The sequence below is a fragment of the Onthophagus taurus genome, chromosome 3, assembly GCF_036711975.1.
Source record: "Onthophagus taurus isolate NC chromosome 3, IU_Otau_3.0, whole genome shotgun sequence".
Taxonomy (NCBI): Eukaryota; Metazoa; Arthropoda; class Insecta; order Coleoptera; family Scarabaeidae; genus Onthophagus; species Onthophagus taurus.
In genome coordinates, this window is record NC_091968.1 from 20,057,573 (window position 1) to 20,301,365 (window position 243,793).

General features: G+C 31.3%; 6 protein-coding genes, 2 long non-coding RNA genes and 1 other non-coding gene across 17 annotated transcripts; 7 read left to right on the plus strand and 2 right to left on the minus strand.

Moving 5' to 3' along the window:
- Positions 1–5,461: 5,461 nt before the first annotated feature.
- LOC111413916 (myogenesis-regulating glycosidase) lies at positions 5,462–40,394 on the plus strand. Of its 5 annotated transcripts, none has more exons than XM_023045057.2 (6): positions 5,462–5,497; positions 12,741–12,989; positions 13,404–13,501; positions 32,341–32,494; positions 37,973–39,739; positions 39,952–40,394. In XM_023045057.2, the coding sequence occupies exons 1-6, from the start codon at positions 5,477–5,479 to the stop codon at positions 40,267–40,269; spliced, it is 2,607 nt and encodes an 868-aa protein (XP_022900825.1). In that variant the 5' UTR covers positions 5,462–5,476; the 3' UTR covers positions 40,270–40,394. The 5 variants fall into 5 exon arrangements, with proteins under 5 accessions (XP_022900825.1, XP_022900826.2, XP_022900828.1 ...); XM_023045058.2 differs by lacking the exon at positions 5,462–5,497 and adding an exon at positions 5,826–5,961; XM_023045060.2 differs by lacking the exons at positions 5,462–5,497; positions 12,741–12,989 and adding an exon at positions 13,165–13,258.
- LOC111413918 (uncharacterized) lies at positions 31,026–31,744 on the minus strand. 2 transcript variants are annotated; one of them, XM_023045064.2, is made up of 3 exons: positions 31,633–31,744; positions 31,399–31,577; positions 31,026–31,344 (listed from the first exon to the last, which is right to left on the minus strand). In XM_023045064.2, the coding sequence occupies exons 1-3, from the start codon at positions 31,700–31,702 to the stop codon at positions 31,060–31,062; spliced, it is 534 nt and encodes a 177-aa protein (XP_022900832.2). In that variant the 5' UTR covers positions 31,703–31,744; the 3' UTR covers positions 31,026–31,059. The 2 variants fall into 2 exon arrangements, with proteins under 2 accessions (XP_022900832.2, XP_022900831.2); XM_023045063.2 differs by having other exon boundaries at positions 31,393–31,577.
- A 16,161-nt stretch (positions 40,395–56,555) lies between the features above and the next one.
- Positions 56,556–58,574, plus strand: LOC111422050 (uncharacterized). The gene is made up of 2 exons (XM_023055255.2): positions 56,556–56,940; positions 57,915–58,574. The coding sequence occupies exons 1-2, from the start codon at positions 56,596–56,598 to the stop codon at positions 58,500–58,502; spliced, it is 933 nt and encodes a 310-aa protein (XP_022911023.2). The 5' UTR covers positions 56,556–56,595; the 3' UTR covers positions 58,503–58,574.
- Positions 58,575–69,418: 10,844 nt separating this feature from the next.
- On the plus strand, positions 69,419–70,372 carry LOC111413915 (uncharacterized). The gene is made up of 3 exons (XR_002706228.2): positions 69,419–69,833; positions 69,885–70,112; positions 70,172–70,372. It is a non-coding gene; the product is annotated as an uncharacterized lncRNA (long non-coding RNA).
- A 5,415-nt stretch (positions 70,373–75,787) lies between these two features.
- Positions 75,788–76,639, plus strand: LOC111413914 (uncharacterized). 2 transcript variants are annotated; one of them, XM_023045055.2, is made up of 3 exons: positions 75,788–75,898; positions 75,960–76,309; positions 76,366–76,639. In XM_023045055.2, exons 1-3 carry the CDS (start codon positions 75,851–75,853, stop codon positions 76,547–76,549), a joined length of 582 nt encoding a protein of 193 aa, XP_022900823.2. In that variant the 5' UTR covers positions 75,788–75,850; the 3' UTR covers positions 76,550–76,639. The 2 variants fall into 2 exon arrangements, with proteins under 2 accessions (XP_022900823.2, XP_022900824.2); XM_023045056.2 differs by having other exon boundaries at positions 75,960–76,305.
- Positions 76,640–106,872: 30,233 nt separating this feature from the next.
- On the plus strand, positions 106,873–114,153 carry LOC111416561 (uncharacterized). Its single transcript, XM_023048621.2, has 3 exons — positions 106,873–107,216; positions 107,317–107,483; positions 113,567–114,153. Exons 1-3 carry the CDS (start codon positions 106,991–106,993, stop codon positions 113,732–113,734), a joined length of 561 nt encoding a protein of 186 aa, XP_022904389.1. The 5' UTR covers positions 106,873–106,990; the 3' UTR covers positions 113,735–114,153.
- Positions 114,154–123,854: 9,701 nt separating this feature from the next.
- TRNAA-AGC (transfer RNA alanine (anticodon AGC)) lies at positions 123,855–123,927 on the plus strand. The gene has a single exon. It is a non-coding gene; the product is annotated as a tRNA-Ala (tRNA).
- A 1,415-nt stretch (positions 123,928–125,342) lies between these two features.
- On the plus strand, positions 125,343–126,450 carry LOC139429423 (uncharacterized). Its single transcript, XR_011640070.1, has 2 exons — positions 125,343–126,072; positions 126,130–126,450. It is a non-coding gene; the product is annotated as an uncharacterized lncRNA (long non-coding RNA).
- Positions 126,451–128,013: 1,563 nt separating this feature from the next.
- On the minus strand, positions 128,014–243,546 carry LOC111416560 (muscarinic Acetylcholine Receptor, A-type). Of its 3 annotated transcripts, none has more exons than XM_023048617.2 (7): positions 243,303–243,546; positions 191,255–191,737; positions 190,912–191,190; positions 190,608–190,682; positions 183,059–183,203; positions 137,876–138,051; positions 128,014–130,882 (listed from the first exon to the last, which is right to left on the minus strand). In XM_023048617.2, exons 2-7 carry the CDS (start codon positions 191,686–191,688, stop codon positions 130,114–130,116), a joined length of 1,878 nt encoding a protein of 625 aa, XP_022904385.2. In that variant the 5' UTR covers positions 191,689–191,737; positions 243,303–243,546; the 3' UTR covers positions 128,014–130,113. The 3 variants fall into 3 exon arrangements, with proteins under 3 accessions (XP_022904385.2, XP_022904384.2, XP_022904387.2); XM_023048616.2 differs by having other exon boundaries at positions 137,852–138,051; XM_023048619.2 differs by lacking the exon at positions 190,608–190,682 and having other exon boundaries at positions 137,852–138,051.
- Between the last annotated feature and the right edge of the window lie 247 nt (positions 243,547–243,793).

The following is a 243,793-nucleotide window of genomic DNA, read 5'->3' on the forward strand; positions in this document are numbered from 1 at the left end:
TCTATCCTTACCCTTCAAAATGCGCTCATATCGTGCTGTACGAGTTTCTTTTTATTATAAGTTATGGCTATTTTAAAATGACGTAATGAATTGGAACCCAGCATATGGATCAGTACCTACTGTCAGATACGGGGGATACACCAATCCGAATTTTGTATTGTGTTTTACTTTTATGGAATCTCTTTTGCTGTTGAGCATGTGACTCATCACGTTGAAGTGATCAGCAATAGTCGGCTAGCATAGATTTGGTTTGACAGCAACTAGCACCTACGTAGCATACCGCGTTTAGTTTTAAACTTCAAGGCATAATCAAAAAAGCCAGTTTGCTTGTACATAACCTCAGATATCTCAAAATCCTGACATGATGGAATGGCATGGTTCACTAACCGTCAACGTATGCAAACGACCGCCATTTTAATCGATTAACTTAGTTCTTAACTAATACGAATAGGCCGTTCAACAAAACGTTATTGCAACCCTAAACCATTTGCGTGTATCACAGTTTACGGCATTCCCTGATGAACGCGCCCATTATTCGCATTGCGTTATTTTGCTTGTCAGTGTATCTTCTGTACATACAGTATCTTCTGTATGTAGTGAGATTTTGAGTAGACTCGAGAATGGTGAAAGTGGATCGTTTCGGACATCAAAAAGAAAATAGACTTCATTTTGAATTTTGCATCAAAGTTACATTTATATGATTTTTTCTTCATGATAGATGCAAACGAAGGAAAACAAGTAGGACTGCAAAAGACAAGTCGGTACAAGACGCCATGTGTTTGTGGATTACCCAAAGGCGTAGTTTGGGCTATTCAAGGGCAGGATTCATCTTCAGACAGTTTTCCGCAAATCTTTCAAGATCAAATTATTAAATTTTGTATGTAATAGTGGCTTTGCTAGATAAGACGTTTACAAATGTGACGAAACTGGGTTAAATTGGATATATAAATATAGTTAAATATGGCCAAGATTAATCTGGGTGTGAAATTTTCGATGACAATGTTATTATAACCTCAGTTAAAGAGTCTGGAGATCAAGACAGCAGTGAATATGAAGAGGATCTTGAAAACTGCCATGACTCCCCATCGCATGCTAAAGCGTCGACGAGGTTGAAGACCGCAATGATCCCAATTGATTTGGATTTTTGACTTTCTACTATTTGTCTATATTACCACTGAACAGCTCCTTCCTTGCTGCAGTAGTTCCTCAAATGTTTGCGAAGTTTTGGTTGCAACCCCAAGTGGCTAAGAATCGAGTGGTATATAATTAGTTGGTGGTGATATATGCTATCAGTTGTGAAGAGCACATAATAATGCTTTCTTGACTGTGCAGGAAATCTGCTGATCAAAATTCCGAAGACAATTATCATAATTCCTCGCTCGAGTAAGGCGATACTTAAAAACTTTTTCTTGGATGATACGATGTGGCCTGTAATTCTTACATGGTTAAAATGTATGGTTTCAATGAAACCGCGTCATCACCGTAACATCCATCAGAAATATGGTCATTTTCCTGAAATGTTTTTAAACAATTTTGAAAAATACCGCCGTCAGATTCTGACCTTTCTGCCAACGTTAAAATATGCAAAGCAATAGGTGGCGTCAACAACTTCCATCAGAACTCTGCTGTTTGAAACCATTAAAATATCATTGCCGTCAATACAACCAAACTCCACCAATTTTTAAGTCCAACACATTGGTTTTTCCATCGTTTTTGTGATGTTGGTACGATGAGATTGATGAAGAAGTAATTATATCATCTCCAACAAATTCAGTACAACAGCAGCCGATTCCTCAACTTCAAAATGCTACAGTACCAAATTGACAAAAGTGGACTAAATATAATAACAGGAATCTAGAAGACCTACATCCGGATATGAAACAATTACTCATTGTTGATGATAAAAACGCGTGGAAGAAGCAAAAATAGATGAAAATATTGCTTTTGCCAAATACGCAGGTTTAGCATTGGATAAATTACCTTGACAACAATCAATAATGACAAAAAGTGAAAATCAAGCCATGTTAACCAAATTCAGTCTATCATCATATATGTCACCCAGCTCATCATACTCATTACTAGCAGGCCTATCTATTTTTTGCAGATTACATTCAGTCCATTGATTTCATTTAATGAACTTGTTGTGAACTCATTCAAGTTGAATGTATTCCCTGAAACTTTCATAAATAGTATTACATCTACTTGCTTTAGGAACAAAATTAGAACTCGTTGTTTTGGACGCTGAATAAACACAGCACTTATATAGGGACATCATTTGTATCAAGCTTTCGTGAAAAACTTTCTCAATAGCTTATGCGACATGTAAGAAGATTGCCGAGCAGACTTTGGATGTTTACATCTTTTCTAGGCTGGTGCTTTAGGTGTTTCCTGTGATAAGATCGAATCCTGAAGCTTTCTTTAGATTCAAATTAGTTGTTATTTTATCTGCTACATCTTTAGCAGTAACTAGCATTTCAGGCTGCATTTCGTACATTCTGTTAATCCATAATTATTTACTAATTTAATTGGATAATGGTGCTATCATTATCCCTGATTTCTACTTTGTCAAGCCTTGCATTAATTTGATCTAATGTCTTCATTATGTTCTGCATAATCTGCATCATAGAGTCTCTGGGCATTAGATATCTCAGGCTTTATTATATTATGGTAAATTTGTCGTGCTTTGGGCAGTAAGTTTTTTGGACTTAGCTCTTTTCGTTTTTGGTCTTATCTCTTAAGGTGAAAATGGATTGCATCGCACTTTTAGAAGAAGAAACGACATTTTGAACTTTACATGAAAGCTACATATGGTAGATGCAAATGAAGAAAAACAACCAGGACTACAAAAGACAAGTCATTAGAAGATGCCGTGTATTTATGGTTTACCTAAAGGCGCAGTTTAGACAACACGTAATCTTTCCAGATGAAATTGTAAAATTTTATATGCAATAGTGTCTTTTGCTAGAGAAGACGTTTACAACTGTGACGAAACCGGGATAAATTTGAAAGCTCTGCCTGTTGTTAAGTTTGTAAAAAATGAAAGTTAAGCAGATACGCTTGAAAATGTAAAAAGGTGTCAAACTGTGTCATTTAGTTCCTGGTTTTCATGACTGTGACGAATCTGATGCTATGAAATGGTTGAATATGGGCAAAATTAATCTGGGCTATGAAATTCTCGGTGACAACGATATTGTTACCTAAGTTAAAGAGTCTGGATATGAAGACGGCAGTGAATGTGAAGAGGGTCTTGCAGACAACTGCCATGACAACTCCTTAAGATGACAAAGCGTCTTCCTTGCTGAAGTAGTTCCTCAAACGGTTGCAAAGTTCTGCCACTAATTATTTCTCTCCAAACATCTTAGTTTCGCTATCTTTAACCCCTAGCGGCCTGGAACCATTTCACAATCAATTTCCATTATCAGTATTTTTTTCATCCTCAGAATCGACTAGCATATAATTTGTTGGTGATGATAAATGCTATTAGTTGTGAAGAGCACAGGGCTAATTATATTTTCTTGAGTGTGTATGAAATGTATTGACCAAAGTTCCGAAGACAGTTTTTGTAATTCTCCTCGCGCGAGTAAGGCGATAGTTGAAAACTTTTTCTTGGATGATACGATGTCGTCTATAATTCTTACATGGTTTTAAAAGGTATGATTTCAATGAAACCGTGTCATCATCACCAACAAGGTAACATCCAATAGGAATATGTTCATTTTCCAAGGCATCCTGAAGTGTTCTTGAAAAGTTTTGGAAAATACTGCTTTATTCTGATTCTTCTGCCAACATTAAAATATGTAAATCAATAGCATAGCAACATAAAATATGCTGTTTGCAACCATTAAAATATCATTGCCATCAATAGTTGCCCAGCAATCGGGAAAGCTCTACCAATCTTTAAGTCCAACACATTGGTTTTTCCATCGTTTTTGTGATGTTGGTACGATGAGATTGATGAAGAAGTAATTATATCAACTCCAACAAATTCAGTACAAACGCTGCTGATTTTTCAACTTCAAAATGCTACAGTATCAAATTGACAAAATTGGAAATCGTGGCGCAAAAGAAAAACTAAATATAGTAACAAGAATCTAGAAGATCTACATCCGGCTATGAAACAATTACTCACTGTTGATGATAAAAACGCGTGGAAGAAGCAAAAATATATGAAAATATTGCATTTTCCAAATACGCAAGTTAAGCATTGGATAAATTTACTTGGCAACAATCAATAATGACAAAAAGTGAAAATCAAGCCATTCAATAGACTTATTCTGAACTCATTCAAGTTGAATGTACTCCCTGAGGCTTTCATAAATAGTATTACATCTACTTACTTCAGGAATAAAATCAGAACTCGTTGGTTTGGACACTGCAAACTTTGTCAAAAGCTTGTGCGACGTCTAGGAAGATTTGCCGAGCAGACTTTGGATGCCTATATCTTTTCTAGGCTGATACTTTAGGTGTTTCCTGTGATAAGGTCGAATCCTGAAGCTTTCTTTAGATTCAAATTAATTGTTATCTTATCTGCTACAACTTTAGTAGTAACTGGCATTTCAAGCTGCACTTTGTATAGTTTTTTAATCCATAATTATTTTATTTTGAATATAAATAACACCAATATCCCTGACTTTTACTTTGTCAAGTCTTGCATTGATTCGATTTAATGTCTTTATTATGTTCTGCATAATCTGCATCATTGAGTCTCTAGGAATTAGATATTAAGTAACTTTTTTGGTCTTAACGTTATCTCTTCTTTTTTGCAGCTCCATTGCTATTGTGCATCCTCTGCAGCTAGCTGGATGTTCATTTTTACAGTTAACACCCTTGGTAGGTGTTCTCTTATTCTGGCGTTCTTTTGCAGAATCTTACAGAATAATCGACGAGTGCAAAGAAATCCGCAGATATTACAACATCGAAGAAGGATTTCAAGATCATAACGAGGGTCTTGGAATAGCAGATAATGTTACAAAACTTCAAACGTGTTTTCCTCGAAATAACATTTTGGTAAGTAAACGATTTCCTTAAAATCTTCTTTCTCAATAATTGAGCAAAATTATTTTCTTAATAAAAAAATTTTTTGTATAAATTCCTATCTTATAATCATTTATTTCGTATTTATTTGTTTTTCAATCAGTTTCTAAACCTTACGTAATACCTCTATGTAAAAAGAAACAAGATGCAACATCTAATTGATCGTGGGAAGTCATCATCAAACCGAAACCAACAAGAATTAATTTCATTCCGTTCCATTTTACTTAACTGTTTACACACTTTACAACCCAACATCATTCCACAACTTTACTATCACTTTATGGCTCGATAAATAAATCGAAAAAAAAAAAAATAGGTGAGTATTGCAAAATATTCCAAACTTGTTTATATTTTTTCTTCAATATTTATCAAATAACGATAAGAAATACTCAGTTCATATTTACTATTGCGATATTTGCTTTTTAACTCGATATGTTTAATCATGAGTTTACACGAAGGCAAAGTAAGACAATTATTAGTTTTTAACGAGTGTGTGTATGTTTATTTTTTATTGTATTTGTTATTACTTTTTTACTTATTTCGGTTTGTGTGGTTTTGTTAATTAGTGATGCTACGCTCGTTTTACTATTTTACTTCTACCTTTTACGGGGTTACGTAAATATACATTCGTTTTGCTATGTGTGTGTGTGTTGGCTCAAAGCATCTCTTTTTCGGTTTCGTGCTTTGTTTAATTTAATTTAATCATCGTTTTAATATTATAGAAGAAACAGTTTGTCGTTGTTTGTTGACCGAAATAGTTGGGTGTTGCTCCAAATATTTCTTTTATTTAATTATTATGTATTTATTATTGATAAACATATCGTTGTAATTTACATATTTTTGTTATTACAATTTTTGTTCGGTGTTTTTATTTTGTTGTTGTTGAAGAACAAGTTTTGTAATTTTAATATGGATTTTTTTAAAAAGGTCAGTTTTTAATATATTTTATTAATTATTAATTAACCTTCATTTAAATGGTTCTTTAATTTGAATAAGAAAATAATTCTTTTATTTATTTTAAGTTATTTATTAAAAATTTAAAAACAATTTAACATATTTAGAGTACCTAGTACAGAAATCTTGGCATTGTGTAAGGATCAATAATAACACATCCCGATATGTGCCAGATACTCCTTACTCAGTGCTATGATTTTCCTCAATCCAACTGTTTTGGACAGTCTTAATATTCCTTACATCTATTGACAATGTTTAATATTTCTGCTCTCTAGGAGTCGGTTCTACATTTTCAACTTCAATTAAGCACCATATTGATATGAAGGATAATTATGTTTAGCTAAAACATTCAATTCACCATCAACCTTAGTACTGATATATCTCAACAACCAGCTATGATCTGCGTCAATATCTCTCGTCTTGAACAGTTATGTCTAATTACCCTTAACATTTTCGATTTTCATCAATGTCTATCTTCCCTTACCTAAAGAACTTGTCTAGGATCTGCAATATCACAGCTAGTCATACCTTGATCTCATGTGACTCATGGGTTGTTCATAAAAAGGAAATTCAATTGAAGATATTATTTTAGTTAGGATGGCAGAAAACTTTCTTAAATTGCAAATTTATCTAAAAAGGTAGTAAACCCAAAGAATCACCGATTAAAGACAAATTATGTCAAACATATTTTTTTTTGGGAATCAATTTTGAATTTGTTCGTTGTGCACTTCACTAAATCTTCAACCAAATTGTGTTTCTCAAATTTACTATAACCAAGGATTCGTGCTGATTGGGTCTTTCTAATAGAGTTAAATGATGTAATGCATCTAGTCCACATCACAAATCAGTTCCATACATCACATCTATAGCTAACGAATTAGCTAACATATGACTAAATACTGCTACCAAGAAATGCTGCTAGAAGTAAGGCTAGCTGCGGTTTGCAGAAGACTGGATATTACTCTCAGAAGACCAAGTAGTGTTAGCAAAGTACTAGACACTGCTAATGAAGAAATAGAGACTGTTAATTGAAGACTAAGTACTGCTTGTAGAACACTATATGTATATTGCATGTACAAGATAATATGCAGTATCTAGATACTAGATATTTCTAACAAAAGGCAGAAAACTAGATGCTGTTTTAAGATGACTAAATGCTACTAATGGAAAAATACATACTGCTAATCGAAAATTGGATTATGCTTATAGAAACTACTTAGAGCTAATAGAGGACTATATACTGCTAAAGCAGTATTTTATTTAAGATGAGATATTGTTTGCAGAAGGTACTGCTGGTAGAGAACTAGATATAACCAATGGAAAATTAGATACTGCCAATGGAAGATTACTTACGCACCGAACATCATGAGTGCACTTTTTTTGGAGTAATAATTCTCAAAAGCAATCGTAGCAGCTGTGATCCCGCTCAAACATATGCGGAAGGAATATACAAAATACAATGTATTTAGAGAAAAATTTGTAATGCATGCACTTTCAAAAATGTGGCAATGTAAGATTATATAACATTTTGTCCAATAGGTATGCAAACATTTGCTTCAAAGATTATGTCGATGCTCTATTTGGTGTCCAAATTACTACTTGCTACTTGGTGAATGCAGAGAAATCCGGGTTTCATATTGAAATGAAGTTATCCTGAGCTGATGTATGATACACAGTCAGGAAATGAGTGGTCGAGTGAGAGAAAAGATGGTGGACATCAACCCCAAGATGTGTCCTAAAGTTTTGTGGAGTGGTGAAACCTTCGGTGTTTCCTTGATTCATGCAAAAGTTGTTTGCTTACGTGGAGACCTTTAGCGTATTTGTATTGAGTCAATTATTGATTCATCTTCTTTAGATAATGACGCAACGACTAAATCTTTTTGTTTGCAACTGTCAACCTCATTCTTCCTTCTTTTGATACGCTTATCACAGTGCGGCAAGTTCAATGCACCGTGACTCAACTATGTGCGTTTTCTTTCTGTTTCAAGTTCCAATACTTGCAATATACTTCTCACTCTCTCATAGAGTATACATGCATCAATATTTGTAGCAATTCCTACAATTTTAAGACGGAGTGTATTTCTTTTACTGCCAATCCATTTAAACAACGTTTCAACAAATTATTCTCTGACATTCACCAATCTCATTGTTTCTTCCATCACCAATCTCATTCTTTCTTCCATCACCAATCTCCATCTAGTTTTCCTGATGATGATTGCCTTGATTATGGGAGCAGTCATCATCCGCTTACTTCGGAATAACTCTTCGACCAACACCCTACATGCCCCATCTTTCTCTTATCATCTTATTTGTTTGTCGATCTTGTAAACAAAGTTCTAGAATCGATCTCGGTGACTTCATCTCTATCTTTCTTAGTTACTGTTTTATTCTATGTATCTGCTATGGTTTTATTTGTTTCTCCAAACTCCTTCTTGCATAGGTTACAATCGCTTGAAATTTCGACTCTCAGATAGTTGAAGGTGATATGACTTTACCTTCCATCTCCAATTTGCATTACAAGGTCTTTATAACTAGGTTTAATTTTAGTGCTTTGTAATGGTATGTGTAGTCATTTAGTTTGTTATCTGCATTTGGTTTTTATCATGAGCACCAAGAATCTTAGACTTGAGGACATTTTTTGTAGTGCCACTTGATGTTGATTTTTTAGGTTGTGTTCTCTTCTTTTTTACATCTTACATCTAGCTAAGTGTATGTAAACCGTTAATTATGGTAACTAAAGGAAGATTCTACATCCCCTTGATGTCCTCTACGTCATTCCAAGCTTCCTATTCCGGAGTTAAAGTCAGCTTTCCTATAAGGTACTAAAGTAGTTACCACTAACCACCGCTCCACGTTCTCAGATCTGTTATTAACAAGCAACATGCCAGAACTCAGTTGAAGAAAGTGAACTAGCGTTCTGATTTTCACAGCATCTGATTGGTACAGTATAAAAGATGAAGGAAACATTTATAAGGGATCAAATGACTAAATTTGAAGTTGAAACAGTTAAAAGAAATGCAAACAAGGGCGCATTCCTCCCTTACTCGGGTAAAGATTGTCAAAGATAGCTTTACCACCAGAAACGGAAACACTGCCTATGTTTCTTATCTGAGAATAACATACGATATATCTTAAGTCGAGAAATATCTTTGAACAATCGTAGTAAAACATCTCCATCTTAGATAAACGAAAGTTTGAATTTTTGCCAAATATAAAGTTATGACTGAAAATGAATGTCATGTTGAGGGATAAAATCACAAATGGATCAAAAATTTTGTAGTATTGAGAATGATGGCTAAAGTAACTAGGTTAGAATTATAAATGAATATTAAATCAACAAAGGCATGTAATAAGGGTAAAATTTTGAGATTCGAACAACGGAGAGCTTTGCGCAAATACTAGAATTTGTCAAGAAATGATCTTGAAACTTGCTAACTGATTACTGTCTTGTCTCTTTATTGCCATTATATTCTCTATTCAGTCTTCCTCCTCTATGCCCAGTTTCTTCTCTTTCTTATATGACAATCTCTCTCCAGTCTCCCTCTTTTTCAAGTGTTCCTCCTCTATGACCAGTATATTCAGGGATTTATTAGGATTTCAACTAGATTTGCAAGTATAACTAATAATTTCCATGGATGACGTAACTTGTTCCAAATATATTCAGGGATTCCGTCACAAAGCGATTTTTCTTAAAACGTTTCAAACAGAATTTCGGATTAAAACGCGTTTTGAATAAGTATCTCTCTTTGTTTTGTTTCCAACACTTTTCCAGCGTTTGTTTTCTATTGGCTAGTCTCAATTTTCACTTTTCAATCTATTTCTGCCATTACCAGTCTCCTCACAGTCTTCCTATTTTCTGCTTTGCCTCCTTATAACCATGAAAATCTCTTTTCAGTAGTCCTCCTTTCTGCCCTGTGTCATTCTACTCTTTTTAGTCTATTTTTTGCGCCATTACCAGTCTTCTTAGAGTCTTCCTCTCCTCTGCCTTGTCTCTTTATAGCCATGAGAATCTCTTTTCAGTGTTTCTCCTTTCTGCCCAGTCTCTTCGTATTGTTTTCAGTCCTTTTCTTTTCTTTTCAATTTATTTTTGCCATTACCAGTCTTCTCACAGTCTTCCTCTTCTCTGCCTTGTCTCTTTATAACCATGAAAATCTCTGTTCAGTGTTCCTCCTTTCTATCCAGTCTCATTCATTTCTTTTTAGTCCATTTTTGCCATTACCAGTCTTCTTACAGTCTTCCTTTCCTCTACGTTGTCTCTTTATAGCCATGAGAATCCTTTCTGTCCAGTCTCATTATTCTCTTTCCAGTCTATTTTTGCAACTACCAGTCTTTCTCTTCTCTGTCTCGTGCCTTTTTTGTCATTGCAGTCTCTTTGCAGTCTTTTTCTTTATGACTAGTCTCTTCCACTCATTTCGGGGTAACTCGTCGGCCAACACCCATTTTTCTCTTATCGCCTTATTTGTTTGTTGGACTTCTAAAGAAAGTTCTAGAATCGATCTCAGTGACTTCATCTCTACCTTTCTTAATTACTGCTTTATTCTATGTATCTGCTCTAGTTTTATTTGTTTCTCCAAAATGCGCTTGCTTGCACAGGAATCTTGCTAACTGATAACTGTCCATTATATTCTCTATTCAGTCTTTCTTCTCTTTGCCCAATTTCTTCTATTTCTTATATGACAGTCTCCCTCTTTTTCAAATGTTCCTCCTCTATGACTAGTATATTCAGGGATTTATTAGGATTTCAACTAGATTTGCAAATATAACTAACGATTTCCATGGGTAATGTAACTTGTTCCAAATATATTCAGGGATTCTGAACGCTTTTTAGGCATTTCTAATAATTCATAATGAGTTTATAGGAATTTTAACTGAATTTCTAAGTAATTTCATGGATGACAAAGTTTTTCATAGATATTGTTTTTAGGTATTTCCAGTAATTTATAAAAGATTGGTTCAGCCAATTTGGGCGTAGATATAATGTTTAATCTTGTATACATTTTTTTTTATTAAATTCCTTCATAAATTAACTTTCAATATTAATGGATCTTTAAAAATCTCGTAAAAGATCGTGTAAAAGAAACTTATAGATAAATTTTAATCGAAATTCTGTCACAATCTCGAATCTCGGATTAAAACGCGTTTTGAATAAGCATCTCTCTTTGTTTTGTTTCCAACGCTTTTCCAGTTTTTGTCTTCTATTGCCAGTCTCTTTCCAAACATCCTCATTTTTACCTAGTCTCAATTTTTACTTTTCAATCTATTTCTGCCATTACCAGTCTTCCTCTTTTCTGCTTTACATCCTTATAACCATGAAAATCTCTTTTTAGTGGTTCTCCTTTCTGCCCTGTGTCATTCTACTCTTTTTAGTCTATTTTTGCGCCATTATCAGTCTTCCTTTCCTCTGCCATGTCTCTTTATAGCCATAAGAATATCTTTTCAGTGTTTCTCCTTTCTGCCTAGTCTCTTCGTATTGTTTTCAGTCTTTTTCTTTCCTTTTCAATCTATTTTTACCATTACCAGTCTTCTCACAGTCTTCCTCTTCTCTGCCTTGTCTCTTTATAACCATGAAAATCTCTGTTCAATGTTCCTCCTTTCTGTCCAGTCTCATTCATCTCTTTTTGATCCATTTTTGCCATTATCAGTCTTCCTCTCCTCTGCCTTGTCTCTTTATAGCCATGAGAAACTATTTTCAGTGTTTCTCCTTTCTGTCCAGTCTCTTCTTTTTGTTTCCAGTCTTTTTCTTCTCTTTTCAATCTATTTTTGCCATTACCAATCTTTTCACAGTCTTCCTCTCCTCTGCCTTGTCTCTTTATAACCATGAAAATCCCTTTTCAGTGGTTCTCCTTTCTGTCCAGTCTCATTATTCTCTTTCCAGTCTATTTTTGCAACTACCAGTCTTTCTCTTCTCTGCCTCGTGCCTTTTTGGGCATGACAGTCTATTTCCAGTCTTCTTCTTTATGACCAGTCTCTTTCTTCCGCTCACTTCGGGGTAACTTTTCGGCCAACACCGTATATGCCCCATCTTTCTCTTATCCTCTTATTTGTTTGTTGGTCTTGTAAAGAAAGTTCTAGAATCGATCTCTGACTTCATCTCTATCTTTCTTAGTTACTGCTTTATTCTGTGTATCTGCTCGGTCTATCTGCAAATTTCGATTCCTAGATAGTTGAATAGTTGCAGCTTCAATTTGCATTTTAGATGCTCCTTATTAGTGTTATGGTTTTTTCTGTAAAAATCCTCATATTGTATTTCTTTGTTTCGCAAAATTTATGGAGGAGCCAAATAAGAAAATTTATTTACTTCTAATAACTCATAAGCTATTTAAGCGATTTTCAATTACAATTAAAATTGTTTATGATGGTTTAACATTCTTAAAATGTCCTCTAAATTGTTTGCATTTAAATTCAACCCATGCAAGTCACTTCTTTTAACCTCGAATACAACCGGCAAAGTCTTTGACTTCGAATTACGACCTAAATGTGTCATTATTTCTTTCATTACATTTTTAATTACCATGCCATTGCATAAAAGATATTAATGTTTTATTTGAAAAACAAAAACAGGACGTCAAAACTTTCCCATTTTTTTATCATTTTATTAATTGATTATTCATTAAACCCGCATTTCACAAAAAAAATAATTATTTATACATTCATACAACGACAAGGAAGAGTTCAAAAAAGTCATTTCTGTTTTAAATTTATACTTTGAATTTATTAAAAAATGGTTAGATTTATTTATTTTAACTTTATAGCTAATGGGCATAAAGCCCAAAAGAAAAGTTTATCAACCCCACGAACTTCCAACAATTATCGTAGAAACCCCTCAAGGTTTACAAGTTTCCATCGATACCATGTACGACGAATCAAGAGATTTATTCGACGAAACCGACTGTAAACCAACAAATCAAGAAGAAACCCCAACAAAACCATCTCGAATTCGACGAAACAGCATATCCCTACCAAATTTAGACGATCTTGAAGAACAAGTCTTTGGGATCCAGGTAAAACCATGTTTTTATTTTTAAATTTTTTTCATTCCCCACAATTTTTTTCTAAAAAGTTATTGTGAATACATAAAATGGAATAAAGAATTTAATCGCTCAATTTTTATTTAAACATCTATAATGCGCGAGTAAATCAAGTTGATCGTTGTGATTTGTTTAAATTATTTAATACAACTGTTGAGGAGTGGACACGAGTAAACATTATGTCTCAAGGTTCGCTTGCTAAACGATTTTCTTCGCCAGAATTTGTGAATAGAGTGTGGAAGGTAAATTTGGAATATTTATTAACAAATTCTACCAAATCAGAAATGTGTTCTGCTTGTTATCTATTTTAAAACTTTTATTACACATTTATTTGAGTATTAATTAATAAGATTCTAATTTAAGCGTATTATTTTATTAAATTGTTAGGATGAAGAAATTTCAATATCCAATAACAGATTTTCGTCAACGGAGCCTTCTGATGATGAAGAGTTTCAATTCGATTTTGAAAAACCTTTGGAAAAACGGTGAGTTGTTTTAAATTTTTTTTGTAAATTTGATGGGAAGAATTATTTAATATCTTAAGAATTCATTAGTCTGTGGGATGACTTTAAAACAATTTTCTTAAGAATTCAACTTAATTAGAAAGCAGTAAATAAGCAGTAATAAGTTGCAAAATAAGATATAAACAGGTTTGTATAACTTTTTCCTCCCAATATCAAGTCTTTTCTTCCTCCACAACCGAAACAAACTGTTAATCTAAATGTAACACACCAAGCTTCTCAATAACCACATAACATTCTTCTAACAACCACATTGGATCTTGGAGACTCGATTTGAACAACCTTGTACTTGCTAATGATAATAAGGACACATTGTGAGTTCAACTCACTAAACAACCAATAATCCCTTTGACGGTGCAGATAATTTAGATGTTTACCTTTTATGATTATCTTTCTCACGGATTGACTTTTAAGGAAACTGATCTCTTCCCACCGAGGTTGAGAATGATGTGTATGGTATAAGAAAATGAAAATTTGAGTGAGAGTTTTATTAGATCAATCGATAAAGTGATTCCTGGAGACAATTTTTCATTAGCCACTTTGACACCATCCAATGCTGCTCAGATCACATTATCACATATTTATTGTGATAGTATAGTTTGTGCAGAAAGCTGGATACCGCATGTAAAAGAGAGATTATATCCTTATAGAAGACTACATACTGATGGCAGAAGACTAGATACTGTTTGCAGAAGATTAACTGCTGGCTAAGGACTAAATACTGCTAATGGAAGTCTAGACACTGCTTGCAATAAACTAATTAGTACCAATAGAAGATTAGATACTGCTAATGGACTGTAGTGTGCCATGCAGCACACAAAGTGTAGCAACACAAAATTGTTTCAAAAAACTTTTTATAAAATTTATCCAGAAAATAAAAAACAATTGAAAAATATACACAATTCACAACAACATATATGAAGTTGTAAAATAAAATAATTTTTATGATTAATAAAGATTGTACATGATTATAATCCAAATCATCGTATAATATGGACTATATGCTCATTATGTAAGACTAAGTATTGCTGACATATGATATGTGTTGCTGGTAAAGGATACTCCCAATAAAAAACTAGATGCTACTCATAGAAGATTACTTACATGTTCCTTACATTTTCCTTCTTGTCAAGTATCCGTAACAGGTTCTGTTTAATGATATTCCAATCCAATTCTAATCGGTTCAGATCATCGCGTATCTTTTCTGGCAGTAATTTCGCAAATACTTGAAAAGAGTTTTAAAGTAATGTAACTTCGTCAGTATTGGAATAAGAGCCGACCGCGATAAGTTATTCCATCATCATCATCATTGGCGCCACAACCCCTGGTGGGTCTTGGCCTGTTCTAGGATCAGCTTCCACTTTCTTCTATCTCGTGCTTTAGCCTTCCAGTTTCTAACTCCCTACATTTTTAAACTTTCTTCCACCTGGTCCTTATATTTGCTTCTAGGCCTGCTTCTCTTGAGGGTTTCAAAAACTGATTGTACAACATTCGGTTCTTCATATAGCCGGTACAACTCAAAGTTGTAACGCCTTCTCCACATTCCATTTTCCTGAATATGTATATGTGGCGGAATATCTTTCTTTCAAAGCAGCCCAACAGGTTTTCGTCATTTTTGGTCATCGTTCATGTTTCTGGCGCATATATAACGACTAGTCTGTAGCCATATACAATCTTCTCCAAATTTTTTATGTTATTTTCATTTACCTAAGTTCCAAGGTATATAAATTCCTTTAGACTTTTGAACGTGTATGGTTCACTAATCAGATCTTCAGGTGGTGTTAGCTGAGCGTTATTAGTAACCTTCATATACAGGGTGTATCAAATATCTGGAATATACCCAATAACTTCGCCATTTGTGGTTTTAAAGAAAAATGTGTCAAATACAAGTTTCTTTATTAATCGTGGCGCATTTTTTTGTGACATTGGCTTGTTTGTATTGTTTTTTGTTTCGTTGCTATAGCAACCAACAATGTTATTTTAAAAGAAATGCATATGTTTTCTTGCATACTTTGATAGAGGATAAATTCCTCTATGCGATGAACATATCAAATCATATGGTTGTATGAGAAGCGTTTTCTGAAAATATTAAAGCCTCGATGTGGTCCATTTTTGTTCTTGCTATTATTAATTCTTCTATTAATAATGGTTCCTCTATTTGCTATACTCGATTCTCTTACAGTCTACTCCAGAGCGATGTTAAACAGTAGCCATAATAGGCTTTCCCCCTGGCGTAGCCCCAGACCTGTCTGAAACGATCTTGATAAGTTATTTTGGACCTTGACTTTACATTCAATTTGTGAGAGCGTTGATGTTACTAAATCTATCGGAATATTGAATTCTTTCATTGCGTTATATGTACAGTGACCTTCTATCTACACTACCGTAGGCACGTTTAAAATATATAAATAAGTGGTAAGTGTCCATCCCGTATTCGTAGGTCTTTTCTCGGGTCCGCTTAAGCAGGAAAATTTGGTCGACGGTTAATTTTCTGAGCGCCACTTTGTTACTTACCTACTATCTCTTCACAGTATGTTGATAGTCGGTCATAAAGTACGTAGGCTAACACTTTATATGCCACATTTAAGAAGGTTAATTCCCCTGTAGTTGTTACATCCGGTTTGGTTTCCCTTTTTATGTATAGGCACGATTATACCTATATTCCAGTCTTTTGGGAGTTTTACATGCTTCCAGATGATCCTTCAGCTTGTTTATCCCATGTTTCAGAAGTTCAGACGGTATGCCGTCGATACCAGGTGCTTTATGGTTCTTTAACCTATTCACTGCTTTGAGTACTACTTCTTCCGTGAGGGGGTCATTTTTTTCTCTTTTATCTTCCGCTTCTTCCATGCTCCACTATTAATCTCTCCTTCTCTATTTCTTACCATCGTCAACTTAGGCTTAAATTTCCTTCTATTTTGGTTAACCTCTTTAGTAGTGTATTAATGCCGATTCTGGATCAGGAGCGGCTTCTTGTGACGTCACGCTCCGATCTTATAAGTGACCAATTTAAATCTGGGGGGCCAAGAAGTTGCTATATTTAGGTTGGTATTGGAAAAGTAACTAGATCAGGTGATTTTTTAAAAAGGTAACTAGAAAAATTCGCGCCACCTAGTGGTTGGTAGTGGATATAAACCCAAGAGATTTCTGTACGCGAAAAGGGGGCGTCACCTAGCGGTAGGTAGTGAAAGCTTCCGTAAAAATTTTTTAAAATTATACAGTTCTGTGGGAAACCTCACCTAAAAATTTAGCCTTGAACTCATATCTACAGAACTTGAATGCACGCTTGTCGGAAATTAGGAATATTTCGGAATTAATATAATTTAATTTCCCCAAAATAAAAATAAAATTTTCACATTTCTTTCTGCGTGTTAAGTCTTTCTAGTTCGTGTATTTGGCGCTCCGTATATTCTCTGCATTCTCACATATGTCTGATTCTTTCTTTGTGTAACCTGCACTCATCATCATATACCATTCTGAATCCCTACGCAATTCTTCCATTGCTGCCTCCCCCAATAGCCGTGTATTCGCATGCCCTATCCATTTGTTCTTCTAGTTTTGCTCTTAGTTCTTGTTCAAATTTTCTAGCAGTCTGAAGATTTTTGATAGCTTCCAAGTTGAGCTTGTCATCTCTTTTCCATTTTTCTTTTTTGATATTAGAAATTCTTACTCTTATTTTTGATTGGACTGAAACCCATTACCAACCTTTGACCCCCCATAAGTTATACAACGCGACTGAAATGTCTAAGAAAACCATTTCTGTATAGGTACCTTACATTAATTGATTACGCTTGAATTTGAATGAATGGAGTTTTTAAACTACTGTTATACGACTTTTTGAGCAGATCTCAAATAAATATGTATACAGTTTATCTACAGTTTTCAATGAAAATGTACGATATGGTCTAAATAAACTGAAGTCACAATATTCGTTCAAAAACTGAACGGATTTAAGGAAATCCATGACTTAATCCAACTAAAGCAAGATCGTTCGTTGTCAAGGCTCTACAAAGACACAATATCGATACACAAACACTTTTCAAAAGATATGCACAACTAATTTAAGGAGTTTCAAGGAAAATTTTGCATATGATTTGATTGAGTCGAGTACTGCCAAAATCAACGTGATGCCTTATCTTAACATGTTGCGCAACCAAAGCACTCTTTTTTTCATTACGAATTAGACAAACTCTTTGATGCTGATTTAGCAGTATCTGTCCAAGGCTTGAAAATAAGTGCCATAAGATAGACAAGGTCTATATGTTTCTTACCAGTTGTGCATGCAATTGTAGAGGAAAATGCATCTAGTTCCAAAACATTAATGACAATACTCTTAATTTTCAAGTTGTTTTTCATTGGCAGAGGAATACATGGAGATCCTCTATCAACGGATTTCTTTAACTACTTAATTAGAAGCATAATGGGGGATCTCTATTTTCCACAACGGGAAATAGGGATTAGAATCGACGGTCAATAGTTAAGTAGCCTGCAATTTACAGATAATTTTCTCGTATTTGCAAATAATGCAAAAGTAAGTGGCCAAATAGATCGATCCATAAATTTTTTCCTGTAGACAAGTTTTCATTAGGCAGTGCGACATCATCCAATACTGCTCGGGTCATATTATCACATATCTATTAAGGCAGTATTCATGCAAAAGCACTGTACGTAACTAAATATTGCTACCGGAAGACTATATCCTCCTTATAAATGACTAGAAACTTATGGCAGTAGCCTAGATATAAATGTCATAAGATAGACAAGGTCTACAAATTTGTTACTAATTGTATACGCAATATTAGAGGAAGTATTAGCTGCGCTAAATACACTGTTGGAAATAATTCACGAGCACACCCTATATAATCTGAACGCGTGAAGATAAATCCATAATATTTGCGGAGCACAAAGGTTTACTGTAGACGAGTTTATTCAGGGAGTTTCGAGTTGTTCCGTCGCGGCATTTTTGACTGAGCCGCCCTTCCAAGTGGAACATTCCGTCGCTATGGAGACCGAAGTGGATGGAAAATACCGGTCGTTTTTACTGTGGTGTGAGGGACTACATTGTTATCGTACTCTGTGCGCAATGGATGGGCGATCGCGTTACTTAAGCGAGTTTGAGCGAATAATGTTTGTGGGTATGCACATTGAGGGTGTATCGTTCCATGAAATTGCGCGTCGTCTCGAGCGGTTGTTATCGGCAGTGCAACGGGCATAGCGAGAATGGTCTGAGGTAGGACATAGGTATCCCTATCCACCGACAACCGAGGACTATGGTATGGGGTGCGATTACATATGGTGGACGTACACGTCTGCTGCGTGTATAGCAGACCATGACGGGTCAATGATACGTAGATGAGGTGCTACGGTCCGTTGTGCTTCCCTATGTTCGGCGGCTCCCATGTCTGCTATACATGCACGACAACGTACGACAGCACATCGGGCGTGTTGTACAGACCTTTGTGGAAGAGCACCGTATACGAATACTTCCATGGCTAGCTCGGTTTCTGCATCTGAATCCGATCAACCATGTTTGGGACATGACTGGTCGGAGACTTCTACGTTATTCGGCTTCCTCGGCTAACGTTGAGGAGCTATGGAGGCGAGTTGAGGTGGCATGGTTGGCCATCCCTCTCGCTACAATATAGCGACTTATAGACTCCATGCCACGTCGTGTAGCGATGGTACGCGAAGCTCACGGGGGATACTCTCGCCATTGATGTTTCTCCTCCCAGCAGAGTTGTGCCGTTCTCCATGTGAGAGTAAGTTATGCTACTTTAGTACTACTTCCATACCAAATTTTATTGCGCTAGACACACGCGTTCAGATTATACAGGGTGTGCTCGTGAATTATTTCCAACAGTGTACATACTTAGAAAAATTGATATTTTGGCAGATCTTTTATATGCAGCGAACGATAATAAAATAAGTATTTTCATCATCATCATTGGCATGATAACCCCCTGTGAGTCGTAATAAGTTGCAAAATTAGCCATAAGAAGAGACAGTTCTGTATTACTTTTTCTTTTGGACCCACTCAGGACCCACATCGTGAAACAATCAATAATCCCTGTGACGGTGCAGATGATTTAGATGTTAGCTTTTTATGATTATCTTTTTTACAGTTTGGTTTTTAAGGAAGCAGATTGAATTTTTCTTTTCAATGGTGTAATTTCAATTCCTCGATCATCCTTGAAGTCTTCACCCTCCAAAACCCCAAGTCCAATTCTATTACTGTACAAAAGCGAATTTAGTCCCAAAACATTGATGTCAAAACTTCAACTTTGCTGCCGATGATGCGATATGATAATTTAAAAAAATACGTGCTTCTGCCTCATACTTGTAACTATCAGAGACCGTTATCTTTCTATTTTGTCGTATGAACGAATTTGAAAACTTATATGCTGTTCTACATGAAGTGGAGGTATTTCATCGCGATTGGAATATATCCAGAATTATTTTGCAAATTACTTTTCCAAGTCTAATATGCTGCAGCTCTTTGCTGTACTTCCAGAACTGTAGGTAGTGTTTTTGCCAACGTTTCTTTAGCCATTTTGATACCAGTCAATACTCCTCGGATCATATTATCATATATAGTCTTCCACACGGCGATCGGTTTTTATGATTCTGTCACTTTCCTACTGTAGTTGTAAAACGAACAAAGACGGGTTTGTAACAGCTAGTTCCCCATTGTAAAATGCTGGGATTCCTCACTCAGGGCGGCATTAAGGACCACACTTTACTGGCAAATTTACTTTACTGGTCATATATAAATACTCATTATTCTCTTATTTGTTGTGTTTCTAATATTAAGTACATATTTTTTCTAAGAAATGTTTTGAGGAGGCATGCATTGTCTACTTACAAAAGAGGGCGGAGAATAATTATATTCTTTAAAATTTTGTTATTCTATTATTTAGACATTCCTAAAAGTAATATTTTTTTCTAAGACTTTTATACTAGTTTTTATAATTAAATTTTAGTTGTTATAACTAAACTTTGGTTTTTAATTAAATTTTAGTTTAAAAAAAATTAAGTTCTACCCTGTCCTTGTATGACTGTCATAAGTCTTTTCAGGTACTCGAGGGGGCAAAAATCACCCCGGCTTTTATTTATGACTGTCATAAAAACCGATCTGGATGTGGAAGAGTATAGCTATTGTGACAGTATAGTTCATGGACAATACTGGATACTACATGTAAAAGACTACATATTGCTAACGGAAGACTAAATCTTCCTTATAAAAAACTACCTAGATAGTATCTAGAAAAAAAATAGTATTCATTGTTTCCGTCAATAAAATATTCTAGATATTTTTATAATGTTTTTAAGTGTGGTATAACAGTAGATATCGAAGAGCAAGACGAACTTATGATCTTTCTGATTTCTTCAAATGGTTTTAATAATGCTATACACTTTTGAAGTAATTCCCAAAAGTAATTCCCAGGCATTACTCGACAGATTTTCAAAATTGATCATTGTATCAGCTAGGTATAATGACACTGCTTGTTACTCTTTTGTTCTAAAAGACGGGATAACATATAATATGTTGAATTCTATCTTGTAGATACGTCTTGGATAAGTTGACGTTGTGGTAAATTGAGTTCTGACTACAAATTCTTAAGTTTTGTTTGAGCCAGTTCTGAATGCTTAAAATGGGTGACAATACGTCATGATTTCGTAAGAATTTGTGCAACATTAGTGCATTATTGATTACCAATTGCAACGTGTGTGTAAAACAGGGAACTCCTTTAAATATGGAGTCATTAATAGCTTTCACCACGTTTCTGCTGTTATCACGCACAATTGCATGAATTTTGTCCGTATTGATATCCCACAATGTCGGAATTTCTTCTAAACATTCTTTTATGTGTCAGCGGTATGAGATTCGGGGAAATGTTTCATATGAAGCACTGTGTCTCGGAATTTAAAATTATCATCCAACAGTGGACAGTAAAACTTAGAAAAGTTTGCAAATTATTGGTGTTTGTCCATAAATCAGTAGTAACAGAAACAGCAACTGCAGTACCTATTGCGTTCTGAAGTTTAGATTTGATGTTTTCGTAAATAAAGGAGATGATGTTTTCTGCGAAATACTTCCTACTTGGGATGTTGTATTTCGGTTTTAGTTGTTTCATTAATTTTTTAAAACCTACATTTTCCACTATAGACAGTGGCTGATAATCTAAAGCTATCATCTCACCAATGGAAATACTTATATCTCTCGCTCTTGGACTGGCTAACCATATATGGTGCTATGGTTAGCCAGTCTAGTGAGTCCAAAAAACATAGAGGATCATACAGTATAGAGGATAGCGGTAGTTTCTGTGCTTGTAAATTTGAAGAAACGCTCGATGATGAAGGAGTTGAAATGCTCTTAATCACAGTCCTAAATTGAGGTAACAATTCGCTATGTTTATGCTTAATATGATTTGTCATACTCGTGGTGTTTGCCGCTTTACCCTGTTCACTGCGCGAACTTAATGCCTGGCACTGATTGCACTTTACTTTACTTAAATCATCTTCAATTTCATCAAATAATAGCCACACACGCGATTTCTTTCTGGACATTGTTAAGGTGCTCAAAATTCTCTTTATAAAAACAACATGTTACCACAAACACCTATATTACGAAATGGTCGATTTCGTTAGTCGGCCAAAATCGTAGTCGGCCCAACCTTACTGGATACTGATAGCAGAAGTCTAGATACTGCTGGCAGAACTTTAGATACTGGTGACAGAAGAATAAATACTGCTTGCAGAAGACTAGATACTGCTAATAAAAGACTAAACACTGTTTGCAGAAGGCTACTTAGTACTAATAGAAGATTAAATACTACTAATGGATTAGATGGCCTTTATGTAACACCTAATATTACTAGTAAGTATTATCATCATCATCAGTGGCATGAAAATATTACTCCATCATTCTGTTCTGTTTCGCATCTTGCTTTTATAGTTGATGATATTGTCTTCTTACACCTAGTCCATATATCTACTCTTGGGTCATACTTTAAACCTCTTTCTTATCGCCTCTTTCTTAATATTCTTGTGATTTTCTCCATTTCTCAGTCTTTCGACAACGCAAACAACCGATTTTTATAAATTTAGATCCTCATACAATGCATATTTTTCCAAGTCAGCGTCTTAGCCATTTACCATGTTCCATTATTAAAATTATGTATTGATACTTTGTTGTTCTTGTCAAAGTGACAGCTCTTAATTGGGTCATCAGACTTATTTGCCAGAAGACTTCTTTTAATCTCTTCGGCAGTGCGGTTATCCCAAGTCACTAGTGAGCCCAAGTATACAAAGGGCAGGTTTTATAGATGTCTTGTTGCATATATTTTCTTTTATTTGGGTTTTATTCAATTCTTTGCTCAGGTGAAAATCTTGAATATGAAAGATGTGTTATACTTTATGCATAATGATTTTGTTCTTGTTTGATGAATTAATACTGTTTTGACACTTATTTTGGCGCTGTTAATAAACAGTATCCACTCTTCTGGTCTATATAACGATGAAGTTTATGCAATTATGAGGAATTCGAATGAAACAACAAACTCTAATTGTTTATTATTAATACTCTATTTCCCCTCAAACAAAATATTTACAAAAAAACTCCAAACAAACGTTCTAAATTTTTTTTCTAGGTCACAACATCGTTTATATACATAAATACCTTCCACACGCTTACTTTAATATCCAATTATTACTCAGATCAGGTTTTTTATTTAACACCTTCTTTATAAATTACCTTTATGACGTCGCCGCCGCCAACCACAAAACGCAGATCCCATGACTGCGTTATCTGTTTGATCTAAAACCCAGTTCAAATTCGATGGTCAAACAAAATCCATTCCTTCCACCATCTCTTGTATAAATATAATAAAAACGATCGCCTCGGAAATTTTTATTTTTTAAATATAAAACGTTCTTAACGCGCTGTAATCTACTCATTTATATTTTCTCGTAGCAATAAACTTTGTTGTACACGAGTTAATCGTTATTTATTGTAAGTATAATCCTGATAACGATCGAAATAAATATACTCGATACACAATTTAAAATCGGTTTAGTTTTGTAGTAAAATATCTCTGATTCACAAACACTTTAGGTAGTTCGATTTTAAACAAATCGTTGGATTTTATCACAAAGTTTTGTGATATAATAATATTTTGTAGTGGAGTTTTTTTGTAAAAAGTGAACAAATTAAAAGTGCAATAATATTTTTGTGATGGCATCTTCAAAATTAAAATTACAAATTGGTGATAATCGAATGAATAAAGATGAATTAAGTTTTGGTGAAAAGCATGTATATCCTTTAACGCCGGTCCCTCCTGGTGGAAATTCATCTTCGATAACTCCGGAAATTCCATCTTCCTCGGCTTCATTTTGTTTATCAACACCACCCGAATCACCACTAACACTCCCACAAACGCCGGAAATTACATCTCAAACTCCTTCCGTTGGAACTGATGGTGATGAAACGGAGAAAATTTTGGTTATAGACGAAGAAATGTAAGTTCTTTTTAATTGTTTTTAATTCTTTTTTAATAATAAATCATTTTAGCCGCGATATCTTAATCGCGTTTGATCTTATCGATGTAAGTAATGAGATAATTTTTTTGCGGATAAATTCAGTATTTACTTCTGATTAATTTGTTAAAGACCGTAAATTATAAATGCGTGTGTGTGAAAAATTGATTTATGGTGGTTATAAATATTATTTTGGGTGTGATCTCGTGATTATGTAAAAAAATGTGAGATATATATTAAAATATTTGTTTTATTACGATCTAAAATAGATAAAATTTTTCAATAAAAAAAAATTTAATATTATTTCATTTATAAACATTCGATTTGCAACATGCACAGAATAGAAAGCATTGAGATATGAGTCATAAATTAACGTTGGCATTAATAAACACTGAGAGGACAAATGAGTGTCATAACTCATAACCAAGCAGCTGATGATCCAACAATCATCTACTATTATTATGTAATTAGAGATATTAAAATAAACAGAAAAGGATTAAGGAAATTTTCTTTTTAAATTTGGCGTAAAAATGATGAGGAATACGATGATTAACATTAAGATTGAGAAAAATATTTTATACAGTTATACTTTAGTGTTAGTAAACCAAGAAGCTACAAATCCGGTATTATCTAGATACAAGAAGTCAAAGATATACTTTGAAAACTGAAAATTCTCTAATTATCTAATGAATTGCTCAAATATAGAGAAAGAAAACTAACAGAAAATCAGCTCGCTCAGCTATCTACCACAGTGCTGTGCCAGTTAGAAAATAGATAAAACAATGAGATATTAGAAAAGGCCGCTCAATAACAGACGCTACATCTGACAGAGATGTAAATCAATAACAAGATGTAAGCTGGTAGTCAACATCTTCACCGAACTATTTATGGAATTTTCATACTTAGGTGTGCACATCTCAAGCACTCACGATCCCGTAAAGGACTTGAGAAGCCCGATAAACTGAAAGTTCGCAACTTTATGCTGCTAACACGATACTGTTTGGCTAAGCAAATTCATGCGTATGGATAGCAAAGTATTCTAGACCTGCATCCTCTCAATACAAAACTAAGAGCATGATAAGAGTAGGACAATCTTTAAGACATTGTGGGATGAGGAAGACAGAATGCCAGATAACAGACAACCCGGAACCAGTTCACCAGGCAGACCTCCAAAGAGATGGAGAAACAGCTGGCAGCCAACTTCAGGTAGAAGAAGAACTAATTTTATTAGCTTGGTAATTTTCGTGAAAATGACCTTATCATATGCACAAAATGAGGATCAGTTACAGAATGCTATAGTAGGAAATATTCCTCGAGCATTTTTCACCTAAACTATGGTAATCTAACGCAACTCATTTTTTAGAGCATATCTGTATAACAACACAAGTTTTCATCTCTTGGTCTTACTTCATATACTACACATGCGCAAAGATGCTGGGGGGAAGATGGCTTGAATGCTTAGAAAATTTTCATGGTAGAGTTGTGATCAGGTCAGCTTACAATTTATACAGACTATTATAGATTAAGATTATATCAGACAATTAAGAAATTATAAAAAAATTGTGATATCCCTATTTTGGGATTTTGGTATAACGCTTTGAACTTGTAGGTTAGGTTACCAACTTTTGAACGATTCATATATCTTTTGCGTAAAATTAGATATGAGTCCAGTGCACCAGCTAACATTATAAACATAATATATAAATTAAACACTAACAACACGACTGAAGTAAGGTCTAGAGAAGAAGTAATCGCACCACATGGCATCAAAAACTATAAGCACAGTGGTAGCAAGAGTAACAGTGAGATAACAAGTGGTAAGCTGGTATTCAACAACACTTCCATCGAACAAATCATAGAACTTTCCTACTTCTGTTTGCACATCGCAAGCACTCACGTTCACGCAATGGACCTGATAAACCAGATCTATAATTTCAGGCTGCTTCAAGATACTGTTACCGTCTAGAGAGAGAGGGGAAGAAGAAGAAGATTGTGAACCATGTCATTCAGTAAACTAATATAGAGGTTTCCATGAGGAACGGTGCTTTATAGAAAAGCTAAATGCTGCCTAGTTTCTACGATCCTATAACAAAAGCGGTTAATTTATGGAATGCAGTAAATGGATGTTCAAATTTCAACAAGACTTTAGCTAGAAACAGGTTATTATTACCAATTACAGCAATTAGTCGCCTTCCGTGGAAGGTACCCTTGCAAAGAATAGTTTCCTTCTAAACCAGGAATGGATGGAATAAAGATTAGGATACAATTAGGATTGCCAAATACATATACATCGAGAGACATAAGAGATCACCCTGAAAGCGTGTTATCTTAGATATGATAAAAAGAGACTTGAAGTATCATGATCAGGGAGAAACGTGACAACTAATAAACTTGCTTACCATTTTTGGACTTCTTTACTTTAAGATAATCTACGTTCATATAATAAATAAATTGCTCTATAGAGCAATTTTATTGATACTTATTAAAATTTTTTTTATGTGCGCAGTTCACTATCATACATTTCCTTCTTTTGTATCTGAACAATACAACTTCTTCCTATCGTAAAAAAGCGACAAAAGGCTGCTTTTTTATAGTTATATGAAATTTTATATGATAAATTTTATCGCAAGCTCTAGTATTCTCTTATACTAATGTATTCTGGTCTAAATTGTTGCAATGCATCTCGAGAAGGATTTATTTTCAATATTTCTTTAATTATGTAATGAAATAATTGCACCTTGAGAGCTTTAATTACCTCAATTATTACTTTTGTAGTAAAGCGTTAAATTTTGCCTAAAAAAAAAGAAATGAAAAATTGTGATAATTTTCATGCATCACAACATATAGGCAGTATACATAGAGACCATTTACCTAAAAATATTACGCAGGAAGAAGATGATAAAGGGCGCAGTGGGACGCAGTGACGCTTGATATTTATTCATAAAAAGAAACTCCGATCAACGTGGAAAATTTTGCAAGTCCAGGTAGGCTTAATCGCGGACTTGCTTAATAAACTAGTCTCGTTAATTGCAGATCAAGTTGGGAATACATTTGCCTACTTTTGAATTTAACGTACTCATCCTTCTGTCTAACATGATGCTTCCAGTTCAGTCTGCCTTCACGGTGGAGACCCAGATATTTTGTTGATTTTGCTTCAGAAATAGGACATCCTCGATACTGTTATGATGCTTTTTATTCGCCGCAACGCAAAATTGACGTTGATTTCAAACTATTAAGCTGTATTTTCCAATCCCTAGTTCGTTTATGAATTTTGTTAACTAAATGTCCCAAGTACAGCATCTTTTGGAATTTGAATATCTGCGGTATACAGTAGATAAAGAAATGATCCTAAAACACTGCCTTGGGGAACTCCAGCCAAGATCGGTTTGAATGTTAACTATCATGTGATCTGTTCTGATCTTTCAGAAAAGTATGATTCCAGTAATTGACAGTAATATCGCGGCAACTTTATGCCAAACTTGAACACATGTTCGCAGTGCCACATCTTGTCAAACGCGTGTTCTAGAAAATTACAGGACAGTATTTTTGCTCTTCAAATGCATTCTCAATAACGATTGTCATTCTATGTACTTAATCTATTGTAGGATGACGATTACCAAATCCAAATTGGATTTGTCAGGTTTTTGGAGCATAATTATCTATGTCGTCTTAAAACATTGCGGGTCATGATTCAGTCTCAAGCAGGCTTTAAAAAAGTATTTGAAATATCTTTCGAAGCATCTTTAATTAAAGTCTTTAATTTGTTTGTTTGAAGGTTGAATTTTCTTTTATCTGCGGTGTTTCTGAAACTATGCCATATTCTTTTTGCTTTCTAGACTTTTCTTTTACTGCGGCAGTAACCACCTTTGCAGCTGGTCGAATTAGTTTTATAAGATTTTGAGTCTGAACCGCAATGTCATCTTTATTTTTTAGTCTTGCGATTAAACTACTTAGGTATTCTAGTCTTACTTGTCCTAATCAGTATATTTGCTAGTAAGATTTTATTTCATTGCCTTTTTGATGATTGGCGCACTTAGGGTTAATAAAAGTTGGGTGTGATCAGGTGTTAATTCATATAGGTAGTCTTTCAGTTTTGAGTTGACTTGTTGTCCAGTTTGGTGGGCAATAATATTTTGTATTTTCCCATGTAGTTGTCCATAAGATTCACTCCACCTATATCTTTGTTGAAAGTGATGGAATAAAACTGCTTGGATAAAACACATTAATAATCAATCCATAAACTATAAGTCATAAAAGATTGTCCCTTATCATTGGTTATTACCAATTTAGAGCACTAAAACTGATTAATTTTCGGAGTATTACGTCTTTGACATGATTATAGGTAATAAATTAAAGACTGAAAGTGATGGAATAAAACTGCTTTAGAAAAAAGCATTAATAATCAACCCATACACCAGAATCTATAAAAAATGTTCCTCTATCATTGATTATTACGAACTTAGAGCATCAAAAATGACTAATTTTTAGAGTTTTACGTTTTTGACATGATTGTAAGTAATAAATAAGAGACTGCAAGTGATAGAGTGAAACTGTTTGAATAAAAAAACATTAACAATTAACCCATAAACTATAATCCATAAAAAATTTTGCCCTATGATTGTTTATTACCAACTTAGGGCACTAAAATTGATGAATATTTGGAGTATTACGTTTTTGACCTGATTATAGGTAATAAATTTAAGACAAAAACTGATGGGGTAAAACTTTTGTGATAAAAACCATTCATAATCAATCCATAACAGATTTTTTCCTATCATTGGCAATGGCCAACTTAGACCACTAAAACTGATGAATTTTGCAATTTTATGGTTTTGACATTATTATAGGTAATATATTAAAAACTAAAAATGATGGAGTGAAATGATTTAGATAGAAAAATTTCATAATGAACCTAAAAATTGTAATCCATAAAAAATTTGTCCTTATCATTGGTTATTACCAACTTGGAAAACAAAAACTGATAAATTTTCAAAATTTTGCGTTTCTAACATTCTTATAGATAATAAGTTACGACCTAAAGATGATGGAGTGAAATAGTTTAGATAAAAAACATTCATAATCAACTCAAAAATTATAGTCCATAACAAGGTCCGTTGAGTAAACATACTGTATAAGGTTATCCAACTCCCTATGAACGCTGTTGTTATGAACGTATCCCCTCCGCAAAGGCCCACAGACAAAGGCCTTGTTGTGACGTCATTGGAAGAATTGCCATTTCTGTTTTCATTTATATACGTAAACCAACAGAAACTCTTTATTTCTTGAATTTAATAACACTTTTTTAATTTTTAAATAATTATTAACATAAATATTATTATAATATTTTATTAAATTTATATTATATCATATTATGTTATATTTTTCCTCCAATGATGTCACGTTTCCCACCTCACCCCGCCAACGTCAAGTTGTTCGAGTTGGATAACCTTATAACCAATACTCAACGGACCTTGAGTCCATAAGAGATTTGTCTCTATCATTGGTTATTACCAACCTAGGGAACTAATATTGAAGAATTTTCAGGGTTTCGCGATTTTAACACTATTATAGGTAATAAATTAAAAACTGAAAGTGATGGACTGAAATGATTTAGATAAAAAACATTAATAATCAACTCATAAATTATAATCCATAAAAAATTCGTCCTTATCATTAATTGTTACCAACCTAGGAAACAAAAACTGATGAATTTACAGAATTTTACATTTCTAACATTATTATAGATAATAAGTTTCGACCTCAAGATGATGGACTGAAATAGTTTAGATGAAAATCATTCGTAATCAACTCAAAAATTATAGTCCATAAGAGATTTGTCTCTATCATTGGTTATTACCAACCTAGGGAATTAATATTAAAGAATTTTCAGAGTTTCGCGATTTTAACACTATTATAGGTAAGAAATTAAAGACTGAAAGTGATGGAGTAAAATGATTTAGATAAAAAACATTAATAATCAACTCATAAATTATAATCCATAAAAAATTTGTACTTGTCATTAGCTATTACCAACCTAGGAAACAAAAACTGATGAATTAACAGAATTTTGCATTTCTCACTTTATTATAGATAATAAGTTACGGCCTAAAGATGATGGAGTGAAATAATTTATATGAAAAACATTCATAAATAACTCAAAAATTATAATCCATAAGAGATTTGTCTCTGTCATTGGTTATTACCAACCTAAGGAACTAATATTGAAGAATTTTCAGGGTTTCGCGATTTTAACTCTATTATAACTACTAAATTAAAGACTGAAAGTGATGGAGTGAAGTGTTTTAGATAAAAAACATTAATAATCAACTCATAAATTATAATCTATGAACAATTTGTCCTTATCATTGGTTATTACCAAGCTAGGAAACAAATACTGATGAATTTTCAGAATTTTACATTTCTAATATTGTTATAGATAATAAGTTACGGCCTAAAGATGGTGGAATGAAATAGTTTATATGAAAAACATTCATAAATAACTCAAAAATTATAATCCATAAAAGATTTGTCCCCGTCATTGTTTATTACCAACCTAGGGAGCTAATATTGAAAAATTTTCAAGGTTTCGCGATTTTAACACTATTATAGGTAATAAATTAAAAACTGAAAGTAATGGAGTGAAATGATTTAGATAAAAAACATTAATAATCAACTCATAAATTATAATCCATAAACAATTTGTCCTTATCATTGCTTATTACCAACCTAGGAAACAAAAACTGATGAATTTCTGGACAGTCCTTAAGAAGTGTTCTCCATTTTTTTGCTATATGAGCCTAATATCGGTTGCAGTAACACGGCCTTTCTGGTCATGGAAGATGGCATATTCAGCTGATGATAAGTTAGATATTGCTCGAAATCGGTCCCCAGATAAAATAAGACAAAAAAGTTGCACCTATAAGATATTTTTTATTTTTTGCTTAAATTTTAAAAATTAAATGGTTGTTGAGTTTATTTAATTTTCTTCATAAATTTATTTTACATACAACTAACATTTCAAAATTTTTTACTCGTTCGTAACTCCCATTAATACTCCATACGCTTAAAGCTTTAAAATTTCGCAAATCCACTTTGCTTACTTTCCACATATTTTCATGGAAAACTCTCCCAATGTACCACCGATAATTACCAGCATCTTGATATCCACCAGGAACTAATTTACAATACTCAGAAGGAATTAAATTCCCCTCATAAAAAAATTTCTCCATGTTAACAGTAACCCATTTCAAAACTCTAGATGAACATAATATCTAAACAAAAAATCATAAAATATTTATAATTTTGTAAATTCTTTTTACTTTAACATCATCTTTGGTTTCAAATTTTCCAACATATTCACCAATAAACGTTTGATTTTGGGAGTATATAGAACCAGGAATTAAGGTGCATTTTTGAAATTTTTGTCCTATATAAAGTCCATAAGCTGCTGTTACTGCATCCGGGGGGATTGAAGCATCATAATCTCTCCAATAATAATCATAATCTTAATAAAATTAATTAAATTAATAAAAAATAATTAAAATAAGAAAGAAATTTACCGGAATTAGATTGTATCCCACATAAAAATATGGTTAATATAAAAATTTCAATTACAAAATTATGCTTCATGCTTCAAAAACTTTTAATAAAACGATTTAGAAAACTGGCGTTGCTTAAAATGCAACCCGTTTTTATATACATAGGTAGACGATGATTAACTTTAAATGAAGTAAATATTTACATCTATTATTATATTTTATCTAACGTGTAATTATTTACGTTTTAGATCATTTTGGGAAAAAATGAAATGTGGCAATAACATAAATGATAAGAAATCTTCTTTATATTTATAACAATTATTTAATAATTAAATTTATTAAATATAGATAATACTCAATAATCTAACTAAATTTCATTTCTATCTTTAACTATAAAAAACTTATTTTCAATTATATTATAGTTTAATTTTTTCTTGCTTTCTTTTTTTTTAACTTTAAACGGAAATCCCAATTGAACCGAAACTCACCACAATCGAATTAACCACTTTAAAAACTCCTCACCAATCCGTTCTCTCTACAACTTATTCTCTTCTGGCTTATTTAAAATGTTTTCTCTTCATTGAGGCGTCTCATAAGATTAGTACCCTCTAAGAAATTGTGGGGTAACAACTAAATTTAAGGTTTATTTATTTTATTGATTTTAAATTATTCAATGAAATGGAATTATTAAATTCAAAGATTTATATTTATACGATTATTTTGTTTTAGAGTTCCTCTTCGGAATGTTAGAAGGAAATCTGTCACTTCTGCCGTTCCAAAGATGCTTAAACCCGGTGAATTGGATAGTTCTGGCGGGTATTCTCCGGGGACTTCTATTACGTCGGTTAATTCGCTAGCTAGTTTACTCAAAGAAAAGATACAGGTAAATTCAGTTATAATTATATTAGATGCCAAGTATAATATTTTCAGGACGTTTATGAATTAGCCGAACCGATCTTGTTACATTGATTGAGAAATTTTAATTCAAAAAGTTTAAAAGTATTCTATTAATTTTAATTTTAAAATTGGGTTCTTCAATGATCCCATGGTATTGTTAAAGTTAGTTAATGATTGCATAGAACTTTTCGGGATACATAAAGAACATTATGTGAAGAACTGCGGCTAAGTCCGAAATTGAACTTAATTTCTGCAATTTGTTACTTGAAAAGATTTCAACATTAATCTCCCCTGTTATTTGCTATTTCCATATATGATTTTATATTAACTAAGCCTATATTCTTCGGATTACAGGTAGCAAATATATTCAAAAAAATCTTAAATTGCTTATCATTGATAATTACGAAGCTATAAAATGACGTTTTTGACATAATATTGCTAATAAATTAAAGGCTGAAAGTGAAGGAATAAAACTGCTTGGTAAAAAACACTAATAATCAATCCATAAACGATAATTCATAAAAGATTTTCCACCATCATTAGTTATTACCAACCTAAAGCATTAAAACTGACGAATTTTTGGAGTTTTACGTCTTGAACATGATTGTAGGTAATAAATTAAAAACTGAAAGTGATAGAGTGAAACTGTTGGAATAAAAAAACATTAATAATCAACCCATAAACGACAATCCATAAAAGATTTTTCGCCATCATTAGTTATTACCAACCTAGGGCATTAAAACTGACGAATTTTTGGAGTTTTACGTCTTGAACATGATTGTAGGTAATAAATTAAAAACTGAAAGTGATAGAGTGAAACTGTTGGAATAAAAAACATTAATAATCAACCCATAAACGACAATCCATAAAAGATTTTTCGCCATCATTAGTTATTACCAACCTAGGGCACTAAAACTGATGAATTTTTGGAGTTTTACGTTTTTGACATGATTATAGGTAATAAATTAAAGACTGCAAGAGATGGAATAAAACTGCTTGATAAAAAAACACTGACAATCAATCCATAAACGATAATTCATAAAAGATTTTCTCCCATCATTAGTTATTACCAACCTAGGGCATTAAAACTGACGAATTTTTGGAGTTTTACGTCTTGAACATAATTGTAGGAATAAATTAAAAACTGAAAGTGATAGAGTGAAACTGTTAGAATAAAAAACATTAATAATCAACCCATAAACGACAATCCATAAAAGATTTTTCGCCATCATTAGTTATTACCAACCTAGGGCACTAAAACTGATGAATTTTTGGAGTTATACGTTTTTGACATGATTATAGGTAATAAATTAAAGACTGCAAGAGATGGAATAAAACTGCTTGGTAAAAAAACACTGACAATCAATCCATAAACGATAATTCATAAAAGAATTTCTCCCATCATTAGTTATTACCAACCTAGGGCATTAAAACTGACGAATTTTTGGAGTTTTACGTCTTGAACATAATTGTAGGAATAAATTAAAAACTGAAAGTGATAGAGTGAAACTGTTAGAATAAAAAACATTAATAATCAACCCATAAACGACAATCCATAAAAGATTTTTCGCCATCATTAGTTATTACCAACCTAGGGCACTAAAACTGATGAATTTTTGGAGTTTTACGTTTTTGACATGATTATAGGTAATAAATTAAAGACTGAAAGTGATTGCATAAAACTGCTTGGTAAAAAAACATTAATAATCAATCCATAAACGATAATTCATAAAAGATTTTCCCCCATCATTAGTTATTACCAACCTAGGGCATTAAAACTGACGAATTTTTGGAGTTTTATGTCTTGAACAAGATTGTAGGTAATAAATTAAAAACTGAAAGAGATAGAGTGAAACTGTTGGAATAAAAACATTAACAATCAACCCATAAACGATAATCCATAAAATGTTTTTCTCCATCATTGGTTATCAACTTAGAGCACTAAAACTTATGAATTGTTGGAGTTTTACGTTTTTGACATGATTATAGGTAATAAATTAAAACTGAAAGTGATGGAATAAAACTACTTGGAAAAAAGCATTAACAATCAACCCATAAACGGTTATCTATAAAAGATTTTTCCCCATCATTGATTATTACCAACTTTGAGCACTAAAACTTTTAAAAGGTAAAAGTTTAGTGTTTTTGACATGATTGTACGTAATAAATTAAAGAGTGAAAATGATGGTATAAAACTGCTGGGATGAAAAATATTAATAATCAACTCGTAAACTATAATCCATAACAGATTGTCGGAAATAAAAACTGATGAATTTTCAGAATTTTGCATTTCTAACATTGTTATAGGTAATAAATTACGGCCTAAAGATGATGGAGTGAAACAGTTTAGAACAACATTCATAATCAACTCAAAAATTATAATCCATAAGAAATTTGTCCCTGCCATTCGTTATTACCAACCTAGGGAACTAAAACTGAAAAATTGTAAATTAATTTAAGTAAGTTTTCCTTTTCAATTCCGATACCTTCATTTTTTACCGCTTTTATTGTTTTCCATTTAACGTTTTTTGTTATTTTTTTCTTTTTTTCCTATATTAGGAACTGAAGATGAAACAATAGTTTCGAAACATGTTTACTATTTGAATTAAATTAAACTTATTAGTATTTCTCAAAAAAAGTTTATTATATGTATTTATTTGAGAAATATTTCACCCCTTTTACTATTATAGATAATACATTAAAGACTGAAAGTGATACAGTAAAATGGTTTAGATAAAAAACATTGATAATCAACTCATAAGTTATATTCCATAAACGATTTGACCCTATTACTGGCTATTACCAACCTAGGCAACCAAAACTGATGAATTTTCAGAGTTTTGCGTTTCTAACACTGTTATAGGTAATAAGTTACCCCCTGAAGAAGATGGAGTGAAATAGTTTAGATAATAAATATTCGTAATCAACCTATAAATTATAATCCATCAAAGATTTGTCCCTAAAGTTGGTTATTACCAACTTAGAAAACAAAAGCTGACGAATTTTCAAAATTTTGCGTTTCTTGAACTATTATAAGTAACAAGTTACAGTCCGAAAATGATTGAGTGAACTGGTTTAGATAGAAAACATTAATAATCAACTCATAAATGATAATCCATAAAAGATTTGTCCCTATCCTTGGTTATTACCAACCTAAAAAACAGAAACTGACGGATTTCTAGGGTTTTGCGTTTCTAATACTGTTGTAAGTAATAAGTTACGGCCTGAAGATGATGGAGTGAAATAGTTTAGATGAAAAATATTCGTAATCAATCGATAAATTATAATCTATAATAGATTTGTCCCTATCGTTGGTCATTACCAACCTAGAAAACAAAAGCTGACGAAGTTTCAGAATTTTGCGTTTCTTACACTATTATAGGTAATAAGTTACAGTTTGAAGATGATGGAGTGAAATAGTTTAGATAGAAAACATTGATAATCAACCCATAAATTATAATCCATAAAAGATTTGTCCCTATCGTTGGTTATTACCAACCTAGAAAACAAAAACTAACGAAGTTTCAGAATTTTGCGTTTCTTACACTATTATAGGTAATAAGTTACAGTCAGAAGATGACGGAATGAAATGGTTTAGATAGAAAACATTGATAATCAACCCATAAATTATAATCCATAAAAGATTTGTCCCTATCGTTGGTTATTACCAACCTAGAAAACAAAAACTGACGAATTTTCAGAATTTTTCGTTTCTTACACTATTATAGGTAATAAGTTACAGTTTGAAGATGATGGAGTGAAATAGTTTGGATGAAAAATATTCGTAATCAATCGATAAATTGATATATATAAGAGATTTGTCCTTAAAGTTGGTTATTACCAACTTAGAAAACAAAAACTAACGAAGTTTCAGAATTTTGCGTTTCTTACACTATTATAGGTAATAAGTTACAGTCTGAAGATGACGGAATGAAATGGTTTAGATAGAAAACATTGATAATCAACCCATAAATTATAATCCATAAAAGATTTGTCCCTATCGTTGGTTATTACCAACCTAGAAAACAAAAACTGACGAATTTTCAAAATTTTGCGTTTCTTACGCTATTATAGGTAATAAGTTGCAGACTGAAGATGATGGAGTGAAATAGTTTGGATGAAAAATATTCGTAATCAACCGATAAATTGTAATATATAATAGATTTGTCCTTAAAGTTGGTTATTACCAACTTAGAAAACAAAAACTAACGAAGTTTCAGAATTTTGCGTTTCTTACACTATTATAGGTAATAAGTTACAGTCTGAAGATGATGGAATGAAATGGTTTAGATAGAAAACATTGATAATCAACCCATAAATTATAATCCATAAAAGATTTGTCCCTATCGTTGGTTATTACCAACCTAGAAAACAAAAACTGACGAATTTTCAGAATTTTGCATTTCTATCATTGTTATAGATAATAAGTTACGGCCTAAAGATGGTGGAGTGAAATGGTTTAGATGAAAAACATTCATAATCAACTCAAAAATTATAATCCATAAGAGATTTGTCCCTATCATTGGTTATTACCAACCTAGGGAACTAATATTGCAGAATTTTCAAAGTTTCGCGATTTTAACACTATTATAGGTAATAAATTAAAGACTGAAAGTGATGGAGTGAAATGTTTTAGATAAAAAATATTAAAATCAACTCATAAATTATAATCCATAAAAAAATATGTCCTTATCATTAGTTATTACCAACCTAGGAAACAAAAACTGATGAATTTACAAAATTTTCCATTTCTAGCATTATTGTAGATAATAAATTACGTCATAAAGATGATGGAGTGAAATAGTTTAGATGAAAAACAATCGTAATCTACTCAAAAACTATAATTCATAAGAAATTTGTCCCCGTCATTGTTTATTACCAACCTAGGGAACTAATATTGAAGAATTTTCAGCGTTTCGCGATTTTAACACTTTTATAGGTGGTAAATTAAAGACTGAAAGTGATGGAGTGAAATGATTTAGATAAAAAACATTAAAAATCAACTCATAAATTATAATCCATAAAAAATTTGTCCTTATCGTTGGTTATTTCTAACCTAGGAAACAAAATCCGATGAATTTTCAGAACTTTGCATTTCTAACATTATTATAGATAATAAGTTACGACCTAAAGATGATAGAGTGATATAGATTAGATGAAAAGCAATCATAATCAAATCAAAAACTATAATCCATAAGAGATTTATCCCCGTTATTGTTTATTACCAACCTACGGAACTAATATTGAAGAATTTTCATTAAAGACTAAAAGTGATCACTTCTTATTACCAACTGATAGAACTAAAATTGGCTAACTGACTAAAAATTTTATAATTTTTGCGTTCTTAACAAATTAAATAAATAAATTTAAACAAATTTCTTTTAGTATTAGTTTATTATAAACATTAAATACTTATTAAATTTTAGAAATAATCTCATAATAATTCGATTCATTTTCTTTCTAGAACCTCCCCTCACAAATCCGGAAGAAAAAACCAAAAGAATACAAAATCCGCGCATTCGTCGGATTCCTATTCATCGCAATCGTTTTCCTCGTCGGATTCGCTTACGTCCTATACCAACAAAAACTCCTCCAAAAAGCCTATTTCGACAAAATCAAATTCAACAAAGCAAAACGCGAAATCAAATTTTTCAACAACGACGGCGTCAACATCATCAAAGGAAACCTCGGCACCACGTTACCAAACAACAAAATATTCCCATGTTTACCCCAAAACACCCGCAACGACGACAGCATTTGCTTAGAATGGATGGACGGAGCCCGCCTTTACATCGATTTATTCCAAATGAACCCCGAAACACGTTGTTACAATTTCCAATGGATTTCTTTAAACGAAAAAGTGGAACCAACAGATTGTTTCGATCTAGTCCCCGGTGAATATTGGTACGGAGGGGGGCAAAATCAAGATGTATCTTGGCCCTTAAATAAGTTAAATCACGATTTTGTCCCGTTTATAACCGGCAGTATTGAGAAACATCAATGGGGGAATGTTTTAAAGCGTTATTTTATTAATTCGCGGGGTGTTGCTATTTTTATAAGCGATTCAGCCCCTCTTTATATCTCGATTAAAAATTCAACGGGGTTAATAAAACAGTTTTGTTTGAAAGCGAAATACGACGATTTCGCTTATTTTAATAAAATAACTTCTTATCCTACGTTAAATTACAGCATTTGTACCGCCCCTAACACAACTATTTTGCACTCTAATTTAAGTAAGAAAGATAATTGGGATGGGTTAAAACCCTTTGAGGATGAGATAATTGATAGTTTATTAACCGAGCCGTTATGGGAGGTTCCCTCGACGTCGAAAAGCGAGTTTAATGAAGAAACTTTATCGACTTATACCCAAAATATAATGAATTTGGGTTTTTTGAAACAAGGGCATGTTTTGGTGAATGAATTTTGGCAGAAAGAAATTGGTGATTTTGCTTTGGATGTGGAGCGTTTTGCTAATTTTGAGAATATGATGGAGGCTTTACATAGGAGGGGGGTTCGCTTGGTTGTCTCAATCCAGCCGTTTATCTCAACGGAGAGTTTGAATTTCGCTGAAACGGTTCGAAAGCGATTATTAATTTCTGAGAGAGGGAGTGATGGGAAAATTCCTGCTTTAACTCGGTATAAATCGCTTGAAAGTGCCGCAGTTTTGGATATAACGAATAAGAATACTTCGCCGTGGTTGATTGAGAAGTTAAAATTTTTAATGGAGAAGCACAAATTTAGCACTTTCTTCATTGATTTCGGCACCGCTTACAACATCCCTCATTATTATCAAACCGAGATGGATTTATTTAATCCTGATCAATACAAAACTTTATTTATAAACAGCTTACAAGACACCGTGAGTATTTTTGGGGTAAACAGCGCGGTTCAAGAACCCAAAGTCCCCATTTTTGTTTCATTACCCCCATTTCAATCGTCTTGGGAAGGATTACGCCGCGTTATCCCAACCGTTTTAACTTACGGGTTAATTGGGTATCATTATTTAATCCCCGGCGCTGTAGGAGGTGATTACGAAGCCTCTTTCACCACTAAAACAAAACAAAACGTCACTGGAATCAACATTGAGTTACCCGATAAAGAATTATACATGAGATGGTTGCAATTAGCTACTTTTTTGCCTGTTATGCGATTCACCTACTTACCTAGTTATTACAGCGATGAAAAAGTCTTGGAGATGGCTAAAGTTATGGCTTCGATACGACAAGTTACGGTGAGATTCTTTATTTAATACTTAAATAAATTGTATAGATAAGAAAAAATAAATAGCGTTAATAAAATCCAAGAAAACGTTGTTAAAATTGATACAAAAATGAATCCGATTATTTTAAGGGGTTGTTTTAAAATCATTTCTTTCTTTTAATTATGCCAAATTGAAGTTTAATTACATTTAAATCAAAGTCAAAAAATTAATTATTTTTTTAGATAACCCCGTTGTTAAAAAAATACGTTAAAGAAACTCTTCGTCATGGTTTGCCGTTAATTCGTCCATTATGGATGCTTCAACCGAACGATCCGGCTTGTCACGCGGTTTCCGATGAATTTGCAATTGGGGATGAGTTGATTGTCGCGCCCGTTTTGCATTCGGGGGCGCGTCAAAGAGAAGTTTATTTACCTGCGGGGGTTTGGATGGATGGTATTGATAGTAGTAAGCGAAAGGGAAATCGGTGGATTCACGATTATAAAGTGGAGGAGGATAAAATTGCGTATTTTAGGAAAATGCCTGATGATACGAGGTTGTAAAAAATAATTTTATAAAGTTAAGTAAATAGTAAGAGGAAAAATGTATTAATTTAATTGATTTTAATGTGATATCTATCTGTATTATATTTTTTGTGATTTAAAAATAAAAAATTTGTGTTGTCCGATTTCTATGACCTTTCATGACCTTTTTGGGTACGTTTTAAATCATGTACAGTTAATTAATTAATAACAAATTTTTCCCCATCATTGGTTATTACCAACCTAGGGCACTAAAACTTATGAATTTTTGGAGTTTTACGTTTTTGACATAATTATAGGTAATAAATTAAAAACTGAAAGTGATGGAATATAGCTTCTTGGGGAAAAAACATGAATAATCAACCCACACACCAAAATCCATAAAAGGTGTTCCCTTATCATTGGTTATTACGAACTTAGAGCATTAAAATTGACAAATTTTTGGGGTTTTACATCTGAAACGTGATTGTAGGTAACAAATCAAAAACTGAAAGTGATACAGTGAAACTGTTTGCATAAAAACATTAACAATCAACCCATAAATGATAATCCATAAAAGGTTTTTCCCAATCATTGATCATTACCAACCTAGGGCACTAAAATTTATGAATTTTTGGAGTTTTACGTTTTTGACATAATTATAGGTAATAAATTAAAGATTGAAAGTGATAGAATAAAGCTTCTTGGGGAAAAAACATTAATAATCAACCCACACACCAGAATCCATAAAAGGTGTTCCCTTATCATAGGTTATTACGAACTTACAGCATTAAAATTGACAAATTTTTGGAGTTTTACGTCTGAAACGTGATTGTAGGTAACAAATCAAAAACTGAAAGTGATACAGTTAAACTGTTGGCATAAAAACATTAACAATCAACCCATAAATGATAATCCATAAAAGGTTTTTCCCCATCATTGGTTATTACCAACCTAGGGCACTAAAACTTATGAATTTTTGGAGTTTTACGTTTTTGACATAATTATAGGTAATAAATTAAAGACTGAAAGTGATGGAATAACGCTTCTTGGGGAAAAAACATTAATAATCAACCCACACACCAGAATCCATAAAAGGTGTTCCCTTATCATTGGTTATTACGAACTTAAGCATTAAAATTGACAAATTTTTGGAGTTTTACGTCTGAAACGTGATTGTAGGTATCAAATCAAAAACTGAAAGTGATACAGTGAAACTGTTGGCATAAAAACATTAACAATCAATCCATAAATGATAATTCATAAAAGGTTTTTCCCCATCATTGGTTATTATCAACCTAGGGCACTAAAACTTATGAATTTTTGGAGTTTTACGTTTTTGACATAATTATAGGTAATAAATTAAAGACTGAAAGTGATGGAATAAAGCTTCTTGGGAAAAATACATTAATAATCAACCCACACACCAGAATACATAAAAGGTGTTCCCTTATCATTGGTTATTACGAAGTTAGAGCATTAAAATTGACAAATTTTTGGAGTTTTACGTCTGAAACGTGATTGTAGGTAACAAATCAAAAACTGAAAGTGATACAGTGAAACTGTTGGTATAAAAACATTAACAATCAACTCATAAATGATAATCCATAAAAGGTTTTTCCCCATCATTGGTTATTACCAACCTAGGGCACTAAAACTTATGAATTTTTGGAGTTTTACGTTTTTGACATAATTATAGGTAATAAATTAAAGACTGAAAGTGATGGAATAAAGCTTCTTGGGGAAAAAACATTAATAATCAACCCACACATCAGAATCCATAAAAGCTGTTCCCTTATCATTGGTTATTACGAACTTAGAGCATTAAAATTGATAAATTTTTGGAGTTTTACGTCTGAAACGTGATTGTAGGTAACAAATCAAAAACTGAAAGTGATACAGTGAAACTATTGGCATAAAAACATTAACAATCAACCCATAAATGATAATCCATAAAAGGTCTTTCCCCATCATTGGTTATTACCAACCTAGGGCACTAAAACTTATGAATTTTTGGACTTTTACGTTTTTGACATAATTATAGGTAATAAATTAAAAACTGAAAGTGGTGGAATAAAGCTTCTTGGGGAAAAAACATTAATAATCAACCCACACACCAGAATCCATAAAAGGTGTTCCCTTATCATTGGTTATTACGAACTTAAACATTAAAATTGACAAATTTTTGGAGGTTTTCGTCTGAAACGTGATTGTAGGTAACAAATCAAAAACTGAAAGTGATACAGTGAAACTGTTGGCATAAAAACATTAACTATCAACCCATAAATGATAATCCATAAAAGGTTTTTCCCCATCATTGGTTATTACCAACCTAGGGCACTAAAACTTCTGAATTTTTGGAGTTTTACGTTTTTGACATAATTATAGGTAATAAATTAAAGACTGAAAGTGATGGAATAACGCTTCTTGGGGAAAAAACATTAATAATCAACTCACACACCAGAATCCATAAAAGGTGTTTCTTATCATTGGTTATTACGAACGTAGAGATTTAAAATTGACAAATTTTTGGAGTTTTACGTCTGAAACGTGATTGTAGGTAACAAATCAAAAACTGAAAGTGATACAGTTAAACTGTTGGCATAAAAACATTAACAATCAACCCATAAATGATAATCCATAAAAGGTTTTTCCCCATCATTGGTTATTACCAACCTAGGGCACTAAAACTTATGAATTTTTGGAGTTTTACGTTTTTGACATAATTATAGGTAATAAATTAAAGACTGAAAGTGATGGAATAAAGCTTCTTGGGGAAAAAACATTAATAATCAACCCACACACCAGAATCCATAAAAGCTGTTCCCTTATCATTGGTTATTACGAACTTAGAGCATTAAAATTGATAAATTTTTGGAGTTTTACGTCTGAAACGTGATTGTAGGTAACAACTCAAAAACTGAAAGTGATACAGTGAAACTATTGGCATAAAAACATTAACAATCAACCCATAAATGATAATCCATAAAAGGTCTTTCCCCATCATTGGTTATTACCAACCTAGGGCACTAAAACTTATGAATTTTTGGACTTTTACGTTTTTGACATAATTATAGGTAATAAATTAAAAACTGAAAGTGGTGGAATAAAGCTTCTTGGGGAAAAAACATTAATAATCAACCCACACACCAGAATCCATAAAAGGTGTTCCCTTATCATTGGTTATTACGAACTTAAACATTAAAATTGACAAATTTTTGGAGTTTTTCGTCTGAAACGTGATTGTAGGTAACAAATCAAAAACTGAAAGTGATACAGTGAAACTGTTGGCATAAAAACATTAACAATCAACCCATAAATGATAATCCATAAAAGGTTTTTCCCCATCATTGGTTATTACCAACCTAGGGCACTAAAACTTAAAAATGTTTGGAGTTTTACGTTTGTGACATAATTATAGGTAATAAATTAAAGACTGAAAGTGATGGAATAAAGCTTCTTGGGGAAAAACATTAATAATCAACCCACACACCAGAATCCATAAAAGGTGTTCCCTTATCATTGGTTATTACGAACTTAGAGCATTAAAATTGACAAATTTTAGGAGTTTTACGTCTGAAACGTGATTGTAGGTAACAAATCAAAAACTGAAAGTGATACAGTGAAACTGTTGGCATAAAAACATTAACAATCATCCCATAAATGATAATCCATAAAAGGTTTTTCCCCATCATTGGTTATTACCAACCTAGGCCACTAAAACTTATGAATTTTTGGAGTTTTACGTTTTTGACATAATTATGGGTAATAAATTAAAGACTGATAGTGGTAGAATAAAACTGCTTGGAAAAAAACATTAATAACACTAGTTTACAAAAAAAATCTTGAAGACTGTGATATTTTTTTTATAACGCAGAATGTTGTGCTGATTCTGAAACTGTCTTCAGGTTTTCTCCATCACGTCCAGTTTTTGAGATATACCCAAAAATGTGGAAAATCGTAAATTAAAAAACATAGTAACGGTTCATGTTCAGTATATTTTTTATTTTGCATAGTGTGCTTCTGTAGCTATATGGGCATGAAAGTAGAGATCCAGATGAACATTTTGATGGCATAAATCGGACTCTCCGTTATTTTACTACACCCTAAAACAACACAACAATATCAAAGTTTTTGGCATTTTTTTATCAATTAATGTGACCATAACATTAGAATACCAAACTGTAAATGAGATATAGATTGCCCGCCATCCTTCTAGTCAAAGTTATACCGCAATTCGGACATACAAAGCTTGGTCGTCCCAATAATGTATTGTCCGCAAATAAAACAGAACGAATCAGGATTGTTCTTGCATTCAAAACTTCTGCTGCTGCATTTATCAACAAAACTTTTACATCACTTTGCTATTTTCTTAAACGAAAGATCACTGAGGTGTCTCAAGAAGAATTAAATGTTATGACAATATATTCTCCTTTTATACCAAAAAATACTTCAAAAAAGACTGTTTAGCAGAACAAGGTTCTAATATATAAAGAAGTGGAGTTATTAAAAAACACTTTTTCACAGAAAGTGATTGTTTTCTAACAATGAGAATTTCTTTTGCCAAAAAAGGTCTAACAGGTAAACGCGCGCGTTCTTAAAAACTTTTTCCAAGAATGTTATTGTATGTTGAATTTCAAAAATAATAATATTTGTTTCAGTGAATTTAGTGTAACTTAATATAACTTAGTGCCTGGAAGAGTTAAAACACCACTTTATTAAAAAAAAATTGTTCGTAATAATGTTTCAATAATACAGTGAAAATGGCAAAAAATGAAAATTTGCACGATTGTCGTAAATTAACGATATCTTCGGTAAAATACGTTCGACCATGGTGTCCAATGCTTCGAAATTTAGAGAATTAAATGTTCTACAGGATAGAATAGCTAACTTTTTTGTTCATATATAATTCTTTTTCGTTTCGGTGCGATTATGTGATATAAAAATGGGAAAAATTTGATTTTGTTGAGTTGTTTTAGGCTGTAGCAAAATAACGGAGTCCGATTTATGCCATAAATACCTCAAAATGTTCGTCTGGATCTCTACTTTCATGTACATATAGCTACAGAAGCACACTATGTAAATGGAAAAATAATTTTCCACATTTTTGGGTATGGTGTTTAAACTAGTATAATCTAGAAAATTTCATTTTTTTCAACTTTCTACGAAAACCATTTTAGATATAGGGATGTAATGAAAAAGTTCTCTTATTTTTCAGCGTACAATACGCTGGTGAAGGAAAAAATTGGGGTTGCCAGTTAAAAAACAAGTTTTCGACTTCTGTATAATTTTTTAAAAAACTTTTAAAGGGTTATGTAAACTATGGGTCCTCTCTGTGCAAACCCTGAGAATATTTAACCAGACTCGAGCGTAATTTCGAAAAATTATTTTTATTGTGAAGGGTTGCATCTGCCAAAATTTTCAAAAAAACTGAAATAATTCGAAAATGGTGCACTCTAGACATATGATGACTTATATCAAGTTATATTAAAATTTAGCGGGGATCTCGAAAATTCAATAAAAATTGGGTATTATTTAAAATAACGACGTTGGGGTGCATTTCCGGTATAACAGGAAGTTGGAAAAAACTGAAAATATTTTAGCTGAAACGAGCACTTCGGGTAACCCTGTACAGTATTGCCATACTATGATGGAAAAATGTACTATTGATGCTGCGCTTTTAGAAAAAAATACGTTTTACAGAAAATCATTAATTTGAGAAATGCTGAAGAATAATTGAAGGGCTTACTGTGAAACAATGACAAGGCACAAATATAAAATATTGGAAAATCGACTTTTAAATTTGTACAAAATCTGCTTCAAATGGCTCTGCTTCATTAATAATTTCCGGTTCCGGTGACTGCAAAAGGTGTTTTTTTGTTTGATCGCCGTATAATATCGTACCATTCATTTGGACAAAAAACTTGTGGAGCATACCTGCAGTGTCGCTTTTCGATAAGTGCGAAGTCCCTATCAGAAGGAAGATGAGTATGACCACTTACGAGAAAATGGTGCGTTATTGTTTTAAATTTATTCTCCTTTACCAGTTGTAACCATAAACTCATCATTAGCCAATTTTTATTTTGCCCTGGGCAATTATCTGTAAATATAATTAATAAGCGACTTCATCACTTCCTCTTTTTGCTATATCTTCCGTCCAGAGAAACATGTGCCCTTTGCCATTTGTACAATCATGAATGCCTAAGTTGTATAACCAGATTTTTCTGCAATAAAACGCTTGACCCGTTGTTAATTTCGGGATTGGTAATGCCTGTTATAAGTCAAATGAAATTACCAACGTTCTATTGGTGTTTTTTGATTCTTGAGTCGTGTTATTTAACAAATCCTGCATTGCTTTCGCTTTAGTTTTATGTGTCGTCAGGTCAATGTTTAGCCGAGACAATTCCTGATTTTCATTTAATTTTGTTGCAGAGTTTATTCTGATATTAAGTTGATCACAAGTTTTGCAAGTGTCGGATTTGGGTAATTTAAAGCCAATATTGTATTCTGTACAAAATATTTGCCTATATGTGTGCTCCAGAACAGGTTTGATATGTTGTTGTTGACACCATGGAACATAATATTCAGAATAAAGACGCGATATGGTCATATCACAGTTAAAGTATACTTTCCCTAGATTTTCAGCCCTGCTATAGTGACTTTGGTATTTAGGTATTAAATCTATATGCTGTCTAACACTCTGCTTTTGCTGGTCACTAATTTGATTGGATCTGTTCGAATGTCGGCCACGTTTATCTTTTTCTGGTACAGGAGTTCCTCTTATTTTCTTTGAAACGATGTTGTTCAGTCTACCCTTTGATTTTTGCAGACCGTGAACATTCAGAAACTCGGTTTTACACACGTTTACTGTTTGGCCATTAGCATTGACAGAATAAATCGCATTGGAAGTTCTACTTGATTCTTGTCGTTTTTGCCTTGTTTTGTAAGATCTCTTTTTCTTTGCTATAGCAATGCATCCAAAGAGATACCCATTCTGCAATTCCCATGATCCCAAATTCCAAAATTCATTGAAAATACGGTTTTCATTACCATCTAGTTCCTCTCTACATCTTTTTTTACACTCACAGGGAGGTCCTAACTCCAGAGCTGCAACAGTCTTTTTGTTTTGTCACTAGTATACTGCTGTCCCAGATTTCTTCTTATTTTTCTTTTTGATCGTGGATATATGTCTTCTTTTCGGTGTTTCCATCTATTTCTAGGGGCAGGTTCAGGTGTATCAGCCCTAATCAGTTTTAATGTTCTGCTCCGTTTCCCCATCTGATTCTTTTATACCATCGTTCTATATTGAAAAAGCAATACTAAACAATGACAACCCAATTTGCTTGCATAGAATTAACAATGGCAATACAATAACATGACATATAAATGAAAAAAGTCATTTACCTGTTGATTTGTATCTACCTTTTCTGCATCACTAGGTATATAATCTCTATCAATATCACTATCATCGACTGGAGAATCTACATCACTCATTTCACTGTTCATTATATTAAAATTATTCAATTCACATGCACTTAAGTCATTGTTTACTTTCACAAAACAAATGCGTATGTAGCAACGCAAGATCATTACTACGAATTTGTGGTGCTATGCTTTGGAATATTTTCAAACTATTTATTCCGTGACTTATTATACTTTTGTAGAAGTCGAAAATAAGCAAAAGTCATGTTTGAAAAAACTGTGACTTGTCATTGTTTCACACTAAGCCCTTCAATTGTACTGAAGAAAATCCATATTTTATGCTACGTTGAGTAATAATTTGACCGATTTCTTTTAAACGAATTTGAACCTATTTATGAATAACTATCTTTCTAAGACAAACCATACTGAAAATATTTAAAAATTTTTTAACTTTGATGGCCTATATTTTAGCTATTTATGGGTTGAGACCAAAAATTTGTGATTAAAATTATGCCACGATTTACAGAAACACTTGTTAAATTAATAAGAAAACTTAATGTAATAACGTAAATGATAAATCTAATTTTTATTTAAAACAAATTTCTCAATTGTTTAATAATTAAATTTTATAAATATAAATAATACTGAGCAATAATACTAACTCCAAAAGATTACCTTTAAATACAAAACAACCATAGTTATCAGAAATGGAGAAAAGAAAAGAAACTTTTAACCAAACAAAACGTAAAAAAAATGGCTACCACCTGAAAACGTAACATTATTTCAAAATGAAATAAATACAAACCTAAGTAACATACCACATACTGATGGGAAAAATATAAATATCGCATACCTGAATACAATAATAGTCAATACAAAAAAAGCAGAAGAGAAATATTATACCTAAAAACCGGATCTATAACAATCATACATACACAGTTGGATTTAAAAAATCATAACAGCGATGTTTATGGGAAATAAGAAATTATTTATGGCGCATTAAAACTTCATTAAATTTGCTTTAAAATGATCTTTATTTCATGATGGTATCTCAATTCGTTCTTAAGATACGATGTTTTTAAATATATGTTTCATGTCTATTATAATCAAACATGCAGAGTTGGGTTTATAATATCATAACAACGGTGTTTATGGAAAATAAGAAATTATTTATGACACATTAAATCTTCATTAAATTTGCTTTGAAATGATCTTTGTTTCATAATGATATCTCAATTCGTTCTAGAGATACGATGTTTTTAAATATATGTTTCATGTCTATTACAATCAAACATGCAGAGTTGGGTTTACAAAATCATAACAACGGTGTTTATGGAAAACAGGAAATTATTTATGACACATTAAATCTTCATTAAATTTGCTTCAAAATCAAACCAGTACTTGCAGCCATACGTAGTCCTTTTGGATGTGTGTCACATTGAGAATTCTCGGAATATGTGATATATCGCTGAATGAAGGAGATGCGAGCAAGAGTTAGCCTCGTCAGATAACGCTAAGCACTTCGTTGAATATGTTGACGAAGGCGAACTGGATTGCGTTTATGACAATTAGCTGATTCTGCTCTCCACTTTTATGTAAATGGGTTTCAAAGAGAAACAAGTTCAGGTGTTAATGTTTTCTGAGTTACTTAAGATCATGATTTTTAAACTACTTTTAACCTACTTTAAACTACTATTCTCGAGTACGATTACGTTTTTTTAAATTTATATTAATCAAACATGTAGAGTTTTAGTTTAAAAATCATACCAACGATGATTATGGAAAACAAGAAATTATTTATGGCCCATTAAAACTTCATTAAATTTGCTTTAAAATGATCTTTATTTCATGATGATATCTCAATTCGTTCTTGCGATACGATGTTTTTAAATATATGTTTCATGTCTATTACAATCAAACATGCAGAGTTGGGTTTACAAAATCATAACAACGGTGTTTATGGAAAACAGGAAATTATTTATGACACATTAAATCTTCATTAAATTTGCTTCAAAATGATCTTTATTTCATGATTATATCATGAAATAAATAGATATCTCAATTCGTTCTTGAGATACGATTTTTTTAAATCTGTATTTCATGTAAGTAAGAATCAAACATGCAGTTTAATTTAAAAAATCATAACAACGATGTTTATGGAAACTAAGAAATTATTTATGGTACATTAAATGTTCTTTATTTCACGATATCTTCATTTTCGTTTTTAAGATACCTTTTTTTACATTTATATTTCATGAATCATAATACAAAGAATAAGGGATGATGCATAAGGCATAACGTCTTGGGTTACTTTGTTTTTATTCTTTTAAAATACTAATTAATAATACACCTATTTCTTTTCAAGGAAGTGTTGCATATTAAAATTCGATTAGTGCGTTTTATTTTAATAAAATTATGTAAGTTTTAGTTGAAATGTTTCAAATAAACCAGTAATTTTTTTATTGAAAGGTTGAGTTTTAAAACCAAAAAACGATTTAAAACCGCTTCGCCCCATCGTCTTTACATTTTTTGTTTGTTCACCTCCACTATTTCTTCTTCACACTGTAAATTAAGGAGGGGATGTTAGGATGTTGGTTGGCTAATAACGCATTTTAGTTGATGTGCGGGCATTTAAGGGTGATAAAGTAGTTGCGAAAATTAAAACTTATTGCGCGAGTTAAGTGATAAATACATGTTATATGTATGTGTGCTAAGTGTTAGGTGATGTTAGTGACATTAGTGATGTTGGGATCATCGGATTGCTATTTTATGGATGTTAAAACGTATCGTATTAATTCTTTTTTTTGTCACAATAAATTAATTTATTTTTTCTTTCCAGCTGAGCTTCGATGTAAAATCCAAGGAAAACAACATCCATCCGGTGAGTCGTTTTCAAATTTATTAATTTCTAATTTTTACCAAAACTAATCTTGGTAATTCGCGATTTGAGCGGTGTAATATTTCTAGATAAAACCCATTTCGAACGGTATTCATTTGATTTTTGCTTAAAATATATGTTTTGGTAAAGTTTCGTGAATAAAATCGAAAAGCTCTATATTTTACCAACTCGTTTTCCATAAGATAAGCTAACTTGTTTCGACATAAAATACTTTCTCGACAAAATGTTATTATTTCCATAATACTTGAAGAACAATTTTTAATTACTAGAATTAGTTAGGCATAAGTTAGTTACAAATAAATTCAGTCTATGTGACACATAATGAAAAAAAAAACATTTAAAGAATTCTGCTCTTTGTCCAATAACGATATTTTGTTAGCCAAACAAAAAAACTGTTAGTTAATTTTGGCTACAAGTTCAAGCATACTTTGCATTATCGGGACATGAGAAAAGCATGATCACCTGCTTATACTCTCTTTTTTGATAAATCTACAACATCCAGTTCTCCTATAAATTGTTCTCCTCCATACTTTTATTCTAATAAGGTTTAAATTTTCTTCCACATCGTCAAGAAATCTGATCATACCGAAAATAGTTCGTAGCACCCTTCTTTCAAAAACTTCGTGTAATCCTTTATCTGCTGCAACAGTCCTTTGATGCAGCTTGATTGCGTCTAAGTACTCTACTCGTATTAAATAAGTCTGACAGTTCAATGCAATCTCTAATCACACACTCGATCCTTTTCAGTGTTAATTGATGCCATTACTGTTATCGACTAAGCTTCTGCAAGTCATTCCATCTTATTAATTGTTGAAACAAATCTCAATAAGGGAATGAAATCTTTCTTATTCCTTAGATTTCGCATTATTCTCTCTATCACATGATTTGGACTAAAATCAAAATAAAATTTGTATGTTATGTTTAAAATTGTGCAAGGTTGCGTTCAAACATTCATAAATCTAAAATTCGAAGATTTGGAGAAGTGATTTTCAACGTGCAAATACTAAATAAATTTGCTTTAAATTTCTTTTCATTGAATAACGATATCTCAATTAGTTTTTGAGATACGTAGAGATTATTTGCCCTAACATTTATGTTTATGATTATGCAAAGTTGCGTTCAAAAATTCATAAATCTAAAATTTGCAGATTTGGAGAAATGAACTTCAATATGTTAAATACTAAGTAAATTTGCTTTAATTTACTTTTTATTTCATAGCGATATCTCAATTAGTTTTTGAGATACGTAAAGATTAATTGCCCTAACATCTATGTTCAAGCTTATGCAAGGTTGCGGTCAAAAATTCATAAATCTGAAATTTGAAGATTTGGAGAAATGATCTTCAACGTGTTAAATACTAAGTAAATTTGCTTTAATTTGCTATTTATTTCATAACGATGTCTCAATTAGTTTTTGAGATACATAAAGATTAATTGCCGTAACATTTATGTTTAACGTTATGCAAGGTTTCGTTCAAAAATTCATAAATCTAAAATTTGCAGATTTGAGGAAATGAACTTCAATGTGTTAAATACTAAGTAAATTTGCTTTAATTTACTTTTTATTTCATAGCGATATCTCAATTAGTTTTTGAGATACGTAAAGATTAATTGCCCTAACATCTATGTTCAAGCTTATGCAAGGTTGCGGTCAAAAATTCATAAATCTGAAATTTGAAGATTTGGAGAAATGATCTTCAACGTGTTAAATACTAAGTAAATTTGCTTTAATTTGCTATTTATTTCATAACGATGTCTCAATTAGTTTTTGAGATACATAAAGATTAATTGCCGTAACATTTATGTTTAACGTTATGCAAGGTTTCGTTCAAAAATTCATAAATCTAAAATTTGCAGATTTGAGGAAATGAACTTCAATGTGTTAAATACTAAGTAAATTTGCTTTAATTTGGTTTTTATTTCATAACGATATCTCAATTAGTTTTTGAGATACGTAAAGATTAATTGCCCTAACATCTATGTTCAAGCTTATGCAAGGTTGCGGTCAAAAATTCATAAATCTGAAATTTGTAGATTTGGAGAAATGATCTTCAACGTGTTAAATACTAAGTAAATTTGCTTTAATTTGCTATTTATTTCATAGCGATATCTCAATTAGTTTTTGTGAAACGTAACGATAAATTTCCCTACCATTTATGTTTAAGATTATGCAAGGTTGCGTTCAAAAATACATAAATCTAATATTGAAGATTTGGAGAAATGAGCTTCAACGTATTAAAAACTAAATAGATTTGCAATAATTTACTTTTTATTTCATAACGATGTCTCAATTAGTTTTTGAGATATATAAAGATTAATTGCCGTAACATTTATGTTTAAGGTTATGCAAGGTTGCGTTCAAAAATTCATAAATCTAAAATTTGCAGATTTGGAGAAATGAACTTCAATATGTCAAATACTAAGTAAATTAGCTTTAATTTGCTTTTTATTTCATAACGATATCTCAATTAGTTTTTGAGATACGTAAATATTAATTGCCGTAACATTTATGTTTAAGATTACGCAAGGTTACGTTCAGAAATTCATAAATCTAGAATTTGAAGATTTGGAGAAATGATCTTCATCGTGTTAAATAGTAAACAAATTTGCTTTAAATTGCTTTTCATTGAATAACGATATCTCAATTAGTTTTTGAGATACGTAAAGATTAATTGCCCTAACATCTATGTTCAAGCTTATGCAAGGTTGCGGTCAAAAATTCATAAATCTGAAATTTGAAGATTTGGAGAAATGATCTTCAACGTGTTAAGTACTGAGTAAATTTGCTTTAATTTGCTATTTATTTCACAACGATGTCTCAATTAGTTTTTGAGATACATAAAGATTATTTGCCCTAACATTTATGTTTAAGATTATGCGAGGTAGCATTCAAAAAATCATAAATCTAACATTTGAAGATTTGGGGAAACGAGCTTCAACATGTTAAATACTAAGTAAATTCGCTTTAATTTGCTATTTATTTCATAACGATGTCTTAATTAGTTTTTGAGATACGTAAAGATTAATTGCAGTAACATTTATGTTTAAGATTATGCAAAGTTGCGTTCAAAAATTCATAAATCTAAAAATTGAAGATTTGAAGAAGTGATCTTCTACATGTTAAATAGTAAATAAATTTGCTTTAATTTGCTTTTTAATTCATAACGATATCTTAATTAGTTTTTGAGATACGTAAAGATTAATTGCCGTAACATTTATGTTTAAGATTATGTAAGGTTGTGTTCAGAAATTCATAAATCTAAAATTTGAAGAGTTGTAGAAATGAGCTTCAACATGTTAAACACTAAGTAAATTTGCTTTAATTTGTTTGTTAGTTCATAACGATATCTCAAATAGTTTTTGAGATACGTAAAGATTAATTACCCTAACGGTTATTTTTAAGATTACGCAAGGATACGTTCAGAAATTTATAAATCTAAAATTTGAAGATTTAAATTTGCATTAATTTGTAAATTGTAAAATTTGCCTAATTTGAGTAAGTCTTTGCCTTTAAATTAGTACAACAACCATGTCTCTATCGCGAAAAATGCACCTTAAGCGATTTTTTAAAATCAAAATTTTACTATAAGTGATAAGTTTCGAAGATTTTTTGATATTTTTATGTGAACATATTACATGAATGTAATTAATAATCAACATAAAAATAATATTTAGTCCCTTAGTCTTCTTCGTGATTCAGGTCGAATAAGTCTAGCGCGTAAATTTTTGAGTCCTGTGATGCAACATCCATATTTGATTATATTAACAACTAATTCAGCATCTCTTCGATATTTATATACAACATCCACATCGTATTGATCGTCATGTACATTACATTTCTTTACACATATGACAACGCCATATCGCTCAAAAATTTGACGGATTTCACTTTTAGTCATTTTTTCGTTAAAGTCCTCTATTCTTACGGTCCAAGGAAGACGTACGCGCTTTCTTCCTGTGTTAGATTTTTGTTCCGGCGTTGGTGTTCGACTTTCCGATCCTGTACTCGATCTTCGAGATCTACGATTCTGCTTTAAGGTGGATTTACAATTCGACATAGACGAGGAGCTTGATCTTGTTGATCGTATGTCTGATCTTGATCTCGTTCTGCTCGAAGATTTCGACCAGGACTCCCGTTCACTCCCGTCGCTTGAAGAGGGGGTTCTGGATGAAGAACTTCGAGATTTATTAGAACTGCGGGTAACAGTGGGTTTAATCCAATCCCACATTGGCGCCATCGTGTAAGTCGTCGCTATTAGTACAAAAACATTGAAAAAGTTTGGAAATATATCTAAATAAGGATTATAAGTTTTTACCAACGCAAAGTTCCCAAATACATCTAAGCGAAAACACAAAATAAAATCGTACAAACACAAAAATAAGTGTATATCGTAACCTTGGTTTTGAAATGATTTTGTATAACAAATCTACGTGCATACATTTTTTCTTTTCTGACGACGTAATTTGTTATTAACAAGATATTCAGAAATGAATTAGAGAATGTCGCAATTTGTTGCAAAAAGATACATAAAAGATATTGATTTTCATAGTTGAAAATGAAGATTTGTTTTTAATTTTGTTTGAAATAAACACACGACTTAAATTATAATTTATTTCATATTATAATTCATAATTAATATTGAGATGAGATGCTAAATCAATGATGTCGTGATAAAACTGTTGCGCTAGATTAATTATTGCAACAAATTCTGGAATAACAAGTAAAATTTTTGAACTAATTAAAATTTTTAGTGAAATTAAGTTCATTTAAGCTCATCATCATATGTTACCATGTTTGCAATTGCAGCCCAGAAGTTGCTGTAATATCCAATGGACATGTTACCATACTCTAACTTGTTTTCTGAAATCTTTGCTAAAGAACATGAATATGTTTCAAACCGACTTGAATATTTTGACATAAATATTCATAAAAACGAAATTACAACTGTTTTGATTGACACTAATCCAATAGTATATTTCATAATCTAAAATCTTTGGATTTTCTTCAGAGAATCTTTACAACTGCACATTTCTATCATCTTCAATCATTCTCTCTACCTCTCTTTTTATTCTAACTTCATCCCTTCTTTCCACTCTCCTCCTATCCAAACAACCAGACAACCCAATCCGGTTTAAATACATGTTGAAGGAAGTATGCTAAAAGTTGCATACCCTTGCTGGACTCTCCTGGATCGAACACCTCCCTCATCCTTCCCAATCATTAATTAATGGCGCAAATAACGAGGATTTGCCTAAGTCTTGTGGATTTCCTCTGTTGGCTACATAACTAACTCAATACATTGTGTTCAGAAAATTCTCTATCGCAGTCAATAAATAACTCGGCTATTTAAAGCACATCGAGAAGTTTACTTGCGCATTCGGTACAATGCCTGGGCTATACCTTGGTCAATCCTAAACCCAAACTCTCCTTCATCCAGCTTACCATTCTATTCCATACATACCAATAACCTGTCCGCTATCAATGCGCATATTAGCCAAACTCGCCCATTCGGCTTCTCTTTTTCACATCTCCAGAAATGCTCTTGTGGGATTCACAACTATAACATTGAGACCAGACGCAGCTTCTTTAAGTCCACCTTGTAATTCCTTGCACCACCAGCTTACATTCATATTTTTCATCCTATCGTTCCCTTCTTTGGTCTCAAAACTTGCTAGTATTAATAGATTACATTACCGTAGCATGCCAGTAAGGTAGTTATGTAATGAGTAATGCCCGGGATACACGAGGCTAGTTTTGTAAGCTAGGATAGCAAGCTAGTGCTAGTAAGCTAGCAAGCTAGTGCATCTATCTTCGTGTATACAAAACTAGCTTTATTCCAGGCTAGTAAGCTAGTGTCTGAAGCCAGGATAGTTTAATAGCTTGCCGTTCTATTTTTAAAGCTAGTAAGCTTCCCCCACCACTGATTTTGCTGTGCTGGCTTCGGTTTCGCTTCGTGTGGCCGGGGAAGCTAGTATCCGTTCGGCTAGTGCGCAGTGTCCAAGCGGTTTTGTTTGTCTGACTGCAACTACGTATGTTTCTGCAACGAGATGCCGAAACTAAGTAACGAAATAAATTTAAAGTTTGTACAATTGTACCGTGAGAAGGAATGTCTATGGAACGCTACCATTCCGTCTTATAAAGACAAATCTATGCGAGATTCAGCACTACAAAAAATGTGTGGAGAATTATTGACAATGGGTATACAAATGAATACCAAAGAAGTAAAAAATAAAATAAAAAATTTAAGAGCAACTTATTGTCAAGAACTGTCAAAAATTGATAAATCAACCAGGTCTAGAGCTGGTTCTCAAGAGGAATATACGTCAAAGTTAAATTGGTTCAAGGAAATGCACAGTTTCATTAAAAATGTACCAATGAAAAGAAAAACAACGGTAAGTGAATTCTTTTCATTCATTATTTATTTATTAAGTATTACTTATTATCTATTTATTATACCTACAGCACAGAATAAAGTAGTATGTAGTACAAGCGTACAGAAGAATCACTCTTGAACAATACTTCAGTTTAGGTATAAAAATTAATGATTATCTTATCATTCTTGATTACCAAGGCACAGTACCTTTATTGTTAAAGTAGTTTTTAAAGGTTTCTCTTTTCTGGATTGCTGAAATCGAAGAATGGTTACTTCCTTGGGACATATGCTTTGTAAACCTTCTGTATCTGTTCTCCATGAGCCAAGAGAGGAGTTTCCTGTTTCAATATCTTCATGGTCGACATCACTGCTGGTTAGATAAGTGTTTCGATTTTCTTTCTCAACCAATTATGCAAAGCACATGCTGCTAATACAATTTTATCCACTGTATCTACATTAGCTGCTATTGGTTTTTGAAATACACGAAATCGGCTTGCCAATATCCCAAAGGCATTTTCCACTACACGTCTGGCTCTGGATAGTCGGTAATTGAAAACTTTTTGTGGCAATGTTAAGTTGTCGCCTGGATAAGGTTTTAAAATGTATGATTTTAAAAAAAATGCGGCATCAGTAACAATCACTCCACCATTTGGTAAAAGATTATTCTCCAGTTTATTATATATGGAACAATTTTTAAATACACCTCCATCTGATGACATTCCACAGGCTCCGACATCTATATATCGAAAACAATAGTCGTAATCAACTATTGCCATAAGAACTATACTGAATACTTTTTTATAATTGAAATATATAGTTCCACTATTACCAGGAGCTAAAATTTGAATATGCTTTCCATCAATGGCACCGTAGCAAAATGGGAGATTCCATCTGTTTCTAAATCCATTTTCTATTTCCGCCCATTCTTCGAAATTAGTGGGGATCTGTAAAAATATACAGTTTATAATTAGTAAAATGATTGTTTTTTTTCAGGACAGTGAAGAGTCAGCAGTGGATGAAGAACGAACCAATACTGAAAATCTGAATATCGATAATATTAACAATGATGACAATGATGCAATGTCAGAAAATGTTTCACAATCTACGTCTACATCAAATAATATAACGCAACGCAACAAGTCCGCGGAAATAACTACGAAAACAACAGTACCAGCTGCTGCGAAACCATCTACATCTAAATCACAGCTCAAAGTGCCAGAGACACCAGCCCCAAAAAAGAAAAAAATTGCGCAAGTGGCAACATTGGTCAACGAAATTAGGTCGCTCACGAATGATTTAAATAGAGACCATACAATAATACCACAACAAAATGAACACGATATTTTTAGAGCATTTGTAGCTTGTCAACTTAAAATGTTATCATCTATTCAGGCTATTACTGCTCGGAATGAAATCAATGCTACATTATCTCGTTGTCGAAAGACGGATTTAAATTATAGTAATACAACATTTTCATACCAGACACCGAGTCACGAGTCTTCAGACACGACATTCAGTATTGACTATGAAGATTCAACGAACGTTTTCGATGTGATTACCACAGCATTCAAAAATGCATAATGTTGTGGAGGTGGAAGAACATCACATTCTTTGTTATTATTCCCAAATGTATTTTTAATAAATAAAAAATAATACAAACCTTAATGTTTTCTTCCAATACCTTGTAGATTTCGACACATACTTCTATATATTGTATAAATTTGCCTATAGCACATCTTGAAACCCGATAAATGTGACTAAGCCTCCTGTAACTAATACCGGACGAAAGAAAATCTAAAGTGATCTCCAATTTTATTCTTGCAGGTAACGCCTGTCTCATTATTGTATCCATTCCTTGTATTTTTGGCGTCACAAGACTCAACAGAATATCAAACATATCGGGCGTCATTCGCAAAATACTCTTGTACTCGCCTATATCGTTATTGCAAAGTTCTTTTAAAAGTAAAGCAGATGATCCACGTTCATTCCTTCTTAAAAGCCATGGTCTTGTCCATACACGTTTTTCTAATACATCTTCTAGTAATTCGTCTAATGCAAATTGACATAGTTTCCGAAGTAACTGTTTCAGTCGTATTGTGTTTTTCTTGCGAATGCAGTTCATTTTACTTCACGGACGTTTTGTACCGTCAATACCGTCAACCGTCTGCAATGGTACTGGCTTGGCTGGGTTAAAATTACTGGCATCATGTAAACAGCACTAGCATCTTCCAAGCGAGGACAGCAAGCCAGGACAGTTATCTAGCTTACCTAGCTTGCTATCCTAGCTTACAAAACTAGCCTCGTGTATCCCGGGCATAAGTCCCGTTAAAGTTGGACGCGGTCAGATTAAGGTTATGTATGGCGTTATACTTATGTTAATATAGGTGATTGTAACTAGAATAAGTAAATAAACACTAAGAATATATAATCTTAATGCTACGTCTTTACTCAATAAAAGTACGAAGATGTGTTCAACTAAAAATTTATTTAGAACTGAAACTGGTTTCCCAAATTTACATCTTTTATATAAACAGTATACACAACACGCAAACTCAGAACGCTAAGATGCAAAACAAATCAAATTAAATTCTATAAATCTATAACACCCCTATCCTTATTTCTTTTTTATTTATTTATTTATTTATTTTTTTTTTTTACAAAAACAAATAAAACTAAATAATACTCTAATTACATTCATAATTTGTGAACTTAATCATTTAAAGAAAACTAACTACTAACTCTAATTTCTCGGTCGCAAATTATACCGAGACGACGACGGTGTTTCAGAAGTTATATCTACTGTATTGCCAATTTCAATTTGTTCGCTTGTTGCGTTCTTCGGTTCTACAGTATCACTCGAACTAGGCTCACTCAGGAACGAATCGGGAGTGCACAAAGGAAGGGATTTTCGGATATTTAATGGTCTAATTTGATTGGAATGTCGCCTGACAATATTCCCTGAATTTGTCTTAACCTCAAAAATGTTTTGGCTTGGGTTTTCCTTAATTATTCCTTTTTCCCAAGTTGGCATGTTAGGTTTTGTATAAGATTTGACCAATACTTCCTCGTTCATATCCAGAACCTTATTTCTTTCTTCCGCATAACTACGTTCTTCTACTTTTGTCATGTTTCTTTCCACAATGTTTTGTCTATTCGGTATTAACAAATCTAATCTAGATTTTAAGTTTCTTCCAAACATGGCCACAGCTGGACTAACTTCGGTAATACTTTGAGATATATTCCGATAATCAAATAAATATCTACACAAAGCTATATTTATATCCTCTTTCTGTAATGCTGCTTTCTTTATTGCATTTTTAATTATTTTCACGGCATTTTCTGCAGCTCCGTTGCTCTGTGGATGATATGGAGGCGAGAACATTTGCCGAATACCATTCAATTTTAAATAATTACTAAATTCTGCAGAAGAAAAAGGAGGTCCATTATCGGATACGATCACGTCCGGCAAACCAAACTGGCAAAATATTTTTCTCAAATAGGTAATTAATGATTCTGCATTTGTGCAACTCATTTGCTCAACCTCAATCCATTTGGTGTATGTATCAATTAAAATTAAATAACGTTTACCAAAAATAGGGCCTAAAAAATCTAAATGAAGTCTACTCCATGGTCTATTTGTTAAGGGCCAGGGTCTAGGTGCAATTTTAGGTGGATTATTCATTACTGCGGCACAGATTTCACAACTTTTACACATTCTTTCAATATCTGCATCCAAACTCGGCCACCAAAAATAACTGCGAGCTATGAATGAATTTCGGCTAATAAAGCGCTACGTAATTTTGTGGGAATTACCATTCTATAACCCCATACTATACAGTCGTATTCCAAATGTAATTGATCTTTCTTATTTACAAAAGGTAAAAATTCATCCCCTATATCTTTCCGATCCGGCCAGCCGTGTAAGCAATAACTGTACACTTTACTCAGAACTGGATCTATTCTAGTTTGCATTTTAATGTGTTTATGATTTATTGGTGGAAATTCTTGTAAATAGAATAAATAACCCATATCGACGCTCTCTTCATGTTTATGTTTTAACGGCAACCGCGACAATGCGTCCGCGATTATGTTCTCTTTGGAATTTATAAATTTAATTGAATATTGATAGGTCGATAAAATTATACTCCACCTTTGCAAACGACTAGCAGCCAGTACGGGAATGCCTTTTTTATTTCCAAATATACTAATTAAAGGTTTATGATCTGTTAATAAGGTAAAGTTTCGCCCAAAAATATACTGATGAAACTTTTTAACTCCATAAATTATCGCGAGTGCTTCCTTATCTATTTGCGAGTATGCTTTCTCTGATTGTGATAACGTTCTAGATGCGTATGCAATCGGACGGATTTCGCCATTTAACATTTCCTGCGAAATGACCGCGCCAATTCCATAAGAACTTGCATCACATGACAAAAATAAAGGTAATTTAGGATCATAATGCGTTAATACTCGTGGTGATCCCATTTCTTTTTTAATTGACTCAAAAACTACTTCTTGTTCTCTATTCCACCGAAAAGGTGCATGTTTCTTTAGTAATGCGTATAAAGGAACTAATTTAGAAGCAGCATTAGGTATAAATTTTGCGTAATAATTAACTAGACCCAAAAAAGCTCTAAGTTCTGTTACGTTATTTGGCGTTTTACATTTTAAAATAGCTTCGATTTTACTTGGAGAAGTATGAATTCCTTCTTTATCAATTACTACGCCTAAATATTCCACCTTTTTCATACAAAAATTGCATTTAGATATTTGTAGCTTTAATCCGTAAGTTTCTAATTTATTGAAAACTTCTTTCATAATTTTCCAATGTTCCTCTTTTGATTCGGAATATATTAAAATATCATCTAAAAACACCACTACTCCTTTTACATTTACAAACACATTCTCCATTAATCGTTGAAATATTCCTGGGCTACTGGCTACTCCATAAGGTAATCTATTATATTTGAATAACCCTTTATGAGTATTAATTACTACTAATTTCTGTGACTCTTCATCTAATTCAATCTGGGAATACGCTTGTGATAAGTCAATTTTTGAAAAATAACAAGACCCTTTTAATGTAGCCAATAAATCATCAATTTTTGGAATTGGATATTTATCGATATTTAAATAATTATTTATAGTAATCTTATAGTCCCCACAAATTCGTATTTGTCCATTAGGTTTAAGGACAGGTACAATCGGTGTAGCCCATTCCGAAAAATTTATCGGTGTCAAAACTTTCAAATTAACTAACCGATCAAGTTCCGTTTCAATTTTATCTTTCAAAGCAAAAGGAACATGACGGGCTTTACAATATTTAGGAATAAAATTTTCTTTTAGATATAATTTAATTTTTCCTACCTTAAATGTACCTAATTTATTTTCAAAAACTTTGGGGAATGTTTGTTGTAAATTCTTTGCGAATAGATCTGAATCATTTATAGAGTTCATATTAAATAAAGAATCAATTGAAATGCCCAATTTCTTTATCCAATCACGACCAATCAATGGTGGGCCACCATGATTAATGACGTATAATTTCAAATTGTTTTGATTTACGGCATTATAATATACATTAACATGCAAAAATCCCAAAACAACAATTTTATTTCCATTGTATGACTTTAAATTTATATCAGAGATTTCTAATTTATGTTTAAGGAAATATCTATCATAAATATCCTTTGAAATGGCGGAAATTTCTGACCCTGTGTCAACTTCCATTATATAAACTTTATTGTTAATTTTTAAACTTATCTTTAACGGTTTGCATTTTTCGCTTGACATATTAAAGAAATTAACATTATCATCATTTGATTTATTTACATCGTTACTTACGTATTTATTAAATTTAGGTCTAAATTTTAAATTATTTTTATTATTCTTTACTTTAGAATGACATATGGCGCTAATATGACCAACCTTATTACACGTGTGACATTTCGCTTCTCTGAAGAAACAGTTGGCGGCGCTGTGATTTTCCTTTCCACAGTGCTTACATCGTTTCCCTCTGGTGGACGAATCTTGCGTTGACGATTTTCCCGGCTTGACTTCCTGTTGATGGCGTCCAACCACCTGGAATTTATTCATCTGTGTTGTTGATCCCATTACAAACCCCGCGTTGATTGCTGCAGATTCCATACCAATAGCTAATGTACACGCCGTATCGTACGTTAAAGTTGCTTCCGAAAACAAACGTTGACGAATTATTTCGCTTTTTAAACCAAACACTATTTGATCTCGAAGGTTTTCTTCCAATTGTGCCCCAAAATTACAATTTTTTGCTAATTTCTTCAATTTTACCATAAAATTTGTAATGTTTTCCTCTGGTTCTTGTACAGCGCGACGAAATTTATAACGTTCTGCTATTTCCAACGGTTTCGGATTAAAATGTTTTTCCATTTTTGCTACTAAATCTTCAAATTTCTCATCTTCCGGTTTCTTAGGACTGCATAAATCCGTTAATATATCAAAAGATTCTGCCCCCATAACCGTAATTAACATGGCCGTTTCGAGTTCCGGTTTTATTTCATTTGCTTTAAAAAATTGACGCACACGTGCGATATAAGATGTCCAGTTCCCATTTCTTACATCGAATTCTTCAATTCTTCCTGTTGTCATTCTTGATGTTAACTTTATTTTCACTTTTTATAATTTTTATCCTCGTCGCCACTTGCTACGTCTTTACTCAATAAAAGTACGAAGATGTGTTCAACTAAAAATTTATTTAGAACTGAAACTGGTTTCCCAAATTTACATCTTTTATATAAACAGTATACACAACACGCAAACTCAGAACGCTAAGATGCAAAACAAATCAAATTAAATTCTATAAATCTATAACACTTAAACATACATGTTACGCAATTAATCTTTACGTATCTCAAAAACTAATTGAGATATCGTTATGAAATAAAAAGCATTTCTACAAATCTTCAAATTTTAGATTTATGAATTTTTGAACCCAACCTTGCATAACCTTAAACATAAACGTTAGGGCAATTAATCTCTACTATCTCAAAAACTAATGGAGATATCGTTATGATATAACAAGCAAATTGATGCAAATTTACTTAGTATTTAACATGCTGAAGATCATTTCTCCAAATCTTCAAATTTTAGATTTATAAATTTCTGAACGTATCCTTGCGTAATCTTAAAAATAACCGTTAGGGTTATTAATAAGGAGCATAAAAAAAGGTTAAAAATTGTTCTAGAAAAAAAATCTTTTGAAAAAGCTAGTTTAGCTTAATACTTAAATTTTAATTAAAACCGTTAGATTTTAATTAGTTACCAAAGATTTAATGATAGAGGTGGATTTATGATTATTATACAAAATTAAACATAAAATTTCGCTCTTTCAGAAGATATATATACAATGTATATATACAAGTATGCAACCAATATCACAGTATTTGTATTGCAATATGGAATTTGCGTATTCAGATATATTCATTGTGATATTGGTTGCATACTTGCAATGATGACGTCGGGTACGATAATTAATTAACACACTGTACAGGGTGGTCCATTTTACATGAGTTACGACTAATTTTTTAAATGGCACCCTATGTTTTTGATTGCAAAATCTGAATCCATGGATAAAAGTAAAATTTAAAAAAAAATTACCGTGTGGTTTTGCTAATACGACGGCGAAACATCTTGTGCAGACAAAATCTAAATAATTTCTTTATTCAAATAGTTTTAAATATTTATTTATAAAAAAATGATTAAACTATATTAAATTCCTGGACAAAATTAACCAATCATCCTGAAGAAGAAACAATAAAAGTTTCGAAATATTTATGTTTTAAAAATTTAGTCCTTTCTTTTGTTGACCTTAAACCTGACGTTAAAGAAAAACATTTTTCAAATCTATTAACTGAGGTCGCTTACATTTGGTTTTTACTTTTACTATCATCTATTAGCAAATGGATACACCTAGTGTATGTACGCATTCACTAGTAAATGTATACACTCTATGATCAGAAAATACTTTCACTAAAACATTATGTTAATGTATACATTGACTAGCTAATGTATACATTAACTGAAATGCACGTTTTACCTGTAACATATTCAATGAGAGTTGTAAAAATTTTAAGACAAATTCTTAGCTCTCTCTTGATATCATCAGATATGATCACATATGATTAAATACCTTTACCCTAACTTTAATGTTTATGCTTACGCAAGGTTGAATTCAAAACATCATAAGTCTGAAATTTTAAGGTTTGAAAAAGTCACCTTCAAAGTATTAAATCCTAAGTAAATTTACTTTAAATTGCTTTTTATTTCATTATGATATCTCAATTTGTTGTTGAGATATGATCTATTTAAATAACTGTTCTTAAAGTTTGGTGTTTGTAATAGTCATACATGCGGACTTGGGTTCAAAAAACAATAACAACGATGATTATGGAAAATAAGAAATTATTTATGGCATAATAAATTTTCATCAAATTTGTTTTAAAATGTTTTTTATTTCATGATGATATCTCAATTCGTTCTTGATTTACGATTCTTTAAAATTTACATCTCATATTGATAATAATCAAACATGCAGAGTTGGGTTTAAAAATCGTAACAACGACGATTATGGAAAATAATAAATTATTTATAGCACAATAAATCTTCATTAAATTTGCTTTAAAATGTTCTCTATTTCATGATGATATCTCAATTCATTCTTGAGATACGATTCTTTAAAATTTACATTTCATAGTAATAATAATCAAACATGCAGAGTTGGGTTCAAAAAACCATAACAACGATGTTTATGAAAAATAAGAAATTATTTATGGCACATTAAATCTTCATTAAATTTGCTTCAGAATGATCTTTGTTTCAATTTGTTCTTCATTTACGATTATTTTAAATTTATATTTCACATCTATAACAATCTACCGTGCAGAGTTGGGTTTAAAAAATCGTAACAACGATGATTATGGAAAGTAATAAATTATTTATGGCACAATAAATTTTCATTAAATTTGCTTTAAAATGTTCTTTATTTCATGATGATATCTCAATTCATTCTTGAGATACGATTCTTTAAAATTTACATTTCATATTAATAATAATTAAACATGCAGAGTTGTGTTCAAAAAACCATAACAACGATGTTTATGAAAAATAAGAAATTATTTATGGCACATTAAATCTTCAATAAATTTGCTTTAAAATGTTGTTAATTTCATGATGATATCTCAATTCATTCTTGAGATACGATTCTTTAAAATTTACATTTCATATTAATAATAATTAAACATGCAGATTTGGGTTCAAAAAATCATAACAACGATGATTATGGAAAACAAGAAATTATTTATGGCACAATAAATCTTCAAGGAATTTGCTTTAATATGATCTTTGTTTCATAATAATATCTCAATTCGTTTTTGAGATACGATTATTTAAAATGTACATGTCATATTAATAATAATCAAACCTACAGAGTTGGGTTCAAAATATCATAACAACGATGATTATGGAAAAAAAGAAATTATTTATGGCACATTAAATCTTCATCAAATTTGCTTTAAAATGTTATTTGCTTCATGGTGATATCTCAATTCGTTCTTGAGATACGACTTTTCTAAACTTTAAATTTCATGTTAATAATACTCAAACATGCAGAGTTGGGTTAGAAAAACCATAACAACGATGTTTATGGAAAATAAGAAATTATTTACTGCATATTAAATCTTTATTAAATTAGCTTTAAAATGATCTTTGTTTCATGATGATATCTCAATTCGTTCTTGAGATACGATTTTTTAAAAATTTATGTTTCATGTCTATTACAATCAAACATGCAGAGTTGGGTTTAAAAAGTCATAACATTGATGATTATGGAAAATAATAAGTTATTTATGGCACAATAAATCTTCATTCAATTTGCTTTAAAATGTTCTCTATTTCATGATGATATCTCAATTCATTCTTGAGATACAATTCTTTAAAACTTACATTTCATATTAATAATAATTAAACATGCAGAGTTGGTTTCAAAAAACCATAACAACGATGTTTATGAAAAATAAGAAATTATTTATGGCATATTAAATCTTCATTAAATTTGCTTCAAAATGTTCTTAATTTCATGATGATATCTTAATTCATTCTTGAGATACGATTCTTTAACATTTACATTTCATATTAATAATAATCAAACATGCAGAGTTGGGTTCAAAAAACCATAACAACGATGTTTATGAAAAATAAGAAATTATTTATGGCGCATTAAATCTTCATTAAATTTGCTTTAAAATGTTCTTCATTTCATGATGATATCTCAATTCATTCTTGAGATACGATTCTTTAAAATTTACATTTCATATTAATAATAATCAAACATGCAGATTTGGGTTCAAAAAATCATAATAACGATGATTATGGAAAACAAGAAATTATTTATGGCACAATAAATCTTCAATAAATTTGCTTTAATATAATCTTTGTTTCATAATAATATCTCAATTCGTTTTTGAGATACGATTCTTTAAAATGTACATGTCTATTAATAATAATCAAACCTGCAGAGTTGGCTTCAAAAAATCATAACAACGATGTTTATGAAAAATAAGAAATTATTTATTGCACATTCAATTTTCATTAAATTTGCTTTAAAATGATCTTTGTTTCATAATGACATCTCAATTCGTTCTTGATTTACGATTCTTTAAAATTTACATTTCATATTAATAATAATCAAACCTACAAAGTTGGGTTCAAAAAATCATAACAACGATGTTTATGGAAAATAAGAAATTATTTATGGCATATTAAATCTTCATTAAATTTGCTTTAAAATGTTCTTAATTTCATGATACTTTAAAATTTATATTTCATATTAATAATAATCAAACATGCAGATTTGGATTCAAAAAATCATAACAACGATGATTATGGAAAACAAAAAATTATTTATGGCAGAATAAATCTTTAATAAATTTGCTTTAATATGATCTTTGTTTCATAATAATATCTCAATTCGTTTTTGAGATACGATTCTTTAAAATGTACATGTCATATTAATAATAATCAAACCTACAGAGTTGGGTTCAAAAAATCATAACAACGATGTTTATGGAAAATAAGAAATTATTTACGGCACATTTAATCTTCATTAAATTTGCTTTAAAATGATCTTTGTTTCATGATGATGTCTCAATTCGTTCTTGAGATACGATTTTTAAGAAATTTATGTTTCATATTGATAATAATCAAACATGCAGATTTGGGTTCAAAAAATCATAACAACGATGATTATGGAAAACAAGAAATTATTTATGGCACAATAAATCTTCATTAAATTTGCTTTAAAATGTTCTTTATTTCGTGATGATATCTCAATTCATTCTTGCGATACGATTCTTTAAAATTTACATTTCATATTAATAATAATCAAACATGCAGGTTTGGGTTCAAAAAATCATAACAACGATGATTTTGGAAAACAAGAAATTATTTATGGCACAATAAATCTTCATTAAATTTGCTTTAAAATGTTCTCTATTTCATGATGATACCTCAATTCATTCTTGAGATACGATTCTTTAAAATTTACATTTCATATTAATAATAATTAAACATGCAGAGTTGGGTTCAAAAAACCATAACAACGATGTTTATGAAAAATAAGAAATTATTTATGGCACATTAAATCTTCATTAAATTTGCTTTAAAATGTTCTTAATTTCACGATGATATCTCAATTCATTCTTGAGATACGATTCTTTAAAATTTACATTTCATATTAATAATAGTCAAACATGCAGATTTGGGTTCAAAAAATCATAACAACGATTATTATGGAAAACAAGAAATTATTTATGGCACAATAAATCTTCAATAAATTTGCTTTAATATGATCTTTGTTTCATAATAATATCTCAATTCGTTTTTGAGATACGATTCTTTAAAATGTACATGTCATATTAATAATAATCAAACCTACAGAGTTGGGTTTAAAAAATCATAACAACGATGATTATGGAAAAAAAGAAATTATTTATGGCACATTAAATCTTCATCAAATTTGCTTTAAAATGTTATTTGTTTCATGGTGATATCTCAATTCGTTCATGAGATACGACTTTTCTAAAATTTACATTTCATGTTAATAATAAAACATGCAGATTTGGGTTCAAAAAATCATAACAACGATGTTTATGAAAAATAAGAAATTATTTATTGCACAGTAAATCCTCATCAAATTTGCTTTAAAATGTTCTTTATTTCATGATGATATCTCAATTCGTTCTTGAGATACAATTGTTTAAAGTTTATATTTCATATCTGTAACAATCAAACATTCCAAGTTGGGTTTAAAAAATCGTAACAATGATGTTTCTGGAAATTAAGAAATCATTGATAAGACTTTTTAGATGTTTAAGCGGTGATTTACAAGATTCATCTCCTTAAATCAATACTGCCATCCTGTTTACTTGTATAAATAATCTTTAAGCGTCACGAAGAGTTGGAAATTCCAGTTTAAAGATCTTGGTGCAACCAACGAGATCGAGGTTATTCACGTCAGGGTTTCCCCATTTCGCAGTATATAAAAGCATAGTGTTTGGTGTAGTATAAGATGTTATAGATAATCTTGGGAAATTTTTAAAAGTGACGATACAGATAACGAATTGTGTTGTTTGTATAAAAGTAAAAACGACGTTTATTTATTTAGTTCTCTAAGAAATTTTATTCGCGATTATTGAATGGTTTAAATAGTTTTTGTGATAAGATTCGTGTTAACAGGAAATTTATTAACCACTATATCCTTTGTGACTTTATGTGACGCCGTTGTCGTGATTTTAAGAGGAAATTAATGAAAATTCGTGAAATTAAATAAATAATATGGGAAAGAACTTTTTTTGTTGTGGATTAATTCTGACGTTTTTGGTAAATATTGAAGTTTTTTTATTGTGAGGTAAATTTTTATGAATAATGTAGGTTATGGAAATTTGGGGTACAGCTCATAATTGTTATTATGGATTTTGTAAAGATTCTCCTAATTACCCTTATGAAAAAATTCAAGAGGTTTTAAAAGAAGACAGTAAATATCACGTGTTTTTTAATTGGAACCATGGAAGAGATCTTGGAAATATTAAAACAAAACGGAACATATCACCATCGTTATTAATACGGAAGATTTTAAGCAACACCTCGAATATGTGAGATGTTAGTTTATTTTATTATTATTCTTAGAATGTTGTGGTTATTATTACCTATATTTTTAGAGAACTTGATTTTTAAAAGTAAGAAACTCGCGTTTTTGAAGAGAAGATCCAAATTGAAGAACTGTTTCACCAAAAATATGTGAGATTGTAAATAATTTGATGAGTAAAAAAATGTATGAATTTTATAACATAAAATTAATTTGTTATAACTATTTATTTATGTATATATTTAAAGGAAATAAACGTTAACTTTAAAGTTGCTTTAACGTGTTTGTAACAGAACAATCCCTAGAGATGGAGAAACCTAGCTATGAAGAATGTTAAATCATCTTCATTTGAGGCGATTTTTTGAATATTTGTTCTTAAAGTTAGAATAAGCAAATGTGCAGAGTTAGATTTAAAAAATCATAACAACGATGTTTATGGAAAATAAGAAATTATGTATGGCGCATTAAATCTTCATTAAAATTGCGTTAAAATGGTCGTTGTTTCATGATGATATCTCAATTCGTTCTTGAGATACGATTTCTTAAATTTATATTAAACATGCAGAGTTGGGTTTAAAAAATCAAAACAACGATGTTTATGGAAAATAAGAAATTATATATGGCACATTACATCTTCATAAAATTTGCTTTAAAATGTACTTTATTTCATAATGATATCTCAATTCGTTTTTGAGATACGATTTTTTTTAAATTTATGTTTCATGTCTGTAATAATCAAACATGCAGAGTTGGGTTTAAAAAATCATAAAAACGATGTTTATGGAAAATAAGAAATTCTTTATGGCACATTACATCGTCATTAAATTAGCTTTAAAATCATCTTTGTTTCATGATGATATCTCAATTCGTTCTTGAGATACGATTTTTTTAAAATTTACATTTCATGTTAATACTAATGAAACATGCAGAGTTGGGTTAGAAAAATCATAACAACGATGATTATGGAAAATAAGAAATTATTTATGGCACATTAAATCTTCGTTAAATTTGCTTTAAAATGATCTTTGTTTCATAATGATATCTCTATTCGTTCTTGAGATACGATTTCTTAAATTTATATTAATCAAACATGCAGAGTTGGGTTTAAAAAATCATAACAATGATGTTTATGGAAAATAAGAAATTATTTATAGCACATTAAATTTTCATTCAATTTGCTTTAAAATGTACTTTATTTCATAATGATATCTCAATTCGTTTTTGAGATACGATTCTTTAAGATTTACATTTCATATTAATAATAATCAAACATGCAGACTTGGGTTCAAAAAATCATAACAACGATGTTTATGGAAAATAAGAAATTATTTACGGCACATTAAATCATCATTAAATTAGCTTTAAAATCATCTTTGTTTCATGATGATATCTCAATTCATTCTTGAGATACGATTTTTTAAAATTTATGTTTCGCGTCTATGACACTCAAACATACAGAGTTGGGTTTAAAAAATCATAACAATGATGTTTATGGAAAATAAGAAATTATTTATAGCACATTAAATTTTCATTAAATTTGCTTTAAAATGTATTTTATTTCATAATGATATCTCAATTCGTTTTTGAGATACGATTCTTTAAGATTTACATTTCATATTAATAATAATCAAACATGCAGACTTGGGTTCAAAAAATCATAACAACGATGTTTATGGAAAATAAGAAATTATTTACGGCACATTAAATCATCATTAAAATTGCTTTAAAATGATCTTTGTTTCATGATGATATCTCAATTCGTTCTTGAGATACGATTTTTTAAAGTTTATGTTTCATGTCTATTACAATCAAACATGCAGAGTTGGGTTTAAAAAATCATAACAACGATGATTATGAAAAATAAGAAATTATTTATGGCACATTACATCGTCATTAAATTAGCTTTAAAATGGTCTTTGTTTCATGATGATATCTCAATTCGTTCTTGAGATACGATTTATTTTAAATTTATGTTTCACGTCTATTACAATCAAACATACAGAGTTGGGTTTAAAAAATCATAACAACGATGATTATAGAAAATAAGAAATTATTTATGGCACATTAAAACTTCGTTAAGTTTGCTTTAAAATGATCTTTGTTCCATAATGATATTTCAATTCATTTTTGAGATACGATTCTTTAAAATTTACATTTCATATTAACAATAATCAAACGTGCAGAGTTGGGTTCAAAAAATCATAACAACGATATTTATGGAAAATAAGAAATTCTTTATGGCACGTTACATCGTCATTAAATTAGCTTTAAAATGATCTTTGTTTCATGATGATATCTCAATTCATTCTTGAGATACGATTTTTTAAATTTATATTAATCAAACATGTAGAATTTTAGTTAAAAAATCATACCAACGATGATTATTTAAAACAAGAAATTATTTATGGCCCATTAAATCTTCATTAAATTTGCTTTGAAATGATCTTTATTTCATGATGATATCTCAATTCGTTCTTGAGATACGATTTTTAAAAAATTAATGTTTCATGTCTTTTACAATCAAACGTGCAAAGTTGAATTTAAAAAAATCATAAAAACTCTGTTTATGAATAATAAGAAATTGTTTATGGCACATTAAATCTTCATTAAATTAGCTTTAAAATGATCTTTGTTTCATGATGATATCTCAATTCGTTCTTGAGATACGATTTTTTTAATATTTATGTTTCGCGTCTATTACAATCAAACATGCAGAGTTGGGTTTAAAAAATCATAACAACGATGTTTATGAAAAATAAGAAATTATTTATGGCACATTACATCGTCATTAAATTAGCTTTAAAATGATCTTTGTTTCATGATGATATCTCAATTCGTTCTTGAGATACGATTTTTTAAATTTACATTAATCAAACATGTAGAGTTTTAGTTAAAAAATCATACCAACGATGATTATGGAGAACAAGAAATTATTTATGGCCCATTAAAACTTCATTAAATTTGCTTTAAAATGATCTTTATTTCATGATGATATCTCAATTCGTTCTTGAGATACGATTTTTTTAAATTTATGTTTCATGTTTATTACAATCAAATGTGCTGAGTTGGGTTTAAAAGATCATAACAACGATGATTATGGAAAATAGGAAATTATTTATAGCACATTAAATTTGCTTTAAAAGGTTCTTTATTTCATGATGATATCTCAATTCGTTTTTGAGATACGATTCTTTAAGATTAACATTTCAAGTTAATAATAATCAAACATGCAGAGTTTGGTTCAAAAAATCATAGCAACGATGTTTATGGGAAATAAGAAATTATTTATGGCACATTACATCTTCATTAAATTAGCTTTAAAATGATCTTTGTTTCATGATGATATCTCAATTCGTTCTTGAGATACGATTTTTTTTACGTTTATGTTTCTTGTCTATAATAATCAAACATGCAGAGTTGGGTTTAAAAAATCATAGCAACGATGTTTATGGAAAATAAGAAATTATTTATGGCACATTACATCTTCATTAAATTAGCTTTAAAATGATCTTCGTTTCATGATGATATCTCAATTCGTTCTTGAGATACGATTTTTTTTACATTTATGTTTCATGTCTATAATAATCAAACATGCAGAGTTGGGTTTAAAAAATCATAAAAACGATGTTTATAGAAAATAAGAAATTATTTATAGCACATTAAATCTTCATTAAATTTGCTTTAAAATGTTCTTTATTTCATGATGATATCTCAATTCGTTTTTGAGATACGATTCTTTAAGATTTACATTTCAAGTTAATAATAATCAAACATGCAGAGTTGGGTTCAAAAAACCATAACAACGATGTTTATGGAAAATAAGAAATTATTTATAGCACATTAAATCTTTATTAACCCTTTGTGTCCCAAGAAGTCAAACATTTTGAAACTTTGTGACAGAATCAAACAGAATTAAAACGCTATCAAAATACACTCAGTAAAGGCCTTTGGAATAAAATTTTAGCAAAATATGCAATCCCCCTATTTTCGCATAGTCTAAATGTAAAAAAAGATGCTAATTAAAAAATTTTTGGAAACCGTGTTTATTGAAATTAAGAAATAAAACTTATTTTAAATTCAAGCTTGAAGCTTTCTGTTTAAATCGATGTATAACAATCGATGGGTTGAATTAAAAAAATATTGAGAAAAAGAGTATTGAGTTAAAACTAACATTTTCGTATAATCTAAAAGTGTCAAAAAAGATGCTAATTTAAAAATTCCTGGAAGCCGTATTTATTGAAGTTAAGGAATGAAACTTATTTTAAATTAAAGCTCAAAGCTTTCTCTTTAAAATGATGTATAATAATTGTTGGGTTGGATTGGAAAAATATAGAGAAAAAAATTTTTGAAACAAAACTTACATTTTCGAATAACCTAAAAATGTTAAAAAGATGCTAATTTAAAAATTCCTGTAAGCCGTATTTATTGAAATTAAGGAATGAAACTTATTTTAAATTAAAGCTCAAAGCTTTCTCTTTAAAATGATGTATAATAATTGTTGGGTTGGATTGGAAAAATATAGAGAAAAAAAAAGTTGAAATAAAACTTACGTTTTCGTATAACCTAAGAGTGTCAAAAAAGATGCTATTTTAAAAATTCCTGGAAGCCGTATTTATTGAAGTTAAGGAATGAAACTTATTTTAAATTAAAGCTCAAAGCTTTCTCTTTAAAATGATGTATAATAATTGTTGGGTTTGATTGGAAAAATATTAAGAACAAAAATGTTGAAACAACACTTATATTTAAAAGAGTCAAAAAAGATGCTAATTTAAAAATTCTTAGAAACAATGTTTATTGAAATTAAGGAATGAGACTTATTTTAAATTTAAGCTCAATGTTTTCTTTTTAAAATGGTCTGTAATAATCACACTTAATAACCATTTATCAAAGAAATACCTTCTTGAACAACAAAATTCAATAGCACCACTTTTCACTAAACTTCTAACCTCACATCTGGATGAATAAGTTTAAAGTGTACCTAAAAATCCTACAGTGCGGATTGCGACGTTTTTTATACAGATTATTTCTTGTATACACTTGTATAGTAGAAAGTACAGACAGCTCTAAATGCGCCGAAAAGATAACTACAGTTTAAAATGAGTGTTTAAAATTACCGGTACTTTAAAGTACCGTCGGGACACAAAGGGTTAAATTTGCTTCAAAATGTTTTTTATTTCATGTCGATGTCTCAATTCGTTTTTGAGGTATGTAAAGATTAATCACCTAACGTCATAAATCCCAATAAATTTAATGTTAATTTTAAAATCATTTTAACATGTTCGTGCCAGAAAACTCCGGAGAGTCAGAAAAACCTAAGTGATGAAGAATGTTATATCATCTTTATTTGAATATTAATTCATCGAATTCCATATATTTTTATATAATCAGATTTTAGGTAACTTGCATTCGTTGAAACTGAATAAATTCGAATGGGAACAAAAAGAAATGTTTTGGCGACGTAAAATTACATTAGTCACCAATTCTTTCCACAAAATATAAGTAAACACGATATGTACACCCACATTTAAACGTTTAATACATTTTATGACCTACAAATGATGATGGGGAAATCTTTTTAAACAAACTAAAAAAAAAAAATAGTTGGGTTTTCAGAGGATGTTGACGCGGTTAGGACTAATCCCTGTTAGATTAAATAAGATCGAATGAAATATAAACTCGAACGAAACCGTTTAAACACTTAGTTGAGAAGATCATCTTGCCCAATACACTTCATTCTTACCAACAAAGAAAAATGATGGTTAAATCAATCATTTTTATTTGTGCAATCCAATTGATTATGGTAAGCGTAATAATTAATTAATTGCAATACGAATTTTTATTGAATTAAATTTTTATTAAAGGCTTTACCCACACCCAAAGAAATCAGAATTAATGAAATATTTTCAACGGAAGATTGCGTTTATAATTTATGCAAAAATTCGAAGACTTATAATGAACACCAAACGAAAAAAATCGTGAAAGATTCTAAATATGAAAATTATCTGCAACTTTTTGGAAATGTCGTTGATAAACCAGCAACCAACATTACGTTAGAAACTAGATTTGGAGGTGTAATTGATGCAAAATCTAATATGTGCTCCACCAAACGTATTACGATGTTCCCAAAAAAAGGATTTACCATTGATAACCACGAGAAAAATATCGTTAATATTCCGGGTTATAGACAAACGGTTACTTTTGAATCTTGTTAGTAAGTAATTTTAATTAAATAATCGTTTAATATTGTTCTAATCTTATGATTTATAGTGATGGGGAAGAATGTTATGTAGGAAAAGAGTATTTACCAATTGGTGTATCAAGTTCTTGTGAGACGCAATTCATTGTTGTGAGATTGGTTGTTGTAAATGAGGATGACTCCTTAGGTTTAGAACAATTTTCTATCCCGTCTGGTTGTTCTTGTATGTATTCCAATGCTGTGAGGAAAAGGTAACAAGAAAGTCTGAAAATAGTAAATGTAATTTATTTATGTTGATTTTTTGTAATGTTTAAATTGATTAAATTAAATACAAATTAAAAAAATTATCATAAATTTAATTTTAACATTTTCCATTATTCTATTAAAAATCTCACAAATCAACGAGGACTTCAATATTTTTGCAAGATTTACCTAGAAACCAGCAAACATACAAAGAAAAGAAAATAAGGAAAAACTTTTTGTTATTATTCCTAGAATTCAAAGCGGCCTTCCAATCTGGTAGCAATTATGAGATATTAGGAATTTTCTGGAATAGTACCGATTTGTTTTCAGTGTCCACTTTCCTTATTGTCATGTGATTATCGGCTACATCTTTCCAGACAACAACGTCTTTAGTTGCAACATGATGCATCTTGTATGGTTTGTGTCCACTCTTTCTAGCACCATGTGCTATAGTCTTTCAGTCTCCTGGCCATAATTCTTTTCCAACACGTTTGAATTCCGTCCCAATTAATAATAATAATAATAATACTTTATTCAAGAACGTAACCTTATTACATTTATATCGTCCACAAAAAAAATACAAGTTGACAGGCACACTTGTAACAATCGCAACACACATTCTTAATTAGCACTTTAAAAGCATCTATTGATGTTCAATGGTAGTTTTAACCAAGAAAAAAAAGTATATTGAAAAGAAAACGCATTTATTAAAGAAAATAATACATATAAAAAATTATTGTTGTCTTGTTCATTCAGTGTCAGTTTCTTCGGCAGAAGGCCGACATTGACATGCAGCATAACAGGTACCACACACCATATTTACGTAAGACATGCACATTGCAGACCGACATTTTTTACATTCATAATTTGTCATCCTTTTGAAATTCCTTTCATCTGTACAGGTTGAACACCTACGCCTTTTTGGAGGTGGAGGAGTTGAATTTTCTAAGTCATCAGCTTCATTGATGGGTTGGAACCGTTTTAGTCGCATTTGGAGCTTGGTATTGATTCCAACTGTCTTCATACTTCTTCGAGTAAGCTGTCCCATCGTCAGTTGGTGGGACAATGTTTTTAGAAAAACTCGTCTTTGTAATTGTTCCAGTCGATTGCCGAGGTAAATTACTTGGGAGTTAATACCACTCACATTCAACATTGTGAAAAATATTACCATCGGCCACCGCTTCACATTTCGGTTCACGCTGTAGGTAGCATACATCTGATCTACAGTATCGACAGCGCCCTTGGTGGAATTATAAAAAGTTATTATCTCTGGCTTTTGTTTCTCTTCAGATTTAGGATCGATGGTGTTGTCGTCATGTAGTGTGGATACGAGAATTACATTCTTCTTTGCTCGTGGTATGTAAGATACTAAAGTTTTTCCATCAGTGAAACTAAACATGCTGGTGTATTGTTTCCTTCCATTGGCAAAGACAAATGGTGGGAGCAACTGTCTTTTATTTTTCTCACAGTTCCAACGTATGATAAGTTTTTCTTTTTCAAAAAATCGATGAGATCTATATCGGTAAACCAATTATCAACTGAATTTACAAATCTTTTAAAATCCTTTCCAAATTTAACCACTATTCCAGATTTTAATTTACCTGTTAAACATTATAACCGATTCACATCTTCCATTTTGTAGGCCGAGACGACTTGACAAAACTAAATTTGCAATCGCCAAAAGAGAATTCAATGATATGGTAGAACTCGGTATTTGTAGATCATCTTCTTCTTCTGTTGCTTCACCCTTACACATGGTACCTAAAAAAGATTGTCAAGACTGGCGTCCTTGTGGCGACTATCGTCAGTTAAATTTAGTAACGGTACCAGACAGATACCCATTACCTCATTTGCAAGATTTTAATTTGAACCTTCATGGTTGCACAATTTTTTCAAAAATCGATCTTGTACGAGCGTATCACCAGATACCAGTAGCAGAAGAAGATATCTACAAAACCGCTATCACTACCCCTTTCGGTCTCTATGAGTTTGGGTTAAAAAACGCAGCCCAAACGTTTCAACGATTTATAAATGAAGTAACTTCCGGTTTAAGTTTCATTTTTGTCTACCTGGATGATATCCTTATTGCTAGTAAAGACAAAAATGAACATTTAATTCACCTTCGACAACTTTTTGAAAGATTAGACAGTTTTGGAATCAACATTAAACCGTCTAAATGTGTTTTTGGAGTAAGTTCAATAGATTTTTTAAGCCATCATATATCTTCCAAAGGGTCTCGTCCAACTCAATCAAAAATTGAAGCAATAAATAATTTTCCTCAACCTCAAAATCTGAAAGAACTCCAAAGATTTCTTGGAATGATCAATTTCTATCACAGATTTGTACCCAATTTTTCTGAAATTCTTGGACCCTTGCATTCTCTTTCGACCACACTTTGCAAAAATAATCAGAAGCAAATTACTGTGTGGACAGACGAGCACAACAACTCTTTTTCACGTGCTAAAGATCTATTATCTCAGTCCGTATATATCGCGCATCCAAATCCTTCAGCCAATTTGACATTAACAACAGATGCCTCTAATACAGGTATGGGTGCAGTTCTGTTTCAGGCTATTAATAATACGACCCAACCCGTTGCTTTCTTTTCAAAAAAGTTATCACCTAGTCAAATAAATTACTCAACTTTTGATAGGGAACTTTTAGCTATTTATTCATCTATTAAATATTTCAAACATTTTTTATACGGCAACTAATTTACAATTTACACTGATCACAAACCGTTAGTTAATTCCATTCATTCCAAATCAGATAAAACACCAAGACAAACACGTTATCTTCATTATATATCTCAATTCACTTCAGACATCAGGTATATTAAAGGCGATTCTAACATTATTGCAGACACAATGTCACGCATTAATATAGAATCCCTCAATTTTTCTTATCCTGATTTAAAAGAGATTAAACATGCTCAATCTACAGATCTTCAGTTACAACATCTCTTACAAGCCCAATCGCGAGGTAATACTAATTTTACACTCGTTGAAGAAAAATCAGTTTTTCCTGATATAACTCTTTGGTGTGATGTCTCAACATCCATTCCTAAAATTTATATTCCCGAAAAATTTCGCAAACAAATTTTCCAAAAATTTCACAATGTTTCACATCTTGGTATACGTGCAACTCGTCATTTATTAAAGATGCGTTTCTTTTGGCCCCACATGAGTAAAGACATTTATCTTTGGACTAGATCATGTATACCATGTCAAAAAACTAAAATTAATAAATATACAAAATCTCCTATAGAGCATATAAATGTTCCACAAGGAAGATTTCAACATATACATATAGATCTTGTTGGACCTCTTACTCCTTCTTCTGGTTATTCATATATTTTAACTGTTATTGAACGTTTTACTCGATGGCCAGAAGCTTTTCCGGTTATAGACACTTCAGCAAGCACCATAGCAAATACACTTTTTCAAAATTACTTTTCACGATTTGGTATTTCGCACACAATTACTCATGACAAAGGGCGACAATTTGAATCTCAACTTTTTTCAAAATTTGCCATGTTAATTGGTGCTACACAAATTAGTACTTCTGCTTATCATCCGCAAAGCAATGGAATTTTGGAGAGATTTCATCGTACACTCAAAAATTCCATTGTTGCACGTGGTAGTAGCAACAGGTGGTTTCACGATCTTCCAATAATTTTATTAGGACTCAGATCTTCTTTAAAAGAAAATCTGGGATGTTCTTCTGCTGAACTTGTGTTTGGACAACCGCTTCGTCTTCCAGGCGAATTCTTTCTTAAGTCAAACTCTTCGATAGACACAGATCAACTTCTTATTAGCCTGCGTGAATCTTTTGCAAACTTGAGACCAACTCAGACTAACTTTCATTCAAAATTAAAACCTTTCATACACAAAGAATTGTTTAAATCAAATTTTGTTTTTGTAAAAATTCAAGGAATAAAAAATTCTTTATCATCCAGATTTGAAGGTCCTTTCAAAGTTATTAAGAGAATGGATAAATACTTTGTTATTCTAAAGAATAATCGCCACACTTCAATACATATTGATCATTTACAACCAGCATTCTTGTTGAATGAAACCTTGCATGATATTAATACTGTTAAAGAAAATCCTAAAAAAGTAAAATTTTCCTTTTTATAATTTAATCAAATACTTATTATTTCAATGTATATAATGTCTTTCCTGTGCAGACTAAAGACAATTGTTACCACCCCCTATGGATTTCCTTTTCTTCTTCGTTCTTTTTATTTCTATGTTTGAAACATCGTCATTAATTTAAATTTTTAATTTTTATTGAAGGGGGGAATAATTGTAGCGCATCACGCACTCTTATTATTTTTATATAGAATCATCATGTTATATCACCATGGGTTGTTATATCAACATAATGTATTTTCCCATGGCGATTTTGTTATAGTCATAAAATAATAAATAAACTGGTAGACACACATAAAACAGTCTATCAAATACTCCATTTTAATTTTTAATATTTTATTATATGATTAATTGATATAGAGTTACAAATAAATATACTCTATAGGCTGTAATGTTACGACCGCTTCTAAATATCGCTTTAGCCATTCTTTTTACTACCTCACACGGCTTATTACTGACAGCGAAAACACCTTCAGGCTGTTTCCCAGCATAAATCTCCATATTCAACGTATAAGTCGTCTTGACATCAGCAAGGGCAAAACATTTTATGCCGTACTTGTTCGGTTTGGACGGTATGTACTGCCGAAATGCACACAGTCCTCGGAAACTTGGTAACATCTCATCGATTGTCACGTTTTCTCCAATGTTACAACTCTTTTGACAGTTTTCTACAAATTTTCAAATCGAAGTCAACGTATCAGAGTTTTGAACCGTTTAATATTCATTACCAATTCAAATTTTTCGACACCGTCGCCTTCTTTTCCCCAAAGTTCCTCCAAACTTTGACGATGTCCTCTCAGTGCTCCTGCTAGGTATAATAAACCAATAAAAACCTTTAGTTCGATGACGTCTGTGGGAGCGACGTCTCTTTCTCTGGAAAATTTATGCTTTATCGATTCAATATACAGGGTGTCTTAGCGAGACCGGTCATTAGACGTTTCTGTGGTTCTGGCCAAAATAAAAAATTGAGAATTCAAACTTAAGTATTATCAATTACGTTCTCTTCGTCTAAAATATTTTCAGTTTTCTAGCACTTCCGGTTATACTGGAAGTCGCCACCTACTTTATTTTTTTAAATGGAATACCCTGTATATTTTTACATATTTGGATTTGTCTGTTTTGAAGGTTTATAAATAACTTTACTTTTTGCAATTTGATTCGGCCGTTCTCGAGTTAATCGAATTTTTCTAGAAAAATCTGCTCCAGCGGACATTTGTTCAAAAAATCATAGAACACTCGATTTTTGAGATATCAATTTAGGATTCAGAACATTTTAAATGAACAACATGCTTAAACAACATTATGGAGTATGTTTTGCTGCCAAGAACGGCTGTCTAGATCGTTTGGTCACTTTACTATGACACGTTAACTTTTCGAAATTTGGAAGCACATTTTATTACTTAGTCGTCTTCGGCGTCTCATTTTACATCTTTTATACTCCATATGTCCTATGCCTAACATTAATAGTTTGAGAAATAATTAGGGTTTTTTGAAAAATGCTCACATATCATATCGATATTTATTTATTTATAATTTATAATTTATGGGTACAGAAACAGGACAAACCCAAATGATCTGTAATACGAAAAAAAAATTTACAATAAAAAAAAGAAAACATGTACCAAGGAAAAATGAATAAAGAAAAAATCAAAATTATCAAAATTAAGGCGAGCAATTAAAAATAAAATTAAACTTAAACTAAAAACACCGGAATTCAGATATTATATATATACAAAAAAAAAGATAAAACAAAATAAAACAATAATAATAATACAATAAAGCAAAAAAGCCAAAAAGTAAAATAAAATAAAACTGCATTAAAAAGTAAGCGCCTAAACGTAAAAAATGAATGCTGAAACAAATCAATATCGAGCTTATCAGCCTGACGAGCCATTCGCAATATAGGGGAGTTTCGAATAGCATTGGTGCGCGGAATAGGCGTACAGAACAAGAAATTAAAACGAAGAAGACGGGGAGGAACATGAATATTGACCGAATTCAAAAGAACTGTGGAATCACACATATTGTGTAAAACCTTGTAGAAGAATAATGTGTCGTTACACAGGCGACGTTGTCGAAGGGGCATTAACCGAAAAGATCTGCAAGACGAATGATAATTAATATAAGGTATGGAAGATTTAAAGTTTAGATATTTCAAAAATCTAGATTGAATTTTTTCAATTCGGTCAATATAAATAAGGTATTGGGGATTCCAAACTACAGTGCAAAAATTAAGAATACTGTAAACATATGCGAAATATAAATTTTTAATCGCGTCAACGCTTACAAAGGAAGAGGTGGATCTCATAATGAAACCGAGCATACGCCAAGCCTTATTAACAGTAGTGTCAATATGCTGTGCGTAGAGAAGCTTGGGATCGAGAGTCACTCCAAGGTCTCTAATAAAGGAAACGCGTGTTAAGTTTACGCCAGCGATGTTGTAATCGTAATGAACAGTATTCTTCCTTCTCGAAAAAGAAATAACATTCCATTTAGACAGATTTAGGGTCAAGTGGTTTTTAGTACAAAAGTCAGAAATCCTGAGAAGGTCAGTCTGCAGTCTAGAGCAGTCCAACGGAGAGGAGATACGCAGATAAAGCTTGAGATCATCAGCGTACATTAGACATTCACAATGTTTCACAACCTTGAAAATATCGTTAACATAAAGATTAAATAGCAAGGGTCCGAGGTGGCTACCCTGAGGGACACCCGAGGGAACTGACATAGGGTCAGAGCAATATCCGTTAACAGACACAATCTGGCTCCTACCTCGCAAATATGAATCAAATCAGCGGAACAACCCACCATGAACACCATAACCATGAAGTTTTGATAAAAGAAGGCTGTGATCCACACGATCAAAAGCCTTGCTAAAATCGGTGTAAACAGAATCAACTTGACAATAATGGTCAAATGATGTTAAAATATAATTTGTGTACTCAAGCAGGTTGCTCTCCACTGACCGATTCGCAAAAAAGCCATGTTGTCTAGGATCGATTATGGATTTAAGCCTAAAGAAGAGTCTGGTATAAACCAGTTTCTCTAAAACCTTACCAAACACTGACAATATAGATATTGGGCGATAGTTAGATATAAGGTTACGACTATCGGATTTGAAAATGGGCAAAATATATGCACGTTTCCAAAAGGCAGGAAACGTACCTTCCTTTACAGATTTGTTAAATAAGATGGAAAGTGGTAGAGAAAGAGATGCAAAACATGATTTTATTAGGATAGGAGGAATACCATCAGTGCCTGGACCATTATTTATGTTTAAAGCAATAAGAGCTTCCTCAACCTCAAACCGCTCAAAGCGCATCGGACCCAAACATGTAGTATCATTAAGGTCAGCATTAGCAGAGTGAAGTGAATTAATTGAATTAACAGGATTAACAGAGGGAGGGACATACACCGAAGAGAAATATGTTGCAAATAGCGAGCAGACACCCTTACCGTCCCCGGCAACAGCCCCATTTAATATCATAGGTGTAGGAATTGTATCCGCACCTTTCTTGTTTTTAATATAAGACCAAAAGTATTTAGGATTAGCTTTAATACTGCTCTCGACGCCACCAACATACCTCCCATAGTCGCGCCGAATGAGAAACTTAGAACGCCCTCGCAATAATGAAAAAGTCAAATAATCTATTTGTTTTCCATACCGTTTCCACTTAGCATGAGCCCTTCGCTTTTCTCTGATCACTCTGATAGTATCTCGCGAAAACCACATCGGAAAACCACTAGTGAATTTGCGCTTGATCGGAGTAAATTTTTGAATGGCAAAATTTAAATGGTAATAAAAGAAATCAACAGCAGGGTCTACTTCACGAGTATTTAGCTCTGTATCCCAGTTAATAGTAGACAGATACGAATCAATGTCAGAGAAACTTAGCACGTCTGAAGTTAAATACGTTAGAAGATTCAGTGGGAAGACGGTGTGGCATTTCAAACGAGCAAACGAATTCTAAAGTTTTGTGAGCACTATCCTCAGGGATCAGAGGATGAGTGCTTAATGAAATAGAAGATATATTAGAAAAATTAGCAAGAATTAAGTCGAGAGTGTTCTGAAAGGCATTCATGTGAAAATTGAATTGGTTGGGACCACATAAGGCGAGGGCATCCAGAAACTCACTCGAATGAGCAGAAGAAGTGGAGACGCCGGTTGAAAGATCGGCTGACCACCGAATTTCAGCTAGGTTAAAATCGCCACAAATCAAAAATTTGTCATTAGGATGGCCTTCAATGATTAAATTAATTTCATTAATAAAATTAAGCAATGCATTTTGATCAGAAGGAGGAATATAAACGCAGCAAATGTGTAAAGTAATAGAACCGGTCCGTAGAGTAACACACCCTGCCTCAAGGTCCACAAACCATGTTGATTGCGGAAGGACAGACAGGGAAGAAGCTACCGCAATCAAAACGCCACCACCACGTACACTATTATCGGGGACGTTCGGGCGATCACGTCTGAAAACACTGTAACAAGAGGGAAAGCCTTCGGCAGAGTGAATACCTTGGTGAAGCCAGGTTTCAGTTAAACAAATCACGTCTATGTCTGTATTTAAAAGGCAGTTATGCACATCAACCAGCTTAGTGCGAAGACCTCGCACGTTTTGGTAGTAACACGAAAGAGGAGCCATTGAACATTAACAAGTAACTTATAATGAAAGAGATAAGACAAGTGACAAATGAAATCTTAACAAATTAAAGCTTATCAATGTCACCTGCGGATCTTATTAAGATGGGGCGTGAGTCATCCCCCTTCCTCACAACCCCCTTCCTCACAAATATATATTAACCTAGTGTGCCATGGAAAACAAATATTTAATGACTTATTGATAAACGTCAAAGTCTGATTTACGTTGTTTGATGCTTGTGAGTCTAAAACCAGTTAAAATGGATATTAATAACGTAAATAATGTTTATACAAATAAAGAAATCCATAATTTATTTTTTGTGCACAAAAAGTGCGACAATGTTCTTAGTAGAACTTGCAGAATGTTTAATGAAAATTATCCGCATTTACCTCCGATGACAAAAGATAAATTTAAAAGAATAGAAGCAAATTTTTTGCATTTTGGACGAATTAATCACGTGTTAAACTGACCAAAAAATGTAGTAGATAATGCAACGGAAGAGGTGAATGCCTTGGCTTATTTCGAGCCCAGTCCCAACACCTCAATTCGAGCTGCCCAAGAAGATCTAGGAATCATACTACGAACTTTGTCGCGCTTTTTATGAATAAAAAATAAATTAAGAATTTCTTGATTTGTGTAAATATTACTTTCGTTATTGTTATCGATTTGAACTCTTTTTAGTACTAATATTAAGGGACATAACAGATAATTATTTGCTCACATGCATCAAGTGACGTAAACCAGTGAGTCTTTGACAAGAACTTATTGAGAAGGCTTGTTTTTCATGGCACACTAGGCTAAATATCCATATGATATGTGTGCATTTTTCAAAAAACCCTAATTATCTCCTAAACTATTAATGTTAGGTATGGGACATATCGGATATAAAAGATGTAGAATGAGACGCCGAAGACGACTAAGTAATAAAATATGGGGGGTGGCATTTAAAAAAATGAAGTTATGGTACTTCCAAATTTTGAAAAGTTAACGTGCCATAGTAAAGTAACCAAACGTTCTAGATAACCGTTCTCGGCACCAAAACATACTCCATCATGTTGTTTAAGCATATTCTGAATCCTAAATTGATATCCCAAAAATCGAGTGTTCTCTGATTTTTTGAACAAATATCTGCTGGAGCAGATTTTTTTAGAAAAATTCTAATAACTCGAGAACGGCCGTATCAAATTGCAAAAAGGAAAGTTATTTATAAAACCTGAAAACAGACAAATCCAAATATGTAAAAATATACAGGGTGTTCCATTTAAAAAAATAAAGTAGGTGGCGACTTCCGGTATAAATAAGTGCAAGAAATCTGAAAATATTTTAGTCGAAGAGATCGTAATTGATAATACTTAAGTCCGAATTCTCAAATTTTTATTTTCGCCAGAACCCCAGAAACGTCTAATGACTGGTCTCATTGAGACACCCTGTATTGGTTTGTGTATCTAACTATTGTATCCAAAATGTCGTCTGTGGACAAATTATGCCAACAATCAACCGCAGTTTAAGCATTTTTAGCGTTTGCTTTGACTCCAGAACGTTCAGTTATAACATTGTGACATCGTCTACGAACATTTCTTGGTGGCGGATTTTTATACCATTTGGTTGTTTTATCTTTTCCCAAAAAGCAATTGGTTTCAGTACCAGGTTCGCATTCATCTTGAAGTTCCTCACCATCCTGCTCCGTTTCTGAATCGTCTTCACGTTTTTCAACGCAATTTTCTGAATCAATATCACTTTCTTCTCCAAAATCCTCGTTCACTGAGGGATCTTCCTTGTCGTCTTCGAGAAGATTTGTTATCAAAATGATTTGAACATTTTTGGGACATTTTAGCGGAAATAAAGGTCCGTCGTAACCACCAGCTATTTTAGAGCTAATTTTACTTCAATATTATGTCCTTCTTTTATACCTTTTACTACTGGGAGCAGCAACATTTGCAATTGTGGGAATTCTTTTTTATTTGGTTTGAGAAATATAAAACGTCGCGACGACTTTTTACTATAGCTAGGTTTTGCAGATAAAATATTTGTTCTCACGAAAAAGATATCAATAAGAATATTACGTGATATGTGAAAAAACAACTAAAATAAACACTTGATGAAAAAAATAATCGATTTATTAGCAAAAATATTTAAGACGCACCCGTTGAAGATTGAAGGATTTAAAAAATCGTGTTTCAAAAATTAACACAGATATCGCAAAATAAAAACTGTTTTAAAGCAAATTACTTTTTTTTTTAATTCATTCTCTTGTGGTTTCTAAACTACATAGATTAATTTCATTAAAACCACATTTTAAACATACACTCTTTAGATCGATGAATGCATTAATGAATACATAGTTTAAAGAATGCTAAAGTCATAACATAAATACCATTAATTTTTCATCAAACAATTTTTATTATTGATTTCTTATACAGCTGATAATATAAAGCTTATCCATCAATTTTAACAGTTCAATAGTTTACAATGTCGTCAACAGTTGGGTTTTATCTTTTAGAAAAATATTTACGAAAATGTCATTATTGGCCAACTTCAAAGGGATTTAAAAAAGTTCGATTAATAATTTTGATGGGTGTTAATGTGATCTGGGGATTTTATCCACCAATAAATGAAATAAAAAAAGGTTTGTGTAAATTTTAGCAAATACTGTATATATTTATCAATTTTTATTTTTAGACTACAAAACAAATTTTGCAAACAGCTTAATTCATATGCAATTTATTGCGATTTGTGTACTACTTGCCTGTAATAACATTCAATTAATACGTAATCGACACTATTTATTCATAATGATTAATACACTAAGCAATTTTAATCAATTCGGTTTTCCACAAAAAATTAATTTGGTACACAAGTATATGAAAATGATTAAATTAATTCGTTATGGCGCATTTTTCTTTGCATATTTCATGCTGTATTGTATGTTGTTCACGAAAACTTGTGCAATGTTCAAAGATATTTATCATTGCACAATATTGCATTATTATATTCCATTTGATTTGAAGCCATGGTCAATGACTTTAATTATATTGTTTCAAATATATATTACGGATATTGGATTAAACGTTATATTTTTCGCAACTTTATTGTATTTCTATTCGGTGGAATTATTGATTGTTCGTATTGAAAATCTTAAAGAAATGATTTCTAAAATAAATTTTACAAAAAATAAGAAAACCAATTTTGAAATGTTACGAACTGTAATCTTGTATCATCAAGATATATACAAGTATGAATCTCGAATGTTATTTTTTTTTTCACTTTATTACTTAAAATGATTTTAGGATGTTTCAATACACTAAGAATTTTTCAATTAAATTTTTGGTTCTTGTAAAGATTTTCACTTCAATTTCTTTAATCATGGCTACCATTGGATTTGTTCTGGTTCAACTTATTACATCAAAAATTAATTAACTATATTAAACCTTGTATTTTTAGAGAAAGGATTCAATAAGCTATATTACGATCGTATTCGCCTTTTTTGGCTTTTTTATTTACCACATCATAACTCAAAGGCTCACTATTACGGTAGAAATAATTCATTTAAAGACAAAATTACGGTATTTAATTTTAATGTTTATCTTTTATCTTAGGCTAATACTGTTACGGATATTATTTATAATTTAAACTGGTACGAAGCGGATGTATCAACACGAAAAAACATTTTAACTTTCTTATGCATAAGTCAACAGCCGCTTATTATGGAAGTTTCTCTTTTTGGTGAAATGTCCCATAAAGCCGCAGCAGCTGTAAGTAAACTCTATCAAATAATTTTAGCAAATACAAAGATAAAAAAGATTGTTGAAGGATTTCAAGAAGATTTATGTATTCTTCAATTGGATTTTAAAAGTTACTAAACAAAGAGTCGTTTGAAGCATATCAACAAATGGAATGTTTAGAAAATCACTATTAGAATTGGCATTAATACATTTTTAAATTAGTTGTAACAAATATGACTTAATAAAAAGCCCGTAATAAAGCAAATGTAAGAAATAATGTTATCCAAACCCGTTACCTGTCATTCATAAGGGGTGTGTTTGGCGAATGTTTAACAAACTGATCCTGGTGTAGAGCATTTTGCTCTACTATGACTAGCTACCGCAAAAGCCCCTCTCGTTACCGCGACCCATAAGATCTATTGTAACTGTTGCCTTCCAAAAGTAGGTTCAAAATGACCCTTAGTATTGCCCCAAGGTCTTGTTCCTTTATGTCTGTAGGTGTCAAAGAGCTTTATCGTAAATTTAGTGTCTTAGACGACCTCTAGCAACATAATTACATTCCGTTTCTGACTCGTTGTTGCAAAATCTACAAGTTTGATCCTCAGCTTGTCCAATGTGGAAGAGGTATAACCTGAGAGCGTCCTTATTAGTGAGGCATAAAACCTGTTTGGTTTTGTTTTGCAACAGAGTTATCATACTCCTCGCTTGTCTGTGACCTGGAACTTCTTTCCAGCTACATTTGATTACTTGTTTTAGGTGCTGAGTTTTCTCAGGTTGCTGGTATACTCTCTGATCAGTGTGGAGTCACACGTGTAAGCCTGAATTACCTTTAGGCCTGTTTGTGAAAATGTTTATGGATGCACCTTTTTATCCTTTTTGTAGATTCTAGCGACGCAGAAGTGTATAGCAAGAACTTCTGTTTGAAAAATGGTTATGTTCGAGCTGAGGAGCAATGTAATGTGGCTATTTGGTCCATTGATGCCCCATGCCTACTCCGAATCTAACTGTCTTTGAAGCTCCTCTCTTTAGTTGAGGCTCACCCTTCGTCCAATCATCCGTGCTTCTAAATATGACCTTATATGAAATTGTATTCTGTCATCGGTATAAAGTCCGCTTTAATTTCAATCAAGTGACGCAAGTGTATCCGAGTAGACGAATGAACCGGATGGATACTCATTTGCGATTTCCTCCAGGTCCCGTTGCTCAGCTGGCTTAATAGGGTAGGGTCGTACTTACATAATCGCAGCTATTCGATAAAATTCCGCCGCCTTATCAAGCTTCTTCGCTGTGCACGATTTGTGGAAAATATATCTGGCAAGATTCCCTGAGAGATGACTTTTAGTACGGCCAGATGTTGATATACTACTTTTCGCATGAGGCCAGGTGGATTCGATGGATTTGTAACTTAAAATATGCAAAAAAGTTACCTTTTCGAAACGATACAACCTTACCGCACTTCCTTCTTTTTTGTTTCCGAGTGGAAACGTGCCCATTACACACCCACAAGTACCCATCAATTGCATTTCTACCTTAATCTTTTGAATTTCTCCAAAATAAGGTTTATTATTCTTCTCTTTCAGATTTGACCAAAGGATTTGACGAATATTTCACCCTACGTTATGACCTTTTGATGCTAAAACTTTGTAACTATGAAAGGGATTTTCATCAATAATATGTGTTATTAAGTTCCAAAATAACGTTAAACTAACTAATAATTATCCTAATTATAATATTTAAGTGGTTTGAAGCCTTTTAATAACAAATTTTTATTTAACTCTCAAGCTCTCTATTTAAATGCGATAACAGATTATAAACATTTCAAATAGATTTTTAGAATCTATTTGTATCTTATATTCTATTCAATTTCTTTTTTCGAATCTATCTTTGCTCCTATCTGGCGACGCTCTTGTACATAGTTAATAGACACACAGTCTATGTAACGACAGGCACTTGGTCATTATGACCTATGCGAGGTTAGCTCCAAATTTTTCTAGCCCCCAATTAGATAGGATTTTACATGCACAGGAAAAAATATAGAGTAAAAATCAACTCTAAAACATGGTTCAGATCGGTCCAATATATTTAGAGTTATTTTTTTGCACTATATAGTGTAGGTGAATAGATTAAAATTTTACACTAAATAGTGAGAAGATGGTGTTTATTAAATAGTGTAAAATCGTTACTCTACAACAGTGTATTATATGTAATCTAATTAGATGTTGTCGTGACTCTAATTAGATACATTTCTAATCTAATCAGTGTAAAATTAGCACTGTAAATTATTAAAGATTCGTTCTAATTTTACTCTATTAAGTGACAAAATATCACTAAATAGTGTGTATCTTTCACTTATTAGTGTTAATTTTTAATAGGAAGTATAGAATATTTTTAGGAAGGTTTTAGGTTTGTAATAAAAATCAAAATTATAAAATATTTGTTTTTTTATTTTTACTTGTAATATATTGTTATATCTTAAATTTAAAAAAATTAAATTCTTTTTATATAACCATACTTAATCCATTTTAAAGTTTCCACCGAGTCACCATCAAAACTGCATCTTATGAGTCTTCTATAAGTTTTCTGTATGTATAGTTGTACATACTTACCAATCTTCGCAAGGAAATCGCACGTAAAATCTTCCGGAAGTTCCACTAATTTCACAACACGAATGTTTGGCAAACATAATTAAAATAAAAATAATCGTTCTTTCTCTTTATATCGCGTAAATCAGGTCTCGAGGCGCTGCACATACATAGATTTTACAGATTTAAGCGGCCAAAAGTCAATTTTTAAAAAACAGTATATCATTAAATTAACAATTACTTGAGTTAGTACACACTTCTAGGAATAATATAACACCCCTCCCACCCCTCATCGATGCGCGATAGTTAATTGTCAGGTAGTCGGAATTCGATAGTTACTTAACGTGTACTTATCTGTTCTCGGCGTTTGCAAACTTGCAACTTTTCTAAAGTGCATCATTATTTTCATTCAGATTGTTTTTAAGTGACAATGATGGATTGCGATAATTCAGGTAAGGAACAATATTTTTCGATACTTATTTACGTAATTTTAATATTCCTTTATAAATTTTTTAACTGCCAAAAATGACACTGTTAAATATTATTTTTTTGTATTAATTAATTTTCAAAAGGTCTTTTAAAGTACTTCAGTGTTCGTCCTTGTACTAATTTATTTCGTACTCCACATTTAACATATTAAGCTATATATTGACAAAAAATTTAGCCGCGGAAAGCCGCGCTTTTTCAATTTAAGAGCAGTTTAAACTATTGAGTCGAAAGAAAGCAAAATGTCATATTTGTGCTTTTTGATATTAAATCAACTTTATTTTTGTATTAGGTCAGTTTAGTGCCTCGGGTACTAAAATGGTGACTCGAAAATATTTGTTTAATCAAATACAAGCGCAAAATTTACCAACTTTAAGTGAAAAACTCGATTTTTATGAAAATCATCTTATACTTCGTTATGGAGAAACTGAAGACGGTAAAAAGTGTTTGAAGCAAAGATTTTCTTATGTAAAATCACAAATCAAACAAAGATGGTTGAAAGCCAACAAACACGAACGTGTTTTTCTTAAAAACAACCAATCTTGGTTAGAGGGAGCGTTCGAAATCCCAGTAAAATCGCCTTCCCCACAAGGTCGACCTCCCAAACCTTTTGGAGAGTTAAGTGAGCGAAGCAAGCGAAGGAAAACTGAAAAAGTTCGCGCCTCTTTAGACGACGAAGTCATTGTGCACGCTGCACAATCGGTTTTGCAAACTAGTGGACACAGAGATGCCTCGAAAGTTCTAAAAGATATCACAAACTCTCCAACACGAGCTAGTAAATATAGAAGAGCCTACTCTAAAGTGAATGACGAGATACTTCCGCTAACACCTCTGCAAGCACTTCGGATGTTCGTGGAAGTCGACCTTACTAGACGGCAATACGAAATAATAAGGGCAACAAACCCAAAACATTACCCTTGCTATGACCTTTTGTTAAAGGCGAAAGAAGAATGTTATCCGCCAAAAGAATCCCTAAGGATTACGGCTACCTGTGCAGAAAGCAACTTACAATGCCTAATGGACCTTACTGTGAAACGCTTATCAATTTTTCTAGAAGAGGTGCTAATTACACTTAGCAAAGAAGAAAGGAAATCGGTAATAATTATTTGTAAATGGGGTTGTGATGGCTCTCAACAATCCAGGTTTAAACAAAATTTTAACAATGAGACCGAATGTGATGGAAATATGTTTATGAGTTCTCTTGTACCTTTGCGCATTGTTTGTGGAAAAGAAGGCAGTAAAATAATTTGGCAAAATCCAACGCCATCCTCTCCGCGATTTTGTCGTCCTATCCGATTCCGGTATTTGAAAGAGTCTATAGACGTAACGAAAGACGAGATAAATTACGTGAAGGCTTCTGCAAAGTTGCTGAATAACACCAATGTCACGTTACAAGACAAGGAATTTATATTCCGGCACACACTAAAAATGACAATGGTCGACGGAAAGGTGTGTAACGCTGCCACAAATACTAAATCAACCTCTCAGTGCTACATCTGTGGAGCTACCTCGAAGAGCTTCAATGATTTGAACAAAAGGAGCATTGTAAACCCTTCTGTTTTAGAATTCGGCTTGTCTGTATTACACGCTAGAATTCGGCTTTTTGAAAGCATAATCCATCTAGCGTACAAATTACCGGTTAAGAAATATAGAGAAAGGAAAACTGAAGAAGAAAAGGCATTGGAAGCACAACGAAAGTCCGAAATCCAAGAGAAGTTTCGTAATGAAACAGGACTACTCATTGATATGCCAAAGGCTAACTTTGGCAATACCAATGATGGCAACACTAGCAGGAGATTCTTTGCAAACCCAGAATTAGCTGCTGAGATCACAGGGATTAGCTTTGAACTGATCTATAGATTGAAGGTTCTATTAGAAACAATATCAAGTGGTCACAAAATTGACAAAGTAAAATATGATGAATATGCATATGATACCGCAAAATTGTATATAAAACTGTATGGGTGGCACCCAATGACTCCGACCATGCATAAAATATTGATGCATGGTGGACAAATAATTCAAAATTCCCTACTTCCTATTGGCCAGCTATCGGAAGAGGCAGCAGAAGCCCGAAACAAACACTTCCGATCGTATCGGCTTAACTTCGCTAGAAAGTTTTCGAGAGAGGAATGTAATTTAGATGTATTTAATAGACTTTTATTAAGTTCAGACCCCCTAATTAGCTGCATGAGAGAAATAAAGAAACCTTCAAGCATAGCATTCCTCCCTGAAACAATAGCACTATTGATGTCTGCCGAACCAAACCATTCTTCCATCAGCTCTCTGATGGAAGAATGGTCCGAAGATAAAGACGATGTTATTTAGTTATAATTATGTTATTTTATATTTAGTGCATGATATTTTTACGTTATAATAGGTAAAAAGTATTTTTTCATGTATTTTTTGTACTTGCCCTAAAAATTGCTATTTCTTGCCAAAAAAAATGTGTAACTATGAAAATAATGATTTGTTTTTTAATAACGTTTTTTTTTACATTATATATCGTATGTTTAACCAAAAAACACCATAAAATATGTTTGGCCGCCCAAATCTTTAAAATCTACGTATGTGCGCTGTCGAGTTCCGACTCGTTCAGTAGATGACCGTTAAATTTTAGCTGTATCACACCACATGTTGATACCCGAAGGAAAAGTACACGTCTAGTGTAAAATTTAATGTTTTATATATTACATAACTTCACTAACATAAGTAAAAAAGAACTCTCCTTTAGAGAACTGTAAAAACTACTCTATTAAGTGAATAATATATGAACTCTATATTAATATTAAATATAGTGTACATTAGAGTTGTTTTTACCATGTGGTACTATAATTTTTACTCTAATTCTTTTTACCAACTACTCTAAAATTTTTACACGACACGATTTTTTCCTGTGTGTATAGTATTTTGATTATAACAAGAAAACCAGTCAATCGATTTCGATAATCAAAATCTCATTCGAAAGCTTAATCTTTGGCCAATACGAAAGTGGAAATGCCCGACTCGAAATCTCTCGCGGGGTCATTTCAATGTTTGTATGTACAGGGTGGGCAAATTTGGGTGTTATTATAGGCTATCTCAGAAACTATAAGAGATACGAAAAAAGTAGGTGCCATGTCCCGGTCTCTTTTTTTGAGACTAAGCCAATCCCGCAAACACCAAACCTCTATCTTCTTTTGTTTTTAAGTTATAGCCAAAAAGTCAAATTTTCGTGATTTTAAAAAATGTTCATATTTTGTTTACTTTTGAAATTAGAGAAATGGGGTTGATACGTTCTTAAGACACTTTTTTAAGTAGAATATATTGCCGTTGAAAAGTTTTAAATATACTTGATGATTTTTGAGATATAACACAAAGTTGTGTTTTTTTAAATACAAACAATACTTGATTATGATGTTAAAGAAAAAAGCATATTTTTAGCTTTCCAATGATGTATCGCACGCATGATGTTTTTGCGGAAAATAAGCGTTAATTTTCAATTCGAAAATAGTAAGCGCTAATGTTCAAAATTTTGATTATAGTAGGCGTGTCCGGACAGTAAATACTACCTAGTGGCTATAACATATAGTTTTGCATGAATATGACAGAATAAAGTTGGTTTTGTACCATTATTCAGGATAAGTTGGTTTTGTACCAACGAATAAAAATTTTGAATAGTTATTTTAAATTTCTCAGCATCTTATCGCTGACTTTGTTCACCAATAAAAAATGATTAGCATTTGTTTTTTTAGCAGAGTTTTTAGCATTGTTTATTAAAAATACAAGAAATGTATTAATTAATGAATAATTAAATATGGACAACTTCAGGAACTAAACAGTCATAAACTGTCATCTTCTTCTACTCCACTTACTGGTTGTAAGATTAGAACAGTTCGGTATCAATGAATGAAATCTTCGGTAGTATTTTCCCAGTTTTCCCCAAACATAAGATGTAGAAGTTTTTTGATATCAGCAATCTTTTCTTTTGAAATTGGGTGAGATAGAGGAAAATTAGGAATCATAAACTGGGAGCGGACTTTCCATTGAAACACCGTTTGAATGGGGATATGAAGACCTATGTATCATCTTCAAAGCGGACTCCAATATATTCTATATTTAATTTTATCGTTTTATTTAAAGATGATGCGGAACTTCTTAAACGGGAAACTCGTTTCGCAAAATTCATGAATGAAATGACAAGTAAACTCACGTTGCTATAGTAACTAAGTAGTATTTAGCGTTTTCCTCGCCTACTATAATTAAAAATTTGAATTTTAATCTTTAATATTTTAAAAATTGAAAAATAACGCTTATTTTCCGCAGAAACATCATGCGTGCGATACATCATTGGAAAGCTAAAAATATGCTCTTTTCAGTAATATCATAATAAAGTATAGTTTGTATTTAAAAAAATACAACTTTATGTTATATCTCAAAAATTATCAGCTATGTTAAAAATTTTTCAACGACAGTATATTCTACTCAAAAAAGTGTCTTAAGAATGCATTAACCCCATTTCTCTAATTTCAAAAATAAACGAAATATGAGCATTTTTTGAAATCACTAAAATTTGACTTTTTGGCTATAACTTAAAAACAAAAGAAGATAGAGATTTGGTCTTTACGGGATTGGATTAGTCTCGGAAAAAGAGACCGGGACATGGCACCTACTTTTTTTGTATCTCTTATAGTTTCTGAGATAGCCTATAATAACACCCAAATTTGCCCACCCTGTACATAATTAGTAAATTTTGAAATCGGGCATTTCCACCTTCGCATTCATTGCAGATCATACTTTCGACCGAGATTTTGATGACCAAAATTGGTCAATTAGTTACGGAGATAATTGATGTGTTTAATTAATTCGTTTGTTGTGTTTTAATCAAAATCCTTAAATATTTCGAATCGGGCATTTCGACAACAGCATTCAGCCAGACATAAACTTTCGATTGAGATATAAAACATTAAAATCCGTCAAACTGTTCTTTAATTATTATAGTCGATTTAGTTTAAATTAATTTTTTTATATTGGGGACTATACTTTTGAGCGTTCACACGTGCATAAACAACGAGCCGAAGACGGTGTCATTCCGAGGGCTGTATACAGTTAGCGGGAGAGAATTGAAATCGAACATTTTGTGATTTCAATAGAAGACACTATGACGAATCGAGTGACGTATAGATCTTGATCATCGGGTACATTGTTTACGAGTTATCACCACTTAAAGAAGGTCAATTTTGTGTTATTTTCGTGTATCTTCGCATTATTTTGGCGTTTTAGCGAAATTCGAAAGAGTTTTCAAATCGGGCATTTCCACTTTCGTATTGGCCAAGGATTAAGCTTTCGAATGAGACATTGTTTATCGAAATCGGTTCACTGGTTCTCATGTTATAATCAAAATACTATACATGTAAAATGCTATTTAATTGGGGGCTAACTTCACTAGGTGTCATTATGAATAATTATTACGAATTTAATACGAAAATGCATATTTAACATTGCTTTTAACTTCCAAAACAAAACGTCAAATCACAACTTTAAAGTGATTTTTCGGTAAGTACTACACTTTTCCGCACTTTTTTTTTATCATTTACGCCTCTTTTGACTCAATTGCTATCGATAAAAAAAAAATCATCGATTTTTAAGAGAGACTCCTAATCTTGATATATGCCTGTTATTTTAATAAAAATACCAGTTCCACAATTTATACAATGAAAACAAGTTGACGAGGAAAAGAGCAATAAATAAAAAACGCGTATGCGATCCCAGATGTGTAACACTCTGCTATACCACCAATGTTGCTTAGTAAAGATTTACCAATATAGGTGTTTACTTGTAATTTTATGAAATGTTAGATAGTATTAAAAACGAAAAAAATAGTGATAGTGAATGTGAAGGCTGTAGTCCTATACGTCAACGGCCATCTTAGGGTGAGCTTGATATTATATTTTTCCCAATCAGACAACTAATTGTCGATTTATGGTAAATTATGTAAAGCTGTCTTTTCATTTTATATAGATCGGTTTATCACGAAAACTAGAGTCAATTCAAACAATCTAATTTATAGCATAAGAACTTCATAATGATGTGCATTTAAATTGGCTCCATAAAATTAGGCCGCAGAAAAAAATATTGTTTTGTTCCCCTGTGTCATCAGTGTGTCATATTTTCGTACCATCCTATATTCTTTCACTGTCTTTTTTGATCCAGGCGTGGTGAGTATCGTTTTAGATTTTTTAACCGCTGCTATACGGTTGTTATATTCGGTCAGGTTTAAAAGGGCTTTGTTATCATCACGTTCACCGCTTATAATAGACAACAGAGCGTCTTCAAATCTTTTGCGCATGTCAACGACATCCATATTTCGAAAAAAAAAAGTAACAGCCAACTACGACGACGTTGAGATGCCTATTTAAAGCAATCACTTGGTGCAAGAAACAGTTTCACTCACTGCGGTCTTTTCACACACTGTAATCCACACATCCGCTGCCCAACACGTCCGAACACGTAAACATTCCGCAAACTGCTGGCAACGCAGCCAGGCCCGAGTAGTTCCGGGTAGTGACGATAACAGCCGGCCCATCTTGTAATTATCAACATTGACCAGTATACCTGGCCATTGTCGCAAACAACCGGCTAATGTCGTTACTGACCGAAATTATCGGACGTTAACATTATTATTAGGTTTTTAACGTTATTGTCCTAGTTTACGTCTTTAACCGTAATATTTACACCAACATTTAGTTATTCTTGGTATACGGAGCGGTATAAACTGTTTTGTAAGATCGGCCCTTAGTTTAACCCTTTGCACTCGTATGTCGCCGTAGGAGCGGCAAGATGCGTTTTACCGTTGCGTTCGTATGCCGCCGTATAATCGCCACAATACGTTTAAGCTTTGCACTCGTATGTCGTCGTATAGGCGGCACACCATGTTAAACCACTTCAGTTCACATGTGCACCATTTTTGCGTTTTGAATATTACTCAGTTTTATAACTAACACGATTGGGTAAAGTTCGGTGTATTCTTTCGTTATATTTCGAAAAAAAAATATTTGAAATGCCCAAGAAATGTTTACAAGATGAAATTGAAAATGAGTTGCAAAGTAGTGACGATGAATTTTATATTGACGCGCCTGAAAATGATAGATTGGATAGTGATAATATTAGTGAAGAAAGTGACTCTAGTAGTGGTAGTGATATTATAGTTACTAAAAGACAGGGAACCATACCTTTACCATCAAGTTCAAGCAGCAGTACAGAAGACGAGAATATAACACAACCTGGCAATTTTTTTCCATGGCAGGACGTCACATGCCACGATCAGGTACCAGACAGGATTCTATTTACTTCTGGGGATAAAATGGTAGGACCACAAATTCCAGATACTTGTACAAAACCCATAGATTTTTTCAAGCTCTTTTTTACCGATGAGCTAATAATAAAAATAGTGGAACAAACAAATAACTACGCTAGACATAAAATAGCACAAAAGAGGTTGTCAAAACGTTCTACGTGGGTAGATACTACAGTAGAAGAGTTTACCGCATTTATTGGGGTTGTCCTAAATATGGGTCCGATAACCGTATCTAATATCCAAGAGTATTGGTCACAACAGTTTAATGCCAAAATACCTTTTTTTAGTAGCATATTTAGAAGAGAACGATTTTTACAAATTTTTTGGATGCTCCACTTGCATAAAAACGATCCAAATGACCAAACTCTTAGGGCTCGAACTCAGAAAGTCAGTCAATATTTAGATTATTTGGACAAACAATTCAAAGAACATTTTGTTCCATCAAGAGAGATATCGGTAGACGAATCTGTTGTTGGATTTAAGGGTAAAATTAGTTTTTTAACTTACAACCCTAACAAGCCTACGAAATGGGGGATAAGAATTTATGTAATGGCGGATGCTAACACCGGGTATGTTTATTCAATTTTGCCGTACTATGGAAGCTTGACATCGGAAGATTTAGTGAGACCTGATTTACATGTAAGTACAAGGATAGTGTTACATCTTTGTCAAAAATTATTAAACAATAACCCAGGATGTAAAGGATATCATTTTTACACCGATAGATACTATACTAGCTTGCCACTTGCAGAAGAGTTGTTAAAACTAAATGTTCATTTGACAGGCACTATTCAAATAAACCGCAAATTTATACCTGATTCTATCAAAAAACCAACATTTGCCGAAGACAACACATTTGCATGCAGATCAGGTAATTTGATGTTATTGGCATGGAAAGATAAAAGGGTCGTCACCATACTTACTTCGTGGGATATTTCAGGAACACAGCCTATCAACAGAAGAGTACGTGGAGGCAACTTACAAGTTGTAAATAAGCCAAATGTAGTGGTCAATTACAATAAATTTATGGGAGGTGTCGACCGCGCAGACTCTTATTCAGCGTCATACTGTTTCCTGAGGAAGTCTTTGAAGTGGTGGCGAAAGTTATTTTTCTGGGGACTCGAAATGTCCAGTGTCAATGCATATTTATTATATAAATTTTCACAACGGGGCCAAAACAAAAAACCAATGACACATCTAAAGTTTGTTCGGGAATTGGTTGACGAGATGACAAAAAACTTTCGGCAGGGGTCCAAAACTTCTGGCAGACTGGCAAAATGATGGGAAGAAAAAAGACTGTGCGGTATGTTCTAAGCGTAAAGTACAAGGCGGCAGGCGGGAAACTAGGTATATTTGTGACACTTGCACACGTAAGCCTGGACTACATATTGGTGACTGCTTCGAACGGTACCATACACTACAACATTAAAAACATATGTGAAGATCGATACCGCTAAGAGAGAGAAAGAGATGAAGAAGAGAGAGAGTAGGGAGTGGGAAGGACGGTTAAGGGCTTTAGTTTAGTAAGAGAGTCAGAGTTGAGTTAGAGAGCCGAATGTGTGAGGCGTTGGAAGTTATTTCGATTATTATAAATTGATGACTTGTAGTTTACTGAGAATATTATTAATAAAGTGATATCTAACACAGCAGCGGTGCGATAAATAAATCAAACCAGTTAGTAAAAAGAAAAACAATAAAAACGTGGACGATTCTGGAAACGAGTGTGGACGCTACTTTAACGGATTGTGGTGACGTCATAGTATATTCGAGAAAGATTACAGGTGTTGCGTCGGTTAAATACTTTATACGTGGTGTTTAAAAAAAAAAAAAAAGAACAAATGAGTGAATACGGAGAAACGGTGGACGTGACAGGCGAATTTGGTTGTTCAACAGTACGAGATTTCAATGTTGAAGATGAAACGTCTATCGATAGAGAAAGAAGATTGCTGCAACAAGAACGAGAATTGTTAAAGAGGGAACGAGATCTGATGGAAAGAGAAAGAAAATTAAACGATTCCGGACGAAGCGTAAATTACTTTTATAATGCTGGAAATCAAGTTTTACCTGAGTTCGACCCTGGAAAATTACATTCACTGACGGCGAAACAATGGATTAAAAAAGTCGAAAATATGGCACAGGTGTTTCATTGGGAAGATGATACCTTACTGTTTAACGCTGTGTCTAAACTAAAAGGCGCTGCACAATTATGGTTTAATGGAGCACAAGACCGGATATCAAGTTGGGTTGAGTTCAAAAAATTGGTCGTTGCTGATTTTCTTACTGCCGTTGATGACGTTGATATTCATTTTGAATTATCAAGAAAGAAAAAGAAACCTGATGAATCATACGAGAATTATGTATATTTCATGAAAGCTATTGGAAATAAGGGTGAGATAAATGAAAAATCGTTGGTAAAATATATCATAATGAGAATACCTGATAGAGAACTTGGGAAGTTATTAGCTATTAGTATACCATGTGATACTCAAGATTTATTATCAAAAATAAAAGATTATGAAGCAACCATGAAAAATATGTCCGATCGAAGGGGAAATACTCAACGAGATACATTCCATGATCCACAATTGCAGTAAACCAAAACAAAGAAAATGTTTCAAATGCAATAGAGACGGGCATATTGCGAAGGACTGTACTACACCAAGGCGAGTAAATAAAGTAGAACAATATACATGTAGAGATGAATAATAAAATTGTACAGATTAATAAGACCGACATTGTAGCATTTATCGATCTTGGTAGTGATGTAGTTACAATACGCCAACAGGAAGCAGATGAATTAAAATTACATTATAAACCCTCTATTGTAAGACTGACAGGATTTGGGGGAGGGAAATGTCGACCAATAGGAGAATCCAATGTTGAAATAGTAATAGATGGAATAGAGATGACATCTGAAGTACTTGTTGTACCTGATTCGACCCAGAATGAACCAATAATAATTGGAAGAAGTGTTTTAGATAAACCTAATATCCGTGTTATAAAGGAATATAATACTTTGACGATAAGTCAGATTGAAGAAGAGAAAACTAAAGAAATTGAATATGTAGAAGTCGATTTAGATAATGAAGATTTCAATAAAGGTTGTAACCAAGCTGTAGCAGAACAACAAATAGTAGATATAGCAAGAACTCAGATGAAAGTACAAAAGCAAAAAGTTGATGTAAATGCAGAAATACAAGAAGGTGACAAAATGGAGTTAGTTAAATTAGTAGAAGAACATGACCAAATGTTTGCGGATAAATGTTCTGATTTGGGATGCACGGATTTGTTTGAGATGAAGATTGAAGTTACAAATACAAAACCAATATCAAGTCGTCCATATAGGCTAGCATATAGTCAGCGAGATATAGTCAACGATCAAGTCGGTGAATTATTGAAAGCTAGTATTATTAGTCCTTCAACATCTGAGTATGCGAGTCCCGTTGTGCTGGTGAGTAAGAAAACAGGAGGAGAGCGTTTATGTATTGATTACAGGCGACTAAACGAGGTGACCCGAAAAGAGCATACACAAATGCCGTTGATAGATGAACAACTAGATAAACTTGCTGGTAAGAAATATTTTACTACTCTTGACCTAGCTAATGGATATTACCAAGTACCGATTAGTGAAGAAAGCAGGCATTTGACAGCTTTTGTAACAACAGATGGCTTGTACGAGTTTAACAGGATGCCATTTGGACTTGTTAACGCCCCAAGTGTTTTCAACCGTTTAATGAGTAAAGTCTTAAGAAAGGTAGGACCAAATATTGCTCTTGTGTACATGGATGACATATTGATTGCGAGCGAAACTGTCGTGGAAGGTCTTGAGAAATTGAAAATCGTACTTAAAGTGTTGAAAGAAGCTAGACTCACATTAAGAATGAGCAAATGTAAATTTTTGTATAATAAGATTGACTACCTTGGGTTCGAGATTAGCGAAGAGGGACTGAGACCAGGAATTAGGAAAATTGAAGCTGTTTCTTATTTTCGGAGACCGACAACAGTGCAGGAAGTACGACAATTTATTGGGTTAACTAGTTTTTTTAGAAGATTCATTAAGAACTTTTCCATTGTTATTAAACCGTTGACAATATTAACCAGAAAAGATGAGAAGTTTGTTTGGGGAAGTGCACAAGAAAATGCTTTTGAATTACTAAAGACGAGATTATGTGAAAGACCGGTTTTGGCATTATACAATCCTGGGTCTGAACTGGAAGTACATACTGATGCTAGTAAGATAGGTGTTGCTGGAATATTAATGCAGAAAACTGAAGGTATGTGGAAACCAATATGTTTTTATAGTAGACAAACATCTGAGATCGAATCTAAATACCATAGTTACGAATTGGAAATGCTTGCTATAGTCGAGAGTCTAGAGAGATTTAGAGTGTATGTGCTAGGAAAACAAATTAGAATAATAACAGATTGCAATTCAATTAAACAAACAGTAAAGAAACAAGATATGTCACCGAGAATTGCTAGATGGTGTTTGAAATTGTTGGAATATAATTATGTGGTTGAGCATCGAATAGCCGAACAAATGAAACATGTTGACGCATTGAGTAGATGTCCTCAAGAAGAGGCTAGTGAACCAGAGATAGCTGGTTTGAACATTTTAATGATTAACGAAGAAGATTGGCTTATAACAATGCAAATGCAAGATGTAAAATTAATGACAATAACGCAAATATTGCAAAGACCCCCGAATAATAACGATGAGAAACAAATACATCATGATTATGAATTAATTAATAACAGATTATATAGAAAATTGGGAGATGATAAACGTTGGGTTGTACCCAAAGGGATTATATGGAAGGTCATTCAAAATAGTCATGATCGTATGGGTCATTATGGTGTGGACAAAACGATAAGTCACCTTAAACAATATTTACGGTTCCCTAAAATGAGGAAAAGAGTCACAAATTATATACGAGCCTGTATAGAATGTGCGTATAGGAAAATATCTGGAGGTAAAAAGGAAGGAGAATTGCATAATATAGAGAGACAACCAATACCTTTCCATACAGTTAATATCGACCATTTAGGGCCGTTTCCTAAGAGTACGAAGGGTAACACACATCTTCTGGTATATATAGACAACTTTACAAAATATCTAATAGTAAGAGCAGTGAAGAATACAAAAAGTGAACCAGTCGTGAGGATTATGAAAGAAATACAGAATACTTTTGGACCACCAACTAGACTTGTATCTGACACAGGCACGGCGTTCAGCTCAAAGAAATTTAAGGAATATTGTAAAATGAATCAAATCATACATATTCAAAATGCAACTGCAACACCACGTGTAAATGGACAGGTGGAACGTTACAACAGAACACTAATGACAGCAATATCTACAAGAAGTGAGAATGAGGATGGACGAGATTGGGATAAACGACTGTGTGAAATCCAATTCGCTTTAAATTCCTTACCAAATAGTGTCACGAAGAAAACACCTCATGAATTATTATTCGCTTACAGGCCTAGAAATGCTTTACAAAATCATTTGTTATTGGCGCTAACAGAAGATGAAGCTGTGAGTGAGGAAGAGATAACAGAAATAAGAACAGACGCACTACATGAGATTAGAAAACGACAGAAAGATCAAAAGGAAAGATTTGACAAACTACGCATAAAACCAAGAAAATATCAAGAAGGAGACTTGGTGTTAGTAAAATGTGAAGCAACAGCTACTGGCGAATCTAGAAAACTGGCATTACGGTACAAAGGACCTTACGTTATTCATAAAGTTTTACCAAACGATAGATACGAGTTGAAAGATATACCTGGAACACCAAGAAGTCAAAAACCTTATCAATCTGTTTTTGCATCCGACCGTATCAAGCCATGGTGTGTCATAACAGATCTGGACGAAGAAGAAGATGAGTCGACAGACAGCGAAGAAGAAATGAATTCGGAAGATGAGGAAGTCAGGGCCGAGGACGACCCAAATGGTAGCAAGGCCGAATGTGAAGATCGATACCGCTAAGAGAGAGAAAGAGATGAAGAAGAGAGAGAGTAGGGAGTGGGAAGGACGGTTAAGGGCATTAGTTTAGTAAGAGAGTCAGAGTTGAGTTAGAGAGCCGAATGTGTGAGGCGTTGGAAGTTATTTCGATTGTTATAAATTGATGACTTGTAGTTTACTGAGAATATGATTAATAAAGTGATATCTAACACATAATTTTTTGTAAATTGTGTATAAATTTATTTAATGATAATGGTAGTGATTATGATAACGTTAGGTTTTATTTGTGTTTCTCTATCCTCAAGATTTATTATTTTTGTAATCCATTATTTTTTATTTAGTGTTTTTCAATTTTTTTTTATTTATTTATTTTTCATGTTATAATTGTAATAAATTATTGTGTTTAATTTGAATAAACATCTGTGTAAAAAAATATTTTTTAAAAAACATCCCATAGTTTTTAACATTAAGCGATTTTTTTTAATTTTCTCAAATTTTTATTTGGTTTTTACACTAAGTGTATTTACCAAGCAATATTAGCGCATTTAAAAAAAAATCCCATATAAAAAAAATCCGAGTAGACAGATAAGTAGATAAAATAATAGTCCGAGTACAGTGTACTCACATAAGGACATTTTAACTGCCGATTAGTTAATCGGACGCTTAAACTATGATTGTACACCGGCCCTAAAAGGGAAATCTTTAAATAAACTTTTGTTTTTGCAAAGTCTTCCAAAAGAACATTGGAAATAGGACGTAATACCGAAATTTCTGTAATTGTGGATGATTTTTATTTTATTTGTAGTTTTTGTAATAATAAAGGTTTGTTTGAAAAGTCATTTTTTTATTGGTTACAGTGTTACAGTTAAAAAGTACATGTGGGTGCAGAATTTGCACCCACATGAGATAAATAAATAAATAATAACATAAAAACATTAAGAAAATTTTAAACCAAAATAAATTCAAAACACACAACGGATTGTAAACGGAAATAGTCGATCAAGAAAAATCGAAGTGATTCGTAATGAAAACCATGTCGCCTTCTTGAATAAGTAATGACCCTAGGTCGTACCGTGTACGCGCTTTTGTACCGCCCCTAACCCTTTTGACCCTTACCTTTTATCCAACTTTAGGTTTCATTTTTGTTGTGTTGTGTTTCGTTGCAAACAAAACTGACGAAACATGTAAAACGCGCATGTGTTACGACTTTTTTAACACGCTAATGCGAACAGTTACTCCTAGTACATTGCTCTTTTTACACTTAAACTAAAAGGTTTTATTGCGGCTTTATTACATTTTTCAATTTAATTATAATTAACCCAAAACAAAAAAATTCGTAATAATAAAATTGATTTAAATTAGTTGTATTTATTTAAAATAAAGTTTTTATTGTTAAATAATTTATTTCTTATTAAAAACGAATGTTTCGCGTGGTAAAAATCTAAAAATGTATTTAAATTTATTGATTTATCCTCGACCTTGTATATAGAACCGAGAATAACAACAACATATGTGCATTCTGTACATTAAAAATTTAATGTTGGAAAGAGAAAACGTGTAATAAAATGGGTTGTAGTGCTTCTAAAAATTTAACAGTTGAGCTTCAAGGTGATTTGAAAACTGCTGGTTGTCATTCAGTTGTCAACAACGATCTTAATCAATTGGAGGTAAGGAAAAATTCGGTTCCGAGAAGAGCTTCGGATGTTCCACCAGTAGAAAGCGTTGAACCGCAAACGGAAATGCTTCAGGAGAATAACGAATTGGGTACTTGCACTAATGTTCAACAATCGAGTAAGATATTTTTTAATTTATTACATCTTTTGTCAAAAAATATATCAACGTAAATCAAAATAAATTTTTTTTCGGGAAAAAAATAATTTAAAATTTTTAGATAACGGATTATCATTTGAGGTACCAATGTTGAAAGAATCTGAATCGATTATAAAGAAACATCCACCGAGGAGGTTTCAAAAATTGGAGGAACAACAAACGAGTCCATCATTAAGTCTCGTTAAGTTACGAGAAAAACTTGATGAAGCTGAAATAAGGAGACAACAAGTAAGATTTTTTCTTTGTTTTCGTTTGACAATTTCTTTAATAATTTTTTTTTGAAAATTTCAATAATATTATCTTATAGTTTTTCTATCATACCATAAACTAGTATCTTTATACTACAATTTGACATACATATCATATCATGATTCTTAAAAATACAGTCGATATGATTTTTTGAAAATTTCGTTTTATTTTCGATTTATAAATTTGACAATTTTTTCTTCAATAATGTTTTCCTGAAAATTTCAATAACATTACCGTATAGTTTTCATATCATATCATAAACTAGAATCTTTAAACTACAATTCAACATATACAGCGTGTCCCGTATCTTCCGCATCAGAGCATTATACGGTTGTAGGATACATTATTCTGACGCGATCTTTCTAATAAAATTTTTTCGAAATGTTTATAATAACCGCACGGGAACTGTGTAAAGGAACTGTTTTGCGTCCAATCAGCAGATCGCAAATCAGACTCAGGTAATCGGTGCCACCCTCGGCCGGTCCGCTACGCCGATGATAACTCGTTTCCCACGTGTACTCACCAATAGATTCGTCATGGAAAGAGAAATAAACTTTTTCGATGAATCAAAGTCGTCAGTTATTGGTCGTCGTTAAACAGTTCCCGTGCGGTTATTATAAACATTTCGAAAAAATTTTATTAGAAAGATCGCTTCAGAATAATGTATTCTACAACCGTATAATGCTCTGATGCGGAAGATACGGGACACGCTGTATATATCAATATTTGTCAATTTATTTTTACAAATATTAAAAAAATTCGTTATGATTTTTTTGACAATTTCGTGCTAGTTTTGATTTATAAATTTGACAATTTCTTAAATAATGTTTTTCTAAAAATTTCAATAATATTACCTTATAGTTTTCATATCATATCATTAACTAGAATCTTAAACTAGAATTCTAGAAAATTTCGTACTAGTTTGATTTATAAATTTGACATTTTCTTTTTCAATAATTTTTTCCTGGAAATTTCAATAACATTACCTTATAGTTTTAATATCATATCACAAACTAGAATCTTTAAACTTGAATTTAACATACATATCATATTATGATCATAAGAAATAGTCGTTACGATTTTTTTTAAATTTCGTATTGTTTTCACTTATAAATTTGACAATTTCTTCGTTAATAATTTTTTTCTAAAAATTTCAATAACATTACCATATAGTTTTCATATCATATCATAAACTAGAATTATTAAGCTTCAATTTAACATACACGTCATATCATGACCCTTCAAAATACGGTTAATATGATTTTTTGACAATCATATTAATTTATTAATTTCACATTTCTTCTTTTATAATTTTTTCCTGGAAATTTCAATAATATTATCTTGTTGTTTTCATATCATATCATAAACTAGAATCATTAAGCTACAATTCAACATACATATCATATCAATATTCATAAAAATACAGTAGTTATGATTTTTTGAAAATTTCGTATTAGTTTTGATTTATAAATTTGACAATTCCTTCTTTAATAATTTTTTCCTGAAAATTTCAATAACATTACCTTATAGTTTTCATATCATATCATAAACTAGAATCATTAAGCTTCAATTTAACATATACGTCATATTATGACCCTTCAAAATACGGTTGATATGATTTTTTGACAATCATCTAAATTTATTAATGTGACATTTCTTCTTTTATAATTTTTTCCTGGAAATTTCAATAATATTATTTTATAGTTTGCATGTCATGTCATAAACTAGAATCATTAAGCTACAATTCAACATACATATCATATCAATATTTATAAGAATACTTTCATTATGATTTTTTGAAAATTTCGTATTAGTTTTGATTTATAAATTTGACAATTTCTTTTTCAATGATTTTTTTCTGGTAATTTCAATAATATCACATTATAGTTTTCATATCATGTCATAAACTAGAATCATTAAGCTACAATTCAACATACATATCATATCAATATTCATAAAAATACAGTCGTTATGATTTTTTGAAAATTTCGTATTAGTTTTGATTTATAAATTTGACAATTTCTTCTTTAATAATTTTTTCCTGAAAATTTCAATAATATTACCTTATAGTTTTCATATCATATCACAAACTAGCATCATTAAGCTACAATTCAACATACATATCATATCAAGATTCATAAAAATACAGTCGTTATGATTTCTTGAAAATTTCGTTTTATTTTCGATTTATAAATTTGACAATTTCCTCTTTAATATTTTTTTCCTGGAAATTTCAATAACATTACCTTATAGTTTTCATATCATATCATAAACTAGAATCATTAAGCTTCAATTTAAGACAAACATCATATCATGACCCTTCAAAATATGGTTGATTTCTGTTTTGACAATCATATTAATTTGATATTTCTTCTTTTATAATTTTTTCCTGGAAATTTCAATAATATTATCTTATAGTTTACATGTCATATCATAAACTAGAAGCTTTAAGCTATAATTCAACATACATATATCATGACCCTTCAAAATATGGTTAATATGATGTTTTGACAATCATATTAATTTATTAATTTGATATTTCTTCTTTTATAATTTTTTCCTGAAAATTTCAATAATATTACCTTATAGTTTTCATATCATATCATAAACTAGAATCATTAAGCTTCAATTTAACATACATGTCATATCATGACCCTTCAAAATACTGTTGATATGATTTTTTGACAATCATATTAATTTATTAATTTAATAGTTCTTCTTTTATAATTTTTTTCTGGAAATTTCAATAATATTATCTTATAGTTTGCATGTCATGTCATAAACTAGAAGCTTTAAGCTATAATTCAACATACATATCATATCAATATTCATAAAAATACAGTCGTTATGATTTTTTGAAAATTTTGTATTAGTTTTGATTTATAAATTTGACAATCTCTTCATTAATAATTTTTTCCTGAAAATTTCAATAATATTACCTTATAGTTTTCATATCATATCATAAACTAGAATCATTAAGCTTCAATTTAACATACATATCATATCATGACCCTTCAAAATACTGTTGATATGATTTTTTGACAATCATATTAATTTATTAATTTGACATTTCTTCTTTTATAATTTTTTCCTGGAAATTTCAATAATACTATCTCCTAGTTTGCATGTCATATCATAAACTAGAAGCTTTAAGCTATAATTCAACATACATATCATATCAATATTCATAAAAATACAGTTGTTATGATTTTTTTGAAAATTTTGTATTAGTTTTGATTTATAAATTTGACAATTTCTTCATTAATAATTTTTTCCTGAAAATTTCAATAACATTACCTTATAGTTTTCATATCATATCACAAACTAGCATCATTAAGCTACAATTCAACATACATATCATATCAAGATTCATAAAAATACAGTGGTTATGATGTCTTGAAAATTGCGTACCAGTTTTGATTTATAAATTTGACAATTTCTTTTTCAATGATTTTTTTTTCCTGGAAATTGCAATAACATCACCTTACATCACCATATTACATCAATATTCATAAAAATACAGTCGATATGATTTTTTGAAAATTTCGCTTTATTTTCGATCTATAAATTTGACAATTTCTTCTTCAATAATTTTTTCCTGGAAATTTTAATAACATTACTTTATAGTTTTCATATCATATCATAAACTAGAATTTTTAATCTACAATTCAACATACATATCATATCAATATTCATAAAAATACAGTTGTTATGATTTTTTGAAAATTTCGTATTAGTTTTGATTTATAAATTTGACAATTTCTTCTTTAATAACTTTTTCCTTAAAATTTCAATAATATTACCTTATAGTTTTCATATCATATCATAAACTAGAATCATTAAGCTTCAATTTAACATACATGTCATATCATGACCCTTCAAAATACTGTTGATATGATTTTTTGACAATCATATTAATTTATTAATTTGATATTTCTTCTTTTATAATTTTTTTCTGGAAATTTCAATAATATTATCTTATAGTTTGCATGTCATGTCATAAACTAGAAGCTTTAAGCTATAATTCAACATACATATCATATCAATATTCATAAAAATACAGTTGTTATGATTTTTTGAAAATTTTGTATTAGTTTTGATTTATAAATTTGACAATTTCTTCTTTAATAATCTTTTCCTGGAAATTTCAATAACATTACCTTATAGTTTTTATATCATATCATAAACTAGAATCATTAAGCTTCAATTTAACATACACGTCATATCATGACCCTTCAAAATACGGTTGATATGATTTTTTGACAATCATATTAATTTATTAATTTGATATTTCTTCTTTTCTAATTTTTTCCTGGAAATTTCAATAATATTATCTTATAGTTTTCATACCATATCATAAACTAGAATCTTTAAGCTACAATTCAACACACATATCACATCAATATTCATAAAAATGCAGTCGTTATGATTTTTTGAAAATTTCGTACTAGTTTTGATTTATAAATTTGACAATTTCTTTTTCAATGATTTTTCCTGGAAATTTCAATAACATTATCTTATAGTTTTCATATCATATCATAAACTAGAATCTTTAAACTACAATTCAACATACATATCATATCAATATTCATAAAAATAGAGTTGTTATGATTTTTTGAAAAGTTCGTATTAGTTTTGATTTATAAATTTGACAATTTCCACTTCAATATTTTTTTCCTGAAAATTTCAATAACATTACCTTATAGTTTTCATATCATATCATAAACTAGAATCATTAAGCTTCAATTTAACATACACGTCATATCATGACCCTTCAAAATACGGTTGATATGATTTTTTGACAATCATATAAATTTATTAATGTGACATTTCTTCTTAATTTTTTCCTGGAAATTTCAATAATATTATCTGATAGTTTTCATATCATATCATAAACTAGAATCTTTGAGCTACAATTCAACATACATATCATATCAATATTCATAAGAATACTTTCATTATGATTTTTTGAAAATGTCGTACTAGTTTTCATTTATAAATTTGACAATTTCTTTTTCAATGATTTTTTCCTGGATATTACAATAACATCACCTTATAGTTTTCATATCATCTCATAAACTAGAATCATTAAGCTTCAATTTAACATACACGTCATATTATGACCCTGCAAAATACGGTTGATATGATTTTTTGACTATCATATTAATTTATTAATTTGATATTTCTTCTTTTATAATTTATTCCTGGAAATTTCAATAATATTATCTTATAGTTTTCATATCATATAAACTAGAATCATTAAGCTACAATTCAACATACATATCATATCAATATTCATAAGAATACTTTCATTATGATTTTTTGAAAATTTCGTACTAGTTTTCATTTATAAATTTGACAATTTCTATTTCAATGATTTCTTCCTGGATATTACAATAACATCACCTTATAGTTTTCATATCATATCATAAACTAGAATCATTAAGCTACAATTTAACATACATATCATATCAATTTTCATAAAAATACAGTAAAAAATACAGTATTACTTTTAATTTATAAATTGGACAATTTTTGTATTATAATTTTTTTCCTGGAAATTTCAATAATATTATCTTATAGTTTTCATATCATATCGTAAACTAGAATCTTTAAACTACAATTCAACATACATATCATATCAATATTCATAAAAATACAGTCGTTATGATTTTTTTTTAATTTCGTATTAGTTTTGATTTATAAATTTGACAATTTCTTCTTTAATATTTTTTTTCAAAAAATTTCAATAACATTACCTTATAGTTTTTATATCACATCATAAACTAGAATCTTTAAGTTACAATTCAACAAACATATCATATCAATATTCATAAAAATGCAGTCGTTATGATTTTTTGAAAATATCGTATTCTGATAAAATTTATAAATTAACACATTTCTTCTTTAATAGTTTTTTCTTAAATATTTCAATCATATTAACTTATATTTTTCATATCATATCATAAACTACAATCTTTAAGCGACAAATTAACATACACATCATATCAAAATTTACACTCGATATGATTTCAAAGATAATTTGAATTTTTTTGAATTAGATTCTGCAACAAAGAGTACAATCAGCAAAGACTCGTTACGCCTCACGAAGTAAAGGAAATAAGTCAAATGATGAAGATGATGATGATGATTACACCGATGATGGCCTTCTGAAAGTTCCACCGGATGTACCAGCGATTTCTAATCCTTACGACGTTTCCTACTTATAATACATAAATCACCCGTCATAAACAAAAACACCTCGAATCAATACAAAATCGAAAGAAATATGTTTAAATATTATCTTATATATTGTTAAAGTAATCAATGAGGTGGTTATAAGATGGAATTTGTATGTTAGTTATTTTGCTAAAAGCCCAATTTATTATTCATTAAACAAACAAGGTGGTTATTACTTGCTTACGTATGGAGGCAAAAATCAATATTGGGCTATTTTTTGTTTTATTATTTACAATTTTTAATTATTATTATTATATGTAACAGCTATTATTATTTAATTATTATTATTATTGATTTTATTTAATTATTTTGCACCTTACTGATTACTTTAAAAAAATCAATCTAAATCATGTGTGATATTTATAATCAAGTAGTGTCTTCTTTTTATAATAAATCAATCTTTAATCGAGTTGTTTTTAATTAATCACCTTATTTACCTTGAAGATGGCATTGTTGAGGTGCTCTTGGTTTGTTTAAAGTTTTGACGTTCCATGTTCCTATTGCGTAGGCAATCTTTTATGTTTCTTAACTGTCTATTTCTTCAGATTTCCATAAATCTGTATTGTCATGTAACTTCTAATCTGAAAATCGTAGCACTGAATTAGACAACTTAAATGTAATATAGCAACTCTATTATTACATACTTTTTGCAGAAATTTCCTCTTAAATTTGTTACTTCTTCATTGTAACCAACACCAAAAAGAAAATTACCGTTGATTTGCTCAAAAAGTTGATGGCATAGTTTACCAAAAACATTATATTTGTAACCATATGAAACACAATTAATTTTACAATATGTCCGAACGGTCGTTGTGCAGAAATAATGTGAAATTTTCACCAAATAAAAGGAAAGCAGTCCAAGTTTTCGTAATACAGAGAATTACAGATGTTATTCACTATGCTACCGATATAGAAGAGTCTATTAATATATCATTAAGAAAAAAGCAATATTATTAAGAATAATATTTGCTGCAACTTTTGTTCTAAAAGTTTTTTTGTAATATGCTCAACAAATTCATCCAATTTTCATATTTACGTATTTTTCTCGATATTGACGTATCTAAAAGCAAAAGTGCAAGAGAGCAATATTGTTAAGAATAAAATTTGCAACAACTATTGTTCCAAAAGTTTATTTGTAACATGCTCCGTTTCCCAAGTGATACCATTAATAACTTGAAAATGTAACAAATTCATCTATTTTTCATATTTTCGTATTGTTCTCAATATTGACGCATCTAAAAGCAAAAGTGCAAGAGAGCAGTATTGTTAAGCATAAAATTTGCTACATCTTTTGTTTTAAAAGTTTTTTTAATATATACTTCGTTTGCCAAGTGATACCATTAACAATTTGAAGAAGAAACACATTCATTCAATTTTCATATTTTCGTATTTTTCTCGATATTGACGCATCTAAAAGCAAAAGTGCTAGTAAGCAATATTGTTAACAATAATATTTGCAACAACTATTGTTCCAAAGGTTTTTTTATAACATGCTCCGTTTCCCAAGTGATACCATTAATAACTTGAAATTGTAACAAATACATCTAATTTCCATATTTTCGTATTGTTCTCGATATTGACGCATTTAATTGCAAAAGTGCAAGAGAGCAATATTGTTAAGAATAAAATTTTCTACATCTTTTGTTTAAAAAGTTTTTTTATAATATACTTCGTTTCCCAAATGTTGCCATTAACAATTTGAAGAAGAAACACATTCATCCAATTTTCATATTTTCGTATTTTGCTCGATATTGACGCATCTACAAGCAAAAGTGCAAGTAAGCAATATTATTAAGAATAATATTTGCAACAACTATTGTTCTAAAAGTTTTCTTATAACATGCTCCGTTTCCAAAGTGGTACCATTAATAACTTGAAAATTTAACAAATTAATCTAATTTTCGTATTGTTCTCGATATTGACGCATCTAAAAGCAAAAGTGCAAGAGAGCAATATTGTTAAGAATAAAATTTGCTACATCTTTTGTTTTAAAAGATCTTTTATAATATATTTTATTCCCCGAGTGTTACCATTAACAATTTGAAGAAGAAACACATTCATCTAATTTTCATATTTTGGTATTTTTCTCAATATTGATGCATCTAAAAGCAAAAGTGCAAGTAAGCAATATTGTTAAGAATAAAATTTGCAACAACTATTGTTCCAAAAGTTTATTTCTAACATGCTTCGTTTCCCAAGTGATACCATGAATAACTTGAAAATGTAACAAATTAATCTAATTTTCGTATTGTTCTCGATATTGACGCATCTAAAAGCAAAAGTGCAAGAGAGCAATATTGTTAAGAATAAAATTTGCTACAACTTTTGTTTTAAAAGTTTTTTTATAGTATGCTCCGATTCCAGGGTGTTACCTTTAATAACTTAAAAAACCAACAAATTCATCAAATTTTCATATTTTCGTATCCATCTCGATATTGACGCATCTAAGAGCAAAAGTGCAAGAGAGCCATATTGTTAAGCATAAAATTTGCTACAACTTTTGTTTTAAAACTTTTTTATAACATGCTACGTTTTCCGAGTGCTAGCTAGCATTAACAACTTGAAAGAGGAACACATTTATCCAATTTTTATATTTTCGTATTTTTCTCGATATCTATGTATTTGAAAACAAAAGTGAAAGAGACCAATATTGTTAAGAGTAAGATTTGCTATAATTTCTGTCCGAAAAGTTGTTTTGTAATATGCTTCGTTTCCAGAGTGTTACCATTAACAACTTGAAAAAGCAAATTACTCCCATTTTCATATTTTTGTCGATTATTCTGCATCTAACAATAAGAGCAAAAGTGCAAGAAAGCAATATTGTTAAAAATAAAATTAGCTACAACTTTCGTTCCAAAAGTTTTTACGTAATATGCTCTGAATCCTAAGTGGTACCATTAACAAGATATTTTCAAAGAACAGGTATAAAGCTAAGATAATTTCCCTTTTAATTGGTGAAGATTTATATCTTGTCTTGTTGCAACACAACTTTACGGATATTTTAATTTAATCAAATTTTAAAAATTTCTTCAAACTAAAATTAATGAAACAAAATCATTAATTATTTAATTTATTATTTACAATATTTATATTTTCTTACCCACCTTATATTCTTCCTTAATCACTTTATAATTAATCACTTCATTATTAATCAACACTTTTTTAAGCAACACTTTTACATCGTCTTGATTCCTTAAAATCTAAAGGTTAAAAAATTAACAAATTAAAACAAAAAGAAGTGTATATAATAAATTCACATACAAGTATATTTGAAATTTAGAAACTCCAATATAGTTTCGTCCACTTTCCTTGAGGGTTTCTGAACCGAAATTAAATCAATCATTTTTTTTTTAATCATTTTTCGCTTCATCTTGGTTTATACACAATGATAAAACGTCGAGAATTTTTTCATTTTGATTTTTTTTATATTTTTTAACAACAAAAAGTATTTAAAAAAATTCTCTTCGTCATTATTACATTTTCTATTTTTTTTTTTTGGTTACTTTAGTTATTACAACACCGATAGAATGGAAGATATATTCGCGTTCTAAACGTATTTTTATATATAATATATATTTATATATATATATAGTTTCGTTTTTTTTTTTTAATTTTTATATATATATATTTTTTTTTATTAAATAATTAATTTTATTTTTCGAGTTTTTCCCTTTTTATTCCTTTTTTTATGTACAATTTTATTATTAACAACTATAATATTTAATTTATTTATTAATTTTATTTTATTTAAATATAATACCCGTAAATTTCAAATGAGATGATTTTGAAAAAGTTTTCTTTTTTCATTTTTCTTTTTTTGTAATTATTTTTCGTTAATTTTTTTTTAATAAAATTTAAAATGGGATGATATTAAAAAATGTTTTTCTTGTTTATTTATTATTTACTCGTATATAAAACAACATTTTTTTATTTATTTATTAATTATTTTTTTCTCATTCATGTTTTTTTTTAATTAAATAATCTTACAAACCATTATATACGTCGATATTTTTTTTGTATATTTATATTATATCATTGGTGATTCATATCATTTTTATTTTTATCAATTTTAATCTTGTAATTTTTTTTTATTGTTATAGGTATTCAATGTGCGTTAGTATAGGTTTTTCCGTCATTATTTTCTCGTTTTAGTTTATCTTATAATAATAATTATCATTATTACACAAAGATATACGAATTTAACCTTTATTTAACCTTCAAATCAACACTTATATATAATTTGAAAGACTTGTTTTTTTGAAATTAATTAACAACAGAATAAATTAATAAATAAATAAAGGTTTTCATCGTTTACACAAAGTCTTACATCCTATTCCACTTTTTAATTAAATCATTATCGGTATAGAGTTGTTAGATTGTCGTTAATTTATCCGATAACAATTTATTATTATTAATTTTTTGTTCGAGTTCGCTTAATACGTTTTAAATCGTTGCCTTTTTTAATAAACAAATTCTAAACACACAGTTTCTTATTTTGTTTAAGACATTTTTGTTTCTCTACAAAGCTCCATGATTTTTTCCAGTTTTTTTTCTTATTAATTTACAACCGTAATCGTCTTTTTAATCGGTTAATAATTAAATTAATCAACAATAATAAATAAAAAACGTTTTTTCTAATTTCTAACACACAGCCTCTATGTATAATAACGTTTATGTTTATTTGTTATTACTTTGGGGGTTCACAAAATTCAATATAAACTCACCAAGTTTGATGTTGACAAGGTTATCCTAAAAAAGTGATATCTCATAAACCAATAGAAGCATTAAAAAGCGGTACATATCATTAAATTTGTTATCCAATTCTGTATCAATTCACCAAGTTTGGTATCTTTATATTTCATATGTCGCCCAAAAAGAAATTTTGAATTTAATCGTGCAAAAACTACAACTCAAAAACGAACATATTTACAAGTTGAACTTACAAAATGATATCTCGCAAACTAGAAGAGATATTGAAAAATGGATTGCACCAATAAATTTGCCATTCAATTCTAAATAAACGCTATTAATTTGATTTCTTAACTTTATTAAATATCCGAGAAAAAAATTTTTTGAGTTTGACTCTAAAAAATTGCTTAATTTATTTAAGATGAATTTAAAAACATTATATCTCATAAACTAATCGAAGCATTAAAAAACAGTATATATCATTAAATTTGTTATTTAATTCTGTATAAATTCACCAAGTTTGGTATCTTTATCTTTTATAAGTCGCCCAACAAGAAATTTTGAATTTAATCGTGCAAAAACTACAACTCAAAAACGAACATATTTACAAGTTGAACTTCACAAAATGATATCTCGCAAACTAGAAGAGATATTGAAAAATGGTTTGTACCAAAAAATTTGCCGTTCAGTTCTAAATAAATCATATTAATTTGATTTGTTAACTTTTATAGATATCGGAGAAAAAAATTTTTAAATTGACTAAAAAATTGCGTGATTTACTTAAGATGAATTTAAAAACATTATATCTCAGAAACTAATCGAAGCATTAAAAAACGGTATATATCATTAAATTTGTTATTTAATTCTGTATAAATTTACCAAGTTTGGTATCTTTATCTTTTATAAGTCGCCCAAAAAGAAATTTTGAATTTAATCGTGCAAAAACTACAACTCAAAAACGAACGTATTTACAAGTTGAACTTTAAAAAATGATATCTCGCGAACTAGAAAAGATATTGAAAAATGGTTTGCACCACAAAATTTGCCGTTCAATTCTAAATAAAACATATGAATTTGATTTCTTAACTTTTATAAATATCCTAGAAAAAAAATTTGAATTTGACTCTAAAAAATTGCTTAATTTACTTAAGATGAATTTAAAACAATTATATCTTATAAACTAATCGAAACATTAAAAAACGGTATATATCATTAAATTTGCTTTTTAATTCTGTACAAATTCACCAAGTTTGGTATCTTTATCTTTTATACGTCGCCCAAGAAGAAATTTTGAATTTAATTGTGCAAAAGTACAACTCAAAAACGAACATATTTACAAGTTGAACTTTACAAAATGATATCTCGCGAACTAGAAGAGATATTGAAAAATTGTTTGCACCAACAAATTTGCCGATCAATTCTAAATAAAACACATTAATTTGATTTCTTAATTTTTTTAAATATCCGAGAAAGAAAATTTTGAATTTGATTACAAAATTGCCTTATTTATTTAAGATGAATTTAATACAATTATATCTGATAAACTAATCGAAGCATTAAGAAAAAATATATATCATTAAATTTGTTATCTAATTCTGTATAAATTCACCAAGTTTGGTATACTTATCTTTTATAAGTCGCCCAAAAAGAAATTTTGAATTTAATCGTGCAAAAACTACAACTCAAAAACGAACATGTTTACAACTTGAACTTTACAGAATGATATCTCGCGTACTAGAAGAGATATTAAAAAATGGTTTGCACCAAAAAATTTGCCGTTTAATTCTAAATAAAACACATTAATTTGATTTCTTAACTTTTATATATATCCGAGAAAATATTTTTTTAAATTGACTCTAAAAAATTGCCGAATTTACTTAAGATGAATTTAAAAACATTATATCTCATAAACTAATCGAAACATTAAAAAACGGTATATATCATTAAATTTGTTATTTAATTCTGTATAAATTCACCAAGTTTGGTATCTTTATCTTTTATAAGTCGCCCAAAAAGAAATTTTGAATTTAATCGTGCAAAAACTACAACTCAAAAACGAACATGTTTACAACTTGAACTTTACAGAATGATATCTCGCGTACTAGAAGAGATATTAAAAAATGGTTTGCACCAAAAAATTTGCCGTTCAATTCTCAATAAACCCTATTAATTTGATTTGTTAACTTTTATATATATCCAAGATAACATTTTTTGAGTTTAACTCTAAAAAATTGCTTAATTTATTTAAGATGAATTTAAAAACATTATATCTCATAAACTAATCGAAGCATTAAAAAACGGTATATATCATTAAATTTGTTTTTTAATTCTGTACAAACTCACCAAGTTTGGTATCTATCTTTTATAAGTCGCCCAAAAAGAAAATTTGAATTTAATCGTGCAAAAACTATAACTCAAAAACGAACATATTTACAAGTTGAACTTTACAAAATGATATCTCGCGAACTAGAAGAGATATTGAAAAATGGTTTGCACCAAAAAATTTGCCGTTCAATTCTAAATAAAACATATGAATTTGATTTCTTAACTTTTATAAATATCCTAGAAAAAAGTTTTGAATTTGACTCTAAAAAATTGTTTAATTTATTTAAGATGAATTTTAAACAATTATATTTGATAAACTAATCGAAGCATTAAAAATTGGTACATATCATTAAAATTGTTATCTAATTCTGTATAAATTCAGCAAGTTTGGTATCTTTATCTTTTATTAATCGCCCAAAAAGAAGTTTTGAATTTAATCCTGTAAAAACTACAACTCAAAAACGAACATGCTTACAAGTTGAACTTTACAAAATGATATCTCGCAAACTAGAAGAGATATTAAAATATGGATTGCACCATTAAATTTGCCATTCCATTCTAAATAAACCCTATTAATTTGATTTCTTAACTTTATTAAATATCCGAGAAAAAAATTTATGAGTTTGACTCTAAAAAATTGCCTAATTTATTTAAGATGAATTTAAAACAATTATATCTCATAAACTAATCGAAACATTAAAAAACGGTATATATCATTCAATTTGTTTTTTAATTCTGTACAAATTCACCATGTTTGGTATCTTTATCTTTCATACTTCGCCCAAGAAGAAATTTTGAATTTAATTGTGCAAAAACTATAACTCAAAAACGAACATATTTACAAGTTGAACTTTACAAAATGATATCTCGCGAACTAAAAGAGATATTAAAAAATGGTTTGCACCAAAAAATTTGCCGTTCAATTCTAAATAAAATACATTAATTTGATTTCTTAACTTTTATATATATCCGAGAAAAATTTTTTTTAAATTGACTCTAAAAAATTGCTTAATTTATTTAAGATGAATTTAAAAACATTATATCTCATAAACTAATCGAAGCATTAAAAAACGGTATATATCATTAAATTTGTTTTTTAATTCTGTACAAATTCACCAAGTTTGGTATTTTTATCTTTTATAAGTCGTCCAAGAAGAAATTTTTCATGTAATCATGTAAAAACTAAATCAACGATTATCTTTCAAAAAATCGTAATAAATCGTAGTTTTAATACATTTTTATGAAATTATCAGCATATGCAGTACAAATTATAAGCTTTCCAATAAAAGAATCGAATTTTCAAAATATCTTTTAGTTTTTGAGATATTAATTTTTAAATACAACTTGGTATTTTCTCATATGTTATAAAAAACAGTTATTTTCCAAAAAAACATAATAAATCGGGATTTTAATGAATCATTATGAAACTATCAGGATTTGTTGTACAAATTATAAAGTTTTCAATGAAAGAAACGGATTTTTAATATATCTTTTAGTTTTTGAGATATTCGTTTTTGAAAATAACGCGTTTTTACGTTTTCTAATAAATCTCCAGTAAATTTTCAAAAAATCTCAATAAGTCAAGTTTTCAGGGCAGGAAGACTGAGGTCTATAGCCCTTTTGGACTTTTTTTTATATTTGTTTTATATATGTATTTCGTTTCGTATTTGTTACTGTTATTATTTTTATATAAGTCCAAATAAATATTGTTTTCTTCTTCTTCAAATTTTCAATGAAATTATCAACATAATATATGTTCATATTACAAGCTCTCTAACGAAAGTTCTATATATATTATAGTTCTAGAGATATTATTTTTTAAACACAAAAGGACATGTTTTCATTTTTCGAATATACTCTGAAATCCTGGAAAATTGCTAAAAATGTTTCTAAATCCTTTGAAAAATTGATATCACATTTTGTGTGGCTCTGAAAATTTTTGAAGAATGCCACCAAATCGCTTATTATACTTATTTAGAAACCCCAGAACAGTCTCGAAAATGTGTAAAAACCCATCGATCTTTAGATCCAAATAAATCAATCCAATTGGAAATGGAGCAATAAGTGAGCATATGCGCATTAATTCTACATGGATGGACTAAAAGAATTTCAAATTCAGCAAAGCTTGTGGAAAATGCTATAAATTTTTGGCACGGAAGCTTTTATTAGCTCCTTAACTGTAAGTTATTCTACTACCATCAAATTTTTTAAATGATTGCCATAGTACCATCAAAATCACCAAAATGAATGTTTTGGAAGAATGAATGCCGTCCCTACAAAAAGGAATTAACTTCTAAATGGAATTGTACTTGCCTAATTTGATTATGGCAATCAAAGCGTATAGAAACAATATCGAGACATTCATGATAACACGCAACTTATTAGTTCCAAGATTTAGGACAAGACGTCTAACACCTAACAAGGTATGTAGATATCGGACAACGAGAAATCTTATACTTTATATGTATAAAGATTATTATTGGATAATAGTAAAGTAGTACATGTTGGAAGTTGCACTTCCGTGACGTGATCCGCTCAATGTAAAAGTATAGGGAGGGGTGACAACCAAAGGCTGGGAAAAAAATAGGTTGCTATTGGATGAGTAACTAGATCTGGCGACTTTTTAAAAAAGTAACTAGAAATTCGCGCCACTTAGTGGGGGTAGTGGAAGTAAACCACTACCAACCAGGTAGAATGTTACTTTTTTTGGAAAGTCACCAGATCTAGTTACTTTTCCAATACCAACCTATTTTCCACCAACCCTTTAGTTGACACCCTTCCCTATACTTTTACATTGAGCGAATGACGTCACGGAGGTGCGGAGGTGCAACTTCCTGTCTAGAATCGGCGTTTCTATACTACTCATGTTGAAGTACATGTTGTTGTCAACGATTCCCCCAGATCTTCTACAAGTAGAGATCTGGTATAACAATATAAAGAGCCCCAATCTAGGAAGCATTACGGACCTACAGGAAGTATTGCTAATGAAGAGCAAATATTGATGAACTTTTTAGTTGACTCTCCGTTTGCAATAATCTATTTATTTCCTAATTATTTAAATTTCGGGTCTGAATAGTTTATGTTTGTTTATTTATAGGGGGCGTAGCTCAGATGGTAGAGCGCTCGCTTAGCATGCGAGAGGTACCGGGATCGATGCCCGGCGCCTCCAACGTATTTTTATTTATTTATCTTTTTATAAAAAAAGGTAAAATTTATGGCAAAATCATCGATGTTTACATAAAGACTCATGCGTTGATCAGCTTCAATAATCCACATTAAAGATGATTTGTAGTTGTGCAGCAACACTCAATGTTATTACCTTCAAATCCGGCTGATAAGAAATATCACGGAAAAAATTGATGGTTTCCAATTAATTTTGTCTCAATCTTAAACTATAATTTATTTGAACATTACACTAAGCTTAGGAAAGAGCAGGTATACTAATTAATATAAAAACTGGATACAAATACTAACTAGTATTGATCCCTTTGACAGAGTGAAGAAAACGTTAAGACATTAAGACTACTTTAGGCCCAACGGTTTAGCCTGAGGAACGGTTGCCACATCCGAAGGAGATATCTAATCAGAAGAGTACACTCTAAGCAGTTTAACGTAAATAAATTGGAGATTAACTCTGATTAACCAAGAGTCTTGATAGTAGCGTTTCAAATTGAATCACGATGCTCTTTATTGAGTGTTGAGGCTACCAATGTACTTAGGTTAAATCGTTATATTGTTATATTTTGTTGTACAAGAAAGAATTAACCGAGGTCGTTTGTTACATAAGAATCTATATAGTGCCAGATATGGAAAACTAAGTGAATTCCATGATCAAGCGATGAGAAAAGGTATAACAGACATAGAAGGAGAGAAGTAACAAAAAATATTAGAAGACTTTACAAGACGCTGTATAATTTAATTCTATTTTTGCTGCAGATCATGGTGAAACCATATTCCAGATACTGGAAGAATTTGAAATTCGAATCGAGAACAATTCATCACGTAGCAAAAGGAATGATTCTTTTATTTACTACATAAATATAATTGCATTATGTCTTTGACAAAATTATTAAAACATGAAGGCTCTGAACAACTAGAGCATTTCGACTCAACCCTATTTAATGGTACACCTTCCTCTTCAAGTTCTGGTACAAAACATCTTCAAAGGAATACTTAGGACATGTTTTACTATAAGTACTCCAGCAAACTCCCAGTTTTTAGAGACAAAACAATACAAATGAAAGAAATGGACGAATCCTTAGGGATATAACAGCTATGGTAAAATACTGAGACGGTGGATCTGAGCTCAAAGTAGTTTAGGAGAAATTAATGAGTACTTACTCGATTCCTTAATTTCAAAGGAATCAAAGCTAATTAGGATAAGTATCTAGAAAATGATTAGAATTTCGAGTACTGATTTCGAAAAGGAAGACATACATATAATAAGGAGACATCGACTATGCCAGGAGGTGACTGCGTAAACCAGATTGATCATCTGTTGATAAATATTCGATACGCCTCCTCAATAATAGATGTCAAATCACGCAGAGGGACAAATTGCGACAGCGACAAATTTTTGGCGTTGTCAACTTTTAGACATAAAGGGAGGGAATGTTAGGAAGTCCTTCCTAGAACTGAAACTAACAATAAGAAAGATGCCGTACTCGGAAAGGCAGCAAACGAATGCATCGCCACAAGTACTAATTGCAGAAATGTGGAATGATACGATGAAAAGTGTAAGAGTGCAATAAGAGAGAAAAATGAGGCGCGGATGACAATGATACAGAGAAACACAAGGGCGAGTAGAATGGAGTATAGCGTAATAAAAGGGAGTCGCAACAAGAAAATTCAAGTCTAAGAAAAGGAGAATTAGAGAAAAGGTAAACTTCACAACGAGGAAAACTTCTACAGGACTATTAAGATGGAAATAACAGGGTATCAACACAAAAGTAGCATGTGTAATAGCAAGGAAGGTGAAGTACTAATTGATAGAGAAGAGATAACAGAGAGATGGAAGCAACATTTCGATGAATTACTGAACATCATGCACCAGGGAGAAGAGGAAATAAATGTAAATGGAGTGAGTACAACGCAAGTTATGATAGAAGGCTCAACGGTGGAAGAAGTGCAACAAGCTATAGCAAGGATGAAAAATAATGCCAACGAGACGATAACATCATTGAGCTTCTAAAAATTAGTAGAAAGGAAACAGTAAGAAGGCTCCATGAATTGATAATAACCTGCTTGGAGGAAGAAAGGATTCCCGAGAAATGGAAGATGGGGATAATTGTACCACTGCATAAGAATGTATATTGTATGTATAGATATATAAATGTATTGTTATCATTATCTCTCTCTAAATTGGCCACAGATCCTTTTTAAAATAGATAAGCTACCAGAAACACTACAAGAGCAAGTTTTGGAAATTAAAAATGATTCTGCTGCCAAATATGATTTTGAGAAGATGGATATGTCACTATTTCGGGTAAAATATCTCGAAGCTTATCTCAGCATAGCAGAACTATTTACAGTTCTAGCAACAAAATTGAAACATCTACGTTGTGCGCTTTCTTCCATTCAAGCTAGAATTGGAAATCTTGTCAAAGGTATGCAAACTCATCCATCTCATTCTTTCTTAACACATGTGTGTGAAAGCAATATTTTATTATTTTGTAATAAAAGTTTCACGAAATATGTATGCTTTTTGCAGTTATATTATTATAACTACTATAAAATTACAAGGGGGGCGTCGGTATTGTGATTTTAGGTAGTAGGGAGGTGTGATAAAAAAAACTTTGGGAACCGCTGTCCTAAACCCTCGAATATCCTTCCTATCCTTACAACCCCTTCTTAACACAGAGTGAGTTAATTAATTATCGTATCCGACGTCATCATTGTAAGTATGCAACCAATATCACAGTATTGGTATTGCAATACGCGATTTAAATATTTATTTATTTTTTTTATGTTAATAATCGAAATTAGGAGAGAACGAGGTTGAAGTAAAAACTTGCGATTAAAAATGTTTGAATCGATGTCAAATTAAAAAAATCACTTCCGGTCTATATCTAACAATGAAAAAATGACTTATATCAAAAATTAAAGCTCAAAATTTCCTCTTTAAAACGATGTATCGAAAGATATTTGTTAATAATAGAAATTATGAAAAAACGAGGTTGAAGTAAAAACTTGCGATTAAAAATGTTTGAATCGATGTCAAATTAAAAAAATCACTTCCGGTTTATTTCTAGCAATGAAGAAATGATTTATATCTTAAATTAAAGCTCAAAATCTCTTCTTTAAAACGATATATCGCAAGATATATGTTAATAATCGAAATTAGGAGAAAACGGGCTTGAAGTAGAAACTTGCGATTGAAAACGTTTGAATCGACGTCAAATTAAAAAAATCACTTCCGGTCTACTTTCAGCAATGAAGAAATGATTATATCTAAAAATTAAAGCTCAAAATCACCTCTTTAAAACGATGTATCGCAAGATATATGTTAATAATCGAAATTAGGAGAAAACGAGGTTGAAGTAAGAACTTGCGATTAAAAATGTTTGTATTGATGTCAAATCAAAAAAATCACTTCCGGTCTATTTCTAGGAATAAAGAAACGATTTATATCTTAAATTAAAGCTCAAAATCTCCTCTTTATAACGATGTATCGCAAGATATATGTTAATAATCGAAATTAGGAGAAAACGGGCTTGAAGTAGAAACTTGGGATTGAAAATGTTTGAATCGCTGTTAAATTAAAAAAATCATTTTTGGTCTATTTCCAGCGATAAAGAAATGATTTATATCTTAAATTAAAGCTCAAAATCTCCTCTTTAAAACGATGTATCGAAAGATATATGTTAATAATCGAAATTAGGCGAAAACGATCTTGAACTAAAACCCTGCGATTGAAAATGTTTGAATCGATGTCAATTTTAAAAGAATCACTTCCGGTCTATTTCTAGCTACGAAGAAACGATTTATATCTGAAATGAAAGCTCAAAATCTCCTCTTTAAAACGATATATCGCAAGATATATGTTAATAATCGAAATTAGAAGAAAAGGAGCTTGAAGTAGAAACTTGCGATTGCAAATATTTGAATCGACGTAAAAAAAAAATCACTTCAGGTCTATTTCTAGCAATGAAGACATGATTTATATCATAAATTGAAGCTCAAAATTTCTTCTTTAAAACGATGCATCGAAAGATATGTGTTAATAATTGAAATTAGAAGAAAATGACCTTGAAGGAAAAACTTGCGATTGAAAATGTTTGAATTGATGTCAAATTAAAAAAATCACTTCCGGTCTATATCTAGCAATGAAGAAATGATTTATATCTTAAATTAAAGCTCAAAATCTCCTCTTTAAAATGATGTATCGCAAGATATATGTTAATAATCGAAATTAGGAGAAAACGAGGTTGAAGTAAAAACTTGCGATTAAAAATGTTTGAATTGATGTCAAATTAAAAAAATCACTTCTGGTCTATATCTAGCACAATGAAGAAATGACTTATATCATAAATTAAAGCTCAAAATTTCCTCTTTAAAACGATGTATGGAAAGATATTTGTTAATAATCGAAATTGGGAGAAAACGAGCTTGACGTAAAAACTTGCGATTGAAAATGTTTGAATCGATGTCAATTTTAAAAAAATCACTTCCGGTCTATTTCTAGCAATGAAGAAATGATTTATATCTTAAATTAAAGCTCAAAATCTCTTCTTTAAAACGATATATCACAAGATATATGTTACTAATCGAAATTAGGAGAAAACGATGTTGATGTAAAAACTTGCGATTAAAAATGTTTGAATGGATGTCACTTTAAAAAAAACACTTCCGGTCTATTTCTAACAATGGAAAATGATTTATATCTTAAATTAAAGGTCAAAATCTCCTCTTCAAAACAATACATGGCAAGCTGTATGCTAACAATCGAAATTATGAGAAAACGAGGTTGAAGTAAAAACTTGCGATTAAAAATGTTTGAATTAATGTCAAATTAAAAAAATCACTTCTGGTCTATATATAGCAATGAAGAAATGACTTATATCTTAAATTAAGCTCAAAATTTCCTCTTTACAACGATGTATCGAAAGATATAATATATGTTTATAATCGAAATTAGGAGAAAGCGAGCTTGAAGTAAAAACTTGCTATTGAAAATGTTTGAATCGATGTCAATTTTAAAAAAATCACTTCCGGTCTATTTCTAGCAACGAAGAAACAATTTATATCTTAAATGAAAGCTCAAAATCTCCTCTTTAAAACGGTATATCCCAAGATATATGCTAATAATCGAAATTAGAAGAAAACGAGCTTGAAGTAAAAACTTGCGATTGAAACTGTTTGAATTGATGTCAAATTTAAAACATTATTTCCGGTCTATATCTAGCAATGAAGAAATGACTTATATCATAAATTAAAGCTCAAAATTTGCTCTTTAAAACGATGTATCGAAAGATATATGTTAATAATCGGAATTAGAAGAAAACGAGCTTGAAGTAAAAACTTGCGATTGAAAATGTTTGAATCAATGTCAAATTAAAAAAATCACTTCCGGTCTATTTTTGGCAATGAAGAAATGATTTATATCTTAAATGAAAGCTCAAAATCTCCTCTTTAAAACGATCTTTCGCAATAATGAATTAATTAATTATCGTATCCGACGTCATCATTGAAAGTATGCAACCAATATCACAATATTGGTATTGCAATACGCGATTTGCGTATTTGGTTGCATACTTGCAATGACGACGTCGGATACGATAGTTAATTAACATAGTGTAAATGATATAAAGCAAAATTCCGTCAACATCCTTATACTAGAATAATAATTACTTGGCAAGTTATTAACAGATGATATGCAGATCTTTAAGATATTGTGTGAAACCCTCAAAGTATTAACAACACTTTTTAAGTCATCAAAAATCGTTATTTATTTTTTTAAATCCTATTCTCCTCCCATTGTTTTAATTATTTCATTTTTATCTTATTATTATCTCATTTTTTTAACAAATCAGTACATGATTTACCTTCATTACACGCTGTATACTTATTTATTTACGCACCTCGCGCGCTGTAGATAGTAGTAAAAGGACACACTATGTCATTTACAATCATTAATACGTAATAATAATGTAAATGTATCGTTACATTATCATTAATAATTTTTTCTTCGGTTTTTTTTTTTATATTTTGAGCGATGTACATTTATAAATATAAAAACATCTAGTACAATCTCATCTTTAATAATAATATTTTTTTATTAAATTAATTAATTAATAAATTAAAAACTCACCTTTCTTTTAGTTGTTGGTTTCTTCTCATTATAACAATTTATTTTTTAATTATAAAACCCTCTATTCATAGCAACCCTATTCCTGTTATGCCATTTACACTTTAAAATACGTAAATAAGTTCGTCGAAAGCTCGCGTTACATAAAGCGTAACACAACGGGTTTATGGTCGAATTAATATAACATAAATAATAAAAAAAATCCCACAATTTTTGCGGTATAAGTTCATCGAAAGTAGAAACTGGTTTAATTAGCACCAAAATATTATACGGCGTCCAAGTTATAATAAACGTTAATAAAATCGCCGATAATGTTTTCGCAGCTTTCTTGTCAGCTTTTTTTTCTTGCGTTTTCTTCTTTTTCTTACCTTGATTTTTCGTCGCGTTTGCTAACAAAGTTTTCCCCGCCAATTGCTTAGGGATAATTTTCGCGTTTAATGGTATTCTGATATCAGGCATCGCCGATGGTCTTCGATTTAAATGATTCGTGTGAATGTTCGAACCGAAATCGGTTAAATTCGAATCGATTTGTTTTGTTGCTGCGGTCGCTGATAATTGTTGCTGCGTTAATCGCGCTGCATCTTCAGGAATCATTTTGATTGATGGTCCATCACCAGCACCATCCAAAGTATCCGGCAATCTGATTAAAATCGTATAAACGCTATCGTTTGATATCGAACGAGCACCAAGACGATTTGCGTTGTTTGGCAAACTCCTTGTATCTCTCGGCGCTAATCTCGTAGGGGTTATGTTTGCTTGGTTGTGGATCATTTGATCCCTTTGGTTTGGTTGGGGAAGTCCCGTTGCGTATGGATCTCTAAAAAAACAATTAATTAAAAAAAAAACAAAATAGAATCATCTTAACCCTTTAGTGCATTAAGATTGGTGAGATAAAACTAAAAAAGTGCGAGTAAGATATACACTGACACTAATCATTCGCATTACTATTTTTCATATTTAATTTAACTTCGTGATTAATAACCATTAAGAAATGATTTATATCTTAAATGATAGCTCAAAATCTCCTCTTTAAAACGATGTATCGCAAGATATATGTTAATAATTGAAATTAGGAGAGAATGAGCTTGAAGTAAAAACTTGCTATTGAAAATGTTTGAATCGATGTCAATTTAAAAAAAAAGAGTAACTAAATTATTACTTGCAATATTTCGAAACTTTATTGTTTCTTCTACAGGAAAATACTAGAAAAAACAACCGAAGTTACTAACATGAAAAAACAACTTTTAAATTTACTTACATCATAGTTAAATGAAATCGGGGCAGTTGAAATACATAAAAACAATTCTTGACTACTCATTAAGACCAAAAAAGCCAAAGTCAATTGAACATTACAAAATGGATGAAGAGTTAAGAACTTAAAACCTTTGTCTGTAGAAGAAACAATAAAGTTTCGAAATATTGCAAGTAATAATTTAGTTACTTTTTTTTGGTCTGATCGCCGCACCCACCAATCCTACCGTCTAGTCAACAGTTTTTGCGAGCAAAAACTCCGGCTAGCAATTTTAAAAAAATCACTTCCGGTCTATTTCTAGTAATGAAGAAATGATTTATATCTTAAATGAAAGCTCAAAATCTTCTCTATAAAACGATGTATCGCAAGATACATGTTAATAATTGAAATTAGGAGAGAATGAGCTTGAAGTAAAAACTTGCGATTAAATATGTTTGAATCGATGTCAATTTTAAAAAAATCACATACGGTCTATTTCTAGCAATGAAGAAATGATTTATATCTTAAATGAAAGCTCAAAATCTTCTCTATAAAACGATGTATCGCAAGATATATGTTAATAATCGAAATTAGGAGAGAACGAGCTTGAAGAAAAAACTTGCGATTGAAAATGTTTGAATCGAGGTTAATTTTAAAAAAAATCACTTCCGGTCTATTTCTAACAATGAAGAAATGATTTATACCTTAAATTAAAGCTCAAAATCTCTTCTTTAAAACGATGTATCACAAGCTGTATGTTAATGATCGAAATTATGAGAAAACGGGGTTGGAGTAAAAACTTGCGATTGAAAATGTTTGAATCGATGTCAATGTTAAAAAAATCACTTCCGGTCTATTTTTAGCAATGATAAAATGATTTATATCTTAAATTCAAGCTCAAAATCTCCTCTTTAAAACGATCAATCGCAAGAAATATGTTAATAATCGAAATTAGGAGAAAACAAGCTTAAAGTAAAAACTTGCGATTGAAAATGTTTGAATCGAGGTCAATTTTAAAAAAAATCACTTCCGGTCTATTTCTAACAATGAAGAAATGATTTATACCTTAAATTAAAGCTCAAAATCTCTTCTTTAAAACGATGTATCACAAGCTGTATGTTAATGATCGAAATTATGAGAAAACGAGGTTGGAGTAAAAACTTGCGATTGAAAATGTTTGAATCGATGTCAATGATAAAAAAATCACTTCCGGTCTATTTTTAGCAATGATAAAATGATTTATATCTTAAATTCAAGCTCAAAATCTCCTCTTTAAAACGATCAATCGCAAGAAATATGTTAATAATCGAAATTAGGAGAAAACAAGCTTAAAGTAAAAACTTGCGATTGAAAATGTTTGAATCGAGGTCAATTTAAAAAAAAATCACTTTCGGTCTATTTCTAACAATGAAGAAATGATTTATATCTTAAATTAAAGCTCAAAATCTCTTCTTTAAAACGATGTAGCACAAGCTATATGTTAATAATCGAAATTATGAGAAAACGAGGTTGGAGTAAAAACTTGCGATTGAAAATGTTTGAATCGATGTCAATGTTAAAAAAATCACTTCCGGTCTACCTTTAGCAATGAAGAAATGATTTGTGTCTTAAATTAAAACTCAATATCTTTTCTTCAAAACAGTACATTGCAAACTACATGTTAATAATCGAAATTATGAGGAAATGAGGTTGAAGTACAAACTTGCGATTGAAAATGTTTGAATCGATGTCAATGTTAAAAAGTCACTTCCGGTCTATTTTTAGCAATGATGAAATGATTTATATCTTAAATTAAAACTCAAAATCTCCTCTTTAAAACGATTTATCACAAGAAATATGTTAATAATCGAAATTAGGAGAAAACAAGCTTGAAGTAAAAACTTGCGATTGAAAATGTTTGAATCGATGTCAATTTTAAAAAAATCACTTCCGGTCTATTTCTAACTATGAAAAAATGATTTATATCTTAAATTAAAGCTCAAAATCTCTTCTTTAAAACGATGTAGCACAAGCTATATGTTAATAATCGAAATTATGAGAAAACGAGGTTGGAGTAAAAACTTGCGATTGAAAATGTTTGAATCGATGTCAATGTTAAAAAAATCACTTCCGGTCTACCTTTAGCAATGAAGAAATGATTTGTGTCTTAAATTAAAACTCAATATCTTTTCTTCAAAACAGTGCATCGCAAACTATACATGTTAATAATCGAAATTATGAGGAAATGAGGTTGAAGTACAAACTTGCGATTAAAAATGTTTGAATCGATGTCAATGTTAAAAAAAACACTTCCGGTCTATTTTTAGCAATGATGAAATGATTTATATCTTAAATGAAAGCTCAAAATCTCCTCTTTAAAACAATATATCGCAAGATATATGTTAATAATCGAAATTATGAGAAAACGAGCTTGAAGTAAAAGCTTGCGATTGAAAATGTTTAAATCGATGATAATTTTAAGGTGATGATGTCCTATTTCTAGCAACAAAGAAACGATTTATATCTTAAATTAAAGCTCAAAATTTCCTCTTTAAAACGATGTATCGCAAAATATATGTTAATAATCGAAATTGGAAGAAACGAGCTTAAAGTAAAAACTTGCGATAGAAAACGTTTTGATCGATGTCAATTTAAAAAAAATCACTTCCGGTCTATTTCTGGCAATGAAGAAATGATTTATGTCTTAAATTTAAGCTGAAAATCTGCTGTTTAAAACAATGCATCGAAAGGTGTATGTTAATGATCGAAATTATGAGAAAACGAGGTTGAAGTAAAAACTTGCGATTGAAAATTTTTGAATCGATGTCAATTTTAAAAAAATCACTTCCGGTTTATTTTTAACATTGAAGAAACGATTTATATCTTAAATTAAAGCTGAAAATCTCCTCTTCAAAACAGTGCATCGCAAGCTATATGTTAATAATCGAAATTATGAGGAAACGAGGTTGAAGTAAACAGTTACGATTGAAAATGTTTGTATCAATGTCAAATTTAAAAAATCACTTCCAGCCTGTTTTCAGCAATGAAGAAATGATTTATATCTTGTATTAAAGCTCAAAATCCCCTCTTCAAAACAAAGCAGCGCAAGCTATATGTTAATAATCGAAATTATGAGAAAATGAGGTTGAAGTAAAAACTTGCGATAGAAAATGTTTGAATCGATGTCGATTTTAAAAAATCACTTCCGGTGTATTTCTAGCAATGAAGAAATGATTAATATCTTAAATTAATGCTTAAAATGTCTTCTTTAAAAAAATACATCGCAAGGTATATGTTAATAATCAAAGTAAGAAGAAAATGAGCTTGTAGTAAAAACTTGCGATAAAAAAGATTCGATTGATGTCAATTTAAAAAAAATCAATTTTGGTCTATTACTAGCAATGAAAAAATGATTTATATCTTAAATTAAAGCTGAAAATCTCCTCTTCAAAACAGTGCATCGCAAGCTATATGTTAATAATCGAAATTATGAGAAAACGAGGTTGAAGTAAACAGTTACGATTGAAAATGTTTGTATCAATGTCAAATTTAAAAAATCACTTCCGGCCTATTTTCAGCAATGAAGAAATGATTTATATCTTGTATTAAAGCTCAAAATCCCCTCTTCAAAACAAAGCATCGCAAGCTATATGTTAATAATCGAAATTATGAGAAAATGAGGTTGAAGTAAAAACTTGCGATAGAAAATGTTTGAATCGATGTCAATTTTAAAAAATCACTTCCGGTGTATTTCTAGCAATGAAGAAATGATTAATATCTTAAATTAATGCTTAAAATGTCTTCTTTAAAAAAATACATCGCAAGGTATATGTTAATAATCAAAGTAAGAAGAAAATGAGCTTGTAGTAAAAACTTGCGATAAAAAAGATTCGATTGATGTCAATTTAAAAAAAATCAATTTCGGTCTATTACTAGCAATGAAGAAATGATTTATATCTTAAATTAAAGCTGAAAATCTCCTGTTCAAACCAATGTGTCACAAGCTATATGTTAATAATCGAAATTATGAGTAAACGAGGTTGAAGTAAAAGCTTTTCGATTGAAAATGTTTGTTTATCAACGTCAAATTAAAAAAAATCACTTCCGGTTTATCTGTAAGAATGAAGAAATCTTTTACATCCTAGATTAAAGCTCAAAATCTCATCTTTGAAACGATGCATCGCAAGCTATATGTTAATAATCGAAATTAGCAGAAAACGGGTTGCCACATTACTCTCCAATGTGGCAAACCGATGTTAGAAATCAAGTCAGTTATTTTCCATGTTTCATTACTAGGGCACGGAACTTTTGTAACGGAACGATACGATTTACCCCCACCACTTGTTCTCCTAGAATACAAGTCGGTTTATTATCGGTTTATTACACGTCAGTGTCAACTGTCAGTACGATTTGAAAATATTAAAAAAAAATATATTTTATAACTTTAATTCAAAAAAACATGATCCGATTTGTAATATCAATCACAAATCGGATACGGATATAAAAAAATTGCTGTTAACGCATATTGAAACAACCATCCCTAAATTTTCTTCTGTAAATGACGTTCTAGTTGACGTTAAAATGAGTTTGTACCTAGAAAATAATCTTTCAACTTCAACATCACAACTTGTAAATGGAGCATAAATAAAATACTGAGCTATTGAACCATATTTTTCCTTAAGAGTTAAAGGTATATTGTTTTCGGCAATTTGTTGAACAATTCTGAAATCCGAACAACAATTTTACCACAAAGGGAAACTAAAAACAATTCTTAAAAAAAACAATAATACGAACTCAAACAGAACTCCAAATTCCAATTAAAGGTAACTAAAGAAAGATAAATAGCAAATTTGACGAAATTATGCGGATGAAAAGCGTCGAATACTGCACATTTGGACAACAGTGAAATCGTACTGACAGTTGACAATGTTGACATTGATGCGCAATAAAAAACCGATCGTCGATCGTCAATAACAACCGATCATTTTCTAGGAGAACAAGTGGAGGGGGTAAATCGTACCGTACCGTTACAAAAGTTCCGGGCCCTATTCATTACTTTCAAAAGTTATGTCTATAAGGTCTAGAAGTCTAGAAAAAAAGTCTAGAAGCAATTCCCAAAATTCTCTAGACATTTGTTGGTATCACCGCTAATTTCTCGATAATGCACACAAATGTGAAGGACTTCAATGTAAATTCTACACTTCATTTAATAATTCTTCATCTCCAAAAAATTAAATAAAGTTTCAATAGAAAAAAAGAAAATTTCAAAATTCAAAATTTTGACAAAACGTCAACCTCACTTTTCAGTCAACTCTTTGACATCGTGTCTATTCGTTTTTGACAATACCAATAATCTAAATTTCTTGATTGACACTGGAGCCGACATTTCAGTGTTACCATTCAAGTTTTTTCCGAACCATAAAAAGCCATCAATACTTACGGCAAAAAAATGCTTTCAGTATCCCTAAATGTAAGAAGAAATTTTCCTTTTATTTTCACAATTGCAAACGTAAACAGACCCATTATTGGCGTAGATTTTCTTAATAAGTTTGGTATTCTGGTTGATATTAAAAATAAAAAATTTATCGATTGACTAGTTTTTATTGTGGTTATCAAAGAATAATAATAATAATAATAACAACATTTTGGTAACTAATGAAAGTAATGAAACATGGAAAATAACTGCCTTGATTTCTAACATCGGTTTGCCACACGGTCTATTTCCAGCAATGAGGAAATGATTTATATCTTAAATTAAAGCATAAAATATCTTTTTCAAGATAATGAGGAGAAAACTAGTTTTAGGAAAATATACATATTTTCAAAATGAAATTTCGCAAAGATTTCAAATTAGGTCGGATGTGACGTTGGCCTGGATCTAAACTTGTTAAATTTCACATAAATTACCGCGGCAAAAAGGTTCATAAAGAACTAGATTGGGGTTTATGTAATGAGTTAAGTTGCCAAATAACAGTTAAAAGTTCGTCTAAAACTGGGTTGTTGTTTTTTAAATTGGTGAGATGGAAAATTTCAATTTAGTTTTATTACCATTAATTTTTTTTTGTTATTATTTTACCGGGTTTTACTTTATATGGGAAAATATAAAATTATTTTAATAAACCTAAATCATCTTTAGAACGAGGTCCTAAACCGAAAAGAGACAGTGAAGCACTTTCAGCGTACCACTCGAACTAATCGGATAATTTGTCGGTCCTACAGTGCGCTGCTCCTCTTTCCCAAGTGGAGCTTTCAAGTTACCCTCCTCTGCAACTCTTTATACTAAAACCGAACCGCACTAACCACCCTAGACATTTCAACCTAACAAACTTCACCTTATCGTTTCAAAATGTAATTTTCCCATCTTTTCCTTTTACCTTCTCCCCTATTCTCCTTTTTTTTTATTTTTTTTTACCCAACAATGCACATCAAAAAACTTGTGCTCGCAAAACCATGCTTATTTTTCATGCAGTTGTGCAAAAAATTATTTTAAGTGAGTTTTTGTGCTTTTTAATAGTGATATTTAAACAAAGTGCGTGATAATAATAATGCGTTCTTTTTGGTCAGTGTATTTCTTACCTGATTACATTTAATGATGTGCACCTTGAAACGGAGCTTTGTAAAGGTGTATCTAACGACATCGGCGTTATACATCCTTGTCCCTGTTCGCTGGGGCTTTCTTCTTCCGTATCACTATCTTCTCGACCTGAATGCCACCAGGCTACACACCACGCTCGTATCCTGTACAAACCCGATAACCAACCTCTTCTTTGATAAGGCTAAAAAAATTACAAGAATTAAAAAAAAAATTAAAAAATCATATCTCAAGAACGAATTGAGATATAACGATGAAACTAAGAACATATTAAAGCAAATTTAATGAAGATTAGCGAATTATTTGCATAGAACGATGACAATTGTTAACATTTCATCGTAAAGGGGCCAGGAATCATCATATCTCACCGAGATCTCTCAGAGAGAAGCAGCTCGTTAATATTAATTTCTTTTCTAGAATTAAATTTTAAGTTGATAACGATTCAAATTTCAACCCTATAAGTTCTAAATAAAAAAGAAAGAAATTTTTTCTGCATTGATTTATTCTCAACAAATTTTTAGGTAACAGTTTCAATATTAGACCTAAAAGATAATTTCCACACCGATGCTTCTTAACCTCAATACAGTTTATATGATGATTCCTGGCACCTTTACGATGAAATGTTAACAATTGACGTCGTGCCTGAAGACGGTTACACGAAGTAACCGAAACAGAATCTGTAGCACCGATATTTTTTTAAAATAAATTTGTCATCGTTCTATGCAAATAATTGCGTTTTATTATTATTAATAAAGATGTCTTAATTAATTTCTTATTTCCCATAAACTTTGTTACAATAATTTTTTAACCTTAACTATGCCGTTACGGTTACAATTTAAACAACTCAATGGGATGAAATTCTCCATATTTCTCTAATATAATAAAATATGATGTAGGTGAAAGTAAAAACTTTTAAGTTGAAGGTAACATATCTATGTAACATATATGTTACCTTCCAAGATTTTAACTATATTATTGAAGTTTTTTAATTTTTGATTTTGTTAAATTTAATTTTTATTTGTAAATTAAGTTAAAAAGATATTTAGATCTATTCCAGAACCCCACCTACTAACATAATATTTTCCATTATATTGTATAATATTCTAAATACTGAAGATGAAATATTAGTTTCGAAACATGTCTATGTGTGTACTTGAATTGAATTAAACATTTTTAGCATTTCTCAAAAAGTTTTTACTTTTACCTACATCATATTTTAAACAACACAAACTTAAAAAAATCATATTAACCAGATTTATAGAAATTAATAAATTATTTATTGTAGGCTAAAACTAGATCAAATTTGCTTTAAAATGCTTCATATAGAATTATGATAGCCCAACTACTTTTTGAGATATCACATCTTAATTCTCATTAATGTAACAACGATATTTACCAAACGTGTATCGTTTAATTCAAATAATCGTAAGTAAGGGATTTTTGGATATTAAGAAAATATTTATGGCACACAAAAATTACATTAATTTCAGATTAAGATGCTTTGTATCTCGTTAAGATAACCCGACTGGTTTTTGAGATACAATTTATTAAGTTTCATAACTAACCAAACGAACAGATTTTGATTTAAAAATGATATCAACCAAATTTATTGAAACCAATAAATTATTTACTGCACGCAAAAACTAGATTAAATTTGCCTTAAAATGCTTCTTATATCATTGTGATATTCCAACTAGTTTTTGAGATATGACTTCTTAATTCTCATTAATGTAAGAACAATATTTATCAAGGATGTATCGTTTATTTCAAATAATCGTAATTAAGGGATTTTTTGATATTAAGAAATTATTTATGGTACACTTATGCTACATTAATTTCGGATTAAGATGCTTTGTATCCCGTTAAGATAATCCGAGTGGTTTTTGAGATACGATTTGTTAAGTTTCATAACTAACCAAACGAATAGATTTTGATTTAAAAATGATATCAACCAAATTTATTGAAACCAATAAATTATTCAATGCACGCTAAAACTAGATTAAATTTGCTTTAAAATGCTTCTTATATCATTATGATATTCCAACTAGTTTTTGAGATATGACATCTTAATTCTCATTAATGTAAAAACGATATTTATCATGCGTGTATCGTTTAATTCAAATAATCGTAAGATAGGGATTTCTGGATATTAAGAAATTATTTATGGAACACTAACACTGCATTAATTTCGTATTAGGATGTCTTGTATCTCGTTAAAATAATCCGACTAGTTTTTGAGATACGATTTATTAAGTTTCATAACAAACCAAACGAACGGGTTTTGATTTAAAAACCATATCAACCCAATTTATTGACACCAATTAATTGTTTATTGCACGCTAAAACTAGATTAAATTTGCCTTAAAATGCTTCTTATATCATTACGATATTGCCATTAGTTTTTGAGATATAACATCTTAATTCTCATTAATGTGACAACGATATTTATCAAGCGTGTATCGTTTAATTCAAATAATCGTAAGTAAGGGATTGTTGGATATTAAGAAATTATTTATGGCACACTAAAATTACATTCATTTCGGATGAAGATGCTTTGAATCTCGTTAAGATAACCCGACTGGTTTTTGAGATACGATTTATTAAGTTTCATACCTAACCAAACGAACAGATTTTGATTTAAAAATGATATCAACCAAATTCATTGAAACCAATTAATTATTTATTGACGCTAAAACTAGATTAAATTTGCCTTAAAATGCTTCTTATATCATTATGATATTCCAACTAGTTTTTGAGATATGACATCTTAATTATCATTAATGTAAAAACGATATTTATCAAACGTGTATCATTTAATTCAAATAATGGTAAGAGATTTCTGGATATTAAAAATTATTTATGGCACACTAAAACTAGATTAATTTCGGATTAAGATGCTTTGTATCTCATTAAGATAACCCGACTGGTTCTTGAGATACGATTTATTAAGTTTCATAACTAATCAAACGAACAAATTTTGATTTAAAAATCATATCAACCAAATTTATTGACACCAATTAATTGTTTATTGCACGCTAAAACTAGATTAAATTTGCTTTAAAATGCTTCTTATATCATTACGATATTCCAATTAGTTTTTGAGATATGACATCTTAATTCTCATTAATGCAAAAACGATATTTATCAAGCGTGTATCATTTAATTCAAATAATCGTAAGTAAGGGATTTTTGGATATTAAGAAATTATTTATGGCACACTAAAACTACATTAATTTCGGATTAAGATGCTTTGTATCTGGTTAAGATAACCCGACTGGTTTTTGAGATACGATTTATTAAGTTTCATACCTAACCAAACGAACAGATTTTGATTTAAAAATGATATCAACCAAATTCATTGAAACCAATTAATTATTTATTGCACGCTAAAACTAGATTAAATTTGCTTTAAAATGCTTCTTATATCATTACGATATTCCAATTAGTTTTTGAGATATGGCATCTCAATTCTTATTAATGTAAAAACGACATTGATCAAGCGTGTGTCGTTTAATTCAAATAATCGTAAGTAAGGGATTTTTGGATATTAAGAAATTATTTTTGGCACACTAAAACTACATTAATTTCGGATTAAGATGCTTTGTATCTCGTTAAGATAACCCGACTGGTTTTTGAGATACGGTTTGTTAAGTTTTATAACTAATCAGACAAACAAATTTTGATTTAAAAATGATATCAACCAAATTTATTGAAACCAATTAATTATTTATTGCACACTAAAAGTAGATTAAATTTGCTTTAAAATGCTTCTTATATCATTACGATATTCCAATTAGTTTTTGAGATATGACATCTTAATTCTCATTAATGTAAAAACGATATTTATCAAGCGTGTATCGTTTAATTCAAATAATCGTAAGTAAGGGATTTCTGGATATTAAGAAATTATTTATGGCACACTAAAACTACATTAATTTCGGATTAAGATGCTTTGTATCTCGTTAAGATAATCCGAGTGGTTTTTGAGATACGATTTGTTAAGTTTCATAACTAACCAAACGAATAGATTTTGAATTAAAAATGATATCAACCAAATTTATTGAAACCAATAAATTATTTATTGCACGCTAAAACTAGATTAAATTTGCTCTAAAATGCTTCTTATATCATTATGATATTCCAATTAGATTTTGAGATATGACATCTTAATTCTCATTAATGTAACAACGATATTTATCAAGCATGTATCGTTTAATTAAAATAATCGTAAGTAAGGGATTTCTGGATATTAAGAAATTATTTATGGCACACTAAAACTACATTAATTTCGGATTAAGATGCTTTGTATCTCGTTCAGATAACCCAACTGGTTTTTGAGATACGATTTATTAAGTTTCATAACTAATCAAACGAACAAATTTTGATTTAAAAATCATATCACCCAAATTTATTGACACCAATTAATTGTTTATTGCACGCTAAAACTAGATTAAATTTGCTTTAAAATGCTTCTTATATCATTATGATATTCCAACTAGTTTTTGAGATATGACATCTTAATTGTAATTAATGTAACAACGATATTTATCAAGGGTGTATCGTTTAAATTCAAATAATCGTAATTAAGGGATTTTTTGATATTAAGAAATTATTTATGGCACACTAATGCTACATTAATTTCGGATTAAGATGCTTTGTATCTCGTTAAGATAACCCGACTGGTTTTTGAGATACGATTTATTAAGTTTCACAACTAACCAAACAAGCAGATTTTGATTTAAAAATGATATCAACCAAATTCATTGAAACCAATTAATTATTTATAACACGCTAAAACTAGATTAAATTTGCTTTAAAATGCTCTTATATCATTACGATATTCCAATTAGTTTTTGAGATATGACATCTTAATTCCCATTAACGTAAAAACGATATTTATCAAGCGTGTATCGTTTAATTCAAATAATCGTAAATAAGGGATTTTTGGATATTAAGAAATTATTTATGGCACACTAAAACTACATTAATTTCGGATTAAGATGCTTTGTATCTCGTTAAGATAACCCAACTGCTTTTTGAGATACAACTTCTTAAATTTCATATCTAATAAAACGAAGCGATTTTGATTTAAAAATCATGTCATCCAGATTTATAGAAAGTAATAAATTATTTATTGCAGGCTAAAACTAGATTAAATTTGTTTTAAAATGCTTGTTATATCATTATGATACCCCAACTAGTTTTTGAGATATGATCTATTAAACATCTTAATACCCAGCTCTATAGAAACTGATAAATTATTTAAGCTACACTAAACCTGGGTTCAATACACTTCAATATTAGTTTATTTTTAGTCTATTTCAACTTGTGATGTATCTAGTTTCGTGTAATTATCGAATGCGAACCACATAGAGTCGTGGTGATGAAGTGCTGGTTTCTGCCATAGAGCAGTACTAAACACTTTGAAATTTGTTCGAGTGTTATTTACGTGGATAATAAATTTGACGTCATCCAACTGAAAACCTATTTATGTTACATCGTATTCGACGATGTATTTCTCGCTAAAACGGGTAACATTTCAAATACACACCACAAAGGTAACACAATCTAAATGACAGGACGTATTGTCGTTTATTATCATTGAGCACGGGGGTATGCGGCAACACCCGCCGTTTCTCTTACGCAAGAGTTGTGAGTATAGTATCTGGTCGGTTGCCGGATGCTGTCAAAAGTGTCCATGGACGATATAATGCAATATCCTGGGCGTCGGGCGTGATTAAACAAGCCTCGCGGGCAGAGTGCGGTCTCGTTACTTATATAAATGCTGACGGTGGCGGACGAACGAACGAATCAACAAACGAACCAACGAGAATACGAACCGGGTCCGTGCCGTTTCGCATCCGGTTCGGGAATTCAATGGGAAATCGGGGTAAAAAGAGAGAACGTAGCCGCGAGGGTTGAAAGCTGCTGTTCTTGTCTTACGCGAAAAGAGGAAAATTTTTCCTCGGGAAATGAGTTTAAGCTCGGAACTTGGGTGTTTTAAGGCGATCGGTTCATCGCGAACTAGGGGAAATTAGGTTTTTATGATCGTCTTCGAAAGGATCTTTGAATGTAGACGCTTTCTTTTCAAGTTTTGGGGATGAAAAGTTGGAGGTAGTTTTAATGTTGATGAAAAGGGTCAAAGATTTAAGTTTCTTTTCAAGATAAGGTGATTAATATTAGATTAAGTATGCAACCAATATCACATTAGTGGTATTGCAAGACGTATACTGTGATATTGGTTGCATACTCGAGTACGATAATGAATTAACACAACCAAATTCTTATAACGATACCAACTAAAATTGTGTTACTCATTGTTCAATTAAAAGTAATCGTGTCGTTGACAAATCGTCATCAACCGTAGAATTTTAATTGTTTCCTGAAGGGTCGTTGCAGGGAGGGCGGTGGCTCATTTCATGCAAATGAGAGAAGGTCGACCGGTTGACTGACGAGCGACTCCATCCTCCTCTCTTTTCCCTTTCGGAAAGTATGCCAGATATTCGTTCATAAACCCACCACATCCCTCAACCCCTTCGCAGAGCGCGCGCGACTTCGTGTCGTTTTATTAACGTAGCACTAGATCCGGTAACAGCACTAGAGAACCGGAGTAAACCCCGTAGGTAGGAAAATTTCCCTCTATTTCTGGATGAAGGCGAAATATTTCAAATTTTGACCATAAAAAACTAAAATGCAAAACTATTTCAGCATTTTCCCTTAATTCAAATCGAGAATTATGATTCAAACGTTACGTTTCTCGCATATTCCGGGAGATTAGTTCAAACACGTTATTGAATATTGTGTAACTGTAATTATGTAAGAACGAGATATCTCTAGTTGGTTTAAGCAAATAGTGAAGTTCTACATTCTATAATGTTAGTTTAGTACGTTTGGAAATGTTATTTGATCTAAATGGGAGCTAAATTAGAACGATTTCTTTTTAGTTTATCTCAAAAAATATATCGAAAGTCTATTTCATCAAAATGTCTTTTATCTCAAAAACGGTTCGACTTTCGAGTTTCAATAAAGAGTCCCTTTTCTAGTTAAAAACCTTCGGGGAATTCAAAAATGTGCTCAAACCATAAATTGAAGCAGTAGCATAGAAGATACCACGATTAGAATGAAACAATTCTTGTTCTTTTTTGTACTATTTCATCAAAATGTATGTTATCTCAAAAACGGTTTGGTTTTCGAGTGTCAATGAAGAGTTCCTTTTCTATTTAAAAATCTTCGGGGAATTAAAAAATATGCTCAAACCATAAATTGAAGCAGTGGTGTAGAAAATACGGCGATCGGAATGAAGCAATTCGTGTTTTTTCATTTTTTTGTACTGTTCCATTAAAATGTCTTTTATCTCAAAAACGGTTTGGCATTCTGGTTTCAATGAAGAGTACCTTTTCTATTCAGAAACCTTTGGGGAATTCAAAAATATACTCAAACCATAAATTGAAGCAATAGTGTAGAAGATACGACCATTAGAATGTAGCAATTCGAGTTGTTTCATTTTTTGACTATTTCATCAAAATGTCTTTTATCTCAAAAACGGTTTGGTTTTCGAGTATCAATAAACAGTTCCTCTTCTATTTAAAAATCTTCGGGGAATTCAAAAATATGCTCAAACCATAAACTGAAGCAGTGGTGTAGAAGATACGACGATCAGAATGTAGCAGTTCGTGTTTTTTCATTTTTTTGTATTATTTTATCAAAATGTCTTTTATCTCAAAAACGGTTTGGTTTTCGAGTATCAATAAAGAGTTCCTTTTCTATTTAAAAATCTTCGGGGAATTCAAAAATATGTTCAAACCAGAAATTGAAAGAGCGGTGTAGAAGACACGACGATCAGAATGTAGCAATTCGTGTTTTTTCATTTTTTGTACTATTTTATCAAAATGTCATTTATCTCAAAAACGGTTTTGTTTTCGAGTATCAATGAAGAGTTCCTTTTCTATTTAAAAATCTTCGGGGAATTAAGAAATATGCTCAAACCATAAATTGAAGCAGTGGCGTAGACGATACAGCGATTAAAATGAAGCAATTCGTGTTTTATTCATTTTTTTTGTACTATTTTACCAAAATATCTTTTATCTCAAAAACGGTTTGGTTTTCAAGTATCAATAAAGAGTTCCTTTTCTATTTAAATGTCTTCAGGGAATTTAAAAATATGCTCAAACTATAAATTGAAGCAGTGGTGTAGAAAATACGGCGATCGGAATGAAGCAATTCGTGTTTTTTCATTTTTTTGTACTGTTCCATTAAAATGTCTTTTATCTCAAAAACGGTTTGGCATTCTGGTTTCAATGAAGAGTACCTTTTCTATTCAGAAACCTTTGGGGAATTCAAAAATATACTCAAACCATAAATTGAAGCAATAGTGTAGAAGATACGACCATTAGAATGTAGCAATTCGAGTTGTTTCATTTTTTGACTATTTCATCAAAATGTCTTTTATCTCAAAAACGGTTTGGTTTTCGAGTATCAATAAACAGTTCCTCTTCTATTTAAAAATCTTCGGGGAATTCAAAAATATGCTCAAACCATAAATTGAAGCAGTGGTGTAGAAGACACGATGATCAAAATGTAGCAATTCGTGTTTTTTCATTTTTTTGTACTATTTTATCAAAATATCTTTTATCTCAAAAACGGTTTGGTTTTCGAGTATCAATAAAGAATTCCTTTTCTATTTAAAAATCTTCAGGGAATTCAAAAATATGCTCAAACCATGAATTGAAGCAGTAGTGTAGAAGAGACGACGATCAGAATGTGGCAATTCGTGTTTTTTAATTTTTGTGTACTATTTCATCAAAATGTCATTTATCTCAAGAACGGTTTGATTTTCAGGTATCAATAAAGAGTCCCTTTTCTATTTAAAAGTCTTCGGGGAATTTAAAAATATGCTCAAACTATAAATTGAAGCAGTGGTGTAGAAAATACGGCGATCGGAATGAAGCAATTCGTGTTTTTTCATTTTTTTGTACTGTTCCATTAAAATGTCTTTTATCTCAAAAACGGTTTGGCATTCTGGTTTCAATGAAGAGTACCTTTTCTATTCAGAAACCTTTGGGGAATTCAAAAATATACTCAAACCATAAATTGAAGCAATAGTGTAGAAGATACGACCATTAGAATGTAGCAATTCGAGTTGTTTCATTTTTTGACTATTTCATCAAAATGTCTTTTATCTCAAAAACGGTTTGGTTTTCGAGTATCAATAAACAGTTCCTCTTCTATTTAAAAATCTTCGGGGAATTCAAAAATATGCTCAAACCATAAATTGAAGCAGTGGTGTAGAAGACACGATGATCAAAATGTAGCAATTCGTGTTTTTTCATTTTTTTGTACTATTTTATCAAAATATCTTTTATCTCAAAAACGGTTTGGTTTTCGAGTATCAATAAAGAATTCCTTTTCTATTTAAAAATCTTCAGGGAATTCAAAAATATGCTCAAACCATGAATTGAAGCAGTAGTGTAGAAGATACGACGATCAGAATGTGGCAATTCGTGTTTTTTAATTTTTGTGTACTATTTCATCAAAATGTCATTTATCTCAAGAACGGTTTGATTTTCAGGTATCAATAAAGAGTCCCTTTTCTATTTAAAAGTCTTCGGGGAATTCAAAAATGTACTCAAACTATAAATTGAAACAATGACGTAGAAGGTATGACGATCAGATTGCTTTTTGCACTATGTCATCAAAATGTCTTTTATCTCAAAAACGTTTCCTTCTTCTTCCTATCCTGGATATAGTGCTTCCTCCCTTAACTCATATCTTCAAATTTTCTTTTGAGCGGTCTTTATTTCCCTCTGTCTGGAAGGTTGCTCATGTCGTTCCCATATCCAAATCCAAGTCCTCTTCATGTAACACTGATTTCCGTCCGATTTCAATTTTATCCGCACCATCAAAGCCTCTTGAACGCTTAGTTTATTTACAGGTTCAAGGATTTCTAGAGAGGTTTAATTTACTCAATGAGTTGCAATCGGGTTTTCGCTGTGGGCATAGTACAACTACTGCCCTCATTAAAGTTACTGATGATATTAGATATGCTCGATTTCAGCAAATCTTTTGATTCTGTCGGCTACAGCCTTCCTTTGGCGTCTCTTTCTGCCTACGGATTCACTCCCTCCTGTGTTTCTTGGTTTCAATCTTACCTTTCTCATCGCTCCTTGTGCGTACGCGCTAACTCTTCAATTTCTTCTGCTTGTGCAATCAAATGTGGTGTTCCTCAGGGCAGTGTATTGGGTACGTTACTTTTTTCTTTGTTCGTTAATAGTGTTACTAATTATATCTCGTGTAATTATCATTTGTATGCTGACGACCTCCAGATATATACTACTACAACTGTTGCTGAATTTCCGGAAGCTATTGTGCGACTTAATAACGATCAATCTATCTTGAACTGGTCTCGGAGATACGGACTTAAGTTGAACTCAGTTAAAACGCAAGCTATTGTGCTCGACAATTACTAAGATTAATCCATCTACCTGCAGTGATCTGATGCTGGATGGAAATGTCATACGGTTTTCTGACACAGTTAAAAATCTTGGAGTCCTTATGGATTCTGCACTGTCTTGGAAATCGCAAATTCAACATGTTTGCAGAAAAGTTTAGTCAAAAAGAAATTTAAAAAGAAAAGTACTTATCAGATAGGTTCCAGCAATTATCAACTCATGAGCTTGCTACTCGTTCATGTTCTGATACTATTCTTACATTTCCTGTTCATAGCACTGAAATTTATCACAGATCATTTACAGTACAGTCGATTGCGCTATGGAATGGACTGCCTTCTGAAATTCGTAATATTTCTAACATTGCTAATTTTAGACATGTTTTAAGGAGCCACTTATTCGCCCTTCAACTGGCTGTTTCCTGATTTTTTGTTCTTTCTCTTTTTTCCTCTCTTCAATTGCTCTCACTTATTGGCAACTGATATCCGGCAGATTCTTTTGGTCTCTATTAGCCGCTTTCTCTCTCTTTTCGTGCCTTTTCTTCGTTTTCTCTTTGATTTTCTCTTTTTCTTGTTTAATCTTATTTGGTGATAAATGTTAATAATATCTAATTATCACTACTTACCATATTCAGTAAATATTATTTTTGTTTGTTCTGTTGGGTCATTTGGCAGAGATCGCTTGTGCGATAAAATGATCCATTTGCTGATACTGCTCATACTACTTATACTGTTTAAGTTTAAGTTTATCCATTGCTCGACTAACAATCGACAATGGGATTTTATTTATATGTGACCTGGACTATAGAAAGAGGGTATAGGTGTCAATAGGTCGATTTTGAGATTTTGAACCTTGTAATAGTGTAAAGTGCGGTCTTTTCAATGAACTCAACCTCAGCTTCGCAACTATCTTCGCGGCTGAGTTATTTGCATCGAAAATTTAATGTCTTTAAATTAGAAACGCAAAATGTAAAATTTGATTTTAGATTTTTTTTTCGTAGAAATAAAATTAAATTTTCGCACATAAACCCCCTTTCCGTCCAGGTCACATATATTTTTATTCCTATTATTTTTTTTCTCATTGTTTTTTCTTCTTGTGTACCTTATGTAATTTTGTATTCTTATTTGTGGCAATAAATGGTAAATACGACGATCAGAATGTAGCAATTCGTGTTTTTTCATTTTTTTTGTACTATTTCATCAAAATGTCTTTTATCCCAAAAACGGTTTGGTTTTCAAGTATCAATAAAGAGTTCCATTTCTCTATAAAAATCTCCGGGGAACTCAAAAATATGCTCAAACCATAAATTGAAGCAGTGGCGTAGAAGATACAGCGATTAAAATGAAGCAATTCGTGTTTTTTCAGTTTTTTGTACTATTTCATCAAAATATCTTTTATCTCAAAAACGGTTTGGTTTTCAAGTATAAATAAAGAGTTCCATTTCTCTTTAAAAATCTCCGGGGAACTCAAAAATATGCTCAAACCATAAATTGAAGCAGTGCCGTAGAAGATACAGCGATTAAAATGAAGCAATTCGTGTTTTATTCATTTTTTTGTACTATTTTACCAAAATATCTTTTATCTCAAAAACGGTTTGGGTTTCGAGTATCAATAAAGAGTTCCTTTTCTATTTAAAAATCTTCGGGGAATTCGAAAATATGCTCAAACCATAAATTGAAGCAGTGGTGTAGAAGATACGACGATCAGAATGTAGCAGTTCGTGTTTTTTCATTTTTTTGTATTATTTTATCAAAATATCTTTTATCTCAAAAACTGTTTGATGTTTGTATTTCAATAAACGGTCCCTTTTCTATTTAGAAACCTGCGGGGAATAAAAAATATGCTCAAACCATAAATTGAAGCAGTGGTGTAGACGACACGACGATCAGAATGTAGCAATTCGTGTTTTTTCATTTTTTTATACTATTTCATCAAAATGTCTTTTATCTCAAAAACGCTTTAGTTTTCGAGTATCAATAGAGAGTTCCTGTTCTATTTAAAAATCTTTGGGGAATTCAAAAATCTACTCAAATCATAAATTGAAGCAGTGGTGTAGAAGATACGGCGAACGAAATGAAGCAATTGGTGTTTTATCATTTTTTTGTACTATTTCATCAAAATGTCTTTTATCTCAAAAACGGTTTGGTTTTCGAGTATCAATAAAGAGTTCATTTTCTATTTAAAAATCTTTGGGGAATTCAAAAATCTACTCAAATCATAAATTGAAGGAGTGGTGTAGAAGACATGGCGATCAAAATGTAGTAATTCGTATTTTATCATTTTTTTGTACTATTTCATCAAAATGACCACCTGACGACCACCATGACGACCTGATACGTTTTTATAGTGGTAATACGGTAATTGATTTTGACGCTGAATTTGCTTTTAGGGAAATTACAGAAGATGAATTGTTTCATATTATTCGAGATTTAAAATCTATGTCATACGGTTCCGACAATATAAATCTTCAAATGATTAAGCTTTGCTGCCCATTTGTGCTTCCTTTTATTTTGCACATTATTAATTTTTGCCTGCGAGAGAATGTTTTTCCGGACTGTTGGAAGCAGGGTCGAGTGGTACCGTTAGCAAAGTCTGGCAACCCGGAGTCCTTTAAAGATTTGAGACCTATAACTATACTTCCGACACTATCTAAAATACTTGAGAGAGTAGTTGATTTACAGGTCCGCTATCACTTAGATTTATACAGTATTCTCCCTGATAAGCAGTCAGGCTTTAGGCCGGGATATAGTTGCCAGACAGCATTACTTGACATCACAGACGACATCTTGGACGGCAATTTGTAAGGCAATTTGACACCATAAATCATAAAATGCTATTATCATTGTTACATTATATCGGCCTTGGGCCGAGCGCTATAAGATATTTTCAAAATTATTTGAGTTATAGGAGTCAGTATGTCAGTCTTCCAGCGGGCTGCTCTGGTTCTTTGGGGGTTTCTAGGGGAGTACCTCAGGGGAGTATAAATGGACCGCTTCTTTTTATCATATATACATCTCAACTTTTCCGGAATATAACCGGTAATTACCATTTATATGCAGATGATTCTCAAATTTATCATACTTTCTGTCCCAAAGATATTTCAAGCGTGGTTGGCATGGTCAATGATGACCTACGTATAATATAGGGCCTTTAAGCATTGTTTAAACCTTAATCCTAGCAAATCTCAAATTTTGTTGTTCGGGCCTAGTGACAGGAGAGAGGCTATTGCAAGTAACCTCCATGGTAAAATCTCCATTAACAGTACAGTGCTCCAGATGGGATCTGAGGCTAAGAGTCTGGGAGTGGTGCTTGATCCTGCTCTGCGATTTGATGCTCACGTCAGCGGTGTGATTAGAAAGTCTGTGGGAGGACTCAAAGCGCTGTATCCTGCTCGCGGTTTGTTGCCGCGCGATGTAAAAAAGATGTTATGTGAAGCATTAATATTATCAAATTTTAACTTTTGCGATGTACTTTATGGACCTTGCTTGACTGTAGCAACATCGAGGAGAGTTCAGTTAATTCAAAACTCATGTCTGCGATACATATATGGGGTTAGGAAGTACGATAGGATCTCACATACCTTGTCTATGGCTAACTGGTTGAACATGGCTAACAGGAGGCGACTACATACGGCTTGTTTAATACACAAACTGCTCTGCAGCGGAAGGCCATCTTACTTGTATAGCAGAATTAGGCATCGCACGGACGTTCATAATGTGAACATTAGGAGGAAATCACTTCTTGTTATACCGAAACATAGGTTAACTCTATATACACGATCATTTTCCTATACGGTTCAGCAGGTATATAATGACATTCCATCAGCATTTAAAAAATTAAGTGTATCATCATTTCGGCGACGTTACAGGCAGCGTTTACTTCTCACGCAATAATTTATTATTATTATATTATATTTTATTATTATATATATATTTTTTTTTATTTTTATTTTTGTTTTTCTCGTGGTTCGATACGAAAACCAGGCACCGCGCCTGATATCGCACCATTTAGGCCCTTATTGTAACTTATATAGTTTAGTTTAGTTTTGAATAGTTTTAAATTTGAACGATTTAATTCTGAATGTGATGTAGTTTTTGGATTAGTTTATTTTGGGTAATTTAATTTGATTTACCAATAAAGTCACCAATAAGGGCATTTATTATTATTATGTCTTTTATCTCAAAAATGGTTTGGTTTTCGAGTATCAATAAAGAGTCTCTTTTCTATTTAGAAATCTTCGGGGAATTCAAAAATATCGTCAAACCATAAATTGAAGCAGTGGTGTAGAAGACACGACGATCAGAATGTAGCTATTCGTGTTTTTTAATTTTTTTATACTATTTCATCAAAATGTCTTTTATCTCAAAAACGCTTTCGTTTTCGAGTATCAATAAAGAGTTCCTTTTCTATTTAAAAATCTTCGGGGAATTCAAAAATATGATCAAACCAGAAAATGAAGCAATGGTGTAGAAGATACGACGATCGGAATGAAGCAATTCGTGTTTTTTAATTTTTTTGTACTATTAAATCAAAACATCTTTTATCTCAAAAACGGTTTAGTTTTGGGCTTATCAATAAAGTCCCTTTTCTAATTAAAAGTCTTCGGGGAAATCAAAAATCTACTCAAACTATAAATTGAAGCAGTGGTGTAGAAAGTACGACGATCAGAATGTAGCAATTCGTGTTTTTTAATTTTTTTGTACTATTTCATAAAAATGTCTTTTATCTCAGAAACCTTTTTGGTTTTCAGGTTTTAATAGAGTTCCTTTTCTATTTAAAAATCTTCGGGGAATTCAAAACTATGCTAAACTCTAAAATATTAAGATTAGGTTTTTTATCCATTTCATTTTTTTTTATTATAATATGAAAGATCAAAGATCAAATTATACTCTGGAGATGATTTTTTCAATGTTTATTTCTCTAAACTAGTTTCGGGCACAAGCCCTCCCTCAGTAGAATTAGAACGTCAAGCAGTAAACTTTTAAGTTACATTTAATAATAACATTATTTTCGACTGAATTTGATTTTACGGGAACAATAACGAAAAACACAAAACTAAATCACATTACAACTGAGGAAGGGCTTGTGCCCGAAACTAGTTTAGAGAAATAAACATTTAAAAAATCATCACCCGAGTATAATTTGATCTTTCATATTATAAACTCTAAAATATAGTCAGAGTTTCAAATGTTATAAGGGGCGCAACCCCAAATTTGAGATTATTTCATGTGTTACGATAATAATAACACTTTAACATTTTAGAGTAACGAAAACTTGTTTTTATGTAACCCTATTAAAGTGAAACATTTTTCAGTTGATTAAACTATAAATCGGTGAAGATATTAAAGCTCCTTTCGCGCCCTAAGGTAAAGCTAGGGTTGCTTTTCCGTCCTAAGGCTAACTGCGAGTTATGAAAGTCGGATGGTCGTAAATTTTAGGGTGTGTATATTGTTGTCGGTGGCGAAAAGCTGCTGAGAAGGAGAAAGAAATTTAGTTTATTGAAGAAGGGTTATTGAGATAATTAAGATGAAATAAACCGGCGCGATGAAGTTAATATAAAACGTACTTTCCCTTTTATTATCAACATTCGAAATCGCATTAATTTTAACAGAAAAATCGTACTCGTTTTAACTGATACATATCGATCAATGATTTAACGATCTTGTTACCCCGTTAACAACCCCCTAAAAGACTAGCACCAGCTGCAGTAGTGTCCACGGAGATATTGATAACTGGTGGTAACGCGTTGTTCGAGTACGTGCTCATTAATCCTACGACTGACAAGTGGGGAACAATTACGTTCTCTCTAATTGGATTCCCCAATTCAAATCGTACACTAACGCACGACATCACTTTTTTCAATTTCCAAACGTGTTATTAAAACGTACTTGGAAGTTATTTCGATGATATTTTTGAATCAAAATCTATTCGTTTTATTAGTTATGACATGACACTTAACACTTTATCGACCGGTCATGGTTGAAGCTGCCACTCAGTAAGGACCGCTTATTTTGCATTAATTTTATATAATAAAAGGCTTTATTATAAACTAATATACATATACTATAACAGACCATGAACTGATCGAATGCTCATTACAAATTATAAATTCAAAAATCATGCCGGAAATAAAAACTTACCGCAATCTAAGAAAAATTAATATGCAATCGTTTGACTCCGACCTTGAAAATTTGCCTTTTGGGATAATATATGACTTGTCTGATGTTAATGTGAAGGTTAATTACTTTAATAATTTAATTATATCCCTGTTTGACAGGTACGCACCTAACATTACTATCAGTTGCTCTAAAAAGCCTGCACCCTGGTTGTTTTCAGATCTCAAGGAGATGATGAAGATCCGGGATCAAGCTCTTTATAAGTCGATACCTTACTTTGAAAACCTCGTAAGTGCAATTTTTTGTAAAATTGAACTTTATGCGTCATTACATTAAAGGCGTCATATTTTATGTTATGTGACAACCTCGTGTAGTCATCATGAATAATACGCCACCTATTGGCGAATTTGAATACCTCGTAAGTTAACCGTTTGATATTTCTAACTGAAAACCTCGTAAGTTTTAGTTTTGCAATGGCCGTTAACAGGTTGTATGTTGTGTCAGTGTTTTGGCGATTTTGGTTAGATAAATAAGAGTAGGTAAGTAGTTTTGTAATTTTTATGTGTAATCTAAGGATTGTTACATAATGTTCTACTAATAAAATTTAAGATTCGTTACATTGTAAAGGGTTAGTCATTCATAGTTTATTACAAAAAAGTTAAGAGGTTTTCACATACCGCTATTTAAGCCTATTTTAAAGTTACGAGTCTTTCTAACAGCAGATTAATTATTATTAAACTTATAAGTTGCTTATTATTATTATACCACTTGTCTGAGCTCAGCTGACATAAATTGCCAAGTTGTCGTTTTATTTGAGCAAGTTATCAAAATTATCTCGCTAAGAAATTGTCAGTGTAATAACGCTATAACTGATATCGTTCCTTTTGGTTGACTTATATGTTAACCGTCAACATACTGTCACTTGCAAAACGGTCGTTTCATTTGCAAATAAGTTAGCATAATTCTTCAAGTTTGCTCAGCTCAGACGAGTGGTAGAATAATAAGCAACTAATATTTTCTTTTTAACTTCCGTCGCGTCGTTTTGCTAACACTGTTTTATTTTTTGAAAAGACATGAATACTCATACGAAAAAAATATTCCAGTTGTTGCCTCAGAAACTAAAAAAGCCTGAAACGGCTAATATAGATATTCAAAATGAATCTTGTACACAGCTGCCTACTCAGTACTATGTTAGTAATAAAGCTCCGGATTACAACAAATTTACCCACGAAATAGCAACTTCTGCTAGTGACGATGTATTAATTTTACCATTTGATGACGAATTATTACCGATATTACCTAGTAATGACTCAACACTGTTTGAACTCATGCAAAATGAAGGTCACTATAATAACCCAAGGGAATGCGTTAAAGAATCTGATTCGTTTCCAAATAATAACATAGAATGCGACAAACAACACGTAACAAACTTAAATGAAGATACTCTACTGATTGAAAATACTGACCAAAACGAGGAAAAGAAAGTTGAAAATATGAAAGACATTAATACGAATCGTAGCTATGAGGCGGATCCTGACTACAACCCAAATGAAGATAGCATTGAAAACGAAGATAGCGTTGAAAACGAAGATATCATTGAAAACGAAAACAGTGAAGAAAATGAAACGCCCTACAAAAAAAGGCAATGTAAAAGAAAAAGTGACAGTATGATGTGGAATTATAACAAAAATAAATTCAAGAGAATGAAAGGAGTAGATTACAAAGGAAGGGGTAAATCTGAGAATGGTAAAGCGGTATTTAACAAAACCAGACCAGCTCGAAAAATGCTGGCACCGTGCAACTGCAAGCACAGTATAAAAGGAAAAACTTTAAAGTGTAAGGAATTTTCAGAGGAAACACGACAGCAAATATATACAAACTTTTGGGAAAAATTAAACTGGGAAGAAAGAAAACAGTACATAAAGGCGTTAGTTGATGTTCTACCATCAGTGAGGAGAAAATCTGAAGATCTATCTCGACGAGGTTCAACGTTTGTTTTAAGACTAAAAAAACATGGAGTATCTTATAGGGTTTGTAAAAAAATGTTCCTCAACACGTTAGCCATTGGAGAATGGTCATTACATAATTGGGCAAAAGTAGTCAATACACAGGCAACTATTAACGAAGAAAGTAACAAGAGAATAAGTCCTCAAATATTAGAGGCAAAGAAAATTTTGCGTAGTTTTTATGAGAGATTACCCAAAATGGAATCTCATTATTGCAGAGCCAGGAGTAGTAAATTATATCTTGAACCCATATGGCAATCAAAAGCAGACCTGTATTTAGAATATCAAAAGTATTCACAACAAGAAAATCCACAAGTGAAAACACTTTCTATTAAAACATTTTGTGCTATATTTGACGAAATGAACCTTAGCTTGTATCAATCTAAAAAAGATCAGTGCGACCTTTGTGCCAATTTTAAAGCAAATAATTTATCAGAAGAAGAATATTTACAGCACCGAAAAAGAAAAGAAGAGGCAAGAGAAGAAAAAGTAAAAGATAAAAAAGAAGCCAAACACGTTTTTTGTATGGATTTGCAGAAGGTTTTGCTGTCGCCACATTCAAACATTTCATCCCTCTACTATAAACGAAAACTTTGCGTCCACAATTTTACACTTTATGATATGAAGAACCATAATGGATCTTGTTACGTATGGCATGAAGGAGATATAACAGCCAATGAATTTTCCAGTATAATTTGTAGCTATGTGTCAGACCAAAAAGTAGAAGGAGGAGAAGAAATAATTATCTACAGTGATAACTGCGGTTATCAGAACAAAAACTCTATTTTGTCCAACGCCCTATTAAATTTGTCAATTGAGAAAAATATTGTTATAATACAAAAGTTTTTGGAAAAAGGCCATACGCAGATGGAAGTGGACAGCATGCATGCTTGTATTGAACGAAGATTGAAGAATCGCGATATTAATGTTCCTGCGGAGTATGCTGTCCACTGCCAAAAAGCAAGGCAACTACCAAAACCTTACACTGTCCACTATCTCAAACACACATTCTTTCGAAATTATTTAAGTGTAAATTTTGTTAACTCTATTAGACCAGGTACTCGCTCGGGAGACCCAGTTGTCCATGATTTAAAAGCTATAAAGTATACACCCAATAAGGAAAAAATATTCATAAAGTTGAACCACACCGATGGATGGAGTGTGTTAAACAAACGTTTTAATAAAAATGTGAAACCAGTTGCTAATAATTCTTTGCCAAAATTGTTTTCTGGGCCTAGGAAAATCACTAAAGAGAAATTTGATCATTTGCAGGAATTAAAGAGCTCCCTGTTATCTGATTTTCATAGTTTCTATGACCAGTTAAAATTTAAATAAACCAAATTTTAACATTCTTTTTTCTATATCATTAAAAGTATTAATTTTTTAGCACAATAAAATATGTGCAATAATTCTTATTTTTTGCTTAGCTATGACCAAATATTTTATGTTTATTGTAAGGCAGTTTAATTTCGTTTAACTTTCATAAGAATAAACTTTTTTTTAATAAAATATAGGTTTTTTTTTGCCGCGCCGCACTGAATACCTCGTAACTTAAAATTTAGTTCCGACTTTAAAATGAAAAACTCGTATGTTTATTAAAAAAATATATTAGACCATTTTTAAAAATTTTTGTTAAATTAATTGTTTCTATATGCTTAAATAAATAACATACTAAAATTTTGTTTTCAAAACTTAGTTACAACTAACACAAAACAGTTTTTCTTTGCTTCTGCAAAACATAGGAAAATGCACTTACGAGGTTTTCAAAGTAAGGTATCGAAGTACAAGTCCACTAAATCTGCAAATGATCTCGATAGATATAAATGTTTGAGGACAGATACAGCCCGAGCTTATGTTGACCACCTTTTAGCTAGTGGCCCGCATAGACTTTGGAATGCATTAAAAAAATTAGATGCTTTGAATTCTAACACTTTGGCACTGATCACTTTATTCAGACGTCGCACTGTGGAAAATTTAGTCCATTTGCTGATCAAAAATCAATAACTTTCTTGTTTTTAAAGATAAACGTTTCAAACTTGGTACGATTTCCTCGTATATACGAACTATATGAAGACAAACTACCCTTTCGAGGTTGTGATGAATCTTTACATTTGATGGTCCTAGAATCTATTTTGACCATTTTAGCATTACATCTGTACAGGGTGGTTCAAATTCGATGTCCGAATAGGCTAACTCGGAAACTATAAGAGTTAGAAAAAAAGTAGCTTACATGTCATGATCTCGTTTTTCGAGAAACTGCTAATGCCGAAAACCTCATAGCGCTATCGTCTTTTGTTTTTCCCCTAGAGGCCAAAATTGAAAATATCGTAAAACCAATAAGTGCAATTATCTTGGTTATTATTATAGGTGGAGTATTATAACTACGACATTATATGGACACTTTTTTACAGAGAATTTCATGACATAGTCAAAAAAAATTTTTCGGTTTTAGATTTTGAGATATCATGAGAATTTTCGTTTTTTTAAATGGAAACAACCACTGATTATTCGCTTATTAAATTCGTTATTTTTTTCTGATTACAAAAATATAGGGTTCGACAGGTCTATTTCTTATTGTTTTAGAATGAAACTAAAAATAAACCTTTTTTTATAAAATTTCCATCTAGTGTCGTCGAGGAAATTAAATTTACAGTTTCCTGTAAGTTACGGGGCGGTAGGTAAAATCTAAAAAGTTAACAATTAAATACGAAGATAACTTCTGGTATTTAAAAACAAATAATTTTTTAATATGTAACATTCTAAACGTTTTAAAATTTTTGAAATTGGTCTTAAAAACGGGATTTTTAAAGTGACACTTCAGAAAATTTTTGAATACAAACAAATGTTGCTATGTTTATTTGAATTAAAAAAAAACATATGAGCGCCATCTATCGATATTAAGTCATTTAAAAATAATATTAAATCGTAATAAACAATGTGAAATAATGCAATCTATTCCAACTTTTGTGTAAAACATATATAGATTAAACAGTTCAACAAATATATTTGTTTCAAGTATCAAAAATATGTTTTTTTAATTTTTAGTTATAGAACCGTAATTTACAGGAAACTGTAAATTTAATTTCTTGGACAACACTAAAAGAAAAGTTTATTTTTAGTTTTATTCTAAAACAATAAGAAATAGACCGGTCAAACCCTATATTTTTGTAATCAGAAAAAAATAACGAAGTTATTAAGCGAATAATCAGTGGTTGTTTCCATTTAAAAAAACGAAAATTGTGATAATATCTCAAAATCTAAAACCGACAAAATTTTTTTGACTACGTCATCAAATTCTCTGTAAAAAAGTGTCCATATAATGTCTTAGTTATAATACTCCACCTATAATAATAACCAAGATAATTACATTTGCGGGTTTTACGATATTTTCAATTTTGGCCTCTAGCGGAAAAACAAAAGACGATAGCGCTATGAGGTTTTCAGCATTAGCAGTTTCTCGAAAAACGAGATCATGACATGTAAGCTACTTTTTTTCTAACTCTTATAGTTTCCGAGTTAGCCTATTCGGACATCGAATTTGAACCACCCTGTACATATGTATCTGTTAGTATATAGTATGTATTAGTATATAGTATGTATTATATACGTGCGTTCGTAAACACGATAACTTAAAGACGCAATTATCTACTTCGATGAAATTCGGTATGCTGTTATTAAATTAAGACTGTTGATCTCTACTAACTTTTGGGGCAAATCGGTCGATCGGAAGTAGCAGTTTACTTTAACAGATTTTGAAACTGTTTCATATAAAACTTGCAAATAGAGATTAACAAATAAAATTTGGTAAAAATCTGACTAAGTATGAATAACTGTCAGATACAAAATTTCTACCACCTCACATAACCGGAAGTAGTACTTTACCTGAACCTGTACCCATTTGTTTCATATAAACTGGTATTTAGTAAAATAAATTGTTAAAATTTTTTATAATCTTTGAAAAACGTGTAGATAAAAAATTTCATTGAAATCATGAAACCGGAAGTAGTATTTTACTTAACAAATCACCGCTACATGCGATTTTGCATATGGAAGTTAAAATAGAGAAAATTCAACAGTTATTTTGAATTTAGTGCCCGTTTAAAGGTATTTTTCCAAAAATTTATTTTTCAGTCGTATAAAAATGTTAGAAAGTCGAGTGTAGAGCACTCTAGTTTTGTTATTATAATGGAGTTTATGAAAGAACTCCATTATAATAACAAAAACTGCATTATAAACTGCATTGAAACTGCATTATTGGTTGATTATTGGATGAACTGTATCTTTTTATGTCTTTCATTTAATGCAACCTCTTAAAAACAGAGTTAAAATATGTTAAACAATTTTAATTATAGGTATATAATAATTATAGTAGTATACACAATTATATGTATATTTTATTCCTTTTTATGAGTATTACCGATATTACAGAGTAATATTGTTTTTGAAAAAACCCTAACAGATTACAATCTCTATCTGAGATATAAATATTATAATACAATGTATAATAATGTTTAACTCGTTCACTATTCCATCATTGCACGACACTGTTCAACTTGTTCAAGTTTCAGAAACCAGGTGATGCTGTGTTAAAAGAGGTAGGGTTTTTTCGTCAAGTTTCTTTACATTTTTAATGCATTGCTTTCTAATATTCGTTATGTATGGATCTGATGTATAAAAGAGTGTATGAAATACATTTTCGTTTGTAGCATATCTAGAACATTTTCGTGCATGATGTAGTCTACATTTTTTGTAATCTTTATTTCGAGATTCCTCCGTACATTTTCTGGTAGCTGTCCAATAGGTAAAATTGCAAAATGTCGTATAATACGTTCACCATGAATTAATATTTTATGTACGGAAGATGGCATGTAATACCAGTCATAATTTTTTTTTTAATCGTTTCTATCGCACATTCTCCAAATTTTTCTAGATCTACCATAACACCGCCTGAAGAATTATATAAAATCGCTTAATCAATATTTCGTCGACACCGGTAATTTCTGCTGAAGAAGAAGCATTACAAAATAATCTTCTAGCAGTATTACCATCGTTTGTATTGCCACTTATTTGCTTTGGACACAGGATTTTGCCACACTACCTTACTAATTTCTTCGTCAATTAATCTAATAGTTCTGTATGCCAAGTTTAAGCTACCTAACCTAAGAAAAGCAATATTGCATTTAACCTATGTATGTCGTCAGTAAACAAAAATAACATGTCCATGCGTAACGTGGACTCTCTTAGTTTTCTGCTCATAACTTCTAAATAGGCAAATGTTGGCAGCTAATTTTTTTTATATGTTTTAAAGAAATAAATAGTCTTTAAAATTATATGTATTTTAGACCACCGCTAAACATCGCTAACTGCTAAAACTCCAGCCAAAGTTAAAGAAATCTCGAAATTGATGTCATCGGATAATCCCACGTTTCTTATTAAAATACAACCATGAAATTACTTATTGATACCTGAATTAGTATTAAACAATCTTTTTGAGAAGATATGACGTTATATAGGTTTTACACTAAAACTTTACATTAGCAGTCTTTAAAAATCACGACAAAAGTAACCGAAATACGTGAAATCAGGGACATATAAACTTTGATAACTTTTTTTTACTCAAATACGTCATATAACAATAAAACTTATGTTAATTATTAAAATTTGACATTTTTACTATAGGATTCAATTAAAGAAAAAATAAATCACGACTTTCGAAAAACCCATTTATGATCAGCAAACGACCCAAATTTTCCATAGTGCGTCGGTGGGGATTACTGTGGTAAGTCAAGATCTGCTAAGTCATTATCTACACAATAAAAAATGTAATGACGATGTGGAGTTTGAATTTGCGCCAGTTGAGGAGTACGTTGTGGTGAAATATTTAATCGAGATTAAGTCGATGGCAGTGGACTCGGATGGTATATCTATACATATGTTGCGACTGTGTTGCCCATTCATTTTACCATTCGTTACACATATAGTCAATTTTTGCTTGAAGAACTCAGTATTTCAGGAAAAAGTAATGCATTTCCAAATAAGTTTATTCTTGAACAAGTATGGTATCCTGCCACATACACAATCTGGCTTCCGAAAGCATTACAGTTGCGAGACGACGCTGATGCATATTGTGGATGATTGTTTAAGAGCATGTGATAAAAGCTATCTGACTGCATTAGTAACTTTGGATTATTCCAAGGCATTTGACAGAGTAAATCATAAAATTTTAGTATCGTTATTACCAGGGCACGGAACTTTTGTAACAAAACGATACGATTTCCCCCGTCCACTCGTTCTGATTAAAAGAACAGCATGCTGTTCAGTGGGAAATTAAAATTTCAAGTTAGAAAAAAATTGTATTAACAAACACTGTTCCTGAAATAACTCTAAACAAATTTTGTTAACAACATTTTTTGATTAAATCAACAATAAGGAAATAACCTCAAAAATATTAATTTTTGTAGCACACTGTTTAGAGTGAAATGAAAATTTCAAGTTAGAAAAAATTGTTTTAACAAACACTGTTCCTGATGCAATTCTTAACAAATATTGTTAACAAAATTTGTTGATTTAATCAATAATTAAGGAGATAACCTCATAATATAAATTTTTCTATTTTTATACATAATTACATTTAGACGCTTAATTAATAGAGATGTAAAATTTTGTTATTAAGATAATTGATTCAAAATCGAAATTGAAACAAATTTTATTTAAAACATTTTTTGATAAAAACAATAATTATCGAGATAATTAATTTTGATACCATACTATTCAGAGGGAAATTAAAATTTCAAGTTAGCAAAAAATTGTATTAACAAACGCTGTTCCTGAAGTAATTCTAAACAAATTTTGTTAACAACATTTTTTGATTAAATCAACAATAAGGATATAACCTCAAAAATATTAATTTTTGTAGCATACTGTTCAGAGTGAAATGAAAATTTCAAGTTAGAAAAAAATTGTTTTAACAAACACTGTTCCTGATGCAATTCTTAACAAATATAGTTAACAAAATTTTTTGATTTAATCAATAATTAAGGAGATAACCTCAAAATATAAATTTTTCCATTTTTGTACATAATTACATTTAGACGCTTAATTAATAGAGATGTAAAAAATTTTTATTAACATAATTGATTCAAAATCGAAATTGAAACAAATTTTATTTAAAACATTTTTTGATAAAAACAATAATTATCGAGATAATTAATTTTGATACCATACTATTCAGAGGGAAATTAAAATTTCAAGTTAGCAAAAAATTGTATTAACAAACACTGTTCCTGAAGTGATTCTAAACAAATTTTGTTAACAACATTTTTTGATTAAATCAACAATAAGGATATAACCTCAAAAATATTAATTTTTGTAGCATACTGTTCAGTGGGAAATTAAAATTACAAGTTGGAAAAAAATTATGTTAACAAAAATTGTTCCTGAAACAATTCTAAACAAATTTTGTCAACAATTTTTTTTGATTTAATCAATAATTAAGGAGATGGCCTCAAAATAATAATTTTTCCGTTTTTATACAAAATTATACTTAGATGCTTAATTAATAGAGATGTAAAAGTTTTTTATTAACATAATTGATTCAAAATCGAAATTGAAACAAATTTTATTTAAAACATTTTTTGATAAAAATAATAATTATCGAGATAATTAATTTTGATAGCATACTATTCAGAGGGAAATTAAAATTTCAAGTTAGCAAAAAATTGTATTAACAAACACTGTTCCTGAAGTGATTCTAAACAAATTTTGTTAACAACATTTTTTGATTAAATCAACAATAAGGATATAACCTCAAAAATATTAATTTTTGTAGCATACTGTTCAGTGGGAAATTAAAATTACAAGTTGGAAAAAAATCGTGTTAACAAAAATTGTTCCTGAAACAACTCTAAACAAATTTTGTCAACATTTTTTTTTGATTTAATCAATAATTAAGGAGATGGCCTCAAAATAATAATTTTTCCGTTTTTATACAAAATTATACTTAGATGCTTAATTAATAGAGATGTAAAAGTTTTTTATTAACATAATTGATTCAAAATCGAAATTGAAACAAATTTTATTTAAAACATTTTTTGATAAAAACAATAATTATCGAGATAATTAATTTTGATAGCATACTATTCAGAGGGAAATTAAAATTTCAAGTTAGCAAAAAATTGTATTAACAAACACTGTTCCTGAAGTAATTCTAAACAAATTTTGTTAACAAAATTTTTTGATTAAATCAACAATAAGGATATAACCTCAAAAATATTAATTTTTGTAGCATACTGTTCAGTGGGAAATTAAAATTACAAGTAGAAAAAAATTGTGTTAACAAAAATTGTTCCTGAAACAATTCTAAACAAATTTTGTCAACAATTTTTTTTGATTTAATCAATAATTAAGGAGATAACCTCAAAATATAAATTTTTCCATTTTTATACATAATTACATTTAGACGCTTAATTAATAGAGATGTAAAATTTTGTTATTAAGATAATTGATTCAAAATCGAAATTGAAACAAATTTTATTCAAAACATCTTTTGATAAAAACAATAATTATTGAGATAATTAATTTTGATAACATACTATTCAGAGGGAAATTAAAATTTCAAGTTAGCAAAAAATTGTATTAACAAACACTGTTCCTGAAGTGATTCTAAACAAATTTTGTTAACAACATTTTTTGATTAAATCAACAATAAGGATATAACCTCAAAAATATTAATTTTTGTAGCATACTGTTCAGTGGGAAATTAAAATTTCAAGTAGAAAAAAATTGTGTTAACAAAAATTGTTCCTGAAACAATTCTAAACAAATTTTGTCAACAATTTTTTTTGATTTAATCAATAATTAAGGAGATAACCTCATAATATAAATTTTTCCATTTTTATACATAATTACATTTAGACGCTTAATTAATAGAGATGTAAAATTTTGTTATTAAGATAATTGATTCAAAATCGAAATTGAAACAAATTTTATTTAAAACATTTTTTGATAAAAACAATAATTATCGAGATAATTAATTTTGATAGCATACTATTCAGAGGGAAATTAAAATTTCAAGTTAGCAACAAATTGTATTAACAAACACTGTTCCTGAAGTGATTCTAAACAAATTTTGTTAACAACATTTTTTGATTAAATCAACAATAAGGATATAACCTCAAAAATATTAATTTTTGTAGCATACTGTTCAGTGGGAAATTAAAATTACAAGTTGGAAAAAAATCGTGTTAACAAAAATTGTTCCTGAAACAACTCTAAACAAATTTTGTCAACAATTTTTTTTGATTTAATCAATAATTAAGGAGATGGCCTCAAAATAATAATTTTTCCGTTTTTATACAAAATTATACTTAGATGCTTAATTAATAGAGATGTAAAAGTTTTTTATTAACATAATTGATTCAAAATCGAAATTGAAACAAATTTTATTTAAAACATTTTTTGATAAAAACAATAATTATCGAGATAATTAATTTTGATAGCATACTATTCAGAGGGAAATTAAAATTTCAAGTTAGCAAAAAATTGTATTAACAAACACTGTTCCTGAAGTAATTCTAAACAAATTTTGTTAACAAAATTTTTTGATTAAATCAACAATAAGGATATAACCTCAAAAATATTAATTTTTGTAGCATACTGTTCAGTGGGAAATTAAAATTACAAGTAGAAAAAAATTGTGTTAACAAAAATTGTTCCTGAAACAATTCTAAACAAATTTTGTCAACAATTTTTTTTGATTTAATCAATAATTAAGGAGATAACCTCAAAATATAAATTTTTCTATTTTTATACATAATTACATTTAGACGCTTAATTAATAGAGATGTAAAAAATTTTTATTAACATAATTGATTCAAAATCGAAATTGAAACAAATTTTATTTAAAACATTTTTTGATAAAAACAATAATTATCGAGATAATTAATTTTGATAGCATACTATTCAGAGGGAAATTAAAATTTCAAGTTAGCAAAAAATTGTATTAACAAACACTGTTCCTGAAGTAATTCTAAACAAATATTGTTAACAAAATTTTTTGATTAAATCAACAATAAGGATATAACCTCAAAAATATTAATTTTTGTAGCATACTGTTCAGTGGGAAATTAAAATTTCAAGTAGAAAAAAATTGTGTTAACAAAAATTGTTCCTGAAACAATTCTAAACAAATTTTGTCAACAAAATTTTTTGATTTAATCAATAATTAAGGAGATAACCTCACAATATAAATTTTTCCATTTTTATACATAATTACATTTAGACGCTTAATTAATAGAGATGTAAAATTTTGTTATTAAGATAATTGATTCAAAATCGAAATTGAAACAAATTTTATTTAAAACATTTTTTGATAAAAACTATAATTATCGAGATAATTAATTTTGATACCATACTATTCAGAGGGAAATTAAAATTTCAAGTTAGCAAAAAATTGTATTAACAAACACTGTTCCTGAAGTAATTCTAAACAAATTTTGTCAACAACATTTTTTGATTAAATGAACAATAAGGATATAACCTCAAAAATATTAATTTTTGTAGCATACTGTTCAGTGGGAAATTAAAATTTCAAGTAGAAAAAAATTGTTTTAACAAACACTGTTCCTGATGCAATTCTTAACAAATATAGTTAACAAAATTTTTTGATTTAATCAATAATTAAGGAGATAACCTCAAAATATAAATTTTTCCATTTTTATACATAATTACATTTAGACGCTTAATTAATAGAGATGTAAAATTTTGTTATTAAGATAATTGATTCAACATCGAAATTGAAACAAATTTTATTTAAAACATTTTTTGATAAAAACAATAATTATTGAGATAATTAATTTTGATAGCATACTATTCAGAGGGAAATTAAAATTTCAAGTTAGCAAAAAATTGTATTAACAAACACTATTCCTGAAGTAATTCTAAATAAATTTTGTTAACAACATTTTTTGATTAAATCAACAATAAGGATATAACCTCAAAAATATTAATTTTTGTAGCATACTGTTCAGTGGGAAATTAAAATTACAAGTTGGAAAAAAATCGTGTTAACAAAAATTGTTCCTGAAACAACTCTAAACAAATTTTGTCAACAATTTTTTTTGATTTAATCAATAATTAAGGAGATGGCCTCAAAATAATAATTTTTCCGTTTTTATACATAATTATACTTAGATGCTTAATTAATAGAGATGTAAAAGTTTTTTATTAACATAATTGATTCAAAATCGAAATTGAAACAAATTTTATTTAAAACATTTTTTGATAAAAACAATAATTATTGAGATAATTTTGATAGCATACTATTCAGAGGGAAATTAAAATTTTAAGTTAGCAAAAAATTTTATTAACAAACACTGTTCCTGAAGTGATTCTAAATAAATGTTGTTAACAACATTTTTTGATTAAATCAACAATAAGGATATAACCTCAAAAACATTAATTTTTGTAGCATACTGTTCAGTGGGAAATTAAAATTTCAAGTAGAAAAAAAATGTGTTAACAAAAATTGTTCCTGAAACAATTCTAAACAAATTTTGTCAACAAAATTTTTTGATTTAATCAATAATTAAGGAGATAACCTCAAAATATAAATTTTTCCATTTTTATACATAATTACATTTAGACGCTTAATTAATAGAGATGTAAAATTTTGTTATTAAGATAAGTGATTCAAAATCGAAATTGAAACAAATTTTATTTAAAACATTTTTTGATAAAAACAATAATTATTGAGATAATTAATTTTGATAGCATACTATTCAGAGGGAAATTAAAATTTCAAGTTAGCAAAAAATTTTATTAACAAACACTATTCCTGAAGTAATTCTAAATAAATTTTGTTAACAACATTTTTTGATTAAATCAACAATAAGGATATAACCTCAAAAATATTAATTTTTGTAGCATACTGTTCAGTGGGAAATTAAAATTACAAGTTGGAAAAAAATTGTGTTAACAAAAATTGTTCCTGAAACAACTCTAAACAAATTTTGTCAACAATTTTTTTTGATTTAATCAATAATTAAGGAGATGGCCTCAAAATAATAATTTTTCCGTTTTTATACATAATTATACTTAGATGCTTAATTAATAGAGATGTAAAAGTTTTTTATTAACATAATTGATTCAAAATCGAAATTGAAACAAATTTTATTTAAAACATTTTTTGATAAAAACAATAATTATTGAGATAATTTTGATAGCATACTATTCAGAGGGAAATTAAAATTTTAAGTTAGCAAAAAATTTTATTAACAAACACTGTTCCTGAAGTGATTCTAAATAAATGTTGTTAACAACATTTTTTGATTAAATCTACAATAAGGATATAGCCTCAAAAATATTAATTTTTGTAGCATACTGTTCAGTGGGAAATTAAAATTTCAAGTAGAAAAAAATTGTGTTAACAAGAATTGTTCCTGAAACAATTCTAAACAAATTTTGTCAACAATTTTTTTTGATTTAATCAATAATTAAGGAGATAACCTCAAAATATAAATTTTTCCATTTTTATACATAATTACATTTAGACGCTTAATTAATAGAGATGTAAAATTTTGTTATTAAGATAATTGATTCAAAATCGAAATTGAAACAAATTTTGTTTTAAACATTTTTTGATAAAAACAATAATTATTGAGATAATTAATTTTGATAGCATACTATTCAGAGGGAAATTAAAATTTCAAGTTAGCAAAAAATTTTATTAACAAACACTGTTCCTGAAGTGATTCTAAATAAATGTTGTTAACAACATTTTTTGATTAAATCAACAATAAGGATATAACCTCAAAAACATTAATTTTTGTAGCATACTGTTCAGTGGGAAATTAAAATTTCAAGTAGAAAAAAAATGTGTTAACAAAAATTGTTCCTGAAACAATTCTAAACAAATTTTGTCAACAAAATTTTTTGATTTAATCAATAATTAAGGAGATAACCTCAAAATATAAATTTTTCCATTTTTATACATAATTACATTTAGACGCTTAATTAATAGAGATGTAAAATTTTGTTATTAAGATAAGTGATTCAAAATCGAAATTGAAACAAATTTTATTTAAAACATTTTTTGATAAAAACAATAATTATTGAGATAATTAATTTTGATAGCATACTATTCAGAGGGAAATTAAAATTTCAAGTTAGCAAAAAATTTTATTAACAAACACTATTCCTGAAGTAATTCTAAATAAATTTTGTTAACAACATTTTTTGATTAAATCAACAATAAGGATATAACCTCAAAAATATTAATTTTTGTAGCATACTGTTCAGTGGGAAATTAAAATTACAAGTTGGAAAAAAATTGTGTTAACAAAAATTGTTCCTGAAACAACTCTAAACAAATTTTGTCAACAATTTTTTTTGATTTAATCAATAATTAAGGAGATGGCCTCAAAATAATAATTTTTCCGTTTTTATACATAATTATACTTAGATGCTTAATTAATAGAGATGTAAAAGTTTTTTATTAACATAATTGATTCAAAATCGAAATTGAAACAAATTTTATTTAAAACATTTTTTGATAAAAACAATAATTATTGAGATAATTTTGATAGCATACTATTCAGAGGGAAATTAAAATTTTAAGTTAGCAAAAAATTTTATTAACAAACACTGTTCCTGAAGTGATTCTAAATAAATGTTGTTAACAACATTTTTTGATTAAATCTACAATAAGGATATAGCCTCAAAAATATTAATTTTTGTAGCATACTGTTCAGTGGGAAATTAAAATTTCAAGTAGAAAAAAATTGTGTTAACAAAAATTGTTCCTGAAACAATTCTAAACAAATTTTGTCAACAATTTTTTTTGATTTAATCAATAATTAAGGAGATAACCTCAAAATATAAATTTTTCCATTTTTATACATAATTACATTTAGACGCTTAATTAATAGAGATGTAAAATTTTGTTATTAAGATAATTGATTCAAAATCGAAATTGAAACAAATTTTGTTTTAAACATTTTTTGATAAAAACAATAATTATTGAGATAATTAATTTTGATAGCATACTATTCAGAGGGAAATTAAAATTTCAAGTTAGCAAAAAATTTTATTAACAAACACTGTTCCTGAAGTGATTCTAAACAAATTTTGTTAACAACATTTTTTGATTAAATCAACAATAAGGATATAACCTCAAAAATATTAATTTTTGTAGCATACTGTTCAGTGGGAAATTAAAATTACAAGTTAGAAAAAAATTATGTTAACAAAAATTGTTACTGAAACAATTCTAAACAAATTTTGTCAACAATTTTTTTTGATTTAATCAATAATTAACGAGATAGCCTCAAAATAATAATTTTTCCGTTTTTATACATAATTATACTTAGATGCTTAATTAATAGAGATGTAAAAATTTTTTATTAACATAATTGATTCAAAATCGAAATTGAAACAAATTTTATTTAAAACATTTTTTGATAAAAACAATAATTATTGAGATAATTAATTTTGATAGCATAATATTCAGAGGGAAATTAAAATTTCAAGTTAGCAAAAAATTGTATTAACAAACACTATTCCTGAAGTAATTCTAAACAAATATTGTTAATAAAAGTTTTTGATTTGATCAATAATTAAGAATATAAACTCAAAAAAAATTTTATTTGTACATTTTTATATATTTTTTATTGAGAAAATCGTTCTACAATTTAATTTAGAACAACTTTTGTATGAAATTTTCTGCTGAGAACGAGTGGAGGGGGGAAATCGTATCGTTTTGTTACAAAACTTCCGTGCCCTAGTTATTACACTATATAGGTTTCAGTTCTCACACTCAACCGTTAATATCGAGCTACTTGAATTATAGGTGTCAGATTGTCAAATTGAACAATGTATTGTCCACACCAAAACAACTTCAAGCCGGAGTTCCACAAGGTTCAATACTGGGGCCTCTTTTATATTGTATATATACCTGTGATTTTCTTAGAACATTATCAAACTCCGAGGTGCACTTTTACGCAGATGACTCGCAAATTTATTTATCGTTTCCTCCTGAAAATATAATCTCGGCTAGGTAACGCTTGAGACAAGTCTGTGGTGATGCTCTTTGGGAGACAAAAAACATGTATGAAGTAGCTCTTTCTTCGTAAATATTAACAAGAAACCAATAAAGGTCAGTGATGTCTCGCAACTTGGGTTTAATGCTTGATAACGATTTAAGATTCCGTGAACATATTACTAGTAAAGTTGGGAAATCGTTTGCTGCTCTGAAAATGATATATGCTAGTAGATATTTGTTGACGACATCAAGTAAGATAAGATTATGCGACAGTTTAATACTTAGTAATTTTGATTATGGTAGTACTGTATATGGTCCTTATCTTGATACTAATACGGCATGTCGAATACAACGTGTACAAAATTCCTGTTTACGAATGATTTATAAACTTAGACGACGAGAACATGTTTCTCATATGTTACAGGTTGTTGGCTGGTTAAACATGGCTAATAGAAGAAAGTTTAGATTGCATACTTTTTATCATAAACTTTTAATGTTGCGAGAACCACGTTATTTAAGTGATAAGATAAGGTTCAGAACGGATATCCACAATCTAAATGTTAGAAATAAGAGTCTAATTTCTCCTCCGCAGCAAGCAACAGCACTATTTCAAAGATCATTTACTTTCATCCTCCCGAAGCTTTACCGGGAACTTTGAAATCGGCACCACCAGCGGTATTTGCACGCAACTTGAGATCTCTTTTATTCAGTGAACAGACTTTGTTATGATGAGTGAGCACTATAATTAAAATTTTAACGTAAGATGTAGCCAAGATATAGAAAAGGGAATATTTTTGTTTTGTTTTTCCGTATTATAGATTAGTTTTCTTTAGTTATTTTGGTTTTATTTTTAAGAATATTTGTTTTTTTTTTCATTTGTTTATTAATTTTGTTTTTTTTTTGGTTGTTTTTGAGGTGTTTTGCTTTTACCAGTTGTCACTGTTCTTATAAGTTTATGCTTCTTTATGCATGATAATCTTTCTGGAGGATCTGATCTTGGTGCTCTTCTCCCTGATTCTGATTTGTTAGTTGAATCTGCTGTATCGTCACTTTCAGAATCTGTTGATGATAAATCGGATATCCACGCAATTGCCGCCTTGTGTAAGAATTGCTTATATGTGAATGTTGTGTACGTTTTAAATGCATTAAAAAGCGCACAATTGATTAAAAACATTATCACTCGTTTGGTCCACTTCTTCGTTTTTCTAAAAATAGAGTAGTAAGACAAATATTGATCTGCGCAATCTACCCCCTTCATATACTTGTTGTAATCAATTATTGACGCAGGCTTTTGAATTGATATATGTGATCTATTTACACTTCCGAATTCCATTATTCGCGCCGAATGTATCGTCGATATCATGTTTACATTTCGTTTACCGTTATTCCATATTTGTAACAGAATATAGTGTTTTCTACGAAATGTAGTTTGACCTTGAGGAGACATTGAGGAATACCTCTATTTTTCCGAATAGTTCCACATACCCGTACTTTATTTTGCAAAAGAAGTTCAGCCATATGGACACTGTTGTAATAATTGTCCTGATAAAGGTGATGCCAAATATTTTTATAAGGATCAATAACTTGTAGAATAGTGTTTTCCAATTTCATTCCTTGGCAAGCATAATTGTTGACAAGGTTTATATACATCAATAAATATATTCTTTAAATAATTTATAACTGGCTGAACTTTTACAAGTCTGTTTGAATTTGTGGGCATATCTTCATTGTTACAAAAGTGCCAGCTCTGCAGTATCTGCATAAATCTGTCAGTTGACCAGTAATCGTGCAGTCAGTCTTTTTTTACTTGTCCCATTAGAACAATTAGACCTAAAAATTTTTTCATTTCTGGCAACGTAATATCCATCCATTTCTTCGTTCTTGAGATGTTTTTATATTTATTGATTATTTGATAGTGATATCTATTCGATTCTTTAACCAAATATTCCAAAAAGTCATCTCCAATAAATAACTTTACAATGTCCATTACACTTTCTTCGTGTTTTGGTAGAATTTTTATACCTGGGCTACCTTCGAAAGGTTCCAAAAATTTGTCATTTGTTGACCACGTTTACTTCAGCAATGTCATCATTATCGCATTCTGAATCACTAGATTGCAGTGGCAATAATTTGCACGGCTTCCGATTGTTTATAGAAGAATCACTGCTATCACCATCACTATCACTTTCTGAATAACAACTATAGTCTGACAAAATATCTAAGCAAAACTCTTCATCTGGACGATCTTTATTCATTGTAAACGGTAAAAAGTAAAAATATTATAATTCGTAAGGATATGGACAAGACAGCTAACAGCTAACTACTACCAGAACAGTAAATCCCACTGGATGATTGCTAGAGTGCCCCCATTATTAATTTTTTTTTTGTTATTCTAGATTGTTCTAGAGTTGTTCTACATTGTTCCAAAGCGGCAAGTCGAAAAAATATAAACTCCGCGAGAAAACCGAATAAAACAGGATTTTTAACTACCCCCCCATTTTTGGAAAAATCAAATTTTCTATGTTGTTCTGGATTGTTCTAGTTATTGTTCTAGAAAATCAAAATTATGGGATACAGCATTACGAAGTCATAACTAAAAATAGGTTTGGCCGCCGAAATGTCTAGTTGATTGTTGTGACCATAGTTTTTCTATTATCAATTCCATATTACAAATATACAGGATGTCTCCGAAATGCGTGTACAACGGAAGACCACAGATTCCTTGGCTCAAAATGTTATTGATGCAATTTTAGAAACACAGGAATGATGGAAAAGTCATGTGTTCCCGGATATTACTCCATATTTTTTTTTCTGGCCAGGCGACAATTACATTATTAAAATTTCTGAATAGCCCATTTAGTTCTGAACCGTTTTTGTCTCTTATAAGATTTTGATTACATAAGTGGTTAAGCCAGAAAAAAGGTATTTTTAAATATCTGCAAGTCTTGTTTACGTCATTCCAGTTGCAAAAGTTACCTCACCGTAGTTGGCACTGATTTCAACTAATTGCAATTTATGTTTAACGTGAATACAATATCATCAATTGATCAAAAGCGTGGAAATTCAATGATCCTAAAAGCATACAGTGTGAGGAAAAAACGTAGTCGTATTCAGTTGTTTCAGTACTAGAAAGAAAACCTTTTAATCAATTCTAAGAAACAAAAGGTAACAATATACTCAACAAATACCAACATAACAAGTAGGAAATATTTACAAAAATTGTTCAAAATGACCACCGTTTTTCAAAATACAGGGTGTCCCGTTAAGCGTACGGAGCGGCTGTATCTCAACAACGGTAAGGCCTAGAGGTTTGGGAAAAAATCTTTATAAGCAAAGTGGGCAAGAGAAATAGCTGGAAATTATTTTGAAGTTCGTAATTCGACCGCTAGGGGGCGTAACTGCCATAGAGAAACATAAAATTCCCGCTATCTCAGAAAGTTAGACGATGAGCTATAACTTTGACAACATCATTTAGTAGGTTGGATAATACCGCATCGCTTTTGTTTTGCAATATTTTTCATATCTGTCATAATAAGGGAGGGGGAGGCCAATACGTTTTCAAATGTTTACATTTTAATATCTCCTGGACCATTCAACCGATTTGAATATTTTTGGTCTTGTTTGAAAGAGCATTTCATGCTCTTTTAAAAGATATTTTCAGTAAGACCGCTTGGTTTAAAACAAATAAGCTAGAGGGCGTTATCTGCAGCGGTTACATATTTTTGTGATTTTTGAAAGAAAGTTAAATGGAACGGTACTATTTACTTCACAGACCGTTAATCACCATAAAATTTGCTAAATATTAGTGAAATCCGCATCTCGATATCTCCATCCATTCTCGAATTATAAAAGAAAATGTTAAAAATTCGTATATCTTAATCGGATCAAGTTACCTTAGGAAACAAATAAGAGATAACAAAAATTTTATTATCTAGAACCTTCCTTCACACTTTATCCAAGCTTAGAACTGCTTCAAAACTACTTTTGAGGCGTGTTGAAAAGCCAACGGATCAATGAAACATCAACAATGATAATAAAACAAAATAAACCAAAACACTTAGAATAACTTAAATTTTTGGCAAAAATAGCTCACTAATGTTCGAAATGTCTTACATAAACCTCGATGCATTTATTTAATCTAGTTTCGACGAAAAAAAAGCGCTGCTAAGGCTCTTCCCTGGACACGTTTTTACTGGTATTTAGTGTTTTGTCATATTTTCCCTGGTTATTGGTTTTTCTTGAAAAGTCAGGTCGTTTAGTCTACCCAATAGATAAAGGGGTGAAAGCAATGTGGGTTTTGCTCGAACCAAGAATGCATATTATGCAAGTTTACATCAGCTTGTGGACAGATGCTTCATGCATCCATAGCATTTGTGATAAAAGGTTTGGATTTGCCCAAATCATATTTAAAAGTTAATGGTAATAGTTCAGTCTGTTATCATAATCGGTATCTGTTAAGGCCTGATGTAAAACAACGTGGTGGAGATATTATTCTCTTGAGAACTCTTGTGGACAATTGTTTTCGGAGTTCCCAGATTATGTGGGATCACATTGCGCACCAATATGATTTACTAATTCATAGAGATGTCTGAATGGGCTACACGTTGCCAGTTTTCCGTAGTCGCTAAGTCAATCTTAAAAACACTTCTAGAGAAAAATGTCTTTCTTTGTAGTAATTGCATTGCACATTTTTGTCATGCAGTTGCATTGTATTCGAAACATTGAAAATAAATCATCATACGCTCTATCATACGCTTCTGCGTTAGTAAATGACATGTTTACAGTTACCATGGTAATGCGATTTGTTTTTCTCGATGAGGTAACTGAATCCGATTGATGGCACTCGAGGTTTTAACATTTTCTTCTATAACTCGAGAACGGGTGGCGATATCGAGATGCGGTTTTCACTAAAATTTTGCAAATTTGAAGGTGAGTAAGGGTCTGTGAAGTAAATAGTATCGTTCCATTTAACTTTTCTTCAAAAATCACAAAAATATGTAATCGCTGCAGATAACGCCCTCTAGCTCATTTGTTTTAAAGCAGACGGTCTTACTGAAAATATCTTTAAAAAGAGCATAAAATGCTCTTTCAAACAACACCGAAAACATTCAAATCGGTTGAATGGTCTAGGAGATATTAAAATGTAAACATATGAAAACGCATTGGCTTCCCCCTCCCTTATTATGACAGATATGAGAAATATCGCAAAACAAAAGCGATGCGGTATTATCCAAGCTATTAAATGATGTTGTCAAAGTTCTAGCTCATCGTCTAAGTTTCTGAGATAGCGGCAACTTTGTATTTCTCAATGGCAGTTACGCCCCCTAGCGGTCGAATTACGAACTTCAAAATAATTTCCAGCTATTTCTCTTGGTCACTTTGCTTATAAGGATTTTTTTCCCAAACCTCTTGGCCTTACCGTTCTAGAGATACAGCCGCTCCGTACGCTTAACGGGACATCCTGTACATAAATTTACTCGTCGTAAAAATTTAAATTGCACTCCGTCCATTGTTTTGCGATTATTTAATGTATTAAATGCTAACCAAATTTTTCTTCGTAATTCCTCTTCACTATCAATTGTAGAGGCATAGACTTTTCACTTCAATGCCCCGCAGAGAAAATAATCACACGGTGAAAGGTCTGGTGATCTTGCTGGCCATTTTATTGGGGCATCAGCTTCCCTTCCAATCTATCGATTTGGTATTATTACCGGTCCAATAATGTTATCGCCAATAATTCCAGCAAAACATTGACTTTGAATTGATGCTGATGATGGACTGCTGTGGTCATATGCGGATTTTCTTTAGCATAAACATAATCGTTACGCATGTTAGTGACACCAGATCTAGTAAACGTTGCCTCATCTGTCAATAAAATCCTTCTACTAAAATGTGGGTCGTGGATTCTTTTTGGATGAGTTGGCAGAAAGTCAAACGCATTTCGTGACCCACAGATAAAAGCTCTTGCACTTTTTGAAGGTGGTATGGGTGTAATAATTGTTTTTTATTACCCTATGGACAACATCTTCAGAGACTTCTAATTGATTTCCTAAGAGCCTCGTACTAATTTTAGGGTCTTCTGCCACTCTTTCAAGAACCCTTTCTTCTAACTCTACAGTTTGCCTTGTACGTTGACATCCACGGTCTATGTATTTCGGTTTGGAGTTTCCTAATCGTCGAGTGTCAACCGACTCGAGACACTTTTCCCGACTCAAGACTTGAACGCTTTTGCGACCATTAAATTGACATTGGCCATAAACTAAAATCATATCTACTTGCTCATCACATGTGTAAGTATCCATTATAAAAATAACGTTAAACCAATTTATTGATGTTAACTGACAGTTAAATGCAAAGCATACTAGAGTTATGTTTTACCATTTATTGAATTAATTAAAGAATTGATTAAAAGTTTCTCTTTGTCGTACTGAATCAACTAAATACGACTACCTTTTTTCCTAACACTGTATGCTTTGAGGATCATTGAATGCCCACGCTTTTGATCAATTAATGATATTGTATTCACGTTAAACATAAATTGCAATTAGTTGAAATCAGTGCCAATTACGATGAGGTAACTTTTGTAACTGCAATGACGTAAACAAGACTTGCAGATGTTTAAAAATACGTTTTTTCTGGCTTAACCACTTATGTAATCAAAATCTTATAAGAGACAAAAACGGTTTAGAACTGAATAGGCTATTCAGAAATTATAATAATGTAATTGTCGCCTGGCCAGAAAAAAAAATGGAGTAATATCTGGTGAACACTTGACTTTTCCATCATTCCTGTGTTTCTAAAATTGTATCAAAAACCATAAAAAGACGTTAATTGAACCTAGGAACTCACTTCTGAATAATGGTTTCAATTGATTTACGCGTTTTCGAGTTATAAAAAATAAAAGAAATTTTTTTGCTAACTTTGAAGTCCTCTAGCGGCAAAACGAAGCAACTTTGGATATAGATAACTTAAATCGACCTATTTTGAGCCTAGGAATCTGTGGTCTTCTGTTGTATACGCATTTCGCAGACACCTGTATACATATTATAGTTAACGCAATCTGGAACAGCTATTATTTTCATTAGAACAACTCTCCAAAGGGCACTTTACTCTTTGAAAATTAAAGTTTTTGCAAGTTTCAGTCAGTAATTCTTGTATCAGCGGTTTTATATTACACAATAAGAATTAAAAAACATAGAATAATCTAAAATAACTCAAACTTTGCCGATTCAAATTGTTCTAGATGTGTTTTACGTTAACACGGACATTAATTTTGTTCTTGTTGTTCTAGGTACTTAAAATGTTTATTTAATCACTGCGGCTTTAGTTCTTTTAAAGTTTCATATTAAAAATTAGGACTTACAGCAATTAAAACAATTCAGAGCAGCTGTTATTTTCACTAGAAAAACCTTAAATTTCAATTGTTGAGATATCGGACAGGTTTTGTTGAATCAGTGAACCAAACCTTTAATATAATAATAGTTTTAAAATATTAAAAAATATGGAAAAAATTTGGTTGATATGATTTTTAAATGAAAATTTGTTCGTTTTGTTAGTTATGAAACATAACAAATCGTATCACAAAAACCAGTCGGATTATCATAACGAGATACAAAGCATCTTAATCCGAAATTAATGTAGTTTTAGTATGCCATAAATAATTTCTTAATATCCAGAAATCCCTTACTTACGATTATTTGAGTTCAACGATACACGCTTGATGAATATCGTTGTTATATTAATGAGAATTAAGATGTCATATCTCAAAAATTAGTTGGGATATCATAATGATATAAGAAGCATTTTAAAGCAAATTTAATCTAGTTTTGGGGTGTAATAAATAATTTATTGTTTCCAATAAATTTGGATGATATGATTTTTAAATCAAAATCTGTTCGTTTTGGTTAGTTATGGAACTTAATAAATCGTATCTCAAAAACCAGTCGGGTTATCTTAACGAGATACAAAGCATCTTAATCCGAAATTCATGGAGTTTTAGTGTGCTATAAATAATTTCTTAATATCCAGAAATCCCTTACTTACGATTATTTGAGTTCAACGATACACGCTTGATGAATATCGTTGTTATATTAATGAGAATTAAGATGTCATATCTCAAAAACTAGTTGGAATATCATAATGATATAAGAAGCATTTTAAAGCAAATTTAATCTAGTTTTAGTGTGCAATAAATAATTAATTGGTTTCTATGGATTTGATTGATATCATTTTTAAATCAAAATCTGTTCATTTGGGTAGTTATGCAACTTAATAAATCGTATCTCGAAAATCAGTCTGGTTATCTTAACGAGATACAAAGCCTCTTAATCCGAAATTAATGTAGTTTTAGTGTGCCATAAATAATTTCTTAATATTCAGAAATCCCGTACTTACGATTATTTGAATTAAACGATACACGCTTGATAAATATCGTTGTTACATTAATGAGAATTAAGCTGTCATATCTCAAAAACTAGTTGTGATATCATAATGATATAAGAAGCATTTTAAAGCAAATTTAATCTAGTTTCAGCGTGCAATAAATAATTTATTGGTTTCAATAAATTTGGTTGATATGATTTTTAAATGAAAATTTGTTCGTTTGGTTAGTTATGAAACATAACAAATCGTATCTCAAGAACCAGTCGGGTTATTTTAACGAGACACAAAGCATCTTAATCCGAAATTAATGTAGTTTTAGTATGCCATAAATAATTTCTTAATATTCAGAAATCCCGTACTTACGATTATTTGAATTAAACGATACACGCTTGATATATATCGTTGTTACATTAATGAGAATTAAGATGTCATATCTCAAAAACTAGTTGTGATATCATAATGATATAAGAAGCATTTTAAAGCAAATTTAATCTAGTTTTAGTGTGCAATAAATAATTAATTGGTTTCAATGAATTTGATTGATATCATTTTTAAATCAAAATCTGTTCATTTGGGTAGTTATGCAACTTAATAAATCGTATCTCAAAAACCAGTCGGGTTATCTTAACGAGATACAAAGCCTCTTAATCCGAAATTAATGTAGTTTTAGTGTGCCATAAATAATTTCTTAATATTCAGAAATCCCGTACTTACAATTATTTGAGTTCAACGATACACGCTTGATGAATATCGTTGTTATATTAATGAGAATTAAGATGTCATATCTCCAAAATTAGTTGGGATATCATAATGATATAAGAAGCATTTTAAAGCAAATTTAATCTAGTTTTGGGGTGTAATAAATAATTTATTGTTTCCAATAAATTTGGATGATATGATTTTTAAATCAAAATCTGTTCGTTTTGGTTAGTTATGAAACTTAATAAATCGTATCTCAAAAACCAGTCGGGTTATCTTAACGAGATACAAAGCATCTTAATCCGAAATTCATGGAGTTTTAGTGTGCTATAAATAATTTCTTAATATCCAGAAATCCCTTACTTACGATTATTTGAGTTCAACGATACACGCTTGATGAATATCGTTGTTATATTAATGAGAATTAAGATGTCATATTTCAAAAACTAGTTGGAATATCATAATGATATAAGAAGCATTTTAAAGCAAATTTAATCTAGTTTTAGTGTGCAATAAATAATTAATTGGTTTCAATGAATTTGATTGATATCATTTTTAAATCAAAATCTGTTCATTTGGGTAGTTATGCAACTTAATAAATCGTATCTCAAAAACCAGTCGGGTTATCTTAACGAGATACAAAGCCTCTTAATCCGAAATTAATGTAGTTTTAGTGTGCCATAAATAATTTCTTAATATTCAGAAATCCCGTACTTACAATTATTTGAGTTCAACGATACACGCTTGATGAATATCGTTGTTATATTAATGAGAATTAAGATGTCATATCTCCAAAATTAGTTGGGATATCATAATGATATAAGAAGCATTTTAAAGCAAATTTAATCTAGTTTTGGGGTGTAATAAATAATTTATTGTTTCCAATAAATTTGGATGATATGATTTTTAAATCAAAATCTGTTCGTTTTGGTTAGTTATGAAACTTAATAAATCGTATCTCAAAAACCAGTCGGGTTATCTTAACGAGATACAAAGCATCTTAATCCGAAATTCATGGAGTTTTAGTGTGCTATAAATAATTTCTTAATATCCAGAAATCCCTTACTTACGATTATTTGAGTTCAACGATACACGCTTGATGAATATCGTTGTTATATTAATGAGAATTAAGATGTCATATTTCAAAAACTAGTTGGAATATCATAATGATATAAGAAGCATTTTAAAGCAAATTTAATCTAGTTTTAGTGTGCAATAAATAATTAATTGGTTTCAATGAATTTGATTGATATCATTTTTAAATCAAAATCTGTTCATTTGGGTAGTTGTGCAACTTAATAAATCGTATCTCAAAAACCAGTCGGGTTATCTTAACGAGATACAAAGCATCTTAATCCGAAATGAATGTAGTTTTAATATGCCATAAATAATTTCTTAATATCCAGAAATCCCTTACTTACAATTATTTGAATTCAACGATACACGCTTGATGAATATCGTTGTTATATTAATGACAATTAAGATGTCATATCTCAAAAATTAGTTGGGATATCATAATGATATAAGAAGCATTTTAAAGCAAATTTAATCTAGTTTTGGGGTGCAATAAATAATTTATTGGTTTCAATAAATTTGGTTGATATGATTTTTAAATGAAAATTTGTTCGTTTGGTTAGTTATGAAACATAACAAATCGTATCTCAAAAACCAGTCGAGTTATCTTAACGAGATACAAAGCATCTTAATCCGAAATTAATGTAGTTTTAGTGCGCCATAAATAATTTCTTAATATCCAGAAATCCTTTACTTACGATTAATTGAAATAAACGATACACGCTTCATAAATATCGTTGTTAAATTAATGAGAATTAAGATGTCATATCTCAAAAACGAATTGGGATATCATAATGACATAAGAAGCATTTTAAAGCAAATTTAATCCAGTTTTAGCGTGCAATAAATAATTTATTGGTTTCAATGAATTTGGTTGATATCATTTTTAACTCAAAATCTGTTCGTTTGGTTAGTTATGAAACTTAAGAAATCGTATCTCAAAAACCAGTCGGGCTATCTCAACGAGATACAAAGCATCTTAATCCGAAATTAATATAGTTTTAGTGTGCCATAAATAATTTCTTAATATCCACAAATCCCTTATTTACGATTATTTGAATTCAACAATACACACTTGATAAATATCGTTGTTACATTAATGAGAATTAAGATGTCATATCTCAAAAACTAGTCGGAGTATCATAATGATATTTGAAGCATTTTAAAGAAAATTTAATCTAGTTTTAGCCTACAAGAAATTATTTATTAATTTCTATAAATTTGGTTGCTTTGATTTTTTGAATCATTCAAACTAATCTTTAAACTTAATTAAGATTTAATTATTAATTAGAATTACAAGGATTATTTCCCATGATAGTTGCGTTGTGTCCATTACATGTTATCTCATCTCACGCCATTCAAGCATTATGGTTAAATTAATAAACTTATCCATAACTTATTCTAGTAGATATTAATTTTAATTCAAGCTTACCGGTCGTCTTCTATGACTATGATGATCCGCACAAACAGCCCCGTGCATATAAACTGAATCCGTATCAGCTCCAGTTGATGATTCGGATCGGGGTCTTCGCCATTCCTCCAAATCCACCGTCGAACAGGCTGTATTAGCCTCGTCACTGCAGATATAAAAGCTGTAGATCGATTAATTTTTCAAAAAAATTAATTTTGTTTCGATTAATAACACAACACCAAACGGATCTATTTCAATTTAGTGCAAAAACCCAAATTAATACAACACAAAAGATTATTAATAACAAATTAATGAAAGAAAAGTATTTAAAACGAAAATTTCAAAAATATTCCTTTTTTATAATAACAATGGAACATATTTTTTTAAGCCTGTTGTTTTCGAGGATGGAATTGGAAAAGTTAGGGAAATTGCAAATTAAATCTCGACCTGTAAAGTTTAATTCGGAATTGGTGGGGCGCTTTTGCTACCCATTTTAAGCTCGCGTCGGAGTCAGGGCCGTAATTAGTGAAAGTTCGACCGTTCCTGGACACGTCGGTCCGTATCTAGATTAAAATCTGGAAGGTTACCGTCCGGATTTTCATGTTAATATTGTTCCCCAACCGTATTATCACCGATGTTATTGCTATATTAAAAGTAGAGTAAGAAAAAATTGAATATTCAACAAGGAAAGATACCAAAACTTTAATAAACCACATAAACTTTATTTATAGGAATTAACAAACGACTTTTATGTTAAATTACAGCTTAAATAATCCTCTTTACAACCATATAAAGGTTTATGAGTTGATTAATAAAATTGTGGAGAAAAACCTTTTTGAATAAAATATATTAAATTTAAAAAAATTGTATCTCCTTTATTTATGGGAATTAACAAATGATTTTTATGTCAGAATAAACCTTAAACAATCTGCTTTAAGCCCATATAATGCTTCATTAGTTGGTCCAAAAAGGCAGTGAGAAAAATTGAATTTTAACTAAACCTAATACAAAGGTATTACAGAAACATTTTTTAAAAACCAAAACTTTAATCGACCACATCTATTTTATTTATAGTAATTAACAAACGACTTTTATGTTAAATTAAAGCTAAAAGTATTCTCTTTAAGATCATATAAAGGTTTATGGGTTGATTAGTAAAGTCGAGGAGAAAGGCTTGTTTTAATAAAACCTTAAAATTGGATGTTATTAATGATATCTCTAAAAATATTAAATTTAAAAAAATTGTATCTCTTTTATTTATCGGAATTAACAAATGATTTTTATGTCTAAGTAAAACTTAAACAATCAGCTTTAAGCCCGTATAATGCTTCATTAGTTGGTCTAAAAAGGTAGTGAGAAAAATTCAATTTTAACTAAACCTAATATGAAGGTATTACAGAAGACATTTTTAAAAAACCAAAACTTTTATCGACCATATCTACCTTATTCATAGGAATTAACAAACAACTTTTATGTTAAATTAAAGCTTAAAGTATTCTCTTTAAGACCATATAAAGGTTTATGAGTTGATTAATAAAATTGTGGAGAAAAAGGTTTTTTTAATAAAACATAAAAATTGTATGTTATTGATGACATTTCTAAAAATATTTAATTTAAAAAAATTGTATCTCCTTTATTTATGGGAATTAACAAATGATTTTTATGTCAAAGTAAAGCTTAAACAATCAGCTTTAAGCCCGTATAATGCTTCATTAGATGGTCTAAAAAGGTAGTGAGAAAAATTCAATTTTAACTAAACCTAATATGAAGGTATTACAGAAGACATTTTTAAAAAACCAAAACTTTAATCGACCATATCTACCTTATTCATAGGAATTAACAAACAACTTTTATGTTAAATTAAAGCTTAAAGTATTCTCTTTAAGACCATATAAAAGTTTATGAGTTGATTAATAAAATTGTGGAGAAAAAGTTTTTTTAATAAAACCTAAAATTTGTGTTATTGTTGAAATTATTTTGTTGAAGATCTTTTATTAACACAGTAAATTTAGTTTTGTACGCATCAATGCTGCTTATCATTTCAAATAATGTTTTGTTTTTCCCTTGTAATTCTAAATTTAAATTACTTCTTAATTTCGATGTAAAATCTGTAAGATATGCCAAATCACTCAGCCAAGTTTCATCTTTTAAATTTACACATTTTCCATGTTCTTCATTGAGAAATGTTGTTATTTCAGGTAATAAATCACGAAATCGTTGCACATCAGTATGTAACAGTAATTCTGGTTGTCCTTCATCAAGATGTAACTGAAAGAGAACTTCTTCGAATGAAATTGACAATTTTAAACGCTATATCAACTACTTTGGTGTTTAATTTTTTGCTGGCTAACACTTGTTGATAAATTATGTAATGGTAACTCAGAAAACTTGGAAATTCGTCATCACTTTTACAAAGGGCTATAAACCCATTTATGCAGCTGCTCCATCTGTTGTTATAGAAACTGATTTAAAAAGTGGTACTTTCAAATCAATGAGAAATTTTTTAAAAGCATTGAATATATCTAAACCTCTAGTTCTCTCTTTTAAAGAAGTCATACCCAACATTTCTTCTTTACAGTAAAGTCTTCAAATACTAATCGAATGAAAACAAGTAGTTGTGCTGTGTCACTTATGTCAGTCGATTCATCGCACTAATGTCGTTATTTAACTGTTCTCTTATATTTACACTCATTTTCTCAATCCGTCTCATCACAGTATTTCGAGATTGTCGTAGATTTTTAACGGCTGCAATAATTTCATTTTTATTCTTAAAATCTTGTTAAGCATTGTTTGGTCTTCAATTACCAGTCTATTAAACTCCGTCTGCAGCATCGAAAGATGGATTGAGTAGTTTCACCATGCTGTTGCTGATATTTCTCACAGAACTCAGAAGAATGTAATACTTTGGAACAGAACTGATAATGACGTAAAAAAATATCATGCAAATGCAATAATACCACTAAACAGTAGCTATTAGGAAATCGAAAAAGAGTTGAAATATAAAACGATAGAAATACGTACAAAAAACGAAGAAGAAGTGGCTAGACGAATACTTTTTGATATATTGTGGAATGAATAGGAATATCAAAGGAAAAGAAGAAGAGGCACTAATGATTCTTAGAAGAACTACTAAAAAGATTGAGGAATGCAAGATTATTGCATCAGTTTAATGTAAGCGAGAAGAAATTTAATATGAAGATATCGGTTGAAAAAACCAAACCAGTAGTAATTGATATCGAACGAATTAGGTGCAAATTGGAAATCGACAATCAAATTATAGAACCAGTATATACAAGTGTAATCCGATCAGTTATGTTATGACTTATGACTAACGGCGCCACCACACAAAACTATAGCAGGAAGAACGTTTTGGGATTGAGGAACAAAAATATAAGACACATATCTGAGGTAGATTATATTAACGTGTGGATAAGAGATAGAAAACGGGAGCGATACGAGCATATAAATAGAATATCTGGACAACGAATACTAAAGATTGTCCGAGATAAATCACGGGTTTGAAGAAGAAGTATGTATTAGACGCCCAAAGAAAAGATAGAATGATGACTAGCAGAGGAATTATATTAAAGAAAACGAACAAAACTGCCTAATATATCAGGAGGAGGAGGAAGAAGTCTTCTATTACCAGTATCTAAGCTTGTATTTGCAGCACCTAATCTTCTGTAAGCAGTATGTAGTCTTCAATAAACAGTATCTCGTTTTCTATTACCGGAATGTAGTCCTCTATATATGCCTCCTCCGTATTTTTCCATGTTTTTCCACATTTTTCACTTTTCCGCTGCTGTCATCCATGTTTTTCCTAGGTATTTCGAAATATCATCGTGCGCAAAATTTTTAAACCCGCCTAACGCCATTTCACTTTCAATATTATATCAATTATGTCTTCCTTGTTGGTGCGTTGTTTTATCCATTCTATAGATATCTTATCACTTATTCGTATGTTTAATATATTTCGTTCCATATGGCGTTGGATAGCTTGTATCTCGCTCTTAGATTTCTTGATGAGTGTCCATGTTTCAGCACTATATATCGAGATCAGGATTACACACAGTTTTAGTACCTTAAATTTCTTGTTCTTGCTCTGTAATACGTATATGTCTTAGCCTACCGAACGCTGTTCATGCCAGTCTTATTTCCGGTTCAAATCCGCTGTTTGTAATTGCTTATCTACTGTTATTTTTTGTTCTAGATATATATAGTCTTCTACATCTTTTATAGCGGTTTCGTTTAAGCTGGCAGGTTGATTGTTAAGTTCTGTTATTCTTTTCATAATCAAAACTAAGATTATGAACTCACATTCATTGTTACCCCTATTTCTTCTGATCTTTTTGTAGTTCATTTCAGAGCTGGGACGGATACAGGAAAAAAATTCGAGTACCGGATACCGGATACTTACAATGTATCCGGATACTTTTTTAAAAAAGTACGAATACTTTCTCCACAAAAGTATCCGGATACAAGTATTCGGATACATGTATACTGCAGTTTTCGGATACATTCTCGGATACTTTTGAAATGACCTAAATTATTGTTAAACTAATATACTGTCATCCATATTTTATTTATAGTGACTCCTAATCTTTTCTCCTATATTTTTCCGAGTGGTCTCTCGGTGGGGAAATTTAGTGTACATTTGCTAGGGAATGAGTTCTTTGAATTTTTTCTAAATTTAGAAAATGAATTGACAATACTCAAAAAGTATGCGGATACTACCCAACTCTGGTTCATATATTATAATTTTCAGTTTTTTTGGATCATCTATCGATTTTTTGAATACGTCTTCTAGTAGTAAACAGAACTTAATCTTCTGTTCTAATGTTCCGCCAACAGTATAAGTATAGTTTTTTACCAGGAGTATCTAGTCTTCCAATAGTAGTATTTAGTCTTCTATTACCAGTATTTAATCGTGTATTTACTGCAAGTAACCTTCTGCGAGCAATATCTAGTATTCTACACACAGTATCTAGTATTTTGTTATCGGAATTCGTCGTCCATTAGCAGTACCTAGTGCTCTGCCAAGAGTATGTAATATTTGGTCGGCAGTATCTGGTCTACCAATATAGTTTTCTATTATAGTATCTTGGGAGTATTGGAGGCTCAAAGAAAATGATGAATAACGACTTGCATAACATTAAGGAAAACTTTCTAGTGTATGAGACGTCTTCTATTACAAGCATCTAATCTTGTATTTACAGCACCCGCCAGTAATATCTAGTCTTTTATTATCGGAATGTTGTTTTCCATTAGCAGTATCTAGTCCTCTTCTAACAGTTATATATGATCTTTTTCCGGCAGTATCTTTCTTGCTCTTCTTCTTAGTCTCGTAGCTCCTACAACGAGCAACAGGCGCTGATCAATGTTTCTTTGCTTGTTTTTTGGTGCAGCCAACTCTAAGTGTCTGTGTTTATGTTTATTAGTTTAATTTCCATCCAGTAAGCTCTATCCTTCTGTCATTTTTGCGACCACTCCTTTCCCTTTTCTTCTATTGCTTGGTTCCATATTATAGTGTATGCAATTACGTCTGTACTTGAGTTTTTTCTCCATGTATCCCTTGATTTTCCAGTCTTCCTCTTCCCTTTTATAGAATATTTAAGAGATTGCCTTATTATATTATTTTCTGCCTTTCATAGGATATGCCTGATCCATTGCCATTGTCGTTTTTTCATTCTTGTTCTCACCTTCTTTATTCCTGTTCTACGTAATAACTCTTCATTAGTTATTTGTGCCTATCTTCATGCCTTATAGTCCGGCAGTATCTAGTCATCTATTACTAGAATGTAGCAGTCCATTAGCTACTAGTATTTAGTGTATCTCTGCCAACATATATAGACTTCTGTCGGCAAAATCTAGCCATTAGTAATACAGGATGCCCGCCGGGAAGGTATACTACTTTGTTTGTTTATAATTTTTGATTAAATGAAAGAGAATGGATCTTATGTTGATAAATGTTTTATTTAATGTCGGCAATTATGTATGGAATACAATATCAGATAAATGTCCACCTCTGTTAGCCTCACAAATGCGAGGAGATTTGATGCAGTCAAATCAGGCGACCGTGGAGGCCAATCAACATCACCATTTCTTGAAATAACTTGTTGTGGAAAGAGGTCTCGCAGTAATTCCATTGTAATCCTGGCTGTATGCGATGTGGCACCGCCTTGTTGATACCACATGTTAATCAAGCCCAAAGCATGCAGTTGTGGCGTTAAAAAGTTTTCAATCATATCACAATATCGCTCCCTATTGACAGTTACCGTTACACCGTTTTCAGTTTCAAAGAAGTAAGGTCCAATGATTCCTCCTAACCAAATTGCACACTAGACTGTCACTTTTAATGGATGCAAAGGTGACTGATGAATAATTTGAGGGTTTTCCATTGCCCAGAACCGACTATTCTGTTTATTCACATATCCATTCAAATGAAAATGTGCCTCGTCACTCATTATGATTTTTTCATGAAAATCGGGGTTGTCATGGGCGAGTTGTAACATCCTATTGGCATATGTACGGCGGCGTAAATGGTCTTCTGGAAGAAGCTCTTGTGTCAACTGAATCTTAAATGGAAACAAATGCAAATCCTTGTGCAAAATTGTGGCCAAAGTTATTCTTTGAAGACCAAGCTCCTAAGCACGCCGTCGAATTGAGGTTGATGGATTGTTTTGAACACTTTCTTGAGCAGCAGCAATGTTTTCAGCCGATCTTGCAGTACGTTGTGGTCGTTTACCGAATATTTTCCATAATAAATTTGCCACGTCTCTACTTCACGCCAAATATGAACTGTCAAGACTAATGTTTGCCAAAATGGCGGCAAAACAAAATAGTATACCTTCCCGGCGGACACCCGGTATTTAGTCTTCTATTACTAATATTTAATTTTGCATTTCCTAAACACAGTCTTCTATTTCCAGAATGTAGTCTGATAGTAGCAGTATTTAGTTCTCTGCCAATACTGTATAGTCTTCTGCCGGGTATATTAATTCTGGGTGAATCAATAGACTTAGAAGTCAGCTATTAGGCCGATGACATGGTTTACAAATGCAAATTTTTGGATTTTGCCTTACTAATAATTTAAATTCAAGACTCGTGTTGTCTGATTATCTTTAGTATGCATATCGGAATAAATGTCCCTCAACTGTGTCAAATAGAAATAAAACCTGGGCTGACAGAAGGGAAAATAGAAACCTTTTAGTTTTTGGTGGAACAGAATGGAATGACAACTCCAGCTTTACACTTACTTTATTATTAGTTAGAAGTAGTTGGAATTCGCTCGAAATTCAATTTAATTTCCACTAATTTCGGGCTTTTCCACCCAATTTTAAAGCATAAAAGAAAACTTACAAAGCATAACTTTAAATCAATCCGTTATTAATAATTATTCAAGTTTTAATTGAAATTTTAATTGCACTTTTAATTTTAATTCGGGTCAAATTATACTCGTAGGACTTCTTACGAAATTAAATTATTTTTATTTAATCTTATGCGTATTTTTTTTAAACCTTTGTATTTATTCTTTAATTAAGGAATGAATTATAAAAAACGAGATACTTACATTGTATCGATTACTTCCATTTCTTTATGACTCCATCCGTTTCCCTCCCTCTTTTGCGGTGGAGTTTCTAATTGCCTGAAATTTATTTATATCGCACAAATGGAGCTTTTGAATACAATGAGTTAAGTCTATCCCTAAGCAAAAGCGAATTATTTTTGAAACAATTTCTTTATTAAGTTTCGTAAGAAATCCTATAAATCGAGTTTAATTTGGAAATGTGCAAAATAAAAGCAAATTTCATGCAATAAACTTAGTTGGGTTTCAAAATTAATTATTGATGTGTTAGAGTTAGATTTAATCTTACCTAGAATTACTTCTTTTGCTGCTATCTTTTTTGCCCGCTTGTAAATTGGGTAAGTCTTTTTGTCTTTTTTCAGTCTCTCTCCATATTCTCCAATATAGGATGCACATAACGGTAACGGGAACGTAAAATGCCGCAATCGCCGTCCCGAAAGTGATGTAATGATTGGTCTCTATAAACTGAATGTAACACAAATTTTCGGGAACCGTTCGATTTCCCTCGATGTACGGCCAACTGTAAATCCACGGCGGCCACAATAATAAACTTATACCCCAAGCACACCTAAAAGAAAGCAAAAAGAGCCCAACAATATTTAAAAAAATTTCTAAGTGTTAAAATTTATTACCCGATCATAATAGCAACGCGTTTCGTAGTTCTTTTCGCTCTGTAAGTTAACGGCCTGGTAACCGAAAAGTACCGATCAAAACTGATGATGAGCAAATTGAGTACGGACGCGTTGCTCGCGAGGTAGTCGAGTGCAAGCCACGTGTCGCAAATGAGCGGTCCCAACGGCCAGTATCCCAAGAGGGTGTAAACGGTGAAAAGCGGCATCGAGATCAAACCGATCGCAAAATCAGCGACCGCCAACGAGAACAGGAAGTAATTGCTGACCGTTTGAAGCTGTTTGTCGATCTTGAACGAGATCATCACCATGATGTTTCCGACAACGGTGAAGACCGATAAAACGAAGGCCAAAGTCCCTATGAACACGACCTCGGTGATCGAATAATAACTGGTTGCGTTCGCGGCGTTCAACGTCGGCGTCGACGAGTTCATCATGTCACGAGGACTTTGCGAACGTCTCTCGCCGCATGATGCCCTTTTTTATCTGAAACAAAAATTACAATTACATTTTTAATACGCCATCTATCAATCGATAGATTCGTTACGTTAAATCAAATAAAACGGTATTCAGAAAATCATATTACTTTAAAATACAAAGTTGTTCCATTTAATGCATCTGAGAGCAAAAGTATAACAGAATAATATTGTTAAGAATATAATTTGCTACAAATTTTGTATTAATACTTTTTTTCTAAAACGTTCTATGAAGGAGATGATGAGATTTCTGAGTTCTATGAGTTTCAAAGATCATGAAATTCTGCAAAGGGGGGAGAAGAAAGAAGGAAGAATGGATGGAGGTGGCAGGGAAGAGTGATAGAGGAAGTGAAAGAGTATACGTAATTAGGATATGGGTTCTCGGAAAGTAATAAGATCGGGTCGCACGTGAGGACGATGGCAAAAAAAGCGAACATAGTAATGGGATAGGTTTTCTTTGAGGGCTTGGTAAGAAGCACAATGATGTACGGCGCAGATGTATGGGGATAGAGAGAACAAGAACTGCTGCAGGATATACAAAGAAGGTATTGGACATGGATAGTAGGGTTGGCAAGGGAGACTCCAAGCTATGTAGTGAAGGAGGAGGTTAAGGTAGATGCAGTAAGAGTGGAGGCTGGGAGAAAAGCAGTAAAGTATGAAGAAATGATAAAAGGAAGACCGCATAGCAGGATCCTGGGAGAGTGCTGGAGGGAAATTAAGGAGAGGAGGCTGATATATGGGCAAAGAGATAGGAAAGGATATTATAGGAGAGTAGGATATTCATTAGCTGGGATCGAAAACAGAAGAGTGGAGAGAGGTAAAATGTGGAGAGAACTGAGAGATAGGGACAGGGACATACAGAGGCAAGAAAGAAGGTCACAGATACGAGAAGGGAGATATAATGAAAGGCATGGAGAGATAATGACAAAGGAACTGCCAAAGTATTTGTTGATGGAGGAGGATGATGAAGGGAAGAGATTGGTGGCCAGATTCCGCTGTGGCAATGAGGAGAGAGGGAATACGTACTAGGTGGACAATGTGGAGAGGTGGTGTAGGGTGTGTGGAGAGGATTGGGAGATTTTGAAAGAAAGGGCGAGGGCAAAAAATGGATAAGGGAGGTGATTTGGGCGAGGAGCCGAAGGTGCGAAGAGGGGGGAGGAGGTTAGAGGGTTTGGAGGTATATACAGGGTGTCTCACGTAACTGGTTCGTTAGAACTTTTTCAAGTTCCACTAATCAGAGAGATTTGAAATTTTGGTAGCATGGGTTGTTCATTCGGAACTTTCGATCTAAAATATTTTCAAGATGGCCGTGACTTCCGATCTACCCTTATAAAACACGATATCGTTAGTAAATAGAGAATATCTATCAGAGAAAAGCTCAGTTTCAAACCATCCGACAAAAATTTCGGCTATGATAAATGAGATGGGTGAGCCCATGGCAAAACCATCTCTCATCTTGTAAAATTTATTATCAAATATGAAGAAGTTTTGTTTACAAATAATTTCCAATATCCCTATGAAGGCTTCAATTTCTTCGGCACATAAAGATAAGTCATTGTGTTGGTCAGTTAAAGATGTTCTAATAATGTTGATAGCATCATGTATGGGAATATTAGTGTAGAGGTTGCAGATGTCGAATGAAATGAGCCTACATTCATTATCCAGTGACACATGTTTTAGTTGATCTAGAAGTTCTCTAGAATTCTTCACACTATGTTTGAATTTGTGTTTAAAAAAATTGAACAGAAATCTCTGGAGAAGTTTAGCGGCTTTACTAGAAGGCGTGTTAATATTTCCTATGATTGGTGTGATAGAACGGTCAGGTTTATGCAATTTAATAAGAGATTGAAGTTGGGGAATTAGCAGACTGAACTTTAAAATTGTGTATAATCTAACAGAACTGTCGCTGTTATCACTTTCGGTTATTAATTAAAGTATCCTCTTTTTAATGCAAAAAGCCGTTTTGAAAAATCACTTTCAGTCACTTTTCAGCACCCCCTTCGGACGGATATTTGGTTATCCGGCATATCTATCCGGCCATTGTGGTTATAGTTTCTGGTGCATTTCTGAAGTGATACCCTACATTGCCACATTATTGCGATATTTTAATAAAAATGAAATCAATAAGAAAGCTGATAAGATATGTCAACTTATTTGGATCCAAGATACAAAATGAACTTTTTTGATGCTGATTTAACTAACGAAGCAACTGTAAAAAGAGGATACTTTAATTAATAATTGGCGATAATTCCACAAGGATCCTTTAAGAAATGAATTATCGATGAAAATTGCAACATCGAAAATTTTATCAAAACTTCAAATATTGTTTTCTCAAAAACTAAAAGTTATTTTTCAAAACGAGTTGGTTCATTGAAAAGAGGACACACTTATTAACACTTTGGGAAATTTTCATACTCATATTCCAAGACGTGGATTTTATACAAATATTTAAAACTTAATCGGCGAAAATTGCAAAATTCGAAAAAATTGTCGATTATTTCAAAAATTTATTTCTCAAAAACTAAAACAGATTGTTCAAAACGGCTTGTTGCATTAAAAAGAGGATAGTTTGATTAATAATTAGTGATATTTCCACAAGGATCCTTCAAGAAATGAATTTTATAGCGAATTTTGAAAATTATCGATGAAAATTGCAACATCGAAAATTTTATCAAAACTTTAAATATTGTTTTCTTAAAAGTTATTTCTCAAAACGGGTTGGTTTATTGGAAAGAGGTCACTTTTATTAACACTTTAGGAAATTTTCATACTCATATACCTTGAAATGGATTTTATACGAATTTTTATAACTTAATCGGTGAAAATTGCAATATTCGAAAAAATTGTCGATTATTTCAAAAATTTATTTCTCAAGAACTGAAAGTGATTTTTCAAAACGGCTTCTTGCATTAAAATGAGGATACTTCAATTAATAATTGGCGATATTTCCACAAGGATCCTTCAAGAAATTAATTTTATAGCGAATTTTGAAAATTATCGATGAAAATTGTAACATCGATAATTTTATCAAAACTTCAAATATTCTTTTCTCAAAAACTAAAAGTTATTTTTCAAAACGGCTTTTTGTATTAAAATGAGGATACTTTAATTAATAACTGCTGATATTTCCACAAGGATCCTTCAAGAAATGAATTTTATAGCGAATTTTGAAAGTTATCGATGAAGATTGACAACATCGAAAATTTTATCAAAACTTCAAATATTGTTTTCTCAAAAATTAAAATTTTTTTTTCAAAACGGGTTGGTTCATTGGAAAGAGGGCACTTTTATTAATACTTCGAGAAATTTTCATACTCATATTCCAAGAAATCGATTTTATGCGAATTTTTAAAACTGAATCGGCGAAAATTGCAAAATTCGAACAAATTGTCAATCATTTCAAAAATTTATTTCTCAAAAACTAAAAGCGGTTATTCAAAACGGCTTATTGCATTAAAAAGAGAATACTTTAATTAATAATTGGTGATATTTCCACAAGGATCCTTCAAGAAATGAATTTTATAGCGAATTTTGAAAGTTATCGATGAAAATTGCAACATCGAAAATTTTATCAAAACTTCAAATATTGTTTTCTCAAGAACTAAAAGTGATTTTTCAAAACGGCTTGTTGCATTAAGAAGAGGATACTTTAATTAATAATCGAAAGTGATAACGGCAACAGTTCTGTTAGTAATGAATGTGATGATGGATTACAAGCGAAGAGAAGGAAACTAGATGTGAATCTGCAACAAGAGATTTTAAATATCGTATTGGGATTGTTACAATGAGGTTGCTAATGACAAACCTGATATAAAAATATAGAAGTATAAAGATATCGCTAATAGAGGCCCTACTGAAGTTGCTTCATTTTTATGGAACTATATTCAAAAAGAAATACCTGACAGTGGCAAAGAATTACGGCTGTATAGTGATAACAGCCCTGGGCAAAACAAGAACCACACACTGCTGCGTATGTGTATGGCTTTGATTGAGATCAACAGATTTCAGAAAAATAGAACAGTTTTTCCCCATAAGAAGCCACTCTTTTGTCCCGAACTATCGCGATTTTGGCATGGTCAAAAGATGTCTTAAGAAGAAATTATTGCTTCAAGAAACCAGAAATTTATATTTCTTCCAAAAAACTGCAAAAATCTCTTGAAAGCATGAAACCCGGAGTAGTTCTAGATAACAAAAAACCATTTACAATATCCCACTTTCATTATTTTCTTCATGAACATAAAACTCCGGGATATGTTGTTGCTTCAGATTGTATAAATGGGTTAACATGCCAAACATTTCATCTACACATGCTAAAAAGATCTAGAACTTTGATCAAAATGCCCACAACTAATCCTTATGCTGATAAAGTTCCAATTTTCATTTCCAAATTGGAACATCTTAGGAAAATGCTTCCTTATATTGAAGAACCATACTTGAATTCCGAATCTTCTGCTCTATAACAAGATGTAAAAACCACGATTTCATCCAATTTTCACCTCTTCGAATTTTTTTCGGTATTTATGTATTTGAGAACAAAAGTGGAAAAGAGCAATATTGTTAAGGATTTAGTTTCCTACAACTTTTCTTCTAAAACTTTTGTTCTCAAACGTTCCGAATCTCTTACTTTAGCGGAAACAAGTTGTAAAACCACGATTTCATCTAATTTTTACGCATCTGAGAGCAAACAAAGATTTAATTCTAAAATGCATAAGTATTGAGAAATATGTAACATTATTATTAAGTATAACATTTCCAAGAGGAAATTTGGCGAATAACTCTTCTGACCGATAAAATTCAACAAGTATGATGGAGCAAAATCCCACTATAGGTCAGAGGTATTTCCGATATGTCAAAGGTGAGTAAATCTAATATCAAAAAGTAATCGTTTAAAAAAATCCAATTTAAAATGTGTGTATTTTTCTTTTAACTGTGGTATTCAAAAAAATTATTCCAGTTTTAAGTATATTACACGGACTTCCGGGGAAAACTTCCCCGGAATCCCTTTATTCAGATTTTCATGTATAATTCCACAGTTACTCGGTTCACGAAAAATCCTCTTGTTTCCGTTATGTTTCCAGATTTAAACATCATCTCTCCGGTTTCGTACTACTCCCATTTTAATGTAATATTCACGTACAAGCCACAAAAACCCCAACAACCTCAACCCCATTTCTCCACTCCAACAATAGCGGATTAACCAAATTTCAAATTTTCTTTCATAAAAAGCTTAAACTATTTACGACTATCAAATTTAATTAGGGTTTAAACTGTTGGCCAATATTATTAGACATTAAAACAAGGTCGAACGGGTGATTGCCAACGATCAAATTGAATTTATTTAGGATGATAATGGACCGGACAATGGACTTTGTAAAAGCGGTGTTTAGTGACCCATCGGAAACTATATAACGATAATTACTGCTACAGGGGAACCCCAATGATATAATAACAGTTGCGGGTTTTGCACGATGCTGACAAAGCGGAAATTGTTAAGGGTGTCCAACCCTCTTGTATCAATTGTATCTCTCTTTTAACCCAATTAACACAATATTTACGACCTGCGTGGACACTGTGATGTTAAATTAACAAAATTTTCACTTCTTAGATTTTCACTTTAGACTTCTTAAAAATTATTTTTAGTATTTGAGATAAAAATTTTGGAAATAACTCGAGTTTTTTGAAAAAAAGAGTAAAATAACTCCTACGCCACTGACTAATATTATTTCTTATACATTTTTGAATTACTTGATGTTTATTACGCAAATTGTTAGTAAAAAGTGCTAATAATAACCGTACTCGAGATTCTGTACTAAAAAACACGATTCAGACACAGAATTGAGAACATCTGCATTCAACAGACTGTAACTTCTACAGCACATATTAAATGATAATTTTGAGAACATTTTTGAATTCCCTGATGAATTTTACAGATGAGGATTTTACATCTATGTCGCAGGCAAATGATTGTTTCGAGTAAATAGTTTCTTCCTACTAAGATCTGCCTAGGCAAATAGTCTTTTTGTATTTATTTCAGTCTAAATTCTACTTTCCTAGGCAAATAGCATATGGCTAAAATATTTTCAGGCAACTAGCTCTTTAAACCAACCCAACCCAACCCCAGAAATGCTTTATTTCTTTAAGAGAGGCCTGCACTTCACAGTCACTATTTTCTGAGCAAGGGATGTCAAAATGCCAGTGCCTTCGAAATTTCGGTGCAGTACAAAAAGGTGTACTTGCTTCAAAAATAAGATGATGTGCAATACTAGATGCCTAACTGTTATGCATTTTCTGAATATGATACGCAAATAATTTGACACTCATTAGTGACGTTAATTTAAGAAGTAGGTTGATAAGGGTAGGACCTACTTTATTTTATTGTGAACACGAACTCTATATTTCATTGTTGTATCGAAAAAATGGTATTTGCCTAAAACAAGCTTATACAGATACTATTTGTCTTGTCCAATATAGCTTTGGAAAAAGCTATCTACCTGAATTAACCATTTGCCTGCGACATCTATACCACTAATTCAAATGCAAGTTTGGGTACATTTTTGAATTTCCTGATTAATTTTACAGAGATAAGGTACTCTATCTTAAAAGTTGTAAATGTAACCGATCTCAAGATAAAAGAGGGAACATTTTTGAATTCATAAATGATTTTACAGAAAAAAGGTACTCTTTGTTAAAAGTTGTAAACGCAGCAGATTTTGAGATAGAAAAGGTTTCACATTTTAAAAATGTGGAAAATCATAAATATTGCTCCATCTTCCTGTAGCATCTAATCTACTAACTAAAATGCGATTTTGTGTACATTTTTGAATTCCTTGATGAATTTTACAGAAAAAAAGTAGTCTTTATTAAAAGTTGTAAATGCAACTTATCTTGAGATAAAGAAAGTTTTGATTAAGAAATGTTGAATATCACAAAAATTGCTTAAGTCTCCATTCTTTTTCTTGTGGCATCTACACCACTAACTCAAATGCGATTTTGGGTACATTTCTGAATTCCCTGATCAATTTTACAGAAAAAAGGTACTCTTTGTTAAAAGTTGTAAATACAACTGATCTCGAGATAAAAAAGGTTTTGTTATAGAATTGTCGAAAATCATAAAAATTGGTTAAATCTCCATTCTTTCTCTTATGGCATCTACACCATTAACTCAAATGCGATTTTGAGTACATTTCTGAATTCCCTGATGAATTTTACAGAGAAAAGATACTCTATGTTAAAAGTTGTAAATGCAACCGATTTCAAGATAAAAGAGGCTTTGTTGTAGAAATGTCGAAAATCATTAAATTTGAAGAATCTCCATTCTTTAGCTTGTGACATCTACACCACTAACTCAAATGCGATTTTGGGAACATTTTTGAATTCGTCAATAAATTTTACAGAAAAAAGATACTCTTTGTTAAAAGTTGTAAACGCAGCCGATTTTGAGATAGAAAAGGTTTCATTTTAAAAATGTGGAAAATCGCAAATATTTATTACATCTCCTTTTTCCTGTAGTATCTAAATTACTAACTAAAATGCGATTTTGTATACATTTTTGAATAACTTGATGAATTTTACAGAAAAAATGTACTCTTTGTTAAAAGTTATAAATGCAACTGATCTTAAGATAAAAAAGGTTTTGTTATAGAAAAGTTGATAATCATAAAAATTGCTTCAATCTCCATTCTTTCTCTTGTGGTGTCTATACCATTAGTTCAAATTCAATTTTGGGTACATTTTTGAATTCCCTGATTAATTTTACAGAGATAAGGTACTCTATCTTAAAAGTTGTAAATGTAACCGATCTCAAAATAGAGATTTTGTTGTAGAAATGTCGAAAATCACACGATTTGACAAACCTTCATTCTTCAGCTTGTGACATCTACGCTACTATCTCAAATGCGATTTTGGGAACATTTTTGAATTCATCAATGAATTTTACAGAAAAAAAGTAGCTATGAGTAGCTATGTCAACGCGGGATGCCGAGTTCCTACTTGTGGAGATAAAATGTGCAGGCAATGCGGTTTTATTTGGCGCCTTTTATTGTCCTCCTCTCGCCAATTACTTTGATCAGACGGAGATCCTTGAGAGACACTCTTCATTTTGATACAATCCTTTTAATGGGTGATTTCACGTTGTGAAAAACTATAATTTATAATTTCCTCACTAAATCTATTGATCTTACCCTCTCTGCTAACTCACCGCTCGTCATCCTCTCATACTCTCCTTGATCTTATTATCACGTCTCGTCTGGACAATATTTTTACGCTGGGTCAGTTGCCTGCACTTCAATTTTCGAACCATTTGTATTTACTGTGCGTTGCATTTACGACTTCAGGCTGTTTCCCGGCGCTTTGTGATCCACCATGTTCTGCAAAGTATAGATTGCAGGTTATTGATGTCTGATGCGAGCAAAATTGATTGGCAGCCACTTTACCGATTGCCTGACATAGATGCTAAGGTGGAGTACTTTAATTCCAAGGTTCTTGACCTCTATGACAGGTATGCTCCGGAGAGACGGCGGAGAGTTAGTCACATGCCGGCACCTTTTCTAAATGATGAGATTAGGTCTCTCATGCAGGAGGGTATCGTGCTAAGTTATTGTTCAAACGTAGCCCTTCTGCTGCCAATCGGGAACATAATCGTGTGCTGCGCAATCGTTGTAGTAATCTCTGCAAAAACGCTAAAAGATTGCACTACTGCCAGAGGTTTTCTGGAGCCTCTCATAAGACATTTTGGAAAACAATGCGATCACTTGGTGTTATAGAGTCTCCCACAGATCAACCCACCCTTGATGCTGCTGAACTGGCGGAGTATTTTGCGGATCCTCCTGTGGTGGTTGGTAACATAACTAGGCAGAATACTATTAATGAAATCCTTGCATCTACCAACGTGCTTTCCTTTTCATTCAGCTTGGTTACAGATGCTGAGGTCCGGGATTCTTTAACTTACTCCAAATCCACTAGTGATGGAGCAGATGGTATTGGTCTCAGATTCCTCTTACCCATTCTGGATATAATTATTACTCCCCTAAAACGGCCTACACACGTAACGATTTATCGTACGTCACGTCGAACTGCCGGTCGTAGAGAAAATCGTTTGGCTTGCAGTACAGCCATTTTCTCTACACACGTTCAAGCACATCGAACCACAGTAGTTAAGATTATTGCAGTAGGTATCGAAGTGCGTGAAGGTGTGTACACAATGTCGTCAAGAAAAGCTGCTGCGCTTGTAATTGCAATATTATCAATTGATGAAGATGATAAACAGAAACTAGTTAAAAAGAGAAAACGGTGTAAACAAGATACTGTTATGAGAAACGCAATATCCGCAGAAGAAAGATTGGTCGTTACATTAAGGTATTCGGCAACAGGATGTTCTTATGAAGATCTTAAGTTTACAACGGGAATTTCACCTCAAGCATTAAGTAAAATTATTCCCGAGACGTGTGAAGCTATATATGATGCACTGAAAAAGAATTATTTAAAGGTAAGTAAAAAGCAAAATATTGTAACTCGTAAATTTAGTAGTAAAGTTGTAGTTTCAGAAAGAGGGTATGTTATGTTTTGTGATAAATATCAAGCTGACTATCTGCGGATTCTTCAACACTAGCAGGTGTATAGGGTGAAAGTAAAGAGTCTTCAGTATCTTCATTACACAAGTTATTCACTTCCCAGAATGTTTTGTTTTTAATATCCATAATTTATATATTTCTAATGGCCAACCACCGCGGATACACGTTTGAACACGTTCTATACACGTTTGAACTTGCTTCCAACACGACTGTTGATACGATATTTTTAGGAAGCTCCGTACTGCGAACGATTCGACCACTGCGTACTGCAAAGCATACGATTTGCCTACACACGCTACGATTTATCGTTACTGCGGCAGTTTCGACTGATGTCGTACTGCGTGCAGTACAATAAATCGTTATGTGTGTAGGCCGTTTAACTCATATTTTCAACTGTTCATGTTATACCTATCCCAAAAATTAAATCTCCGCCTCATGTTGGTGACTTTCGACCCATTTCTATTCTATCTCCGTTGTCAAAAGCTATTGAACGTTTAGCTTATTTACAGATTCACAAATATCTTGAGTTTAATCTGATTAACAAGTTCCAGTCTGGTTTTCGTGAAGGACATGGTACTACTACATCTGCTTGTGTTATCTTGGTTCCAGTCCTACCTTTCCTATCGGTCTTTACGTGTCCGCGTGGAATCTGTACTCTCTTCTCCTGTTGACATCAAATGATGAGTTCCCTAGCGCAGTGTGCTGGGAACTTTGCTCTTCTCAATTTTCATAAATAGTGATGGTATCTCGTGTAACTATCATTTGTATGCAGATTACCTTCAACTTTATATTTCGTCAACTGTTAACAACCTCCCAGATGCTTTGTTGCATCTTAACAACGATCTGTCTGGTCTTAACAACGATCTCTGTAGTGTACTTGACTGGTCCAGACGTCATGGACTTAACCTGAATCCAGGTAAAACGCAAGCCATTGCATTTGGCACTTGCCCCTCGATGGCACAATTTAATTCCTTAACTACCCTTCAACTGAGGCTTGGCGACACCGTAATTCAGTTTCCTAATACGGTTAAAAATCTGGGTCAAGTTTAGGGAGTCTGTAAGAGGGTTTACTTCTGTTTCCATACTTTGAAAAAACTTCGCTGCTACCTTCCTCTTGTTATTCTTTCATTTTCCCACTCATTGATTACGCCAATGTTGCGTATCCCGATCTGTCCGCAACCCTTCGGGGTAAATTGGAGAGACTTCAGAACAATTGTATACGGTACATTTTTGATTTAGGAAAGTTTCAGCACATTACTCCATATCGTAACAACCTGTAGATGAGGACTTGCCAGAGTCGTAGATCATTTCGTATGCTTACTATGTTATACAAAACTGTCCATACCCGCACTTCTGCTTATTTGTTTGATGCCTTTCACTTTTTAGCATCACATGATTACCCACTCGATCAACATAAAGTTACATATACACCGTTACCAGTTGGGTTTCTTGGAAGATATCGTTTATTGCGATAAATTGATCCGTTTGTTTTGATGTCTATATTTGTTACAGATGTAGAAATTGTTTGGAGTCGTTATAAGCTCCGCGCATCTCTGTGACGTCAGACTTAGGCTATTTTGACAATAAGCTTACGAAAGTGAATATTTTATTTAGAAAAATGAATTTTTCAAAATAATAGCTAATTGATATGATTTTTGTTTTGGGGAATAGTGAGAAGAATTGTTTACTAGCAAGTAGAATGTATGCACTCAGTTTCCAGAAAGGCGCCATCCAGAAACAATAAGTTTTAGCAGGCTGCTCGAACGTTTTCTTGAAACAGGAAGCGTAGATTACAAAAAGGAAGAAAGGGTTAAAACGGTTACAAATGAGGAAAATCAATTAGCAGTTTTGTTGGCAGTTACAGAAAATCCAAACATTAGTCAGGCGCGTGTGGGAGAAGCAGAAGGAATAAGTGAAAGGTCGGTTCAAAGAATTTTAAAAAGACATAATTTTCATGCATATCACATTCAACTGCATCAAGCTTTGACTGATAATGACTTTAGGTGTAGAGTTGAGTTTTGTGAGTGGGCTCGATTTCGCCTTCATGAAAGTCCGTTATTTTTTATCAACGTATTATTTTCTGATGAGGCCACATTCCACAACAACGGATGCGTCAACAGACATAATTATGCGAGAAATGGACTACCAACATCGTTGGTCAATCAATGTATGGGGAGGATTCGTTGGGGAACACATTGTAGGCCCTTACTTTTTTAATGGTCATCTTACCAGCTAAATGTATTTAGAACTTTTAACAAACGATTTGCCTGGACTGCTTTTAAAATTACCAACAAATGAACAAAATATGTGGTTACAACAAGATGGAGCACCAGCTCATTTCTCGCGAGAGGTCAAGGCCTTGTTAGACAACACTTATGAAAATCGTTGGATTGGAAGAGGGGGACCAGTTAGATGGCCTGCAAGATGACCTGATTTAACGAAACTTAACTTTTTTTTATGGGGGTATATAAAAAATCTTGAGAGAATTCAAGCCAGAATAGACAGATGCCTTGAACAAAATGGAAGACATTTTGAACACCTTTTAAGATAAATGAGTTACCTTTAACATTATTTGTTAAATAAACGTTGTTGTTCCATGGGTCTCTACATCTTTATTAATACTTTACTTATACGCATTTGTGGTTTTTGGTAAATATCTTGAGAACGGTGCAGAATTTTAAGACACTTTGTATTACAAAAAATATTTGTATTTAAATTCTGCATAAGATAGTAAAATAATATACAAGGTGTTCCATTTGAAAATCTTAAGAAAAACTGGTTTAAAAATTAACCAACACACTAAGTTAAATATTGATATATGTGTGCATTTTTCAAAAAACTCTAATTATCTCCCAAACTATTAATGTTAGGTATAGGACATATGGGATATAAAAGATGTAAAATGAGACGCCGAAGACGACTAAGCAATATAATAATAATACTTTATTCCCCCCATTTTACCAAAAAAGCGTAGAGTACGTCAATTTAACAATAATTGCATTGTACTATAATACACATTGAGTTCAAACATTAAATTGGAAAAAAATTTCAATGCTATACATCGGATTTTCCGTGACAATAGCTCTCAGTCTTCTCCGGAATCCTGGAACTGGCAGGATCTTTGTACCTTCCGAAATGTGATTAAAGATCTTGATACTCTGGTACAGAACCGTCTTCTGAGTCTTAGTAAAGTACGTTTTTGGTGGCACCAGATAGCACTTCACCTTCCCGCGCGTGTTTCGAGGATGTGATATTTCATATTTTTTGAAAAATTCAAAGTAATTCTTCCTAACCAATACGGCACATTCCAGAATATAAATTCCATACAAGGTAGGTATTTTATAGTCTTTAAAGTAACTTCTACAGCTATCAGTATTTTTTAGACCAAAGATTGCTCTTACGCACCTCTTCTGTAGTATGAAGATTCTATCTATACCAACACCACGGCCCCAAAAGACAACTCCATATCTTAGCAAGGAATGGACATAAGCATAATAGACACTTAATGCTGCCTCAATGCCAGCTGATGTGGAAATAATCCGAATGGCATAGGAGAAATGACAGATCTTGCCAGCAAGGAAATCAATATCATTGGTCCAAGACAGTCCAGGATCCATTTTCCAACCCAGAAACGAAATCTCTTCAACATTGGCAATCTCAGTATCCCGATACCTCGACTTGATCTGGTCAGAGCATAAATTCAGATTCAGATTTTATTCAGATCCACAGTAAGTGATTTCTGGATTTCATAATCAGTGCTACACCTCGCCACAGTCGTTGTGTCATCCGCAAACATTATCGTAATGTTGTTCGTTACACGTGGTAAGTTACACGATAGTGTTTTTATTTCTTGAGTAATCCACTTATTTTGCTTTTCACTAACATTTATTTTTTTACTTTCACAATCTGATGAATTATGGAATTAAGTTTCTCAACAAATAAATTGTGACATTTCGTCGAATCAATTAATCGGTAGACTTAATTCCAGATGTTGACTTATTAAATCTAGCTTATGTTTCGTAAATATTCTTTTTTAATATATTGCGAATCATTTATTGCAATATGGGTTTCTATGATTACTCTTTGAGTGTTATGATCCGATAAGTTTGAATGAATAGTGTCACTTCCACATGGAAGTACATTAGTAAAAATATTATCTATCAGTGTACTGGTCGTTTTAGTAACTCTGGTAGGATCATTTACAGTAGCCTCAAGATTGTGTGCTTTGAATATATGTAACATCTGTTTAGACTCTTTGCTGGTTTTCTTCAAATCAATGTTAAAATCTCCACAAAATATGGGGGTAATTTCGAAAAGTTAATGTGCTATAGTAAAGTGACCAAACGTTCTAGACAGCCGTTCTCGGCACCAAAACACACTCCATCATGTTGCTTAAGCATGTTCTGAATCCTAAATTGATATCTCAAAAATCGAATGTTCTCTGATTTTTTGAACAAATATCTGCTGGAGCAGATTTTTCTATAAAAATTCGAATAACTCGAGAAAGGCCGAATCAAATTGCAAAAAGTTATTCATAAACCTTGAAAATAGTCAAATTCAAATATGCAAAAATATACAGGGTGTTCCATTTAAAAAAAATACATTGTGGTGTCGTCACACGTTTTTGGACCAAAATATTTTCCAGAAATACATTCATATATGGATGCCTGACGCACTGTTGCAGGGCCCTGTATATTTATGTAAATATTTTTGAGGCAATAATATTAATTAAGAGTTTATTGTATACAGTAATTGTTTACAATTCTTTACATTATTCAAATATTACTTTCACTCTCTACCCTCTTCCTCCATTTCCACGCCCTCGGCTCCTCGGCCCAATCATCCCCTCACCATCCCTTTGTCTCCTCACCCCCATCACCATTCTCATCCATCGTTTCCCCTCTCCCCCCTCTCCTAAGATCTGCCTTCGGTCCATCTCCTCCTCCCCCGACGTTTCCCATTCCTCCCTGCACAGCCTACACCACCTCTCCTCATCGGCCATCCAGTATTTGTTTGCTCTCTCCTCGTTTCCACAACGGAACCTAGTCACCAACTTTTTCCCTTCCTCATCTCTTTCCAATAACAAGTATCTAAGCAGCCCCTCCGTAATTATGTCCCTGTATCTTTCGTTATACCTTCCCTCTTTTATTTGTGTCCTTCTTTCCTGTCTCTCAACTCCCTCCACATCTCCCTACCCACCCTTCGTCTACTATTTATCTCCGTTACCGAGTAGCCCGCTCGTCTATAATAGTTGTCTCTGTGTCCTTTCCCATATCTGACCTTTCCCTCTCTAATTTCCCTCCAAGACTCCCCCAGGATCCCGCAGCTTGGCCTCCCTTCTATTCTTTCTTCATATTTCACTGCCCTCCTGCCCGCCTCCACCCTGACCTTATCTACCTTTACCTCTTCCCTCACTATATACCCCGGTGTTTCTCTCGCCACCCCAAGCACCCATCTCCAATATCTAGCCTGCACGTCCTCCAGCGGTCCCTGCTCCCTCCATCCCCATACATCATCACACTGCTAACCAGACCTTCAAACATTATCTTCCTCGCTGCCACATTCCTTCCAAAGACTCTCTTCCCCCAACCCCATACTTGTCCCATCACCTTATTCGCCTTTTTTGCCATAGCTATCACATGCGACCCCTCCCTGTTATCCTCCCTAAACACATACCCCAAGTAAGTATACTCCCTAACCTCCTCGATCTCCTTTCCCTCCCATCTCCAGTTTTCTGTTCTTTTTCTTCCACCCTTACAAAACTTCATCATCCTTGTCTTCCCCACATTCACTTCCAGCCCCTTCCCCCTAAAATATCTTTCCAATGTCTTTATCATCTCCTTCATCTATACCGCTTCTCTCGCCATGACCACGATGTCATCCGCGTATGCTAACATATGCACCTTTCTACCTCCCACCACCAATCCTCCCATCTGCCCCTTCCCCAATCTTTCATCCAGGTCCGCCGTATACAGTGCAAACAGACTTGGGCTCAGCGGACATCCCTGCCTCAGTCCCTTCGTCGTCCAGAACACGTCGCTCAGCTTATCTCCCACTTTTATCCTAGCCATCGTCTCCATGTATATTTCCTTCACTCTCGCAATTAGGTGTTCCGTTATCCCCCTCCTCCCCATCTCCTCCCACAACTTCCCCCTATCCACCTTATCAAAAGCCGCCTTCAAATCTATAAACAGGGTGTACAATTTCCCTCCCTTCTTATCCAGCTCTCTATCTGCCAAATGCTTCAACACATACACGTTGTCGATTGCTCCCCTTCCCTTCCGAAAGCCTGCCTGCCCATTCGGCAAAATTCCCCCCAACTCCATCTCCTCCTCCAATCTTCCCTGCAGTATCTTCGTGTATACCTTGTATGCCGAGTCTAGTAGGTTAATTCCCCCGTAGCTCTCTACACTTCCCTTATTACCCTTTTTATATACTGGGCAAATTACCCCCACTTTCCATCCCTCCGGAATCCCACCCCTTCTCCATACGATATTCATCCCCTCCAACAACTTCACTCGCACCACCCTTGATGCTTCCAACCATGCTTCGTTATGTATCCCATCTTCACCTGGCGCCTTTCCCTTCTTCAATCTCCTAAGCACCGCCTCCATCTCCTCTTCTGCTATCTCCTCTCCCCCATCTCCCTCATATCCTCCCAACCCCGTTAGCCTCGTTTCAATCCCTCCCAATAATCCCATAAAGTAACTCTTCCATTCTGTCATGTGTATTTCGCTGGTTATCGTCTCCCTACCCTTCTTTCCTTTTTTCAGATACCTCCAGACCTCCCCTTCCCTTGTTATCCCCCTAATCTCTGCCGCCTCCTTCTCCCTCAATTCTGTTTTCTTTCTACTTCATAACTCTCTGTATTCCCTCCTGGCTTCCCTATATCTATCCACCCCTATCTTCCCCCGTCTCCACAGCAGGCAATATTTTGAGGCAATAAACATTATTATTATTATTTTCCTTTTGGCATCTACACCACTAAGTCAAATGCGATTTTGGGAACATTTTTGAATTCATCAATGAATTTTACAAAAAAAGGAACTCTTTGTTAAAAGTTCTAAACGCAACTGATCTTGAGATAAAAAGTATTTTGTGCTAAAACTCACAGTATCAATTAAAGCTCTAAATTGAATAATTCCTAAAATACGGTTTTATTTAAAGTTTTAAACGAAAGAATAAGACTTGATTATAAAAAAAGGCGTAGGTTAAAGAGAAAATGGGACTGTAACGTCAGTTGGCAACCTTAATTGTACTTAGACGTAAAAAGATCTGAAGGTTCACGGTGGCGGTTGATTGTGTGTCGTGGTGGCCTCCCTTTTGTTTCCTAAAGACGCTTCGGAGCACTAATTTTTCCAAGAATTTGTCGTCGCTCGAGGGTTTTTCCCCATGATTTTTTTTCTTTACAACGTTGCTCGTTACAAAACCAGAAATGTTGCAGTTTTACCACGCGACAGACAGACATTGAGAAACGTATTCCTCCCAGTAAAATTGTTTTTGTAAAACTTTTTCGCTTTTTAAATTAAATGGAAGTCGAAATAAATTTATCAAACGTTTCGTAGATGACTCAATTAGTACCCAATCCAATTCGATCCAATCGGATTTGATCCAAGATTTATCAATCATTTTCTAAGCCTCCCCTAATCCACCTTAGGCATCGTTTTCCGTCTACTTCCAGCGGGAGGAATCATTTATTTACGACTAACTATCCATTTATACGCAACACGCAAACTACTCCCAAGTCGAAACTGCTTCTTGTTACCCAGCTACTACCACTACAGCTACAATTCCAAGAGTAATTAAATATACATAGACGGAAACGAAGCGAGTCGAGCCGCTTGTAAATTATCTTAATTACTCGAAGCCGTACTGAAGTCGAATTACAAATCGAATTGCACGGTTCAATCAAGCGAAGGGAGATGAAGAAGACCCGGCAAGTCCGAGATGGTCAATTTCATTTCAATTAGTCATTCATTTCAGTTTTGAAAAAAAATTTATAGCCGAAATCGTCGTGTTGTTCTAGATGTGCTTTTATTAGAAGCTAAAACCGCTTACGAAAGTCCAAATCTGAACTATCATTTTTATTATCCGGCAATAAACATTTTTCCAGCGGGTCGTTTACGAGGAGATAAACTGTCACAAAGTGCCACATTTATGTGTCTGTGTTTTGTTAATGGGGAAAAGGGTCACCTTTTAACCGAATGAACTGAAAACAAAATTTAATACATTAACTTTTGAAATGATTAACCCCATTACATCATATTGGATAATTAAGATATAGAGAATTACTTAATCGAGTTTAAACGAAATATAATTAATTTACGGATGATGTGCGTCTCTTCTGTGTATGTGCACTTAATGATTAGTTGGTGTGTTGCATTAAGTTGAGAGAAACTCCTTCGTCGGCTATGATGATGCCGAAGGCATACGAGAGATTTACTTTGAAGACAAAGGGTTGCTGACGCGTTCTCCTTACACAACGGGAAAGAGAAGGTTAGATAATCCTTCGGGTTCGAAAGACTCGTTTAAAACGAGCAGTAATGGAACGAAACCGTGGAAGATTAAAGAGAGAGAGTTAACCTGGAGGAATAAGGGAGGAAAATAACGCTTAAGGGGGTGGGTAATTTCGGTTCTTGGGTTTCCGGTTCGAATTTTATGAAATAGTTCGTTTCGGCTTTGGCTCTTTAACTCGGGGAGCTATTAGAATCTTTTAACGATAACGACGACCGTCCGGCTGTAAACGCCCTTTTAAAATCATCCCACCCTTGTCTATTATTACAAAATCGATTGCGCCAAGATGCACTCTTCTATTATTATCACATCATCATCAACATTATTTTTATTTTATTTCATATAATAAATTTAATCTTGAAAAATCCATTATTTTAGGAGTAAAGAAATGAGATGTGTGTTAAATGATAGATAAAACATCATATTTTATGGTAACTTAGACATACATAACGATGTAATATAAAATATTCCGAGAAAAAATGAATTTTAACTTTAACTTCTAGAAATAGTGGCCAAATTAAACATATTTTCTTAATATTATTTTGACCACAACTTAGTAATCACCAAGATATAGAACGTTAAAGTTGAATTAATGGCCGAGCATTTCTTACAATATACGGTATTACATTACAATTCAAATAGCCACGTCGAAAAAGTACGTCTGTTCTTGTAAGGGATGTAACTCTATAATTATAACCTGAAATCGAAATGTCTTGTGAGCGTTGTCATGAATCTGTTAGTATTTTCACAAGCCGAAAATGAAATAAATTAATAATTAATGAATAAATTATGAACCACTGTTTAAATAAAACTTACTTAACCCTTTGTGTCCCAAGAAGTCAAACATTTTGAAACTTTGTGACAGAATTAAAACGCTATCAAAATACACTCAGTAAAGGCCTTTGGAATAAAATTTTAGCAAAATATGCAATCCCCCAAAAAGATGCTAATTCAAAAATTCCTGGAAACCGTGTTTATTGAAATTAAGAAATAAAACTTATTTTAAATTGAAGCTTGAAGCTTTCTGTTTAAATCGATGTATAACAATCGATGGGTTGAATTAAAAAAATATTGAGAAAAAGAGTATTCAGTTAAAACTAACATTTTCGTATAACCTAAAAGTGTCAAAAAAGATGCTAATTTAAAAATTCCTGGAAGCCGTATTTATTGAAATTAAAGAATGGGACTTATTCTAAATTAAAGCTCAAAGCTTTCTTTTTAAAATGATGTATAATAATTGTTGGGTTGGATTGGAAAAATATTGACAAAAAACATGTTGAAACAAAACTTACATTTTCGTATAACCTAAGAGTGCCAAAAAAGATGCTAATTTAAAAATTCCTGGAAGCCGTATTTATTGAAATTAAGGAATGAAACTTATTTTAAATTAAAGCTCAAAGCTTTCTCTTTAAAATGATGTATAATAATTGTTGGGTTGGATTGGAAAAATATAGAGAAAAAAAAGTTGAAATAAAACTTACATTTTCAAATAACCTAAAAATGTTAAAAATATGCTAATTTAAAAATTCCTGTAAGCCGTATTTATTGAAATTAAGCAATGAAACTTATTTTAAATTAAAGCTCAAAGCTTTCTCTTTAAAATGATGTATAATAATTGTTGGGTTGGATTGGAAAAATATAGAGAAAAAAAATTTTGAAACAAAACTTACATTTGCGAATAACCTAAAAATGTTAAAAAGATGCTAATTTAAAAATTCCTGTAAGCCGTATTTATTGAAATTAAGGAATGAAACTTATTTTAAATTAACGCTCAAAGCTTTCTCTTTAAAATGATGTATAATAATTGTTGGGTTGGATTGGAAAAATATAGAGAAAAAAAAAGTTGAAATAAAACTTACATTTTCGAATAACCTAAAAATGTTAAAAATATGCTAATTTAAAAATTCCTGTAAGCCGTATTTATTGAAATTAAGGAATGAAACTTATTTTAAATTAAAGCTCAAAGCTTTCTCTTTAAAATGATGTATAATAATTGTTGGGTTGGATTGGAAAAATACAGAGAAAAAAAAATTTTAAACAAACCTTACATTTTCGAATAACCTAAAAATGTTAAAAAGATGCTAATTTAAAAATTCCTGTAAGCCGTATTTATTGAAATTAAGGAATGAAACTTATTTTAAATTAAAGCTCAAAGCTTTCTCTTTAAAATGATATATAATAATTGTTGGGTTGGATTGGAAAAATATTGACAAAAAACATGTTGAAACAAAACTTACATTTTCGTATAACCTAAGAGTGCCAAAAAAGATGCTAATTTAAAAACTCCTGGAAGCCGTATTTATTGAAATTAAGGAATGAAACTTATTTTAAATTAACGCTCAAAGCTTTCTCTTTAAAATGATGTATAATAATTGTTGGGTTGGATTGGAAAAATATAGAGAAAAAAAATTTTGAAACAAAACTTACATTTTCGAATAACCTAAAAATGTTAAAAAGATGCTAATTTAAAAATTCCTGCAAGCCCTATTTATTGAAATTAAGGAATGAAACTTATTTTAAATTAAAGCTCAAAGCTTTCTCTTTAAAATGATGTATAATAATTGTTGGGTTGGATTGGAAAAATATAGAGAAAAAAAAGTTGAAATAAAACTTACATTTTCGAATAACCTAAAAATGTTAAAAAGATGCTAATTTAAAAATTCCTGTAAGCCGTATTTATTGAAATTAAGGAATGAAACTTATTTTAAATTAAAGCTCAAAGCTTTCTCTTTAAAATGATGTATAATAATTGTTGGGTTGGATTGGAAAAATATAGAGAAAAAAAAGTTGAAATAAAACTTACATTTTCGAATAACCTAAAAATGTTAAAAAGATGCTAATTTAAAAATTCCTGTAAACCGTATTTATTGAAATTAAGGAATGAAACTTATTTTAAATTAAAGCTCAAAGCTTTCTCTTTAAAATGATGTATAATAATTGTTGGGTTGGATTGGAAAAATATAGAGAAAAAAAAGTTGAAATAAAACTTACATTTTCGAATAACCTAAAAATGTTAAAAATATGCTAATTTAAAAATTCCTGTAAGCCGTATTTATTGAAATTAAGGAATGAAACTTATTTTAAATTAAAGCTCAAAGCTTTCTCTTTAAAATGATGTATAATAATTGTTGGGTTGGATTGGAAAAATATAGAGAAAAAAAAGTTGAAATAAAACTTACATTTTCGAATAACCTAAAAATGTTAAAAAGATGCTAATTTAAAAATTCCTGTAAGCCGTATTTATTGAAATTAAGGAATGAAACTTATTTTAAATTAAAGCTCAAAGCTTTCTCTTTAAAATGATGTATAATAATTGTTGGGTTGGATTGGAAAAATATTGACAAAAAACATGTTGAAACAAAACTTACATTTTCGTATAACCTAAGAGTGCCAAAAAAGATGCTAATTTAAAAATTCCTGGAAGCCGTATTTATTGAAATTAAGGAATGAAACTTATTTTAAATTAAAGCTCAAAGCTTTCTCTTTAAAATGATGTATAATAATTGTTGGGTTGGATCGGAAAAATATAGAGAAAAAAAATGTTGAAATAAAACTTACATTTTCGAATAACCTAAAAATGTTAAAAATATGCTAATTTAAAAATTCTTGTAAGCCGTATTTATTGAAATTAAGGAATGAAACTTATTTTAAATTAACGCTCAAAGCTTTCTCTTTAAAATGATGTATAATAATTGTTGGGTTGGATTGGAAAAATATAGAGAAAAAAAATTTTGAAACAAAACTTACATTTTCGAATAACCTAAAAATGTTAAAAAGATGCTAATTTAAAAATTCCTGTAAGCCGTATTTATTGAAATTAAGGAATGAAACTTATTTTAAATTAAAGCTCAAAGCTTTCTCTTTAAAATGATGTATAATAATTGTTGGGTTGGATTGGAAAAATATAGAGAAAAAAAAGTTGAAATAAAACTTACATTTTCGAATAACCTAAAAATGTTAAAAAGATGCTAATTTAAAAATTCCTGTAAGCCGTATTTATTGAAATTAAGGAATGAAACTTATTTTAAATTAAAGCTCAAAGCTTTCTCTTTAAAATGATGTATAATAATTGTTGGGTTGGATTGGAAAAATATAGAGAAAAAAAAGTTGAAATAAAACTTACATTTTCGAATAACCTAAAAATGTTAAAAAGATGCTAATTTAAAAATTCCTGTAAGCCGTATTTATTGAAATTAAGGAATGAAACTTATTTTAAATTAAAGCTCAAAGCTTTCTCTTTAAAATGATGTATAATAATTGTTGGGTTGGATTGGAAAAATATAGAGAAAAAAAAGTTGAAATAAAACTTACATTTTCGAATAACCTAAAAATGTTAAAAAGATGCTAATTTAAAAATTCCTGTAAGCCGTATTTATTGAAATTAAGGAATGAAACTTATTTTAAATTAAAGCTCAAAGCTTTCTCTTTAAAATGATGTATAATAATTGTTGGGTTGGATTGGAAAAATATAGAGAAAAAAAAGTTGAAATAAAACTTACATTTTCGAATAACCTAAAAATGTTAAAAAGATGCTAATTTAAAAATTCCTGTAAGCCGTATTTATTGAAATTAAGGAATGAAACTTATTTTAAATTAAAGCTCAAAGCTTTCTCTTTAAAATGATGTATAATAATTGTTGGGTTGGATTGGAAAAATATAGAGAAAAAAAAGTTGAAATAAAACTTACATTTTCGAATAACCTAAAAATGTTAAAAAGATGCTAATTTAAAAATTCCTGTAAGCCGTATTTATTGAAATTAAGGAATGAAACTTATTTTAAATTAAAGCTCAAAGCTTTCTCTTTAAAATGATGTATAATAATTGTTGGGTTGGATTGGAAAAATATAGAGAAAAAATAATTTGAAACAAACCTTACATTTTCGAATAACCTAAAAATATTAAAAAGATGCTAATTTAAAAATTCTTGTAAGCCGTATTTATTGAAATTAAGGAATGAAACTTATTTTAAATTAAAGCTCAAAGCTTTCTCTTTAAAATGATGTATAATAATTGTTGGGTTGGATTGGAAAAATATAGAGAAAAAAAAATTTGAAACAAACCTTACATTTTCGAATAACCTAAAAATATTAAAAAGATGCTAATTTAAAAATTCTTGTAAGCCGTATTTATTGAAATTAAGGAATGAAACTTATTTTAAATTAAAGCTCAAAGCTTTCTCTTTAAAATGATGTATAATAATTGTTGGGTTGGATTGGAAAAATATTGACAAAAAACATGTTGAAACAAAACTTACATTTTCGTATAACCTAAGAGTGCCAAAAAAGATGCTAATTTAAGAACTCCTGGAAGCCGTATTTATTGAAATTAAGGAATGAAACTTATTTTAAATTAAAGCTCAAAGCTTTCTCTTTAAAATGATGTATAATAATTGTTGGGTTGGATTGGAAAAATATAGAGAAAAAAAAGTTGAAATAAAACTTACATTTTCGAATAACCTAAAAATGTTAAAAATATGCTAATTTAAAAATTCCTGTAAGCCGTATTTATTGAAATTAAGGAATGAAACTTATTTTAAATTAAAGCTCAAAGCTTTCTCTCTAAAATGATGTATAATAATTGTTGGGTTGGATTGGAAAAATATAGAGACAAAAAATTTTGAAACAAAACTTACATTTTCGAATAACCTAAAAATGTTAAAAATATGCTAATTTAAAAATTCTTGTAAGCCGTATTTATTGAAATTAAGGAATGAAACTTATTTTAAATTAAAGCTCAAAGCTTTCTCTTTAAAATGATGTATAATAATTGTTGGGTTAGATTGGAAAAATATAGAGAAAAAAAAAGTTGAAATAAAACTTACATTTTCGAATAACCTAAAAATGTTAAAAATATGCTAATTTAAAAATTCTTGTAAGCCGTATTTATTGAAATTAAGGAATGAAACTTATTTTAAATTAAAGCTCAAAGCTTTCTCTTTAAAATGATGTATAATAATTGTTGGGTTGGATTGGAAAAATATAGAGAAAAAATAATTTGAAACAAACCTTACATTTTCGAATAACCTAAAAATATTAAAAAGATGCTAATTTAAAAATTCTTGTAAGCCGTATTTATTGAAATTAAGGAATGAAACTTATTTTAAATTAAAGCTCAAAGCTTTCTCTTTAAAATGATGTATAATAATTGTTGGGTTGGATTGGAAAAATATAGAGAAAAAAAAATTTGAAACAAACCTTACATTTTCGAATAACCTAAAAATATTAAAAAGATGCTAATTTAAAAATTCTTGTAAGCCGTATTTATTGAAATTAAGGAATGAAACTTATTTTAAATTAAAGCTCAAAGCTTTCTCTTTAAAATGATGTATAATAATTGTTGGGTTGGATTGGAAAAATATTGACAAAAAACATGTTGAAACAAAACTTACATTTTCGTATAACCTAAGAGTGCCAAAAAAGATGCTAATTTAAGAACTCCTGGAAGCCGTATTTATTGAAATTAAGGAATGAAACTTATTTTAAATTAAAGCTCAAAGCTTTCTCTTTAAAATGATGTATAATAATTGTTGGGTTGGATTGGAAAAATATAGAGAAAAAAAAGTTGAAATAAAACTTACATTTTCGAATAACCTAAAAATGTTAAAAATATGCTAATTTAAAAATTCCTGTAAGCCGTATTTATTGAAATTAAGGAATGAAACTTATTTTAAATTAAAGCTCAAAGCTTTCTCTCTAAAATGATGTATAATAATTGTTGGGTTGGATTGGAAAAATATAGAGACAAAAAATTTTGAAACAAAACTTACATTTTCGAATAACCTAAAAATGTTAAAAATATGCTAATTTAAAAATTCTTGTAAGCCGTATTTATTGAAATTAAGGAATGAAACTTATTTTAAATTAAAGCTCAAAGCTTTCTCTTTAAAATGATGTATAATAATTGTTGGGTTAGATTGGAAAAATATAGAGAAAAAAAAAGTTGAAATAAAACTTACATTTTCGAATAACCTAAAAATGTTAAAAATATGCTAATTTAAAAATTCTTGTAAGCCGTATTTATTGAAATTAAGGAATGAAACTTATTTTAAATTAAAGCTCAAAGCTTTCTCTTTAAAATGATGTATAATAATTGTTGGGTTGGATTGGAAAAATATAGAGAAAAAATAATTTGAAACAAACCTTACATTTTCGAATAACCTAAAAATATTAAAAAGATGCTAATTTAAAAATTCTTGTAAGCCGTATTTATTGAAATTAAGGAATGAAACTTATTTTAAATTAAAGCTCAAAGCTTTCTCTTTAAAATGATGTATAATAATTGTTGGGTTGGATTGGAAAAATATTAAGAAAAAAAATGTTGAAACAACACTTACATTTAAAAGAGTCAAAAAAGATGCTAATTTAAAAATTCTTAGAAACCATGTTTATTAAAATTAAGGAATGAGACTTATTTTAAATTTAAGCTCAATGTTTAGTTTTTAAAATGATCTGTAATAATCACACCTAATAACCATTTATCAAAGAAATACCTTCTTGAACAACAAAATTCAACAGCACCACTTTTCACTAAACTTCTAACCTCACTTCTGGATGAATAAGTTTAAAGTGTACCTAAAAATCCTACAGTGCGGATTGCGACGTTTTTGATACAGATTATTTCTTGTACCGACAGCTCTAAATACGCCGAATAGATAACTACAGTTTAAAATGAGTGTTTAAAATTACCGGTACTTTAAAGTACCGTCGGGACACAAAGGGTTAATCCCTTGCGACCTGTAAATAACCTTCTAAAGTATTTGATAAATAAATAAATAATTACATAAATTTTATTATAAATTAATATTAACGATTTTTCGCTGCTTAACCTCTCCTAAATTTGACAATGTTTGACATATAAACTCCATTACTAACCTAACATACATTTAAATGTATGTGGTGAAATAACCTAAGTCGTACGTCCATATCTTAATTCATACCATTTTTAAACGTCAAGTCACTCCCAGCTCTCGTGGTTTCTACTATACCATGTTTTTATTGCTGCCAATTCAGTTGACTTGTTAGCAGCGAACATGTCATTTAACAGTTAATAAACAATGTCATTTAACGTCAAAATTAGAACTATTACAAATCAATACGTTGATGTGCTTATTGTTTATGAAGCTGCTGGAGAAAACGCTGCACATGCAAGAGATCTGTATTTGAAACGATTTTCAAATCGACAGATGCCTTCAGAAAACAATTTTCTTCAGTTAGTCCAGCGGGGAAGAGAGACAATCTAAGAAAGGTCTTGGTGGCGGTAGACCAAACAGATATGGAGTGAATGTGGAAGAAGAAGTTCTACAAATTGTTGATGCAGATACTACTGCAGTACTCGTCAAATTTCTCACCAACTCGAAGTTTCCCAGAACTTTGGCGTACATTGAAAAGTAATGGTTTATGCCCCTACCATTTGCAAAAGGTGCAAGGACTGATTCCCGCTGATTATCCTTTGCGGCTGCAATTTTAGAGTAGCTAAATAATTGTTTTAGAGATTTTGTAATTTTGCATTTAAAGCATTATTATTAGACGTTTCATAAATTAACATCTGTTATTTCTATTAACAAATTACGTATTATCTAAAATAACAAAACTACTGAAATAATAAATTGTCTAGTTTTAGAGCTTCTTCGAAAATGAGGAAGGCGTTGACAAGTATTTTAATTGTTCTCTACTGAATATCTCAAAAATGGACATTAAATTATTCAAAAAATTAACATGCGATATCTATACAGGGTGTTCCGGTGACTCGGGGCATAAAATTAACCTCATATACTAGAGCAAAAATGATGACGATTCGTGAAAAAAAATTATTATAAAAGTCTTCAAATGGCCAAGATATGGGCCATCAAAGTTCAGAAATTTTAACACATTTTTCTAAATATTTTCAATACCATTTATGATAGAGCGTTGAAATTTGGTACAGGGTAAACAAATATCAAGCAAAATCATTGAACCAATTTTGAATTTTGATTTTTGGGCGGCGGCAACCATGCTGTACAGGGTGTACCTAAAATTTGTTTGGTCAGAACTTTTTTGTTCGCACGTAACCCTACATTTGTTTTTGTACTTTTTAATAGAAAATTTATTTTAGAAACTTTTATCAGTCTTTGAAAATTTTGATAACATTGATCGTTTTCGAGTTATACGCGAAAATATTAAGCTTCGATTTCAATGGTAACATTAAAAAACAAAAATCTTCGAAAAAGTCAAGGTTGGCCATGGCAATTAAAAAAAACAAATTGAGCTGTCAACTTGTTTATGTCGTTTAAACACAAACGATAGTGTTTTGTTAGTTAAGTTTTTATTAATTTTAAGTGTTCAAAATGGAGTTACACATTTAGTGAACAAACTGACATGATTTTGACATTAGGGGAATGGTCGGGAGAAATTTCCGAACCGCAGAGCGCCCAATCGAAAAACATTTTTAAGGATTGAAACCCGTTTAAGGGAAAATGAGACGTTTAAGACGAAATTTACTAACAACGGTAACGTACGATCAGTCCGAACACCCGAACTAGAAGAAGATATTCTAGACTACGTAGAAGAAAATACTACAGCTAGTACTTTGGATATGGCGAGGCATTTTTTAACTTCAAAAACAACTGTTTGGAGTGTTCTTCACGAGCAACAGCTTTATCCATTTCATTGTTACAAAGTTCAGAATGTTCGACTGGCTGATTACCCACTGCGACTGCAATATTGCCAAATAATGCAGCACAAAATCCAAATTGATGATCAGTTTTAAGAAAAAGTGCTTTTTACAGATGAATCCACTTTTTCTAAAGATGGAATCATCAATTTGAGAAATTTACATAGTTGGGCGGACGAAAATCCAAGATTTAAGAAAACTTGGAAATCACAATGGAGATTTTCTCTTAACGTTTGGGCTGGCATTGTGGGCGATGTAATTATTGAACCCGCTTTCTTGCCATCAAGGCTGGATGGACATACATACAGGCGACATTTAGAGGAATTAGATGATTTTTTAGATGTCGTTCCTTTAAACACAAGGCAAGCAATGTGGTATATGCATGATGGTGCTCCTGCGCATAGCACACAGGCTGTCCAAAAATTTCTGAGGGAACGTTTTCCGGGACGGTGGATTGGACAAGGAGTAGATTCGCTGATAAGTTGCCCCCAGTTTGCCCCCAGTTTTCTATTAAAAAGTACAAAAATAAATGTAGGGTTACGAGTGAACAAAAAAGTTCTGAGCAAACAAATTTTAGGGACACCCTGTATAGCATGGTTGCCGCCGCCCGATCAAAGTCAAAATTGGTTCAATGATTTTGCTTGATATTTGTTTACCCTGTACCAAATTTCAACGCTCTAGCATAAATGGTATTGAAAATATTTAGAAAAATGTGTTAAAATTTCTGAACTTTGATGGCCCATATCTTGGCCATTTGAAGACTTTTATAATAATTTTTTTTCACGAATCGTCATCATTTTTGCTCTAGTATATGAGGTTAATTTTATGCCCCGAGTCACCGGAACACCCTGTATAACTATTAAGTTTTTAACAAAACATTATTAAGACAATCTCTTCAGTTTTACCTCTAGTACCTACCTTTTTAGTCTGCTCCCTATGTTATAAATCACCCTGTAGATTTAATATAAGAAATTTTCAGGAAAAACAGTTTGAACTGAATTGGTAGCTTAAGTTGATTTTGTAATTTAAGAAAAAACACAAATTTAAAAAAAACGTCTAATCCGTATTTTTAGGAGTAGAGAAATGATTTGTATGTCAAATGAAATATAAAAGATCATAGTTTATGGTGTCATATACAAATATAAGCATTTTATGTATAAAATTCGGAAGAAAACCAATTTGAAGTAATTGTTAGTAAAAGTTGATTTTGTAACTTGTCGAAAAGGTCAAAACTAAAAAAAATCGTTTATCCTTATTGTTATATAGGAGTAAAGAAATGATTTTTATGTTATACGAAAGAGAGAACTTCATATTTTATGACAACCTATATAAACATAGATTTAATATAACACATTTCGAGAAAAACAGTTTGAACTGAATTGTTAGGTTAAGTTGATTTTGTAACTTAACAAAAAAGACAAATTTAAAAAAATCGTCTAATCCGTAATTTTAGGAGTAGAGAAGTGATTTGTATGTGAAATGAAACATAAAAGATCATAGTTTAGAAGCAAATTGATCTAATGTTACTTTTCTTCTTACAATTAGTGTACTTTGTCTCTGAATTTATTATTTCCAATGTTGCCTTTTGCTTATTGTGTGCATTTAGAATCACTGCATTTGCTCATCACATTTTATGGTAACTTATATCAGCTTTAGAACCAATCAGTATTAAGTTAATTTATTTCAATTTTTGAGGTTTTGATTGTCCCTTAAATATTTTTTTCCGTTTCAGTTTCTCCCCGTTTGCTAGATTGATACAGATTATTGATATTAAGTCCTGTATTAAACAGAATCAAATAGTATTAATGGTTTTTAATACTCTTTGGCTCTAGAAGATACCTAATATTTAGGTATTAAGTCACTCAATACTGTTTTGTTTTACTGTAGATCAGTTGTTATAATATTAAGTCACATTATTTTGTTCACGAAGTTAACAGGAAATACTTGATAATTTCATTGCTTTAATATTTAATAAGTGACTAGGGTCAACATGATGACATCAAGAGGCAAAAAGCACAAGCCAAGTGCAACAAAATATCTGAAAAGCCTCTTATAACCTCACTTTTGACCGAGAAGAACGCTAATTAAAAAATTACATGGGTTGAACACAACAAGTTTTGTTATTGATTCCTTTTAGCTTCTGTGGCAGATAACACGCAAGATAATATCTGATGCCGAGATCGCCATGGAAATATATCCGGCCTCTAATAGCGAGCAGGTGATCCCTCATGAAAATGCGATAATTACAGCCGGATGTGGCAATGCTACAGGGGATGTAATTTTTTTGAATAACGGTGTGTACAATACCATCTCTGTTAGTAAAAACAATCTATCTTCTGTTAATACAGAAGAAATTCTCAGAAATAATACAGACGAGTTTTAGATAATAAAATATAAGCATTTTATGTATAAAATTCGGAAGAAAAACAAGTAATTGTTAGTAAAAGTAGATTTTGTAACTTGATGAAAAGATCAAAACTGAAAAAAATAGTTGATCCTTATTTTTAGGAGTAATGAAACGATGCATATGTTAAATGAAAGAGAAAACTTCATATTTTATGATAACCTATATAAACGAGCAGATTTAATATAAAAAATTTGGAGGAAAAACAGTTTGAACTGAATTGTTAGGTTAAGTTAATTTTGTAACTTAACAAAAAAGAGTGGAGAAGTGATTTGTATGTCAAATGAAACATAAAAGATTATGATAAAAGAGTTTATGGTATCATATACAAATATAAGCATGTTATGTATAAAATTCGGAAGAAAAACAATTTGAAGTAGTTGTTAGTAAAAGTTGATTTTCTAACATATCGAAAGTGCAAAACTAAAAAAATGCCTCGATCCTTACTTTTAGGAGTAATGAAATGTTTTTAGGAGTAAAAACTTCATATTTTATACACAATATCTGTTCCCTCATCCTTGTCTAAACGTTCTGTCCACATCTGCAGCAGTGTAGTCACCGTAAAATGTGCAGTTTATGATTTTGCTATCGACTTCTAAAACCACTTATGCATTATCTTACTGGAGCTATTTACTGGAAAAAACTATTCCTTCATGCTTTTGTACAGCAATGGATTGTTAAATTCCAAAAACACCTTGGATTTTTTGATTTCCCTATCACTAGGGGTTTCAGCTTATAATATGTAAATAAATAAATAAATTTCCAATAAAACCATATCACCCAAAATCTTTAGATTTTCACCAAATTGAAGCTAAAACCTTCTTTTACAACCTCTACAACTCCCAGTAGTAAATTCAATAACTCAAAGTAATTTTGCAAAGCTATTATATTCTGTATAAAAATAGATACTTTAATAACGTTTCAATTAAAAAAATCTTACAGAATACCTACAACATAGCGGTTCGATATTCTATTACAAGCGTTGTTGTTGTTGTTGCACGCAGTCAGGTGTATCGTTTAACATGTTCTGACCCAATTTACAAAGACCGTCCTGTCAAAATTGCATCGATCCCGGGGCTCTTTTTGCTAACCGAACCGGGAAGTACCGGAAGTGCCAAACGGACATAACCGAGTACGAATCCGCAAACGTCCCACTTATGCCCGCCGGCAGAGTGGTCTTTAATTTCGAAACTCTCGTTTCAATGAGACGTGAATTGTAAAAGACCGCAAAGGATATGAGCAAACTCACTTCTTTTATTTTGTTGATTTTTCTAAAACAATTTTATACTGAATTTCCAATTTTGAGGTTCGATTTTGTGGTCCTATTCTGTGGTAGATTTCTAGTGTTGACATAGGTTCGGTTTGCTGTTTTGACGGGAAATGGGAAAGCAAGCGAACGTGTACATATGAAGAGGGGGCTGTCGAAATCGTTCTCGCATCTTCGATGACTGTGGGGAGAAGAGGAAGTAAGCTAAGAGAAGGGATGCAATTAGGGTTAAAAGGTTAATCGTGTTTTAGTAAATTTTAAATATTCACCAGACACCGAGAGTTTACGATCAGACCTCGAGGTGTTAAACATCGTTTATGGAACGATATAAATTAAAGTTTGAAAGTTAAAAAGTTTAAAAACAGTTTCGTATTTCAATCGATGACCGATAAAATTATTATTTACATCACCAACCATAACTTTTCCTTTTCTGCTTTTCTCCTACTCTCCTTTTTCTTTTTTTATTTAAGGATAAAAGTTAACGTCACATCATCGGAAAGTTTTAATGAAGGGATTACACTTTCCAAACTCTTCTTTTACTCTCCTAATGTCTCACCCACATCTTCCATTTGATCCCTACTTTTTCTTTTAAATGAGACACAACTTTAAATGATCTTTAGAATACGAGACGACTATAAAACCAAAAAAAAAAATTTTTGATCGTTTAATTAAGTTATTTGATTTAGTTTTTACGACCGATCCGTTTCATTTTATGACATCGAAAAAAAGGGATACCAAAAAAAGGTTCGCGATAAAAAAATATAATAAAAACTATTTCAATTTCGGCGAGTTCATCAATAAAGAAAATTAATTAAATCAAATCAAATCAAATCGGTTTTTGTTAAGTTTAAAAAAAAAATTTAATACAACAAAGTGCAGAAATACAACGGCGGGGTTAAAATAAACCACAAAATAAGAGGAAAAAGGTGACCGTTATGTTTAATTCATCGAGGGTGTAAAGTGGAACTCATGAATGAAAGGAAGGACGAGGACAACGAGAGAAGACTTCGTGTAGACTGAATTAAAAGCTGTGAATGCGTTGTCTACGTTCTTTTGTGACCTCTTACATTCTCTAAGAGTAAAATCGATTAGCATTCTTGTGTTTCAACATCGGTTTTTTTTTTGTGGTGTCGTGGTTTTATTTCAAAAATTTTACATAAAACTCGCTGACAAAAGAGTGAATCTAATTAATAAATTAATGAAAAATGGGGTGTGTGAAAAACTCTCTGTGAAAAACTTTTTTAGGTTATAAAAGAATATTTTAGCTTAAATTTGGTGAAAACCTACAGTTTCTAGGTGTTTTGGTTTTATTGGAATAAATTGATAAAGTCAACATAACCTAGATTGGAAATAATTGTAAAAATTTTGACATGATTAATTAAAAAATTCTTTTCGAAGAAAGTATTGAGAATTAATTAATTAAACTTTTTAAAGTTATAAAAGAAGGTTCTAGCTTTAATTTGGTGAAAACCCATATTTTCTAGGTGTTTTGGTTTCAATTCAACATAATTGATAATTCATTTCAAATCGTTTTTCTTCGAATTTTTTTATATTAAATCTATATATGTATATAGGTTGTCATAGAATATGACAATTGATTTTGCAAATCAATTGTCACTAACATTACTTCAAATTGTATTGCTTCCGAATTTTATGCATAAAATGCTTATATTTGTATATGATACCATAAACTATGATCTTTTATGTTTCATTTGACATACAAATCACTTCTCTACTCCTAAAACTACGGATAAGACGATTTTTTTAAATTTGTCCTTTTTGTTAAGTTACAAAATCAACTTAACCTAACAATTCAGTTCAAACTGTTTTTCCTCGAAATTTTTTATATTAAGTCTTTATGTTTATATAGGTTGTCATAGAATATGAAGTTTTCTCTTTCGTTTAACATAAAAATCATTTCTTTACTCCTAAAAATAACGATCAACGATTTTTTTTAGTTTTGATCTTTTCGACAAGTTGCAAAATCAATTTTCACTAACATTACTTCAAATTGTTTTGCTTCCGAATTTTATGCATAAAATGCTTATATTTGTATATGATACCATAAACTATGATCTTTTATGTTTCATTTAACATACAAATCACTTCTTTACTCCTAAAAATACGGATTAGACGATTTTTTTAAATTTGTCTTTTTTGTTAAGTTACAAAATCAACTTAACCTAACAATTCAGTTCAAATTGTTTTTCCTTGAAATTTTTTATATTAAATCTATTTGTTTATACAAGTTATCATAAAATATGAAGTTTTCTCTTTCGTTTAACATAAAAATCATTTCTTTACTCCTAAAAATATGTATTAGACGATTTTTTTAAATTTGTCCTTTTTGTTAAGTTACAAAATCAACTTAACCTAACAATTCAGTTCAAACTGTTTTTCCTCGAAATTTTTTATATTAAGTCTTTATGTTTATATAGGTTGTCATAGAATATGAAGTTTTCTCTTTCGTTTAACATAAAAATCATTTCTTTACTCCTAAAAATAACGATCAACGATTTTTTTTAGTTTTGATCTTTTCGACAAGTTGCAAAATCAATTTTCACTAACATTACTTCAAATTGTTTTGCTTCCGAATTTTATCCATAAAATGCTTATATTTGTATATGATACCATAAACTATGATCTTTTATGTTTTATTTAACATACAAATCACTTCTTTACTTCTAAAAATACAGATTAGACGATTTTTTTAAATTTGTCCTTTTTGTTATGTTACAAAATCAACTTAACCTAACAATTCAGTTCAAACTGTTTTTCCTCGAAATTTTTTATATTAAATCTATTTGTTTATACAAGTTATCATCAAATATGAAGTTTTCTCTTTCGTTTAACATAAAAATCATTTCTTTACTCCTAAAAATAACCATCAACGATTTTTTTTAGTTTTGATCTTTTCGACAAGTTACAAAATCAACTTTCACTAACAATTACTTCAAATTGTTTAGCTTCCGAATTTTATACATAAAATGCTTATATATGTATATGATACCATAAACTATGATCTTTTATGTTTCATTTAACATACAAATCACTTCTGTACTCCTAAAAATAACCATCAACAATTTTTTTTAGTTTTGATAGTTTTGATGAAATAATTAATATTTTTGACGTTCATGCTCCTTTACGTTTATGCAAGTTCACAAAGCCTAGTGCTCCTTGGCTAACAGATAATATTAAGTTTATGATGCGCCTAAGAGACAGAGCAAAGTTAAAATTCAGAAGGACAGGCAATGTCTCACATTGGAACTATTACAAGGACTTGCGAAACTTTACTACTAATGCTATTAATAATGAAAAGAGAGCTTATTTCAAATACATTTTGACCAAACGCGACTCTAAGCAGAGATGGGGTGGTTTGAAACATTTGCAAATTAATTCTATGACTCATAATAACAGTCAACTACCCACACAGTTGCAGAATCCTGATGGCATAAATAGTTTTTTTTTCATGGCGTTGAAGATATCCTTGACGATATTACGTTGGGCGAGACTGATGATTGCTATAAAGAGTTTGCAGCTTTCACTTCCAATGTATTTTCATTTCGTACGGTTATAAGCTTTTTTTTAATAGGGACTGATTTGGTTGGTATTAGTATGCTTCGGATGTGTTGCCCTGTTATTTTGCCGTATTTGACACACATTTTAAATTCTTTGGTTGAAATTATTTTTCTTGATCAATGGAAACGGGCTGTTGTGGTTCCATTACCAAAGAAAAAGAATCCAGTTGATTATGGGGACTTGCGTCCGATCAGTATTTTGCCAACTATGTCTAAAATCTGGGAAAAGGTAATGAAAAATCAATTAATCCCTTATATTGAATAGAACAACTTGTTACCAGTTCAGCAATCTGGTATTCGTGCTGATCATAGTTGCACTACAGCAAAGCTAAGACTCACTGATGATGTTTTGGCTGCAGCTGACAAAGGTATGCTTACAGCGGTGGTACTTCTGGATTTTTCTAAGGCATTTGACACACATTTGTATAATGGGGTTGTTGGGACTAGGTCGTGGCACTAATACAAAACTACTTAACAGGTAGATCACAAAAGGTAAGAGTTGGTGATCGGGAATCGCAAGAAGTTATTGCTGGTTCAGGTGTTCCGCAGGGTTCTCTTTGCACTCTACACTTCTAGTTTCGCTGCCAACTTGTCCTCTTCTAATATTAATATGTATGCTGATGATATTCAAATATACCAATCATTTCATCGTGGCGAGAGTCATGATGTGGAGACAAATTTAAATAAAGATTTACAAATTATCCATAAGATTGCTAATTTTCATCAATTGAAGGTTAACCCTGTCAAATCTATGCAATGGATATGCTTTGGAAGTTCTGTAGAGAGTGTTCATATTGATCTAAATTTGGGAAATATACCTTTGCAGCGTGTGGATAATGTGAAGTGCTTGGGTCTAACACTTTATAATAGCTTTAGATATCGTGTTCACATTAATGATTATATAAAGAAAGCTTATTTCTATCTTAGGCAATTATATCCTTATAGAGCTTATTTGTCATATAATATCAAAAAACGATTATGTGATGCTTACGTCTTGTCACAATTTAATTATATGGCACCCATTTACCACGCAGCGATCGACATAGATACGGCTTATCGTATTCAGAAAGTACGAAATTGCTGCCTTCGTTACATCTTTGGTATCAGGAAGTATGACCGAGTATCGCACAGGCTGAAGGATGTGAACTGGTTAAAAATGAGTTCTAGACGTGAACTACTTATTTTGTTATTGTTTCACAAAATAATCACGACACGGATTCCATGATACCTCTATGACAAAATTACATTTAAGTCAAATGACGGAAGATATCCAACCAAGTTTTGTCCTACAATCATACCACCTAAATATAGAACATCATTGTTTCAGCGGTCTTTCACATACCATGTCTATAAATCTTACGGAAGCTTACCTATCTCGATCCGACAATTACGTATGTCTAGTTTTACAAGATGAATATTTGAAAATAATGTGACTTAATATTATAACAACTAATGTACAGTAAAACAAAACAGTATTGAGTCCGGACTTAAAACCTAAATATTGGATATCTTTTAGAGCCAAAGAGTATTAAAAACCATTAATACTATTTGGTTCTGTTTAATAGAGGACTTAATATCAATAATCTGCACCTAACTAGCAAACGGGAAGAAACTTGACTTAATACGCGTCACCATTGGAAAAAGCGGAAAAAACACTTAAAGGTCAATCAAAACCTCAAAAATTGAAACAAATTGACTTAATACTGTTTGGCTCTAAGGCTGATATAAGTTACCATAAAATGTGATGAGCAAATGCTGTGATTCTAAATGCAGACAATAAGCAGACATAATAATAAATTCAGAGACAAAGTACACTAATTGTAAGAAGAAAAAACAAGAATTAAAAGTAAAACCAGATCAGTTTGTTTCCTTTTTGGCTTCCGTAGAATATGATCAAATAAACATGACTGACGAAAGAAATGTTTTGCATAGCAAACAGTAGTTCATACTTTTTCAAACCTACTGACAAAAACAAGGTTACCGCAGTTTATTAGGTTTTTGTAAAACATAATAAGATGAAAAAATCAACAAACAATGCAAAAACTAACACGATAAAAGTGTACATACAATGCACTTGCGTTAAAGAAATAAAGTAGGAGTTGCAAAAGGATCCATACAATGAGACTGATTCATTGCTAGCAAAGTTCGTACAGGCCAAAGAAACTTTTTAGTGGAGATATAAGCTCCATATTAAAAGAAGTGAGCGAAAACCCTAGAGTTAGCACACCAAAATTAGCTGACCACATCTTGAGTGTACCTATAAGTCTGTACATCCAAGAACCGTACAAAGAGTTCTACGGGATAATGGATTTTTCAGCAGAAAACCGCTGATTTCAGAAAAGAATCGTCGTCTTTGACTAGAATTTGCTCAATCTTATGTCGACAAGGGAATGGATTTCTGGTCCAAGGTTTTGTTTACTGACGAGTCGAAGTACAACCTTTTTGGAATTGATTTGGAGGAAACAAAACACGGCAAAACAAAATATAATTGAATGGTGTATGTAGACTTTTGTCCGCCGCTGTATATGGAATTTCGACGGCTTTTCTAAAAGTCATACCTGCGATGGCAGAATGTATAACATATTTAAAAAATGCATGTTTGAAACATGGTGTTTTTCCTGACGAGTTAAAAGTTGCTAAAATATGTCCTATCTACAAAAAGGGACATTTGGAGAATCCAGCAATCTATAGACCAATAGCGATTCTGCCTGCAATTTCAAAATTTTCATCCTAGATATAAAAGGGCGATCTATTACTAGTGAAGACCATAGAATCTATTATCAAGGCAATCGATAACTTCATATTTATCTAATGGGACACAAACGGTAATAATAGATAGAACTCTGTCTAAAATGTATGATATTAATGTAGGAGTGCCATAAGAGTCCATCCTAGGTACTGTTTTGTTCGTAATCTATGTTAATGAAATTCCTTATTCTGTGCCTAATGACAGTGTGTGATTGTACGCGGATGACATCACTTTTATATCAATTCATCATTGGATGGTCTGCGAAATAAAACCCATCAAACATTAGTAGCTGCAAAGGAATGGTTTTGAGCAAAAGGGCTAAAACTAAACGAAGAAAAGACATTCTCAAAACAATGTCGGGACAGAGCAGAAAGAGTTTTCCTTTTTCAAAAAGGGCACTGAGGGTGCTATGCAATCTTAAATCCAATCAAAGTTGCAAACAATATTTTAAAGAGCAACGTATACTTACCCTATATTCAGTATATTATATATATATTATGTTATGGTAAATATGATTAATCTGTAATTATGCATAATCACCACTAAATTTAGTAAATATAATAAATTTTTGATAATTTACCAAATTAACCGGTTTGTTTGCATAATTTCCAACTCGTAATGGTAAATTGGATAAAAGTCCCTAAGTTTACGAAAATCCGTTCAGTTTGTGCAACTGCTTGGCTTCTATCAACACGTGACAACCACGTGATTTCAGTAGTAGGTCTCATTTCGTTGCATCTAGACGTTTTTTCGCTAGCCTCTCGTATTTTATAAAATATTCAATAATGGCTGGTATGCTTGAGCGTTTTAATTCCAAATTAATTAATATTATGGATACTAAGAAAGCAAACAGTGGTTTTCTGACGAAAGAAAGATATGTTGCTTTGTTAAAAAAAGTGAATAATAGTAAAAACAAAAGTACTGGGAAAAACTGGAAGATTATCAAAGACTAAACGATACGATGTAATGAAAGTAGGCACTACTAAAGGTAGTAACTAAAGGTAGCTCCAATGTTAGATTTTACGTGTACTTTGAAGAAGTTTGTATCATAATTTAAAAGGTACAGTTATTAATAGGCCGTGGTGGTAGAAACAGGATGTTAAAAGAACTTCAAAAAAAAGTACAAAAACATTACTACATGATTTACTTAAAATTGTGTGAAAGTTGGCAAAAAAAAACCAAGGTACCTAAGAAACGACTTGTTGTTAGGCCAATGGTCTTTCAAGAGATGAACTCAAGATGCCAGGTGGACCTAATATAACTTTAAGTTTATATTAGTCTATCAAGACCACTTGACGAAGTTCGTACAGTTGCATGCCAAAAAAAGTAAACGTACAGAGGAGGTTGCATATCACGTAATTGATATTTTTACTATATTTGGAACTCCCAGTGTACTGCAAAGTGACAACGATCGTGAGTTTAGTAAGAAAATCGTAGAAGAAGCTTGTGCAATGTGGCCGCATCTGAAAATTGTGCACGCAAAACCTAGGCAAAGCCAGACTCAAGGTTCGGTTAAACGTGCAAACCAGGATATTGAAAATATGCAAAGTTCTTGTTTGGAAAGCAATCACAGCACTAAATGATCCGAAGAGTTACGTTTTGTGCAACTTATGAAAACTAGAGCATTTCATGAAGGCATCAAGTGTTCTTCTTATGAAGCAATGTTTGGGACGCCTGCAAAATTTGTCTTCTTTCCCGAATGAGTCTATCGAACATCTTAGAACTGAAGAAGAACTTGAGGCATTAATCGAGACAGTTAATAAGGCTTCCGAAAGCACCAATAGCGAAATAGAAAATGTTTCTAATATGGACAATAACGATCTATCTCAATCTGAAGTTAATTTTAAGACTCAGAAAGAAAATGGCCCTAATCCAGACAGATATTTTATACAGGTAAGAGCAAGTAAGAAAACATAGAATGAGTGCTAAAGAAGGTTTAGAATTACAAGCAAAGGAAATGTTGAAGATTTCAAATCTTAAATTTCCAACTGGTAAAGTTAGTGATACAGTGAAATTACGAACACCAGACGTTGACTAAGCAAGAAGTGATCCCCGAAATTTATTAGCGGTGATATTAGAAGTTCAAAATGAAGAGGTTTATCAGTTAGGAACGAAACCAGGAAGACTTTCGCAGTTGTATACCAGAAATCAATTCATAATCTAGCAATATCACTTCGAGAATGCGTTAGGAAGACATCTCTTTCTCTATTTCTAGAAAATAAGCTTAATTGTATAAAAAAAAAACATACAAAGGAAAATAGGCGAGTTCTTACTAGGCTTGTACTAGTTAGAACAGCTGCTCTAACTAACCTAAGAAACAAAAAAAGAAAAATATGACTCGGCCAAAAATTAAAAAGCAACAGCTAGATACAACAACAAGATTGCAAAACATGTCAGATCAGCGTTTGCCCCCATGTAGACATTGTTCAAGAAAACAATAATTTTTCGGTGTAAATTTAAACCTTCCTAGTGAGAACCCTTTGCAATTATCGTCCACCTCATTATATTTCGAAGTTATTTGAAATATGTATGACCGGTCTTCCGCGAAATCACGTATTTATTCGGTGAACATCATTTCGGAAAGTTATCAGTTGGTAGAGATACTGTGGTTCCTTATAGTTTATAATTTTATGGTATACGATATTTAGCCATTACGCCTCCTTCAATTTATAAGATATTCTGTTTTTTTGCATATTCGTAATACTCAACGCGTGGATCAAAGGAAACATACATCTGCAAATCATCCGCATACATATGGTACTCACAATGATTTAACCCCCTAACGATTTGAGATGTATATAAAGAAAATAGAATAGGCCCTAAAATAGTACCTTGTAGTACACCCTTGCTCAAACAGCGAAATTCAGACAAAGCATCACGATTCTAAGTTTAAAGCAGATTCACTGAAGCCAATATACTTTAACAATTCCACAAGCAAGTCATGACAAACACTATCAAAAGCCCTACTAAAATCCAACAAGACTACCAACTTACATAATCCTTTATTTTGAGCTTGTAAAATATCATTAGTTACCTTGAGTACCGCAGCTATGGTTTCTACGAAAACGAGATTGATGCTTCGGTAAAACATTATTAAGTTGAACAAATTGATGCAACTGATTAAACATAATTCTTTCCAGAACTTTAGATAAAATTGGCAATATGCTAATCGGCCGCAGATCTTTAGGCTCAGATGGGTCACGTTTTTTTGGGATAGGAACCACAATTGTCAACTTCCAACAATCAGGTACTTCGAAAGTGTCAATGCAAACATTGAGTAAATGTGTCAAGTAGGGTAATATAAATGGAAGACACGTATTCAACATACTCATACTGATATTATCAGCGCCGGCAGCTCTATACCTTTTCACGCACAAATTGGCACTAATCAGAATCAAAATGACATTAGTCAAAATCAAATTGGCAATGTCAATTTCAAATTGGCATTAGTCAAAATCAAATTGACAATAATCAAAATTAAAATGGCATTAGTCAATATCAAATTGGCAATAAACAATATCATATTGGCATTAATCAACAAATTTAGCACTAATCAAAAGCAAATCGGCATTAAACAAAATCAAAATGACATTAGTCCATATCATATTGGCACCAAACAATATCAAGATGGCATGAAAAATAAATGTACAAATCGGTGTCAAACAATTGTTAACTTATCGGCTATTGTCAAGTTTATGGTAATTTATTGCGAGATTTCAACTATTATATTCACACGAGATGCCTTATTTAAAGAAAAATGCTGCTGCAAATCTGAGGACACAGATTTGCGCTTTGTATAATGCCAATGGTGACTGGCGTAATCTTGCAAACGTACTACAGGTGCCAAAAAGAACCGCGTATCGATGGGTTAACAACCAAGAACAACCGGAAAAGCAGCGAGGAGGTAAACGTAGAGCTAAAATAACTGATGAGCACCGTCAATTCATGGAACGTTCAGTCGAAGAAAATCCTAAAATTACTCTTAAAGGACTGAGTGAAAAAATCCGTGAAGATTTTGCACTCAATGTCTCCAACGAATGCGTTCGTTTACTTTGAAGACTGCTCGTAGAGAACCAGAGAACGCGAATAGTATTCAAACGAAAACAAGCAGGAGTATTTATGTAGAAAATTTATTGGATCTTCAAGCACAAAATATACCTATCATATACATGGACGAGACAAACTTTAATTTGTTCATATCGCGGACTCAGGGTCGTTCAAAAAAAGGGACTCGCTGCACAACAGTGTCTGCAGGTTGCAGAGGGTCGAATATTCACCTAATAGGATGCATTGGAAACATGGGGCTAATTCATTCCGAACTACGTCGGGGCTCTTTCAAGAAGCCGGAAGCAAATGAATTTGTGAGGCAATGCCTAAGAAGAGCGCAAGGCCTTTACCAAACTGGAGTTGCATTAGTTATTGATAATGCTCCATGCCACTCTACTATTGAAGAGGTTTTTGCAGAAAACGAATTTGAACACCACACACTTTTACGACTAAGTCCGTACAGCCCTATGTTTAATCCTATTGAACAAGCGTGGTCTGCATTAAAAGCAGGAGTAAAAGCAGATATGGCTGTACAGCTAAATAACATCTTGGCTGGTGCTGACCGGGATCATCTGACTCAAACAGAATATCGAATGCAGAAATTAGAGAACACCGTTCATAATAATATGGATAAGATTACTGTTGCCAATTGCGCAATGTTTATTGCCCACATCCAACGATTTATCCCTTCTGCATTGAATATGCAAGATATAAATTTTTAAGAGTGTTATTTAAAACATAACGTTGCCTACTTTCTTAAGTAATATAATTGTTATCTACTGTGTTTGTAAGTCAATAAAATGTTTTTGCCCATTTCATTTTATTTAATGCTGATATATAATTTTATTTCCATGTCAATTTAAAATTCATAAGTGCCAATATGATATGGACTAATGTCATTTTGATTTTGTTTAATGCCGATTTGCTTTTGATTAGTGCTAAATTTGTTGAGTAATGCCAATATGATATTGTTTATTGCCAATTTGACTAATGCCATTTTAATTTTGATTTTTGTCAATTTGATTTTGACTAATGCCAATTTGAAATTGACATTGCCAATTTGATTTTGACTAATGTCATTTTGATTCTGATTAGTGCCAATTTGTGCTTGAAAAGGTATAGAAGAAATTGAGGAAATAGCTTTTATTACATCAGATTCGGATACAAAGACAAACTTAAAATTAGTTTGAATCAAATTTAAAGGCGGTAAGTCATTAAAATTGAAACGAGTTGCAAGGTTCAAAGAAGGGGCTGAATCAATAAAGAAATCGTTAACCTCATCTGGTCGATTCAAATGAGCAGGGATTTGCTGTGAACATTTCGTACCACAAATACCCAAATTATTCAACTGTTTCCACAATTCAGCACCCCGAAACGTCTGATATAAATATTCTAGATACGATTTTCTTTCTCTTCTAATGCAGGTTGTAGTAAAATTCCTCAGCTCCTTATAAGCAACCCAATCAGCACCAGAACAAGTACGCTTGTATTTAGTCTATATCAGATGTGTAAGGGATAATGCGAGTCTGATAAGTGCAAATGTAAAAAATCTGGCAAAATTTGTAATTCTAAATATCATAAATGTCTAATATGCTTAAATAAGTAAAATATTTAGTAATTTGTAGTAATAGTGCTGTTTGTTTTTTTTATGTGCAACTGTTTTCTACAAATTCATATAAATTGTATTTTTTTCATTTCACAACACCTATATCACCCTATACTTTTATATTTTGAAATACTCGTTTGAAACCCCACCTAACAACAACAATAAAAAAAAACAGGATTAATACGAAACAAGAACTTCTAAAAAGGACTGCTCCCACCGATAAATTGAATTTGACCGGACCGGATGTCCTTTTTCCCCTTTTCTTCTCTTAGAGAATTCGTTCTTCGGGGGGATTTGTTCTGCTTCCCGGCAGTTTTTGGGGGAGTTTGGTCCGATTTTTCACCCCTCTCGGCGTTCGCTGGAATGTGCTTTCTCCTGCTGATGGTGCTACCGCTCCCGTTACCCTCCCCGAATCGATTTAGGACGGGGTCGACCAAAAATTGTGTCAACCCCACAACGACAAGAGAAAACTCGCACCTCCCGAACCCATTCAAAAACGACTCAAAATATTAAATCAGCCAATATTCGAAAGATATTACCCTCGATTTATGGTGGTTTTATTTGATTTTTTTTTTCGATTCTCTTTATGGACTTTGATTTACAAAATACAATAAATATATATTTTTTTTTGAGTAAATTTAAAATTCAATAAAATCGAAAATAGAAATTAATAACAAATATTATCATAAACGATTTTATAATCGTTATGAAGTTTCGCTTTCATTGTTCAGTGAATCGATGATTGATGAATTATTGGATGGTTGGTTCGGTTGGGTTCAATTGGAGGAAGTCGGTTCAATTTGAGGACAAGAAATCAGGTCCCATTGATGAATTTGTGGGCGGATTTCATGATTAATTATGTTTAGCCGTTAAATTTGATTAAACAGAAAAACTGTTAGATTTTAAAATTGCTGCATAAAAGCATTAATCAATTTAGGATTCAATAAAACAAGAAATTTTCAAAGAAAGTATCCATTTTCTAATCAAACCTCATTTTTTGCTAGTATGGAGCAGAAATGAGAAAATCATAGCAGAAAATCATGGAAGTTGAAGGCAATAAAGAAGCCAATACCTAGATCTTAGCCTTTTAGACTAAAATTTTCAAAACGAGCTTAAATTATAGAGCTGTGACTGGGATGCCTAGCATTTTATCCATTATGACAATGAATTTAAAAAGATAATAATAGACGGAGCCAGAGCCAGAGCCAGAGCCAGAGATAGTAGTAAGCTAAGCAACAAGGCAGAATTGAAGACTCTCTAAGAATGTAAATAAATCTTGGAACATAACTCCCATATCCTAATGAAAGAATGGGAAGTAATAGTTTTCAAGCATTCTTATACAGTGTGTTAATTAATTATCGTACTCGACGTCATCATTGCAAGTATGCAACCAATATCACTGCGCAATACGCATCATACGCAAATCGCGTATTGCAATAAAAATACTGTGATATTGGTTGCATACTTGTAATGATGACGTCGAGTACGATAATTAATTAACACACTGTACTATCCGGACGACACTCTACATTGGCCACGTGGAATAAATGAATTTCGACGTATTGTAGAGCTAACACTGAGAAAACATAGAGAAAAACGTAAGAAAATGGCCTTTATTGTTGCCCTATGTCCACCAGGAGTGACCCAAAATAAGCCAGTAAGTCAACTCACTTGAAAGTATTAATGACATAGTTGCTGCCCAAGATTCGAGAGATGAAAATAAAATAATAAATAATTTGTCAGGTAATCAGTTACGCACAAAAGTAGAAGTTATGCATACTCGTGATGAAATAGGCGAGTGGGAAACTGAATGATGTCTTCATTTATAAAAAATACAACTGAAGATGAAATTCGATGTTTTTCAAGAATTCTACTGTTAAGTGGCTATTCACCTCATCCTATACATCTATCAGTACACGATACGTAAACATTCTAAAGATACAAATAAGACTTTAGTATGTGAAGCTATGTTGCGAAAAAGATTTCCCTTCATAATGCAAAATTCAGCTTCTTATTTTTGAATTTGTCTTAAACTGCCTTGATATGATAGTCCAAGGCGGTAAAAAAGTACACAATTGTTTAATAAGTTCGATAACTTTCAATAAATTTTCAACATTTTTTTATTGAGTAGAGAAAGACTGCCATAACCGCATCAGTTTTCTTCATACATATTGCTTGATTAACAGCAATAGTGATATTGTTGACCAACAACATATCGATTTAAAAAGAAATCTAGCTATGCATCAATGTCGCCGATAGCTACAGAACTGTTTTTCTTAAAAAAGGGGACAGATCTTTTAAACTATGATAGATGAAGTCAAGTTATACGCCAAGATACACATGGCTTAATGGGTATTCATCTGTATGATCTTAACAGCTTCCTGAATAAGTGAAATCTCCTATTTCCAAAACGATGCATTAAAGTAACATCAAATCTGCGTTCTTATATGGCATAATTAAGCTTCCGGCGGTTGCGAATGAATTTATGACAAGAACTTTCCTAGAACTTTTACACTACGAAGATGTTTCATGAAGTAATCTTCTAAGTTGTTATTCTATTGGTTGGGACATGCTTACTCTACCACATTACAGTATCCCTATATTTCAAGATCTTCAGCTTCTTCCATAAGGATGTGTTGCTCAGACAAAAAACTATTTCTTGAAGGAAATGATTCTTCTAAGATTATCACTACCAATTGAAACATTATGATATATAACTGAACCATTTAAATTTTCTGCATCCTAGATATCCGATGTTCCCTGCTTATTTTGGCTCTCTGGGTAATCCGCCAGAATAAAGCTCTTCTAATACCAGAGTACAATCAAAATTCCAACAACCTGTAATCATATATATGATAGAAAGCTTTATAATAAATTTTGTGTCTGATTTTCGACAGTAATATTGGATGGCCAGTAAATACACATCTTTCAAAATCATGCCTGATATTTCCAAATATCGTTCTATGCAACTTGGTGCGAATTGGAAATAGGCCAAGTTTATGGAGTGTGATCAAGATAACTAGCAATAAGATGGCAGAATGCCGAATTCATATCATTACCTCAACAACCTCATTAGTACAAACGAGAAAGAAACTTGCAGCTGGAATATCTATATCTTCCTTCGACAGAATGAATTCTAGTCGACGCTCCTCTTGATCTATTTCCATGGTTATCATGAATAATAATATGGTAAGAGCTAAACTATCTTGGTAAAGTTCTGTTACAGTACATTTTTGCGACTTTATCGAGTCGTGGTTCTTTTATCTCTTACGCAAGACTTCTTCTTGGAGTCTAAAATTTGTAATATGTACATTGTGAATATAGAATTCATTTCTAAGTTAGAAATTTCTGATCTCCTCACCAGTGTCATAAGAAAATTATTTTACTTATACATATGCTGAAATTTGCATAGTATAATACCAGATTTTTTCTTGATGTCTACAACCAGTGATGTGCATAACGTATTGGCAGACTTCTTGTTGAAGCCTGGAATCTATAATTTGCATATTGAATTTGTAATCTGAACAATGTGATATTAGACGACTTTTTTCAATCTAGAATTTTCTGATCTCCTCACCAGTGTCATAAGAAAATTATTTTACTTATACATATGCTGAAATTTGCACAGTATAATACCAGATTTTTTCTTGATGTCTACAACCAGTGATGTGCATAACGTATTGGCAGACTTCTTGTTGAAGCCTGGAATCTATAATTTGCATATTGAATTTGTAATCTGAACAATGTGATATTAGACGACATTTTCAATCTAGAATTTGCAGTCTGTTCAAAATGATACCAGGTTTTTTTTCTTAGAATCAGAAATCTGTGATCAGCACAGTGTGATACCATATCTTTTCTTGAAGTATGAAACCTGTAATATGCAATATCTTCTAGGTATTTGAAGTCTGTACCTTGTACAATGTAACATAAAACTTCTTCTTGAAGTCTGAGACATACGATCAACACAACGTTAAGCGAGATTTCTTCTTGAAGTACGATTGATACAATTATGATCTGCACAGTGTGATATCAGAGTGCAACTCAATGGTTGTCATTGAGTTACACAATGCAATACCAAATTTCACCTTGAAATCTAGAATCTATGATCAGCATACGGTGATACTAGATATCTTGGTGTCTGGACAATGTATTACCAGATCTCTGCTTAATACCTTTTTGCTTAATATTTCAGCACAGCGTACTACCAGATTGTTTCTTAGAGCATGAACTCTTTAATTTGCACAGAGTGATACTAGACTTCTTCTTTACAGTATCTTTACAGAAAAATGCGAGAAAGTTGATTCTAGGTGGCTTCATTTAATTTTATCTTAAAATCGTTTTTTTCTTCTTTGTAGCGTTTTTGTCAAATGATAGATTATGTCTTATCTTTCTGCCTTGTTTTTGGTTTACTCCGCGTTTTTAGCTTTCTTTCTAGTTTCGCCAGAGCTTTGTTTAGACTTTCTTTTCTATCTGGAATCTTCAACATTACTGGCTTAGCTTTTCTCTTCTTTCTGGATTGGCTAACAATTTAGATTCTATTATCTATCATGGTTTAATTCACTTTTTTTCCGCCGATGACTTCAATGACTTCGACTTATGTCTAACAATTCCTTACTTCTAAGGTTACTAAACTACTGATTGTGTATTATATTCATAAGATAGTCATAAAATAAACAGAATCCATAACCAGCGTCGTCTTTGTAATTCTTTTCGCACCATTGATGGCAGTTTTATTGTTTTGAGTTAAAAGGGGATTCATGCAAGTTGTATCATCAAAAAAAGGAGCAACATCTGCCAATTTTTAGCAGCTGCAAAACGTAACAAAAAGTTACCCATTACTAAAATTACTTTGTTACATTTTGATTTTAAGCTACATCTGTATACTACACTCTATGTTACTTACTGCAGTACTAGTTGATTACTCTTGAAGCAAATCAAATAATTACTAAGTAAATTTTGTCTTCACCGTGTTAGACTAATTCTTTAGATACATTTTCAAAAAGCCACCTTAAAAATCTTTTAATATTTTTATAATATTCATAAAGATTCTTTGCACATCACCTTATTTCTTATTCCCACTGAATAAAAAATGACACATAACAACCCCATTGCTCAGGTTATAACTTAAAAAGAGCTTCGAAAAGCTCTCTCTGTAAGATCCATAAAATATAAAAACATAACCTACATTCCCCCACAACATCTCAACGAATAATAAATAAAAATGACGGGTACCAAACCACAGAGTAATATCAGAGTGCTTCTTGATGTCTGGAACCTGTGAGCTGCAAAATGCAATACGAGATGTCTTTGTTGAAAATCTGCAATATGTAAACACCACAGCGTGATTCCAGAATTACTCTTGGAGTCTAAAATCTGTGATTAGCACATTATAATATCAGATTTGTTGGTGTAGAGAACCAGTGAGTTGCACAATGTAATACCAAATCTCTCTTTGAAATATAGAATCTATGATCAGCATACGGTGATACCAGATATCTTAGTGTCTGTACCATGTATTACCATATCTCTGCTTAATATTTCAGCACAGCGTGCTACCAGATTGCTTCTTAGAGTCTGAAATCTTTAATTTGTACAGCGTGATTCTAGACTTCTTCTTTACAGTATCTTTACAGAAAAATGCGAGAAAATTGATTCTAGATGGGTTCATTTAATTTTATCTTAGAATCGTTTTTTCTTCTTTGCAACGTTTTTGTCAAATGATAGATTATGTCTTATCTTTCTGCCTTGTTTTTGGTTTACTCCGCGTTTTTAGCTTTCTTTCTAGTTTCGTCCCAGCTTTGTTTAGACTTTCTTTTCTTTCTGGAATCTTCAACATTACTGGCTTACCTTTTCTCTTCATTCTGGATATGCTGACAATTTAGAATCTATTATTTATCATGGTTTAATTCACTTTTTTCCTTTTTCCATCGATGACTTCAATGACTTCGACTTATGTCTAACAATTCCTTACTTCTAAGTTTAGTAAGCTACTGATTGTGCATTAAATTCATAAAATAGTCATAAAGTAGGTAGAAGCCATAACCAACGTCGTCTTTGTAATTCTTTTCGCACCATTGATGGCAACTTTATTGTTTTGAGTTAAAAGGGGATTCATGCAAGTTGTATCATCAAAAAAAGGAGCAACATCTGCCAATTTTTAGCAGCTATAAAACGTAACAAAAAGTTACCCATTACTAAAATTACTTTGCTACATTTTGATTTTAAGCTACATCTGTATACTACATTCTAGGTTATTTACCGCAGTACTAGTTGATTACTCTTGAAGCAAATCAAATAATTACTGAGTAGATTTAGACTTCGCCGTGTTAGACTAATTCTTTAGATACATTTTCAAAAACCCACCTTAAAAATCTTTTAATATTTTTATAATATTCATAAAGATTCTTTGCACATCACCTTATTTCTTATTCCCACTGAATAAAAAATGACACATAACAACCCCATTGCTCAGGTTATAACTTAAAAAGAGCTTCGAAAAGCTCTCTCTGTAAGATCCATAAAATATAAAAACATAACCTACATTCCCCCACAACATCTCAACGAATAATAAATAAAAATGACGGGTACCAAACCACAGAGTAATATCAGAGTGCTTCTTGATGTCTGGAACCTGTGAGCTGCAAAATGCAATACGAGATGTCTTTGTTGAAAATCTGCAATATGTAAACACCACAGCGTGATTCCAGAATTACTCTTGGAGTCTAAAATCTGTGATTAGCACATTATAATATCAGATTTGTTGGTGTAGAGAACCAGTGAGTTGCACAATGTAATACCAAATCTCTCTTTGAAATATAGAATCTATGATCAGCATACGGTGATACCAGATATCTTAGTGTCTGTACCATGTATTACCATATCTCTGCTTAATATTTCAGCACAGCGTGCTACCAGATTGCTTCTTAGAGTCTGAAATCTTTAATTTGTACAGCGTGATACTAGACTTCTTCTTTACAGTATCTTTACAGAAAAATGCAAGAAAATTGATTCTAGTTGGGTTCATTTAATTTTTTCTCAGAATCGTTTTTTTCTTCTTTGCAGCTTTTTTGTCAAATGATAGATTATGCCTTGTTTTTGGTTTACTCCGAGTTTTTAGCTTTCTTTCTAGTTTTATCCCAGCTTTGTTTAGACTTTTTTTTTCTTTCTGGAATTTTCAACATTACCGGCTTAGCTTTTCTGTTCATTCTGGATTTACTGACAATTTAGATTCTATTATTTATCATGGTTTAATTCACTTTTTTTTTCCTTTTTCCATCGATGTCTTCAATGACTTCGACTTATGTCTAACAATTCCTTACTTCTAAGTTTACTAAACTACTGATTGTGAATTAAATTCATAAGATAGTCATAAAATAGGCAGAAGCCATAACCAGCGTCGTCTTTGTAATTTTTTTCGCACCATTGATGGCAGCTATTGTTTTGAGTTAAAAGGGCATTCATGCAAGTTGTATCATCAAAAAAAGGAGCAACATCTGCCAATTTTTAACAGCTGCAAAACGTAACAAAAAGTTACCCATTACTAAACTTAGTAGTTGCCAACTTACTTTGCTACATTTTGAATTTAGCCACACCTCTATACTACACTCTAGGCTACTTACTGCAGTACTAGTTGATTACTCTTGCAATAAATCAAATAATTACTAAGTAGATTTTGTCTTCACCGTCTTAGACTAATTCTTTAGATACATTTTTAAAAGCCCACCTTGGATATCTTTTAATATTTTTATAATATTCATAAAGATTCTTTGCACATCACCTTATTTCTTTTTCCCACTGAATAAAAAATGATACATAATAACCCCGTTGCTCAGGTTATAACTTAAAGAGAGCTTTGAAAAGCTCTCTCTGTAAGATCCATAAAATATAAAAACATAACCTACATTCCCCCACAACATCTCAACGAATAATAAATAAAAATGGCGGGTACCAAACCATCAACAAAACCACCCCACGAAAAAAGATTATAACAAAATCGTTTCAAACAATTAACTTATTAAGAACCTGTGATAAAAACAATCTATTCGCATGTAGGTCGAAGAATCAAGGAGAAAAATGGTGGGTAAACAAGGCGCTTCCGGCGCGATTTTCACATTAAAACCACCCTATTTAAAAAAATTTTTTAATCTCATTTTCTTTGAGGAAATTGTTTAAAAAAAATGTTTAACTTACCTCAGCTGCTAGCATCCTTGGTCGGCCACCGAAGGTCCCCCTTTTTTTCGGGGCGATCCGGATGATCACTAGCACACAGCATCACTACTCAACCAACTCAAATACCGAGAAAAAGTTGTCAAGTCTTGTCCTGAGCTTACAGACGGGTTGAGCCGAAAAAGAGGGGTGGCGAGCAGATAACTCGTGTGATCTCGGCAGGCGCGCCTCCGGACACCCTTAGGCGTGGACTGTCCAGGCAGAATCCAGCCATGGACCACCGGCGTTCCCTCCCCCACCATCCAAAAAGGGTTCCCGGTCGTGGCCCAGGATCTCCTCGCGCATGCTGCTCATTGATTTTGAGAGAACAGAAACGGGACGTGGTGTGTAGGGGAAACGTAGTTGTAAGGGGAAAACGTTTGTTGGAAAGCTGGGTGTAGAGTAGGAATCCAAAGAGGAAATCGCCGAAAGAGATCTTCCTTGGGAAATACTTTTAATTCAAATTGGAAGATTTC

What these genes read in the sequence shown, in the direction of transcription:
- LOC111413916 (XM_023045057.2), top strand. Translation starts at nt 5,477, where the DNA reads ATGAGTTTACACGAAGGCAAA. An exon ending in TACTCAAAGAAAAGATACAG is followed by an intron (nt 32,495 to 37,972) that starts GTAAATTCAGTT and finishes TTTTCTTTCTAG; the next exon opens with AACCTCCCCTCACAAATCCG. An exon ending in CTTCGATACGACAAGTTACG is followed by an intron (nt 39,740 to 39,951) that starts GTGAGATTCTTT and finishes TTATTTTTTTAG; the next exon opens with ATAACCCCGTTGTTAAAAAA.
- LOC111413918 (XM_023045063.2), bottom strand. Translation starts at nt 31,702, where the DNA reads ATGAAGCATAATTTTGTAATTGAAATTTTTATATTAACCATATTTTTA. An exon ending in TGGGATACAATCTAATTCCG is followed by an intron (nt 31,578 to 31,632) that starts GTAAATTTCTTT and finishes AATTTTATTAAG; the next exon opens with ATTATGATTATTATTGGAGA. An exon ending in AAACCAAAGATGATGTTAAA is followed by an intron (nt 31,345 to 31,392) that starts GTAAAAAGAATT and finishes TTTTTTGTTTAG; the next exon opens with ATATTATGTTCATCTAGAGT.
- LOC111422050 (XM_023055255.2), top strand. Translation starts at nt 56,596, where the DNA reads ATGCCGAAACTAAGTAACGAAATAAATTTAAAGTTTGTACAATTGTAC. An exon ending in CAATGAAAAGAAAAACAACG is followed by an intron (nt 56,941 to 57,914) that starts GTAAGTGAATTC and finishes GTTTTTTTTCAG; the next exon opens with GACAGTGAAGAGTCAGCAGT.
- LOC111413914 (XM_023045055.2), top strand. Translation starts at nt 75,851, where the DNA reads ATGATGGTTAAATCAATCATTTTTATTTGTGCAATCCAATTGATTATG. An exon ending in GTGCAATCCAATTGATTATG is followed by an intron (nt 75,899 to 75,959) that starts GTAAGCGTAATA and finishes TTTTTATTAAAG; the next exon opens with GCTTTACCCACACCCAAAGA. An exon ending in GTTACTTTTGAATCTTGTTA is followed by an intron (nt 76,310 to 76,365) that starts GTAAGTAATTTT and finishes TATGATTTATAG; the next exon opens with TGATGGGGAAGAATGTTATG.
- LOC111416561 (XM_023048621.2), top strand. Translation starts at nt 106,991, where the DNA reads ATGGGTTGTAGTGCTTCTAAAAATTTAACAGTTGAGCTTCAAGGTGAT. An exon ending in CACTAATGTTCAACAATCGA is followed by an intron (nt 107,217 to 107,316) that starts GTAAGATATTTT and finishes TAAAATTTTTAG; the next exon opens with ATAACGGATTATCATTTGAG. An exon ending in CTGAAATAAGGAGACAACAA is followed by an intron (nt 107,484 to 113,566) that starts GTAAGATTTTTT and finishes TTTTTGAATTAG; the next exon opens with ATTCTGCAACAAAGAGTACA.
- LOC111416560 (XM_023048616.2), bottom strand. Translation starts at nt 191,688, where the DNA reads ATGATGAACTCGTCGACGCCGACGTTGAACGCCGCGAACGCAACCAGT. An exon ending in ATAGTCATAGAAGACGACCG is followed by an intron (nt 138,052 to 183,058) that starts GTAAGCTTGAAT and finishes TAATTTTTTTAG; the next exon opens with CCTTATCAAAGAAGAGGTTG. An exon ending in ACATCATTAAATGTAATCAG is followed by an intron (nt 130,883 to 137,851) that starts GTAAGAAATACA and finishes TTGTTTTTTTAG; the next exon opens with AGATCCATACGCAACGGGAC.